At 38.3% G+C, this 288,358-nt stretch overlaps 1 protein-coding gene across 1 annotated transcript; it reads left to right on the top strand.

Annotated features, from left to right (window-relative positions):
* The first annotated feature begins 68,125 nt into the window (after positions 1 to 68,125).
* On the top strand, positions 68,126 to 271,371 carry LOC129249172 (neural cell adhesion molecule 1). The gene is made up of 19 exons (XM_054888838.1): positions 68,126 to 68,321; positions 147,621 to 147,747; positions 169,096 to 169,213; positions 186,647 to 186,740; positions 186,878 to 186,991; positions 188,677 to 188,880; positions 189,559 to 189,704; positions 198,545 to 198,689; positions 205,139 to 205,269; positions 211,778 to 211,937; positions 222,933 to 223,035; positions 224,217 to 224,328; positions 228,174 to 228,255; positions 230,965 to 231,106; positions 247,246 to 247,427; positions 253,096 to 253,280; positions 253,467 to 253,575; positions 254,230 to 254,381; positions 270,056 to 271,371. The coding sequence occupies exons 1-19, from the start codon at positions 68,126 to 68,128 to the stop codon at positions 270,941 to 270,943; spliced, it is 3,390 nt and encodes a 1,129-aa protein (XP_054744813.1). The 3' UTR covers positions 270,944 to 271,371.
* The last annotated feature ends 16,987 nt before the right edge of the window (positions 271,372 to 288,358 follow it).

The raw sequence follows: 288,358 nt of genomic DNA, 5'->3' as shown, positions 1-288,358 counted from the left end.
TCTGAGCAGCAATGGATTTAACCTGAAGATCCAAGGAAGTAAGTGCAAAATAAAGTTGATCGCAGCACTGGGCATGTTCTACAAGCACCAGTGATGCCCACACATGCAGTTCTCTACACTCTCTCTAATTAAGTGGAGTTGTAGCTCTTCTGAAGAGCTACCCACCAAACTAGGCAACCGTATGTCAAAATTGGCAGAACCACTAAGTTGTACATCCAAGGTACGACACGTGGCCTGAGACCCTATTATTTGCCGAACATAGATTTACAGGCAGGCGTAGAAGGCTATATTGGTCTTCGATTTTCTATGTGCAGCTTCCAGTGGAGCTTAGGGTCAAGTATTACACCAAGGTACCTGACTTCCGATGCGAGTGTAAGATACTGGTTGTTTAGTCTTGGAAGCTTAAAAGGCGGAGGCTTGTATTTCCTGGTGAACAGCATCAACTCCGTTTTGTCAGAGTTGACTCTGAGACCGCAACTGGCAGCCCATCTACTAAGTGTAGCCAGTGCACCTTCCAAAATTTACTGATGAGAAAGGACCTCCTTAACCCTTAAATGTGCAATTTTTTTTTGTGTTAAAAAAATTATTATATATTTGTAAAAATCAAAAAAAAAAAAAACTATTTAACCATTCTTAGAGTATTATTTAGGAGAAAATTGGTAAGTATAGTAAGGCAATGAAATATCATTAAATACTGACGCGACACTAAAATATTTGTACCTCTTTTTTGAGTGTACCATTCGCTTGCCGATTTGAAAAAATTGCTTCCATTAGTGCAGCCATATTAACACCGATATATACCGTCTTTTTCCGAAAATAAAACACTGTTTTACTTTTTGTTTGGTCCAATATACACGCTAGATGTAATTTTCGGCAGAGGGCAAATATAGAAGTTAATTTATATATTTTCATTTGATATTTATTTTACACAGAATACAGAAATTTAAATTTATTCAATTAAAGTCATGCCATCTTCTGCTGGAACATTTTGTCATTGTCTTGCGATATAGCTATCGTTAAATGAATACTTCTTGTCTAAGTAGCCTTTTCGTAGTGCATAGGAAACATCATTATCAGTTATTTTCTCCCATGCATTTTTTACCCAATTCACAACATCTTGTAAGCCTCATATTACAAAATTACCTCGATGATTTTTCTGTTTTCAATATATTCATTGATTTCCATCCAACGATTCTTGAATGTCTTGTTTAGTGCAATGTCAAGTGTCTGGAGGTATCCAGTCATTCCTACCGGAATAATTATTTGATCAATTTTCCTCTCAGCAAGAAAGTTTTTCCTGTCTTTAGCGCGGTGAGTACTGGCCGAATCCCAAACTAGTAAACCTCTATTCCGATCCCTCAACAGTGGTGGCAGCATAAAATCAAACCACTTTCTTATAAACGCTTGGGTGCACCAGGCTTTTTCACATTCAATGACATAAATTTCTGAAACACGCTGAATCTGTTTTTTTTTATCTTTAGTGATTAAAAATGGCGATACTTTCTTGCCATCTAGACGAATCACTAAAATACAGGGAACACGTGCACTATAGTAACCGGTAGAAGGAACGTAAATTGACGAAGAAGCTTTGTGGTGAACTATCGTTTGAGCTCCTTGGCCTAGGAATATCGCGGTATCATCCATTGCATTTATATTGGAGAGTTGGTATTTCGAAAAATCGATGCCTTTAACAGAAAGATTAAACGCAAGTACACGCTTAACAACTTCATTGTCTTCAAGTTTACACAATGTTGTTGATCTTCTTAGAGACAGTTCATATCGTTTAAGGAAGTTGTCGAAGCAGTGTGACGATACTTTAAATTGTTCCGTGGATATATAAAATTCCATTGCTGTTTCAAGGGCAAATTTTTGAATATCAGCTCTGCGCAAAACCAAAGCCATTGCTCTCCTGCCTGCAATCCATTCCCAGATGCAATCTTACAACTCAGAAAATAACGGCTGCCGACCTGATCCAACTCTGCGTTTTTTCTCATTTCCTTGGTTCACCAGTTTGCACAGGTAATCGTAGTCTGCACGCCATTTACAAACTATACGGAGATCAAGCATTTTCTCTTTACAGAATACAGTCTTCCACGATTCCCTTTTTGTAGTCGACGGAATAGGTTTTTCGTTTTGTACTCAGTTAAACTGGGGTTAAAAATTATTCACTTTGTTTTTAAATAAAATTACGTATGAGGAAATAATCAGACTTACAAGACTGAAATGAATAAACGTTGTATACCAGCACTGCCGCTCAATCTGTTGTCTTATGCTGTATTTTTAAGATAAATTCCAAGAATTAATTTGTAGAGGTGTAGAGGTAAACAATAAATTTCTCGGAATATTTTGTTTGAAATATATCTCTGAACTACGAGTATTAAAAAAACTAAACATATTATTACTTATACCTAATAAATGAACAGCATTTTTTAACGAATTATTTTCGGGGGATGTCTTATTTTCGGAAAAACAGTAGGAGGCGTGGCATCTGATAGATAGACCAAAATTTGAGAACCAATGTCTAAATCAATTAAGCTAGGGAACTGAAGCTTGACACGAATGCATAAAGGTATTGAAAAAGGTGGTGTGACACTTCCCATATAAATTTAAATTTCTAAATCGTTTTGCTCCGCAATAAAAAAAGCTAAGGTAATGAAATTTGATACAGTTTAACAACTTGCCAATAGCTGCCTTATGGTGAAAAGTGGTAGGTATTGGGAAGGGGATTGCAGCAGCTCTCATACAAACTGAAAGCTTCATATGGGTTTCTTCTGGAACCACTTTCGCCAAGGTACTGAAATTCCATATATATATATATAATTGGCGCGTACTATTGTGGTGTGCATATTGATGTTATTCCACAGATGGACCTACAATTTCAACCCGACTCTGACCGGCAGATCTTTTTATGAGGAGCTTTTTCATGGCAGAAATACACTCGGAGGTTTGCCATTGCCTGCCGAGAGGCGACCGCTATTAGAAAAATGATTTTCTTAACTTTGGTGTTTCACCGAGATTCGAACCAACGTTCTCTCTGTGAATTCCGAATGGTAATCACGAACCAACCCATTCGGCTACGGCGGCCGAGTTACATAAAGTACGAATGCCGTACTTACGGCTTAAAGTATTAGGTATTGGGAAAAATATAAATATAATAATACAAAACTGAAATATTGTTGAAATGATTTTTTTTATTATAGTCACGCAGCTAAAAAAACACCCTATATTTGGGTATGCCACCTACGGTTTCAAATTTATCAGTGAATTCTCATGGGGAAAGAAAAGTTTCGCGAATTTGGTATAAAATATCTAGAGATCGGTATTAAATATATAGTCTTCTCTTTCCATTGTTCTTCAAAAATATCCAAAAAAGTATACTCTATTGTAATATTTATTAACAAAAAATAATTGATGCGATTTTTATAGTGACCTTGAAAAAACTACAAAAAATATCAACTATGCATTGGTTAAACAATTTAAAAACATATAAAGATAACCAACAAATATCTTCTTTTGCCATTCAAAAATTATTATATTAGGCCTAAAATAAAACACACATAACAGAAATGAAACTTTCAAGGCAGACAAAAAAGAGGGAGAGACCCGAGAGAGAATGAGAGAGAGAGAGAGAGAGAGAAAGAATATATATCTAAATAAATTCACCACATTTGCAAAGAATACAAACGGAGAAGGGTCGACCGGTGTAGGTAAACGCCGTACACAAATCGTGGCAACAACACGCACTATTCCGAATGTTTATCACCCGCATAAACACAGTGATTCCAGGACCACAACAACGGCACAAATTACCGCAAGACAATACCAATAAATTCGCCGCTGGAATGGATAGCACTTTATAGTACGCACAAGCACTAGCCAGGAAACGGAAATAAGCGCCAAAATGTAGGCACCAAAAAAAAAGCGCCAACAAAATTTGGACCAAAAAACGCCCCAAAGAGTAGGCACCAAAAATATATTTCCTACAAGTTTGCATCAACAAACAAGCGCCAAAAAGTAAGCAACCACAAGAAAAAACTCAGGGAAACAGCCTAAAGTGTATCTAAGATATGGCTCTCTCTCCCCTTTTCCTCTACGTCATATCTTTTTTCTCTCTCGCGGAACGAAAATGCCCAAAACGTTTCATGACCTTGAAACTTTACTCTCTATTCTCGCTCGTCCATCGATGCCTAAGAAGTTTCGCTTAAAAAAAAACAAGATAAACATTTTTGTTATCCTAAAATTAACTAATTACGAAAAAAATTTCCTATTTTTTGTGTGTTGCGCCAACTGGGCAAACATTCTGACGCTTAGTTGCTCGAATCGGTCAAACTGGAACCGCACAAGACCTTGCAAGGCGCGACTGCCACCGGACTGGTAGCTCGGCTGAGAACATTGCGACTGTGGCTACCAATGTCGCTAAACACGAAGGAAGTTTAATCAGACGACGGGCCACGCATTTGGGTATCACAAGACGGACCCTACAACGAATTTTTATGAAAGGCCTAAACATGCTCCCGTCTAAAGTGCAGTTTATGCCTGCTGATGGTCACTCGCGTGTGAATTACTGTCAAGCCATCCTCAATCTGAGACGCACTTCCTCTTAAGCGAGTACGCCAATAAGCAAAATTCTATTGCGTGAGTCTTGACGTTGTTCCACAAAATGGAGGGACCTACAGTTTCAAGCCGACTCCGAACGGCAGATATTTTTTGTGAGGAGCTTTTTCATGGCAGAAATCCACTCTAAGCCACTATATGAGTGTATTTTTATGAGGATACGGTAATTGTAATTAGGCCATGATAAACCACTTTTTACTGCCGGAATTGGATGAGCGGGGCTTGGTAAGCACGTGGTTTGAACAAGTCGGTGCAACTGAAAACACGTCACACGCCCCAATAAATATTGTAAAGGAGGCGTTTCCTGACCGCGTAATCTTCTGTTTTGGCAATTTGGCATGACCATCAAGATCGCCCGATCTAATCATCCCAGACTTCCTGTTTTGCTGCTACTTGAAGGTTTGTGCAGGTTTATGCCAACAGCCGAAAGTGAACAGTTATCACCGGAGATCTTGCGGAAAGTCATGAAATATGCGTTAAAATGGGCACAAATGTGCATCAACATTGGAGGTAGCCACTGGAAGGATATCATTTGTGTCATATAACCAAAAAAATTCTAAAGGTCGAAGTAAAGATTTCCCCCAAAATAATATTTTTGGTTTTGTATTTACTAACTTCGCATTGCGCCACCTTTTTTATTACTGCATAGTGTCTCTAAAAGAAATTGCGAAATATTTCAAAAAATTAATTAACCAATTTTCTGGCATAAAAAATCTGTATCGCAGTTGCCTAGCATACCTCTGGTGCTTCTTTGTGTTGCCAGATTGCAAAAATAAATTACCCATTATTTATTATATTGGCGCCAGTACAAACGGTTGACAATATTAAAGACAATGAAGAGAAATTTTATTTCATTTGCTGTCGCGCGAACGCATTCCAGCGATTCGAATTCACTTTTTTCATCATCGTTGTTTTCATTTTTCTTTCCTTCTTTTTTTTTAATATGTATTTAGTTGTTGGACTGTAAAATTTATTTTTCATTCAGTTTTAGATGCTTGCCGAAAAATGTGCAGCATGTTTTTGTGTTTTTATATTTCTGTATGTGTAATAATTGCGCACTTGTGTGTGTGTGTGTGTGTTGCTGCATCAATATGCATCGATCAACATCAACAGTTCCATAGCCGTCAAATGAAATACTTCACTTGACAAACTAAACGAAAATGGATGAGCTTTTGCATTGAATAAGTTGCAGCAATGAGTTTATATTATATTTGAAGGCATTACTCAATGGCTGTAGCTAAGCAATAAATGTTGTCTGGCGTAAGAACTGAATGATTCGGATTGAATGATTGCAGGGATAAGCGAAAGATCAATACATATAAACATGTACATGTAAATATATTAGAGGCATTCAGTATATGACTAAATATGCATATAAAAAAACTAGTAAAATCGAGATTTGATCAATTGAAATTAATCTAAACTAAAATGATTTAGCTAAGTAATTAATTTTTTTGTAACTTAAAAATTTGGAACGCGTGCGAACAAAAATATATAGTATACGCAAGTATATAGGTATGTAAAAGATGAGTTTGTGAGATTATATAAGCAGCATGTAAATACAGGGTGCGTACGGTATTTGGGAAGAACTTGAGAGCAAAACGAATAAGCTTTTATTTTGAATTGTACTCGCTCGATGCTGGCCCAAAGAATCATCATGGTGCGAGCAGAGAAAGATCCGCTGGTGTCATCCGGGGTTCATAGAGGTTGCCTCCAAAGCGGTGTCCTGTCGCCATTGCTCTGATGCATGGTGATCGTCCCTCTGCTCACCACCCTAAACGATTCAGGAGTCTACGCATAAGCATATACGGACAACGTTGCCTGTTTGGTAACAGGCCCTTCGCTTATGAACAACTGTAGGCAAGTGAGGAAAACTCTGGATATGATTTACACTTGGTGCTGTGCGAATGGGCTATCGGCAAACCCCACCAAGACTGGTATTGTCCTCTTCACCAGAAGAAGGAAACTTGATGGACTCTAAGTCTCTAAAGGAGTCACAATCCAGCTATCCAAAGAAATCAAATATCTTGGAGTAATCCACGATAATAAACTTCTTTGGAAGTCACACGTAGAAACAAAGACATCCAAAGCACTAACAGCCTTCCGGCAGTGCAAGAGAGTGTTTGGGAAAACGCGGGGTCTTTCTCCTAACAAGGTCCTATGGATCTATAGGGCTAAGATAAGACCTATTATCACATATGCATCAGTGTAGATGGATGAGTAGACTCCCTCTCGTGGGAGTCAGTAGGACCTTATCGAGACAACAACGCACTGTGTCCATCTGTTGCACCGGAGCTTTTCCAACTACTTCCGCCTTGGCATTAGATGCTCTGGTTTGTCTACCACCACATGTTGCTTTCATCCAAGGAGATGTTAAGATGGGTCCCGGGACACGTGGGTATCGCGGGTAACGATATCTCTGACTCTTTAACCAGAATGGGTTCTGAGGTAAACTTCCTGAATTGTGGTTCTTACCCAAAAACGCAAAGTACTACGTACTGCCTGCGCTTATCGGAACGTTATCAGATGACACAACGTGCGTTGTTCTTAGAAAGATACCAGTGGACATTCATGCGACGGAGTTGTATCGCCTATATGGAGTAAAAGGAGTGAAACCGACGGTAGCAGAAAAGGCGGCAGAAAGAACGCGATCGATGAACTGTTTTAGTCAAACGATTTATATAGACGCTTCAGCCGAATACTCACTACAGTTCCAAAGGGCAGACAAGAAAATAATGCCGGACTGTTGCACCGGAGAATGTTTCAAACATCGCATAACTGCTTTCGAAGGCAGTGAGAGGAATGATTACTATCGATGGCGTAAATTCTTCATACGCCCACAGGAGCAGAACCTGGACGCAGGAACCTATTGTGTCAATAGACATAAGCTCGGATCCACCTTGAAAAAATGCTAACGCGATTCCGAAAATATTTTTCTTGTAGCCGAAAGTGTTGAAGAAGACCCAGGTTTGTCCATTCCTTGTCGTCCTTTGGAATTAGGTATTCCACAAACGTCATCACACCGTATTTTGCATAAATATTTGGGTCTTAGGGCTTATAAAGTCCAGTTACCACAAGAACTCAAGCCGGCCGATCATCAACAACGTCGTGTCCTTGCTGATTGGGTCATTGAAATGCATGATGTTTGATCCGGAATTCCATCGAAAAATCTTGAGTAATAAGGCCCATTTCCATCTTGGTGGTTTCGGCAACAAGCAAAATTGTCAGATCTGGGGCTCAGAAAATCCAAGAGTCCTTATTGAAAAGCCTCTCTATCCTCAATGTGTGACTGTTTGGTGCGGTTTATGGTCTGGCGGATTCATTGGGTTTTACTTTTTCGAAAATGAAGCTGGAGCAACAGTTACGATGAACGGATTGCGCTATCGAGAGATGATTAACGACTTTTTGAGGCCGGAATTGGATGGTTTTGATCTGAACAACGTTTATTTTCAACAACACGGCGCTACGTGCCACACAAGAACGAAACCATTGATCTTTTTTCGGGAAAAGTTTCCGGACCGTCTTATCTCTCGAAGCGGTGATCACAATTGACCACCGAGATCTTGTGATTTAACACTTTGTGACTTTTTTTTGGGGGGCCACGTGAAATAGAAGGTCTACGCCAACAGCCCAGGGTCGATTCAAGTCCTCAAAGATGGAATTCGTGAGGCTATCGAGGACATAGGGCAGCCACTTTGCATTTCGGTTATGGAAAATTTCATGAAAAAGATATTGTCCTGTAAGCGCGGTCGTGGCGGTAATTTGCCTGATGTTATTTTCCACTATTAACGGCATACCTTCCTCTTTATAATGAAATAAAATCATCAGAATAACACCTCTTATTAAAAAACCCTTTATAAGATATATAAATAAGCAAGACTGAGCTACAATAGAAACGACAGGAGCTTTGTTCTGATAACTTCGAGTTTATTTATTCAAAATAGTCCCCTTAGGCTTCGATACACTGTTCTAAAAGCTTTTTGAAGGAGTGTTTCAGTTCATTGAATGGAATGGCCTTGAGGATTTCGGTACAAGCCTTTGGATGACCTCTACGGACGCAAAACGTTTTTCTTTCATGGACAAATGCAATTTTCCGAATAGGTAGAAGTCATAGAGAGCCATATCAGGCGAATGCGGTGAGTGATTGATGGTTAAAATGCGATGGTCAAAAAATCAGTCATAAAAGTGGATCGATGAGATGGTGCGTTATCATGCAATAAGCGCAAGCTTCCTCCTTCGTAGTATTCAGAACGAGTTCGACGAATGCCATGCAACACACCCTTCAAAACGCCAAGATAGAAAATTTCGTTGACGGTTTGGCTCATTTACACGAACTCCTTGTGGAGAAATCCCTTGGAATTGGAATCGTAAAAGCAAATTAGCATCGACTTGATTTTTGACTTCTCCAAACGCGACTTTTTGGATGGTGGCTCATCTGGGGAATTCCATTTGGCACTTTCAACCTTACTTTCAGGTTCATGTTAGAAACACCTCGTTTTATCACCAGCTGCAATGTTGTAAAGGAAGTTATCGTCTTGCAAATGTTTACAAAATGTCTTGAAATTTTAAGGTAAATAGCAATACGGCCGCCGTTGGTTGTGTCTGGGTTCAACAGGAAAACGCTAAAATCACATAAAATGTTTTTTCTAACAGTGGTCGCCCCTCGACAGCAATTTCAAACCTCAAACCTCAAATAAAGAAATACAGGTTAGTTTTAGTCGGGCACATGTGCTTCAACTGAGCTTAGACTCATCTAATTTTTTTTGTTTAGATTTTCTCTAATCGTTAAATGTTTAAATAATAGTAAATAATTTTAATAATTAATAGTTCTTTCTCTCAGTAGTTACACATTAAGCATATTATAATTTTTTATTTTAAATTTAACTATTTTACCATTATAAAATATCATTTTGATGGGAATATTACTTCAGGTTTATCATCAACGATTCCAACAGGTTATTGGAGACTTTGTATTTTGGTCTAATTTCGAGTGAAGTTGTAGAAATGAAAGTATTGCTCTTACATAAATTTATGCACCTAAGAGTATTTTGCAAGGTGTTAGCAAAGTATTAGAGGTATAAGCGTATAAGAGAAGGGTGGTCTTATAGAAGTCTTTTACAAAAATACAGAGATTCATTTACTTTCGAATCACCTTTTGAGTATTTTTGAAATGCGACTACATTGACGTTTGACCTTAAGAGGTGCATAGAGTGTGGCAGGAATTGCGGACTTATTGGGTTAATAATTTTCTCAGCTGACTATCAATGGAATACCAGTCGCGAAACATCTCTTTCAATTCAACAGCAAGTTGTTTACTCCGAAAATGTGCCGAGTTATCATTTATGCTCTCTTATACAACTTGTAGCTTTTTAGACTTCACACTGAGTGCGCTTATTACTCTCCCACAATTTCATTTTGCTAGTAGCCTCAACTTTATTTGCAAGAAGTAAGTGTGCTTTTACGCTCTTCTCTCCAACTTGCACGTAGCTCTTTTGCACATTAGCACGCACCACCCACCAATTCCTAAATTACCACCCACTACGATTATGAGAAGCACGCAGAGCTGTATTACCGTCGGTTAACGATTAGCTACCTTAACCTTTTACTCGCGCTCTCATTCACCTGCTCGCCAGCTTACTTCGCGCTAGCTTCGTTCATTCAGCGCATCTCTCAGCATCGTCCACAAATGCCGTTACATTAAAGTTCGCAGCCTTTAGCGAACGACAAACACCTTCGCCGATTGCTGTTGCCGTCGCTTTATTGTGACATCGTTTGCCATTTAACAGCACGATGTCCTTAAATGTCAGTTGCTGTAGTGTTTTTTTCCAAACAAAATTTAGTTTGTGCTCATCCGTCGGAGTGTTTTGGTGTTCGGTGATGACGCGACCGCATTAGAACGCATTCTTTCGATACAACTTCTTTGGCGACAGCTGCGTCACTGTCGGTGCGTGAAGCACGCAACAGTAGTAAAAAAAGAAGCAAATCCATTGAATGTTAATTTTAAGACAGTGGTAGCAATGAAGTGTAATTGAAGATTTGTTCGTGTGTTGGCCAGAGGATTTTTGTGAAAGTTTCGTGTGTGACGAGGAAATCAAGAAACATCCTAGAAAAAAAAAAATATTATAATAATAATGAGAAATCATCAGCTAGCATGTGTCAATTACGAGCTGAAGTGAAATCTAAGAAAAAATAAAAGAAAATAAAATATGGAAACAGTATGCGTGTGAAATGAAAATGTAGCGTACACCTAGCAACGAAAATAACATGAAAGAAAATTGCCAAAAAAGGAATAAAAACCTTTGCAGTCGCATCCTGTGATGTTGTGCACAAGCAATTAGTAAATTAAGTGAAAATATTTGAAAACCCGAGAAAAGAGAAACAACTTAGGGAAAGAGCCAAAGAAGTTACTTCGAACTGATTAATGTCTGTTGCACGTGTGGCGATTCAATGAATTTTTATTGTTGGAGTTATGAAAAGCGGCAATTACTAGCGGAGTGGGAGTGTGAACAAAATTTCCAAAGAATAAATAAACAGCCCCTTGCCGAGTGTTTGCTGAGCTGCTGGCAAAATAGACTGTAACTTTGAGGCAAGGTGCGTCGAGTGAAAAAAGTAGTAAGTAGTTGTACGTACTGGATAGCTTAAACTTTTACATGACAATATGTAGCTTGTGCTTGTGTTGGCTTCTGCAGTCTAAACTTTTAGAGTTTTTCGAACCCATTAAGTATGAGTAAACTTTCTTTGAAACTGTGTGAGTGCTCAATAATGGCGACTATTGTCTCCTTCCATTCCTCTAACGAAGAAATAAATTATTTATAAGAATAGCTTAGGGCCACACTTATACTTGTAAAGGTAACACTATGTTGTTCTATCATCAAAAGAAAGAAGAAAGGAAAGTTTAATGGAAATGCAAGGAAGGGGAAAAAGTAGTTAACGTTTATATTACAACGGAATATTACAAAATAAGATAAGACAATTTTGCTAGTGATTAATAAACAGCGCCGAAAAACCAGCGAGAGCGTTCTTTAAGTGACGAAATTTGGGCAGTTGCAGGGGGAATGCTGAGATGATTTCACCGGCTCTCCCTCCAAACTGCTACACAGAATATACAATAATTTATATATATAAAGGGTGATTTTGTAAGAGCTATAGGAAAGTTTTTCAAAAAAGCACACGTGAATTTCAGAAAAATGCATGAAATTTTTATTTAAATCGATAGTACAGTCCATATGATTTAATGTTTGAAGATTATTTCATGCAAATGTTGACCGCGACTGCGCTTCAAGTGGTCCACCCGCTTAGTCCAATTTTGGCATACTCTTTCCAATGCTTCGGCCGGTATCTCACATATAAATGGTTTAATGTTGTCTTCCAATGCGTCAATTGAGGCAGGCTTGTCTGAATAGACATGAGCTTTAACATAGCCCCACAAAGAATAATCTAAAGGCGTTATATCGCACGATCTGGGTGGCCAATTGACTGGTCCCGAACGTGAAATAAAATGATTACCGAATTCGCCTCTCAACAAGTCCATTGTTACGCGTGCTGTGCGGCATGTGGCACCGTCTTGCTGAAACCACATGTCATGCAAGTCAAGCTCTTGCATTTTGGGCAAAAAAAAGTTGGATATGATTTCACGGTAGCGCTCACCATTCACAGTTGTGTTACGATTCGCAGCATCTTTGAAGAAGTACGGTCCAAGGATACCTCCAGCCCATAAACCGCACCAAACTGTGACCTTTTCTGGATACATTGGTAGCTCTTGCAATTCTTCTGGCTGATCTTCACTCCAAAATCAACAATTCTGCTTATTTACGGACCCGTTGATCCAAAAATGAGCTTCGTCGCTGAACACAATTTTTAGATAAAAAAGTGGATCTTAAACTTTCTTAACAGAACACGCATTTTTACAATATAATTCAATGATTTGCAAGCGTTGTTCGTTTGTACGACAAGTCATGGTTAAATTATAGACCAAACTGAAGATATTTGACAGTGAAACAAAACATGAAACGTGTGTCAGCTGTTTAAACCAACTGTTAAAAAGATAATACCTAAAAAATCACCCGTTATATGTTTTCTTTAACTCCTAGTGGAGCATAGGGCCTCGGACGATGCGTTAGCAATTTAGATTCTAGCTTTTTCTAGCTTGGCGATAGATGCAAAGTACCTGCACCTCAGGTGCTGCCCGTTTTGGTCCGTGAGTGGTATTTTATTTCCCACCTACCCTGCATATCCGCCGAGCGTTCCCATATCCACCGCCTGGCCATGCGACCGATGGGAGGCAGGCAACTCCATTCGGCTACACAGCAACGGATGGAAATCATATCAGGTTTTCCAACATGAATTCAATCACAACAATGGGATCTTAAGGTACCCTCCATCGCTTGGTAAATCTCACCGCGACCTACTTCAATCCACCTCCGGCTAAGGATACCTTATAATATTTCATGCTCTAGTACTGGTCTAGTGTTTGCTGAGTTGGCTTCAATATCGCCTATGCAAGCGCAGACATGCACACGCTTTAGTCACTGCTGCATCACACCATTTCTCGAAAAGCTCAATTTATTTTTTATTTATTAAACAAACACACAACCATAAGTTATTTTACAGTGTTTAAGGTTAGTTGTAAAAGATTGAATAACATTAATAATAGAGATTTTTTAGGGAAAGAGATGTGAGAAGGCGGGAGAGGCAGGCTGTAAAAAGTGAAAGTGGGTGGAGAAGAACAAGGAAGCATTAGAAGAACATACATATGTTATATATGTACGTGCATATTAGCAATTTAGTGGGCAAAATAATGTTATTCTACAGCTCAAATAACAATGACAAGAATTATGCAGAAACGCACAAGAAGAAAGCCAGATATTCATCAACTAAAATTCCGTATAGCACCATTGAAATCAAATCCTAGATGTCCATTTGGCTATCGGTATAAAATTTGTCAGCTGTATGGAATATAGGCAGCTGATGTAGCCCAATAGACTGTGCGTGACCACCATTCGATAGAGCCAAGGTTTGAAACCCACTATGGGCATGCAACACGAAATGAAAGATTTTTCTTGTTGTTGTTTTATCAGCATAAAAATTTCCCATACATGTATGGGGAATGCTAGTGGAGTGACAGTTTTTGGCCGAATATAAAGCCGGGTCGTTCCAGATGGCGTGAGAACGACAGTTAGTTGTTACAAGGAAATATATTTTTTTAATAGTGGACGCTTTACGCCAGGCAATAGCAAACTTCTGAGTGTGCGAGTATTTCCGTCACGAAGAAAACCGTCTCGTAGAAAACCATCTGTCGTGCAGAGGCGGTACAAAACTGCAAGATGCTCCATTTGAAGGCCCGCACCAGAAGTTGGAGGAGAAGCTTAACCAAATACTCAGCAAGTAATGTACGCAGCAATTTTATATTTGTATAAGTATATGTATTTCTAAATTTATCGTCGATGTAGAGCACTCGAGGAAATATGCCGTCAGGCAACCTCGAATCTTCTTTGAGTGTGTGTAGCGGGCTTTCGTTTCAACTGTTACATCTCGACAATCTCTACATTGGAGGTACTTGGAGGGAGTCGCAGAAGTTCACATTAACGCTTTTTTTCTAGCGATGAATACGCACTTTCAATGGAAATATCTACGAGTGTAACTTATCATATACAAGTATACAGGGTCATTCATTTGAGGAACGACATCAAGACTCACACCACAAATATGTATGTAGAAGGAGAAGCTCGGCCAAGCATCTAATAAAGGGTGTAAGCGCCAATTATATATATCGATTCAACTATGGATTGACGACTTCATGAGGTCTGCCCATAGAGGACTGGTCTGGGTTGAGTTCGTTCAGAGTAGCCAAGTGCTTTGTGAAAGAGCCAAACAGGAAAATAGTGATCTTTCTCTTAAAACTCAGCAGAAAGGACCTGAGCGTACTGGTGGGTGTAATCAGAGGGCACAACGCCTGTGGTCAGCATATGGCTGCCATGGCGGTCGTCGACAGCCCGATATGCCTATCATGTCTTGAGGATGACGACACTGCAGAACATTTTCTCTGTAGCTGTCCGACGTTTTCCACCATCAGACTTAGGATATTGGGTTGCGATATACTGAGTATGTATAAAATTCATTCATCAATGAATCCAAGAGATTTGTGAAAGAGTGACGTCAAAATAATTTTTCCGTCCTACCACCCACATTTTATCTTTTCTTTCTCTCTATTTTTTCTACTGAAATCTAGCCGGTTGTAGTACGATGGTATACTGATTGAGTGCTTGGATTTGTCTCGCTCCCCACAAATATAATCTAATCTAAATATCTTCAAAGCGTCAAATGTTTTTGACTTATTCACAGAATAGTGCCACAGAAAAATGTGCAAAGGCGAATGATTGTTTTTTTGCGTGGTGTGTCGCACCGTCTTCTAGAAATTATTTATCGTCAATTCCCCTACCGACAATAAAAATATGCAAAGAAAACGTGGTTAATATATCTCGTTAAGCTGTTGTTGGTTTTGTTGGTATGGTTTTTGTAAAAACAGTATATGGGGAAAATTTATGCTATTTACTTTCTATTGTAGTGGCAACCCTTCACGGGCCAATTGTATGACTTCGAATGCGCAAACGAATAGTCGGCTGTCATGGGAACGCTTTCATTTTGATAGGCTTGATACGCCCAGTAATTTGAATCCAGCGGCGTCGGGAGCCATTTTGATAAAAAATCCGCATACTTGAATACATAGATGTTGGTGTTGTTTTTATACCCCACTAAATTGGAATTAATAAAGTACAGAAAAGTGGTGTCAGTTGGAAGGCACTGTGTAGTTTATAGGCTAATGTTCATGTCCATGAATGTTATTATTAGGCTACTGCGACTAAAATACATCTACTGAGGTACCCCATATTATTAAAGACCTTTTAAATATTTTAGCACTTTACCATCAAGGCGGTGTCGCCTTTTTCTGCCTAGTGCAGGACGTTAACAAAGAGCTTGTTTTGAATTTTCAGAACCCATTTCACAGAATGTACAGATGATAGTCACAGAGAGACCAATTGCGTTCAAGTTATATCTCAGGCTACAGTGGCTTGTAAAGTAACCAGTTAAAAGTCTTAAGTCTACTTTGCTGAAAGAAAGTAGCTTATCAGAAATTCCCCTGTCCGGCTTTAGGATTTGCTTCGCTTGTCGCTGACCGATAGAATTTCGCCAGTGTTCAACGAATTTTATCTCCTTCGACATTTTTAGAAATTCGTAAATGTAGGTCCTTAGAAAGGCTCAGAACCTATTAGAGTGCCCCTTTTGTTGCTAGATGATCAGCCATTTAATTTCTCTCATAAGCTCTCTAATGTGTTAAGAGGGTTCAGGTTCAGGTTCAGAGGGTGAAGGTCCTTCTATCAACTGTAATCAGCTCAAAAATGATAAATGACTACTATCATTTTTGAGCTGATTACAGTTGATAGAAGGGCCTTCAAAGCCGCCGGACTATTTGAAAGTACAGTATATACATGTGGGATACTCTCAATTCCCTACGGAGACATTCCTCCACACATATCTCGATGGTATGTATTGCTGCTTGGAAGATTGGAATCAATTTTTTTCGAAGGTGATAGATTTTGATCATCTTCTCATTGCGTCTCATCAGTGAAGCTATATCATCTGGGAGCCAGGTTTGAAGGTGACAGAGATATTTCTTTAGATCGTACGTTACTAAGAACTTTAAAGTATGTGCGTATGTTAAGAACCACAACTTTTAGTTTAATCGTTATAGCATATAACTGAGCATATTTTTGCAAACATATTTTCTCCAAAAAAAATAAAAACAAAAAGACATTTTTGAATTTTTTTTTTGTTTTTGATATTTTCAAAAAAAAATTCTTAAAGCTATAATAATATTTTTTGATATTTATTGAAATGAAATGATTTAATTTTTTTTGTTAGGATAATCAACAAAAGAAAATAATATTTAATGTATTATTTATTATTATTATTGCCACAGCACTTTTTGTTTATTTTGTTTTGCACCCCTGGTGCCAAAACGCATTGAATCATGGTTACCGTTAAACGTTAATTTTATTAATTAACGAAAAGAATTTGATTTCTATTTTTTATATTAATAATTTGAGCGGTTATGTGTTCACAAAAAAAATCGTTACAAACAAAAGTTATCAAAAAAAAATCATTTCGCTACTAATTGTAATCTTACCAAATACTTGAAGCAATGAGGTGAGGAGGCACAATTTGTGTGCAAAGTTTGTAGTGTTGAATTCCGCGCTACATAAACTTTGTTTTTTTTTTTTTTTAATGGAGTTTAATTTTATTTACAAAATATTTCACAGGTTTCATTTAATTTAAAAAAGGGTTTAATTAGCAGAAACACCTATTCGTTCCATGTAAATATTTGTATGTAAGGTATCCCTTTCAAATATCTGGCACTGCTGATATGTCACCCTGCGTCATTCGAGTCTGTTTAAATTAAATTATATATCATTTATTTGGCTCATGCATCCTTTTTTAGGTGGTGTCTTAACGAATTTATAATAATTGTCTCGATGTTGTCCGGCAAATACGCTTTTTAATAGCAGAAATGCACACCGAGGTTTGCATTCACTGTCGGGGGTGACCGCTATTAGAAAAAAATCTTTCACTTGGTGCTGAATATTTTCGTAAAGAGTAGTCTAGATAGGTTTGAGTTTGGTAATCAAATGATAGTGTTGCTGAAACCGCTTGGCGGTAACGGCAACAAATTAGTGAACATTTTACAGTAATGAGGACTTTCGAGGCAATAAACTACAATTAAAAGAGAAACTGTTGACTAGTAAAAATTTCCGAAATTTTTTTAAAACTGTTTTGATAGGGTTCACATACATACATGCAAACAAAAATCAATTAAGAAATTTGCATATTTTTATTTTTTGCTTTATAGTCTTGCGGTTATCAAATATATTGAATATTAATTTTGCGCCACCTTATATACATAAAAATTACCAACTAGTGAATGCATAAGGAGCTAAAGCGCCAAAATTATTGCTCAAGAAATTGCAAGAATAATAGAATACAGGCCACCTCCTCCAAAGTACCGTGTCGTCAGTAAACAAATAAACAAACAAACAGAAAAGGGAGAATAAACCAAAGATAGCGGAAAACCAAGAATATAGTGTAAATGGTGCACTCATACATCTGCAGAAATATCTGTGTACGCATTTGCATACAAACGATTGTTTAATTTCTGCACTGACGGGGCACTCAATTCTCAAAATCGCCAAAAAGAGTGCGACGTGAAGAAGACAATAGCCGTCCTATCCCACACCTATTGATTTAATTACTACGCCCAAAGCCTTGACGCCGAATATATAATTACATTGTTTTGTCGTTTTCACTTACTCACTAGGCCATAGAAAATTGTCATTACTACAGTGCTTTAAGCCAGGTTTTGTATGGCTTACTTTTAGGCGATAGGAGAAATTATAATATCAAAAAGTGCGAAAATTGCATTTGCATCAAATCACCCTGTGCCGCTAAACATCTTTGTACCACCCTATTCCCACACCAGTTAGATGCGTCAACGCATTCCAACTGATTTAATTATAACTGTAATTAGTGTGAAACTGAAAACGTTTAGATATTTTATGAAATCGATGAAATCTGAGACAAACTGTTAAATATTGAAGTGCGGCCGGTGTGTAAGCTATTTAAAGTTGTACGTCTCTAGCCATTTGGTTAGTGCTTAGACATCGACTGCAAAGCTGATAATGAAATCTTGGGTAATCAAGAAAGGGAGTTGATCTAAGCGAGTTGGCAATAAAGCTCCCATTGTTTATTCTAATCATATAGAGGCGCGCAATCAGGGTTTCATACAATCCTCTTACTGTTCTACAAAAAAGTTTATTATATAATATAATAAAACAAAAAAGAAATTATTATATTATAATTTTTATTTTTTGCCATATATTTATTTCCATCTGGGCTTCTCCAAAATCTTCTTCTAAATCACTACAGTAAAAAAATATGATTGTTTTAATATTACTTAAATTTTTAAATTATTTTAACTTAATTATAGTCAAGACTCGAGGTGTTGTCGGAAAAAAGTATTTGATTTGAAAGCCAAAGTATTATATGTTTATGTTTTTAAATGAGGTTGTCTGTAAAATCGGTTTACTGACGATAGTTTATCGTGACAACATCTCCTCGAATAAGCATTCCTACTTTCAAAAAAAAAAATTCCCAAAAATCGAGTATTTTTTTACCCTCCACTGTGGCGTTCCCGCTTAAAGTTATTTTTCGTAAATTTAAATGTTGTGTAAAAAAAGTTGTCTGTAAAGTCGGTTTACTGACGATAGTTTAAAGTGACAACGTCATAAAAAAATACTGATGTAATGGTTGCAATTTTCAAAACAAAATTTTAATTTTATTTGTTTGATAGATATTTTGTATGGATATAGAGGAGGTAAATGGAATCGCAATGGAATTGATCAAGTTACATTTATTTGTACGCATAAATACAATTATTTCAATTTGTTTTTTTTTTTTACAATGTACATAGCGGTTCTGCAAAATGAGTTGTCGTTCGAAACAATTTAGAAACATTTTCATAAAACTCTTCGTTCAGAAAATAACTTTAAATTTACAAAATACTTGAATTAAATTTATTGTTTCAATTTCTACTCGACTGTTACAATTTAATTTTTGATTTTATTATTTTATTATAATACATTTTAAATTGACATTATTTCTTTCAGCAAGTAAACTGAATATAAGTTGTTGTTCAATTAGTTACTTCATTATTTTTGCAAATTTACTATAATTATAATTTGTTGTAAAAAGAGTTGTGTACATCAAATTCAGTTATGCTCTCTGTTTCTTTTAATAAAACTTTGCTCACTTCCTAACCTGTTGCCGATTAGCGTTCAACTACTGAATACTATAAAATTTGAAATGTGCCAGTCAATGAATGGAATGATGCATTGTTGCTCTCTTAATCTCTTTGCTGCTCATTTATTGCATATAAAAGCGATAGTTCGCATGTTTGTTGTTAATTTGTTTATACATTTTGAAGTGAGTAAAAGCGCACACTCATTTGGCTCTTTGAACAAAGTTCGTTTTGCACATACGTACATATGTGCATACAGGCTTGTGTATGTGTGTATGTAGTTTCCCATAGGCTTTGAATTAGTCTTGCACTATTGTATAACGGCTGTCCGGACGCATCGCTTACTCAAGTAGGACAGAGCCAGATGTCGAACGTTGCCGATTGCGGAGGCCGATTGTGCCTCTTTGTCGTTCGTTCCGCCCTCTCGCTTGCAGTTCAAGCCTTAAATGAAACGCCTCAGAGCAAGGTAATGCCACATTTTTTGGTGCGTGCAGTCGGCTCTATCGAATTATAAGACGTTGTCATGTCAAAACCTATCTGAACTCCACAACCCCACCCTTGGTTGTGCGTTTGATTACATATATATGTGACTGGGCACGCAGAGCTATGATATTTTCTTTAATAAATAAAGATCGAAGATAAAACAGTTCTAAGCCATTTGCGCAAAAACTTTTACGTAAAAATAATGAATTTCGTTTTCCCCAAAATACTATTTTGCTTAATTTTCTTTGGTACAGGTAACCCGATAAAACAGGTTTGGCCTTCTTTCACGGTAATTATATTAGAAGTTACTGGGTTTATTCTGCTTGTATGGAAAATTTGCGGCGCTTTTACAAATCGAAAATTTATAGTTAGAATTTCTTATTATATATATATCAATGGCGCGTACACGCTTTTTGGGTGTTTAGCCGAGCTCTTCTTCCTATTTGTGGTGTGCGTCTTGATGTTGTTCCACAAATGGAGGAACCTACAGTTTCAAGCCGACTCCGAACGGCAGATATTTTTATGAGGAGCTTTTTCATGGCAGAAATACACTCAGAGGTTTGCCATTGCCTGCCGAGGGGCGACCGCTATTAGAAAAATGTTTTTATTAACTTTGGTTTCACCGAGATTCGAACCAACGTTCTATCTGTGTATTCCGAATGGTAATCACGCACCAACCCATTCGGCTACGGCGGCCGCTAATACTTAATAAAAAAAGGTGATAAAGCCAAATATGAAAACTACAGAGGCGCCTCCCTGCTGAATCCATGCCACGAAATATTTTCAAATATTTTACCCAATAAGCTAAAAAAATTATCGCGAACTATCTGTGCGGCTTCAGAGCAGAGCGATCAATAATTGACAAATACTTTTCCTTGTCCCTAATATTGAAATGAATGAATGTGAAAAATGCCTTGAATGCAATATTATGATATGCAGTCTTTTTATCGATTTTAAGCAAGCGTTTGACGTGCTCAGTAGAAAACATATTGAATATGATCTAGAAATGTTAGGCATATCTTTTAAACTGGTACGTCTGATCAGCATAACTTTACCAGACACTTGGTCAAAAGTGAGAATTCAAGATAATGCCGCCAATTGTTTCTAAGTGATCTCAAACGTACAGAAGAGAGATGCGTTCCCTACTTTTCACGCTGTTATAGATCCAGGACCCACAATTTTTTACATATCCACCCAAATGTGCGCCTATGCGAATGACATCATAATTTCAGCTAGAAACAAATAAGCCTTGAAGCCATTTATGCACCTAGAATCATCTGCTTGGATGGTAGGAGTTGCCAGCAACGAAGAAAAAACCAAATATATGGAAGGTGCCCCACGCAACGCAACACGTCACTTTAAAACAAGCAGTTATAGTTTTGAATGAATTCATTGAATTTAAGTACATACTTTGGAGTTATCCTGCATGCGCAGAAAGATAGATTAATTGCCATAGAAGAAAGGATAGAAGCTGTAAATAAATCTTACTACGCGCAGAGAAAACTGATGCAGTTGAGACTACTTTCCAGAAGCCTGAAGCTTCGAATATATGAAACCGTCATAAGTCGTACATTCACATGCGGTTGTGCTGTCTGGGTGCTAAAATCAAATGAAGTCTATCAATTAATTTGTTTCAAAAGAAAGATTAACAGAAAGCTATATGAACTTGTTCGACTTGAAGGTGATACTTACCGCCTTCGATACAATGTCGAGACACACTTATCAGAAGTGAAAATGTTAACACATACGTAAAAACGCGAGTAACACCGTATTTGCACACGGAGACATCTGGAAGGGAGACACTGGAAATTCTCTTTTCATGTCTCATTCGCGGCCACACGGGCAAAATTGTTTTCGGCAACATTTTGACATTTAATACTTTAGCATCGTCTGGTTCGGATGTATTCTAGCACGCGCTTACATGTAAAGCAGAGAGCGTTCGACAACAGTTTCTTAAATATTATATATGAATGAAAAATGCAAACTGGTTAAATAATAAATAATTTGTTGTTTTTTTATTGAAATATATTTATAAATTCTTATACTTGAATAAAAAAAATTAAATTAAAAATACTTCATATGTAAATAATTAACTTAAAATTAACTTGAGTATCTAGAAATGCATGGAAAAATTATAAATCAACATAAACATGTCCCATAACTATTTTAAATTATACCTACTTTACTAGCAAAAATAATCGTGCATTTCCCAAGCAGCGTTCGGATGTTTGTCATCGTTGTTATCTTCCGTTGGATTGAAAACCAACACATAACTTAGAACTTTCTTCCACAAAAGAAAAAAACGAATGAAGTAACTGTCAAAAATTGTTTTAAGATAAGAAATACGAATTAGAAGCACAAATCGTGTCGCCAGTACAGGAGACAAATTCCCTTCTCTCTTCCGCGGCCGTCTTTCACCCCCGAACAAAATGTTTCCCTTCCAGATGTCTCCTCGTGTAAATGGGCACTAAGGAATGTAAGAACTCTAAAAAAGGTATTCAAAACAAGTCCACTAGGCAATAGAAAAAGAGGTCGGCCAAGGGAAAGATGGAGATATAACATACGAACTTTGGGCATATCGTATGTCAAAAGAAAAGTTGAAAACCGAGTGATGTGAAGACGAATTGCAACGGAATCAATGGTTCAGCTTGAGCTGTGCTGCTACGATGATGGTGAATTAAAATTTAAAATTCTCATGAAACAAACTTAACTTAAGCCGCATACCAGAAACTACTCAACTTTCTAATTTTTGCAGACACTTTTTATCTCACTGACCGAACAAATTATGTGAAAATCAGACATTTCATATTGAACGACCTGCATTACGTGAGCTCATATTATGACTTGCGAAACAAGTTTGAAATTCTTTTCAAATGTTCAGTGTTCTCCATAGTTACAACAAAAATTTTTCACATTTTTACCTGCTCCATTCGTATACACTTACATACATTCACGCATAGTATACTTGTATTAGTGTAACCAACGTAATTTTGCTTGCACGCAATGCTGGTCGTTTTACTTTCTCGCTTTTATTTCTACTTTAAAGTACTTAACGCAACGGCCAGCTACTTTGGAGGTATTAAAGTGTCAACTTGACACTCATCGCTTTAGAATGAAATGTGCGCGTAAGCACGAGTACCTTAATTTACACGCAACAACAGAATAAATAACAGCAATGCGCACAGAGAACAGAAAGAAAAACGGTGTCGTGACTGTCGCAGCGTCCGTTTGAAGCATTAAGCGATGGAAATTGCTTTTGCGTCGAGACTTTTTAAAAACTTTCAAAAGCAAATTTTTTCACTTGCATATCCATTTGGCGGGCGGCGCTTAATAGTTAACCTATTGAAAATCGAAGCTATAAAGGAATACATGCAAGCACCAAACTACAGTTGCGAGCATAAAAATTGCAAATTGTATGAAATTTTACGTCTTTCAAATGGCAGTTTTATGGGGCCTCAGAGTGCAAGAAGGATTTAATGAGACCCATCTACAAGGCAAAACTATCCACGGCGGTAGCAGTAGATGTTCTATAGAGTCATCCAAAAGACGCGCTTCGTTGTTGCTGAAAAATGTAAAAATTTAGACTCTTCAAGTTTCTATTTTTATTAAAAAAGCGGCTCTTAATAATTGTATGTGAAAAATGGCAACATAAGCACATCCACAGCTAAGTTCGTCAAACAGTCGATTCATGAATACCCAATTGTTGAGAACGTCGAGACATTAAAGTTGAAGGCTATTCAATAGCATTTTGGACTACAGCAACAATATTTTCAAAAGAACGTCTAGCTTTTGACCTGCCAGTCCTTTTCTCTCCGCGACAGAAGCAGAACCAGTTTTTTGAAATTGTTTCACCAACCTATGAATTTTGGACTCATTCGGACGCTTATTTCCACCAAAAAATTACAATTTTTGTTCGTAAATATCGAAGATTTTCATAATAAGTTTCAATAATTTTAACTCGTTGTTCTATCGTTTAAAATTCTATATCTCTCTACCTGAAAAATGTCGAAGATGACATAAAAAATATACCGTTTAGGAATTATTCACTACTGGCATCTAGGCGCCACTTTATAAGTAAAAAAAAATTGTTAGCGTTTGGCGGGTCTTCCTTGGTGTATACAGATAGGGCAAAGGCTTTCAGTGAACTGAGAATCATTGAGCAGTGGGTCTGATTTTTTAAATTGCAGAAAAAAATATAATTTTTGCAAATTTTTTCGGAGAAGCAGAAAATGTGCTTTGAACATCTATGAAGAACCTTAGTTAAGCACAATTGTGGTTTCAAAGTGATAACGGGTATGCTAAGAGAAGTCTTAATATTAAAAAAAAAAAAAAAAAAAAAAATTTAGGTGAACATTTTACGATTTACTTGGTTATTTTTTTAGAGTCTCGGTTTTTGCAACGTTCGTTTTGTTCAACAACTCGATTTTCGCCAAATTTTTTACTTTGGAGAGCCCACGAGTACATGCAAAAATTTATGTTAAAATGTATTTATTATTATTATTAAGTAGTTAAGTATTAGTTTGCAAGACTTTTCTTCGTAGACTAAAATACATTCAGCCAGAAAGGTATCGGGGATTTTTCAATAAAACGCAAAATAATTCTTTAATCATCAAAATTTATTTTGCCGCCTTAGACTCCATATGCTCCATTCGAAGCAATACATATATGTCAATGATTAGCCCAGTCATCAAAGCACCTTCTAAACGCGTTTGAAGAGATCTTCTTCAGCTCCTTCAGTGAATTCTTCTTAATCACCTCTATCGACTCAAAGCGGCGTCCGCGGAGTGGCAATTTAAGTTTTGGGAAAAGGAAAAAGTCTCAGGAGCTAAATCCGGTGAATACGGTGGTTGTTCGCTGATATTTGTCGACTTTTTGGTCAAAAAAGAGTTCACAATATGAGCGTTGTGAGACGGTGCGTTATCATGGCGCAGGATCCATGAGTTTTCTTTTCACAAATTGGCCCGTTTCGTAAGCACAATCTCTCTCAAACGTCGCATAACTTCCAAATGCTATTCTTTATTTACCATAGAATAATTTGGAACAAATTCTGAGTGTACAACACCATGAGAATCAAAGAAAATGATTAGCATAACTTTCACTTTTGACCGACTTCTACGTGGTTTTTTGGGTTTCATCTCATGTGGATAACCCCATGCAGCCGCCTGTTGACTAGTTTGCATGTCAAACTCATATATCCACGTCTCATCACCTGTTATGATGTGCGGGATAAACGTGGGATCCGAATTCACTTGCTCAGCCACCTTCATGTCTTCATCCGCCTTCTTCCGATGAATTTTTTGAAAGAAATTCAACTCTCTTGGAACGAGTCGAGCAGCCACGCGTCATGCCCAATCGATGGTGTAAAATGTTGCGAATTGATGCGCGAGACTCGCTACGAGGTACCTCCCTTAAACTTAAATGATGGTTTGATGGTCTTCCAGCACTATTTCCTTGACTTTGTCGACGTTTTCATCCGTTGAAGACCAGATCGAGGCAAATCTTCCACGACTTCTCGGCCATCTGCAAAAGTCGTATACCACTCGTAGACCCGCATTTTGATAAAGCACTCTCACCGTAGGATTTCTGCAACATTTTCAAAGTGCAAAACACTAAATTTAAGACAGATTCTTTGTTCGATATATTTATCCAGAGTGAAAGTTGCAGAACACACCTGCGGTAGGCAGATATAATTAAGTGACAAAAACAAGCTAATTGACAGATCACGCTAAAACTCTGTGACAATATATAGGACAGTTGTACCAACATTCCAGTAAAAAAAATTTAGACATATGTGTACCACGCTCTTTTTAAATGAACAAGTCCCGATATTTTTTTGACAGAATATAAATAAACACATAAAAAGGTACTCGATAATTGCAACCTATACATTAACTTCCATTGCTTTTGGCGCAGTGCGTGGAAACAAATGCTAGCAAGACCGCAAAGTCGAGCCTTTTATTATTGGCAAAGCAAGTAATCCTTGTACTTTCAGAAATTTTTCATATACCGTGACTAATAAAATCACTTGGATTCCAGAAGTTTTTTCCTACAACCTCTCTAGGCCTAACACTTGTGCCATCTAGTTTTATCGTATTCACCTTTTTTTCAGTTATCGCTAAGCTTAAAAATACAGCTGTTAAATTTCATGATATTCTTTTCATTAGTTCGTGAGTTATTGTGCTAAGAGGGACACTACTTTTCTTATTTGCAAAACAACGGATCGAAAAGAATTTCGTATTTGTTTTTACACTACTTCTTGATGGGGAAAATGCCGCTCAAGCGAAGCAATGGCTTGAAAAGTGTAATGCGGACACCGTTCCATCAGAAACAGCCATAAAATCATGGTGGCGGACCTCAAACGTGGTCGTAGGGACACCGATGATGCACAACGCAGTGAACGCCCAAATGAGGCGGTAACACCAGAGAATATCCAAAAATTCCTCAAAACCGTTTAGAATGATCGAAAAATGAAGTTGCGTGAATTAGCTGACATCATAAAGATATCAAAAGAATTTTGTTGGATTTATATTGCATGAGTATTTGACTATAAGAAAACTCTGTTCAAAGTGGGTGCCGCATTTGCTCACTGTTGACCAAAAACAAGAACGTGTTAATGATTCTAAGCAGTATTTGGCCATGTTTAAAAGTAATAAACCGAAATTTTTGCATCGATATATGACAATGGATAAAGCGTGCATCCACCACTTCACTCCGAAATTAAAACGGTCGCCATCTGAGTGCAAAGCAACTGGTGAATCTCGTCCAAAGCGCCCGAAAGCACAACAATTGGCTGGAAAGGTTATGGCCACGGTATTTTGGAATGTGTGTGGTGTAATATTCATCGACTATCTTGAGAAGAGAAATAGCATCAACAGTGAAGATTATATAGCGTTATTGGAGCGTTGGAAGGCCGAAATTGAAAAGAAACGTTCGCATATGGCAAAGAAAAAAATGTTGTCTCATCAAGACAACGCACCGTATCACAATGGCAAAACTACATGAATTGAACTTCGAATTGCTCCCATATCCACCGTATTCGCCAAATTTGGCTCCTAATGACTATTGGCTGTTCGTAGACCAAAACAAAAAGCTCGCCGGTAAGAAATTTCGCTCGAATGAAGAGGCTATCGCTGAAACTGAGGCATAATTTGAGACAAAAGATAAATCGTTCTACAAAAAGTTGTTTTAAACATTACAGCGGCGCTGGAATGATTGTGTTGTTCCTGATGGAAAGTACGTTGATGAATAAAGCTAATTGTTAGGCCAGGAACTTTTCAGCCAATGAGTTATATCCTATTAGTACTTAAGGCATTTTGAATGTACACATTCACTCTTGCCTGGTTTTGGTTTGTTAAAAGCAACTTTGCATCTTCTAACCAGCTTCCTGACTGTATGTTATCTAAGCGCCAGATGACATCGTTTTTGCTAATTAAGTTCCTTAAATCTCTAATCCAGAACAATTCTTTCTTTAAACAATTTTTGATAGATAATTTTCCGAGTAAAGAAAATTCTTTGCATGTAGTACTTAAAAAACAGTTCTAAAGTGAACAAAAAATTTTCTTGCATGCCGGTTTCGAAAAAAAGTATTTACATATGTGGCGATATGAGATGGTAGCTTCAAAATTCGCTTTACAAAATACTTTTGCAGTGTATCAATTTCTTCAAACCACCCTAAACCCCACTCGTATGCTGAATATGACTATATTGAATAGCAAATCGGAAGAAAAAGTTGTCATTTAGCTTCAATTGAGATTTCTTTTTCTTTTAAAAGACAAGTCCACGAAGCATCCATACCAATTTTTGCTGCAGCCGCTCTGTTTTCAACATGTTTTTTTTTAAATCCATCTGACGTGTTATTACCACTCCTAAGTAAGCATATCGAGACACAGTCTGTATTTTTTCCATACTATAATACCATTTCTCCTCTTTACTAAGTTTCCCATCCATTATATGCGCCTTGCCCTCACACATTTGTTCAAGAAATACACGCCGACGGACCAGCTAGGTTTTACTTTTTCACTAGATTCTTGGATAGCATATTTGTGTTGGGTTGTTCGGAAAGTAATTTCGTTTTTTCCCGACAGAGGATTTAATTGTATTTTTTTACAGCTAACTTCATATTTAAGTCGCATTGTCATTATATGTTTTGACAGCTGAAATAGCAAGGCTTGCTTGTGAATAAGTTCAACTGATTTTACGCAGTAGTTTTTGGTCGGTGCCCTTTTAAATATGGAGAGCAATAAGCAGCATTTTCGACATATTTTACTTTTTAACAATAGAAAAGGTAAAAATGCTGTTCAAGCCATAAAGAAATTAACTGATGTGTGTGGAGAAGATGTGCTGAAAATACGCCAGTGCCAGAACTGGTTTGTAAGAGTTTGATCGGGCAATTTTGATGTCGAAGGTGCACCACGTTCTGGAAGCCCGGTTGAAGCTGATAAAGACGCCATAAAGGCATTAGTTGATGCAAACCGGCGAATAACAACACGTGAGATCGGTGAGAGGTTAAATTTTTCAACTGTTTATGACCATCTGAAAGGCCTGGCCTTAACCTCGAAGCTCGATATATCCACAAAACAACGAAATTACTTTTCGAACAACCCTATATTTTTGTAGGACCAAACTTTTACAACTTTCGCGGTAGCTCTGTAACGACTTTCCAGAAAGCTCGAGCATATACTTATTTTAACTCTTTATAAAGGGTGGTTAAGTTTTAAGGCCGGTGTAGATATTGAATAAAGTAATTTTTTTTAGGAAATTATTGTCATTTTTCTTTATTATGATAAAACTTGTATGGCTCAATTATGTATGGAACAAAATATCGGCCAAATAGCCGCCGCGGCCTCGGCGGCACACCTCCATCGGATGGTCCAAATTTTCGATGACACTGAGGCATAATTGAGGTTCTATGCCGTTAATGTGCCGAATTCTCTCATCCTATAGCTCTTGAATTGTTACTGGCTTATCGACGTACATATGTACATCTTTTCTTTCAAATAACCTCAAAGAAAGAAGGTTCACATTCAACATCAGCCCTTGGAATTTAACCACCCTTTAAAAATAAATAAATAAATAATTGGCATGTACACTTCTGTTAGATGTTTGGCCGAGCTCCTCCTCCTATTTGTGGTATGCGTCTTGATGTTGTTCCACAAATGGAGGGACCTACAGTTTCAAGCCGACTCCGAACGGCAGATATTTTTATGAGGACCACCCTTAACCACTTATTCTAAATCTCATACCTGCTAGACCTTGTAACCATGCACACGAAATTCTACTATATTTATGGACTTTTTTATGCACAACTGAGCATACGCACACACATACACACACACGCACAGTAATACCATATTTTCAACACCATCCTGAATCAACTCTGTTAAGTACGTAAAGTATTTAAGAGCTTAAAGCTTGAATGATGAGTTTCTGGTGAGTGAATAAATAAATACTTAAATAACTAAATAGTTAAATATTCAAGTGCTGTCAGTTGACATTGCAAAGGATTTTTGACGAAGATTATGAAGGATTGCTGGTAGCTGTATGAGACTTATTGCGCTTGTAATAAGAGGTGAAGGATGAGTTATCACAGTTATTTTATTATTTATTATTTTTTTAAATAATATTCGCTCAGACTGAAATTGAGTAAATAAATGACTGAGATGATAAAATATGCTTTTATTGATTTGTTCACACCTAAGGTGTGGTTACTTGGAATGTAGTGAATGTTTTCAAGTTCCTTAAGGTATTAATATTGGAGATATTTGCTTGATTTTTTAGCACTCTCAGTTGAGCAATTTCACCTTCTTGTTTACTGAAAAAGTACTTTCCAAAATGTTTAATTTGATTTTACGAGTATATGAAAAGAGGAGGAACTGATTATCGAATTTGGATTGTATGTAAATTATATAGTAATGTCCGCATCGGATGTTGGGCTGGATACGTCACCATACTAACTGCACATAGTAAGGAAATTAGAAATGCAAAGAAGAGCACCTTTAGGAAATTAAGTGAGGAAATCACTTCAACTCCCGTTGCGACTAGGCTACACAAAGCTATGACTAAGGAGAGAGTTGATATTAAACGAGGCAGCCGGCAAGTATACGTGCCATGAGGTGGAAAGAGCATGCGTCTTGCTGGCTACGCATTTTCCGGGAGCCGAAGCTCAGATCCCGACTTCAAGACCGACTCAATCGAACTGGAAACTGGCTAAACAATTGTTTACCCAACAATTTATACGATGGGCCGTTCGCTCCCTTAATCTATATAAAACTGCGGGGCTGACAGAATCCGCCCGGTAGTACTACAGCAAGGAGGCCAGTTAATCGCATTACACCTGGTTGGGATAATGCGAGACAGTTTCGCGCTGGCATGCATACCAACAGTGTGGTGAAGAGTTCAAATGGTTTTCATACCAAAATTAAGAAAAAATGACTATTCACTGGCTAAGTCCTCAAGACCAAATAGTCTCGCCTCCTTTGTATTGAAAGCAATGAAGAAGATTATTGATAATGAAATCAGATCAAACACTCTGTATAAAAAACGTCTCCACCGAAACCAGCATGCATACAGGGCAGGAAGGTCTGTGGACCCCTACTGGAGCTAAATTACTTTCTCTAGGAAACCAAGCGTTTATTTTATTACATAGGACAGGTTTGTGTGGTGTACATCTTTAGATCCTCTCAGTTTGTTTGTCTCGATTTTATATGCCGAATTTCAAGCGTAATGCTCAGCCTCCTCCCAACCTCTAGCAAATTTTTTGATGTTTGCTTTTCTGGATTTTCTGCTTAAGACAAGTTTGGGGTGTAATATAGATACATAGTATAGGGGCTTCCAATAACAGGTATTATTTTGATATTCAAAGAAAAATGCTATTTTTTAATTTAAATGATCGGATGTTTATTTCATTATAAAGAGGAAGGTATGCCGTTAATAGTGGAAAATAACATCAGGCAAATAACTCCCACGACCACGCTTACAGGGCAAAGTGGTTGCCCCATGTCCTCGATAGCCTCACGAATTCCATCTTTGAGGTCTTGAATCGACCCTGGGCTGTTATCGTAGACCATCTCTTTCACGTGGTCTCAAAGAAAAAAGTCACAAGGTGCTAAATCACAAGATCTCGATGACCAATTGTGATCACCTCCTCGAGAGATAACACGGTCCGAAAAATTTTCCCGTAAAAGATCTATGGTTTCGTTGCTTGTGCGGCACGTAGCGCCGTCTTGTTGAAAATAAACGTTGCCCAGAAAACCCTTACTGTAAAGAAAATCTTTTACCATAGTTAATTTAGTCCCTCTTGACTGTTGGTGGATAATGTTTTTTTATGTCCGGTTTTGTTTCCCCTGATCTAGATTTTCGTGATATGAACGTATCAGAGGTACTAAAATTTACCAAAAGACAATTCTTGCCGCGGCCCCGTAATATTCTGATACTGGTAACACTTCTGTAAGCAAAGCAGTAATAAGAGATGAAGCCCTTCATTTCAAAAAAGGCGGCAGAACGAAGATGACCACTTACTTTGCATTTAGTAGCTGAGTGGTCGCTTACAAGACTAACAAATGTTAGGGCATTCCAACTAAACGAATTTTCGGTTCGAGTATTTAGCAGGGGCTTGCCAAGGCAAGAAAGCGTTTCCAAAATAGCTCTGCTTTTCGGGTTTGTTCTAAAGCAGTACCACTCTTAAGCGCATGTATAAAAATCGCTAGCGTTGATTACATTATTTCTGCCTGATGCGTATACACTTAGTCCTAGAATATATCTCCAATTTGTTTTCGTTGTTGTTGTTGTAGCAGCATAAACAGTACTTGGCCGGATGTACGTTCGTATCGTTCGTGCAATGTAAAACCGACTGGCGTGGGAACATCTATAAATTTGTCTATATAAGTAGATGCGTTTGGTGGTATATAAGTACTACAGATGGAGATGGTGTTAATCTTAACACATATACGTAACCAGTGATGGTGAAAAGAATACAGAAAGTGTGGACAACAACATACTATTAATCGGCCCTCAGCGAACTTGAAGGTTTCAGCTGATTTGCTGACGTTACTTGGGATGTGGCGGCGGTTTGCTTACGACAAAAATGAGATTGTGTTGGGGATATAAGCAAAAATCAATACGGACTCTCTTAATGCCGCTTCCTTGCCATGTAAATAACGACTGATTGGATGAGCGTGAGAAATGAGTGGGCAGAATTCTGAATGACATGACAGCCGAAATTGTGCTCACAATTTTGCATCTTCTTCTTAATTAAAAGATTAAATCCCGTTCTACAACAAGAGAAGAGACACCCGTTTGTACAAAAGATACAATTTGGTTGGATTATTTATATGTAAAAAATATTAGTTATCAATAGAGCTGGATATCCAACACTCATTCCACCATTTGGGAGAGTGTCCGGGTTGCCTCGTAGTCATCGGCTTTCCCGTCAGTACTTATTTAGCCAACCTATTGTGGGGCATGCGTAGCATGTGATTTTTCTATTCCTTTCTTCGTCATCGGCTCCACCCAACAATGTCTTGCGTGTCGCATATCCCTCCTTTCTCTTCTTTTAGCATAAGTTCTCTGCGAGTATGCCCTGTGATTCCCTTCTGCGGCCATCAAAGCCACGGTTAGCAAATGCGTTACTACAACCCACAAGCGAGCTTGGCAGGCTGAGAGAGGCTGCAGATGGACTAAACTAATGTTACCGGTCATGCCCGATCGACTATCGCAAACCCTTCTGTCACTAAGCAGAAGAGAGTGCAGGCAGCTGGTTGGACTGATGACGGGCCACTTTCTGTGGGCGAAGCACATGGGAAAGATGGGTATCTTAGACAGTGTACTCTGCCCAGCTTATAGTAGTATAATGGATTTAATAATTGTCTGAGTGCTGCATTTACTAGTTCTCCCGACAAAAAAAAAAAGAAAAGATGTCTTGTGATTGCTTGTTATGTTGTAATTGTATCTGCTCGAGTTGCAACGGCATAGGATATTACTGCTCGAATGCATGTTTCATAAATTCAGACTTTGCCTTTTAAACTTAGATGCTTATTTCGCAATATCACATCGCATAAGCATCCAGAGAACTTTGCTGATTTATTCATGTGGTTGTTTGTTTTTTCGATGAAGTAATTATGGTACGCAACTAGCAGAATTCCGTAACCTGTTCGATACTTTTTCCATATACTGCGTGCTTACACCTGAACGGCTGTTTAGCTATTGTCATGCTCTTCATTTTGGTTGCCGATATCTGCATAGTAAATGTCGTCTCGATGGCATACAACATCCGCTAAAGGTCGTTTTCATTGTCAGGCATTATAATTGCGTCATCGGCGTAGCAAACTATCTCGACTTCATGTCCCAGCGAATATCCTCTTGCCCGTGTTGATTTTACAGCAGATATCAAATAATATTATCTCTTTCATAATCAGATTGCATAGGATAGGACTTAAGCTGTCGCCTTGTCTTATCACTGTTGTCACCGGTGTTTGGGTTCATATTTCATTATGGGTCTTGACGGAAGTAGTGTTTTCGGTGTTGAGATTTCTAATTACAGCCAAAACATTGTTGTGAATTATGCGTTGTTTTTCGAGAATTTTATTTACATCTTTAAGCAACATTTTTTCACATGCTTTTGTCTGGTCGATAAAACATAAAAAAGCTGGTTTTTATATTTAATAGACTTTACGTCGAGTTGGTGCAGGATAGAAATGTCATCTACTGTCGATCTGTCCCTTCTGAATCCTTGTTGCTTTTCTGCAACGCCAGTTTGCGCAATATAGTCTGCTGTTATTTCAGTAAAATGTCTTAGCACGGAGGTCAGCAAGGAGAAATTCCCCTGTAGTTTCTTATTCTCTTTTTTGCAGATAGGAATCGTGTAGCTCAAAGACATTATTTTTTCGTTTGTAATTCGACTATCGGATGACCAAATCTTGTAATCGATCATTCTTGGTAACCAGTTGCGATCGCCGCTCTACTCGTACGATCTTGCACCCATGATTGGTACGTCTTTTATTTATAGAGTTCGCTGTTTATGTGCATAAAGGGTGCTCAATTAAGATGTATCGGTTTTTAAATTGAAATAAAATTCCAAATTGTTTGAGTAATGTTTATTATTTTTGTGCAGAACTATTTATGACACTTATTTTGTAAGATAATTCTTTCCAAATGCCGCAGCTGTGCCGTAATTCGGCCATCCGTAAACACCAATTTTGAATGACTCGCTGGAGGAGTTCGGTCGGTATTTCGTGAATAACTTTAGTAAGGTTGGCTTCCAATGCCTCAGTCGGCTGGTTTATCCACAAAGCTTTTAGACTTTACGACTTTACACACCCCGACAAATAAAAGTCAAAAGTTGTGATAACACACGATCTTCGTGGCCAATCCACTGGTCGGAGACGAGAGATAAATTGCTCACTGAAACGACGACGCAGTAAATCCATTGTTTCACGGGCTGTATGACAAGCGCTACTTGTTGGCACCAAATGTTGTGGAGATCACGGGCTTCAATTTCCGGTATCGAAAAGTCATTTATCATGGCTCAATAGCCTATGCCATTCACTGTTACATTGGTGCCAGCCTCGCCTTTGAAGAAATATGGACCGATGATTCCTCCAGCCCATAGGCCGCACCAAACGGTTGTTTTCGATGGATGTAATGGCTGTTCTTGAATGGTTTCGAGCTGCTCTTCAGCTCAAATACGGCAATTTTGCTTATTGACGTAAACGTTGCTGTGACGTAAGTCTTTCCATGATGAAATGTCAATGACGGATGTATTTGTAAAAAATCCCGATTGGAAAGAGTACTTCCAAACTCATCACCCTTTATTTATATGCATGTACGTAAGCAGATATTAAATCCTCAACCAAGAACACAAAGTTAATACAAACAACTTTTCTATTTGAAACAAAAATTTAAGATAATCTGTTGTGCTACTAAGAACAAGTTTTTTCCTGGAAGAATGGATATCCCATGCCACATAAATAAACACTTGCGCATTAGAGATATAGCATTACTCGTGGCAATATAAATTCACACAATACAATCTTCACAATGACACTCTTGAGGAGAACTTACGACTGCCACCTAATCAGATTGTTGGTACGCGAGGCTTCTAAAAGCAAGCAAGACATACCGCGATTTGAGATATAAATGTATAAAAATAAAAATGTTTACCTACATAAATGTGTATTTTCTTACTACATACATATCATACATACGGTGGATTGGGGTTCTTGTAAATTGGTTGTATGTATGTGACTACACACATATAATTGCATTTCCACAACTTGAACTTGTTTGCACAGAGTATTTCGCTTAGTACAGGCGCCTAATAAATGTCTGGAGTTGTGCGCAATTTCCCATTATATGCAATATGAAATAATTTAATAATAAATATTTTCTATTAAAATTAGACTTTGTAAACATTTTTAACAAACTTCAACTGAAAGACGCGAACTTGTCAACTCTTTGTAGATCAAACCGAACGCATTAGCGCTCACAAAAATTCTTCATTTCTTATCATAATCGGGCTGCCGTGCTGCTTAAAAATCGAAAGTCAGCATCTACGAGCAACAAAAGTACAAAATTAAATAAGTACAACAACAGTTTCTTCATTTTTTAAATTTAATCTAGCTGGATGAAAACCAGAATGTGTGAAAATAAAAGTGTGCAAGTGGTAGCACAAAGTGTGAAGGAACGAAATGACAAGATAGGAAAAAGTTTTCGCATTTTTCCCATCAAGAACAGAATTTATGTATAAATTCGCTGCCTGCATATAATAACCTAAATACAAACACCAACACCAGCATCTGCAAAAGTGTAATAATAATAAGAAACGAAAATGTGAAAGCCCAAGCAAAATAAATTTCAATTTAACCTTCTTCAACCAAACTTATTTATATTTATAAATTCAAGAAAAAATAAAATAAGATGAAATACTCACCAAAGCATTTGAGTTGCTAAAGGATGAGATAAAGCGGTGATATGCTTTCACAGCTGACAGGCGTTACCAGTTAGACGACGTTATTTTCGGGCATTTGCACTTCTATTTGTTGTTGTTGTTGCCATTATTATTGTTGTGGTGCTGTTGGTGGGTGAGATTAGCTCGGTAGTTGGGCTGCTGGCTTGCTATGCTGCTTATCTACCCGCCTACTTGGTTGGCAGGGTGGCAATAAAAAATGCGCTAAGCAAACAAGAAACCTGAGATAAACGAAATCTGCTAACAAAGAGAAATGAAATGAATGGCAAAGGAATAAACAGTAGCAACAATAAAAGCAGCAAGAAAAAAGGAACAAACATCCGAACTGTATAAACGGCAAAATAAATAAAAAATTCTATTGGCCTTAACCCCGACAAAGCAAAATCAAAAAAAAAAAAAATTAATAAAATAAATAAATAAATGAGCCAACACCAAAGGATAAGAATCCATCAAACTTGGCCAAGATAAGAAAAACAATAAGCGGACGGCCGAACGAATGAACGCTGCGTCATTTCCTTCTTCGTCCTACCATCAACAGAGCAGGCGGATGCACGTGTGCCGGAAAATGGATGCGTATGACTCGTAATGTGAGTGAGCATGAGTGGTTCGCGCCTGCTACCTCAACTGGTATTGAATAGTGACAGGCAAAACATTTTAAACCGAAATTTGTTTACGAAAGTTGTCTATGAAAGTTGAAATTAAAATAAAAATAATCTTTAACACATCTAAGAAAAAAGTTAAATGTTTTTGGGAAATATTTGTTTGAGAAAAATAAGCTTAGACTGAGTGAGGGTGCTATGGGGGGAAAGCGTTCAAATGAATGAGACAAAAACTTTGCTTTCTAGGAAGCACATCACCTAAGTGTTATGCGTTATCTCATCAAAAGCTTATCTGCCTTCTTGAGTGGCGCGATAAGCACTTATGGGAATTTGGGGGAGTTTAACAAAGCACGCCAGTCGTTTCTTTTTCAAGCTAACCATGCCCTTCTTTACTTTACCTCTGCAATGTAGAGAAAGCCTTCCTCGTCCTCTACTACCGCCCGCTGATACCGCATCGAATGCTTTTAGAGCAGGAGCAGAAGCTTGGGGCTGGAAATCTTAGATTAGAGAAATCGGTTTAAAGATATATAAGTATTGGGGAATATGCAGGCATTGATTTATACGAATACACTTAATTTCGGTTAGAGTTCCTCACAAATTATAATTAAGAAACTTAGCTTTGGATGATAGTTTTTGTTTTTTTTTTGGTATGCGGACCTTGGAGGTGGAAGATATGTATGAGCCGACTCATACATATGCCCGATTTACATGCGATATTCCCCGTCTTTTTTGAGCTGAGTTACGTAGTGCATATGGACTAAACCACCCCATCGCTTCGCTGTTGTGCTTTTTTCCCCTCGGTATTACCAGCTAAGATATTCTTTCGAGGGGGCAGGATGTGTTTATTCACTTATTTGTCTGCGTTCATTGTCATCATGTCTCAGCCTTCGCATAATTGTTGAGGCTATGTTACGACCATAGTTCCACGTTTCTTCAGATTCTAGCATATATTGTACTAGGCTAGCAGCTGTGAAGCTCTGGCCGATATTTGAGCTCTACATGCTTCGTTCTCCATCAAATCTAGAGCATTCTAACAGGGCATGCTCAGGCGTTTCATATTTTTCTTGACAGTATAGGCAAAATGGGGAGTCTGTGTGCTTGTATTTGTACAAATACTGCCTGAAACAGCCATGACCAGTTAAAAAAAAAACTTTGTCAGCATGAAGGTAACGTTTCCATGTGTTCTCCGGATCCATTTCTGTATGTCGGGGATCATAGTGAAAGTGGTTCTTCCCTTCCCACTATCGTTCCATATGACCTGCCAGTTTTGCAGAGCGGATCCTCTGTAGGGCGTCCCTCAATGAGGCTTTGCCACCAGATACCCACGCGTTTTTTGCATGCTGGTATTTTTGTTTCATGCGTTTTACCTTTACATCGAGGGTACATAATCTGTACACTCCTTTAGCCTGTCCCAAGTAGCTGTGATATTTCACTACGTCGCTCCACACTTCCACAGCGCAAAACAGGATCGAGTTGCAGACGCTTGTTAACAATGCTCTCATTTGTTGTCTTGGTCCACCCACATTGGGCATCAGCCGTGATAAAGCCACGTAGGATTTTGCAGCTTTGGAGCTTGCTTATATCAGATGCTTTTTAAAATTGAGCCTTTTGTCGATCATTACCCCTAAATATTTTATGGTATCTGTTGATGTTATATTGTGACCACAAACCTCTATTTGAGGCTTTAAACTTTTCGTCTAGAACTTCTTAGAAAAAGTTCGGTCTTATGGTCTGCTAATCCTAACCCAGACGATTGTAACCATTGCTTAATTTTATTGATGGTATCCTCTACTCTTCGTGAGAAAAGTATGAAGTAATTAGCTTTATCAGATAACTCGGCACATTCATACTCCGAAGTGTCATCAGAATTTGGTCCCACGTCCAGAGTCACGCCTGCGCAATATTTTTTGGTTCCTCCTAGCCGTATTTTCTACCAGAGATGGCAGTTTTTTCTATTTCGCATGCTTCTTTTATGACATCTACAGTACTGCGATGTTTTCTAAAACCGCATTGGCGAGCTGACAAACCTGTATTGCCTTCTGAGTATTGCTCTAGTCGGTTACAGATTATTGCTTCTAGCACTTTGCCAGCGGTGTCCAGCATACAGAGCGGCCTGTATGATGACTGATCTTCTGGAGGTTTTCCAGGTAGCTTTTTACTTACTTGGAAGCTTATAATTTCTGTAGCATGGAGTCTGGAAGAGTCTCCTTGAACTTTAGGTAGTTTAGGTAGGTGGCTGTCGCAATGACACACTTAGACCTGTCGTAGATCCATTGTGATACCACTGGAACTTATCCTTACACTATGGGTTCCTTTTTAAACCATCTGCTGGCTTTAATAAACAAGCAAAGCCTCGTTAGTTTTAGATGCGCTATGCCCGCTACATCAGATAAAAATGTCGTACCAAGAGTGTGGAACCTCCTTATGGCTAAGCTTTCACACTCACATAAAAGGTTTATGACTGTTTCCTCTTCTTCTCTGTTAACACAGAAATCATGGTATGGGAGTCCTAACCTTCTGACGTGGTTGCCTATTAAACAATGCCCAGTTAGTACCCCTATGATGTTTCTTGTAACTTCCCTGTTAAAGCTTAACAAGCGCTTTAATCAACCGTTACTTAGTTCGCAAGCTGAGAGGTTTTCCCAATTTGTATTTGTCTTCTTGATGGTTTCCCTATCTATAAGAAATTTACAAGCGGCTACAGGCATAGGTATTAGCGTCTTATCCACTTGGATATCAAGAATTGTATCGATTCGGGCAAGTTCATATGCCTTGTAGTTTCCTGCTATATTCCTGGTCTTTTAGATTTTATCGCTTTTATAGCTGCTTGACTGTCCGAGTATATATATGAAGACCTCATTTGTGCATAATACTCTCGTTTTTATTAGCCCCTCTTTTATGGCAGTGACTTCCGCCTGAAATACACTGCAATGATGAGGTAGGCGAAATGATTTTCTAACTACGATTTTATCGGAGCAAACTCTCTCGATGGCTCCTAAGCGACCGAAATGCGTACACTACGTTTGGCGGTACTGAGAAAATTTCAAGATAATTAATAGCTTCCTTTAAAAATTATAACGATTGAAGATTAGATTACTTCTTTCTAAATTTAAATCATAGAGTTGGAAATTTTCTTGGGAGTGGCACAGATGAGTTATTTCTAACAGCTGATTTTTCCCATATAATTGTATTTTGAATAAAAATAGTGCAACCTGAAATAATCTAAATCTTTATATGCTTTATTTTAAAACAACCTCTAAGCTGAGGTCTCTTTCAAAACACAAAACTGACACACTCGCGTTGAATAGTACCACAACTGCTTCCGTTTTAAGTAGAAGTGTAACAAACTCTAAGAGCAAAGAGCTATTAAAACAAAATTGTCGTCGTAGCTGCGCAAGCTACGTATTTATGTATAAGTACCTGTATACATACATATCTATCCTATGATCTCAAAGTTCCGGGAATGTTTGAATAAAACAAAACAGAGTTAAATTTCAAGCAAATTTATTTTATCTCCTTCAAAATATGATCCATCTGAAGCAACACACATGTGCCAACGTTTAACCCAGTCCTTCATGCACCCGTGGTAGACCGACGAAGGGATGTCCTTCTGCTCCTTCATCGCATTCTCTTTGATCTCCTCTATTGACTGAAATATCGTTCCACGAAGTGGTAACTTCAACTTGGGAAACAATAAGCAGTCGCAGGGGGCCATATCAGGTGAATATGGTGCCTGCACGATGGTATTTACTTGGTGTTTGGTCAAGTAATCCAGCACAATTTGGGCTCGGTGCGATGTGTGTCTTACAGTCCTACCAACAAAATAAAGAAATATAGACCGGTTCCCACGTGCGCGGTTCGTTTAAATTAAACATTTCCGGTACTTTCCGATCATAGGGTATATATGTATAATTGGCGCATACGCCCTTTTTGGGTGTTTGGCCGTGCTCCTCCTTCTATTCATGGTGTGCGTCTTGATGCTATTCCACAAATTGAGGGGCCTAAAGTTTTGAGCCGCCACTAAATGACGAATGGTTTTTCTGGAAAGCTTTTTGACGGCAGAAACACATTCGGATGTTTGCCATTGTCTGCCGAGGACCGACTGCTATTAGAAAAAACTTTTTCATCATTTTGGTGTTTCACCGATATTCGAACATACTTTCTCACTGAACTCCGAATGGTAGTCACGCACCAATTTTTTCGGCTACGGCGGCCGCCTATGGTACTTGTTTACCTACATTTGTATTATATTCACTCACGGCATCATGGCTGTAATCTGTCATGAAGGTCCAAGCTTAAAAATTACTATCTTTCTTTCCTCATAACTTTCCTTATAACTTTCTTGGCATGACGGGACTTTTCTCTTTTAATTTTAGAAACAGCACAACTATTGTATTTTGCTCGGTAGTTTTATCACTCATTTTATTTAGTCTTTTGTGTTAATTTATTAGTACGAAATTTTTTTTATAACTTTTAAACCTCTCATTGTGCTCATTTCCCAAAAGTCCATTGCGCAAAGGAAATTATTTTGTTAATATATGTAAAATGCAATAACACTTTCACCACAGTATATTACCGAATTATAGGCACATGAACATAAAAACAAAAAAATTCAACAAAAAATATTTTTATAATAAAATGAAATTGCCAAAACGCAGTCAATGAAATGCGCACACGGAAGGCGAGTTCATCATACGTACATATATCTGTGTGTGTGTGTGTGAATGTACTTATATAGTAATACATATATATTTATGTGCACTGTGCACGAAGTGCCTGATCCCCAGGCAGAAATTCATAAAGGCCAATGAAGAGTTCACTTATGAAAATGCATTTTTTATATATTCCTTTTGAGGCAGCATTGCGTACATACATACGTATGAGTGCAAAAGGGTGGCTTACTAAATGGGTGGAAGCCGCAAAATTCACCTCAATCATTTGTATACATTTGAAAAAAAGAAAAAAAAAAACGATACAATGGAATAAAAGTGTGAGCTAAAAGGTACGCAAAGGAGTTTGTGTGAGTGCATATGAACATATATAATATACAAAACAATAACCATATTTACGTCCATATGGATATACCCAGCAGAGAAAATAAAAGAAAATGCAAATTTTTTAGCTGCAAATAATTTTGCATCAGTTGCAGGTTACGCAGATGAGCTGGTGACACCGTGCGACAAAAACTAATTTTGTTTGCTATCCAGAAAAAACTTTTGTAGACTTGGAGAAAGCTTTGGATAGCATCGCAAGATAAGTTATCTTTCATTTAACGGTGTCTATGGTGATTTTACAAGTAGAAATATCTGACCCTTGTGATGTTTTTTGACGTGGGCCAAGCAAGGTGACACACTGCCCGCCATATTTTTTAACTTAGTTTAGACCATGGCTTAACTATCTCTGTAGACATAATAGTTTGATGCTAACATGGGCCCCGGGACACGTAGGTATCACGGGTAACGAGATCTCTGACTCTTTAGCCAGAATGGGCTCCGGGCCAAGGAAGTTCTGCCACTCTCTTCTGCAGCCATCAAAGCCACGGTTAGCAAACGGATTACTCTAACCCACAAGTGAGCTTGGCACGCTGAGAGAGGCAGCAAATGGTCCAAACTGATGTTACCTGTCTTGTCCGACCGACTGTCACTAAGCAGAGGGTACTGCAGGCAGCTGGTTGGACTGATGACGGGCCACTTTCTATGGGGAAAACACATGGAAAAGGTGAGCATCTCAGACAGTGCACTTTGCCCAGCATGTGGAGAGGAGGATGAGACGGCGAACCACTTCCTGTGCGTCTGCCCCGCCTTCGCTCGAATCAGGTTTGATGTCTTTGGCACTGATGTGTTAAGAAGCGACCACCTTGGCTCCTTGGCACCACAAGATCTACACATCTACTCAGATGGAGATCGAGTAGATTTAAAGAAAATTCAAAAGGGAGCCCGAGTGTTGTACAATGGACTTAATTGTGTCTGAGTGCTGTACTTGCTAGTCTGTCCCGACAAAAAAAAATAGTTTGAACCTTGTTATCCACGACATCGATCCTAGCGTGACTATTTTTTCTAGGAGAGCTCAGATCTGTGGCTATGCTAACAATCTTGCTATCATCGCAAAAAACCAGCGTGTGCTCACCGATACCGCGTTAAATCTGAGCTACTTTGTATAGAAGTCAATACCGAAACGACTAAATACTAATAAATACTAGATCGGGAAGCATTGATCGTTACGGTAACCTGAAAGTCAGGCCCCACGTATTTCAAGAAGTCGAAACCTTCAAGTACCTAGGAATAAATTTAAGTTGTACAGCAGATCCGCTTACCTGCATAAACGACAGGCTGCAGGCTGCAAATAGAAACGCACACCTCAAACTGCTTAAAACAATCTCTTGTTATGGATGTACAAGCTGCAGTTCTATAGAGCACTTATAAGACCAAAAGCAGCGTATGAATGTGAAACATGGGTTCTGACTACTAAGATACTCATACTTATAAAGAATTATCACTTACGCTTTGAGCGTTAAATTTTAGGAAAGATTTTTGGTCCTGTACGAGAGTTTCATTGGTCTTATAGAATAAAAAATAGCAATGAGATCGAATGGTAAAACAATGCGCTTCGTAAAGGCGCAACGCAACGATGACTAGGGCACTTCGAATGGAAGACAACAGAATTGGAAAAAATGCTTTTAAGTCCCGCACTTTTGGCAGCAAAACGTGCAGACGGCCACCAAGAAAGTGGGCAGACCATGTGGGAGATGGCCTGCGATGCATGAACGCACGAAGAAGCCATGATGAAGAAATCGAGACGTATGGAGCGCATTAGTAAAGGAAGCATAGGCTCACCCCGAGCTGTAAATGTCATGATGGTGAAGTTTATGAACCAGAATAAACTTCCTGTTCACGTGAAGTCATAGATTTAATGTAGTAATGCTGCATACTCAGTTTTTTACTTTCTCATAAATTTTTGGAAAGACTACGAAGGTATACACTGCGTATACTTTATGTCATAGGAGGAAAGTTCAGCAATTTTTTATTGCTTATAAAACAGCAAGAAGAAATATATATAATGGCGTTTACCTTCTTTATTGGGTGATTGGCCGAGCTCCTCCTCCTATTTGTGGTGGGAGTCTTGATGTTGCCCCACAAATGAAGGGACTTACAGTTTTACGTCGGAGCTTTTCCATAACACAAATACCCTGGAGGCGTGTTAGTCCCAGCTAAGTAGCGAAAAGAGAGTAGATAAAATTTGCATTTCATCGTTTGGTGTTTCGTTCCTGCGGTTTTGGCTGGGGCGGCCGCGCTTTACAATGCGTTAAATAACGTATTGCAAGTTTTGATAATTTATTTCTTTCTTTTGCAATTTCAATAATTTTTTTTGTGAATATGTAATCTAGTTTAATTAGCCTATAAAACCCATATAAATCCATGTTTAAAATTATGTGCAAATCAACAAAAAAAATTAAAAAATTTAATTTTTGGAAATTATATGGACATTTCTATAGCCCATGCTAATTTCAGGTCTCTAAAATATTGCGTAGACTTTTTTAAATTTTTTTGCTAACTATTTTGGATATTTTTAACAAATAAAAAATAAGAAAAGGGGATATTTCGTTTTCTTCCATATAAGAAATATAAAAAAAGAAGTCGAGCTTTCGCTATTGTCACTTGCATTCCTCATGATTATAAAACTTTATGCGCGAAATTTTCGTTAAAAATTGTAATTAAAATGTTTAAAACTGAAACAAAACTTTTGGATTATTTTTTCTTTTATTTGCACAAAGTTTTAAACTTGGATTTACATGGCATTTGTAGCCTTTTAAATTCTTTGCTTTATTGTTTCGTACGCTTTGGGTGACGGAAATTTGGTGGTGGTGGACAGCAAGATATGAGGGATGTGGCGGCTAATTATTTCAAAGTACTTTTCTTTGATATTTTCGTAATTTATATAAGGGAGATCATTAGCTGCTGGAAAGATAAATGTGTAGAACATAGGGAGAATAAAATGAACATATCGCATCTTAAATCAAAAACAGTCATAACTCAAAAAACCCCAAATGTTCAGGAGAGCCAGAAAATTGTTTCGGCATATATGGCTGTAATTTTATAGTTAAATTGGGTTCCATTGTGAGGAAAACCCTCTCAGAAAATGATTTAGGTATATACAGTTTTTCTTATTTTGTGCCGTAATTTTGAAAATAGGAGGTATTTTAGAGTTGTGGCTCTTTCATTGAATTTTTTTATTTGACGGTGGGTTCTATTTCAAAATATGCCGTCTTTATCACGGTGAGTATAACCCTTACATTTATATAAGAGAGTTGTTTTAAAATTATCTTACATACTCTATTGCGTTACGAGTTCACATAGAAGAAAAAGGCATTTTATGAATCTCTTGCGTACAGCTGTATCTGTATTTGGGTTTTGTTACTCTCATATGTCTAGCTAAAAACTCTCTCTGTCTTTGCAAATCATATAAATTCCATTAGTTTCTGAATATTTCAGGGCTATTTGTGGTTTGGAAATTTTTTACTGCACTGCAGGCGGTATTTTTCTCCACAAGATGGCCGGGTCTGGCCAAACTGGCTTTTTCGACTTTGAAAATGAGTTTAACATGTTTATATTGTAGCTAACGACTTGAGTTTCGTGGTAGTATAACCTTTATAAAGCATCCTCGAACAGAACGAAAAACATGTCAGACCCGGGTGCCCAACGAAGGTTTTAAAAGGGGTACCCAAAGGAGGGCTAAAAGCATCACAATACTGTTTAAGTGAAAAAAGAATGCTAAGTTGCTCACATGCGCACTACCATAACTAAAACTAATATTCTTTAGTTTATACTATACGACGCAAATAGCATAACAAAGCGCGCCAGTCGTTTCTTACTCGAGCTAGCTGGCGTCAGTTGGGCACATTAAGTGACGTCAAGTTCTTCTCCACCTGATCTTTCCAACGCAGAAGAAGAGGAATGTCTCCTATGCCACCAACTGGTACCCCATCGAATACTTTCAGAGCCGGAGCGTTTGTATCCATTCGGACGACATGACCCACCCAACGTAGCTGCTGGATCTTTATTCGCTGCGCTATATTTATGTCGTTGTAAAGCTTATACAGCTCATCGTTCCATCGCCTGCTATATTCACCGTTGCTAACGTGAAAAGGCCCAAAAATCTTGAGCAGAATCTTTTCCATATTTTAAGTATTCTCTGGATGTCAGTCACCAGATCGGCGTCTTTGTGCTTACAGAAAAACGCCCCGGTCTTGAAAGCTTCTGTAAGCCGCCGAATTTTCTGGTAGAATTTTCGGGCGTTGTTCCTATTGGCCAGCATTTTAGGCTCCTCGTACTCACGCATTTCGGCCTCTCGTTTCTTCTTTCGGAATACATCTCTCTTCCTTTTTCATCAGCTCTCTGTAGCGATCCCACATGGCTCGCGTTGCGCCCGATCGCAGCGTAGCTCTATACATAGCATCTTTTCTTTCTGCGACAGCATGACATTCCTCGTCATACCAACTGTTTTTGCGGGCTCGCCGGAATCTAATTTCTTCTTCGGCGGCGATACGTAGAGGACGAGAAATGTTGCTTCATTGCTCGTGCATGCCGGTTTGTTGGGCAGTACTCTCTGAGAGCAAGAGTGAGAGACGAGTGGCGAATCTTCTGGCTGTCTGTTGTGATTGCAGCTTGTCGATGTTGAACATTCTTTGCGTAGGTAGATGTACGTTTTTTGCTGCGCAGAGACGTGTACGCAGTTTGGCTGCAACGCGGTAATGAACCGAATCGATGTAGGGTCCTCGGATCGTACGTACATCTAATACACTAGCAGCGTGTCTTCCATCTATCACAACATGATCGATCTGGTTTCGTGTTTTTCGATCAGGAGACAGCCAGGTAGCTTGGGGTATCTTTTTATGCTAAAATCTGGTGCTGCAGACTACCATGTTTCGGGGCCCAACGAAGTCGATTAGTGTCTGCCAGTTACCGGATGTTTTGTTATGCAGGCTAAATTTTCCGACTGTGGCTAAGCACGATTTTTATGTCGTGGCGGAGGCAGCGCTCATAAGAACGTCCCAAGCGGTCATAGCAGGAATTTTTGGTCGCATCGTCATTCTCTTCCATTGGGGCGTGGGCGCAATTAAGCGAGATGTTAAGAAATCGGGCTTTGAACTGGTTTATGGGGAAAAACACGATTTTGAAAAATTTTGAGTTGTAACTGTTTTTAATTTAGAGTCGCACTCTAAACTTTTTATAGCAAAATAATATATGCACAAAATGGCGCAATATAAATCACCCTTTCAGAAGATTTCTAATTTTTAGAATGGCCTCGTACGTTTCATAAGGTTCCAGTTACTACAGATGTTTCAGTGCCTGTCCGTGCCAGTCGGTGGCGTTATCGGCACAACTCAGATTTATATCTGGCCAAGGACTGTTAGACCAGCAGTATTCTTCGAAATTGTATAGGAAATGTTTATACTGCTACAACAACAATAGTATATATTTATATGCTACAGTGGTGCGATACCTTTTCCCAACTAAATTTTAGCGAACTCCCCACTAGTGGAGGAAAAGCAAAATGATTTTCGATTGATTTTGACTAACAGTAATAAGAATAATAAAATTTAGTTATTTCTAACGAAATGGAAGAAATTTTAACTAGGTCATTGGGCCAAATTCACTAGTAGCTCACCTGCTCAAAACCTGTGAATTTTCTTACAGCGTATGCGCATAAGTAGCATATTTGGATTTTAGTACGTACGAATATCTGTACGTAGCTCCTGGTCAAAAGTGTTGAACCTGAATGAACGAAGGTATACGCGCAAGTGTGTGTAAAACCCTCACATTCACATTTAGCCATATAATTCGAAATAATGCAAGGAATAAATATATTTATTATTTATTTCCTTGCGGTTTTATTTCTCAAATAATCGTATGTACGTACGTGGATATGGCTGCAGTGGCAATTTTTGTTTGTTTGCTTTTGTTGTCTCACTTATTTGCCCTTACCTTCATTACTGGCTGGCATTGTGCATTCGGTGTGCGATTTTTATCGTATTTTTCGCATTTCGCAGAAAATTCAAGAAATCCAATTGTTTTCCACAAAACACAACAACTCTTCTTTGTTCATTTTCGTCGCCAAACTCAATTATGGAAAGTGTGTGTGTGTGTGTGTGTGTATGTGGCGACCGCACACATTTGCAACCCCACTGCCGTCTGTATGAGCACACAAGTAAATTGGTTGAAATAACAAGCGAATACACTTGCATATACATATGTACATAAAATATGCATGTACTCGTACATATGTGTGTGTATAGGTGCATAAACTTTCACTTTTTCCTCTCCAAGTGCTCACTTAAGTTTTATTTTGACTCACTTAAGTGTATCCCACTGACATAACAGGGCACGTAGCATCGCCACATGCTTTAACAGCCAAATGGTGTGACACCAGTTATAGCGTAAAAGTACACACTTATGTATGTGTATGTATGTATGTATGTATATACATATAACATCATCATCATCTTTGCAACTTATCCTACCCGTCGTCTCCTTAGATAAGGCAGCGCTCGAATATGGTATGGCACATCTCGCACTACACCCTTTGCTTTCTTCGACTTACATGACTTTAACTTGACTTGTTATGATGGATGAGCTTATGTATTGTGCTATTTAGTTGTTGGAAAATTGTATCTCTATTATTTCGCCTCCTCCCGTTATATTCTTTTTATTTTTATTTTCATTTTTATTTTCGTTTTTTTACTACTCTAGTTTTTGTTTTTCGATCTGCTTAAGATACAGTTTTTTTAAGTTCTTCTCTACATTCTTTTTCCATACATAAATTCGTAGGTGTATACTTTTGTACGTACTTACTTATATTCGGTTTTTCATGTTTTCATGTTTTCTTGTAGTTTTGTTAAACATTTGTGTTTTTGTTGTACAGTTTGTCTTTTTTAGTTGGTACATTCTCCATTTCCCCATATCCATTTGATCCCTGTTTTTGAGCCCACAAATCGATTACCATTAATGTCACATTAAGTTCGTAATCACATTATCTAAACTCCCGCTTACGGTATGCGCTTCATGAGATGTAAGATTGCATACTTGTTTGAGGATATTAAATAAGCATTAGTTTTTCCGGCTTACCCATATAAACAACGCCTAATATAACATGTGGATGTGTGGAATTATGCTTATTTGTGCCGTCCTTATTATAATTTCTCTTTAGAATTGTATGTTTTCTCTATTTTCTTTGCTATTAAATCTTTGCCATACGGATATACGAATACATGGCAGTAGGTACAGGCTAAAAATATTTTGTAAGTAATTTCCTATAAAAGTGGAAGTTGCGTTTTCTGTCTCTAGTGTAATTTTAATAACTAAAATTTGCTTTAAAAATGGATTCAATAAATGTTGGGAAACTGTTTTGGTAATGATACTCTCAAGAAAACCTACATTTACGAGTGGCATGAACGCTTCAGAAGAGATCGGCAGTCCATCGAGGATGACGAACATCGACATCGAAAATTGATAAAAACATCAGTAAAGTGAAACAGAAATTGATTAATAAGCGCAAATTAGCCATCAGAGAACTGGTGGAGTACATAAACAATGCTAAACATAACCTGACGCATCAGCCGACTTTTGCAGTATTTGATTTCTGCATCTCTCAGCTGATGGTCAGGCCCCAGTTTATTGATCACAACCACAAGTCGTGGGACAGCAGCCTTCTCGCTATAGGATGGCTTGGTCACACCTTTGGATGTGATCGGGCGAAGGTCCAGCTCGCCATCCTCCATTGACGAAAATTTCGCCGGGCAGACAGCTGTGTTAAACTTTTTATCGAGACGCTGATAACAACATGGCTTAACAGAACTTTTTCCTGCAACATGGACTGGCGCTAAAACCGCGCTCGTACCTTGGGGGCCGTGGCTCGGCCATTAGCGGCAGCTGTATGAGAGAGCGCATACTGGTGGGATCTCTCTCATACAGCTGAGAGACTTAAGTAATGGTTGGGGCCTCCAGAATCTACGCTCCTGCCGCCGAAGCTGGTGGATAGTCACTTGTGAGGGTTCCATCTACAGTACTATCCTGCTGTTGCTGTACTCCTTTCTAGCCCGTTCGGTTCGCGGATGGCAACCTGATTTTTTGAGTAATCACGCAAGTGTTGAACTTACGCCATCAGAGAAGGCCACTCATGTGATGCCAGGGCTTCCTTTTCCACCACTCACGGGCTAAACATTGCAGGTTATTGTAGTTAATGATTTGGGTTTGCGCCGTGTTGCTACATAGTCTGTCCCAAAGTCTGTCTGAGCCAGTTTGCGATGCTCTTGTAAGAAGTGAAGCATCTCCCACATTACCAGACGTCTCTCGATATTCCTCTCTTTCAATTCATGTGGCACCCAGTTACCTGCTTTCTGGACCATTCCCATCACGTGCAAACGTTTACCGACGGTTGATCTATCTTCATTCAATAATTGTTATAGTTGCCTTCCGTGATCTTTATCACTCACGTCGAAATTACCACTTTGGAAGCGGCGGAACCACTCTTTAAAAGTTGTATTTGATGGATCGGATTACCGTAAATATTAATCAATGTACGACATGCTTCAGCAGCACTTTTCTGTAAAATGTAATAATGAAGCATGACTTCATGTTTACTGTTTTTTCGGGACGAACGTAGACATTTTTGACGTCAGATAAAAAAGGGTCTTTAAGCTTCAAACGAATGTGAACTACCTCGATCGAGATCTCATATATACACCTTAAAATCACCAGTATATTACTAGAGCGAACACAAAAATAGTATCAGCAGCGACACCTCTTTTACTAGGGCGGAAATTTATTCCCATACCCAATGTTTTATTGTTTATTTTAGAAGAGCTTACATAAGTAATAAAAAAAAATTTTAAATAAACTTTAAGAAAAACGCTGCGATAGCTACAGAGCCTTTCGGCTACCTGGGTATTTGTTTTAGGTGGCACACTGAAAAAACGCGCCGACTAATACAATCTAATTCACTTGAAGTACAGTCTGTGCCAAAAAAAGGAACCGCGATTATTCATGAAGTATAAAAGATACATATTTAAAATAAATTTTACATTAAAGTATGTAGAAAACTACGAGTCGCAACTACTCAATAAGCCGTATAGTCTTCTTCGTTGTCGAGTATAGCCTGGCATCTGCTTCAAGCTTTGAACCAGCTTTTCTGCGTAGCTCGTCGACAAACAGGACTTGATTTTGCGAACTCGATGCACGAGTTGCTTTAAATCATGGACTGGCCATCCGGCAATATGCGTTTTCATAGTTACGCACATATTTTCAATGGGGTTGGGGTCTGGTAAGGCCATTCCAGTACTGTAACGCCATTTTCTTGTCTTGTTGGTTCTCAATGTGTTTTTCTGAGAGTAGTGGTTTTGACGATGTGGGACGGTATGATATGTACGCCTCCTTCAGTTGACGTTCGATGGTCTCGATACTCACTTCTATTCCCGTTTTAGCAAGAATTGTGCGTGCTTGGCGTAGTCACAGAGAAGGCACCCGCTTAAAAAGTTGGACGATCACTTTATCCTACTTTTTTATCGTCACTCGCTTCAAGCTACGCTCGCAAAAGTCATCAACATTTTTGTACACCTTATACCGCTGATTCCACATCACAGCAAACTTTTTTTAATCACTTTTGTACCCGTGGTGTAAGATAATTTCAGCCCTTTCGAATGCGTATTTAAAAATACCGCCTCGAAAGGCTTCGCGTACTTCTCACTAATTTTTGTTTGGTTGTCTTTACGGGAAAGTTTCGAACTACACTAACCTGAGTTGGCACTGACGTCGTACCCCTTGAGTGGGATTATTACGCAGCAAAAAGCAGAACGAAATATATCTTGAAGTTACAAGAAAAAAACCGGTTATTTTCTTCTGGCACAGACTGTATCTAAAAACAATAAAGACCTATCCATTCCATCGTAATAAATCATATCCAATTCATACATAAACTCTACAAGCTCGGTTTCATCTGAACTGAAATATTTCTTTATTTGTTTTGCGAAAAACTTTCTGTCTTAAAGCTGAAACTTATGGCAGTCTTTGTATTTTTAGTGGCAATACATCTTTCTAAGCTTATCTAAATTAATATTTTCTTATCTGCAAAATATTTCAAACCTATGCTCATAGCAGAGCGTAAAACGATGAAACTAAAATTAAAAAAAAAAAGAAAAAAGCAAACCTTAACGCAATTTCCTATTAACGTATTAACATAGTAAATATGTATCATTAAATTAAGCTCAGACTAGCGGATATTGAAATCTCATTATGTAAAGATTTGGACAAACAAATCGCTTTACGTAGAGGCATCACAATCAGCGCAATAATTTAAGATACACAAATCTCGGCGGAACAAATTTTTTGATTTACTTTTCATGCAGCAAATCCGTAAAGCAATGGGGACTACAAAAAAAAATATACGAAACCGAAAATACCAGAAGCCGGAAAGCATTTCTATCATCCGTAGGGAGAAACGAGCCAGCGAAAAACAAACGTAGTGATTGACTGTCTTTAATGTGCGAAGCAAAAGAAAACAAAACAACAACAAAAAACAACAACAATCAAATCAAGAGAAAATTGCAAGAAAAATGAATTGTGAAAACACGCCATGCGGAGATTAATTTTGCTAGTGCTAAAAAAATAACTTTGTACTAAGTAAATTTTCCATAGAACAAGTAAAATAACAAAGTATACGGTAAAGAGACTATTTTATGAAATAAACGAAAAACAATAAATATCAACATTGCTCGTAAAATAACTAAAATATAAAGACTGAGAGTACAAAAGTCCACACTACTCGTAGAACTATAATCGGGCGATATAATTCAGTATCGTGCGTGTGCTAAATGATCGCTTCAATGACCACAACAGCCATTAGAAACACTGGAGGACCAGCACTAAGCCAACGGCAGACTGCCGGCCACAGGACAGTCAGGCAATTTCAAGTAGAACAGTGGCAGCGGACATCAGTGAAGCGAAAAGTGCAAACAACCTACATAGTGGAATGTGAGTGAAGGAGCCTAGCGCAAAAACAACCACTTCTGAGTAGACGAAGTGATAGAGTGCAGACCAACTGGGCTGAGCGGATAGGCGGAAGTATATTGATGTGGAATAAAATCTTCAATATGGGGTATAGCAGTATATTGAATGCTGCACATGCCGCTATAAAGTGGGCACATAATAGAAATGGGAATAGCCGCCGCAATACAATGTAAGTCAAATGACTGGAAGTCAGTAAAAATGGAGCAGAAAGCGAGGACGGCATGTTGTAATACTTATGTAGAGGCGTATAAAGATTACATACTGCGGCGAACCTTTAAGTACGTTTACGCCGCGGAGGGCGCTGGAAGAGCGACGGCCCGACGAATGGTTGCCATGTATATGTTCGTGTGTATGCATGCCAACGTTTGAGGGATAAAAATATAAGTTTACTTTGATGAAGGCGCTGGTGTGGGTTACTGGCAGAAAAAATGTGCTTTTGTTAGATTAGATTGAAATGGACTTGCGGGGAGACAAAATAGCAGCGAAGTAAGTCAATATTTACTTAGTGCGAGTATAGGTCAAGCTAGTCAGTCAGTGGTGTTGATAGAATGGAATGAAATGGTCATTATTAATATTAAAAAACTGTTACACAGTAGTTGCAAAAAATTAATTTTACCATAAACATGGATTCAATTTCCATCTAAAATTTGTAACAAAAATTAGTCTAAATTTATGAAGAAACCAGCTAGACTAGGCCAAGCCGAGTTTTGACCCAATATGATTTCATAAAAAAGAGCATAAAGAGAAGACGGGCGCTTTTAATATATTTTATTTTACAATTTTTGTGGGTATACAAATTTTTTGGTTATTTTCCTGTCCTTGCAGACTTGGATATTGTCTGGTTTGCCGACTCTGAAACATGCAGCACATAACTGTCCATATGAGAATCAATTCGTATATAGATCTTAACAGCAGAGCTAAAAATATTGGCCAACATTTTGTTAATGATAATTGCAAATGCCAATTCGAATCTATTAAAATTAATTGCATAACATTTCGGCATTTAAAAGATGCTGTCCAGTTGGTTGTTTCATCAACTTTACTTAGAAATCGTGTACTTTCCCGGGTTTATATTTTGCTAAATTAGGGTAGTAGTCCGGTGTAATGACCGAAATTTCGACGTTTTTTCATGAATCTTTTTTAAAAAGAAAATAAAATGCGATCGTTTTAAAGTTTTTACTTGTTTTTATTAATGTTTTGAAATATATAAAAAAAAATTTTTTAAGTTAATTTTATATTAATTTGTTTAAAATGTTTGACGCCAAAGTGAAGTCCTTAAAAAAAAGAGGAGTTGGTTCGGGGAAACACACAGCCTTCCAAAGTAATCTGAAATAAGAAAGTCAAAGAGATTATCATTCTGTAGATTTTATTTTAGGTCCCGAACTTAAAATATACATAAAAATAAAAAAACAAAAACGAAATGGCGGACTTGTGAAAAAGGTTCTCAAAATCTAAATTTTTTTTCTTCATAAGTTGTTTAAATTAAATAGTTTATTATTAAAAAATTAAATGTTTTAAAGGTCCGGGATCTAGATATGTGTGTCTAGAATAACGGGTTAAATTTTTAGCCAAATCGGTTGAATAGTTTTGAGTCAGTGATTCCTCGAAATTTCGAAAACATGGTTTTGAGAAAAACGCGTTTAAAGACGGTCAGAGCAGCTGCTGCTGGCGTGTCACACGCTTTCATACACACTACGGCGCGCTCTCTTATTTTAGCTATAACTTTAAAAATAATTAAAATTTCTGTCTGAAATTTTTATAGTATATTTTTAAGATGTTTTCCTTCCGAAAAATGTAAAAAAAAAATTCGATTTTTTGAACCCGTCACACCGGCCTACTACCTTAGGCGCCTTCTATTCGCCATGCGGGAGCGAGTGACAAATAGATGAAGCAACTATCCTGAATAAACTTATGTTGGCAGCATTGGAAGGGAGGAGCTGAAAATGTGTGAAGGCACTTAATGAGCTTTGGTAAGACCTCGTTCGTGCTTGCACACGTGCTCTGGCCACACCCTTTGTGTTCTCTTTCTTCCCAATGTTGGTGTAGACTGCAGGCTAAAAACTAACAATTGCAAAGAGTGTAAAACATCGCGTAACACTAAAGGAGAATTCGCAAAGTTGAAGCAACAAAAGTCTCCCTACAAGAACGCGGTGTAATGAAACTTGCCTAATATCTGAAAAGAGAGAGACGAGACTTTGGTTTCAAAATTTTCGCTAAGCGAGGAAAGCCTAAACATACCGAGTAGAGAGTGGTGAATCGAAGTTGGTAGAGTCAACTTAGCTGATCAAAACTGACCTCACATAGAGCAGAACCTATCTTTAGTATTGCCGAGAAATTGCGTGAAAACGTAGGTTTAAGATTCTATGCCAGATTCCCATTGCCCATTGTCCATTCCAGATGTAATGAATTTTGGGTTTTATAGTAAGTACTGATCTTTAATATCATGGGATCAGTGTCATGATGTTGAGAGAGATCATAAAGTGGTTTATTCGCAATACAGCAAATATTTCAGATGCGCAATACAAAGCAAGTGTAAATATGGGTTGTCGACATCAGCTACCTTAATGTCATCAACGAGATCTGCTTGAAAAACTAGCAATAATATTTACTAAATAAAAAAGTTCCTATTAGAGACGGAGTGAAACATTCCTGCCAAAAATTTATGACAGGATTCCATCTCTTATGAAAAGCTCTAAATACAATGCTGAGAAGTTTTATTTTACGATCTTCGGTTCACATTGGGGTTGGGGAATAAGTTCATAGTGTTTTTATATTTTTTTTTATTTTACAACGATTTGTTTTCTGTTTGGCAAATGGCAAGCATTAATTCAATAGAACTCTTTCTGCTCTACAAAACCGTGTTAATTGTATTTTTGAGTTAATTAATTTTTTATTAGTTTTAAGCCCTGGAAATGGAATATCCAGGAGGCAAAATTCAACATTTTCGCCGCCTTCTCTTCTTTGTTTTTCATAAAGGTCCAAAAAGCTATTGAAGCAACCCGGGAGATTTGCGACGTGTATGGAGAAGGTGTCATAGGCGAGTTTACAGCACGGAAATGGTTTGCAAAGTTCAAAAGTGGCAACTTTGACCTCGAGACACGTCTCGCAGCGGAAGGTCTCCTGAATTCGATGAAGAACGTCTCAAATCACTTTTGAAAGGGAACGGTTGCCATACCAGTAGTGAATTGACGGCAAAAATCAACTGCGATCATAAAACGATTTTCAATCACCTTTATTTCATGGGACCTACGGAAAACTTGGCAGCTTGACGAAGTCAAGGAAAAATTAAAGAAAGTCGCTTTCAAATTGCTTCTCAGCATCTTACCTACCATCGAGCAACACGCGGTCATAACCAGCGTTTTTTGTACCGAATCGTCACGGAAGATGAGAAATGGCGCCTATACAAATACATCCATATGAAGCAAAGAAAGGAGTGGGTGGCTCCAGGAGATACGCCAACTCCGAGAGTCAAGCCGGATCTTCATCCAAAGAAGTTCGTGATATGTGTTTGGTGGGACTGGGAGGGCATGCTGCACTGGGAACTGCTCGAAAAGAATGTCACGGTCAACAAAGAGCTCTACACTGCCCAACTAAACCGCGTTAATGAGGCTATTCGACTGAAAAGACCTGATCAAGATAGTCAAACCATACTCCCTCACGATTACGACAGGCCTTATGATGCACAAGTCCCCAAAACCGAACAGCAAGAGCTCGAATGGCTTCACCGGCCACCGTATTCTCCGGACCTTGCACCGACCGATTATCGTCGTTTCCGCTCCCTGTCAAAACATATGAATGACGTTATCTTCGATAACAAAGAGGTCCTTAAAAACTGGCTTAACACCTTTTTTGGCGGAACATAACAATATTTATTATGAGGCGATTTAGTGTTGCGACTTGAAAGAACTATTGTGCATTCTTCGTGGATTCAGACCATCTCTCTGAGCCCAACATCTTTAATATACTTTAGTACAATGACGGCAGTGTTCCTACCTATGTCTGAACCTGTTTTTCTTAGCCTTTTAACATTGACTTCATGCTCTCAACTAACAGACTAAATTCTAACCCCATTATCCGCTGGTTTTATTTTATTGAGAGTTTTTATCTTGTTGATTATTTTGTCCAGAACTGTGGATTCATTTTTCCCACCAATCCATTTATGTAAAAATTAAACGATAATAGGAAAAGGAGTCGAGGGACTACACCGAATGGACTCGATTACTTCTTTGACTGATCCCATAGAGATTCGGAGCTCCTAAACAAATTCTCTTACAATTCTTTAAATCATTATAGTAGCCTGGTTTGTGGGAGGTTTTATGCTTTTGAAACGATAAAAACAATACTCAAGTCATAGTTTTTAGCTTATGCCAATTAAACTACATTTCCAATTTGGAAATATACAAACAAGTTACATATGCATACCTGTATGTATGTAGTTCTAAATGAAACGAAATATTTTAGAATACTTACTTCTAACTACCTAAATATGTGCTTGCATCCACTGTAGCTGTTTTTGTGAACATGCAATGTGAATTAAATGAATGCCTGACTGAGTGAATAAAGAACAACTGATTGTCTGGCACATTCCATGACTCACAAGACACGAAATGTTACATATACAGGGTGATTCATATTATATTTCGTTAAAGTATTTGAGACAAACTTGAGAGCTTCAGGGTGTTTAATTTTTCAGGGCGTTTTAATCGGATAACTTGCTGTTCTCGTGTGTGCTCCAACATAAACAAATTTATATCGAAGATTTTCATGGACAACTCGACGGTCGAGTCCCTCAGAAGCACTCAGCTTCCTCGCAAGGGCCCACATTGATTTTGAAGGGTCCTCGACAAAGATCGCTTGCACTTGTTAAATAAATTCTGCAGTTTGGGCAGTGTGAGTACGTTCCTTGTGTTTTTTTGCGTTTTGCAACAGATTCTGCATAGCCGCTTGATGCTTCTGATTCACGGCGCACGTTATGAATGAATGAATGGCGCGTTTAAGAAAATTAGCGATGATAACTGCATATCCTCAATTTCTTGAGCTTAATTGTAGTCCTCCATGTCTTGACACTGACTGCTGTGCCCGCTAGATTTGCTTCGCAGAGAATCAAAAGAAGTCGAAAGCGTAGTTTCTGATGAAGCGCATTGCTATCACGGCAGCTATGCCAAGGAGAAAAATTTCCCCATCAAAGAATTGGAAAATCCCCACGTAAACGTCGAGAAGGCAATGCATTCTCAGGTTAGGACGGTTTGAAGTGGATTTTGGAATGTTGGCTTCATTGGCCCATTTTTCTGTAAAATTCTGCTGGAAGTTCCATTTCGGTCAACGGTGAAAACTGCAGAGGCATAAGGGACAACTTTTAATTTCAGCCGGCTGACGCGCAGCCCTTACTGCAATCGATATTTTGCACGCCAAGTTGGGTATTTCTGTTATCAGCTGTCTTGACGATGTCAACTTGTCAACTCGGAGCTGTAATTTGATGCCCTAATACATTTTTCCATTAATACATTAACTATTTAGGCCTTTAGGGCGAATATCGAGCAAGCCATTCTTGAGATATAGCCAGAAACCGTCTTCGAGGCTTTAGAAAACTGGTTTAACAACAATGCGCTACTGCGAGGCCAGCCGAAGAAGACACATGACTGAAACCGTGTTACATAAATTATGGGAATGTTTGTTCTTTGGAGTAACCGAATGATATACCGAAAAAAATTTTTTTTTGTTAATTTTTATTTTTAAAAGAAACCACTATATGGAACACCCTTTATGTACGCAGCTGTCCAAATGTAGCAGCAGTTATGTATACATATGTTTATACATATGTGTACATATAATCTATGCCCTTACATATGTATGCCTGAGCTTCAGAGCTTCGTGCCTGGATAGATAACTGCCCGTGAAGGAAGCTGCCAGCCTGTTCACATCAGATGGATGGATGACTGTTGGACAGCTGTTGCATACATTTCTAGTTGGCTGACCACTAGTTTGAAGCGCACATACAATTTACTGTTTTTCTTCTATCTTTCCACAAAGTAAGCTTTGTATTCACATTCGCACTCAGCATACGCTTGAATACATATTTTTCTTGATTTGCTGTTTTATGTTGAGAAAATGCCCTATATTTTTTCATTCTAGTTTATGTTTTACTTTCTTTCAAATACCTTTCATGTTTTTCTTAACTATTTTTTAATTTAACATACATTTTTGTATCATTGTTTTGGGATTCACATTCACTGGGTCCATTTTCTCTAATAATTGGTTGCTTGGAGCGTAATAACATTCCCACAAACCTCAAATGGCTTTTCCACCAAACTACAGCATTAAATATTATATAAAAACTGTCTAAAATTTAACTAATATAATATAATTCAGAACGCGTTCCAAAGTCCTGCACAGAGTGAGAATTGTAACTTTGAAGAACATCGGCGTGTAAAAGTTGGCTTCTCAAATTAGTTAATTCCCCGCGGTTACCGTAGTCGAATGGGTTGGTGCATGACTTCCATTCGGTAGAGCTCGGGCTCGGAAGCGGCAGAAAACTGTAGGTCCCCGCTTTGCGGCAAAACATCTCCAAGCGCACTCCACAAATAGAAGTGTTGTTCCCGGAGCAACAGCCAGGGGCGCTCTAAGTAAATTAATTTGATTTCTGTTTTTTTTTGTTAAGTTGCCCCGTCTGTGATTAAAATTCTTACTAAAATTGTATCGCTATTACTAGCCATTTGTAAAAGTTATGTCGTCTTGAATAAATCAACCTTTGCATGTGTTTTCGATTTTTTACAGCTTAAAAACGGATTTGAATTTGCAAAAATAAGTTTACATCAAATTTTGTGCTAAAAATAGATTCAATTTTGCGAAAACCTGAGAAATGTTGGAAAACTTTCCGTATACAAATGGCATGAACGGTTTAGAAGAGGTCATTAGTTCATCGAGCATGACGACCATAGCGGCAGCCCATCGACATCGAAAACTGGTGGAAACACCAATAAAGTGAAAGAAAAATAGATCACTATCCCCAAATCAATCATTAGAGAGCTGGCAGAGGGCTTGAACATTGCTTATGGATCCGTTCAGGACATTGTAGTTAATGATTTGGGTTTGCGTCGTGTCGCTGTAACGTTGATCCCAAAGAATCTGAATTTCATTCAAAAAAGTGACCGCGTTAATATCATCAAAGACAGAAATCATGTGAAGTTGAATCTACTTCAACATTCAATAAACGCATCATTACTGTAGACGAGACGTGGCCTTATGAGTACGGCACGTAATCCAGACATCAGGCAAGTGAGTGGAGAGCTCTGAATGAACCAAGACCAAAAAAGACCGATGCTCACAGCTTTTATGGATTACAACTGTATTGTACACCAGGAATTTTTGCTAGAAGATCACACAGTTAATAGGGACTATTATTTGGGCGTTATGAGACGTTTACGTGAAGCAATTAACCAATTCGCCAAAGAAGAAAGGTTTTGTAGGAAAACAACTCGTGGATTTTGCAACATGAAAACATATCGTCGCACAGTGCCATTATTATCTGTGAGCTTTTAACTACCAACAAAACGAATACCATCAAACAGCTATCGAATTCGCCTTATATGGCTCGCTACCATTTTTTTGTGCTTGAAGGAGTCAAAAACCCACTACGGGTAAGACATTTTGACAGTCGAAAGGAAGTAATAGGAAAATCAAAGACAGGTTTGATGGCTATACCAAAAATAGAGTTTGAGAAATGTTTCGAGAGCTGGCTCAAATGATGGAATAAGTGCGTTGCGGTTGATGGTGAGTACTTCGAAGGCGATATTATCACTTTTAATCATGTTGGGATATACGTATAATTCTGAGGAAGTGTGGTGCACTTAATTGATTAGTCTACGAGTATCGTGTGAAGAAATACTATATTTTTGTTTTATGGGATGATCATAAATGCCGTCCGGTTTTCAAATTGACGTATATTTCAAAATAACTCCCGAGATGTAAGATTTTGCAGGAGATTTGATACAAATGTGAGGTGAGCCCGCGAAATGCTGGTTCTAATCAAAGATGTTTGGAATCGTTGAGAGAGAAAAAATGTGTAATATTGATGAAGTGGTGCATTGATGAATAATTGGTGACAAGCCTGGACCAAAACCAATATTGAAAGTGTAAACTTAAACAAGAACAGGAACGTCGATCTAATAGATGATATATTATTATGCAACGTCACATGCGACAATTTGTTTAATATCTCAATTATTTATTTAAAATTTAAAGCAAATCAGGCCTAAACTTACGGAAATATGGGAGTTTAACTGAAAGAATTAAGTAAGGGCAATTTTCAACTAGACGAACTTTAGGCTCGTTTAAAAGTTCGATACAGAAAATGATACAATAGAACAATAAAACATTGAAGTCACCAAAAAACTGGAAAATTACGTACACTTGCAACACGTACAAAATGCAACAGAAATACAATCGTTGGAAATGTGACTAAAAGCGGTATATTTATTGAGTATACTTCAGGTTTTTTTTTACATGCTGGATATACGCGCATATTATGCTTTTATAATTTTTAGGAAAATAAATCCTGAATGGAGCAAAAGTAAAAAACTTAAAAGTCGTATGTTCCTAGAAGAAATTAACTGTCTTCTCAAAAAATTTCATACGGAGCTACCCTTCCTCATACCAGTCCAGTCGAAATCGTGGCAAGAACCACCAGAATCCCGCAGAAGCTGTTGAAACAATTCCACAACCTATAAATTCAATTCTTCAATTCAATTCTTTGGTGCAAATCGATCCAACAGCAACGAATATAACAATAAATTGGATATTATCTTTTTCACGCTTGAGTCGTCGGATTTGGCCTGCGGTGTTGAGAAGTTTGCTGCTTTCTCGTTAACGTGCCTCTGGAGCCTCATAAACTGGGTTCCTGCTTGTGTTTTAATAACATCAATGACCGTAGTAATGTTGAGGTCACGATGAATATCTGTATTGCGAACGTACCAAGGTGCGTTGACAATACTTGTATTTTTGAGAATTTTATTTTGACTGGGAAAGCTCCAAATTTGTGTGCCATAAGGCCACACTGTTTTGATAATTTCATTGTATATCATTATATAAATTGTGTAACGAAAATCGATGCTCTGGGAAAAGTGATCTTCGCACGTTCAGGGCAATATATGATGTGTTCAACGATGAGGTCTCTTTTTGGTTTAAAGGCTACGCCACTAAGCAAAATTGGCGTATTCGGGCTAAAGAATACAAGCGTTTGGTACGGCCTATGGGCTGGAGGAATCATCGTATTTCTTCAAAGGCTGCCGCCAAAGTAACTGTGAATGACTAACGTAGTCGCTCGATGATAAACGACTTTTTGATGCCGTGATCTCCACAACATTTGGTTCCCACAAGGCGCTACAAGGCACTACTTGCCATATAGTCCGTGAATCAATGAATTTACTGCGTGTCTCGTCTCAGGGCAGTGGGTTTATCACCAAGATTGTGTATTATCACACCTTTGGACCCCTATTTGTGGGCTTATGTAAAGTCTAAAAGCTTTGTGTATAAATCAGCTTCAATTGAGGTATTGGAAGCCAACATTCACCTAAAGCTTCATGAAATTCACGAGATATCGACCGAAGTCCTCTAGCGAGTCATTCAAAATTGGTCTTTACGGATGGCCGAATTACGATGCAGTTGCGCCCAACATTTGAAAGGAATTATCTTTAAAAATTAATGTCATGAATGGTTTTACACAAAAATATTAAAAATTGCCTAATCAATTTGAATTTTCATTATTTTATTTCAATTTAAAATTCCATACCTCTAAATTCATTACCCTTTACAATATATGGATAGTTTAGAATTTCGGCCGATGAGCCCGTTCGTTTTTATTTTTTTCCAATTAAGTGCGTTTCGTTTTATTTTTATGTGCTCCTTTCAACGCAGCTCAGCATCGAGAGTTAAACCAATATATTTGACAGTGTTTGCGTGTGGAATTGGAGCGCCTGGTAGCATTACTTTACTGATGGTTTCCTTTTTTGCTCGCCAAGTTTTCGTGTATTTTTCTACTACGGCAGCTTTTCCTGTTGCGAGGATTGCTGTGTCGTTAGCAAAGGTGGCGATCATAGTGCTTGGAGGAAATGGTATATCTTTCGTGTGCGGAAGGAAAAGAAGGGGTCCAAGAGTATTACCAGCGTTTATTTTCTCTAATTTGGAATACTCATTACCTTGTTTTACGCGAAAATAGCGTTCAGTTATATACGATTTTATAAAGTGACTGCACGAAATTCTACACAATATTTAAGTGACTTAAAAAAAAAAGAATACGCACGTATTCATTTGTCACAGATTGGCTTTAAAGAGAGTTTTATTTCATGCATTGATGTACGTCAGATGTGTTACCAGAAATCTGTAGAACAATGAGTACTCCACAAGCACAGATTTTGTTATTATTATTTTATTTTTAACTTGAACTACTAAATTATATTAACTTCGTTCAAAAGAATTTCGAAAACTATAGTTTTTTATTTTACATTAATCCAGCTAACTTTGCTGTTGCCTCCTACTTGCTAAACTAATATATCCTGGTTTCTATTTCGTTTATATGCAAGACATTTTTTGCTAAACTTTCTCTTCTTTTCAATCGCTTGTTCGCCGCTATTCGAGCGCTTATCTGCCCACCAGGACTTTGTTTGACTTTCCTCCTTTGTGTGTGTGTGTGCTATGTAGGTTTAATAACTAGTTATGTTGTGGATATTCCCGCTACAATTATGGCATCATTATTAAGGACCGGCAAGGGGGAAAATGCAAAATCAGTCTCACAGAATAAAAAATTCGTGCTTTTTTGGCAACGCCCTTTGCCAGCAGCAATCAATTCTCTAGCGGTTTTTATAAAATTGATTTTTTTCCCGTATCTTCATAAGGCGACCTTTGAACTGCTGCCACATAATTTCGATAATTCTTTTTTTGCTGTCTGATTTTTCGTGATATTTTCTGGGTCATCTTTTTTGTGTTTATTTTGCTTTTGTGTTGAATGTTTGCTTTGTAGATAATGTAGGGTAGAGCTTTTTTGCGGCTGGTGCTTTTACATTTTATTTATGAACGCTGACAATTTGAAGGTAGCTGGTACATGCACATATTTCTAAATAAAGCATATATTTGTACCTTTCGTGTACATTTATGTGAAGTAAAAAGTTCTAAGATTAATTTCGCTTATTTCGACAATGAAATTAAATGATTAACTTTTTTGGCTAATCTTCATTTTTAGAACTCAGTGCTCACATGCTGGTCCGAGACCGCGATATCTATTGTTTTATCGATGCTCTGGAATATCCCATGTTACCAAAATGGACATATAAGAGCCCACGCATTGGTGTTGAATTGGAGACTTTCATAAATTGGCTCCATAAACAGTGCACATTTTTTGGCCGCTTGCAGTTGATGTGGATCTAGTCGCCACAAAACCCATTCCGATTAGGACTAATCAGCTTTTCAGAATAAAACAGTAATACATTCAAAGGGGTTAGAGGTAGTCAGAGGCCCGAAAAAATGACGATTTTTAATAAATTTTTTTTGCTGGTCAGTTGCTTTATTTTACAAAAATAAAAACGTAGCATTAATACATCATATTTCGACTTTACTTTAGCAAAATTTAAAAAAAAAATTAATAATTGTAAAAGTTATCGCTGTTTGTGTGGCGTCCGTTTCTCCAGAAGTCCCTTGCGGTGATCATCCCAAGTCCTTGATATTCATCTAAAATCAATCGGACAAAAGAAATTAGTTTTATTAATAGATATTCTTGTGCCTGTTCGAAGTTTTTTTTTTCAAAATTAACAATATGGCGGCCTCAGGAAATATTTTTCAGATTTTCGAGAAAAAACCGACAATTAATTAAAAAAAATCGAACTTTTTGAAAAGAAAAATCCTTCTATCAGGCACGAGTTTTTTATGTGTTTCAAAAGCGGTATAAATTTTATTGAAATCTACCAAGCGGTTTTCAAGTTACAGGGATCACCAGTTCAAAAAACATAAATTTGAGAAAAACGCTTTTAAAGTTGTGCTGTCGATTCCGGAGTGCCCGAGCGCCCTTTGTTAATTGTTGAATAGCTCGAAAAGTATTTGTTGGATTCACTTCACATTTTGACGCAATATTTTTAAGATATTATACTTTAAGAAAATGCAAAAAAAAAAATTTAATCTTTAGAAGATTCTCACTACCCCTAACCCCGTAATTCGCAATGCCTAATTTAATTTAATTTACCACTTTTAAGTACAGGGGGGTGTTAGTGGTACATTTCCAATCATTAATTAAGGTACCAGGTTTGGTTAGGTTGAAGCGGTTGTCCTGTGGAACACACTCAGGCTCATACCCCATTGTGATGCCGCGTGAGGATAGAGCAGGGCAGTGGCACAGTAGGTGCGAGATTGTCTCTTCCTCGTCCTCATCTAGACAAGGTACCAGACGATAAAGACTTTTTAAATTTTAAAGTAAGCGGAGTCACTAAAATCACACAATTTTTAAGCAAATTCACAAAGAGATCATCATCATCAGTCAGAGAGGAGTTTTAAATTTTTCTTAAATCCTCTATAATTTTATCGTCCGTAAGAATGAGGGATCCAAAGTCGAGCACTGATACCAAATTACTAGAGCAATTTCCGCACTTGAGTGATTATACAAATCAAATAAATCAGCGTCAGTCCCAAAATTGGACGAAAAGAAGATCGCAAATAGGTGAAAAGCCTCTCTCACAGAGGAGAGGAATACTATCACGAAATGTTTTAAAAAATGGATTTCGCTATTCAAGTAAGAATTTCAATAAATTCGATGCCACGATGTCTTCAAGCGACTATAAACAACAAAGGGTCAAGCACGAAGTATTAAATTTTACTATACAAATTTTTATGCAAATATTTACCCATGATTCAATAACAAAAACTTGTGTTAAGTTTGACAACTGATTTCGGATGCTATTTAATCCGTTGATGTAATTTGGAAGTAAGAGAAAAAGGGGCATAAGTTTATCCGCTTTCTGAAAAGGTAGTAGAAATTTGAAGAAAAGGTCAAAGTAAACTAAATTATTCGTATTCTTAAATTAACCACTTCCGTGGATTTGCCACATACTAATCTATTCAAGAAGTTGTTCGGTTCGACAAGAGAGGGGGTTGCTACTAGGCTACATTTTTTTGTTATGACGTATGAACGTATGTGAAGCTTAGTTTCAATCTGTCAATTCATACTTTGTTTACAAGCCATTCAAGTATCGAGGTGTCACAGTAATTTCTATAATGGGGAAAATCAAGTAACGTGAAGTGATTGAATTTTTATTTTTTGGAGGTTTAAAATCAAAGAAAATTTATGAACGAATGTGGGAAGTGTATAAAGACTCTTCGTGATCAATTAATACAGTAGAGAAATGGTACTAAATATGTAGTACAAGCTCGGAAGACGATCCACGTCAAGGACGTCCAAAAACAGCAACATCATCAGAAAATGTGGGAAAAATACAGTAAATCGTATTGGAAAATCGTCAAGTCACCGAAAGAGATTTAGTAGAAACCCTAGGCATCTCTTGGGCAGTGTAAGCCAAATTTTGACTGAGGTGTTGGGTTTCAGAAAGCTGTGTGCACAATGGGTGCCGCATTGGCTAACGACTGACTTTCTCAGGAACATTTAGAGCGTTTTCGAAAGGATAAAGTGGATCATCGGCCTTAACAACCGCGCTGTTAGTTCTGCCTTCTCCAAACTGGATGAAGAGGCAAAGCGAAGGACTTGGCTTCACTTGGTGTGTCCAATTGGCGCCGATTAGCACGAGAAAGAAACGTCTGGTGCGCTTTGTTAAACTCGGCAAAAAATCGGGTAAGCGGTTATCGCGCCAATTAAGAAGAAGAAGAAAGTGGATTTTGACCGATTTTGTCGATTTATTACTATGGATGTGACTTAGGTCTATCACCATAAACCTAAATCAAAACAGGAAGCCAAAGAGTGGTGTGAACTTGGTTCTTCGGCTCCGAAACGAGTTCGTGTCCAGAAATCGTTCAAGAAGGTGTTAGCATCAGTTTTTTGGTATGCGAGAGAAATTTTGCTTGTGGATTACTTGTAAACTGATAAAAGAATAAATTCTGAATAATACTGTAACCTTTTAGACTAGCTGAAGGAAAAAATTCGTGAAAAAAGACGCAGTTTGCAAAATAAATAAATTCCTTTTCATCAAAGAATGCACCGTGTTACAAAATAAATGGCATCTATTTTAACAATTTCTGCAAATTTCTATATGTTTCGCAAAAGCTTTACGTTTCCCACAAAAAATATATGTTTTCCATTCTTAGAAGACTTTTGGTACGTACAAATTTTGGATATTTTCTGTGTCTCATAGTCCCAAGCCCAGCGAATTATTATTTTTTTGGTTGAAACTAGACATCTTACATCACCTTTAATTATTGCTTCATTATATTTACCTATTAATAAGACCTTCGGGTAGGCGCCCTGAAAATGCGGCACTCGATTTTTTGTGTTTGTCCTTACCATTATTTCATGGAGTGTAGAATATATTTATTAGCAAATTAAAATCGCAAATTTTATAAAGTGTGTGTATTTTAGTTACCTCGTGGCAGCTAATTTCAAAACTTAAAATTGATATATTTGAATCCAGCAACAACTTTTCGAAGTCAAAATAGATTTAGCGATAAGCATTGCTTTATATTCGTAGCAGATATTCGTATTTTTAGCTCACTACGGACTCAGCCATAAACATGATGAAGAATGAAAGCTTACCAGGTTTGGTCTTCAGCTATGGCGAAAAAAGTAATTGAGCGAGTAACTTCGGCTGCCATCTCACTGGGGGCACGGCAGTAGAGTTATGCCCGTTTATTTCATACTTATTCACACACTTAACCAATCAGTCGTTGTTCAAGCGGCAATGAAGTAAATGGGTACTGCCTGTGTTGATTTTTTTTCGTATCTTATCTTACCAGTACAATCTCAGTTTTTTCGCAAACGAACTGCTGTCTTGAGCTCGGTTACGTCAGCTAGTCAGCTGATTTTTCAAATGTGCTGAGAGCTGGTTAACGGTCTGATATTGACCATAACTTCTAAGTATTTTTCACCATGAGGCATAATTTCTCCTTTTTGATGCTGTTCTAAGGATTGGTAGATTCCAAACATTCCTGAATATATCCAATATTTTCATCTTATAGCTGGAATCATAATTGAAAAATAATAATAATTTAAAAAATATATAATATAAATGCACAGAATCTAAAAAAAAAATTGAAAATTAAATAAAAAAAAAGTTTAATTAAAAAATGATTTCTTTTCGTCTATTTTCCAGAAATTTTCATTTCCAACATGATAACAGTAAATCAAGAGGCTTAACGGAACTGCATCAAAATTAATAAGTGCAATAAAAACATAATTATTGCGGAGGGCTACAGTTCAACGAAAAACTACGACAAAATTGAAAAGGCGACAATTTTGCTGGCAAAGTCTGCATCTCTCCAGCTCTATCTGTCTAGTACTCTGCCAACAGTTTACCAGCTCTAGTATTGTTGTTCTTGGTTTTTTGCTGCGGTCACTGCAAAAAAGTGTCATCAAAGTGTAATGATAATGTTAACAATGTGGAAAATTTTTATTGCATTTACGTTGGTTACGGTGCCCGCTACATTTGTGGCGGCGCGTCTGCATTCGTCCAGCAGTCTGGTATTGCATGGCATCGGTGGCGGTGCGGGCGGCGGTAGTGGTAGCGGCGGCATTGGTAGCCTCGTTGGCGGCTCGTTATCGAACAAAGATGCGCACGGTAAGTTTTAAAACAATTTTCCTATTCAATTTAATTTTTTTTTTCTGATAACGCGATTTCTTGCCTACAAACTACCACATACAAGTGTATATATATTGTACATACTTGTATGTATATGTATGTATGCTCATATATGTATTTAATCTTACATTAAAAAATATTATTTTTACTCCTTTCATTTCTTTTATGGTACTCGTAATTTTTTATGCTTCGAAAACTTTTTTTCTGCTTTCGCACTTCAAAAGTTTGCTCAACGTTGTGCCGCACAACATCCATTAGCATTAGTTAGTCGATAGCGCGTGACAGTCGGTGGCAGGTGGTGAAACTGATGTGCTTATACATGCATACATACACCATACGACCATAAGTTTGAACGGCCATTAACGGACTACCTGATTTCCGGCTGACTGCCGTTCTTTAATGCAGCGGTGAAAGTCTGCATCTATATTCGTAAACGCTGGGGATGAAGAGAAACTGTAGATTGCGCGTACTGCTCTGAGCTAACGGCTAACCGTTTGGCGCTGCCATGACTGGCCAAGGTGTCATCGCACCGTTAAGTGCAAAAATTGGTGGTGATATTAAATTTAAGTATTGCTGTGGCGGCAATTTTTACACAAATTGAGCAAGCGTGTAAGTGATAACGGTGAAGTTTTGCAAAATATTTAATTTAAAATTCACACAAAATTTTCAAGCTGCATCTCAGCGTTGCATTTTCAGTAGTTCGTGCAATTTGGAAACACTTTGTTGGTCAAAAAGTTTTTAATTCGATTTTATAATCCACGGAGCATAGTTAGTTGTACTGTTGATAATTAATATTTTGAAGGAAATATACAAATTTATAGATTTTCAAAATCTTAGTTTTTAGTACATATATATTACTTTTAGTACAAAACTTTCGACCGAAGTATCTGACAAAGCAGTTGTTCGCTAGAGAAGCACTAGAAAAGAGAGAATACTGCGCAGCTGTCTTCTTAGACGTAACACAAACATTTGATGAAGGCTGGCATGTAGCCTGCTATACAAGGTGAAACTCAATCTGCCTCACTGTTATTACAAAGAACTTAAATCATATCTAGAGAGTATACATTTTCTTGTGAAAATTAGTATTGAACATACTTAGAAGAAGCCTTCACGAAATTGAAGCAGGCGTTCCTCAAGATACTATTCTGGGCACGGTCTTATGCGCTTTATTTACTGCCGATCTACCCTTGACAAAAAGCACGCACACAGCTACATATGCGAACGATACGGTAGTAATGGGATCCATATCAGGCGAATACGGTGAGTGATTGATGGTTAAAATGTGATCTCTAGTCAAAAAATCAATCACAAGAGTGGATCGATGAGATGGTGCGTTATCATGCAATAAGCGCCAGCTTCCTCCATCGCGGTATTCAGGGCGAATTCGACGAATGCGGTGCAAAACGCTTCAAAACGCCATGGTGGAAAATCGCATTGACAGTATGGCCCGTTGGCATGAACTCCTTGTGGACGATTCCCTTGGAATCGTGAAAACAAATGAGCATAGACTTGATTTTTGACTTCTCCAAACACGAATTTCGTGGCTCGTCTGGGGCCTTCCATTCGGCACTTCAGTTTCATGTTGGAAAGACCACGTTTCATCAACAGTTAAAATGTTGTAAAGGAAGTTTTCGCTTTTTCTCGCCTCTTTAATGAGTACTTTCGAATGGTGATTTCTGAGCATATTTTGGTTCTCAGTTAACTTGTGCGGAATGAAACGTGCACAGACCTTTCGTAAGCCCAAATCATTCAATTCCGGTTCCATGAATCTCAACTATGATTTCGCTTAATTTTTGATAAACAATTTCGATAGAGTTTTCGTTGATTACTGATTTCATTTTAACCATCTCTGAACCTTGAAAGCACTGCTGAACTCAGGCACGAGATATGTTTCGGTAAACGTTCTACCGATTTTAAAACAAAATTTGATTCATCTCTTTGCTCGAATCTCATTTTTGTACCGATGACACAAACATACTGACACTTTAAGTCACCTGGAAGTCACCTAGGGATGTAACTTTCAACGCATTAACTCATTAAAAAGATGGCGCAATCAGAAACATTTTTATGGCTGGGATTAATACTTCACTCAATTTACTGATTACTCAAGCAAAAATTAGCATTATCACTGGATAATAAAATTTTGATCTACAAATCTGTACTTAAGCCAATATGGGCATAGGGGTTTCTAGTTTTGGTATTAAAATCTTAAAATTTGTTTTCAAAATCAGTATAAATAAATAAAAGTTTTATGGTCGGACCGCGTTTTACACTTTGCTTGTGCTGAGTTGCATTTATTTTTAATATTCCGCCCACCTCGTCCATCTTGTGCGACGAAAAGTGCAAATGAGAGTCTCCACCGTGTTAACCAATATCAGTATCGATCATCAAAACGACCAACTTGAAAATGGCTTGCTTCAATGTTAATGTTGCCACCCTCAAAATCCCATCATTTCCTGGGCGTATGTACGTTACAACTCGATCGAGAGGTCATTACAAAGGGAGAGCGCGTGAATCACTAAGTAAAACTAAATCGCTAATTTTCAAGTTCTGGTGCGTCTGCTTCCATCTGGACTATCCACCAGAAATTGGCCGGGAGTAGAAGCCGTTAAGTCAATAGGGTCGTCCGTCAAGTCACTCAATGATCATGAGCTTAGTGCCGCTTCCACTTGCTTAAAACTTCTTCAAAATTAAGCATTGTACTCTCAATGACGCGTTTTAAGTGGCGTTTTACTTCTTTTATTCCGGCTTCCCATATGCCGCAGAGTTTGATGGTATAAAGTGTCGTATTCTGGCTGTGTCATGTCTAGATATATATCTCTTCTTCTCGATATAGCATCGCATTTCAGAAATGTGTATTGGTGTGTCCAGGATTGGCTGTACAGATAGCTGTGCAATACTTTTTAACGTTCTCAGTCTGTCCTTAGAGAGGCTGGTCTCCCCTTTCAGTAAGTACATAGCCTGGCGTAGCCCCACAGCTTGAATTTTGTAGTCGTAGGTTTCCTCGCCTCTAAGCTCTGCTTTAGTGGTATGTTTTATTGAGAGAAGGAAAGGCTCGGATTCTATTAGTAACGAGGCCGCAGTCTCTCTGGTCAATACTTTCACTACTTCGTTCCAAAGCGTATCCCTGTGCTCTTGAAATAATATGAGCCGGGTGCAATATTGCGTCGCCAGTAAATTTAGATTATCCATGCACTCGAAAAACCATGCAAGGGAAAAACCTTTAGCGCAGCCTGACTGCCACTTCTAAATTTACCTTTACAGATAGATAGCATAAAATTCCGCTCGGAAGATGCTGGAAAAACTACCTATCAACACATACAGCTTTTAAGCATAGACAGTTATTAATCTGGATAGCCAGAATGGTTTTCATAAAAAGGCTAGCTCGCCTAAAATTATCGAACGTGAATCTAATAAAAGGGCATGATCAAGTTGGCACTCGTATCCTCATTCTTGATGGATTTTAGATATTCTTCGATATAGAAATTTATGCCATGTTAAAAATTTACAAACAAACTGAATTAAGCGAATTTTAAGTATCAGCACAAAGAAGTGAATAGTTACATAGAAGGTGGTAGTTATACGAGTGTTCATTGTAGAAAAGTAGTTTCGAGAAAAACTAGTTTAAACTTTCAAGTGTCCCAAAACATTTTCTACCATAAGTTTGTAAATCGTTTTCCAGTAAGAGCGCTTCAACTTTTTTTTGAATAAAACACAAACGGTTTGACTTTTTTAACTAATTTTTTTTTATTATCGAGTTTGAACATATACATTTAAGTATGAAATTCGATTTCTTTTGCATGACCACAGCATGCACGTTTTACGAAGTCCAACCGTTGAACCCAATTTTCGACCACTCTTTTGCATAAATCGGCCGAAATTCCAGCAATTTCGCGTTCAATATTGGCTCTGAGCTCACAAATCGTCGCCGGCTTGTTACTGTAGACCAATGACTTCACATAACCCCAAAGAAAATAGTCTAGAGGCGTCAAATCACACGAGCGCGGCGGCCATTCGACCGGTCCATTTCTGGAAATAATGCGCTCATCAAACTTACTCTTCAACAAATCAATTGTAGCGTGTGCTGTGTGGCTTGTGGCTCCGTCCTGTTGAAACCACATGTCGTCTAAGTCTATACCATTCAATTGCGCCCAAAAATAATCGTTTATCATGTCGCGGTATCGATTTCCATTCACAGTAACGTGGCGATCGTTCTCGACAACGAAAAAATATGGGCCAATTACGCCGCCGGCATGTAAACCGCACCAAACAGTGATTTTTTCGGGATGCAACGGTGCCTCAAGAATCACGTGTGGATTGCTTTCTGCCCAGTAACGCATATTTTGCTTGTTGACAAAGCCATTGAGCCAAAAGTGAGCTTCATCACTGAAGATGATTTTTTGGAAAAAAGTAGTATTGTTTTGAAAATTCTGGACGTATGTAACGCCTTAGGGTGCGGCCAGAGTGAACGCTGAAAGCCGAGCCGAGATTGTCAGTGCGATAAAGATTGTCAGTGCGATAAAACTGGTTACATACAAGTCAATACAAATAAGCTTGTGTATAACACAGTGAGCGCCGACAAGAGCAGAGAGCAAAGCCGATGAGTGCGAGAAAACAGTTTCAAAGCGTTTTGCTCGCTTTTTTGGATTGTTGATGTTTACTTTTTAGAGTGCAGTTGTGTTTTTAACACACTTTTATTAGGTCGGGTTGTATGTATGTATGTATGTATGTATGTATGTATGTATGTACATATGTATGTATGTATGTAACGGAATCTTTGAGCTTAATTTTCACTGGCTTCTAAAAATCTGATCGACTTGAAATTTTGCACACCTATCAAGGACCGATGACAATGCAATAATTTGATAAAAGTTTTCCATTATCCTTATTAGGATTGCCAGGATTAATATTTTCTTTTTTTACCTGTGGGCAAAAAGTAAGGTGAATTTGGTTGTAAAATGAAAAATCTTTATTTATTCTTGTAAATCAATTTCATCCCCTTCAAAATAATTCCCTCTCGATAAAATACACCTATGCCAACGATTTTTCCAATCTCTTGAGTTTTGTGAATAGCCAGAAGTCAAATCAGGCGAATACGGTGGTTGCGGAACGATATGCGTGCAATTTTTGGCGAAATGGTCACGAAGAACGAGTGCAGTGTGAGACGGTGCATTATCGTGATGCAAAAACCAAGAGTTGTTGGCCCATAATTCTGGTCTTTTTAGATGAATTGCTTCACGTAAACGACGTATAACGCTTAAACAATATTCCTTATTAACAGTTTGGCCAGGTGGAAGGAATCCATAGTGCACTACACCACGAAAATCGAAAAAAAACTGGCCAATGGAGTGAGGTAGCCGTTTCTCAGGCTCCCTCCACGAAATAAATATAAGATAAATCATTATATAAATGATGAAATTCACCAAATTCATTCCTTTTTAGTGTAATTGGATGTTTTCCAAACTCTTTTGTGTTAATAATTGCATTAATCACACTAGGAGAAGCAAAATACCCTTCATCAGATGAATCCATTACCGTGTACAGCAATTTTATAAACACAAATGAACAACAAAATTAAATGACATAAGAGCAAAACACATGGAATAAACAAAATTTCAGCGCTGATTCTCGCATTCACTGTGTTATATTCAAATTTTCTTCTCGCATGAAAATAAGCATCAATAAGCTCGGCTCGACTCGGCTCGGCATCAGCGTTCACTCTGGCCGCACCCTTAAGCCGGCCATACACATACAGTTTCAACTGATAGTTTAAACTGAACAGTTTAAACCGTCAGTTGAAACTGTACACTGTTGAAGCAAACACACATACAGTTCAATTCTTCAGTTCTGGCAATGGATTCGAAGAAGCAAGACGATAATAACAGATTTCTTCGTAGCACCAGGTTCAATTTCGTCCAATTTTTTTGCTAATTTGGTATATGCATCATCTCTTTTCATACGGTCATGATAATCATGACTCTTTACTTGCCAAAGACAAGGTTCCGATCGATACATTTCAATAAAATCGCTAATTATTTGATTAGGTTTATTACGCGCCATCTTAACTACGCGAAAATTATACTTTTAAAAAGGAATACCACAGAATACAACACACCTCCTCTTAATTGAATTGAGAAATGTACAGCGAACCCCCACACACGTAATAATCAGTTTAAACTTTCAGTTTAAAAAATTGAAAATTTCATTTGTCTCAGTTCAACTGTAGAGTTGAATTGAACTGAAACTGAAATATCCACACACGTGGATGTTAGACTGTACAGTTGAATTGTACAGTTTAAACCGTCAGTTGAAACTGTACACTGTTGAAGCAAACACACATACAGTTCAATTCTTCAGTTTTGGCAATGGATTCGAAGAAGCAAGACGATATCGCCCATTTCGCTTTACTTTTTATCTTGTTAAGAAATCAAACAAGTCGTAATACCAGAGTGCCGGTTTGTAAATACTATCCGCTGATGATCCAGACTTCTTTCACGCTTCAACTTTCTTTTTCTCTTTGCGAAAAGCAGATCTCAAACTGTTCACTTTATTAATAACAGATTCCTTCGTAGCACCAGGTTCAATTTCGTCCAATTTTTTTGCTAATTTGGTATATGCATTATCTTTTTTCATACGGTCATGATAATCATGACTCTTTACTTGCCAAAGACAAGGTTCCGATCGATACATTTCAATAAAATCGCTAATTATTTGATTAGGTTTATTACGCGCCATCTTAACTACGCGAAAATTATACTTTTAAAAAAGAATACCACATAATACAACCTCCTCTTAATTGAACTGAGAAATGTACAGCGAACCCCCACACACGTAATAATCAGTTTAAACTTTCAGTTTAAAAAATTGAAAATTTCATTTGTCTCAGTTCAACTGTAGAGTTGAATTGAACTGAAACTGAAATATCCACACACGTGGATGTTAGACTGTACAGTTGAATTGTACAGTTTAAACTATCAGTTGAAACTGTATGTGTGTGGCCGGCTTTAGACATCCGATGCCGGAACGATACATCGATTGATTGTTGAAAACAAACTAAATGTTTTTCTCGCTGTATACTTTGCCCTACGTTCCATATTCATGCAACTCTGGCTAAAGTTGCGAGAAGCTTACGCACTCTATAAGTTATTGCATACTATAGGCCAGTTGAGAATTGTAGACTTGTGTGCCAGTATAGGGAGGCGTTTCTTTCGTATGTACTTTGGAAGTTTACGCTCCCTACGGTATACTCTGGAGCTTATCCACTAACTGTATAGAATTCATAATTGTTTTATTTCAATGTCGAATTATTTCTGGGAAAACGTGTACCTTTGAAGATAGCGAAATTATTGTCTTGTTGCCTTAAGGTGGAAGCTTGAACTGCGGTATTTTGCCACTGTTTCTGGTTGATAGTCCTAAATCAAAAATAAGACAATAATAGTAAATATGTAGCTTCAAACTTTAAAATCCGTTAGTTTTTAAAGCATTAAACAAGTTTTTCCTTTTAACTAATATATATTATTTTATCCATTCAAAAGTAAAAATCTAGCGTTCCAAACTTGCCTCGAGAACTTTATATATAAGTAACTTCAGCGTATTTTCAGCCCCATTTAAGAGGGCTCTTGTAGCAGCTTAACTGGCTTATTAATTTTTTTCTTTAAGCAATCCCGCTCATATATTATTATTGCACGATTTTTATGTGGCCATAAATATCTTGTCTGAATTTATATGCAACTCGCGAGTCATGGTGCCCGGACATGTCGTTTAGTGCTGTCGCATTCGCTTGTACTTACAGAATTGTCAGCATTAATCAAAACAAATGTCCGTGTGAATCATTATTTGCCAAGTCTGTTGCCACTTCACACTGCGAAGGGAGAAAACTACAGTAGCCACTCGATTACGTGAACTAAGAGAAATAAAAAAATTAAACAAAATAATAAAAATAAAATAAATAAACTTATTTATTTATTTCTGACTGATTCTGATTTTAGACTACTTAAAGACTACAACAAGTATATTTCAAAAATAAGGAAAATAATGATTAAAAAGATTATAATGGAAAACAGTATTCAGCAAATGAAGGAAGTATTCTTTAGTGAGTGTGAAATCAAGATAGTCAGTATGAATAAATTCGAAAGTATAAACACGTGTAAATAAAATTTGCATATACTAGATGTGTTTTTGCCACTTTTACGCAACTGTTGCCTTCAATAATTTTTTTTTATTACGACATCCTTTTAACAAACGGGCGATATACCTGGTCGTGCACTAAGTTTTCTTACAACTTTGAATTAGTTTTTAGCATGAAGCAATAATTAAAGATGATGTAAGGGTCGTATTTTCACCCTGTGTTGACCATCCTGAGGAACTTAATAAATTCGTGATGTCCTTTAGAAAAAGTTATTTATTCATTTCCGGGCAAATTCTAAAGAAAAAGTACACAAAAGCATAGAAATACTTTGCTAAGAAAGTTGGTAGACCCTAATGGCGGGCTATTTTGAGTTGGATTCGATCTTCGATATTCGCTAGTTGTCGAAGATCGAAAATCGAATGTCAATTTAGTATTATGAGCGGCGTGACCCTGTCGAAATTTTCGTCGAATTTAGAGTCGCATGCAATTTTGCTTTCGATTGTGTAGCGTATTGTGGGAAAATTTGTTAAAATGTAAGTTGTTTGCGATTATTTATTGTTTTATAGTAACAAAATAATAAACATATACTAATTTTGTGAAATTGTATGCAGGTCGAAGGTCGTGAGTACAATGAGATTGATTTTGAACTAAATAGCAAATAAAAATAAGTAGAGGAACTGAAATTCATATTTTATTTTCGAATCACGAATATTTGAATAAAGAAAATTTATAGCAAAAATAAAACAGAAACTATGGCGTAAAGGTTTTTATTTAATATCTTTTAGTTTTTCTATAATATTCTAAGAATTCCTATCATTTCTTACGTTTTCTGCTTCTCCGTTATTTGACTCCACTTCAATAATATCTTCAGCATCATCGTTGAGGGCCTCATCGGATAACTTTTCATCCGGAAGTTGAACATTGTAAAACAGACAAATGTTGTGCAAAGCTGCACACACTTTAATAATTTGTGTTGCTTTTTTTGGCTAATAGTGGAGAGCTCTTGCCTGCAACAAACATCTTAATCGGTTTTTCAAGACTCCAATTGTTCTCTCAATGATACTTCTCGCTTAACAGGTTGTTTGTTGTATGCCCTTTGTGGAGACCCTTCCTCAGAGTTTCTGAATGGCGTCATTAAATATGGTTTTAGAGCGTCACCTGAGACAGACAAAAATTATTAAAAACGGAATTTCAATTGCTGTTTATTACATATCGAGGAGCCAAGTATTGCAACGATCATCGCGGCCAATGGCGACATGTTGAAAGCCATAGAATCATGAGTAGCTCCTGGATTTTTCGCATTTATATAAGTTATTTTCATTGTATGATCACAAACCTAAAATTTACATTATTCGCATTTAGAATTTATGACTCATATTTACATATATGTAAATGTCTACTTGCAATCATAGCGTTAATGCTGTAGAATCAGTTCCTGTGGTCATACAAATGCTGAACTTCTTTCCTGGGAGCGACAATTTTAATATGCGTGCCATCACCACAGCAAATTCCTGGAATTCGGTATTTGCTATAAAAATGTGCTTTTGGTTGTTGCCGATCAGCCTCTGTACTACTAAATTGTATCCATTTTTGGCAAATATAATTTTCCAGGACATCTATTACTTCCGATAGCACAACAGACACTGTGGGTTGAGGAAGTCCTAGCATTCCTTCATTACCAATGCTCAATTGGTACGATCCCTGAGCACAAAATCGCAGAAATGTTGCTAGCTTTAAAATATTTGGAATAGATTTTGCTCGGGTGCCTTCTGTAACTAGTTTTATGTACTGGCCAGTAGGTTCATAAACGCCTCTTTAGGTAATCTAAAGTTCTTTAAAAATCTGTAAAGAAATTTCTCTAATACTAAGTACGTCAACACATTTTGATAATTCTAAACTTACTCAGTGGAAACCATTTCTAGGGTGTTGGATGCGTCCCTCAACCGTTTTCTACTTCTAGCTAGTTCCACTAATCTTTCATCGTCCGATGAATCGTTGAACCACAACTCCGTTGTACTTATTTTCACAAAAAATACTTTTCTTAACTTTTAAAAATGTTGTTAACAAAGAATTCCAATACAGAGTTGCCCATATTCGACGGACCCGACGGATTTCGATGACTCTTTGGGTCCATTCTAATCGACGAGGCTTGTCCGCAGGCAACAATCTTTGCGTCAATTGAATCTTATACGGGAATAAATGCAAATCAATTCGGGTAATTCTTTGTAAAGTGGTCCGAGCAATGCCCAACTGCTGAGAACGGCGATTTTGAGATGTCTTTGGCGACGCCTTGGTCGGTTTTGATTTGGCCTCTTTCGATTAGAAAGAGCATCACCAATCGAAAACCTTTCATACAAACGTTTAATGGTGTTCTTAGAAGGCGCACTCCTCACATTATTTAATTTTTTATACGCACGTTGAGTTTTCACAATTGACTTCTTTTGTTGAGTGTAAATTTCAACAATTTGGGACCGCTCGCGTGGTGTGTACTGTTCCATGGTAAAAATCTGCGTGGACTGACGCTTCCAACGCGGTATGTCATTAAGCGACCTGACGTCTCTGTCAAAAGATACAGGGTTGCCAGATAGGTCCGTCGAATATTGGCAACCCTGTACAATCGCTTTTTCTTTTATTTTGATTTGCTGTATCAGCTGAGAAAAAAGATCTATTGTAAATGCGTCGAGCGATCGAAATTCACAATAGTCATATTCTTCAGCAAATGAGCGCCATAATACCAAATTAAAATTCGTACGATCAGCACTTTCGACTACAGTCGAAGATCGAATGTTGCTCATAATAAGGGCCAATGTTTTTGTTGTGCCACAAAACGTGAGCAAATGAGGGCGCTAAGTTTGTTTGTTCATGTCCCAAGAGACAAAATATTTCAAAAAAAAAAAAAAAAAACAGATTGGGTCGAATCGTGCGGCACTTCCTTAGAACAAGGCCAACAAATTTTGCGTGTATCACTTTTCCGCAACGCCTTTCAAGATCAGGCCAGATCGGAAGAGCGCAAAATTGTCTATTGATGCTCTTCCGATGCCTATCGAAATTTTGCATTGCTGGAATGAGCCCGAGGCGAAGCATCCTCCGGTTGATGCTTCTACGCAAACAGGGTAAATTATTTTTTATTTAGTGTCGTTTTATTTAAACGACTTTTGATTTAGATCAAATACTAATTGTCGTGTGTTTCACCTGAAAAAAGAATTTACCCGTCTTAAGGAACGATTTGTGAAGCTGGATAAATTCAAACCCCACGTCAATCAAATACTTTCTGAGTGGCAGATTAAAAAAATAGAAGACGCACCCAAAACAATTCATTGGGTTTGAGTGAACATGGTACAGGCAGTATCAAAAATTCAAATACGGATTAACCTACCAAAGGTCTTTTGAGACTGGGAAAAATATCTTCTTTGTGGGAAACTTGTCGTTTTTAAGATATAACTTAGGTTGTCAAAGCTTTTCTGAAACGCACTGAAAGTTGCAGAAATTATTAAAATTCAAGAATTAAGTGGAAAATACTAAGTTAAGTTGTATTTTATTTCTGTATGGCTTTGGTTAGTACAATTGTTTGGCAAGCTACGGACTTAGACTTGGATTTAGGATATTCATTAAAATATAGTAACTAGGCACATACAGATGCCAATCACGCGCATTGTAAATATATATGAGAAATCACCTGAATAATTAAGTACCACTCATAAAATAAAAAAAAAATTTTATGTGGTTTACATCGACCTTTTCTAATGTTGTTACTACCTTTTCAGAAAGGGCATACACGGACACATAAAGGAAGATACCTTTTTTCACTCACCTCGAAATTACAACAATGGACTAATTAGTATCCGAAATCAGTTGTCAAATTTACGTTGTGTAATCTTTTATTATTCAATCAGGGTTTTTAACATTTATTTAAATTATTTTTAATTAACAATGTTGCTGAAAAAAAAAATTATAATGTTCGATATTTGCTTTAATACAGGTTCTTAAATAGTCCAACTCACATATGCAATCACGTTGGCTTGTGTTCACTCTTTGAAACCTCATGCGCTTGTTGTTGTTCATTCCTACGAATATTCGTTTAAGTGAGTGTTCATTTAAACGAAAGACTAGTGTAGTACGTCCCAGAGAGAATACTCGTTCACTAGTCATGTTCGCTGTTAAGTTATGTAATGGTTCTTGAATATTTCAAGTGTTGAAATATTCATTTCTTATAAGTAAAAACATTTATGTAGATATGTCCTCATGCAGCTAAGAATGTAGACATTTGCCTTTGAGCATACAAATTTTATGGCTGCTGGGGTTGAAAACGCTTTAAAGTGCAAAAACAGGTGAAAATAAATGGTAGCGTTGCCAGATGTATATGCACAAGTATGCAAATATCTTCTCATTTACATGTACGCATATCCATACATATGCATACATATGCATGTGTAGATGCATACCAAGAAGCACATAAATCCAATGCGCCACTTGAGTGCCCACATCTCTCAACAAGGCATAAGTGCATATTTGAATGTGATATGTGACCGTCATCCATATGCATGTTTCTGTATGTATGTATGTATGTGTGTATAAGGGAGTACGACCGTAAGCTGTCTGGTGCTTTACAAAAGTTCAATCCTGACCTTTTCACATACATACATAGTTACGTAAGAAGAAATGAATGGAATAAATATCAATATATTTACAGTTAAATACCCCAAAGTGTAAATATATGTAGAGTACTTTTTATATATAGTAAATATACATCGCAGCAAATCGGGCAGCCTCTAGTTTAATGGTGTACTCGACACTTTGTGAATATTTGCAACCATATGAAGCGCATGCGGATAATATTCAAGCTCTAGCATCTAGGTAGGTGAAATGGTTATAGTACCAGTCTGACACTTCCCAAGTAACACTAAAGCGCCAATTTGATAGCATTTTGAGACCTCCAAGGGCAGATATCTATAGTCAACCTGAGCTGTTGATATAATAGAGAAGATTGTGGGATTTAGGTTGGAGCCACTGCTCCAGGTCGTGGAAGAAAGGATCACACAGACCTTAATCGTCTAGCTGCCAAACTTGGACATTTACAGAGAAAGTGCTCAACAGTCTTCTCTTCTGAAAGGTCCCCACAGCTACTGCAATGAGGATTAAATGGTCAACACAGCTGGTCCAATGACCGGTAAACACAGCTAGGAGTTTGGAAATTGACTAATGTGGAAACCCCAGAACTTTCTGCATCCTGCGTCTATTGTATTGGGGCTAAGGCGTTTTCGAAATAGTACTCGAAGAAATAGAGCTCCATATGTTCTGCGCTCTTTTTTAAGAAATAAGTCGTGCAATCGCAACAGTTAGAAGGATGTCGATGACCGAGTGGAAGACCTCTGCGACTAATGCAGTCGATGTTAATATCTCCCTCGCTCCCACGTTCCCTATGCATTCCACATGCCCGCATAATCGCAAAGACTTTTCTCTGAAAAACATTAGCAGTATTCGGCATTTTTAAGGAAATGGAGGAATTGGCTGAAATACAAGTTTTCCCCTTGCTTCGCTGCTGCCTACTTGACATGATCCCCAAACTCCAGTTTGCGGATAGAGAGATCTGTGCGAAGTTCAGAGAAACGCAGTGTTAGCTGCTTTAAAATGCTGTCATGTTCCCTGAGAGATTACCCCCAGAGGCCAACCTACTTTAACCTGATTCCACTTTGAGCTGCGATGGAAATAACGTAAAAGTCGATGATCGAAGTAAGTCAAAACGACATTCAGGGCAGCACTGGATCAAGTTTTACATGCTCCTGTGATGCCAATGCATACAGTCCTTTGAGCCCTCCCAAGTTTAATGATGTTATAGCCCTTCTGAAGAGCTTCCCACCAAACCAGGCATGCATTCGTTAAAATCGGCAGAACCACTAATTATAATTATAAATACATCCAAAGAACGACTTGTTGCTTGATACCCCATTGGCTTGATACCCCATGGCCGAACATAAATTTACTGGAGTAGAAAGCCTTCTTTACCCGATTTTCAATATGTAGCTTCCAGTGGAACTTGGAGTCAAATATCACTCCAGGATACACGAGAGAACGTGGTTGTTTAATCTGGGAAGTTTAAAGTGTGGAGATTTATATATATTTCCACCAATAAAGGTCTCATTCGATTGCATGGAGAAGGACTCTTTTGTATTGGGTATGGAAATAAGTTTCCATCCTTTCTTAGCAAAATTTACGAATTATTTAATCAAGATATTATGTGAAGTATGTGCCTCGAGAACTAAAGCTTTACTCGATCTTTCAGGCAGTATACGGATTCCTCTGACGAAAAATTCGACTTCTTTTGACTTGATCCACTCATTGAGCCATTTTGCGATGCTCTCGTAAGAAGTGAACCACTTTATTGAGCTCACTGCATTGGTGAAAGCAGATGGTAATCCGACGGTGCAATGTCTGGGGAATACGGTGGGTGGGGCAAGATTTCCCAGTTCAGATCCTCTAAATATTTCTGGATCGATTTAGCAACGTGTGGCCTGGCGTTGGCGTACAACAAAATCAGTTTGTCATGTCTACCGTCGCATTCCGGCCGCTTTTTTTTTGATAATTCGATTCAAAGGCATTAATAGCAGTCGGTAACGATCGCCATTAATGATTTCAGATGGTTTAAGGAGCTCATAATAGATGACACCCTTCTGATTCCACCAGATGCACAACACAACTTTGGAAGCATGCATTTTTTTCCCCCCTGTCGATGGACCTGGTTCACCTGGTAGACTTCAGCATTTTCGACGCTTAGGGTTATCATAAAAGATCCATTTTTCGTCGCCAGTGACGATGCGATACAGAAAACCCTTTCTTTTCTGCCATTCAAGTAGCCATGAAGTATGACTTCCCGCAAATGCTGTTTTTTCGAGACGAACGTAGACATTTTTGACGTCAGACAAAAAGGATCTTTACGCTTCAAACGAATGTCAACCACTGCGATTGAGACCTCACATATACACTTTCAAATCACCAGTAAATTACTAGAGCGAACACAAAAATAGTATCAGCAGCGACACAACAGATCAAATGATTCTTTTACAATCCAATTACGAATATTAGAAAATGAAAAAGAAATTTTCTCAATTGGCTAGAGATGACAAGAAAAATAGAAACTGCAAGCTTATTTATATTTATATAGTATTGCACAATATAAGAAGAGGAAGTAAATATGGCTATTGTTCTTTATAAATCCTTGAATAGAGAGGACCTGTCACTATTTAGGGTTCATACAATGCTATATAAATCAATGTGGACCTAAGAGATCCAGCATGGGGCTGCTCAGCCCCACCAATATAAACTCAATACAAAGCTTTCAAAATAAGGTATTACAATGCGCTGGTACGTTCGCAACACCGATATCGAACGCGACCTTGGCATTGAACCAGTTGCCACTTTGATTGATAGAAACGCTAGGTCTTATATGGAAAGACTACGCCACCATGTAAATACCGAAGTCTCAGCCCTATTTGACCCAGGTAAGTGGAAATAAAAGCTGAAACGAAAAAGAACCGCAGGAGCCCACTTCTCTGCAAGCTTTGTCCAGATCATTATTAGATTCGAGTTCTTTAGAAATCTATCAACAGCTAAATTCTATGCTCTCCTTCTTCTTAATTGGCGCGATAATCGTTTACTGGATTTTGGACGAGCTTAACAAAACGAGCCAGCTGCTTCTTTCGTGTGCTAACCGGAGGCAATTGGACACTAAGTAAGTGTTCAATTCTAACTTAGTTTCAACAAATGTTAATGGAGTTGTCAGTTGAGAAAGCTGTTTCTGGGAGCTTTCTGATAAATAGTAAGAATGCCCTTCCGCCTGCCATACCTTACAAGTGTTTTCAGGCAAAATTGTACTAATTTATATCATGTTAAAGATGAGTTGAGATGAGATGTTAAAAAGAAATAATTGGGGCGTACCCTTCTGTCAGAAGATTGACCAAGCACCGTTTCCTATTTGTGGCGTGCGTCTTGATGTTGTTTCACAAATGGAGGGACCTACAGTTTCAAGCCGACTCCGAACGGCAGATATTTTTATGAGGAGCTTTTTCCATGGCATAAATACACTCGGAGGTTTGCCATTGCCAGCCGAGAGTTGACCGCTTTAGAAAAAACGTTTCCTAGCATTTTAGTATTTCATCACGGAGACTCGAATCTACGCACTCCCGAATGTTAGTCACGCACCAACCCATTCGGCAATGATGGCCAATTATATCTTGAGATATTTTTAGTGTCAAATTAAAGTTGAAAGAGTGAACCACAGACGTTATATTAATATAGTTTCTTTAAAAGAATCATTACAACATAATGCAATACGCGTAATAGCAGATTTCATTCTATTCGATGACACATTTAAGTATCATAAAATATAACCATAATAACACTCACGTTGGTACTATCAAGCTTTGAGAGCTGATTTCTATTAGAAATTCTTCATGGTTATCCTGCTTTAAAAATGCAGTGAAAAAGTGTAATCACAGTGCAACCATGAATACAGGACATGCGAGTACACCTCAACGACAACAAGAATAATGAGGGGCAGCTCCAAGGAAGGCAAAGCAAAACCAGAGCTGCTACGTAAAAATAGAAAATATGCACATAATAGTAGTATGCAAGTAAGTTTGTGTGCAAGCAATAAGTAGGCGGAAGAAGAAGAAGAAATGATTGAGCAAAGGCAAAGAGAGGAATGAGAGTCTGATGAAGTAAAAGACATTATTGTTGCTATGAATAGGAAAGTGTTTCATTGAACGAGGAAAACGATACGAGCTTCATAAAAAAAACTATTCTCGAAGAGCTTAAAGAAAGTTGCAAAATTCTGTAGCAAACTAAAGTAAAAGTGGAATTAAAAAATATAAATATTATAAAGGTGAGGAAAACTGCTGTAATTGGATGAGGTAGGAGGACTTATAACACAAAAAAAAACAACAAATGCACAGAAGAGTAGAGTTTTCCAAATACGCAATGGTTTATGTTGACAACACTTAGTATAAAAATGCTAGGTTGTTCAATAAGTTTTGCGGTTCGATAAGGAAAACACAATTTGTGGTTTGAAAAACGCTTTATTAAGGGGTTACATACGTTCAGCAGCGCCAAAAATGCGTTAAAATAAAAACTGTTTTTAGAGGGGATAACAATAGAAATAAATATAAAAGAATTTTATATATTGTTTATTAGTACTTAAGGGGACAGATACCTGTAAACGGTCATATTTTCCATGATTTTCATTAAAATAATTTAAAATGAAGAAGTCAATATATTTTTTTCAAAATTAGCACACAGTTTATTTATACATTAAAATAGTATAACAAATTTTTTTTATTTTAATCATTTAAAATGGCGGAGGTACACTCAATTCTTCCAGGAAGGCTTCGCAATCGGCGTACATTGTAGCATCGGCGTCACAAAATACAAAAAACCAAAACTTTTGTTTGTTATTAATGTCATCATTTCTATATGAAGTAAAAAAAATGGGGGGAAAAAGTTCGCGGAATAAAATGCTTAAAAAAATTAATTTTGGGGCGAATTTTCCTACCATTTTGGCTTCGAAAAAAATAGTTTTTTGAAAAATATTCGAATTGTAAATTTAAATAGAAAGTAGTATCATAAAAAAGATGTGTGCAAATTTTCAGGGAGATCGGTCAATAACTTTTCGAGTTATCGTGTACGGTAATTCGAAAAATACAGTTTTGAAAAAACGCTTTTAAAGTTTGAATACATGAAAATTCAACCTCTCCCAGCGCTCGAACGCAAAGAATAGAGTCGTCACGGTTGACGACCTATAATATAAGAAATACTTAAATTAACTTTCTAAACTTTTTTTGACAATTCTTAAAGGATTATATTAACATTTAATGAAAAAAAACTTTTTCTTCGAAATTTTACAGGTATCTGTCACCTTAAACTTTATAAAAAAATGTATTTTAATTTTTCTTTACAAAAATTAGTATATAAAAAATCACGTGACCCAAAGAACAATGAAAAAGTTGTTTCATAGTTTGCATCATTTCTCCTTGAAATGTTGATGGATCTGTAAAGAGTAAAAAAGTTCTTGTAAAATAAAGTTGTAGCTATAGTCGGTCGAGCCGGATTTTTGAATTTCGGAAAATTTTGCAATTTACTACATTTTGAAAAAAAGGTATGCGTTTTACGTCATACATTTCACATTTTAATCACGTTTATACAATTTTTTAATAAAAATATTGCAAATCCGGCTCGCCAGACTGTAGAAAAAACTATTTTGAATATTTAAAAAAAACCGCAACAAAACATATAATAATCATATAATAATCTTTAAAAAAATCGTTTTTTTCAAAATACTGGACGTATGTAACCAATTATTATTATTATTATGATATATAAGAAAAGTAGAGGAGATCCACTACTTTACATTGAAATGGAGCACTAGTGTAAACACCTTCGGCTCTGTAATCAATTAATCAGTATAGTCTCCCTGAGCATCAATACATTTGTTCCAACGATATTCCAACGAGATTCCAACTTATGCATTCCATCCCTGAAGTGAGAATCTGGAAAGACTGCAGTTTCCGTTTCCATAGCTGTTCTGACTTCGCATTTGATGAGAAACACTTTCCACGCATGCATTTTTTTAGGTCTAAAAACAAATGGAAGACAGGCAATGGCAAGCCACGGAGTGTATTTCTGCCATGAAAAAGCACCTCATAAAAAATGTCTGCCACTCAGAGTTGGTTTTAGAACTGTACATCCCTCCATTTATGGAGCAGCGTCAAGACGCTCCCCACAAATAGGGAGAGGGGCTCGGCTCAACACCTAGTAGAAGTGCACTTGCCAACTATTTTTTTTATTGTAAATATTTGTAAAAAGATGTAAGTTGTTAGGGCCAAATCCGGTAAAAGAGGTGGATATTCCAACAAATCGAACTTTAATTCATGTATTTTTGCCTTCTCTTTTGTGACACGGTGCATTGTCCGGATGAAAAGGAATTTTTTCTTTTGTAAACTGGGTAGTTTTTCACGAATTTTTTCCTTCAGCTGATCTAAAAGCTTACAATAATATTCAGAATTTATTATTTTACCAGTGTGCAAATAATCCACGAACGAAATTCCTTTCGCATCGCAAAAAAGTGATGCTAACACCTTCTTGACCGATTTCTGAACACGAACTCGTTTCGGAGCCGAGGAACCAGATTCACAACACTCTTAGCCTCTCGGTTTGTTTTATAATCATAGTGATAAATTTTCTTTGCTTTTAAGTCTTCCAAAAATAAAAATTCAATCCCTGCACGATACTTGATTTTTTCCATTGTAGAAAATACTGTGACACGTCGACACTAAATGGCTGGACAGAGTGAAACTAAACTTCACATACGTTCGTATGGAGAGTGTACCAATATAACAAAAAAAAAAAAGTAGGCTAGTAGCCATGCTCTCTCTTATCGAATCGCAAAACGTATTAAACAACCTAGTAAGTTAAACATTTTATCTCTATGCGCATTATTAACAGCTGGGCGACCAACGGTGTGCTATAAAAGCCGCTCTTGCACATATCAGTCGCATATTTGTTTTAATCCCTCCAATGGCATTGGTTTTTTCTTGGCAGGTACAAACCTCTTCACGCATTTTTTTCTGGTGAAGTTTGTTTTAAGCGACTCTCTGATATATGCGTATGTCTGCACATTTATTTCATATCTCTTGTTCCAAGATGCTTGCCTGCCACTTATTATTACGCCTCTTCGTTACCAGCTCCTGTAGAATCTTTAGTACTTCAAAACTTTTTCATAGAATCTCCCGGACATCGGCTACACCAGCTTCTGGGATCTTTATTTTAAAATAAAGAAAATTGTTAAAAATTAATCGAAATGTAGTTTCAAGAAAAATTCTGAAAATTTGATACCTTGAGCTCGGGCAAAAGAATTGTGGGAAGCCCTGCTTAGACGAATAGCTTTTAAAAAATTTGTCAAGCGCGTGGATTTCGGCATACACCAGCCTAGTTCACTACCATCGTTTTTTCACTTTCCTTTCCTTGACACTTTAGATAAACTTTCCACTGAGAAATAAATACAAGAAAAACAATGCGACAAACTTTTGCGAGTTAACACAAAGCACAGTTTTAATAGGTACATATTTTTGTATAAATAGTTTGTATACCGTTAGATATATATGTATATGTATCTGTATGTATTTGTGAGTGTAATCTAGCCCAGCCACTTTCTCTTTTAGTAAAACAAGAAAAAAGTACACGTACACTTAAAAGGACCCACCTACATAACTCCTCTCCATACCATCTTTGCAGCAAAGAGCACAGAAAGGCCACACACATACATACATACGCATTGAAAAATAGTTGAAAACACATAAAGCTATAGTCATCTATACGCGCCCACACTTTGTCACTTTTCGCATTTTCACGGCACGCACGTACACTGGTATATGGTGAGTAAGTATCGTTCTTCCGTATCCTGAATTTTCGTGCTCCAAATTTTTTTTGTAGTTGCTGTTGGTTAGTTGCGGCTGTTCGTTGCTGCCACATTGACAGCACATTGTCCTCGTACACGTTGCCACGTTTGCACATTGCCACGGCATGTTGCCATGCAACTTGCGTGCAGCTCCTTAATTCATTGCAATACGAGATGCATCCCCACATCCTCTTCTTCACTTTGCCCATACCCTTATTGCCACAATTGCAGTTACTATTTTTTCGTTACGTTGCTGCTGGCGGATATGCTCGGCTATCGCAGCGACAATTGCATTAACACACATTTTATGCTGCTGCTGCTTCTGCTTCTGCCTCTGCTTCATCTTCTACTTTTACTACTACTTCATCGTCGGCGCTGTTGTTTTACCTCCCCGCCTTCCCGGCTCTTAGTGAAAAAATACTTTAGTTGGTAGTTAGCATGATAACTGGAATATTTTCTTTCATAGAATAAAAAAGTAAAGAACAAATGAAAGGAGGATATCAAAAGAAAAAAAAAAAAACAATATCTCATGCGAAGGCAACTCACGGCTTGTGGAAATAAAGTCAAACCAAGCCGAGTACTCGTATCCTTGAATTCTTGAAAACGTGCACTCGGAAGTTTGTGCATGTAATTAGTGCTTTAATTGTGACAGGCATTTCGAGCAAAAAATTAAAAAAAGAGAATTGAAAATGTATAACGCAACTTGAAACAAAAATAAATGTGGAAGCTTCATTTCGACGTTACCAGAATTTAATTGTGCAATAATTATACAAAGCAGTAGATTTTCTGGCGAATCTTCGTTAGCTACTCTAGAGAGCAATAAAACTGGTTTAGGGAGATTTCTTTAATGGCTCGTGTTTACGTGAGCTCTTTTCTTTTGAAATTAAAAGAATTTAAGGCACAAAATATTCGAATATTTTTCCGACTAGGAATATACTTTAAATGCTTAAGTGAAATAAAATTTGTTGAGAAACTAATTTAACCTGATTAGAATGGTTTCTTTTATACATACGAGTATTCGGAATTCGGAGAGAACGTAGAACTAAAATGAAGAAAAAAAAAAGTTTTCCTAATAGCGGTCACCCCTCGGCAGGCAATGGCAAACCTCTGAGTGTATTTCCGCTATGAAAAAGCTCCTCATAAAAATACCTGCCATTCGGAGTCGGCACAAAAATTGTAGGTCTCTCCATTTGTGGAAAAATATCAAGACGTACGTACACCAGAAATAGGAAGAAAAACTCGGCCGAAGACCCAACATTTTTTGGTTCTTTTTCATCTGGCTGAGAATCACTGTTAATAAATTGTTGTTATGTCAAAGTAGAAAAGTAAGTAAATTTGTAATATATTTGTCAGAAAATGTATAAGCTTGTGCAGCAATCGATAGTAGATAGTGAAATGTTTCACTTAGATCAAAATAACTCTTGCCTTTCATTTACAAGGTGAAGTCCAAAATAAACAAGACTGAGCTAAAATAGAAGCGACAGGAGCTTTGTTCTGATAACTTCGAGTTTATTTATTCAAAATAGCCTCCTCTGACTTCGATACATTGTTTTGCGTGATCTAAAAGCTTTTCGAAAGAGTGTTTCAGTTGATTGACAGCAATGTCCTTCAGCATTTATACTGACATGGATGACCTTTACGGACGCAAAACGTTTTCCTTTGATGGCCAAATGCAAATTTGCGAATAGGTAGAAGTCACAGAGAGCCATATCAGGCGAATACGGTGAGTGATTGGTGGTTAAAATAGTAGTCAAAAATCAGTCACAAGAGTGGATCGATGAGATGGTGCATTATCATACAATAAGCGCCGGCTTCCTCCTTCGTGTTATTCAGGGCGAGGTAGAAGAATAAGATGCAACGAACGTTTCAAAACGCCAAGATAGAAAATTGCATTGACGGTTTGGCCCGTTGGCACGAACTCCTTTTGGCCAATTGCCTTGAAATTGTACATTAAGAGACGTAATACAAAATGCTCTAGATATATGTATATTCTAGGTGAGCAGAAAAGTGTAGCCTAGGAGTCAACCCAGGCAAAACACAACTCATTTTGTTCACTAGGAAACACAGAATCCCTCAGCTAAGTCCGATTATGCTCAAGGGGGAAGTTCTTGTGATTTTGGAAGAAACTAAGTACTTGGGACTAAACATAGATAGGAACTTGACTTGGAAGTCAAACATCCTATAAAGAGTCTGGCAACCCTGTATCTTTTGACAGAGACGTCAGATCGCTTAATGACATACCGCGTTGGAAGCGTCAGTCCAAGCAGATTTTTACCATGGAACAGTACACGCCACGCGAGTGCTCCCAAATTGTTGAAATTCAACGTGTATATAAAAAATTAAATAATGTGAAAAGTGCGCCTTCTAAGAACACCATTAAACGTTTGTACGAAAGGTTTTCGACTGGTGATGCTCTTTCTAATCCAAAGAGGCCAAATCAAAACCGGCCAAGGGCACTTGGGCATTGCTTGGACCACTTTCCAACGAATTATTCACATTTATTTACATATATTCCCGTATAAGATTCAATTGACGCAAAGATTGTTGCCTGCGGACAAGCCTCTTCGATTGGAATGGGCCCAAAGAGTCATCGAAATCCGTCGGGCCCGTCGAATATGGGCAACCCAGTACTCAGCGAGCTGTTCCGCTTTTTAGGCTCAGAGCGAGCTCACAATGGAAGACTGTCACACATGCACATTCAACCGTCTTAGACTTCTATACGGATATACCCAGTGATTGTGATTATCACCCTCCCGTTTCCTGCTTCGAAAGGAATTTCTCAATGAAACTCCCTTCTAGACTGGAATGGCTTGAAGAAGATGTAACACCCAGCGCACCCGTTAAGATCTACACGTACGGATCTAAAATGGACAACGGTGTAGGATCAGGGTTATATTGCCAAGAGCTTTTTATCAGTGAATCCTTCAAACTATTGGATTGTGCAGTGGTTTTAAGCGGATATAAAGGCTATGAAGCCTTAAGATGGTTAGAGAGAAACAGATCAGCAACAGATATCTGCATTCTTTTAGAGAGCCAAGCTGCTCTACGGACCTTAAATGCATTCCAAATAACATCAATGAGTAACTTACATTGTCGCCAATCTCATGAGATGGTTAAACAGTACTGTATTATACTCCTGTGCTGGGTTCCAGGCTCGCAACTTGTAAGTGCCAACACCTGTGAAATTGCTAAGCAAACATGGGCATGGCTAAATTTATGTCTGTCAAAGAATTTTGTAAAATTGTTCTTAGTAGGTGCCCTCACAGGACATTGTCTCATAGGCAATCTCGCAAGGAGATTAGGCGCTTGCACGCATGATTCCTGTCGTAGCTGTAGAAATGAGGAGGAGTTGGAAGCAGTTCAACACCTTTTTTGCACTTGCCCGGCTCTAGCCAGAAGCAGATATTTAAGATCCTACTTCTTAATGAATGTATCATAGATAATCTATGCACTTTAGGTATCAACAACTTTTTTACGCTTTGTCAAAAGCTCGAGATTGTTCAATATGGAAGGATAAATGTAGCCCCTGCGCCTCACAACGAACCCTTTTCGTGATCTAAGAGGCATCGCTGGGTCTATGTGCGATGCGCATGCCAATCCTAACCTAACCTAGGAGAAATGGAAGGATGAATGGAATGAGAACTAAGTCATAAGAAGGAATTTAACTATATTCACAGGCAGAAACAGCTGCAGTACTTTTTGAAATCCATGACTTAAATTGCTTCTCAGTTGGCCCAAATTAAAAATGTTGTACTTTAAGCTACCACCAAAAATATTAACTACATTTATGTAGTTTTTAAGAAGGAAATTCAAGTTACATAGCTAAGTATGAAATTCCCATGCATTGTTTTATGCGAATGCCGGCCTTTTGTGAGAAAATATTTTGCACTTTTTATTGGCTGCTGCAATGGACAGCATTCCATGTACATATTCCGCGCCCATACACTCATACATATGCCTGCGTTATTGATGTGCATGTGCATGTGTGACTTGCCCAGCAGCGTTTCTTTTGTGACTTTAACAATAGGCTGTGATGTATTGATAATGCATTGCATGTATTGCACAGATTCCGACATTCCATTCTATGTATTGTCCTCATAAATGACCCCGATTCCTCTGTGAGCAATGCATGTGTGCATTCACATTCTGTAGTATTTGTGGCAGCGACCTAAGTGTCTATAAAGGAACTGCATTCTGCTTTAATTGTGTCACAAATATACGAATGTACAAATAAACTTGCCAATATACTCGTGCACATGTGAGTCTTTATGAGTAGCTGCATTCATTCGCAAGAGTTTGATGCAGTAATGCTGCGGAATATATACATACATACTGCACTCTAGCCCTGCTTTGCTTTGTTATAATAAACACCCGTTTAGTTGCGTCTGTTTGCGTGCGCAACACTGTGTGTAAACTCATGGCTTCTGATGTCCATTCCAATACAATTCCAACAATTGCTTTTACCAATTGAAGCAAACAGCTATCCATTGGTTAGTTGTCCATTGTAAGTAGCAAATCTAGAAATGCACTTAGTTCCGAGCGAAATTCACAAGCATCAAAGAAAAAACGACTAGGGAAGCGAGTGCGAGTAAAGGCAAAGGGGAAAAAACTGATAGAGGATCTTTCGAATGTCCAGCACAAATACAACTAATGCAGAGACACATATGTCTAATGCAATTCAGGAACAGTAGCGTGGCATAAATTGACAAAGGGTATGGGATGTCCTTGATATACTGGATGAGAGCATGAATGGGGGATACCACACACGTACGTATTCAGACAAACTCACAAATCGATACAAGTGTGTGTATGTGTGTGTATATTTTCGAAATTAAACCTAGACATAATGTACACACATAGGCCAAGTAGTATTTGAGAAGGGAAAGTAGTATGTATGCACTTGCCTTTGTATTGCCCCGGTCAACACAAATCGGCAAGATTGTCCAAAACCCTAGTTGATTTTGAAAGCTCGCAAGTTCTTACTTACTAACTTAATTGTAACGGGTTGTTACAGCTTGCCGAATAATGTCTCGCCAGATGTCTCTGTTTTCTGCACACTTTTTCTAGTTTCTTAAGCAAAGAGAAGCCAGCTCATCTTCAATTTTGTCCTTCCACCAGACACGAGGACGTCCTCTACACCGTCCACTGCCAATTACCGTTTCAAACACCTTCTTTGCTAGAGCAGGTCCTTTCGTATGGACGACATGACTCAGCCACCTTAGTCGCTGCAGAGTGACTCGTCTGACCTCATACAGCTCGTCTAAGTCTCATACAGCTCGTGGTTCATTCGAATGCGGTAACCGTCATCTATGCGAGCAGCACCAAACATCTTGTGAAGTGCTTTCCTCCCGAAAACCTTAAGAGGAATTGTATCTGATTTTTTTACTGTCCAGGCTATACAGGAGCAGCGGGATGATGAGCCTCTTTTAGAGTGTTGTTTTCGTTCGTCAAGAGCGGGCTTTATTACTCAATTGCGCACTTAGTCCGAGTTATCCTTCTCTTAATTTCAAGTCTGGCATCGTTGTTGTTGTTAATAGCGGAATAAATGAAGTCCTTGATTACATCGAATTTATAGTTGTTAACTTCGATCTGTGGTTCAAGAACCGCGACTCCTTGCAGGACGCCTGCATATACTTGGTTTTGCCCGGGCTTAACATCCAACCCAATCGTGCAGTCTACTTTTCAATAGCCGTAAAAGCGGCGGTGACATTCCGCTTGGTATGACCGTTGATGTTAATGTCATTAACATACGCAAGGAGCTGGACACTTTTATAGAAAAAAGTTCCGTTGCATTCTACCCTCGACCTGCGAACCACACTCTCCATAACAAAGATGAAGGGATCACATGGCAATGGCTCACCCTGTCCGAAACCGCAAACGGTATGAAAAGAAAGTTCCTTTCCTATCTTGACGGGGCTTTATGTGCTGCTCAACGTCATTCTCCACAGCCGTATCAGCTTAGCAGGGTTACCGAACTCGAACATTATGCGATGTAGTTGGTATCTAATAGGGTATCAAGGGCTGTCTTTTAGGCGCCGAATAAGTGGTGCGGGCTGATTTGGTTCTCATGAATCTTCTTCCAAGTTCGTCAGAGAAGCTTTATTAGAGGTGTCTTAGTCTTAGCCTTGAAGTTTAAGTCGGTTAATCGCAACATAACCATAAATATCTGATATCACCGTGGAATAAAATCAACATTTTTGTTATTCAGGAAAAATTTCATATGCCCACGAATTTATAGATTTTATGTATTATAATAATACCCCATATTCAATTTTGTGCATCTTCTCTTTAATTAAATTATTGAAAAGACTTTAGAGTTTAAAGGTAGAATACGTAAAAAGCGGTGTCACGGGCGTATACTTAAAATCATAGGAGGAAATTTCAACTATTTTTTATGTTTTTGTACAGCAGCAGCAAAAAGAAAGTTGAGATATATATTATTACATATACATATATACTATATACTTTTAATATATATTTTTTATAAATTTATTCAGTTGAGAAATTAGGAAAAAAAATTTAATTTTGTTTTTGAATAACTTTTTTACAAATTAGAAAAACAAAAGGATTTTGAGCGATGACAATCTTAATTTTGATTTTTACAATTTTTTCTATTAATTGAAAAAGGAGATACCGTAAAATGGGAGCCGCCAGTGTTGATACACATTTGAGTCCGTTTTTTCGCATTTTTCGTGACTTTCCACGAGATTTTTTTTGATAACTGTACGCATTCCTGTGGAATATTCTCCTTAAGAACAGTAATGAACTTATGCTACTTGGCATAAACCCGCGACTGCAAGTAGCTTCAAAGAAAGAAATCTGGTTGGTTAAATAAGGCAATCTTGATGGCCTTCACAATATCTATTAAAGCCCTTGATGAGTGTACAGTGGTATTGTCTTGTTGAAACCACATATGCACCAAGACTCGCTCATTCTATCTCCATAGTAAGAAGTCATTTATCATGGCTGCGTTCGCCAGTTACAATGACTGTTATACCGATGAAGTACATATCGGTCGTAGTTTAACAGAAAACGGGAGTGTGTAATATGTATTTTACAACAAAGAAAATATTGACTTGAAAATTGCGTGGTTAAGATAAAATTCTTCCTTGAGCGCATTAAGGTAAAATATAAGGATTTTTCAGCGCCTCAGCAATAAAATGCATTAAGATAGTGCTTTAAAGTGTTTTGACGTATTTTTTAAGGAATTTTAAACACTCGTTATTTATTTAGATATATTAAAATATACTTATAGACTTCACTATTGTATAAGTTCCGGTGACGTAGTTATAACTAACAGTGGATCAATTTCTTGAGTCAAATGTTCCACAAGTCATAATGGAACGCCCTTACAGTTAATTTTAGTTAATTTCCCCAGTTATAATCTTTAACCAGTGCATATTCAAAGATTTGTTTTTTTTTTAATCTTTTTAATTTCGGCAGCTTTCCGCTACTGGGTTGTCCTTTCACTCATTGTGTCTTTGAATCACTGTGTGTGTGTATGCGTGCCATTTTACTTGTGAAGTGCATTTTTAGCACACTTTGCTCGAAGCATTCCTTTTACTTGGCATATTATTGCAAGAGTACTGTCTGAAGCGCATTCCTTTACTGTCAACATAAACTTTGTTATGCCGAGCAGCAATGGCAAAAATGCCTTTGTACTGGTGCATACAGGCAACCGCACACAGCGCACACATTCGCTCAAAATGTAGCAAGAGCCCTTAGTTTGAATGCTTGTGTCATTTTATTATAGTGAAATAGCAAAACAGAAAAAAATACTAGTATCGAGAAAAAATAAAATAAAAACAAATACAATCAAATCAAGCACACATATTTACCCCCATGCGTTTGTTTTCGCAGCGTCCTAAAGTAGACCTCACTTACATATATGCGCACATTTACAAAATAAACAATAAAAAATAAGTTGCGTACTACTCTCCAGGTTGCCATATTTTCATTCTTTCCCTCTCTCCATTTCTGTGCGTCGTCTCTGCCATTCTAGTGCATCAAAAGAAAAATATTATTACAGTACAAAGATAGCTTAAGTAAATGTTGCGTATACGCCGAGTGCACCGTTTACGCGCAGCAAACGCAATAGCTGTGCAGAGCATAATCTGGAAAGTAAGAGAAGCAAGATTAAAATGAACGAAAGGAGGAAGTACGGTAAGAATTTTACAAAAGCAAGATATAAAAAAATAGAAAAAAACGTTCATCAACTCGTTCAACTCTGGCACCACCTGCTAACACTACACATATGTACATATATGTGTGTGTGTCTACTAAATGATTCTTTCTTGCAGCTCACATTGTACGCAAAGGTTACAAAAGTGTGTAACTTAAATTCTGTGAAGAGTTTAATAACTTTCTGTTCGGTAACTTTCCACGAATATTGGCGAAAGAACTTTGCAGCACTGCAAAATATTTTTGAGTCTATTTGTATGTGTGGTTGGAATTATTAAAAATATCTGCGTCGAAGTTGGCAGTTAAAACATTTGCTAATAACAATTTTCGGTGAAGTTCAAACATTTACATATTGCCATCATAAACGTTACACGCTGTGGGAATTCAATTTCTGCTGCTGGTTGCTTTAAAAATATTTTCCACAACTATTTTTTTTTACAAATTGATGAACTGCGTGAATTTACTACAAATTTCCTTATGTGATGGGTAGAGCAATCGTTTCTTGTACTTTATTGTAGGCTAATGAAATACAGCTCCGTTGTTGGTGAGAATAATTACATTTTCACTCGAAAAATTAATAAATAAAATATTGAATTTTAAAATAAATAAATAGACCTGTCAAATTTTACTAAATTATGGTCATCGAAGGTGGCACTTTTTATACGAAAACTTGTACCACAGATATTGCTTAATAAAGTACCACTGATTTTATTTGGAAAACGTTTCTGTGATTTTGACTAAAAATAAAATTAATAAATAACACTGTGCGACAGTGAAATTATACTTTTATGGAGACCTAGTTTGCTTTTAGTTTCGCTTTTGCTTTTTTAGTTCGAAAGAACAAAAACAAGCCTTTTTGACAGTGTGTTGACAATTTTTCTGAAATGACAACTGACGACACTGTAGACGGAAGTATTTGGAATTTTTTTATTTTTGAAGTGAAACTTCTTTTGTCTCGAAGGATGAAACGCTGTGAGGAGTAAAACCATAGCGTTTCATCGATATGTGACGCTACGCCAGCGCCATCTGTTAAAAGCGTGGCGTGGATGAAACGCTGTGAGGAGTAAAACTACGCTAAACTACGTAAAACTCCGCTATGCCAGCGCCATCTGTTAAAAGACTGGCGTGGCGTGTCGTCGTGAATGTAATGCGGTCGTTTATTATTGCATTCTTATCGAATGTAATTTGTAAATATGACATTTGATTGACGGCCGCCGTAGCCGAGTGGGTTGGTGCGTGATCACCATTCGGAATTCACAGAGAGGTCGTTGGTTCGAATCTCGGTGAAAGCAAAATTAATGAAAACATTTTTCTAATAGCGGTCGCCCCTCGGCAGGCAATGGCAAACCTCCGAGTGTATTTCTGCCATGAAAAAAATCTGCTCATAAACATATCATAAAACAAAATGAAATAAATGTATAAAAAAAAAAAAAAAAAATTTTCTTGTGATTCGAACCAAGGATTTCGGATCGGAAGCCCACATTGCTAGCCGCTGGGCTATCGCGCTGTGCTGTCGCCGCAAAGTAATGTATCATAAATCTGTTTACCATACCAAAGACCATACACTTTGCGAACGCATTTCGGTGGAAACAGTTGACAGTTATCCCAAACACAATATTATATTAGTAACGCGAGACGCGTCATAGAGTGTGTGTGTAGTTTTGAGCAAATCTTACAAACATATTTTGTTTTGTTGATTGATTTCTGTTAAATATGGCATCAAATCAACAAAAACGGAAACCGAAAACAGGTGCTGAACGGCAACGTGAGTATTTGGAGCGTAAAAAATTAAGAGCTACTGTTGAACACCGTGACAGTGAATCCTCCGGTTGTACGATAAGTGATAATTTGTAGTACCAACAACAAGATGCGGAACTACCATTGATGCAGTATTTCATCGATACCTTGATAGATTAGAATGTAGATCATTTTTTACGTATTTCAGTTACCATAAAGCCCTTGTTTCATTTTTGGAAAACGAATCCAATAATGATAATGACAATGCCGAGAACCAAATGTAATTGAGTACAATAAATTCATTTCTTTTTATATTAAAATAAATAAATAATTCTGTTTAATAAAATTCCATTCCATGCTTTCCATGACTTCTGCATGCATTATATTGAAATAATAGTTAAATTATTGATTTGTTGATAAAAGAAGTTTCACTTCAATCGTGCGGGTTCCGTGAACTACCACACACTTTCTTTTTTTCTCTATTTTTTCAACTTAGATATAATTTTTACGATATTATCCGATATTGAGGATTTTTTTAGTACACTACTGTTATAGTAAATTTAATTTTGCGTCAAATGAGCTATATTTGACTGTAATTGAATTAAAATTAATAGAGTTGTGTGAGTTTTAAGATTTTTTTTTTTACTAATTTGGTATGTAGATATAGCTTACGCTAAATGGGAATAAATAATTAAATAATTCGTATAACTCTACATAAATCGGTAGCAAAACTTTAAATGCGTTTTTCTCAAAACTATGTTTTTTGAATTAGTGATCACTGTTACTTAAAAACGGCTAGGTAGATTTCAATAAAATTTATACTGCTTTTGTAAGACATAAAAACTCGGGCCTGATCGAAGGATTTTCTTTCGAAAGTTTATTTTTTTTTAAAGAATTAATTGTCGGCTTTTTTCTCGAAAATCTGAAAAATATTTCTCGAGGTCGCCATATAATTAACGCCATTAATTTTGAAAAAAAAACTTCTATCAGGCACAAGATTATCTATTAATAAAACAAATTTCTCTTACCCGACTGATTTTAGATGAATCTCCAAGGAATTGTTATGATCACCGCAAGGGACTTCTGGAGAAATGGGCGCCACACGAAGATCAATAGCTTTTATAATTATAAATTTTTTTTTTTATTTTGCTTAAGTCAAGTCGAAACTTGATGTATTAATGCTATGTTTTTAGTTTTGTACAATAAAGCAATTGACTAGTAAAAAAAATTATTGACAATCATCATTTTTGTGGGTCTCTGACTGCCTCTAACCCCGTAATCTCCGCACTTCATGTGGAAAGCAACGCATGAATTAAAGGCCTTTATGGAATAGCCTTTTAGCTGCGAGCTCTGCCGATAAAGAATCTTTGACATAATTTGAAGAGGCAAATAGCAAAGATGGGTCAGAACGAGGTTCGGTCAGAAATTTTATTCAATTCGAAAATGCTATTAAATTGATGAGCATGTACAAGGTGTGTCCGAAAACAAAATGCGACTTGGCGCAAAATTAATCATACTTTTTTACAAAAACAAAAACAAAATATTTTGAGTGATGGAAAAAAGTGTTCACCCTGACTTTATTCAATTGTTTAAATAACAGCAGCCAGGCATTAACAGGTAGTATTTGGAATTTATGTTTCATTATGTTGGACTAGGCTACGTTAGGTTACGGTGGTAGTCGAACAACTCACTTAGACCTTACAGGTCCGTTGTGATACCACTGTGCGACAAGGAAACCTTGTTTATTTATCTCCATGAAACCATTTTGAGGCTCTTATAAAGCGTAGCATTGGTCATATCCCCACTGCAGATATTTCCGTAAGAGAATTGAAAAAGTATCTATCTAGAAAACCTGCTGGGATTTTAAGTAAAGCTGGACTATCGTAAAGGAAAAGCTCAACAGTTTCTTCATCTTCCTCTTTCTCATCTCTACAACTCCTACAACATTCCTAGTCTCAAGGAATGCCTGCCAAATAGCCAGCGACCGGTTATACAAGCCACGACCCGTGAGACATCTACCCTTGAAAAGCTCGGCAGTTCCTTTGCTTTTTTCTTATTTATTTGCGGCCACAGTAGCCTAGTTGTTACGTATGTGCCTTCATCTCTCCATGACCTATTGGCCTCTTAGATAATGTTTTGATTATTAGTTTGCTCGTGGCCATAGGTATGCCAATGGTACTTTTATCACTAAGCAGTTAAAGAGTAGTAATAGGACTATGGTTAAGTTCGTGCGGTTTTTTTTCGAAATTTGAAACTTTATTGACGTAAAATGGTTACAAATTTAATATTCAAAGTATTGTCCATCGCTTGCTACTACTTTTTCCCATCTTTCTGGCAATTCACGGATTCCCTTTGTGAAAAATTCGGTCGGTTTTGCCGCAATCCACGAATCGATCCATTTTTTGACTTCATCGTAATTACGGAAGTGCTGATCAGCCAGGCCATGTTGCATCGATCGGAAGAGATAGTAATCGGATGGCGCAAGGTCTGGACTATACGGCGGGTGGGGTAGGACATCCCATTTGAGCGTTTCTAAGTATGTTTTGACCACTTGTGCAACATGTGGCCGAGCATTGTCATGTTGCAAAATAACTTTGTCGTGTCTATCGGCGTATTGCGGCCGTTTTTCTCGCAGTGCTCGGCTCAAACGCATCAATTGTCGTCGGTAGACATCCCCCGTAATCGTTTCATTCGGTTTCAGTAGCTCATAATACACAACACCCAGCTGGTCCCACCAGATACACAGCATAACCTTCAGGCCATGAATATTCTGCGCCGACGTCGATGTTGAAGCATGGCCAGGGTATCCATACGTTGCCCGACGTTTTGGATTGTCGTAATGGACCCACTTTTCATCGCCAGTCACAATTCGATGCAAAAAACCCTTTCTTTTGTGCCGTTGAAGCAGTTGTTCGCATGCCATAAAACGGCGTTCAACGTCTCTTGGCTTCAATTCATACGGCACCCAATGGCCTACCTTTCGGATCATTCCCATGGCTTTTAAACGTTTGGAAATGGTTGATTGATCAACTCCCAAAGTTTTTGCAACCTCTTCTTGCGTTTGAGCCGGATCTTGATCGAGCAATTCCTCCAATTCGGTATCCATGAACTTTGGCGGCGCCCCCTCGCGTTCTTCGTCTTCCATGCCAAAATCACCACTTTTAAAGCGTGCAAACCACTTCTGGCACGTTCGCTCAGCTAGAGCATGCTCACCATAAACTTCCACCAAGATACGATGACTTTCGGCTGCTTTTTTCTTCATATTAAAAAATTCCCCGCAAAAACACATTATTTGGCACGAAATTCGACATTTTCAAGTACGACAGTAGCTCTCCAATGAATGTTTGGAAATGTGGATCGATGGAATAATAATCAAGTTACGCCATCTGTTGTAAAACCGCAAGGAACTTATTCATAGTCCTATTACTTTTCCTGGATACATAATCGGCTTTACAATTCCCCTCAATGTCTCTGTGCCGGAGAACTCAAATAAGGATGATCTTGAATATGACACTAATATCACGTAGGGCTGCCCAGCATTCCTGTGCAACTTTTGATCTTAATAGAGCAGTATTCGGTGATTTGGTGGCCGCCTGACTATCCGAGAATATGTTTATAAAGTTTTCATATACGCTGGAACTTCTACCTGATTAACATTAGTCTGGTAGTCGAATGGATAGTTCAAGTCCTAATTCCTTTGAAAATATCCCATAGCCAATGTCGTCTTATCTGTACAGAAATTTAATTTCCCACTTCTCCGTGGCCTTGGTGTTCGCCCTCTCTTCTTGACGATATGCTCCTCCTGAAGAGTACGTTAAAGGTGAGTCTAAGAATAGAGTACTCTATTTCTTGTTTGTGACTATTCGGAGTCGGAAAACTAAAGGCGTGGCTAAACCGTTGGCCTCTCCACAGCGCCATACTTTTTCCTACCAGATTTAGTGCAGGAAAGCTGATTAGAACTTCCAGCGCTTTGCTTGTGGTAGTCCTTGCGAGTTTCCTATCTAATATGAGTCCTAAGTACATACTTCACATTCTCCCATGAAGGAATCTCCGTAGCCTTAAAAACTAGCGGGGAGATTAAAGGAAGCCTATTATTCTTTATGAAAAAATAGAGTAGAGCTCCTAGTTTAGCCGCTACCTTTCTTCTGACTAGTATAGCGTCTATCAGACTAACAACGTTAAGTTCAACTCCAAAATCTTCTAAAGCATCTACTATAGCATTTGGATTTATATTGCTGAAGGCGTCTTCTATGTCTACGAAAGCAACTTAGGCAAATTATTTGTCAGATAAACTTTGTTTAGCAACCCGACGAGTAAGAGTAAGTCGGTCTCCGTAGATTTTCCTATAGTGTAGGTGTGTTGCGCCAAGAAGAACCTCTTTATAGATACAATACTCCATATATTTTCCTACACTATCAACCATCTAAAATGTTGAAGGGAGGTCTGAATTCTTTGAGATTACTGTGTGAGGATCTACCTTCTTTGGTTATGAAGGCAACTTTTGGCCTCTGATAAAAATTTTAATAACGGTGAGACAATTGGTTCAGTTCAGCAGAATAGATACCGTCCAGTCCTGATGGTTTATAATGACCGAAAGTGTTAATAGCGCATTCAGTCTTTGCGTCTGTAACTAAAAGACTTCCTGAGATTCTTCTTCTTGATTAGCGGGATTTTGGCCGAGATTAACAAAGTGCACCAGCCGTTTCTTTCTCGTGCTAACCGGCAGCAGTGGGATGCACCAAGTGAAGATAAGTCCTTCTCCACCTAATCTTTCCAACGCAAAGGAGGCTTTCCTCTTCCTCTGCTACCACCAGCTGGCACCGCATCGAGTACTTTCAGAGCCGTAGCGTTTGTATCCATTCGGACGACATGATCCAGCCAGCGTAGCCGCTGGTTCTTTATTTGATGCGCTATGACTATGTCGTCGTAAAACTCATACAGCTCATCGTTCCATTACCTGCTATATTCGTCGCTGCCAACATCCAAAGGTTCAAAAATCTTGCGCAGAATCTTTCTCTCAAAAACTCCAAGCGTCGCTTCATGTTGTCATCGCCCACGGTTCTGCGCCATACGTAAGGACGGGCATTGTGAGAGACTTGTAGAGTGTTAGTTTTGTTCGTTGAGAGAGGACTTTACTCCTCAGTTGCCTACTTAGTCCAAAGTAGCACTTGTTGGCAAGAGAGATTCTACAATGGATTTCCTGGCTGACATTGTTATCGGTGTTAAGGCTGGTTGTTAAATAAACGAAGTCTTTTACAACCTCGAAATCATAGCGTGCAATGGTGACGTGTTTGTTTGATGACAGGAGGTACTTTGTCTTGTCCTCGTTCACCACCAGACCCATTCGCTTTGCCTCTTTATCCAGTTTGGAGAAGACAAAACTAGCAGCGTGGTTGTTAATGCCGCTGAGTCAATATCATTGGCAGACGCCGAAAATTGTACGCTCTTATAAAGACTTGTGCCTGAGCGGTTTAGTTTTGCGATTCGCACGATCCTCTACAACATCAGGTTAAAGAAGTCACATGACAGTGAGTCACCCTGTCTGAAACCTCGTTTGGTACCAAACGCCTCGGAAAGGTGCTTCTCAATTCGGACGGCGCTGCTTGTACTGAGCAATGCCATCTGAAGTCGGATTGTTTCCATTGTTAGCGAAGTCGTTGTGGTCCACCGGCTTGCTTCCTGAAAAGTGCGTGCCTAGGAGAAGATTTAATGATTCCTCACTTGACGCAGTTCATGTATTGCATTGACTTTGTGGGTAGCCTAAGTTGCATGGGCACTTTGAAAAAATGTTTCTTAATCTGGCCGCGTCTTGGGTTGGACTAACTTTTATGTGCTGCATTGTGTGTCTGTTCGAATACTGCAGCTGTCTTTTGAACTAAGTGCCAAATATGAAATCAAAATAATTACCCTCAGATATAATACACTTATGCCGACGCTTTTTCCTGTAATCGAACCAACTCTTGTCAAAAATCGCTATGGTCTGCGCCCTTCCAACGAACTCCATATTTCATAAATATTCTGTTTTGGGAACAGTAAAAATTACCAGGGACTAAGTCCGGTGAGTTCGGTTGGTTTTTAGCCAAAATATTCAGAGTTTTTAATCCATTTATTGCGGTATAATAAAATCGCCGAGCACACCAAACTCGTCTAACCTTTATATCCGCCTAAAATAAATTAAATATGCCACAAAGTTGAAACTGTAAATATATTTTGAGGCCAGCAAGACAACACAAAAAATGTAGAAAATCGAAAAATTAGCCATACTTTTTGAACATATCTCGTATAATTTATGAGTTTATGCATATCAATTCACTTATGTAGAATTCGTGCAACGCCTTCATTGAGTCATCTATGAGTAAAATAACTATCCACCAAGAGCCAGAGCACACCTCTCTATATTATAGAAGTTTATCAGTTGCTTCCCGAGTCGCTTCATTAGTAGAAGTTAGGTAAAAATTCATCAAAACTGTGTCGCAATATTTACTCAATGTGTGTTTGTTTACACTTAATTTATTTTGAATTTCATTTTCCCTTTCTTTCGAGCATAAAATTACCCTTCTATTTGCATTTATGAACATTGCCATAGTTGTTGTCCTCTTTTTATAATTTTAATTAAAATTTTTTCAAGCTTTTCGCGTGGTGGCAAATATAATTACATATTTCCTCCCTCAACTGTAGACACCAACACCCAAACACACAAACACGAATATGCGCCACTTCATTGCGTTGAATTTCTCCTTTTCCCTTATTTTCACCGATTTATGTTCCTAAATATTATTTATTTCACGCCAACTATTCCTCTTTGCGCATATTTCAGTTTATTTCATGCACCCACCCGCTCACTCATTTTCCGTTCACATGAATTGTAAACTTTGCGCTGAAATAATTATTAATATTTTTTTCTGAAAATTAAGCAAATATTGGCTTCACGCCATCCAAAATATTTCTACTCGCCTTGATATTAGTTGCACACCTCATTTTTATTTGTTGCAAAATTTACGATCGCATATAGTAGCTAAATTATAAATGTGATTCATTTTACGCCACCACTTTTTCATTCACAAAAATGTAAGCACGAAGAAAGCGCAAATATCGCTTAACGAATTCATGACTACAACCAGTTAATTACACCGAAATGGTCTACAGACACGTAATTCCCACAGTCTATTTGGTTTTGTAAGTATGTATGTAGTGTTGCATATTGCTTTGAAAAGGTGTGTTTATGTGGTCTTGTACTTTTCTAACAAAATGTATAGCAAATGAGCCTAAATAAAGCAGTAAAATGTGTAAAATATTGTCGTACAACAAACGTCTGCGACACTTAAGTGCTTCAAGTGAGTAAGAGGATAAGTGGGAATGAAGCCTTGTGTGTGGTGCAAGAGCAACAGATTGAAATTCACACTCTCACACGACAGTTGACTCACTTATATGCGCGACATACTTTTTCCCTAAAATACTTACACACATACACACATACATACATGCGAGTGGACTTGTTCGCAATATTTATTCAGGTGCCTACGCTTGTATTTACTTACTTAGTTAATGGTTGCAATGGGCTAATTAAGTGAATCCGTGGGTTGGTGTTAAACGGTCAATGGGAAACGAAATTGTATCTAATTAGGTAATTAGTTGATATGCGAGTGTTGAATTTTTCCGTAATTTGTACTTCGTTAAGGCTAATATGAATTAAATTGACCGATGGAGCATGACACTAATTAAGCAAATTCAAAGCAAAAAAATAAGAGTTTTCCTAAACAAATTGTTTTTTAGAAGTCTCATTACACAGTACGAGTTCAGATTTTATTTTTATTGTTACAAAAAAAAGCGACCACATAAACTCGAAAATAAATTACAAGTAGAAAATTTTTGTACAACAAAGTTATTTCTGTCAATGATGAGTGTTAGTTTATACTAATGATGAAAGCTCAACGCCGGTTCGTGGCGATACTAAAGTATTACATTTGAAGGGCGCGAAATCTTCTGATTATTGCCTGGATTAAGAACTTACAGATGATAAGCGGCACTTGTCTGTTGTAACAATTCAGATGATTTTCTTTATTATTTTATATTTTATTTATATTTATCTTCTTCTTCTTCTTCTTCTTTATATATAAAAATGAATGCTTGTCTGTATGCCATCGATGATCTCAAAAACTACTGAACCGATTATTATAAAAATTGGTATATATGTATAGGGTGAGCCATGTAAACTTTGCGTTTTGAATCGGGTATAAAAAAAACTAATCAATATTTTTTCAAACTTTTTTTTTATTTTGAAGATTGAACAAAGCCATTTATGAATGAAAAATAATATCTTTCAAATGACTGCCACGACTGGCTTTACAGTAGGCCATTCGATCAACCCAATTTTTAAGCACATTTTCGATTGTTTGGGCTCCAATTTCATGAATGGCAACTTCGATTTCGTCTTTTAAAGCATCAATCGTCTCTGGATGGTTCGCATAGCATTTGTCCTTAACGGCTCCCCACAAAAAATAGTCCAACGGGCTTAAATCACAGCTCCGAAGCGGCCAATTGATATCGGAATTTCGGCTGATTATTCGGTTTTCAATAAAGGTAGCCAAAAGTTCGAGTGTAACTTTGGCAGAGTGACAAGTTGCACCGTCCTGTTGAAACCAAATGTCGTCCATGTCATCCTCTTCAATTTTTGAAAACAAAAACTCGTTGAGCATGTCACGGTAACGCTCGCCATTTACTGTAACCGCGGCCCTATGATGCCGCCAGACCAAAAACCGCACCAAACAGTGACTCGTTGTGGATGCATTTGCTTCCCTACGGTAACGTGTGGATTTTCTGAGCCCCAAATCCGTCAATTTTGCTTATTGACGTAGCCACCGATGTGAAAATAAGAAAAGAAGAAGAAGACTCACCAATTTGGAAATAGGGTCTCAATATTTCCGAATTTTGTTCAAGCGTATAGCGTCCCATTTCGTAAATGTCAAACCTTTAAGTAAATTATGAACACATTTGACATGCCATTTGTGTTACCATTCACAAAAAAATAGGTGGTTCAAAAAGCAATATGCTCATTGATGGCACTCGCCACTGGGTGGCGCAGCAGAGTAGCAACTTTTGCCCCGTTCAACCGAGTGTCATGAAAATTAGTATGACCACGTATTCTTACACAGAGGAAACGAATATGACATGTTCAGAGTTTGAGCGCTGCGAATCGAAATCCGGACATTCAATTCACACCAAACGTGTATAATGAGGCATTGATTTTGATTGAAGACATATGTTTGACAATCGCTAACAAGGCAAGGTGCAACTGGGAATGCCTGCCTCAAACGGACCTGCAAACAACCTTTTCGATCGTGATTTACAACGAGAAACACGCTATGATTCTGACGAACTGGGGACATTCGTTAGAACAAATTTTCCGCAGTTGATTCCAGAACCACGCATTGCGTTTGACAGAATTATGCGTGCAATCACAGAACAAAGCGGTGGACTGTTTTTCATAGATGCGCCCGGTGGTACAGGCAAAACTTTTCTTCTATCACTAATTTTGGTAACTATACGATTACAAAATAATATTGCACTGGCTATTGCATCATCTGGAATTGCGGCAACTCTTTTGGATGGTGGCCGGACAGCGCTTTCAGCATTGAAACTGCCGTTGAAGTTGCAAAACACGAAGGCACCAACATGCCACATTAGCAAAATCTCTGGAATGGGAAAAGTACTCCAAACGTGTCAAATTATCATATGGGACGAATGGACAATGTCTTACAAGAAAGCATTGGAAGCGCTTGATCGTACACTGCGAGATTTGAGAGGAAACATACAGATCTTCGGTGGCGCACTCATTTTATTGTCTGGTGATTTTCGACAAGCACTGCCCATTATACACCGTTCAACACCCGCTGATGAACTTAATGCATGTCTTAAATCATCAGTTCTATGGCGTCATTTACAGAAATTTACTTTGAAAACTAACATGCGGAACTACATCCCGCGGAACTAACGGGATGCATCGGCTGTAAATTTTGCAAAACAATTCTTGGATATTGGAAATGAGCGAATGGAAATTGATGAATCTTCCCAATGTATCACCCTGGCAGCAAACTTCTGTAAGATCACGGAAAGCATCGACGAATTGGTGCAAAAAGTTTTCCCAAACATTGCACAAAACTATAAAAACCATCAGTGGCTCAGTACGCGAGCTATATTAGCAGCCAAAAACATCGATGTCAATACCATCAACTTCACCTTTCAGAATGGAATACCCAGTGCAACGACAACATATAAGTCCATCGATACTGTGGTTGATTCTCCACATAATATAATTTGGGTACCTGGTCACAATGACATTGCTGGAAACTGGGAAGCCGACGAGCTGGCCAGACAAGAGACCTGTGAGGCGGTGTGCCCGCGAAAGAAGTGGATCGGGATCCCCTTGACAACCTGCGCTCTACTCCTAGAAGGATGAGCTTTGCACCAACTCAGTGAGCGCTGGGTAAGTACACGAAAATGTAGGGTCACGAGGTTGTCAACTATTCAACTGAACTCTTGGATTCGCTTGATTTACCAGGCATGCCGCCGCACATTCTTACATTGAAAATTGGCGTACCCATCATTCTTCTTCGAAACATAAATCCACCACGACTTTGCAACGGAACCAGACTCTCAGTCAAGTAAAGTAAATGTTGTCAAGGCAATAATTTTGACTAGAAAATTCAAAGGTAAAGACGTTCTGTTGCCATGTACAGATATGCCATTCGAATTCAAACGTTTACAGTTCCCGGTGCGACTCGCTTTCGCAATGACTATTAACAAAGCACAAGGACAATCGTTACAAGTGTGGGGACTAAATTTGAAGAATGCATACTTCTCACATGGAGAGCTCTATGTGGCTTGCTCACGTGTCGTAAAACCTTATGATTTATTTGTCTACGCATCAGAGGGAAAAACAAGAAATATTGTGTATCCCACAGCTCTTCAATAAACATCGAATTGAAACTAAACTTTGTAATGTCACAATTTTTTCGAAATAAACAAAAACAATTAATTGGTTTGGAATGAATTGAATATTTGTGTACTGATTTTTCTTTAAAGTTATTTTTCTTAAATTTATTTTAGTTGTTGTCGTAGCAACGCGCGTCGGGTACAGCTAGTTATAAATAAAAATAACCGAAAAAAGAAATACCGCTGTAGAAATAGAGTCAACGAACGCATAAACATAGCGAAGGGTAAGAACTTTCTTCGCCTTTAGGCGAGAATTGAGTATTGTTAAGCGTAAATAAAGGGTAGTTAAGTTTCAAGGGCCGGTGTTGATTTTGAATAAAATACATTTTTTTTGAGAAATTATTGTCATTTCTCTTTATTCTGATAATACTGGTATGGCTCAATTACGTATAAAACCAAGTATCGGCCAAATGGCCTCCGCGGTCTCGGCGGCACACCTCCATCCGATGGTCCAAATTTTCGATGACGCTGAGACATAATTGAGGTTCTATACCGTTAATGTACCGAACGATCTCATCCTTTAGCTTCTGAATTGTTGCTGGCTCATCGACGTACACCTTTTCTTTCAAATAACCACAAAGAAAGAAGTCCAACGGTGCCGTTGACGTTTAGGTGTGGTTCACATTCAACATGGGCCTTGAAATTTAACCACCCTTTATAATTTTTCTATTTTTATTTAATTTTAATTCTTTCAAAAGTGGAACTATTTGTTAATTCAAATATTTTCTTTACTTCGCTAGCTTCTTTGAATTCAATTTAATTTAATTTTGTTTTATTTCATGTAACTTTAATATGCTATATTCTCACTTGACAGACGGCTTTTGTTGTTTGCCCTAACCGAAATTTTCTGACTGTTCTCTTCATAAAAGGTCTTAGTCCTCAAATTCCTTGTTTAAAAGTACTATTCAAACTTTTGTTAGATATGAGGTCAAATTGACCCATATAAAGGGAAGGAAGAGGGTTCTATTACATTTGTCAAGTAGACAGAATACAATTTTTCATGATAGAGCAGCGCGTTAAAATTATTGAAACTTATTATGAAAATGGTCTGTCTTTAAAAACAAGATTCACAAAATTAGTGATTTTTTTGGTGGAAATAATCGTCCGAATGAGTCAGCAGTTCAATGGTTGGCCAAACAAATTTCAAGAAACTTATTTTGCCGTGGATAGCACAAAGACTGGTAGCCCAAAAAATAGAAAATCTGTTGAGAATATGGCTGCTGTAGCGCAAAGTGTTGCTGAACAACCTTCAACATGATTCTAGTGTTTGACGGATTTTACATTTAGACGTCCTCATGGTGGAGATTGAAAAGATGCCATTTTTCATACGTAATTGTTCAGAGCCGTAGGTAAGATGAGTAAGAGTACCAGGCGTGCACCACAAGTAGTACTAGAGTATCGTTTCGATACCTTAATGTAGATCACTTCCGAAAAATATCCCAACTTCCATAAAGGAAGAAAAACCATCTACAGCCATCTAGTGCCGTTGAATTAGTGGAGAAGAGAAGAGGGATATAGGCTAGAGAACTACCCGAGGCTATCCCCGAAAGGCACACTAAGGAAGTTCAAGCGCCTAGCCACTAGACCCGGACATTTGTAAATAAAGTGTTTAAAAATCACTTTCACCGCCGGATCCCTACAGTTGCTGCACACAATAAGATAGAACTCCATCTGCCATTGTGCTTTTTGTAAGAAAAAATTGTGCAGTTTCCCTTTAACAATGGTCAAGAGGACCCCGATGTCTGAGATGGGGATAACTGAAATCTGTTCTGTTGGTGCGTGACTACCATTTGGGAGTATGCAGATTCGAAGCTCGCTTCATGAAACAGCAGAATGACAGAAACAGTTTTTTCTAATAGCGGTCACCCCTCGGCAGGCAATGGTAAACCTCCAAGTGTATTTATGCCATGAAAAAGATGCTCATAAAAATCATTTGCTGTTCGGGGTCGGCATAAAACCGTAGATCTCTCCGCAAATAGGAGCAGCAGCTTAGCCAAACATCTAACAGAAGTGTATGCGCCCAGTTATTTATTTTTTTACTTGTAATGATAATCTGATTCGTTGGTCGCTGGTTATTTAAATCGGTCATAATAATCATCTCACCAGATGTGACTGCTGCAGTGTGTAGTAAATTTTTGAAAGGATGTTGCTAGTTCTGAGAGTATGAAAATATCGCAGTCGTAAGTGCTACATACGGAAATGAGTAAAATCAGTAGACTTTACGTTATTTATAAGAATTCAGCTTAAGTTAGGTTAGCCTGGTTGGCAATAAGCCACGCATAGACCTTTTGGTCCCCGGCGATACTAGACGGAGACCGACCCTTATGAATACTGAAAGCAGACATCATGAAGGATGTAAGCGCTTTTGGCGAATCTAAGCAGAGCTGGGAGATCCGCTTTTGAGACGTCCTCCAGACCCTCACACACTGGGGCCCCCAGGCATTTTAAACGCAAATTCAGCTTACATTGTGGCGAATTTTATGGAAAAATATTGATGAAATTAGTTAAAAAGGGAAAGCCGCTTCATGATTTAAAGCGGCCCAACTGCTCCTTGTAGTCACTGCAAAGCTATTGTCTGGCGCTTTTAAAAACTCCTTCAGTGTCTGCGGTGGATACGCTTTTTGTCATTAAACAAGACGTTAAAAGCATTTTGGCAAAGTAAGTAATTAACTCGCTCCGTTTTTATGGAAAATAAAAAATATAAATTTTTTAAGCCTATCAAAATCCACATTTGCATCCCACAACTCACTTGAGTGCATTAGCGCATCATACTCGGCACCCAAACACGAAAAATCCATAGCAAAATAAGTACCTGTGCGCGGGTTAAACGACCGAACGCAGAGCAGTGGCGGTAGCAGAAGCAACATTAAGTTCGCTAAGTGTTAGGCAGATGACTTTGGTATTCCATAAATTTTTAATTGCAATCTATAAACAACGTACTGCTTTAAAGGGGGTGTTTGTTTAGATGCGTAGCACCCTCAGTGCGGAAATTTGGCTCAGTATATTTTGGAAAATTTTCTTATAAATAGTATTTGAAAAAGTAAGTATAAATCAGGGAGTAGAGATAGCTGTAAATCCAAAATTATTTATAAACATTAAATGCAATAAATTTATGAGTCTATAAAGCGCATTATTCTGTAGAATTTGTATAAATATGATTGTCGCGTACACCGTTTTTTGGGTATTTGGCCGAGCTCCTACTCCAATTTGTGGTGTACATCTTGATATTGTCTCTAAAATGGAAGCACCCACATTTTTATGTCGCCTCTGAAAGGCAGATGGTGTTTTAGGAGGAGTTTTTTTCATGACAGAAATGCATTCGGAGGTTTGCCGTTGCCTGCCAAGTGGCGACCACTATTAAAAAACAAAAAACATTTTCTATCACTTGATATTTCTTAGTCGAGCTTTATTGCCCCAGCACTACCGAATTCAGCTACCGGGATTCATCTATGCCGGTCGGCAAAATGTGCTATACCTCTAAATAAATACCCGCTACTGAAAAAATAATACACAAGCATACTAAATGAACACACACAAGTGCTAAATAAGTTTGGGTGTGCGTATATGCGAACATCTCAACTAAGAAAGCCTTTGAAAAGGAGAATTGCGTGAAAAAGAAAATTTAAGTTCTTCATAAAATATGAGACGGTAGGATCCAAGTAGAAAGCGATGGGGTGGAAGAGGTTGTAGCCAAAAACTCAGCTAGCTATGACAAAAGATTACACGACTTAAGCGCTGAAAGGATTTGGCAACTCTATATTCAACAAGAAAATAGCAGGCACAAAAACAGAAAATGTTAAAAAATGCAGGAAAATTTATGTAAAAGTTATCAAAGGGAAATAATACAAAATTAAAAGTTATGTGAAGATAATTGTTATGCAGTTCTGAGAGCTTTATAAAAATAAACTTATCTTAGTCAAGCATAGAGTGTCTGACGTTTCGTTAGCAATTTAGATTCAAAGAAGTAGGTTATCTTAGCTTCGGGATAGTTAAAAACTACCTACACCTCAAAGCAGATGTTGCCTGTTGTTGTCCCCGTGTGGTACTTTATTTCTCAGGTACCCTGCGTATCTCCCGAGTTTTCCGCTATTTACCACCAAGGGACACGACCAATGGGAGACTATATGGGTGACCAATGGGGCACTTCACACGATGTTTAATAGCTATGTATGTACATAAAGAGCAGCAAAAATTTAAAATTTAAGCTAAGCTATATAAAGTAAGTTCTAAATTTATGAAGGCAGATACAGTCGGGAGAGGAAAAAATTAGGTATTCTTTTCTTTACGGGTTTCAAACTGGTGCTTTTAGGGGCCATGCTATGCTAGCCATACCAGCTAATCCAAGTAATTCTATAAAAAATTTAATATAGACCACTTTTATGTTTCATTTCTTGTCACTTAGGCAATCCGATCCGTTAAAATAATTTGAAGTTAAGACAAAATCTCAGTCGCGCGAGAGCCAGGCAGCTAAGGAGAAGGTACTGAAATGAATTCACCTCATTCTCTATACAGCTGACACAAAAAGACTTGAAGTAATTCCAAAGTCAGCGGCTGCCGTAGCCGAATGGGATGGTGCGTGACTAGCATTCGGAATTCAGAGAGCACGTAGGTTCGAATCTCGGTGAAAGACCGAAAATAAGAAACATAGTTTTCTCATAGCAGCCGCCTTCCGCCAGGTAATGGCAAACCTTCGAGTGTATTTCTGCCATGAAAAAGTTCCTCATAAAAAAATATCTGCCGTTCGGAGTCGGCTTGAAACTGTACGTCCCTCCATTTAGTGGAACAACATCAAGACGCACACCACAAATAGGAGGAGACGCACACCAAAAAGGGTGTACGTGCCAATTATGTATACAGGGTCCGCCATATAACTTTACGGAATTAAAAATGCTATAAAAAAGAAACTACTCAATAATTTTCCAAACTGTTTTTTTTATTTTGAAGTACAATCTTTCCGGTTAATGATGGAATACAACTTTATTCATATGGCTGCCTCGGCTAGCCATGCACCATCCCATACGAACGGTCCAATTTTTCAACACATTTTCGATTGTATGCGGCTGTATTTCAGCTATGACATCACGTATGTTGGTCTTCAGTGCATCAATTGTTGCTGGTTTGTTGGCATAACACTGGTCTTTGACGGCACCCCAAAGATAATAATCCAACTGTGTCAAATCGGAAATGAGCTTCATCCGAAAAGATGATTTTTCGGTAAAAGTCTTCATCTTCTTCAAGTCGATCCCAAGCCTATGAAGCGAAGCGAAAACGCATTGGGTGGTCAGTTTGCTTCAGCTGCCGAACCAATTGGACTTTGTACGTATACACAACCATTTTCGTTCAGCGGAAGAATAAAACTAATTTTCTGTCAAATCAGATGACAGCTAAGTGTTATCATTCTTCGAATAATACATAGTTCAAATCCGTAATGATAGATGGCGGGCCCTTTATATATATATATATATATATAATTCCAAGTCTCACGGTGTGCATACCTCGCGGATAGTGCCCCATGAGGACACTCACGAAATTTAAGAGCTGAGATTTTGTCATCCTCAGAATATCCCTTGAACGCCTCCGACCCACACATGACCAGAAGGGCATGCGACCTTACAAATTTGTCACTTGCTTTTTGTTTTGGCCAGCACTCTCTGAAGTGACGGGAAAGCATTCGATCCAGGAGTAGAACGCAGGTTGTCAAGGGGATCTCGATCATCTCCTACCTCACAGGTCCCTTGTCTAGCCAGCTCGTCCGTTTCACAGTTTCCCGCAATATCGCTATGACCAGGTACCCATATTAGTCTTATGTCAAAGTATATGGATGCAATCGTAAGTGAAACCAGGCATTCCCTGACCAGTTTCGAGTGCACCATAATTGAGTTCAGGGCCCCAACTGCTGTGTCGCTATCGGAGTATATAAAGGGTGTTTTTTTTAGAGGTTAGGTTTTCAAGTTGGCACTACTTTTTTCGTAGATGGTCTTTTTGACAGCTGTCACTTGATTTATGCTCAGTTTGGTTTGCCATTTCATAATGAATAGACTTACACCTGAACAACGTTTGCAAATCGTGCAAATTTATTACGAAAATAATGGTTCGGTTCGCGCGACGCATCACAAGAAAATTTTGTTCAGCGATGAAGCTCACTTTTGGTTGAATGGGTATATCAATAAGCAAAATTGTCGCATTTGGAGTGAACATAATCCACAAGCCATTGCTGAGACGCCGTTACATCCTCAAAAAGTCACTGTTTGGTGTGCTCTATGGGCAGAGGGAATCATTGGTCCATATTTCTTTAAAAATGAAGCCGGCCATAATGTTACAGTCAATGGAGAGCGCTATAGAGCCATGATTAATGACTTTTTCGTGCCTGAATTGGACGATGTTGATGTGGACGACCTTTGGTTCCAACAAGACGGCGCTACATGCCATACAGCCAACGCAACAATCGCCGTGGACCTGTGGCGTGACCTCCAAGATCGTGCGATATAACACCGCTGGACTATTTCTTGTGGGGCTATGTGAAGTCGCTTGTCTACGCAGATAAGCCCGAGACGATTGACGTCTTGGAAGAGAATATTCGGCGCGTTATTGCTGACATACGGCCCCAATTGCTGCAAAAAGTGGTCGAAAATTGGGCCTCTCGGCTGGAATTTATTCGAGCCAGCCGCGGCGGCCACTTGCCCGAAATCATTTTTAAAACATAATGGCAAACCCTTATCTTTATAATAAAGCTAAATTCTTGGCCATAACATTAAATTATATACGTTTTATTTCATCTTGAAAACCTAACCTCTAAAAAAAAACACCCTTTATTAACTTTCTGAACAATTATTACGCAAGTGAGTAGCCAATCAGCTGCTTCTTTGATTGCGGCTACCTCTGCTTGGAACACACCACAGCGATCCGGTAAACTGAATTTGAATCTGATGTTGAGCTATTCGCAGAATACTCCTCCGCCAACCCTTCCCTCCAACTTCGAGCCATCTCTGAACAGGTTTATCAAGCTCTGTAAGTAAGTAAGTTCATGCAAGTAAGTTCATGCATTCACTTTTTCTCGATATTCCTCGTCAGGAAAGATAATAAATCAACGCACGACAATTTAACATTTTGAATTATTCAACTCACTGATAAAAGAAGAAATAAAGTTCGTAAGTAAAAACGTTAAATGCAAGTTCATACTAAAAAACACTAAAGGTTTCGATACAAATATCGAACTACAGCTCATCATACGTAGGCGCAAACTATAAAAGGCAACCCTCGATAAGAAATTTGACCTCTTAAGTCAATGGTAAATATAGAAAAATACAAAGTTGTTTTTGCAAATCTTATCTTATCTAAATCATAAAAGCAAAAGCATAAATAGCTCTTTCCTCTTGGAAAAAGGTGCTAAATGGTGTGCCGAAGCAGAAGACGAATATATTGATTAATAAAAAAAATATTTGTCACAAAACATGCACGGGTTGTTGCTATTTTTAACATGTTAGTTCGTTGTTTTTCTCTCTCATATGACATTCGTCAACAAAGTCAAGTCGAGAAGCAAATCTTAAAAAAACAGTGAAATGAAATGAAAACATAACTGCCTCAGGTCTGCTATTGATACCAGATTACACTAGGACTTCTTTCCTCCGAAGCAATTTTACCTTGTCGGAGAGTCGGTTATCCGAAACTGACTGATGATTGGATGATAAATTATTCGGATCATGAATTACGGTTTCATTCGTAAGCAACTGGTAAAAAAAGTGGATTAGGTTATTTCCTTTATAAATAAATAAAATGCATTCTGTCGGAAATTGATCATTTAAAAAGCTCGCGTTGCACATACAAGTATGTCTAAACTTTTTTGTGCTGGAATGTTGGTACAATTGCCCTCTATAGTGTCTGTCAATTGAGCGTGGTCTCTGCGATTTTCATTATGGATAAAAATATCGAACAAAGAATGTGTCTTAAATTTTGTGATTTGAACGGGATTTCGTGTGCCGAATCATTGAAAATGTTGCAGAAAGCCCATGGTGAGTGTACTTTATCAAAATGTGGGCCTACGAGTGGTACAAGGCTTTTGCGGTTTTGCAGAGGGCCAAGAAGTCGGGGAAGATTTGCCCCAATTGGTGACCCATCAACGTCTTCAACGGTTGAAAACGTCGACAAAGTCAAGTAAATGGTGCTGGAAAACCATCAAATCATCATTTAAGTTTGATGGAGGTAGCTCGTGACCTTAGCAGGTCTCACGAATCAATTCGCATCATTTTACACCATCAATCGGACATGAGACATGTGGTTGCTTGACTCGTTTGAAGAGCGTTGAATTTCTTTAAAAAAATTGATCGAAAGAAGGTGGCTGAGCAAATGAATGCGAGCGCAACGTTTATCCAGCGCATCATAACAGGTGATGAGACGTGGGCATATGAGTTTGACATGCAACCCAGTCAATGTGAGTGAACAAACGGCTACATGGCGCCACATGAGTCGAAACCCAAAAAACAAAGAACCATGTCTAAACGGTCAAAAGCGAAAGTCATGCTACTCGTTTTCTTTGATTACACAGGCCGACAAAATTTAACCAACATTCAGACCCAGAAACCAGACTATATATTTCCGAAGGTTTATGATGCGCTGAATCCAAATCTGGCCTCAGAATTGCTCTATCAGCTCTGGTTTTCGAGATATCTACTTTTCCTTGTAGACTAGTGTTATCATTGCGTAGGAAAAGGTCCAATTTGTGGAAAGAAAACTCATGGATCTTACACCATGATAACGCACCGTCGCACGAGACTCATTTTATGAACATTTTTTGACACAAAATTCGACAAATATCATCGAACAGCCACCGTATTCACCGTATTTAGCCCCCTGTGACTTTTTTATTTTCCCATCCTTTGATTTTTCACTTCGCAGACGCCGCTTTGAGTCGATAGAGACTATTAAGGAGAATTCGCTGACGGAGCTGAAGAAGATCTCTTCAAACGCGTTTAAAAGGTGCTTTGATAACTGGACTAATCGTGGGCATATGTGTATTGCTTCGAATGGAGCTTAATTTGAAGACGACAAAATAAATTTTGATGATTAACCAATTATTTTGCGTTTTATTCCCGGTTCTTTTCGGACACCCCTTTGTGGGTGTTTGGCTGAGCTCTTTCTTCTATTTGTGGGGTGCATCTTGATGATGTTCCACAAATGGAGGTAACTACAGGTTTAAGCCGACTCCGAACGAAGATTTTTCATCGGGGAAATGCTCAAGCGTGTGCTTATCTGTAGTACGGGCAACAGATTGTACCAGACGGATGCAACTCAGCTACCCGTATAACTGATTTGCAATTAAGAGAGTCAACTACACCTTTACATTTTTGAATTCATACTTGGGCTTAGCAGTTTTTGTATACTTAAACTATTAATGCCCACCTTTAGGTGGACTTGCTGAGTGCGAGTTTGTTGACGTCCACCCGAGTTTATGCTGTAAAGTATCCTCCATGTATTTGTAGGTGTTTGTGATCCCCTACATTCCTTAATGTGTACACTTTTGTGTATTTGTGTACCTCTCTGTGAATTTGTGTGTGTATGAGACTTTTGTTATTTATGCAGTTTTCTCTTTCAAGCGGCAAAAGTTTTAATATCTTCAAGTTTGTTGACGAAGCACCGCCTCATGCCAGTTGCACTCGAGCACTGCACAGCTCAGCAAACAGCGCATCATAGCAACGCTCCTGCTTGAATACTTGTGCTCTTGCTCGTGCACGTCCACGTGGCGAGAAGCTGAAGCATTTTGGCAATTTAAAGCTGTTGAAAATATTTGAATTTCATGTTGACTTTTATTGCATTATAATAGTTGATGATGATAATGATGCTGGTGGCAAACAGCTAAAGTTGTTGAATAGTAGATTAAAACGAAGTGAAGGGCGTGGGCGAATGTCTAACGAAAAGTTCCCAAGGAAAGCAAGTTAGACCAAGGTGTTGAGGCAATTGTTAATGAGGCGCCAAATGTGTTACTGCTACTCACAAGCACTTTCCGTCTTCACTGTTGTTGTTGTTGTGAATGTTGTTACTTGCTCCTATTGGCAGCAAAGTTTATGATGCCACCAACGCTTTGCGCTACATGGCTTTTTAAGTAGTTGGCAAAATGTTGAGGCGTTTTAATATACTAAACTTGAAATGAACTTTTAGGCCCAGCACCAGCAGATGCTTAGGTGCATTAGGAATTAAAATTTGTAGGTAACCGCGTACGTGAAGGAATGTGCATTTGTTGCTGTTTTTGTTAATTTTTTTAATGCAAGAAAATTCTGCGCTAGTAAATTTAGTTTTGGTTTAATACTAGTGCTATTTCGGCAAAGATCTTTACATCGCTCAAAAAACAAGAAGGGGCTCGGTGAGGATAGTATTAGAATTGGAATACTTAAAGTCCTAAAAGAAGAAGGGCTTCAAATTATGCATCATTTTATCGTACTATTTTGGCATTTAGAATACATTCCCCAAGATTGGCGTGTGGGGCTGATAAAGTCCGTCTATAAAAAAGGCGGCAAAGCCTCCTGTGAAAATGTCTGCGAAAACATGGTACTTAGCACGTCATAGAAGATCTTTTCCCATAGTTTTGCTTCGAGACTTATTCTCGAAGTTGCAGCAGAAAACATTTAGGTGGCTTCCGGCCAGATCGCTCAATAACAGACCAAGTTTTCTTGCTTAAACAAAACATTGCAAAATGTTATGATCGCAATACAGATATGTATTTACTATTCATAGATTTTAAACACGCGTACGACAGCGTCCAGGGCTGTAAAATCTCTGAAGTTTTTGCAAACCTCGGCATCAGCAGCAAACTGACCAATTTAGTTATGACCATCCATAGGAATAAAATAAAAAATAATTATTTGGCGCGTACACTTCTGTTAAGTTTTTGGTCGAACTACTTTTCATATTTGTGGTGTGCGTTTTGATGTTGTTCCATGAATGAATAAAGGGACTTACAGTTTTGAGCCAGCTCCGAACGGCAAATAGTTTTTATGAGTAGCTCTTTCATGGCAAAACACATGGCGGTCGCTATTAGAAAAAAATTTTAATTTTAATTTCGAACCTATGCATCCCTGTATGATAAGCACGCACAAATCCATTCGGCCACTTGACAAGCACTACCGGAAAAATAGTAGTTCCGAAATCCGTCTCGTTTCCCTTTGACATTTCCTGTGGAGTCAAATAAAGCGTCTCTCTCACTCTCTCTCTCGTTTTCAACTTACTACTGCATTAGTGGTGAGGTAACATTTGGCAATCTCTTTAACCGCTCCGGGCTAACCATTGCAAATGCCGATGACATCGCGATAATCGCTCGAGATAAAAAATACCTGTCCGAACTTTTCGTCTGAAATGAATGCTGAAAAAACCAAACGAAAAACCAAATATATCGAGCCATAACCGCCGAAAAAATGTATCCCACAAACTCGAAATTTTACAGGGGAAGGTTTTTTTTTAAATTAAATCAGCTTGAATAAAGCCATTATTTTTAAACTTATAATGTAAATATTTTTTTGTATAATACATTTACTTTTAATAATTTTAAATAGATATTTGCATCATAAGGGTGGTTTTTGTGGGATACATTTTTTTTGCTTTCCTTCTGGCAACCTATTATTAAAAAAGTATGTGGGTTACACAAAAATTTATTTTAAGGAAGTGACTTCCCGTTTTTTTTTTTTATTTAATTTTTTCACTTAGTCCTTAAAATTAAATTACATTTGATTTAAAAAAAAATAAATGTATACATTTCTTAGTATATTTGATAAAACAAAAATAATGTAATGTAATTCATATATTTAAAGTTTTCTGTTAACAAAGTAATGTTATTCATATTAAAATCTTGTAAACTTGAATAACGATAGATAAAAATATATAAAGAACGCTAAATACTATCTACAATTATATTTTCTTGGGTTAGTTCTTGCATTTGATATTATGGTGTACCACTCATTTGGAGCCCAAATAGTCCTATTCCGAATAAACGATTCAATTGTACTATGTATCGAATCAACAGCCATCATGGTGTGTCCAGGCAACAAGTATGTGATTTTTATATTAGTCACAAAATTAGAATTTTCAACAAAATAGGTTAATGTCGCAAGCATAGCTCTGTTTTTGTTCTGTCCTGCGCAACTATCACAATAAAGATGGACTATCGACTAATTTAAGGTATTGGAAAACAGTTGTGCAAATTTCATTACACCCTAGTTTACCATCCTTTTCTCCCCATAAAAAACAAAACCCATCTCTTGTACCACTCTCATAAAAACTTTCATTGTAGAATGAATATTTTCTAGAATAGAACAAAGTAACATTTTTTCCATAGGTAGTATTTAAGACCTTTTGCAAGTCGAAACTTGTACATAAATAAGCCGGATTCTCTTTGCATAGCTTTTGATCCTCCAAAAATATTTGCTTACATTTCTCTTTGACCTTTAGATGAATTTGATACTCTTCTGATGAATGCAATTGCTTATCATGACACGAAGTTGGACATTTTTTCTTTAAGCACGGGTTGGGCAAAACACTCGTATTTTTTCCTAACTTTTTGCAACCTTTTAGGTATTCTCTTTTGCTTTCTGTAGCCCCTTTTCCCAACACACGTTTCCTCCTCGACTTCTTTTAAACTTTCCAAACCATTTAAATCAACGAGAGACGAAAGATTCATCTGAATCGCTATACGGTACCAGGGAGAGCTGTAAAAATATCCAATAATTGAAAACAAAGACATATTTTGCAAAAAAAACAAATTCATACCTTCGACATATTAAAGTCTCAAAATATTGTGTTTTTTTTATTTTTTTCCCTTGTGTTTCATTTATTTTAAAAGAGAATTTAATTGTATCCCACACAAGCGTTCAAAGAAAATGTAAACAAGTCACCATATGCATTTACATTAAAATTGTTTTTGTTATAAAATCATAACGGTTTAATCTACAGCCATGAAATTTTGACAGATGATGCAAATAATGTTGAACTATCGATTTCGATAACAAAACAAAAATCGATTATGGTGTGGGATACATTATTTTGGCGGTAATGGCTCGATATGAAGAATTCACGCTAGGCAGAGAGAAGACACAGCCAGACGACATGGTAATTGGTACTTACGCCTTCGAGGGCGTACAATGATTTGAGTATCTGGACGTCACGATACAAAAGGACAATTGCTCAGACGAAACAATACAAAGCAGGTTTACGGCAGGAATCAAGGCATATTTTGCTCATACCAAACTATTAAAATCTAAACTTCTTACGACAGATTGCAATCTACGTCTATGCCAGTTAATAATATGGCCAGTTCTTGCGTACGGCTGTGAATGCTAAACAATGACTTCTAAAGAAAAATTGTGTCTAAAAGTATTCGAGCGAAAAGTGCTGCGTAGAGTGTTTAATTCGTTACGACTGCATGCTGTTATCTACCGGATACACACATCAGCATCATCATGTAATGCACTACAGCTCGTTGTAAGCCTTAGCTTCTCACACAGTTTTTCTCCATGCACTTCGGTCCATAGCGATACTACGGTACTTCGTCACTCCTATGCTTCTTAGATCGTCTATCTTTTCCGCGCCCGCCCTCTTCTCTTTTCACCATACATGCGTGCATCCAAAACTTTGAGAGGTATTCCTTCGTCTGACATTCTGCTAACGTACCCAAGTCATCAGGTGCGCTGCGATTGACAAACCGCACGAAATTTTCACATTGTAGGTATTCCTCTAGCTAGTTATTATATCTGATGCGATAGATACAATTTTCTCTTCGTCTTGGACCCAATATTCTTCCCAGTATTCAATATTCTTCCCAGTATAAGCTGCTATGAAGAATTGCTGCAGCAGCGTAATGGCGAGGACATACTAAAATACGTCAAGCCCCAAAGACTCCGATGCTTGGGTCATATTACGCGCATGAGAGAATCGCACCCTCAGAAATCAATCGTGTTACATAACCTCGTAGCTCCTAAAGCACTTGGATGTCCAAGACTAACATGGTTTCAACAAGTTCTAATGGATTTGAGGACACAGGGTGTTAGAAACTAGAGATATGTTACCGAGCGTCGATATGCATGGAAACGAGTCGTGAAGGAAGCTAAAGGTCAGCCCGAACTGTAAAGCTGCCCGATGATAATATTGATCACTATTTTGTTAATTGCTTTTCTAATTCGCGTATAGTAAACAAAAACTTCCTATTTTTCCCATTAAAATCGAAGCTGTCATGAACTAAATCAAGGCAAAGTTTGAAGCCGGTAAGCTTCTGTAGCAGAGTGTGTACTGTCGCTTTCTACAGTAGACTATTTACGGCAGTTTTTTCTTGTTGTATATTAAGTTGTGCTTCTTGAGTGGCGCTATTAACCGAATGTATCAAAGTCAGTAGTTTCATCAAAAGAATTCAAGTACTTCTCCACTCGATCTTTCCGACGCAGAGAAGGCCTTCCACTTCCCCTGCGACCACCTGCTGAGACCGTGTCGAATACTTTTTCAATCTGCGGAATTCATGAGTTTTGATGGGAAGTGGATCGTTCTACAAAAATGGTATTGAAATGTTAGAGCAGCGCTGGAATGATTGCGTTGTTCCTGATGGAATAAATTTGGTGAAGTTCATTAGTAGCTTGTTACGGCTAACTACGAACGTAAATCAGCCCCCGTCGGCGCCGTCGTAAAATGTATGGTCATCATCGTATCTAATCCCAAGGCTACTTCTTCCTTCCCATCCCCTTTCTCCTCTCCCATGTATGGCACCACAACGGACGAATTTCTTAACATTTGTCCAAGTGAGCCCTTTAGCTAGGGCAGCCATTTAACCTAACCTAACCTAACCTGATGGAAATTACGATGATGAATAAAACTAATTTTGAACAAAAAAACCCTTTTTCTTTGTTAAGCCCGGGAAATTTCAGCCCATTTCATGCTGGTTGTCTACTTTCCCCTTGTCATATTTTGAATAAACTTTAAAACCACGTTTTTTTAAGTGACATCTTGGGACTTCTTTTCAAAGACGCTTTAGAAATGTACAATAGTGGCAATGCCTATTCTCTATATGGCCAGTACCACTTAAATCGTATGGATCTAAATTTTTGTCTTTCTATTTGATCACCAATAAATATTTGCGTTGGCTTTAAGTGGTCGCTTGTTATCAAATATAATCAAATACACATTTTCTTACCTGTAACATAAAACATTTTCTTGTGTTTGCTAATTTACTAAATTAATTGCTCTTATCCATTTCGTTTTATTGATATTTGATAAAGTTCCACACATGCCTTGTAAAATATTTGCGTAATTACTTCTGTAATTAGTTGGTTATTAAATGAACATTTATCAAGACGCAAAAGAAAAAAATAGGTAAAGTAGCATACGGCTGCGTACCAACATACTCGCCAAACAACTGTGACGGAAAACATTAAAAAAGTCACACTTTAGCCACTTTGTGCAGCCAACTAAATGGTCAGCAATAGCATCCAACCAGCATACCAACTAACTATCTGCCTAACTAGCAAACTAACTATTTGTGCAAACTAACTAAAGAACTATTTTAATAACCGGTGTGGTGCTGACTAAATTGCTAACGACCAATGATCACTCAACGAACTCACTTCTACTTTTCAAACCTTTCCTCAACTCTGCGCCCTACTATGCATTGTGTTGTCTGCTCTTCTTTTTTCCACATGATGACCACTAAAATAGCGTTAATATTAAAAAACTTTCATTCGAAAAAGTTTCTTTCGAAAAGTGTCCTCACTCATGTTGGCATACACACACACACACACACTCAACTGGTATTGTGGTCAACAGTTAGCGATTGCCTGAGTTGTTGGCCTCAGAATCGCCACAACTGAGTTGGTATTTCTAAGAGTAGAATTGTATTTCTGTCGCTTTTCCTGCCCTTAGTTGGGCTGATTGCAATTTTTGTTATTGTAGTCGAAGTCGTGAACTGCTGGTCAAGTGGTCTGTGTGTTGTTGAAAAATTCACTATTTACGCCCGTTGACAGGCACGCTATCCGACATTTTATTAAACTCGCCACATATCTCAGATACACGACACCAGATACCAGATACATATGAATTTAGATACACTTGGCTAGTGAGGCTGAATTTCATAATTTATTATTCGTGTTGTAATAGCAAGCAAACCTCTCTAATCTTGACATTCTGGTAATGTAGACTCAAATTTCACAGGAACGAATAATTTAATAATTACACCAATAGCAAAGTTTGTATCTATGATCCAGGCAGGGCCAACATCAATTTGCTGCTAACGTGTAAAAATACCATATATCTGTACATACATACGTACGTAGTCTTACCATAAATTCTGTGACACATTTTACAATGCATACGACGAGAACGAATTCGTAGAAAAAAGTTCCGTTATTTTTGCTTTGGTCCGTGTGCATTGTCTACTCACAAATTATACTCAGTTTCGCTAAGGAAAATCTCACTGCCGAGACTGCATTACAAAAATGTGGTAAAAGTGCAAGTGCAATTTACGAATTTCTGAAAAAGCTTAATATTTCGATAATGTTTATTTAAGGGGGGAGCCTGGTTTATGAGGTCTAAAAATTGCATCTCTTTGCGATTTTTTTTTTTTAAGGAAAAAATTAATTTAGCACTGCAAAGTTTTTTCTATCTTTTAATGAACATTTAAAAAGTATAAAAAATTTGTGTACTGGTTAAAATAAGTTGAAAAAAATGTTTAACATAGAAATTAGTAGAGCGCTGCAACGCTGGAATTTTCAACTGGCGTACAAGATACAGCTCGTAATTATTATCGAAAGCAAAAAATTCAAATGGATTTCTAATTATCATGATTTTTTATTCTAGATTAACTAAGAAAACTGAGAGAAATTCCAAAATTTCAACGTTTTGGAGGTTTTAAAGTAAAAAATGGCTTTCTATAAAAAAAAATTCACTTCAACTTGGTATAAAAATCTTTAAAAAAAATTTTTATCTATTTTTTTAGTTCAAATAGAAGAGAATTTAATACTGAAGGGAACAAGCTATGATTCATTTCAAAAGGTTCATTAGTTTTTTTTCATTCATGTACGCCAATTCAAAGAAATCATAAAAATGAAAAGTCGAGAAAAGAAGATAAAGTTTGTACTATAGCTGTCCGATCACAGCGTAACTACCTAACGCTCGCCTACCTTTGGCATTGTATCTACGGAAATATTGAGAATTAGGCTCTGTAACTTTGTGTGAATATTCTGAAATATATTAGGAATCGCTTAAAACGAAAAAAAATTGATTTTTTTTGACCTTATAAACCAGGCTCCCCCCTTAAAGCACGATTAATCGTTTTTGACAACCGTCTGATGTGACAGACAGAGAAAGAAGTAGTCGTCAACGCGTTGTTCGAAGCAGTGCAGTCATAAAGCCGTTCGAAAAAGTATTCATAGAAATCCACTTCGAAAGCAGAAAATTATGTCCAGGGAAAATAATGTATCGACCAGATCCATGTCAAGACAAATTAGAGATAGTCTCCACATGAAAGCCATCCGTCGCTCAACTGGTCATCTTTTGACATAATTTTGACAGAAAATTAGATTCGACAGATGCAAGCAGCTTCTCCGGTGACACGCGGCCAATGGCTATGAAAATAATCTTTTCACATATGAGAAAATTTTCACTGTTGAAGAAGTTTTTAAGCAAAATGACAAAATCTATGCTAAGACTTCTAAGGACGCAAACAATGTTGTTCCAAGGGTTCAGCGTGGCCACCATCCAGCCTCCGTATTGGTTTGGCGGGGAGTGTCTTTTCATTTCTGCGAAAAAGAGGTTGAAACCGGCGCAAAAGTGTACGATGAGGTTGTCTCAGTAGGCTTGGTGAAGCAGTTGAGCAGTACTCTTTTCAATGGAGAGCGTTGGACCCTACAGCAAAATGCCGCTCCAGCCCGTAAGGCAAAAACCACCCAACAGTGGTTAAAAAACTAGATTCCTGGGTTCATAGCCGCAGAAGAATGGCCGTCTGGTAGTCCAGATCTGAGTCCATTACACTACAGTTTGTGGTCAGAATTCGAGAACATGGCCTGTCGATGACCTCAGAAATTTGGAGAGTCTCAAACAATCTTTGGTTCGAGCAGCCACGTCAAAATCCATGGAAACCGTGCGTGCTGCAATAGCTGAATGGCCTAATCGTTTGAAGGCTTGCGTAAAAGCAAATGGTGACCATTTCGAATGAAAATTTAAAGTTGGTTTGTTTTAATATTTACACGATTAAATAAAACCAACTTCATTGAGTATTATAATTGCATATCTACAACGGGCTAATTTTTATTAGACCATTGAGCATTGCGACCAAAGTAGATCTATTGTGCAGAGCCTGCTGAGGTACCCTATATTTTGAGGCTTTTAACAAATTTTAACACATTCCGGGGTTTATTGTTCCACAGTTCATATGGAGGTACAGCAATACCACCACGATGCTGTAGCCGTTTTCTGCCTAGGGCAAGACATTTACAAAGAATGTGTTCTGAATTTTCAATGTCCATTTCACAGAATCGGAAGATAACGGTCTTAGAAAAGCAAATTTTGTTTAACTTATATCTCAGGCTAAAGAGGGGCCCAAAAACAAAAAAGTGTTAAGTCTACTCTGCTGAGAGAAAGTAACTTATCAGAAATTTCTCTGTCCGACGTTAGGAATTGTTTCGCTTGTTTCTGACCGGTAGATTTTTGCCAGTGTTCAATGAACTTCTTCACTTCCCACCTTCTGAGAATTTCGTTAATGTGGCCCTTTGTAAGTTCGCAGAAAGGTTCAGGACCAGTTAGGGTCATGTTTGCCTAGTTGGTCCTCTATTTCGTTAGAAGGAACCCAAATCAATAATATTGTGTTGAAGTTTCTTAGCATATTAAGGAGGTTGAGGAATATGTAGGTTGCCATTGTCTGTTGAGGGGTGATTAATGCACGGAGATTCCAACGTGCGCATTTCCGAATATGGTAGACACGCAACCCACCATGGCTGTGGTAGCCGCCAAAAAAGCAATAGAAATCCAAATACTTGGTTTATTTTTATATCGCATTTGCATGCGCTTCGTAAAAACTAATTCATAAAGTTCGTGTCAGCACTTCAGTTTTTGGTGTGAAAAAAGAAAATATGTTTATTAATAATACACACAATCACCTTCGGTTTATGAGAAAGCAAGGCACCGCCCCCACTTGGTGCAAGCTCCAAGCCGATTGAACTTATGAAATTATCAGCGAAAGTTAACAAAGCGGCAAGAAGCGAACGCAGCTGTATATATAATTTTTTCAAATTTAAACATAAATAGATCCGAGACTGTTGAATGCTTTAAAATAGTCCAGAAGAGTTAGAGTTAAAAGTCACAACATATTTATCCATCTTAAGCCTAATATCGTCAGTAACTTTTATGTTTGCATTAATGCAACTTCTGTTAGATCTGGCATTAATTTGCTATTGAATTTTCTTCAAACAATAGTTGACGTGATGGTGCATTGACTGCTCCAGCACCTAAGATAGAAAATGCATGATAGCGATAGGCTTATGATCACCGTTCGATTTTAATATTGGAATAAACTTGACTTCTTTCAAGAAGGCTAAAATGGCTAATGTGACGCGGATGATGTTCAATGCCTGCGTGACAGGACACATTTAAGAAATTTCTGGTGTATTTCAGTTGTTCTAGATTTAATTCAAAGAATTGACTCAACAACCCATGCCTTAAGTTTTACATTGTTTTACAGAACACGTACCGGTTTTAGGGGCTATACCTTTTTTGCGTAAATTATGTTTACATCAACAGAACCCGAAACTGGATTTTTCGTGTCACTGATACTTATTTTACGAACGAAGTTTCCAGATTTACTTGGACCCAAAAGTTAAGCTCTTCTTGTAGCACCTCATTTTAAGAACTTTGACTCTATCCTTGACTAACTTCTAGAGGTTTTCATACCCGTGTACAGAGTGTAAGACGTCACTTAACGAGTATGATACGCCCCATTCCTATCAGCTAAACAGTTTTTTATCTCTCGATCAAAGATAGAGTTTCTTATAATCTATTAAAAATATATTAGTTCTTTCACGTTATTGTTGGTTCTAAATCTTTAATTTGAATGTCTATAAGTGTTTTGTTTTTGTCCTCGTTCCCTCTTCTCGGGAGCATAGGGCCCTGACAAGACTGTTCCATCGTATACGGTTCGGTGCTATTATTTTTGCACGGTCCCATGAGATGTCAGCATCTGCTAGTTCGCGCAGCATTGACCTTCTCCAAGTGTTTTTTGGTCGACCGTGACCTCTGCTCACTTGCGGGGTCCTGTTCAGTGCCATTCTCGTGATGCTATCTGGTAGGTTTTTCAATGTGTGACCTATCCATCGCCACTTTCTCCGTTTGATTTGCCTAAGGATGGGTTCCTCGTTCGTTAATCTCCACAGTGCGTCGTTACTGATAATGTTTGGTCAGAATATTCTGCAGATGGTGCGGAGGCATTTGTTGATGAAGGATTGTAGCCTTTGTGTGATGGCCATGTCTGGCTTCCGTACAACAATGCAGACTTCACTTATGAGTCGAGTATTCGTTGTCTAGTGCGCCTGGAGATTTGAGAACTCCCCCATATTGTGTGCATATTCGCCTGCCTTGTATGCCGCCTTTTTTTTGTTTAGCCTGCAGTTGACACCTTCATCTGCTCCACCCTCTGCCGAGATGATGAAGCCGAGGTAGCAGAAGCTTTCAACGAATTCCGCCGGACATTTGTCAACCAATATCTGTCTTGCGTTATTGTGGTTAACTCTCATAGCCGTGGTCTTGGCGATGTTGACCTCCAGTCCGACAGTGCGTGCCGGCGCGACTAGTTTGTCCGCCTTCGCTTGCATGTCAGAGAGTTTGTGAGAGAGGAGGCAGATGTCATCGGCGAAGTCCAGGTCTTCAAGATGTCTAGTAAAACGCCTTTTTTGTGCAGGGTCAGTTGGCTCATGACGTGATCAAGGACAATGGCGAAGAGAAGGGGCGACAGGGGACACCCATGCCTTATGCCTGCGTTGGTGGTGAATGGATCGCTGATATCGCACTGCCAGTTCGGAGTTCTGGCAGAGGGCTTTGATGAGGTGGATTATCTTGGCGGGAACTCCCTTTCTACTCGGTGCCAGCCAGTGCCGAACGCCTAGGTGGCGAAGCAAGTGTAAGTCATTATTAACAACGTTACTGTTCTCTCAGAAGATGAAGCTACATTTCCTCTTGTGCGGATTCCGAAAATTCTTGGGACTCCACTCCATTTCCAAGCTCGTAGCTGTGTTTAACGGTTATTCAACGATCGGAAAACATGAAGCAAACCTAGGTTTACCATTTATCCCCCATCGCAGAAGCTTGGGGACCTTTCAGAGAAGGAAACTCTTGAGCACTTTGCCTGTAACCGTCCGGATTTTGCAGCTATACGATTAAGGTCACTGGTTGGTTCTCTCTTCGACAGCCTGAGGTAGTGCTCCAACCCATCAATCTTCTCCATTAAATCAATAGTTCTTTTTGGATGTAGATATCTGCCTGTTGGTCGTCGCCACTCATGACAAAAGGCTATATAGGTTCTCTTAAAATGGTTACTTCAAAAACTATTGGAATCAAAAGACGCCTTCGAATCGCCACTTCTTTGGTCGCTATGTTTTAGCTCTGCTCGCTTGACGAAAAATTTGCATGTGAAAACAACAACATAGTCAGCGAGCAAGATTCGCTGCTAGTGAGGATGGTTATACCTAATTAAACCGGTATAATGCACTATTTTTGATGCTGCCAACTCTCTTTTCTGATATTTGGCAGGTTTCATAAGACTGCGTTCATACAGGGACTCTATTTTTACTTCAGCTTTGCGAATTTACTTTTAGTGTTGCCCGTCGTGTTGACCCACCTTGCAATTGTTAGTTTTTGGTCTACAGTCAACAACGACATTGAGAAGAATGAGAGCACAAAGGGTGTTAACAGAGCGCGAACATCACAAAATATGAACTGTATGAACGCGGTCTGAAAGGGCTATATTCAGTTAGAAGGCCGAAAAAAGCGAATTTTCCAGATTTCTTTCTAAGAAAACTTGTAAATTTATTGATCTAAAGATGTACACACATATTATATTATCTTTTAACTGTATTTTAAGACTTAGTATTAGTACAAATATTTATTTGGAAAGGAGCTACAACTGATCTCCGGGGGCTCCTCACAAAAAAAAGACGTTTTGCGGTGGCCACTATATCTCTGAACTGGATTTTCAGAAATTACAAAGCCAAACAGATTTCGTTAAAGTAATGTTAAATCTAGTAATTAATCGGAGGACTAAGGAAAATACATCTTTTTGACAAAATGGCGGTTTCTCAAAAAAAAAAATCGATTTTTGAAAAAAATTTCGGTCTTAAGTTAAATATAAAAAAAAAATATTTATCGGTGAGAACAATTCTTCGATTAATTACTATTATAAAAAAATATATTTAAGAAGTTCGTGTTAAAATTTGAGACTAATCGGTTTAGCCGTTTTCGAGTGATGTTGGTCACCGTCTTTGAAAACACAATTTTGAGAAAAACGCATTTAAAGTTTGCCTTGTACTTTCAAGCACTCTGAAACGCCTTTTCAAATTTGCGTGTAACTTCGAAAATATTCACCGGAACGATATTAAATTTTCTATGTGTATTCTTAGGTATATGTACATGAAGAAAAAAAATTAAAAAAAATCGATTTTTTGAAAATTCTACTATATAATATTATATAATATACTAATAATACTCATTAAGTGCTTCCTAATAAATCTCATATTTAGCTGCACCTTTCCAGGGCTGGCAGCTTATGTTTAGTTATGCCAGTTGCTTCATTCTTATGACTTTTATGAGTGCATTGAAACAACATCTGTTAGATCTGAAGCCCGATTGGCATTCATTCAGTAGCGATTTTTTCTTGCTATTACATCAGTTGCTTCATATATACGCCACTTGGCGAATAAAACAGAATGGACGCCTAAAATAAACTAGAATAGAAAGTTGCGCATTACCTTCTAATACTAATACAAGAATGAGGACTCGAGTGCACGAAGTACTCAACAAACAAAATTTAAAAGCAACATTTTAGGAAATTTATGGATCCAAATAAGCCCAAAAAATGTTTATCTTTGGCTTATCTGAATATGTATGCGTGCTGCTTTTAAGTTTCTATGCTCTTCGACAACAAAAAAATTACAACATCTAACAAAATAATCGAATGTGTTGATGTTTTAGGGAAGCATGAAATACCATACTTTGAAAATTACGAACTCACTTCCGGCAAATAAAAACTTTCTCAAGCAAAGCTGTTTCACCCATACACCTACACAGGCATACGAGTACATTCTTATACGAATGCTTGCATACATACATACATAAGTATACATTTGTGCTGCCTCTAACTTGTCGTTTATTTATTTGCTTGGGAAGGTGTTTGGGTTGAAAAGTTGCGGCCGACTGACAGTCGAATCGACATTGTGTGCTGGCATGGGCATAATAGCATTTTGCTCGTAATAGGCGCTGTGCTATTGTCTTCACTTTTCTTGTCGATGTGCGCAAATAAATGAGTAAAAACAAGTAATTCATTAGCACACGCAGAGGCAGGCGCACATTCATTTATGTATATGCATGTATTTACCTTGAGATGTATTTATGCATGTATAACTTGTATATTTACCTTTCAATGCGCGCATATACTTACCTATAACTACATACATAAAGCTGGCATATTGGATTGCCCTCTAATAAAGCAGACATTTCAAAGAGCCTACATCAACCACATTTCAACCCAAAGCTGTTGCGGTTTTAGCGGCAGCGCCCACAACAACACAAAAGTCTGCTACTTTCTTATCACCTTTTCTTCAACCTCCTTCCTTTCACTTCTGAGTGAGTCTGATTTCTTGGGCTTGATCGGTACCTTAAAGGAAGGAGCAGCTGATAGATGAGTTTTGTCGCCACATTGTTCGCAACCGTATTGTTGTTGTTATGCACGCATATTATAAATTCCTTTTCCTTTGTGTTTCATGGTTTGTTTCTGCGTTACTTTAGCCCATTTATTTAGCCTTAGCCATCGAGCTGTTTCTTTGTTGTTATGGCGTCAGTGCCTTATTTTTTGGGCGTTGAAGTACATTCGCTGAATATTTGAACAAAGTTCTGATTTAAGGTGCGTCACTAACGCAAACCGCCTCCAAAACGAAATACTATTCACACGCTGGTATTACAAACTTTCTTTTCATTCCTGAATACAAACGACAATCATCAGTCAGTCTGTAGTAGGCAAGAATAAAATGACTGTAATCCTAGTATAGGTATGTATGTATGTACATATGTAGAATAATATTTGCCTAAGTGTAGCTCTTATGTCCTGAAGTATGTTTACACTTGCCTTGTTACGACGCTAATGAGGCAATACTTGTATTCATACTATTTACTCACCTGCTTATTTGGATCTATTATATCCGACTTTGAGTAATTTTGTTTGCAGAATTAATGATTTTTGCTTTTACAAAACAAAGCAAACAAAAGCTAATAAACCGAACGAAAAAATTCTTGTTGATTATTTCACAAAGCGAATTTCATTTAATAGAAATCCTCAGCAGAGGAAGGAAACTGGTTAGGCTGTTAATTTAATTTGCAACTTAACCTTTCATGGTTTACTTAAATTAATTAATTCATATTTATTTACGTATTTATTAAGTAAAATGAACAAGAGTCTAGTTAAAGTAATTAAGTAAGAGTGCACGGCTGTTGCATGGGGTCGTACCAGATCAAGCTTATCAACATTATTGCGAAACGAGCACTAAGACGGAACCCGCTAGGATGCCGTCGGCCAGGTGCCCTTGCTAAGTCTTGACGAAGAAATGTCTATAGCGAACTGAATGACAATGAGTATTCATGGACTTCAATATGCAGCGAAGCAAACAACAGAGTTAGATTTAAGGGAGTTGTCGACGCCCCACGCTCCACTGGGAGAAGAGCAAAGCAGTAAATAAGTATGCAGGGAAGTAAAACTATTTAGCTCTAGCGTAGCTTGGTGACTCAAGTTAAATTCCGGAAAGGGACATTTCAGCTAATTTTTTAATCGAGAAAGTTATTCATTAGATTAGCCATCAAAAGAACCCGCAAGAAATGCAAATTTATGAAATTGGCGCTTTACGACCGAAGTTGGCAACGAAACTCGTAAGCCGGCGTAGGTTCACTAAAGTTCAATGAACGGAGAGCGAATTTAGTACCAACTTTTGGGTTTATCCTATACGACTCCAAATAAAACAGGCATAGTAAAGTATGCTCTTTACAAGTGTAGTATAGACCATATTCAGGGTGTATAACTCCGAAAGCGGCGAACTGTCGGAGGTTAGCCGACATTGGGTATGCTTTCGGAACAATTTGATTAATATACGTGAAGAGGCTGAGCTTTATATCATCAAATTATGCACCCAGGCCCTTAACTTAAGTAATATATTTGAGCGAAACTCACGATATATGACATCACTTATGGATTGGAGGGCAGGTGCTTTATCATGATGCAAAAGCATGTATTTCAGGGCACTTTTTTCGTATTGCTTCACGCAGACGGCTCGCAGCTTTAAGTTTATTCTTCTTATTTACCGAAAGACCTTATGGTAAGAACTGCTGATACACTTCACCATGGTAATTGAGGAAAACAGTGAGCAAAACCATGACATTTAATCGAAATTGGCGTGCTTTTTTGGTCTTGGCTCACCTGGACTCTCCCATTGGGCGAGCGTCGTCGTTCACGCCTTCTCGACCTTCTGTGAAAAGCTTGTACAACTTGTAAGCATATTTTTGACTCAGAGTACTCTCACCGTATGCCACTGTCAACATTTCTAGTAGTTTTGAGCACTTAATGCCATTTTTTTACTAAAATTTGATGCAACTTCTTTGATCCGTTTTTTCGAATTTGCTGATGAACTCGTTAGGGTGGGGTCGGCAGCAAACTTTCACAGTTCAGAACTATATTGTATGTAATATCAACTGGGTAGAAGCTGAATATAGGTAAATAGTTGGGAGAATATTCAAGGAATTACCCGTTTTCTAAAAGGCCAGTATTATTTAAACTGCCACTTCTCAAAAAGAATACATGCCCATAATACGGGAGTTCGTGTAAGATAGAAGTGTAGGATCCCAAGCATTCATTAAAATTAGCAAAAGAGTAGTTTAAAAAATAAAAAGTGAATGCTTTCGAATGGTCCTCTCAGTCTCCTGACTTAAACACAATTGCGCATCTTGGAGCAGAACTGAAAAAAGATAATCGGGCCTTTCAAAGCTATAAATAGGGAAGAAATGTGGAACCAAATTCAATAGTCTTGGTACTCTATTTCTCCGGATAAATGTGCAAAATTAGTAAATTCAATGCATCGAAGATGTGGGGAAGTCAGAAAACAAGCAGGAGGGGCTACGGAATCACTATCCATATGTAAGATTTTTTTTAAAACACACTTTTTTGCTGAAAAAAATTTTGTTTTTATTATATTTTTCCAGCGAAAGAAACCTTCCTCGATAAAATTGTATGATGTTGCAGAATGTTTGGAAAAAAAGCTTTTTATTGTTTAAATTTTTTTTTTTAATTGTTTGAATTTGTAAGGCACAAAATATCCGGAGTTTTCAGAAAAAAAAGAAAAAATTATCAAAAATTGCATGAACATATTAGAAAGGGGGATCAGATGGGTACTTCTGCCAATAGAGGGTTTTAACAGATCACGTGTGACTACTGTCAACCTAAATGGAGAATTTTTTTTTAGTATTCATTGACATTTCATCAAGGAAATACTTACTCCAACGCCTCAAGAACGTTTACAAATCGTAAATCGCTTTTATTTCTTCAAAGATGAGGCTGGCACCAATGTAAAAGGGAATGGCGTAGGCTATTGTGCCATGATAAACTACTTTTTGATACCGGAAATTTAAGTCCGTGATCACCACAACATTTGGTTCCAACAAGACGCTACAAGGCGGTACTTGCCATACAGCCCGTGAAACAATGGATTTTTTGCGTCTTCGTTTTGGGTGAAAAAATTATCTTTCGTCTCGGACCAGTAGATTAGCTACCGAGATCGTGTGATATCACACATTTGGACTTTTTTTTGTGGAATTATGTAAAGTCTAACTGCTTGGTGAATAAACCAGCTTGAATTGAGGCATTGGAAGCCAATATTTGAAAGGGATTATCTTTAAAAAATAAATGTCCTGAAAGGTTCTACACAAAATTAAGGGGTCATATACCTTGTGTTGGACTAAAAAATCGAAACATTTTTTTATTGCATATTCTGAAAGTACATCATCTTAAAAATATAAATTCAAAAAATTATAAAGATCGGAGTACTAGAACGAAAGTTACAGACCGTGGAAGCGCGCGAACTTTCTTGGAACGAGAAGTGCACCGAAAGCTTTAGACGCGATTATCTCGAAGTCATCATTATTTATCAAAAACTATTTGACCGATTTGCATAAATTTTTTTTTTAATTATTGAAGTTAGAACCTCGTGATTGTGAATGGTTCTCTTTTTATAAATATTGGGAGGTTGAATTAGTTTTAAAGGTTTTTTTTTCGAAGATTTGGGGCTTTATTGTGAAAAAACGGTACAAAATATTTTATTCGAAGTATTGGCCATCGCTAGCTACAACTTTCGCCCATCTTTCGGGCAATTTCCGGATGCCGTTTCTCCAAAATTCTGGCCGCTGCTTGGCTTTCCATGACTCAACCCATATTTTGGTAGCCTCGTACGAGGAGAACCGCTGGTCCGCCAAATCGAGACTCATATGCCGGAACAAATGATAGTCGGAGGGAGCTATGTCTGGACTATACGGCGGGTGGGGTAACACTTCCCAGCCAAGCGTTTCAAGGTATTTTTTGTCAGGTTGAGCAACATGCGGCCGAGCGTTGTCATGTTGCAAAATAACCTTATCGTGCCTTTTTACCGTTTCCGGCCGTTTTTCTTTCAATGCCCGGCTTAAACGCATCAATTGCAGTCGGTAACGATCCCCCGTGATTGTTTCGCCCGGTTGGAGCAGCTCAAAATATACGACGCCGACCTGATCCCACCAAATGCAGAGCATGATTTTCTTGCCGTGAATATTCTGCTTCGCCGTCGACGTTGATGCGTGGCCGGGCAAACCCCATGATTTTTTGCGTTTTGGGTTATCGTAGTGCATCCATTTTTCGTCGCCAGTCACCACCCGATGCAAAAAACCCTTCCGATTTTGTCGCTCGATCAGCAATTCGCACGTAAAAAATCGCCGTTCGACGTCGCGCAGCTTCAACTCGTTCGGGACCCAATGCCCATGCTTTTGGATCATTCCCATCGCTTTTAGACGCTTGCAAACGGTTGATTTATCAACGCCCAATGATTCAGCAAGCTCTTCTTGGGTTTGGCACGAGTCCTCGTTTACCAATTCCCCCAATTCCGCGTCCTCGAACTTTTTGGGCTGGCCAAGACGCTCCTTGTCTTCGGTGCGAAAATCACTTTTGAATCGTCGAAACCAGTACTCACATGTTGAAATCGACGGAGTATGGTCTGGGTAGGCCTCCTGCAGCAATTCACGGGCTTGGGCTGTATTTTTTTTTCAAATTGAAGCAGAAAAGCAAAGCTTCCCGCAAATTGCGTTTCGACGGCACGAAAGTAGACATACTCGGAGCACGAAAACACTGCGTTGTTTATACTTCAGCGAAATGACAGATACTGATAAACAAAGCCTAGGGATGAGGCTTTGTCATGAATATATATTCAGTATTGCCAACGCGATAAAGTGATAAATAGCGCCATCTGTGTGTCACCTTTAAAACTAATTGAACCTCCTAATATGTATTTGCATAGTTCGCTGGAATTAATTTTTTTTTTTTTAATTTTTCAACCCCTCAAAAATCGTTCTTTTTGGTGCAAAAAGGTTTTCATATCGAGAAATTTTTTTTTTTGGGTAAATAACCCGTTAAGATTCACTAAAAAGCTTTTTGCTACAATAATCATTTAATTTTTTTGATTTCTGTTGAGCTGCTCATGCGCTACCGCAAGCCTCTTTTAAAAAACGGCGTTTCGGGAGAGGGGTGATATCAACAATAAATAATAACAGTTTTTAAAATAAAAACACCAAAATGTATTCTTCGAGAGTTACCCTTCAGTATGATATATGCCTCATTTGAATAAAAGTTCTAAAATATATTAAAAAAAAATCATGACAATCGTCCATTTTTTCGGGATCACAAGATATATAACCCCTTATAAATATTGCCCAATCAATTTGAATTTTTGTTATTGTAGTTTATTTCAATTTAAAATCCGATTCCTCTAAACTGATCACCCTTTATTTGTTTCTGTTGTCAAAAATCTTCGTCTCTGCAACTGCTTTTTTTTAATTTGAAAAAAAAGAGAAAGTCACTGAGGGCTAGATTCGAACGGAAGGGTAGGTGGTGGATTTTGTAATTTTTTCAAGGCGCCTTCTCCACCCGACATTTGCAATACAATGTTCATTAAAAATCTCTCCAATTTGTCCTTTCCTGAAATTCGGCTGTATGCTGTAATTAAACTCTTCGATTGGTTAGTACTAACTTTTCGACTTTTTAGAAAATTTTCTTCGGCCTTTCACTGCTATCACTTCTCGGTGGTTGTTTTCACAGCTCTCTCTTCCTTGTTGAATAAGCCGAGCTAATAATTTCTTTACTATTGTATATGAAAGTGAAAGTAAAATTATACGGAAACCGCTGACCTTTGTTCAAAAATTTGTTTCGACGTATTTAACTTATTAATAGGAAATTTAATCACATCGCTGTGAATTTACAATTTCCGTGCAAATGGTGTTGTTGTGTGAGAAATAAGTCTTAATGAACAATATGAAAAAGAGGGTGTTATTTACACCAACAATGAATCACGCAATTACTATTATAAGTAGCTAGGAGATAATGAGTCTTAGCTATTTAGTCTTATTTAGACTGGAGTGCTAGTTGCCGCCCCATTTGTAGGTGCAAGAAATGAATTCTACGAATCCTCATTATTCCTATTTGTTGCATTGCATGTTAGTTTGATTTTTATATGAGTATGATTTGTGGAACACCACAAGACACATGCCACAAATAGGAGGAGGAGCTCGGCCAAACACCTAACATAAGTGTACGCGCCAAATATCATTTTTTAATGAATTGTATCGATTCGTATGAATTAAAATTGAGTTCGCAACCTAAAAAATTTTTAAATTTACGCGTGCTATTGAATACCTCCAAGTCAAGGCACGGCTTTAATACCAATTTCAGCAACATTTTCACTAATAAATTTATGTTCTTCATTTATAACTTCGAGTTGTGTGTCACTGGACCAAAACCCAAACTGAAATGTGTAATTTGTAGTGCCCACATAACCTCTTAAAGTTCCTAAAAGGTTTCTGACATTGTAACATACAAGGTTAAGCTTTATGACACCTATTTCAGGTACCTCTCTGAGTATTTTCGGTATTGGATTTAGCTCAATCACTCAAAATTACTTTGAGCAGTCAGCTTATTCAGTTAACTTATTTGTATCATAGACTCCTTTTGTATGTGACGCCTTTTTTCGGAAGAGAAGGAGATAAAATTGCGATGATGTCTACGCGCCCAAAAGATTTGCGCGGTAAACAAAATCACATGCAAGTTTTTGCGTCATATCTATACTAAGCACTTCACGCAAGCTACTGTCAAGCGTGAGATATAATCCATTTCAGCAGTTCTTATAGAAATATCGATTAGACCCTCCCGACCACCCATATAGAGGAAATAAAATTTAGGTGTTTTCTTTAATGAAGTGTGGCAATGTGCGCTTACAAAACTGTATGGCATAGATTTTTCCTCTGACTGTTACAAGCAATAATCTTAATATACTCTCCACTTGATGCCCTGAGCAGCTGGTACTGTTAGAGAAATATACGAGAGTGAAAGAGTTATCTCAATAGAAACGATCTGTATCAGGAGGCATCGTCTTGGACATCGTCATGAAGAAAGCCACAAGATCGGGTAGTGCGATTTCCTGTGGCCTGCAAGGACGGCTTGCTAACCTAGACTACGCGTACGATATTTGCCTACTAGCACATACTTTTTCCAACATGGCAATGCAACTCCAATCAGTACAGGAAGTCGCCGCTAAAGCTGAGCTGGCTTTCAACATCTCCAAAACCGAAGTGATGTGCACTAACACTTAAAAAAGCGTCCATGGTACTCAGCTGGAGTAAGTGCAATCTTTTTGCTATCTATGCAGTATCATCTCGGTGTCAGGTGGCTCGAACGAAGCCATCAAAAACCGCACGTGGAAAGCTCTAGCAACCTTTGGCTCCCTACGTTCAATTTGGAAGCATCATACATTTCTCAATGCGCAATGCTGACAGGATCTTTAATTCTAATGTCAAATCGTCTTCCCTCTATGTTTGTGAAGCGCTGATATAAACGCACTGCAAGTTTTCACTAAACGATGCCTTCACAAAATCCAAAAAATCATCTGGCCAAACATAATCGCAAATGTTGATCTGTGTAGAACAACTCAGCAAACCCCAATACTCCTTGAGATTATCAGAAGAAAATAGGACTGGAATGGCCACGTCTGTGGCGACAGTGCGATGACCTAAAAAGAGAGATTTATTGAGTGGAATCCCCGAGGCAAGCGTAGACGAGGAAGAACATCTAATACTTGGATACGATTGTTCAACCTTGAATGAAGGAAAGAGACTGGCGCAGAACAGATGGGAATGGAAGGATTTTGTTGTGCCCCTTTGTTTCACGGGGGAACGAGTCACGGGGCATTAATTGAGTTAAATACTTAAATATATATAATATAACTGTCACGTACATCTTTTGTTAAGCGTTTGCTTCTACTCCAATTCGTGGTATGTGTCTTGTTGTTGTTTCATAAATATGCCGCTTCCGAACGGCAGATAGGTTTTTATGAGAAGATTTTTCATAGCAGAAATACACTTCAAGGTTTGCCATTGCCTATCGAAGGGTGACCGCTACTAGAAAATACTTTTTCTATCATTTGTCTATGGCGTCCGTCAACTGAGTTACTGCGTTTGATTTTTTTAATATAGGAGTCTGAGTTACCGATTCACCGATGGCAGTCAACTCTATTGCTCATCTCTTAGTCGAGTTGCCCAACTTGATGAGACACCTCATTGGCAATTATTATCACACACTTCCGCGGGCGGGAGCTTCAACCACAATCCCTCACATTCCTGAAGGTTGCATATTCAAATTAAAGTCTGCTTTACTCCAAATGTTTGATTTCTTAAAAATTGATATATCCGTCCTTAGTTACTTGACATTCATTCTCTCTTAATCACATAGAACTCAAATATGCGTCTATAAATTAAAATTTTCTTGATTTCATTTTACGAAATTTGCCCACCTTACGGAAAATGAAAACCAGTCAGCTACATTAACGATAATTACCAAAATTGTCACAAGATTAAGTTAAACAGTTTTATTAACCCTTATATGACTAGCGAACTAACGTTAATGTAGCCACATATTTTTGTAGGAGCATAAATAATTACGCATGCCCACATACGCGCATAATATAAAAAATATTCACCACATAATTAAACCTATGCGTTGCAATGCCATTGCCAATGCCAGTGAGGGCCAGCTACATCCCAGAATATGTATGTAAGACCCTGCGCGAAATTTCATTCCTTTCAATTTGTCCACTTGTATAGAGTTTGTAATTTTTACTTATGTTTCACTGGTTTATTATAAAATTATGAAAGAAACTGATACTGGATTTGGTGAAATTTTCCTCTTTATTCGCAAATTCTTCATGCAGAATGTAAGCGATCACAGTAAGAAATTGTTCATTAACTCTAGGTTAGGTTGGTATAGTTGCCCAAGGAATGAGCACACTTCGACGAAGAGTAATGAATTCGTCCTTTGTGATACCGTTATGAAGGAGGTGAGGTGAAAGAGAAAGACCGATGGGATACAGAGAGAGGGCGGGGATTCATCAGATTTTTAATGTCAGCGCCAGCTATATCAGCAGGCGCAGCAAAGAAGTAAGAGCTAAGATGCCTGGATCTGAGTCCCGCCAGAGCAGGGCAGCTAAAGAGAAGGTGCTGAGATGATTCCACACATCTAGCGCAAAAAGGACTAGAAGTAATTCTAAGTCTCACAGCATGCATTCCTCGCGCAAAGTGACCTGTGAGAAAACCCACGAAATTCGAGAGCTGATATTTTGTCAACCTCAGAAGCTCGCCCGAGCGCCCCCGGTACACACGTGGCCAGAAATATTTTGCGACCTTACAAGTTTGTGTACTTGCCCAACGCTCGCTGAGTTGGCGCAGTGCCCATCTTTCCAAGAGCAGACCGCAGGTAGTCAGTGGGATCCCAATTCTCTCCCTTCGCGGAGAAATCGCTTCACATGTCCATTGTATGGCCAGCTCATCCGCCTCACAGTTTCCCGCAATATCGATGTGACCAGGAACCCAGATGCGGATTATGTCAAAGAATTTAGACACAGTCGAAAGTGAGGTCAAGCATTCCTTGACCAGTTTCGAATGCACCGTCACTGACCCAAGGGCCCTTATTGCCGCTTGGCTGTCGGAGTAAATAACTCATCAACTCTAATACAAACATGATAAAAAATTCTTTCTTCTTTTTTACATTTACCAAACCTACAAAATATTAGATTTAAGATTAAAGTAATTACCTCTGCTTTGTGCTGCTTCAACTAACTTTTCGATAGTCCTTAACCCTGTCCACTCTCTTATGTTACGTAGTCAAGCCGTTTGCTTCCTTCCAATTCCACGTTTGCCTTCGATTTTACCTTGCAAAATCAGTTGCATCGACTCATACTTAGATTGCGCACAATATGACCAAAATATGCGGTTTTTCGGCGCTTTATCGTTAATAACGATCTCTATCCTTTCTAAGTTTCGTTATGACTTCTTTGTAACGAACTTTGTCCTTCCACGATATTTTTATCATCCGCCGATAGCGCCATATCTCAAAAGCTTGTAATTAATTCAGATTCTTACCTGTCCATGCTACGAAGCCGTACAACAAAACAGACCAAACATAACATTTAAGATACCGCAGCAGACGTAATTTTATGTTCAAACTTTTATTGGAAAAAAAGGCAGGAGGAAGCTTCCCTCGCTGCTTCAATCCGACAGCAAATTTCTCTGTCATTTGTCCATGTTTCGCTAAGCCAACATCCTAGGCACTTAAATCGCGTTACTCTTTGGATGGTATAGAGAAATGTTTTGTGATTTGTTGAAAGTTTTTTGACAGAGCCATGAATTTCCCTTTTTTGAGTGTTAAGACTATGGCCGTATTGCGGGCTTTTTTCGTTGACTTCTTTAACGAGATATTGCAGATCATATATTTTGTCAACCAATATTGTGCTGTCATGGGCAAATCGTATATTATTTATTACAATATTTTGCCATTGACTTTTATCCCTAAGTTAATTGATGCCAAAATTTCTTCAAATATATATTTCGAGAATAATCTGCAATGCAAGAGCATTGGTGATAAAACACATCCTTGGCGAAATCGGAAATACAGACATATATATTACATAATACGATAGAGAAGTATGATTATGGTATAAGCCAAGGAATATTTTGGTTTTCTTCAACTAGTGAAATTCTAGTCTACACATCTTCTTCTTTTTCTTGATTGACGGGATCACTGCTGAAGAAAGAGCACCAGTCATTTCTTTCACGTACTAATCGGCGACGGTTGGACACACGAAGTGAAGCCAAGTCTTTATCTACCTGATCTGTCAAACGCAAAAGAGGATGTCTGATTTCTCTGTTGCCACCAGCTGGTACCGCAGTGAATGATGAGGGCCTTGTAGAGTGTTAGTTTTGTTCATCGAGACAGGACTTTACTACTATTATTATCTACTTAGTCCTAGGTAGCACTTGTTGGCAAGTGAGATTCTACTTTGAATTTAAAGCCCGAAATTATTAGCGGTGTTAATACTGGTTCCTAAATAAACGAAGTCTCTTACTGCTTCAAAGTCATAACTGCCAACAGTGACGTGGGTGGCCATACGTGAGTGCGCCGACAGTTTATTTGATGAAAGGTGGTACTTCGTATTTCCTACTCATAGAATAGTTAGATACATCACAATGCCACTAGTTGCGAACTAGAAACTAGTAATAATGTTTGTTACAATATATTTCGAACTTTACGTGTGGGATGCTGCCACACATGCATACAAGCTTACGCTATACTAGTCACATCATCATCAGTTTGGGGACACGAAGGGGGCTTACTTGACGTATGCTTATTATTCATTTTATACTCATTAGTGTCATAAACAACGGCGTCAGCGGGAAAATATGGCAAGGCTAGCAGGGCAGGGCGATGGCAAGCTGACAGAATAAGCAGCCAGGCAACCAAGCAGCTGTAGCCTTGTAACAAATACGAAGCCAAACGGGTATGTGTGTATGTGTTTGCGTGTGCCTGTGCTTAAACTAAAGAAAGTTAATGAGGCATGCGCCATTAAGTATACGCGACAAGCGGGTTTGCTTGCATACATACACACCAACATATAGCCATAAATATGTATGTGTGCACATATGGTGCAATATGCAATCATACTTGTGCAGGTATATGTATAAGAATATGTGTAAGTAGGTATATAAATAATTGCGAATATTGAGAGTTGTACAATTTGCCATATTTTTTTACTTTTTTTGTTTGGCATAATGATGTGATGCAAATTTCCTGTGCAATCTCTGAATTGGAAAATGGGAAATGTGTTTAGCTCAAGAAAAATAAAGTATAATAATAGCTCTTTAATAATCAGTCAAGTTTTACAACAATGCGTTGTAGTGCCTCGTGTAGGGATAATACGTCGTTTGAAAAGTCCGTGCAATGTCAGAGAGATGGCACTACTTTTTAGTTAGTAGCATCACTTGGAAGAGCACATACCAAGTTTCAACCAGATCGGCATATTTTTTGTGCTTGGCATTCGTTTGAATCGAGCAAGTCGAGTGATTTTCAAAAAAGTCCTTTTCCATCATGACAATGCACCAGCTGATGCCTCAACAGTTGTGGTTGTAAATTTAGTAGAGATGGATTGGTAGTTTGATGGAAAGCTCTAGGGAGAGACTACAATATCAAATCAAATTGTGGTGTTGTACCAGACTTAAAATTGAAAAAAAAATGTACGTCTTCTTAATGCCCTCAGTATCTTTCAGGCGGTAGTACTAGCAATAGGGGCTACTAATCGCAGATTTCTCTTTTTTTTCGGATAGTCAAGCTGCAATCCAGGTACTAGACTCAGCTAAAACAACCTCTAAACTGGTGGAACAAAGCAGAAATAGCTTTACCACCTTGAGCAAAAACCATAAAGTTACCTTAATCTGGGTCCCGGGTTATTGGTACATTGAAGGAAACGAAAAAGCGGCCAAACTGGCAAAAGGGGGATCTGCCATGAATAATGCTCCAGCAGAATCGATATTCAGACCATTAGGTGCAGTCAAGAACGCAATTTCCCTAAATTATCTCCGAATCGCGGGTTATAGATGGAGAGGCCAGACGAAGTGCAAAATTAGTAGAACGTCATGGCCCACCTGCAACCTGAGAAAGTCATCAACATTGGTAAACATGAAACGACGGGACGCCTGGAGACTCGCGGCAGTGATAACTGGCTTTTGGTCTATCGGTGAACAAGCAGTTAAAATGGGTATCCATAACAAAACACGCTATCATAGTTGTAAACAAACAGTAAAAAAGAAACAATGGACCATTTCCTCTATGCCATATGGAAGGACAGAATGGAGTCTCGAGCAACTGTCGCGATTGGATTTCAATAACCTAATAAGGTTCATAAACAGCATATAGTCAAGTTGGTATAGAGTATATGGCAACAAAATGGTGCGCAAGCGCTAGTTTTATTCTGGAAAAATCACCACTTCAACCAACCAACCAGAGTACATAATTCCCTCTAACCAACTGAAATCACTTTCTTAAAACTTCAAATTTTAATTGAAATAAATATGATACATAAATTTATTGCTACCATTCATCCGACATATCACCAAGTTGTACACACTTAATATAAATTTTTTCTAAAACAGCCGAATAAGTATAAATCTCGAGCAGAAGGCCTTAGTAGCCAGCACTCTTGCTGAATTTTAGTGTATTGGCTATTTAGAATTGGGTTTTTTATATTTGCAATAGTGTTGGTGCCTTCGTTTTTGTGATAAATAAATGATAAATGATAAAATTGTATCTACTGTATTAACTGTTATTAACTGTCAATTACTGCTAATTAATCTTCCTCTAGCATTACGTTTTCATTTTCCTTTCTATTCCTTCAATACCGCTGTCAATTTTTAGATTTATAAATATCAAACTTTCTCATATACAATTTACAATTATGATGTTTTTGTTATACGTGATACGTTTTCGAAACTGACTTTCTTCTACCTTCTCTTTCTTTTCATGCACAACAACAAAACCCATCATGGAATATCGTTCTCTACTTATGCGCAATGATTAACTACAAAATGGACGTTTGAAATTTGCTACCAAACGAAAATAATCAACAACTACAATAAATGCTATTGTCAACTTTCTTAAAACGCGCTCTGACCGCTGCTTTTGCTATCTACGCTTCCACATCTTCCATTTCTTACTTCTCCACCTAATACACATACCGCCAAACACACTCACCTTGTCGTATACGCGATTTTCTTGTAATGGCTCTCCCTCTCACATGCTTGGATGTGCTTTTGTCTGCATTTGATTGACATTTCATGGCAACCATTACCGTTTTGTATTGCTGCGTGACATGAACGAAAATAATAACAAATAAACAAACATTTACAATGAATACAACAACAATGATTACAGTGAAAACAAAGGACATCGATGCCGTGGAAGGCAAATCCGTCTCACTGCCCTGTCCGATTAGTGCGCCGTTGAGTGACGTTTATATGGTCCTATGGTTTCGCGATAATGCTGGTATACCTTTATACAGGTAAGTCTAAATAGAAAAGTTTCTGCTTTGATTTTAAGACAATAAACCACTGGTATTTTATTGGGAAAAGGCGTGAAAAGTTTATCAGCACTGACACGCTGACACACGACGCTAATAATAACTTTAATTTCATATTCAAAAAGAAAGTTTAATAATTGTCAAGAAAGTGAGAACCTCACACGACGCTAATGGCACATCAAATGTTGTTATTTTTATTGTTATAGTACAACTTGTTGTATTGTATTTTGTTGTTATAATCGTAAGGCAGCGTGTTGTTGCCACTAATTTTATTTATTATAACATTTCTTTACCCGCCAACATGATTTATTGCATGAATTATGTACATCGAACCAAAAGCCCCTTCCTCCATAAGTCAACTTTTCTGAGTGCCTACATGTAGTGACATCCATGCATAACGCGCTTACATATGTGCGATACACATACATACCCTTGCATATACACATACATACACACGTATATTTCATATAAACATTTGCACATAAATGTTTGTACACTTGTGCCAGCCTACATGAGTTATTCACACACGCAATACGTGTTTCGGTGCTGTGCCGCAACACTCTGCATGTGGCATGCCACAAATTTTGTCGTATTTTTTCTGCGTCAACTAAGTTGAAATCAAGAAAATATTTATTATATCGCCACATTGCTGCGGAAGATGCAAAGGAAATTGCACTTCGCCAGTTGGATATGAGTGGCAACGCAGTTAGTGCGCGGCGCAGGGTACAGCGAGTTAAGCGTTGCAACATTTGAAGTGCAGCGGCACTCAGCCACGTCTGCATGCATGAATAGGGCGATGAAGTACATCGAGAGAAATACTTACCATATTTCACGTAATGACTTTCTTTCAAAAACTTTATTTTAGATCCATAATTACTTTTACTGTCAAAAATTCTGAGAAAAATTTACTTCCACAACTTTTATTAGGAATTACCTATTTACAGGGTGCGTACAGTATTTGAGGACAACTTGAGAGTAAAACTAATTAGCTTTCTTGAACAAAAGTTAATGAAACTTCACCAAGTTTTTAACCAATATTAATTTGCTGTGTTATATATCAATAAAATTATGGAATAAAATTTCCACCAGCTGCAATAAACGCCTCGGTTCGGGGCCAGTAACGATTATATGAGCGACTCAAATGCTTCTCATTCATAGTGGGGGAGAGAAGAAATGGTGTCATAAGCGATGTACAGTCGCAAAGCGCGTAGAAATCATGAAATTATACATCGAAAGTAATTCTTTGAATTTGTTAAGGGGGGAGCCTGGTTTATGAGGTCTAAAAATTTCATCTCTTTGCGATTTTTTTTTTTAAGGAAAAAATTAATTTAGCACTGCAAAGTTTTTTCTATCTTTTAATGAACATTTAAAAAGTATACAAAATTTTTGTACTGGTTAAAATAAGTTGAAAAAAATGTTTAACATAAAAATTAGTAGAGCGCTGCAACGCTGGAGCTTCCAACTGGCGTACAAGATACAGCTCGTAATTATTATCTAAAGCAAAAAATTCAAATGGATTTCTAATTATCATGATTTTTTATTCTAGATGAACTAAGAAAACTGAGAGAAATTCCAAAGTTTCAACTTTTTGGAGGTTTTAAAGAAAAAATGACTTTCTATAAAAAAAAATTCACTTCAACTTGGTATAAAAATCTTGAAAATTTTTTTTATCTATTTTGTTAGTTCAAATAGAAGAGAATTTAATACTGAAGGGAACAAGCTATGATTCATTTCAGAAGGTTCATTAGTGTTTTTTCATTCATGTACGCCAATTCCAAGAAATCATAAAAATAAAAAGTCGAGAAAAGAAGATAAAGTTTGTACTATAGCTGTCCGGTCACAGCGTAACTACCTACCTTTGGCTTTGTATCTACGGAAATATTGAGAATTAGGCTCTTTAACTTTGTGTGAATATTCTGAAATATATTAGGAATCGCCTAAAACGAAAAAAAAAAATTGATTTTCTTGACCTTATAAACCTGGCTCCCCCCTTAACTCCATTTTGCCTTCCGCCGAAAATACGGCAATAATCAATCGGGTTCTTTGAATACCATAAAGTCACTCGTGTAGAAATTCGTGACTTGCGGGAATGTTTCAACAGTACCAACGTCAGCGAATGCGTGTATCGCGGAGTTGACAGCTCATAAAGGCTATCTCTTAGGATCTCCTACCATCTCTTTGCCATGATTGATCAGTGCAATATCCCGAGTTATGAACAAATACTTAAATTTGTTCCCCCGTAAAGTGCAATTGGTCGTCGAAAGTTGACTGCCTTTGAATAAGCCATGAACAATATTTTTGGAATCGACTCATCATTGGTTATGAGGCTTATTTCTCTTTCAGGGGAGATGTTAATAAACTAAATTGTCATTTCTGGGGCACTGAAAATGCGCGAATCGTGCATGAATAATGTCAGCAGGTTGCGCTACGAATATTTTCGGGTCATTATTTTTCGAAGATGACAAAGGTCGTACTGTAATTGTCAACGGTGACCGATATTGGTTCATGATCAACGAATTGTCATAGCCATCGATTGAAGAAACCCAGTTGAGGGACTACTGTTAATCTCTATAGGCCAATATTTGAACCGAAATCGACACCTTAACCACAGAAATTCTTCAAGACGTTATGAAAAATGTAGTAAAAATAGCCTATATGTGCATTACTGGGAGTTCTGAGCATCCGCTCGATATTTTTACGCTCATTGGCCCTATATATCAAATAAAATTTTAGCCGGAGCAGCCGAAATAAGTATATTTTTCACTAAATTATTCATAGTTGACTCGTTTGAAGTGTGAGCAACGCCGTAGTCGAATGGTAATAAAGTGCCAGGGTTCATATCTCTGGACATGATTCAAATAATCCAAAAAGTTTTTTTTTAATAGTGATCGCTCCTCGGCAGGCAATGGTAAGTCTTCGAGTGTACTTCTGCCATGAAAAAAGTCCTCTTAAAAACCATCTGTAGCATAACATTTTTCTTCGGCGGCATTGATTTTCTCTCATGGTAAAATTTATAAATATTAGCAAAAAAGTACTTTGAAATTGACTTCGATTCAATTTTGTATATGTCAGACAATTCAACAATTCAAAAGCTATTTACATATATGGGCCGCAAATAGCTTCTGAATTGTTATTTGAGCATGAAGGAGCTGAGAAAACTGATTTCACGATAGTTGGCGCACATTACAGCATCTCTGCGTAATTTGTAAACCCAACAGTGCACTTCTAAAGTCTAGTACTCAGTTAGCCACTGCTTCATCGTATCTCTTTTTCAATAGCTTAAATGACATCTCATTAGCACCCTCATTAGCATCTCATTGTTGTAATTGGATACCGATTTTGTACTCCAAGAGTATTTGCTTAAGTTTCTCATCCTCCCGGTGGCTTTTGTATTTTCCATCATTTAGCAGAGTGACATAGTTCGACATCGCGGAATATTTTTATAATGCTTTCTCCGTCGAATACCCACAGATATCGGGCTCGTTTTTATTTCGGAGAGCACAAATTTAGCCCGTTTTTCTATATTCCTCCAATAGCTTTTGTTGTGGCTGATCTCCGTTTAATCTGGAAGGTGTTGTTGAGGCATTCTTTATCGCACAAGTTATTTTTATTTACCAGGTTTAAAAATAGCCAATTACTTCACAGGGATTAGAGTTTGACAAAGCTGAGCTCTAGTTATATTTTGGTTTACCAGCTTCGATCAATTAAAGTATATCAGTATCTAAAGGGTGATCAGTTTAGAGGCATCGGATTTTAAATTGAAATTGAAACAAAAATTAAAACTTATTGTCATTATTTTTGGGTAGAACCATTCATGAAATTTATTTTTAAAAGAGAATCCCTTTCAAATGTTGGACGCAGCGCCGTAATTCGACCATTCGTAAACACAAATTTTGAATGACACACTGAAGAACTTTACATACCCTCACAAATAAAAGCCCAAAGGGGTGATATTACATGATCTTGGTGGCCAATCCACTGGTCCGAGATGCGAGACAAACTGCTCACCGAAACGAAAACGCAGTAAATCTATTGTTTCACGTGCTATTTGGCAAGTATCGCCTTATGGCGCCTTGTTGGAACCAAATATTGTGGAGTTCGCGGCCTTCAATTTCCAGCATCATAAATCCTATCAGAGTTCATCATGGCGCGATAGCGTTCGCCAATCGCTGTTACATTGCCATCATCCAAGGTCTTTGAAAAAATATGGCCCGATGATTTCTCCAGCCCATAGGGTACACCAAACGGTTATTTTCAATGAATGTAATGGTTGCTCTTGAATAGCTTCGGGTTGCACTTCAGCCCAAATATGGCAATTTCGCTTAGTGATGTAGCCATTAACTCAAAAATAGGCCTCGTCGCTGAATAAAATTCGGGTCCCCATATGCGAATTTTCGACGAGTTTTGACTGAAATTATGGTGCTTAAGAAGATCAGTCGGCTTCAAATCTTGGCCGGCTACCCAAATAGTGCCATAAAATAGGACAAGTTGTTGAGATCGGCGCCGAATCGATTCTTCGGGGTCTTCGACAAAACTCTCATTCTTTTAACTTCATGCTGTAAGTGGTTTAATCGGTCGAGTATCATCCGATTGTATACAAATGTCGCTGTTGGTCGTCATCCTCTAATCCAAGCCTGTTCTTCCTTTTTTCCACCTGTCTGGCTCCTCCCCCTCTCCATTTACCCTCCCCTCCCCCTGTATGGTATCACAACGGACAAATTTTAATTTTAATTGTCTAAGTGGGCCCCTCGCAAGGGTAACCATTTAACCTAACCTAATCTATGTGGCTACCATTGGGAATTCACAGAGAGAAAGTCGGTTCGAATCTCGGTGAAACACCAAAATTAAGAAAAACATTTTTCGAATAGCGGTCACCCCTCGGCAGGCAATGGCAAACCTCCGAGTGTATTTCTGCCATGAAAAAGCTCCTCATAAAAATGTCTGACGTTCGAAATGGGCTCCCTCCATTTGTGGAACATCATCAAAACGCACGCCACAAATAGGAGGAGAAGCTGAGTCAAACACTCAAAAAAGGATGTACGTTCCAATTATAAATAAAATAAATAAACCTAAGCTGGGAAAGAGTACAATTTATCGCAACATTATACCTTCTACTCAAATATGAACGAGACGTTATCAATAAAACGGTCCGCGGATGACATATGGCAAAAATAAATTTTTTCTTTTTTGGTAGGACTGCTATAAGCTTACATGGCAAATTTCAGCGTGATATGTCACATAGTTTGTTTTCTGTGCTATTGTAAACAAGTCAAGCTCGAGTGTGTTCTTCGAATTCTCTTTTATGACTTCAAAACGTCTCAAAATGTTTTCCACGGAGCGGCGACTTCAGCTTGGGAAACAGGAAAAAGTCACATGGAGCCATATCAGGTGAATACGGTGCTTGCGGAACGATAGTGCTATAGTGATTAGGAAGTGGAGCCGAAGCGCTTACGAGGTTTGTTCAAAAAATAAGGCGAGGTTTCAAATTTGACTGGCTACGTACATTCGACTTTCGATTTTTAATTTTTTTATGTTGGTACACTCGTCTCGAAGGTATATTCACGGTTTTAGCAATATGTCATGCTTAGTTTCTTCGTGAGAGGCATAAATAAGACAAGTGTTTTGCGTGTTCGGCGGTTTTCTGCTATCGAAAAAAAAAATTGATAAAATGTTGTGTTAAAAATGGAATTAAGTGCTCAAAAACACTTGAAATGCATACGGTAAGAGTAGTCTGAGTCAAAAAAATATTTACAAGTGGTACCAGATTTTCACCGAAGGGCGAGAAGATGTGAATGACGACGCTCGCTCTGGACGCCCCAGCACATCAACAACCGATGAAAATGCTGAGAAAGTGAAGAAAATTGTTATAGAGAATCCTCGAATCATAATTACAGAAGTTTCTGAGGATGTCGGCATATCGGTTGGTTCAATCCATACAATCTTTTCGGAAGTTTTGGGCATGAAGCTTGTGGCAGCGAAGTTGAAACCTTCTTTTTTTGAATACACCTCGTATTCACCTTTGTCAATGAAATTTATACAATACAACAACAACAAAATTAAAATGTACAGGTTGAAACCTTCTTTTTTTGAATACACCTCGTATTCACCTTTGTCAATGAAATTTATACAATACAACAACAACAAAATTAAAATGTACAGACTTTTATGGAGTTGCTTAGTGGTCTTTTTCGTGTGCTGCCACGTATTCCCTACCATTTAATAAATATTAAAATTAATAAAAAATAAACACCAAATTGAGTCATGTGGTTGTTTCGCAATATTCCCATTAAAAGGAAGACGAGCAAATGGGTTCATTGCCTGTTTAGAAATTGATTTCTGTGGTAAACGGCTTTTCGAAACTTTTTACCGCATTAATTGCCGTTTAACTCTGCGTCTGGTAAAATGCTGCTTAGACGCTTGTTCATTCCATAGGCTTACCCAGTTTCATTCAATTAGAATCTACCCAATTTTTTCATCAAATTAAAACATATCAACTTTTCCTTACATTCTCCGTGTACGAGTAATAACCATTTTGGCATGGCCCACTCAAAACTCTTACGGCTCTCTGACTACTGTGCCGCTTCACTGCCTGCTTAAGGGCCCATAAGCTACGCTACATATCAGCTGGCTTGATGGCTGACTGCCCTGACGCTACAGCGGCGAAAGTATGCAAATGCATGAATGTACGCCGACGAACATTTAGCCGGCCGAAAAACGAATGGCTTAAGGTGTCGTTGAAGGCAAGAAGGGAGGAACAACGATGACGCGACATCAAGGCAGGCAAGCATGCAGCTATAGAAGCAGCTGCGTGCATGAAGTCGGCCGAGCGGATTGCGAATTGACGGGAACATGGGAAAATGTGAATGTGTGAGATGCTACGCTTGCAATATTGCTGGCTTTCGAGTATAGTGAGTATTTGGCCACGTGTGTGTGTGTGTGTGTGTGTGTGTGCTAGCGTAACGCCTACGGCGTATACTAGTACTGCTTGGCATTACAGTTGCTCTGGCTGTGTTTAGCTGTTGTTATTCTCTCCACTGCAGTGGGCATTTGATTGTGTTGCTTGTTTCTTATTGTTGGCCGTACTGTTGCTGTTGCTGAGTTTTACGCTAAGTGTGTAACAACTTAATTGCATGTAAATCCTAAGTTGTTAACCCAATTCGCTACTTCCACCCGGTCTATGAAAGCTAAGTTGCAACAATAGCAATAATAACTAAACAAAGGCAAAACTGAATGGAGTGCAACAAAAATAATGAAAGCATACAATGGTATGCATGCAACAGCAACAAATAACGCAAGTCTACAAAAAATAATAACAACAACAAGCATGTTACATTAACTTAATAATAGTTCTTAGAAGGCAAAGTCGTTCTTCGCCTGCTGTCGTTCTTAAGTTCACAACGCCAAACAAATTTATATGTAGGTATACGCGAATGTGTTTGTATGTAATATAGGTGTGTATGTATATAACAATGTGAGTTCAGACATTTCGGTTTAGTTTCCATTTCATTGCATATGTGCCAAGGCATTCGCGTTTGAGTAGTTTGACACTTGAACAATGCGTAAACAAAGTAAAGGAAATAAAATAAAAAAGGCGACCGAAAAAGAGATAATGCTTTAGAATTTATAGTAAATATTTTCCGAATCCAATTGTTGCATTAGTTAGGAATTGTCGTGTTCGCTCTTTTTATTATAATTTCGATCGATTCTCGACGGTTTCTTCTTCGACCTTGTTGATTCCTCAACTAACCCTTTTAGACCTTTAATATCTAAAAATATTATATTATATTGTATATAATACTTGTATAAATAATTGGCGTTTACACATTTTATTGCTTGTTTGATGTTGTTTCACAAATGGAGGGACCCACAGTTTTAAGGCGATTCCGAATGGCAGATGACTTGTTTTTATGAGGAGCTTTTTCATGGCAGGAATACGTTTGCCATTGCCTGCCGCGGGGCGACCGCTATTTGAAACAACTTTTTCTTTCATTTATTTGGTGTTTCGCGCACGGAGATTACAACCTGTGCACCTCACCAATTCGTAAAAATGAAAAATTTAATGTACGCGAGTTGGCAAAGAAATGTAAGATCAGGAAACTGCTTGCATCATCAAAAACAAGGCCAAATTTTGCGTTGCGGAACACTGATGTCGATCCGAAGAGAAAAAGGAGTATGCTAGTTAGGTTTCCTTGCGCGGAAAACCTTAATGAAAATAAAAACACGGTAATTTACTAAGTGCGGTGCGTCCGCCTTTATTAGATGTCCGAATTAAACTCAAAATCTTTACAAAAATTACTTAACTCTACACCTACGAATAACTTAATTCTACAGGAAGACGTTGCTCAAGCCAGACGCTACGTAGCTATTATTTATTTTCCCAAGTTTGAATTAGTAAGAATTTTATTGCAAAAAGAATTGACAACGATATTGTGAAACAGTAAACGCTTCCGCTTGAGGGTTTGCGCTACTGCTGAGTGAGTTAATTGTAAAAAGATGATTGTACGATTGTACGGTAGGCAAAATATATTGTGTGTTAACTTGCTAAAGCACAAAGGTGATAAATTGTGCTGGGAATGGCTTGTGAACGCACAAAATAAAGACATTCCTTTGTCAGGCACACTTATAAGGAGCAAAGCTAAGGAAATTTCAGTGGAACTCCACCATTAAGTGCATCATCCATCAATATGATGTCAACAGCTTTACCGAAAAGGTACCATATTTGATTGAATGATTTGATTTACGAAACATCTATAATGCAGATGAGACTGACTTATTTTTCCCGGCATTACCTGATGAAGCATTTGCATTAAAAGGTGAAAAATGCACAGATGGAAAAATGGCTAAGGACAGGCTCACGATTTTACACTGCGTCAATATGGCTGGAGAAAGAGAACGCCCTTTTGTCATTCAGAAAATCTGCAAGGCCTCGCGCATTTCGCAACATAAATTTGAACAATTCACCCGTTACGTGGCGTTAAAACAAAAAGGCTTGGATGGTATCTGATTTAATGACAGATTTTATCGTGCGGTTCGATAGAAAAATGCAACTTTCACAACGGAGCGTCGTTCTATTTCAAGATAATGCGGCTTCCCATCCTCGTGATCTAAAACTGAAAAATGTGAAAGCTATTTATCTCCCAACAAACACAGTAGCATTTTGTCAGCCCTTTGACCAAGGTCAAATATCATGTAGAGGGTGGTTAAGTTTAAAGGGCCGGTGTTGATTTTGAATAAAGTACAATTTTTTTGGGAAATTATTGTCATTTCTCTTTATTATGATAATATTGGTATGGCTCAATTACGTAAGGAACAAAATATCGGCCAAATGACCGCCTCGGCGGCACACCTCCATTTGATCATCCAAATTTTCGATGACGCTGAGGCATAATTGAGGTTCTATGCCGTTATTGTGCCGAATTATCTCATCTTCTAGCTCTTGAATTGTTGCTGGCTTATCGACGTACACCTTTTCTTTCAAATAACCCCAATCAAAGAAGTCCAACGGTGTCGTTGACGTTTAGGTGTGGTTCACATTCAACATCGGCCCTCGAAATTTAACCACCCTTTATAAATCGTTATTTTTAAAACACACTTTGTTTCGGATGGAAGAGACAAATTCTGCTATGGAATTGTTAAAATCAATCAATTTATTAGATGTTGTTTATTTCATACACAAAGCGTAGGAGCAAGTGAGTCCACAGACAATACAAAATTGTTTCATTAAAGCTGGGTTTTGGGAAAACAGATATGCCCAATAATAATAGCGGTTGGACCGCAGAAGATGAGCTACCGCTATTAGCATTTGCTCAGTTCTCCAACGTTATTAATCGAGTTCAGTGCGAAATCCAAGTTGACATGATTGACTATCTTAATTTACATAATAAAATATTTATTAATGATGAAGATTTGGAAAATATATGTACTGAAGTGATAACTGTTGCCCAAGAATCGTTGGCCATCTCGCCTGAAGATGAAATAGAAAATGAGATTGACGACAAGTTAACTTCCCATAAAGAGGTTTATTTAGAGAAAAGAAAACTAAAAGCTTCTTCTCTAAAACACAATGACTTTAAGGGTGTTGAACTGCTTACTGATGGTAATGCAAATACTTCTTCAAAATGTTTAAATACAGATGTTTGTCCATTTTAGCGTCAATAAAAAAGATGTTTCCTACTCCAGATGCTGATATGCATCCCCAAACTATTGCATTTCCTCCTCCATGCTTGACGGCAGGAATACGATTTTTTTCATTTTGTTCTGTATTTCCCTTCCGCCAATATTTTGGAGGGCCATCTGATCCGGAAACATTAAACTTCGACTCACCATTGTAGGGCCTGCAGCGAGCCAGTCTGCTATGATAACCAGCTTTATGCAGGAAATTAAATATTGTTTGTGGGCTTATTTTTTATGCAAAAACTCTTGAATATTTCGGCATAGTATTGTGGAGGTTATTTTGGTATTTTGCGCGACTCATGCTACTACATGGTGGGCCATATAGCGTTTGCTTTTCGAACCACTTATTTTATTGAGAATGGGAACACAAATGACATGTCAAATGTGTTCATAATGGGACGCTATACGCTTGAACAAAATTGGGAAATATTGAAAACCTATTTCCAAAGTGGTGAGTCTTTTTCTTTTTTTCAGATTTTCATATCGGTGGCTACGTCAATAAGCAAAATTGTCGGATTTGGGGCTCAGAAAATCCACAATCCGTTACTGTAGAGAAGCAAATGCATCCACAACGAGTCACTGTTTAGTGCGATTTTTGGTCTGGCGGCATCATCGGGCCATTTTTTTCGAAAATGAGCGAGGAGCCGCGGTTACAGTAAATGGCGATCGTTACCGTGGCATGCGAGTTGTTTCCAAAAATTGAAGAGGATGACATGGACGACATTTGCTTTCAACAGGACGGTGCAACTTGTCACACTGCCAAAGTTACACTCGAACTTTTGGCTACCGTTTTTGAAAACCGAATAATCAGCCGAAATTCCGATATCAATTGGCCGCCTCGGAGCTGTGATTTAAGCCCGTTGGACTATTTTTTGTGGGGAGCCGTTAAGGACAAATGTCATGCGAACCATCCAGAGACGACTGATGCTTATAAACACGAAATAGAAGTTGCCATTCATGAAATTGGAGCTCAAACAATCGAAAATGTGCTTAAAAATTGGGTTGATCGAATGGCCTACTGTAAAGCCAGTCGTAGCAGTCACTTGAACGATATTATTTTTCATTCATAAATGACAATGTTCAATCTTCAAAATAAAAAAAAAAGTTTGAAAAAATATGAATTCGTTTTTTTTTTTTTTATAGCCGATTCTAAAAGCAAATTTTACATGGTCCACCCTATATATTGCGTTCCGCACAGGAAATTAATATTTTTCGTCTTGCGGCTTGGTGATTATTAGCTTCCAATTTACCAGTATTAACGCAATTAGCAATAATACTTTGCACCGTAGAATGCCAATATGTTTTGCCGATTTCGCGCAGAGACTTCTTTTCCATGCACAATTTAATAACAATTTTACGCATTTCTAATGGTAAGTCGGCACTTCGTCGCATTTTATCACTTTCCATCGAGATATTACGCGCAACTGAAACTGAATCGGCGATAAAGACTAAGAAAATCCAATCTTATTTCGTTTTCAGCAATATGAGTTGAAAAAAAAACACAAATGATTTTTACTGTTACTTTTGCACCAACAATATCATGAGCTGAAAGTGTAAGAATAAATTGCTACGTCTGCCTGCTTTCTTGGGAACCCTTCAGTGTGAATTGAAATAACGTAAATTTTGTTGTCAGCAATTCATTAGGAATGTAACATTCTTACAGTGACCCAAAAGAAATATATTGTCACAGGAAATATTTTGCGTAAAGCTAAAGTTTTTTACGTACCACTGTATGTAGTAGTTCGTACCTTAATTGCGTTTTTGCTGCTTTATAAAAATTAAAAAAAAAACTAGAACTTTCCACTTATGATTTAAGTCGACGCCGTGAACACCAATGTTTATGTTTCTCCCTTGAAACGATAAAGTCCTTTCAAAAAAAGTTTTTACCACATTTTACTTTATTTTATAAAAGCTTACTTACATAGATAGATAACCAAATTCATCGTTTAAGCGAAAAGAGCAAAATATTTGGTTCTTCTGCTGAAAATACACTTGCCAACATAAAATCATTTCAATTTGCAGCATTGGAAGTGATTCTTCAGTTATAACAGGTGGCACAAAATTAATCATCCAATTTAGTTTTTATTTTTTTGAGTAACACTTTTACGGATTAAAATACCATTCAGAGTTATTTTTACTTTTTCGTGCTCCATTGCTTATCTGCTTCAATATTGAGCTGTTTAGCTCACAAGTGTCAGATATGATTGACGTGCGACGCCATTTGCAAAAGTTAGAAATCTTCCGATAAGGTGATTTATTTTGCGCCACCTTACTTACAACTGCTTTCTATTTATTCGACTAATTAACAAATAATAAATTCCGATATTTACATTCAGTTGTTCTACAGAAATTTCATTCAAACTTCGTCAACACAAATACGCTAACAAATGATTCATTTGCAACCTCCCTGTGCTATCTAACTCACTGCTAATGGTTTCAAATGAACGAGACTTTATCAATAAAACGGTCCGCGGATCACATATGGCAAAAATATATTTTTTGTTGGATGGTAGGACTGCTATAAGCTTACATGGCAAATTTCAGCGGGATATGTCACATAGTTTGTTTTCTGTGCTACTGTAAACAAGTCAAGCTCGAGTGTGTTTTTCGAATTTAACGATGGAAATTCAAGTTGAACAAAGAATTTGTTTGAAATTTTGTTATTCCAACAAAATTTCGGCTTCAGACGCCTTAAAAATGTTGCAGACAACCTATGGGGGCTCTGCTCTATCGCGTGCACGTGTTTTCCAGTGGTACAAATCGTTCAAAGAGGGCCGTACATCAACCCAAAAAACCACGCCAAAGTCGTTGAAAAATTAAGGTAATGCTGACTGTTTTTTCGATTACGAAGGTGTGGTGCACTCGGAGTTCCTTCCGCAAGGCCGATCGGTTAACGTTGAATATTATTTAGACGTTTTAAAGCGTTAGCGCGAGAACATTCGTCTTAAAAGGAAGGAATTGTGGGACAACAAGTCATGGTTCTTGCATCACGATAATGCACCAGTTCACACATCACGTCTTGTTCGCGATTATTTGAACAAAAATAATGTTAATATCGTTCCGCAAGCACCGTATTCGCCTGATATGGCTCCATGTGACTTTTTCCTGTTTCCCAAGCTCAAGTTGCCGCTCCGTGAATAACATTTTGAGACAATTGAAGTCATAAAAGAGAATTCGAAGAAGGAACTGAAATCCATACTGAAATCGGCCTTCCAGAAATGCTATGATGATTGGAAAAAACGTAAGCATATGTGTATCGCCTCCAATGGTGATTACTTTGAAGGAGATAAAATAAAAATTGAACAATAATTAACCGTTTGTGTTTTATTAAATCAGTCTCGTTCATATTTGAGCAGAAGCTACTTTTTAGGCTCGTGAGTTGAGCTTGTGTGAAAGAGTAAACTTTTGTTCTAGGCAATTTGTTGTTGTATATTAATTTTTCCTTAACTTTACTCTTTTACTTCTTTAATCCAGGACCTGTGAAAATCCTTAGTAAGTGATATTTTTACGAAAAAAAGGTCTGCTTAAATACATTCACTGAATAAATTCCAAATATTCAAAAATGTTTACTCAATGCTTTGGTGCTATTTTATGAAAAAGTAATTTGATTCCAAATTTATTGGATACATTTTGTGGCGCGTTAATTGGAATTGAAAATTACTACCGCTTGGTCATTTGACAATCGTAAATCGAATAGAATTTTACACCTAAAATGAAAACTCAATTTGCAATGATTTGATTAACACCCAAATGAAAGGCCGAAGAGTTACTAACTGCAAGGGTTGAATTCAGTTGGCACGTGTGGCCTTCATCACATTTGCATTTCGAGTAGACGAAAAGAATGAAAGGTTTCAATGTGCAGTCAAAGGAAAATAATAATGTGTATACGTATAAATATATGTACATATATATTATATACATATAAGAGTGAGGCACAAGTATGAATAAGGCAAAGCTCAGAATTTTAGTCCCAAAGAACTGCATAGTGGAAGTTTAAGAAAAAAATCGCATAGTCGTAGAAATAACCACCTGCACATGCAATCAACGTGAAAAAATACACCAATATTGACAAATTTTGACTATTAATATATTTACTTTGTAATTTCAATTATTCTTGTATAAAAATATAGTTAATACTGCAAGAGAAACCATATGAAACAAAGTTTCAATCTGTGTATCTAATTTGTAAGAGTGCGGCAAGTTTTCATCAAAATTTTTACTCAGAGCTTACGAAAAAATATCATTTCAACTAAGGAATTTCAATTTCTAAGTAGGTCAAAAATCACTGCGATTTTTGAGAATTTTTTTTGGTCGCGGTCTTGTATTAAGTTGGGGATAAGTTAGTAACGTTTTTAACGAAGACTTTTATTTAAACAAAAAGCATTACCTATATCAATAAGTTAATCAATTATATATTCACTGTTGCTGTTTACAATCTCTTCATACCTCTCAATCATTTTGTTGATGCTCTTCTGCCAAAAATCGTCTGGTCTGGTGTCAAAGAAGTTTTTGAGCCAGTTTTAAAGGGCCTCTTTGTTATCGAAGGTAACGCCCTTCATACGGTTTGACAGTGAGCGGAAAAGATGATAATCGGTCGGTGCCAGGTCCGGAAAATACGGCAGATGCTGAAGCACCTCCCGTTCGAGCAGTTGGAGTGCGGCTTTGACGACTTGTACAACATGGGGCCTGGCGTTGTCGTGAAGGAATATGGTTTGACCATGTCGATCAAGTTTTTTCAGTCGAATAGCCTCGTTCACCCGATGTAGCTGGGCAATGTAGATCTCCTTGTTGATCGTGGCATTCTTTTTGAGCATTTCCCAGGGCACCATGCCCTACAGTCGCACCAAACACATATCATGATCTTCTTTGGATGAAGATCTGGATTGACTCGCGGCTTTGGTGTATCTCCTGGAGCCACCCACTCCTTTCTTTTTCTTTGTTTCATTTTGATGTATACACACCATTTCTCATCTCCCGTAACGATTCGATACTAGAAGCACTGTTTATGACAGCGTGTAGCTCGATAACGGGCGAGATGCTGAGAAGCAAGTGGAAGGCGACTGTGTTTGTGTTTTTGTTGAGCTCGTGAGGGACCCAGGCTTCCAAGTTTTCAGTAAATCCCATTGAATGAAGTTCATTGAGAATCGTTTTATGATATCAGTTAATTTTTTCCTCCAATGCACCACTGATTTGGTGACCGTTCCCCTTCAAAAGTGATTTGAGACATTTTTCATCGAAATCGGAAGGCTTTCCGCTGCGGGACGTATCATCGACGTCAAAGTAGCCATTTTCGAACTTTGCAAACCATTTTCGTGCTGTAGACTCGCCTATGACCCCTTCTCCCCCATACACGTCGCAAATCTCCCGGGCTGCTTCAGTAGCTTTTGGACTTCGATGAAAAACAAAGAAGCGCAGATGTCGAAAATGTTGTTTTTTGCCTCCTGTGAATTCCATTTCTAAATCTCAAAACTAATAAGAAATTAAATAACTCAAAAATATAATACAATTAACATGGTTTTGTAGAGCAGAAAGGATTCTATCAAATGAATACTCCCCCTTTGCCAAACAGCAAGCAAATCATTGTAAAATTTAAACGCTACGAACTTATTCCCCAAACGAATATGTACATTTTTATGGAAGAGAACACCCAATACCTTTAACAGAGAAAATGCCAAAATTCAATGCGATTTTTGAACTACTTGAAACTTGCACTTTATTATATCACAAATCACGAGAATACAAAACTGCATACTGCATTTTATTTAAATTTCGAAACTTTGCTGCAGATGGATTTTGTTGTAGTATGAACTATATATTTATAAAAAAATAATTCAAATTATATTATTAATTGAAAATAAATAAATAAATAGTCAAAACTTATCAATATGTGGTGTACACTTTATTTTTGCGCTTGTGTGCAAATTTTTATATATAAATTTAATATAAACCAAAACAAAAAATTAATAATAATAACTCTAAAATTTTCAGCCCGAACTTTGCCCCCAATTTTTATTGTTTTAGTTTTACGCTGGTTTCGAAGGCCAGATGGGTTTTATTAGAATGCTTTCCATGGCACTCCTATATCCTACTGGGACAATTTTCCGCACCATTTGATGTTTCATGCCACCACCACTCATGCCACTTAATGTCATGTAAAATGTCCTTACGTTCGTTTTGCGGCTGAGACGAAAAGTTGCATCGCCTGCACTACAACATGTGGCGTTGGCTTATATTTCGGTTTATATTATTTTCAGTAAATTGTGTGGTGTTGTGCTCTCACGCGTTTCCATTTACTTTTGTAAACTTTATATCAAAAGAGAGAAATTTGATTTGCGTTCGGATGTACTGAAACAGGCATGGAATATTGGAGGCATGCCACTACTTTTTGGTCATGATTCGATAATTAAAAGTTGTGTAAGTTGCGACTGAGGAAATCTGACACTCCTTTATCTGCACTTGTAAGTAAGAAGACTGGGAGGTAGGGAGAATTAGATGCGAGTTTGTTCTCTTTTGAGGAAGAATACTGAACTGGTATGAAAAGTCCGTATAGAAATAATTTCATAATCTTGATTGATAAATTTAATGTTGAAAATTGTATATTGCATCAGACTTAAAGTTATTTCATGTGCATGGCAATTTATTTTCGATAAGTGAAACTACTTTATCCGATAACCTTCTACTTAAAAAAGTAAAAGTAGAATGGAATTACAGTTTATAAGCTTCTAATAAAATATTTTATATACCTGCAATTTCAAACACTTCCGCAATAATTGTTAAAATTTGTATCAATATTAGCAAATCTCAAATTAAATGGATTGTCTAGGGAAAGTTTGTGATTTCTAATTTTTACAATAACAAAATCGTTTAACTTGCGATATAAAATATAATAGTTAATTTTTGACCAACCTTAAATATTTTTTTTATAAAATACATACAAACATTTGTTCTAGTAGCATTATTGCTTTTAGTAAGGGAGCCAATAGGCGGCCGCCGTAGCCGAATGGGTTGGTGCGTGACTACCATTCGGAATTCACAGAGAGAAGGTTGGTTCGAATCTCGGTCAAACACCAAAATTAAGAAAAACATTTTTCTAATAGCGGTCGCCCGTCGGCAGCCAATGGCAAACCTCCGAGTGTATTTCTGCCATGAAAAAGCTCCTCATAGAAATATCTGCCGTTCGGAGTCGGCTTGAAACTGTAGGTCCCTCCATTTGTGGAAAAACATGAAGACGCACACCACAAATAGGAGGAGGAGTTCGGCCAAACACCCAAAAAGGGTGTACGCGCCAATTATATATATACATTAGGCCGGGTCGATTTGTGGGGAAGCAAAAAAATCGCCCATTGCTCTGTGAAAATCATATTCTAGGGATCAAAATAAGAAACTTTGCCGAAGGAACCATACCTCTAAAACGAATTCTGATGTCCCCCAATTTGGGTCGAACTTTTAGTGTCTTTTGTGGGGAGGCAAAAAAATCGCCCATTGAAAATTACATTCTAGGGATCATAATAAGAATCTTTGCCGAAGGAACCATACCTCTAAAACGAATTCTGATGTCCCCCAATTTGGCAACAATGCTTGGCATGCGTATGCTTCGTAAGTGTTTTTTGTTGCTACGTCATGGGAATGAGTTTCTCAAGAAACTTGAAACGAAAAAGTGCATGTTTAACTGAGTAAAGTGGTTCAAGAAGAGATGAGATTCGGTAGATGACGATGAACGTTAAAAAGCTCTCATAATGCTCTTGCACCGATGCGGATTAAACTGTCTGACCACGACAGTGCGCTAGCCCATTTATCGATCAAGAATTTTTGGCAAAGCAATGCACTCCAATACTGCCACACTTACCCCATAGCCACGATGTCGCTCACTGCAATTTTAATTTATCTCCAAAAGGAGCTGGCTCCCCCGCGGATTTCACCCTTGTGGCACACGAGAAATCCGGGAAACTGTTCGTTGTGATTAGGTGAAAGCAAAAGCCATATGAGCATTACATAATCATAGCTAGTTGGATAAAGCAATTTTAGGGAAACTTGGAAAATAACAGCTGATGTACCATGTAAAACCATTCTAGGCTACTGCGTACTGTACTTTTGGACAGAATGTAAAATTATTTATTTAGTGTATACTGGCCGACAAAGTAACATTAAGCGCCTTTTTAAACACACATACAAATGTATGAATTCTAGACTTAATATTTCGAAGGCACAATAACGTAGGAGAGAAAAGAAATCACTTCTACGGCCATTTGCGTTTCATTTTTCACTTAATGTCTTTTTATACTTTTTTATATCCCCCTGTAATATTAATATAAAAAAAAGAGGTTGTCTGTAAAGTCGGTTTACTGACGATAGTTTAACGTGACAACGTCATAAGAAAATACTGATGGAATGGTTGCAATTTTCAATACAAAATTTTAATTTTATTTGTTTGATAGATATTTTGTATGGATAAAGAGGAGGAGGTAAATGAAATTGCAATGGAATAGGTCAAGTTACATTTACACAAACGTGCAAAATGACGAAACATTTATCAAATTCATGAAAGATATCTTCAATTTCGATTGTGCATCAGACGTTAATAAGTCAACAACACTAAGAGGCACCATCATCGATTTGCCTTTTTCAAGACACTTTAAACTCGAAACACTCCCTTTCATTTCCTACTTTTTCTATCATCGTCCTATTCTCAACAGAGAAATGGTTCATTACCATGCACACAGGAAGAAGGCATATGCAAATACAAGTATGTGAATTTATATATATATACCTACATATGCGCATATACATACATATATATGCTCACTCAAGTAGGACAGAGCCAGATGTCGAACGTTGCCGTTCGTTTGCTTTGTTTGCTTTGTCGTTCGATCCGCGCTTTCGCTTGCAGTTCATTCAAGGTAACGGCAATGAGCAAGGTAACGACAAATGAGCAAGGTAACACTAATGAGGAAGGTAACGACACATTTTTTCGTGCGTGCAGCCTGTTAAATCGAATTATAAGACGTTATCACGTCAAAAAAAGAAAAAATTATACATCTCAAAAAAGAGTAGTCATCAGTTTTCAAGCCGATTGTGACTCCTTGTGATGAATCTAAGCTTCATCGAAAGTATTAATTTGGTTTATAAGCTCCAATTCACGACCTTCTTCTTCTCCCTACAAATAGGTATACAAAAACTCGAGTGAACACTCGACGCGCCTTGGTCGGTATGCTACTTTTACTGATCTTAGATATGCCAAGGCGATCTTGGAGGATGTTAAAATGTACTCAAGTGATACTCTATTCAATTCTGCAATTGGTATATTTTTTAAGTGCTCATCTTTCATCCAAGAGACGACACAAACAAATCACCCCTCTACCATATTGAAATCCATTTGTTGTTGTTGTAGCAGCAGAAACATTCCTCAAACATGTACAGAAATACTACTGGCCCAAGCCCTTTCTGTAACGTAGAACGTAGACTATCAAGGTTTGATGTCTGGTGTCTCTTCCTACTTAGATGCTTAGAGAAAAACTGAATCATGGCATGAAATTCACTTTTACTACAAAGTAGATGTTTTTTACCCAACCAACTTGTCTATTCAGCAATATCTCACAGGTGAATGAACTGATTCCACTTAGACTTACAGAGTACTTATGCTACATATGCCTCTAATCCTTTCTGTGGGCAGATTAACGAATTTCTTAAAACGTGGGAACAGAATAACGTGAAACAGAAGAGTTTCCGATAAGCGACTTTCGCTCAACAGAGGAAGCTTACGACGTTTAACTGGTTACTTTACAGGCCACTGTAGCCTGAGATATCTCTTAAGCCAATTTTGTCTCTCTGAGATAATCATCTGTTGGTTCTCTGAAATAGACGCTCTCTATTCAGAGCACATGCTTTGGGAGAGCCCTGCACTGCACAGAAAAAGGCTACAAAACCTTGGTGGTATCGCCGTGCATTCTTATAAATTATGGAACGATGAACCTCGGAATGGATTTGAAGTAAGTACAGAGTCCGGCACTCGAAGTGTAACAAATTGAAAAGCCCATATATGTAGTTTGGAAAATTACTTTTTTCAATTAAAAAAATATGGGAAAATAATACGAAATTAGGAATCAATTTACTTTTGCTCGATCCACATTTTGCCTTGACTGTGGCCTTGAAACGGTTCAGAAATAAATCGCAAGCTGCCCGAATGTGACTTGCAGGTATTTTGCCCCACTCGCGGACAAGCGAGCTTTGAGAGAGTGGTGAATCTTTTAGTTCTTAGAATAATCCATCGGATTTGCGTCTGGTGAATTTGAGAACCATTGTGTGGACTTTATGAAGTTCGAAACGTTGTTTTTAGCCATTTTTCGCTCACTCGAGCTTCGTGAGACGGTGCCGAGTTCTGTTGGAACGTCCATGGTCTGCCACCGAAATGTTTGTCTCCCCACGGCTTCAAAGCAACCTCCGGAATACTTTTCCGATAATATTTCGCATTTATCTTGACGCTTTGGAGAGCGCCCATCAACGTTGTCACAGCCAGTGATCATTCGACGGTAACAAATTCGTGAATGGTGACGCGGATGTTGAAAAAAAGTATCCACATTACCTTCAATCGTGTTTTGAACCCTTTGAACTTTTGACCATTTAGACCCCTTTTCCACCCACTCCTGACTTTGCTTACAGAGCTCGGGGTCATAATATAATATTTAGATTTCGTCACCAATGACTACCCGATTCCTTAAATCTCTACCATAAGTGCCAGATACCAAATACTCGAAGACCGACTTTTAAAGTCCGCCACTGATTTCTATGACGCGACTAAAAAAATTCCCCTTGCGAAGAACGCGCATAAACCACAAACCAAAATTCTACCGATTTCAAGCTTCGTTCCACTTTCCCGACACATGTTTATGAACGGCGCTAGTCTCCGAGTTTTAACTAAATTCCCGAAATTCAATTACCGCACCTCGTCTACGCAAATGTGCTTAAAGATGTGGGTGTATTTATATCCATTGAAGAAATATACATTTATAGTCATTATGTAATCTGCTTGTGTGTAGACAAACCATTCTACGCCATTTCACTACTGCCTGACCTTTTCCATAAACTCGATTTTTTTTCCTTTTCTTATATATCAGCATTTCATTTTTAATTCTCTCTTTATTTTTTTTACTATATTTGCAGCTTTGATGTGCGCGATAAAGTGAATAACGACCAACCGCGACATTGGTCAGCGCCGGAGGTGTTCGGTTCTCGTGCCAAATTTCACATCGATTCACAGCCGGCAACGTTGGAAATTAAGGTAAGTTGGTTAGCCAGCAGGCCGGCGCACGGCAGTGGCTTGTCACTTTTTAAATAAATGAGTGATAATAAATATTTTTCCAAGCAAAATGTTGAATGTGCGAGAATACATTGCCGACGTACTAACGAAATTGCTGACAGAGCGAGAAGTTGCTGAGAGAGGGGCGCTTTATTGGGCGTGGATGAGCTACCGGCGATTTAGCGGGGAACTTTTATTCAAGTGGGTGACGGTCTCTTGCGATACTCCACCTCAACCAAGCTACGAATGGATTGGGTAGAGTAGTGAAAGTGAAATATGTTCGGTCATTGTGTTGTTTACGCGGTTAATTTTGAAAATCGGCATAAAATACCGCCAAGTAGGGATTAAAAAGTAGGTTCTTAATAGGTATAAATATGTGTGTGTGTGTGAATTTCACTGCAGGGTTGGTGATTAAAACATGCGCACAATCTAAAGTACTTACAAACTGCACCAGGCTAGAGAGGGGAGTAATTTCAAGTGGCGCGGCGCGCCATGAAATATGCGCGACATGCAAAAATAATTGCCTTTAATCTTGATTATTTATTAAGCGCTTAAAAATCTTGCCTTTGCCTACAGCGAAATTTTGAAGTGGTCTTAAATTTGACTTTCATGATTTAAAGGTCGCCAATATTTACTTATAAATATGAGAAGTACTAATTGCAAACACTTTGAAGGTGATATTGGAAGACTTTTATGAATTATGTTTTAAGTGTTGAAAAATTTGTTTAATTGAACGTAATCAAATTAATTAGGAGTTAATTACTATGATAAAATAAATTCTTCTATTAAATGTGCACCTAAATTGCAGGAAAAGCAGGTAGTAATTAAGTTATTTTAAAAATTTCCACTTTGAAAAGGTTTAATACAGTTGACGTACGCTGGCGATTTGACATTGCTGACCTAAATAACGGAATGGAAGATGGGACTAATACTGAACACAGGTCAAAATTATTTTGTCTCTAGAACCGACTTGAGTTCAACTTAACGTTAATAGTTTTTCTCTTTAAAGCTTAAACCAACCAACATCACTGTGAAAGGTGATTGTAAGAAAAGCTGTCCTTTACAGGGCTGTAATTATTGGGATACATGCGATTAGTGCAAGAGTCCCACAAAATGACTTTTATAGAAGTTGTCAGGAATATGAGCTAGAAAGGCAAACCAAAACTAATGGACTCAGAATTTTTCACGGCCTTGGTGGTGAAACCAAATGAAAGATATTACAGTTGCTAAGACTGACACATTGCTTTGGATAGGAGCGGACACTTGCTTTATGTGCTATAATAAAGAGATTTTAACATTATCTTAATTAGGGGCCTGTTAAGGTTGAAAATTGGATGGTCTCACGGAAGAACTCTTTTTCGGACTATAGGCTGATCCTCTTCGAAATCGATTTCGTTCGGCAAACCTTGATACCTCGCAGGAATCCTAAGAGAACTGATTGTTCTCTTTTCCACAGGGTTTTCTGCAAGAAGCTGAACAAGAGTAAGTTTTTGACTACCACTAGGGAACAAATGGACTTGCAAGTTAGACACTTGGAGGGATCCTATCAGACTGCCTTTAAAGTGGACTGTCCAGTTTCATTTAGCAAGAAAGACGTTCCTCCTTGGTGGAGTAAGACGCTGACTGACTTGAAAGAGAAGGTTAGGAGAGTCTTCAACAAATGTTATCAAATAAGGAACTTCCAAGATTACCGAGTAATTCTGAAAGAGTATAAAAAAGGCATCAGAGTCAATTGTCACTGCTCTAAACAGGCTGTGGGTAGAAAGTCTTATCTACCTCTGGATCTCGTCCCTGCTTGGAAGTAGGGAAATAAATGCTGTGGCGGGGTGGGCTAGAATCACTAGGTTCGTGCATAGAGGTACACCGCAGTGCAGCATCCTCTCGCCTCTCCTTTGGCTAGTAGCTATGGATGAAGTTGTAACTCGCCTAAACAGGGGAGGAGTGAGCGTGGTAGCATATGCTGATGACTTGGTTCTAATGGTTTCAGGACCCTTTCCATCAGTTGGGAAAGCCTGCGAAGCTAGCGCTACGTAAATTGTAGCTTTTATAATAATTTTATTGTTATGTAAGCATTTATAAAGCAGGAAATAAATTTTTGAGAACGGGAAAAACCCGAAAAGAACAAAATAAGGAGTTTTACATATTGTGTGACGGGAAGATCGAATTGTGGAAGTGGAAGAGATTTAAAAAAAAAAAACATCTTTTTAAATGAAATCAATTAGCATTGCCATAATTGCGGAAAAAATGTTTCCAAATGCCTCTACATTCCACCGCTGAGTTGAAAAAGAGAAGTCTTTCCCGAAATGGAAATCAAAGTTTATTTCTCTCTAATGTAACCTGGTAGCTCTGCTAGTCATGCAAGATTTAATAAAGAGTCTACATAAAATATCGCTGTTACCCATTCGAGCCTAAAAGTGTTAGACCTGTATGCAAGGACTAAAAATGACAGTAGGTTAAATTAAATTCGAAGCAAGTGTTATCATGGGATATGTAAACTTCTTATTCAGGCACCAGAAACCTAAGAAACACGCCCAGGGTACTATAATTTTGTTCACATCACGGTTGTATTCAACAGAAAAAAAGGAGAACTATCGATATCGATAACTATAATTTGACAGCTGAGAATGGCAAGCTGCATTGACATTTCTGTTCAGTGAAGTTTAGTAAGTCATCAACGAATGGTTTAACGCCAGAACAGTGTGGAAATTGACTTTGAAAAAAAAAAAAACAAAATAATAATAATAAATCCGTTCGCAAAGTTCATAAAGAGAAGTGTTGCAGAAGACGCCGAAACGTCGAGTTGTCGTCGATCTCAAATTGCTGGCCATTGTTCTTCGACTACGTGGAAAATTTTACGTATGGGTCTTCGCTTATGTGCCTATAAAATACAGTTCGGGCAAAAATTGAAGCCAAATGATGATCGTTTGCGTCGAACTGCCAAGTATTGCGTTAACTTATCTAAAATTCAGTCCGGTCCGAATTTAGCACTAAAATATTTATGAAAAAGCATTTACCGTCTGTGCCAGAAAAAAGGAAGTATAAAAGTATAAAAGATATATATTTGAACTTTTTTTACATGAAAGTATGCAAAAAACTACGAGTCGCAATTACTCAATAAGCCGTGTAGTCTTTATCGTTGTCTTCTTCATGCTTTGAACCAGCTTTTCTGCGTAGCTCGTCGACTAGTCGAGAGGACTAGATTTTGCGAAGTTGAAGCACGAGTTGGCCTTCCGGCATGATACGTTTTCATAGTTCTTCACACATTTTCAATTGGGTTGGCGTCTGTGGACTGGGAAGGCCAGTCCAATACTGTGACGCCATTTTCTTGTTTTGTTGTTTCTCAATGGGTTTTCTGGGAGCAGTGGCTTTGATGATGTTGGACGGTATGCTCGCCTCCTTCAGTCGACGTTCGATGGAGTTGCTACTCACATCTATTCCCTTTTTAGCAGGAACTGGTCGTGCTTGGCGTAGTCACAAAGAAGGGATCCGCTTAAAAAGTTGGACTATTACTTTATCCTGCTTTTTTGTCGTCACTCGCTTCAAGCAACGCTCGGAAAAGTCATCAATATTTTTGTACTTCTTAAACCGCTGATTCCACATCACAACAACAACAAACTTATCTAGTATTTATCAATGATAAACTTTGATTGAGGTTGAAATTTTTTATTGCATTATTTAACATTTGGTACAAAGTACTTAAATGCCTTAATTTCAACTTAACAAAACCATTACTGCCATTAAAATAACTGTACTTGTACTTCATTAAAATATTTTTCCTGGTGTAAGTGCCTGCCAAAATATTCCGAAACAATACCAAAACCACGGGCAAAATGTTTTTTTTTTGCATTCCTTCCTAAGTGCCGCTATTGTATGTGGCTGCGGTTAGGATGTGGCTTCAAGATTTTCACTAGACACGCTTTCTTCAGGGAGTTTCGCTAATTCGTTAATACATATACAAGTATATCACGTATATGTATGTACATACGTCTATCAGAATAAACAAATAGAAACAACCAAATACATTTTTGGAAATAAACTTGTTAAATTGTTTAACGCACGCGAAAACTATATTAGTAACGAGTGACGGGAAAGTGAGTGAGCAGTAGAGTACACACATATACAACAAAATAACTACATACATATTTATTACATAAATGCACACATACAAGAATTTGGCGCAATGCCGCCGTGACTATGACAAAGCGGATGTGGATATGTGTGGCGCAATGCCTTGAAAGGTACAGTCAACTCTGCTTAATAGAGATTTATGCATTTTTGCGTTTATTTAATTGCAGTTTAAATGTTGTAAAAGGGATTTCAGTTACACCAATATCATTCGGTACTTCTCCTTAAGACATCTTTCACTTGCACTCGGAATTTTCATTGATGATTGGAAAGTAGCAAAAGTTACTCCAATCTTCAAAAGTGGCAATAATAATGATGTGCGTAACTATAGACCAACTTCAAACCTGTCCAATACTTCGAAATTATTTGAAAGATTAAAGAATTCAATTAAGGGGTTACGCCACTCTAGCTACTGTAAAAAAGCAGTTTTTTAAGGATTTTTTTTACATTGAAAGAAAGGTGCCAGGAAAAAACTTTTTAAGTATATTATTAAGCATGTATTTAAATGTAATTACAAATATTTTTATTGAAAAATATTACAAAATGGCGCCTTTGGAGTGAATCTCTGAACGCGCCCTGCGAAAAAGGCACTTCACGGCAAGCAGTACAACTGACGTAAATGTCCACCTAAACCAAATTAAAAACATTCTTCTCAATCGACGTGAGTATAGCTGTAGAAATACGTACGGGATTTTAGAAATATTGAAATTTGTGTATTTTGCAGATGTTTGAAGTCAAAAGTAGAATTTTTCGTCTAAAATGGAACCGTTAATTGTTTATAAAAATTTTTCTAATTAATTAATAAAAAAATCCGTACGTATTTCAGTGCGGAATAATGTTCTAAAGATCCTTGTACAATTACAAGTGAAAATATTAAAAATTGTTTGTGTTATGCTGCTTGCCGTTTTGAAAAATCACGTTTTGAGATAAACACGCTTTAAATTTGAATAGTCGGTTCAGAGACGTCAGAGGCGCTCGCGCAAAAGTGCGAAATATTAGAGATAAACATTTTTTTCACGCATAGGACTTTTTGTTTTATATTCTAAAGAGTTTAAAGCATCTTTTAAGCAAAAAAAAAAAAATTCGATATTTTGAAAATCCTAGAGTGGCCTAAGCCCTTAAAGAGAAATTATATTTTGCTTTGAAATGTCTAATTTCCTCCAACTAGCAGCGTTTCGTTATAGGTAGTTCCACTGTTTCCAACCTGTTTTCAGTGAATATTGCATTGAATCTTTTTCGTGTGAATTTCAAGTTGATTGCGTTTACCCTGATTTCTCCAAGGCCTTTCACACTGTGACAGGGTGAATCTTCTGCCCCTGTCAATGCTACTTCGAAGGTACCTCAGGTAGTGTTCTGAGCCCCCTATTATTCGTCTCATCTATAAATCATATTATTAGATGCTTTCATTCATTTGTCAGGTACCTATTATATGCAGACGACTTAAGGGTTTCTGGGTAGTCAGAGGCCTGAAAAAATAATGATTTTCAATAATCTTTTTTTGCTAATCAATTGCCAAATTAATAATGATCATCACAAGTCCTTGAAGATTCATCTAAAATTAATCGGAAAAGAGAAATTAGTTTTATTAATAGATAATCTTGTGCCTGATCGAACCTTTTTTTCCAAAATTAACAATATGGCGGCCTCAGGAAATATTTTTCAGATTTTCGGCAAAGACCGAGCATTAATTGTTGAAAAAAACTTATTCGCACACTATTCTATTTTTAAGATATTATACTTTAAGAAAATGCAAAAAAAAATCCAATTTTTTGAAAATTCTGACTACCCGTAACCCTTGAATGTTAAAGATGGTCGCACAGGCAGGCCAGTCGTCGAAAATGTCGATAAAGTTACAAAAATAATTGAAGCTCAATGGCGGGCTAGTAGTCGCGCAGGAGCCTAAAATCGACTATAAAACAGTTTTAAACCATTTGCGCCATGCCAGTTAACACCAAAAAAATATGATGGATCGAATTTCCATCTGCAAAGCCTTGGCCAAACCGAATGAAATCGACCCATTTCACTGATGGTGGCTGGGGATGAGAAATGGGTCACATAGGACAATATTATGCGAAAACGATCGTGGTCAAAGTGGGATAAAAGAGCTCAAAAAAAAAAAAACCAGGACTGGCCATTCGGAAGGTTTTGGGATATATTTGGTGGGACTCGAAATGAATCATTTAATGAGTTGCGTTCGTATAGCCAAACACTGAATTCATATCTCAACTGTGTCATCAACTGGAGCGTTTGAAGTTAGGGATTGACGAAATTGATTTGTTTGAGAAACGTCCAGGATTGAACAACAGAAGAGGTGTTGTGTTCCGATAGATCAACGTAAGGTCACATACGTCTATATTGACTCACTCCAGGAGCTTGGTTTGGAAGTTTTAATTTTTTTGGTCCGGACGTGGCACCAAGCGGTTTCCACCTTTTTCTCACATTGCAAAACTTGCTGAGTGATAAGAAATTGGTACCAAGATTTTTTCGCCAATAGGGACCAAGATTTTGATAGGAAAGGCAGTGTAAAGCTACCTTTTGAATTTTACGCAAAAATAATGAATTTCTTTTCTCCCCAAACTAATACTTCGAGCGGTTCCACGCTCCCTATACATGTTGGCCTGGAAATATGGTGTTATCTCTTGGTGAAAAGTATTCAGAAGGTGTGGCCAAGAGCAGGCAATCAACCGGCTCTCAGCGAATTTTAAATAAAGGCTGACGTCACCGGGGTTATGACAGCAGTTTGTTTACGAAACAACTGATATTGTGTCGGGGACATACAAAAACAGTAGCAGTGCTGCCGAGCAGGGTTGGGCGTAGTGCACTAAATAATTAAGGACTTAGGGGTAGTCAGAGTTTTCAAGAAATTGATTTTTTTTACATCTTCTTAAAGTATATTGCTCTAAAAATGTTGTGTGAAAATTTGAAGTGAATCCGACAAATACCTTTCGAGTTATTCCAAAATTGACAAAGGGCGCTCTGGCGCTCCGGAGCGTTAGTATGCTGAAAAAATGGATGCTGCACGTATGGAAGTGACAGATAAGCGCGCTAACAATAACACTCGAGAAAGTAGAATGCTACGTAGGCAACATATATATACAGGGCCTCCGTCTATCGTTACGGATTTGAACTAGGTATTATTTGAAGAATGGTAACACTTAGCTGTCATCTGATTTGACAGAAAATTAGTTTTATTCTTCCGCTGAACGAAAATGGTTGTGTATAAGCTCAAAGAACGCTGAGAAATATTGCAACGTTACTTGGAAAATCATGGTAATGTTGCAGAATGTGTACGAAAATTACGTACGGCAATGGGAAGAAGAAAAGCACCGAATGAAGCGTATGTGCGGAGCGCGTTACCGGGCCATGTTGAACGAATTTTTGTTCCGAGAAATTGAAGAGGAGGATATTGGTGGCATTTGGTTCCAACAAGATGGTCCTACTTGTCACACAGCGAATGCTATGATCAATCTCTTGCGCACTGTCTTCGAAGATCGCATTATCAGCCGAAATTCTGATATCGTTTGGCCGCCTCGGAGCTGCGATTTGACGCCGTTGGATTATTATCTTTGGGGTGCCGTCAAAAACCAGTGTTATGCCAACAAACAAGCAACAATTGATGGACTGAAGACCAACATACGCGATGTCATAGCTGAAATACAGCCCCATACAATCGAAAATGTGTTGAAAAATTGGACCGATCGTATGGAATGGTGCATGGCTAGCCGAGGCAGCCATATGAATGAAGTTGTGTTCCATCATTAACCGAAAGGATTGCACTTCAAAATAAAAAAAAACAGTTTGGAAAAGTATTGAGTAGTTTCTTTTTTATAGCATTTTTAATTCCGTAAAGTTATATGGCGGACCCTGTATAATTGGCGCGTACACCCTTTTTGGGTGTTTGGTCAAGTTCCTTCTCCTATTTATGCTGAGCGTCTTGATGTTGTTCCTCAAATGGAGGGACCTACAGTTTCAAGCCGATTCCGAACGGCAGATATTTTTATGAGAAGCTTTTTCATGGCAGAAATACACTCGGAGGTTTGCCTTTGCCTGCCGAGGGGCGACCGCTATTATAAAAATGTTTTTCTTAATTTTGGTGTTTCACCGAGATTCGAATCGATGTTCTCTCGGTGAATTCCGAATGGTAGTCACGCACCAACCCATTCGGCTACGGCGAGCTACCGTAAACACAGCAAATCGATATTTTGGAAGCTGCTATGACGGCTGAAGAACTCTTATATGGCCCAGGAATAGATGACACAGTGTATGTAATTAAATAATGCGTATAACTCTACATAAATCGATAGCAAAACTTTCTCAAAACTTTGTATTTTGAACTGGTTATCACTGTAACTTAAAAACCGCTTGGTAGATTTCCGTAAAATTTATACTGTTTTTGAAAAACATAAAAAGCTCTTGCCTGATTGAAGGATTTTTTTTTAATTTCGGTTTTTTTTCAACAATTAATGCTCGCTCTTTGCCGAAAATCTGAAAAATATTTTCTGAGGCCGCCATATTGTTAATTTTGGAAAAAAACTAATTTCTCTTGTCCGATTGATTTTCGATGAATCTCCAAGGACTTGTGATGATCACCGCAAGGGACTTCTAGAGAAACGGTCTTCACACAAACAACGATAACTTTCAGAATTATTAATTTTTTTTTTTGAAATTTTGCTAAAGTCAAGTCGAAATATGATGTATTAATATTATGTTTTTTTTTGTTTTTTTTTTGTAAAATAAAGCAATTGACTAGCAAACAAAATTTATTGAAAATCATCATTTTTTCGGGCCTCTAACTACCCCTACCCCTTTAATGCAATTAGCGGATATTTAAAGTACTGAAAAACTGAGGCCTTAGTGATATTGAAACTCTTATTTTAAAAAAGTTAGTGATCGTGCAGTTTAGCGGTAGTGCAAAATCCCCAAGCTTGCTGGCGAGTACCCGATGACGTGGTAGCCGAAGTTTTTCGCAAAATTTTGATTTTCACCATAGACCTGGTAATATATCATCCTTGGTCTTAACTCACTTGTAATCTAACAAATTATTTTTATATGTGATAAAGGTTAGAAAAATAATGGCACGAAATTTCAACCAATTTCACCCAAACGAGTTACGGTTAGCCGGATTCAACTGTATTTCATTTTTGCAAGGCACTTTTTGTTGCCTCCTTTGGGGCGCACACCACTTTATTTCTTTAGCGCTATCGCCCCTATGTGCTTCAAATGAGGAATTTGGTGCCGCTTGGCTTGCATGTTTCCCAATCACTTCCCCATCATGCCACGCAATCTCTGGCACTCACCGGCAACGAAGCGTACAACGGTCGAACGAATTTTTAGTTTGGCACGCTGCTGACGTTTGCCGGCTAGGCGGATTTAGGTGGCTTGTGGCAGCTGGACGACCAGATTTATTGGGCGGAACGTGCAAGAGGGTGGAGAATTCGATGAGTGAATCGATAAGCTACAAAGGAACTCTTTCGACGGAAAAACAAACAAAATGCCAAAACGCCAAAAATGTGAAACAAGTTAAAGAACTTAGTTCGTGTCGGAGGCGCGTGTTTGTGGCGGACATTATTGGAATGATTACTTATGGGTGGAAAGAGAATTCCGCTAGCAATTCCTTGCCGTAAAACTTAAGCACACAAACAAATTGTCTTGTTCTTTCGCATTCGGACTATGCGTGCTATTGTCCTTCGAAATGCTAACGTCTATGCGCGTGTACTTATCTATAAATGACTGTTGTAAATATTTTGTTTTTGCTGTTCACATTCACATGCAATCCTGACATCTCTTACTAACTTATGAGATAATAATAACAATTGTGACGGTCATTAGTTAACTTAATTGCGGCATGCGTTGCACGTGCTCACCTATCTAACCTCCCAGACCATCAATAGTAGGTCTCAACTAGTCTGATTTTCTTGCCCTCATACTCTTGCTCCGCTCTCAAATTTGTGGCATTTAATTGCTTTCCCACAATAAAAGATTAATTACGTGCATAAATAATATTGAGTGTATTTAAGTGAATGAATTAAACAAGTTGAAGCAGTAATCTATTACTTACTAACTTACGTGCTTGCTTATCAGAACTTGCCTGCCTTCCTGCCATGCGTACGAGTAACTTTGTTTTGTGTTTGCTTGACTGAGTTTCTACTACGAAATGCTCTTTTTAACCTTCTCAAGAGGTTGTCACATGTTTACCAACAAGTTGGTAAATTGGAAGGAAGACGTGCTGAAGAAGTCTTATTTTGTATGGCCACGTGCAGTAAACAATTGCATACATACAGCATTGGCCAAAAATATAAGGCACCCCATTAATTAGTGAATGTTGCGTTTTAAAAAGTGAACTAATGATATTTTATCAATAAATCAGCACAAATAAAAGGAATTAGGGATACAAAAATTAATATTTAGTAGGTCCACGCTTTGCTTTGATAATAGCAGCAATCCTCTGGGGCATGATGCGTACAAGTCTTGCACATTTGGCTGTACTTATGACGCTCCACTCGTGAATTAAAGCATTTTTCATGGCTGTTTGCGATGATAGGCTGAGCTCCTTTATCTTACGTTTTCAAATAACATAGTCCATCTGCTCTATAGCGTTTTAGATCTGGAGACTGTGCTGGCCAATCTAGCAAAATAATGTTGTTATCTCTAAATCAACGCATCGCAATCGCTGAGCTTGGACAAGAAGCATTGTCTTGCTGGAGTTAAACTCTATCTAAATTAGTATCGCCGAAAACTCGCGTAGACGAAGGCAAAAGTCCATGCAACCTTCACAAATGCACTTTTCGCCGACAGCACCAGCAGTAATTTTTTTTTTTTGTTTTTTTTTTTTTAGTCAGGAGGTGTAAATCAAAATGTCTGAAACATTATCAAAGGTGCCGTCACACCAAGGGTATGTGGGGCATGCTCCTACTAACACTATAACATTCCTCCCCCTCGGCTGATTTCTACCCTGAACCGCGCTAGCATTTCTTCAAGGTGGAGCCGCGTTTATGTCTATTGACACAACAGGTTCCTGCGTCCAGGTTCCGCTCCTGTGGGCGTATGGAGATTTTACGTCATAGATAGTATTCACTCCTCCCATTGGCTTCGAAAGCGGTTGTGGGGGGATTGAAACATTGGAGAAAATGCAATAGTCCGTTACTCACAAACTATTGTCTTGTCTTCAGTTCGGTACTGTTGTGAGTGTTTGGCTCTAGCGTTTGGCTTTGCTAGCAAAAATACCAAAAACTTTGTAATCAACGAATAGGCTTTATATTTATAAAGTTGTTTTGTATTTTTTCCCCCTTCGTTTTCTCCTAAGAACTATCGAATTATGACTTAGATGGATACAGTACATTGCATAAGAAATAATCTAGCTGGCCTTGGTACCTAATTAATTTAATATTTTAATAGTATTGAATACTTAGTCGATCTTTCTGCTTCTACTGCTGCTGCCAACGTTGTTGCTGCAGTAGCAACTGCTGCTGTCGTTTCTGGGCGTTCCTTTCCCAGTTAATGCGGTTGAGCCTCGTCACGACTGTAGCCGCGAACGTTTTTGGTCAAGCACATATCCTGGACAAATCGTGCGCGTGATGGCGGGTGTTCGAATGCCTTTGCCAGCATTGACATTCTTCACTGAAACGTCTGCAGTGAAAGGCCACATGTTCTGCGCTCTCGACTGTATTCGAGCAACTCGGGCAAGAAGGGCTGTCGATCAGCTGGAAACGGTGTAGATATTCAAAAAAGCAGCCGTGTCCGGTGAGTATCTGAGTTAGGTAGTAGTCAATATCGCCATGATTCCTATTCATCCGCCCTTCAAGATTCGGCATGAGTTTGTAAGTCCACCAGCCTTTGGTTTACTCATCCCATCTTCTTTGACATTCGACCATCGATTGCGTTCTTCCTACCGCCTTTTCTGCTATCGTCGGTTTCACTCCTTTTACTCCATAGAGGCGATACAGCTCTATCGCATGAATATCCACTCGTATCTTTATGGCAATAACGCATATTGCGTCGTCTGATACCGTTCTAAATATAAGCGCATGCTGTACGTAGTGCGCTGCGTCTGTGGGTGCGAACTACCTCGCGCATATGGCTATGTTTAGCCTCAGCCCATATCGGCGCCGCATATAATACGATAGAGTTTGTCACAGTCGACATGAGTCTCTTCTTGCGGGCCACCTATGTTAGACAGAATTCTCGCTAGTGCGCCATTGACAGCCGCTGCTTTACAATTAACTGCTGCCAGATGATGTTTGATGTTTAGCTTCGTGTCGAGCATGACTCCGAGATACTTAATCGCCTCCTGTGAGAATATTTCGTGTCCGCAGCAGTCATACAGCCCCAGATCATAATGCTGCCTCCCCATGCTTAACAATGGGTATCTCGCAAACTGAATGGTGTTTCTCGACAACCCGTCGCCGCACGAACGTCACGCACAGGTGTTCCAAATACCTGTAGGAAAGGAAAAACAAAATCGTTTTCACCATATGTGTTATTTCCTCGAAATTGGACTAGGATAAGAAGCTATGGTTGCAGATATTTTAAAACAATGTGAACTAAGCCGCCCCTCGAAGTTCGATTCATCAGACCACGGAACATTCGACCAATCTTCCTATGGGAAATGTTGGTATCGGAGAGCCCATTCTAAACGCTTTCCCCGATTTTTTTTCTGAAAGCTACGGCATCTTTTGGGGTTTGTATCTTTTTAAACCTGCTTCCAGAAGCGTTCTTGCAGCTATTCGAGCACTAACGGATTTTCCAATTTCTTTCGACAGTGCAGCTGCAATGGCAGAATACGATTTTTTACGATCCCGGAGAAACTGACGTTAAGTTTTCGGTCTTCCCGTACACTGGTGATGCGTTTTCCTTCACTTTTTGTTTTATTATGGGGGGCATTTTGTCTCTGCTAATCACTTAATAGCGTGTTCGACTACGAACCACGAACACTCCACCAAATTGGCATTCTCAACCTGTGACTTCCCTTCCTCAATTAAAACTTGGATTACCACACTTTTGTCGTAACGAAGTTCACTTTTTTAGGCATTTCGATATAAATATTATTTATATCCGCTTGATAATTTTGCACTAAAAATTATTCATACATTGACTACCAAATTTAAAATGCCAAAATATTTTAAGTATACCTTCAAAAATGGAACTTTTTAGACTTTACGCACCAAGCTGCCATGACTTTTCCCATAAAACAATTTATTGTTGTAAGCAAAGGTTTAACACACTAGTGACACTTATGCGAAAAGCAGCGGTCACTTTGGTAGCCACATTTTAAATTACTTGTATTATAGTGGCGTGCCCAATACTTTTGGTCAAGGCTTTATATTCTTTATTTGTTATTTGCCCTTGAATTCAAAATATAAACACGGGTACGTTGTCCTCCTACTTTCTTCAAAATTGTTAAATCGTAGTGATATTAACATACTCGAATTACAGCAGACGTATCGCAAAAGTGCGTTGACTAGACGGATGATTTGACAAGACAAGAGTACCATTAATGAAAACCTCAGCTATCACACATGAAAGCGCATTGCATTTAAGATCTAAAACGAGAATCGAGTATGGTTAGGAATTAAAAGTGGAGAGAGAAGTTACACTAAGCAGTTACCTGCACTGTTGAGAGAATACAGAAGATGTGAGCAATATCAGATCTTTAATCGGCTCTCAGTTATTTTGAGGGAATCAGCTGATTTGCTGACGTGACAGGGAGTATGAAAGTGGTTTGCTTACAATAGAGGTCCACAAAAACTGAAATTGGACTGGTAAAGTACGAAAAAATCCACGCACCTACTGCCTATGCTATTTTCTCACCATCTGAAGAATGGACAGACTGACTGGATGACTGGCTGTATTTAGCTAATCTCACTTCACGCATTTTATTTTTATTTCAGTCGCCTTTCTGTCAAATTTCTATCACGTATCTGCCAAAATTAATCTCCCAATTTTGCTTCGGGTCACGAAACCTTGAAATCTATTATCCTTAAATTACCTCCATTCGCCTGGCTCCTGACTCTTCATCCTCCTGATTCTTTGATAAATATGAGAAAGTGAGGATAGAGAACGCTGCTGATCAATTTCTAATGCAATTACCAGCCAAAAGTCTCTGATCCCTTTGGTAGCCATTTGTTGGTCACGTGATCAATCCAACCAGCAACGGAAGCTCAATTCTTCTCAGTTTGTTAAGAAGTACTACTCACGTCCTCTTCGGCTTTTGTAAAAAAAGATTAAGTTGCTACTTAGGAGTTAAGTTTACACCAGCAGTAGGTCTCAGAGCTACCTTATAATTGACTCCGGACGCATTGAGTAAAGCGCAGAACTACAGTGCGCCAGTCCATCAGGTGGTTTATTATTTTGAACAGCACCGTTATTATAGAGGCGCAAGCTTGTTCTACTTCGTGATGGAATTTAGCCTCTACTTACATACGTGGATAATTTCAAGCAGTTATGATCATTTTTCTAAGTATTTAATTAACTTACCAGGCTCAGTTCCGGTATTCGCGCATCCTGCTCTCAATTACACTGGTCTGCAGGGTTTTTAAGTTATTTAAGAGCACTAAGTTTTTTTAAGATCACCACCCAAAGAGCGGTGATTATCAGGAGCTAACAAACAATTTTTTAGTTTTTGTCCCTATTTTGAATTTTGAAAAACGGTCATCGGACCAAGTAGTAATCTTTATAAACATAGCGTAAAGTAATTTAAAAATTTCTAGTTCGATCGTAGTCAGTGTATGTAAGTCACGTATGTCACGCAAGACTGGAAGTTCCTAGTAGATCAGGTTTTTCAGAAAAGTTCTGGGTAAAACACCGAAAAACCCTTTTTTTGTTATCGCCCGCCCGCTTCTCTCAAAATCAGGACGCGATAGGCACCTTTGGCCCCCAGAATATTATTCAGCGCACAAAATAATCCCCGATGAGGAATGCCTTATTGCCCTCAATTCTCTGGGAGCAAGGAACACCATCTTGTTGGCCTAAGTACCTGCACATGGAGCTCTTGATGGCAATGTGAAGGCTGCCCAGCGAAATTAGGCACTACATCAAAATTTACAGAAACGGAATCCTTCTGCGGATTAACCAAAGCCCACATAAAGGAATTTGTCAATGACTGGGTGAACATGGAATTTATACGACACTGGATGGAAAGTTCAGCATAGATGCAGACAAAACAATTTATCCTCCCGTCCAGAGGAGCGTCTTATAGGGTCTTAAATCTCGATAGAGAGACCTTTTGAATAGTCACTTGATGCTATGCGGGGCATTGTAGTCGTAGTTATCCTTTCAGGAAACTAAGATTAGTTGAATCAAACGTGTGTTGCTTATGCGAGCTGGACGATGAAACATCGGAGCACATCCACAACGAATGTTAAATTCTTTGCAATTCTTGTTGTCACACGTGGTGTGATTCTGCATGAATTAGTTATATGAAACAACACAAAGCTCAGGCAAGCACTCAAACTCATTAGATGCCTTCAATTATAGGCACGCGGTCAAGCGCATTTGACTACATCAGACCAGTCGCAGTGCACTATGGACCAATAAAACTAACTTTGTAACTTCGAAGAAATCTGTTTTCAATATTTCGTCCACTCTTTTTTTCGGTGACAAAGCTGCTAATACTCCAGCCGATGACGGTAGTCTCTTCGCTGAATTTTTGAAGTCCAATTTTGCATCAGTCTCCGACAGTGAGGAAAATGTTTTCTTCGATATACAACCACCTCCAGAGTTTGGCAAGTTAGTATTGTCCACTGAAGATGTCTTTAGAGGCATTACTCGACTTAAATCTTCTTCAAACACTGATGTTGATTGTCTGTCTGCGGTGTTGTTCAAGCAGTGTGATTCTTCACTATACCCACTATTGTTAATCTTTAACAAATCACTAACTTTGTGTACTTTTATTGATGCCTGGAAATTGACTTGCATTTCACCTATTTTCAAGAGTGGTAATAAAAGGGATATTAGTAACTACAAGCCCATTTCAAAGCTTTCCGCCACTGCAAAGCTTTTTGAATGCATCAATCAGGACAAATTGCTTTTTGCCGTCAAGTAAATGGGGTGCGTCCGTAGCAGCATGGCTTCTTTCCGGGCCGGTCAACAGTGTCAAATTTTAGTTGTATTTTCAGTATTTAGTTGCCTTCCAATCGGGGCACCAGGTTGACACCGTTTATACCGACTTCTCTAAGGCCTTTGAACGGGTTTCCCATATAATACTAATAAAAAAATTAGCCTCCATTGATTTCCACAAAGCCTTCTTAAGTTGGATCTCATCTTACTTGCAAAATCGCCATTGTTTGGTCGTCATCAACAATGTTAGGTCTCTTCCTTTCGTTGCTTGCTCTGGGGTTCCACAAAGTAGTATTCTTTGTCTGCTTCTTTTGCAAGATTCCTGCGTGCTTCTTGTCAGCAAGATTCCTGCTTTATGCAGACGACGTTAAGATTTATTCGACGATTACACGTTCCCTTGACTCTGAATTGATGCAAATTGTTTTATATAATTTCAACAACTGATGAACCAATAATCGTCTATCAATTAACATAAATAAGTGCTTCCAAATTACCTTTTCCAAGCGTGCCACTGTTATTGACTCCCCTTATCACATTTCGAAAACACCCCTGTCACATGTAAGTGGAATTGAAGACTTGGGTGTAATATTTGATTCGAAGCTTACTTTTGCTAGTCATACAAATTTAATTATTGCGAAATCTTACGCCATGCTTGCTTGTGTTAGGCGTCAAAGCTCCGATTTTTCCAACTTTTACACGCTGAAGCTTTTGTATACGGCGTTTGTGCGTTCCAAACTGGAGTGTGCATCATTCATTTGGTCTCCGAATTATACGTGCCATGCAGCTAGATCTGAACGAATCCAAAAAGTATTCTTACTTTTCGCGTTGCGTAATTTACGCTTTTTGGATCCTATCCCTTCATATAAAGCGCCATGCTTATTGATCAACTTAAAATCATTGCAAAGCAGGAAAATAATCCTATCTTTATCTTTCACTTTGGACTTAATCCGTGATGCTGTTGATTGCCCGGTGCTTCTCGAGAGGGTTTTCTTTAATATTTCGGCTAAGGCTCTGCGTAGGTCAGAGTTCTTCTATGTTGGTCTTTCAAAATCTCTTTATGCTCAAAATGCTGCTATTTCGAGAACCTTAATTGAGATTTTTCATTTTCAAAAGATCACTTATTAAAAACTTGTAATATTTATTATAAACAGTTACAAGAACACCCTTTTCATGTATAAAAAATAAATGATAAACTTTGTGCGAGGTAATAAAATATTTTTTTATTTTTATTTGCAGGATATCAAACGTCATGATCAAGGTGTCTACCGCTGCCGCATAGACTTCCGTACCAGTCAAACTCAAAGCTTCCGTTTTAACCTCACCGTCATAAGTAAGTTTCAGGCATAATTGAAACAGGGAATTAAAAAAATAATGAAAAAAATAATTTCAATTATTTGTAAAACAATGTTTTTAAAATTATTTAGAGAACTAATTTAGCGAATTCGCAAATCTAACTTACCGTTACAGTTCTTCCTGAGCAGCCCATCATATTGGATCGTTGGGGACGACAGCTGAACGGCTCGTTGCTTGGACCCAAGCAGGAAGGTGATGACATTGTAATCACGTGCCGTGTTGTAGGAGGTAATGTAACCAAATTTTCATTGAGCAAGTTCATCTCCCTTTTGCCATTATTATTAGGTGCGCAACTAGGTTATCGCTGTTTTTTTTTATGAAAATGCAACTTTATTGTGAAAACATGGTTACAAGTGAATCATTGAAAGCATTACCCATTGTTGGCTACGACTTTTCGCCGTCTTTCTGGTAGATATCGTATACCGTCGCGGTAAAACTGTTCATCTTTTGAAGTTATCCACGGATCAAGCCATTTTTTCATGTCTCCATATGAATGGAACTGCTGGTCAGCTAGACCATGTGCCATCGATTGGAACAGGTGATAATCGGACGGCGCAATGTCTGGAGAATATAGCGGGTGGGGTAGAATTTCCCAATTCAGTGTTTCCAGGTAGGTTTTAACGGATTTTGCAACGAGAGGCCGAGCTTTCTCATGCTGCAGAATCACTTTTTCATGCCTCTCCGCGTATTGCGGCCGCTTCTCGCGCAGTGCTCGGCTCAATCTCATCACTTGAAGCCGATACTGATCCCCAGTGATGGTTTCGCTTGGTTTTAACAGTTCATAATAAATAACACCAACTTGGTCCCACCAAATACATAGCATAACCTTCACAGCGTGAATATTCGGCCGAGGCGACGACGTAGAAGCATGACCGGGCAGACCCCATGACTTTCTTTTCTTTGGATTGCTGTAATGAATCCATTTTTCAACACCCGTCACGATGCGATGAAGAAAACCCTCTCTTTTTTGCCGCTGGAGCAGTTGTTTATGGGCGAAAGAACGACGTTCAACATCCTTTGGTTTTAACTCATAAGGAACCCAAGTCCCATGTTTCTGAATCTTTCCCAAAGCATGCAATCGCTTGGAAATGGATTGGCGGGTAACTCCTAGTACTGCACAAGCTCTTCTTGCGTTTGACGCGGATCCTCATTGAGCAATGCCTCCAATTCAGCGTCTTTGAAGGTTTTTCGCCTTCCTTCACGCGGACGGTCGTCAACATTAAAATCATCGTCTTTGAAGCGACGGAACCAATCTCGGCACGTTGTTTCACTTAAAGCAGCATCTCCATAAACTTTTTGTAGCGCTTCAGTCACCGTCTTTTTCGAATGAAAGAGGAAAATCAACACTTCCCGCAAATGACGATTGTTCGGCACAAAATCAGACATTTTCACAGAACCAAAAGTATATGACACCAAAACAAAATCACTAATGTGTCGAAGCAGTTTGTTTACCATATGTCTAAGCTTGATTTATGACTTTTAGGTTATGTTAGAATCGACTAACACACACTGCTGGCGGCATCTGTTGACAAACAGCGGGAACTTAGTTGCGCACCTAATATAATTATATTGTTTTTTTTTTTTTGTTGAAACTACTTCTGACAAATTTTGTTAATAGTTTTTATGAAGATTATATTGATATTTTCTTGGAATGTTGAACACCTTAATTACAAAATTCAATTTCCTGTCAACTCATTGGAAGGCAAATGGATTACGTTTGATTAGAGAAACAAAAATAATCAACTACAAAATGAAATTTCCTTTTCCCGCACAAACTAATTTATTTGCAACCGCTCCGTGATAAACCTATTGAACCACTAACTTACTTACGTATATGTATTTGTTTTTCTTCTCTTTTCCTTTTCGTTACACGTCTGGTGCCATTTCAACTGCTCTTACTCTTATCCTCTCAGGCCGCCCACAACCTCAAGTACGTTGGCTTGTAAATGGACTACTTGTCGACAATCAATACGAACACAATTCCGGCGATGTTATCGAGAATAGGCTACTTTGGCCGTCGGTTCAACGGACTGATTTAAATTCCGTTTTTACTTGTCAAGCATTGAATACACAATTAGATAAGCCTAAGGAGAAAAGCTTTTTACTTGATATGCATTGTAAGTATATTTGTTTGTTGTTTTTCCGGAGCGAGGCTTTCGAGAGTAGGAGGCGAATAAACTAAAATAGCTCGTCGTCTGCCGGAACACATATGTACGTTCCCCACAGGGCAGCGCGTATGTTGAGAGCGCAAAACAAAAAAAAAACAAGCACTCAAAAAAGGAGTTTATCGAATGGGGCGAGCAGGAAGGGGTGTGAGTGGCCTCGCGGCACATGTGTGTTGGGCAAATAAAACAAAAAAAAAAACAAAAGTTCACACACATTCTGGCACATATTGTATAAGTACACAAGGCAGGACGCCTACCCAAACACGTCCTACACCTAAAAGTATGCTAACGTATTTTGATGTTCTAATTAGGCAAAGGTACTCACATGCTTGTTTGCGTAATGGTATGTGTGTGCGTATGTGGATTGTGGCTCAACGTTGCTGCATTTGAAAGGTTTTAAGGCCTCGCCACTACCGCCTGCTGCCCCCTTTGGACACATCTGCTCCTCTGCTTGTTTATTTAGCGTTTGCTGTTGTTATTGCATTTAGGTTTTTTGCTGCTATTGCAGCGCTACGCTACGCCGCATAGTTTCGCCCGTCGTCTAACTTTTTGGACTATTTTAGCACTTTTTCTGCTTGTTGTTGCAGTGATGTCTTTGTTTGTTGACTTTTTTCGTATTTGTTTTTATAGTGAAACCGCTGACGGTGAAAATAATTGAGCCACCCAATTCAATGGTGGCCGACCGCCGCTACGAAGTCATATGCGAATCAACCGGTTCACGTCCGAATGCCATCATCACCTGGTACAAGGGAAAGCGGCAGTTGAGGCGCACAAAGGTAGGTGGTGTATGCGTATAATGTTGGCCTGACAGTGCAAATGGTGTTTGTGTTGGTGTGTCGTGCGTTAAACGAGTATGTACAGTGTGCGCAAGAACTAAGCGTTTTACTTTTATGTAGGTTATACAAATACTGCGAGCACTAATGGGTATATTGATTGTAATATCATAAATAATGAAATGGGTTTAGTTTTTTGTTTACCTAATAGGACTATGGTTAAGTTCGTGCGGTTTTTTTTCGAAATTTGAAACTTTATTGACGTAAAATGGTTACAAATTTAATATTCAAAGTATTGTCCATCGCTTGCTACTACTTTTTCTCATCTTTCTGGCAATTCACGGATTCCCTTTGTGAAAAATTCGGTCGGTTTTGCCGCAATCCACGAATCGATCCATTTTTTGACTTCATCGTAATTACGGAAGTGCTGGTCAGCCAGGCCATGTTGCATCGATCGGAAGAGATAGTAATCGGATGGCGCAAGGTCTGGACTATACGGCGGGTGGGGTAGGACATCCCATTTGAGCGTTTCTAAGTATGTTTTGACCACTTGTGCAACATGTGGCCGAGCATTGTCATGTTGCAAAATAACTTTGTCGTGTCTATCGGCGTATTGCGGCCGTTTTTCTCGCAGTGCTCGGCTCAAACGCATCAATTGTCGTCGGTAGACATCCCCCGTAATCGTTTCATTCGGTTTCAGTAGCTCATAATACACAACACCCAGCTGGTCCCACCAGATACACAGCATAACCTTCAGGCCATGAATATTCTGCGCCGACGTCGATGTTGAAGCATGGCCAGGGTATCCATACGTTGCCCGACGTTTTGGATTGTCGTAATGGACCCACTTTTCATCGCCAGTCACAATTCGATGCAAAAAACCCTTTCTTTTGTGCCGTTGAAGCAGTTGTTCGCATGCCATAAAACGGCGTTCAACGTCTCTTGGCTTCAATTCATACGGCACCCAATGGCCTACCTTTCGGATCATTCCCATGGCTTTTAAACGTTTGCAAATGGTTGATTGATCAACTTCCAAAGTTTTTGCAACCTCTTCTTGCGTTTGAGCCGGATCTTGATCGAGCAATTCCTCCAATTCGGTATCCATGAACTTTGGCGGCGCACCCTCGCGTTCTTCGTCTTCCAAGCCAAAATCACCACTTTTAAAGCGTGCAAACCACTTCTGGCACGTTCGCTCAGCTAGAGCATGCTCACCATAAACTTCCACCAAGATACGATGACTTTCGGCTGCTTTTTTCTTCATATTAAAATAATGAAGAAGAATTCCCCGCAAAAACACATTATTTGGCACGAAATTCGACATTTTCAAGTGTGGTAAAAATATTGTTGTTTACGCTTCAAATAAAAAACTTATACTGACGTTTGTGCCTTACGACAGTAGCTCTCCAATGAATGTTTGGAAATGTGGATCGATGGAATAATAATCAAGTTACGCCATCTGTTGTAAAACCGCAAGGAACTTATTCATAGTCCTATTACAAAGCTAAGCAATTTAGAGGATTATACATATAATATCTATTTATTAAATATTCGGTTAGAGGAGTACGTATGGAATTCACGAACTGCATGCGTATGAGTCAAATGCAAATTACAATGAATATATTTTGGGAAATATTTGTATATTCGTTACCAATAATTCGGATCTTCCAATAAAACTATGGAAACTTAAACAAATGGCTTGTCTTTGGGTTCTTTTGAAAGACTACTGCCGTCAGGAAATATTGTTTTCCATAAAAAAATTCATGGTTTCATAATAAAAATAGGTTTTAATATTGAGCAAGATATTTTTATTGACTTAATCGTATAAAGTCCCCAAATAAAGGGTCTTTCACAAGTGACGCCTAGATGTCCGTTGTGGATAATTCCTGGAAAGTCCCTTTTTGATATATCATCTTAGACATTTGTTAAGTAGACTGAAGACTATTTTTCATTATTCAACAATGCGTTAAAATTATTGAAATTTATTATGCAAATGGTCGATCTTTAGGAACACCATATCGCGAAATTCATAAAAATACTCTTTCGAATTAGCCAACAATTGAAAGGTTGGTGAAAAAATTTCAAGAAACTGTTTCTGTCAGACGAACTGCAAGAAGTTAATTCGGGAGTCGAAAAGTTCTTCTTTTAAGGAATTCTGCGGCGGAATTGAAGCTCTAAGTGAGACAGTGAAATTGGTTGGGATCCTGGAAAGGGATCCAACCGCAAAGCTGAGGTTACTTAGGAAATCTGATGGCTCCTTCACGGAGAAGCAAAGTGAGACACTCAACTTGCCAGATCTCCGGTGAATGAAGCCGCCATTCGATTTGCCATCGCATCTTTTGGCGGTTACAAGTCCCCCGGACCAGATGGCATTTATCCTGCCATGCTGAAAGAAGGCATAGAGTCCGTGACTGCAGCCCTGACGAAAATCCTCACTGCATGTCTGGCACTGGCTTATAAACCACGCTCATGGAGGATAGTGAGGGTCGGCTTCATCTCTAAGGTTGGGAGAGATGACTACACCAGCCCCAAAAGCTTTAAACCCAGTAACATGACCTCTTTCATGCTGAAAAGTCTCGAACGGCTAGTGGAGGTGCATATGCGTCAGAAGTCGCTGAAGGTTCACCCACTCCTTCCATTTCAGCATGCCTATCAAAGCGGAAAATCCTGCGAGTCGGCGCTGCAAAACCTTGTTGCTAGGGTAAAGCAGGCCATCGATAGGAGGAATTACCCAGTGGGCATCTTTTTGGATATAGAGGGGGCTTTTGACAATGCCACTTTTGACAGTATGTGTAGGTAGCTCTGCCAGTTGACATGGCGTAGACCTGGTGCTGGTGAATTGGATTCGTTCAATGATAGCACAAAGAGTCGTCACGGTGCGGGCGAATGGGGATCTGCTGGTGTCATCCGGGGTTAATAGAGGCTGCCCCCAAGATGGTGTGCTGAATCCATTGCTCCGATGCATTATGATCGATCCTCTACTCACCACCTTAAATTATGCTGGAGTCTACACACGTTGCCTCTTCGCTTATGAACATCTGTAGAAAAGTGCAGAAAACTCTGGATATGATTTACACTTGGTGCTGTGCTAATGGGTTATCGGCAAACCCCACCAAAAATGGTATTGTTCTCTTTACCAGAAGTAGGAAGCTTGATGGGCTCTAAGTCTCTAAAGGAGTCACAATCCAGCTATCCAAAGAAATCAAACATCTTGGAGAAATCCACGATATAAACGTCTTTGGAAGTCACATGTTGAAACACAGACATCCAAAGCACTGACAGCTTTTTGGCAGTGCAAAGGTGTCTTTGGGTGCAAGGTGTCATTGCTTGCAATACCAAAACGGTTAGTTTTCTCTACACGGATGGGGAAAACAACAGTAGTAGGTTACGGTAGTTGCTTAGGTGGTGCTTTAAGCCTGGAGACCCTTTCTGATACCACTAATTTGGTCTCAATATCCTCTATAATTTCCAATGTGGTGGTGAAACTACTTCGTCTCTCGAATAAACGGTAAAATACCGTGGCTGCCGATCCGAAGTCTGCCAGACACCTGAAGAGCAAGGATTTCGAATTCTTGCAAGAGCGGGACTATGACAAAAAAACTGTTTAATATGCTCCACTACCTCCTCTTATCTGCAGCACTGGCAAAAGTCAATAGAATAAAGCTTCATACGTTTCCTACGTGTTCCCAGTAGGTAGTAGTCGATGATGAAACAAACCGCTACATTGATAGAAGGCCAATCTAGATTGATAAAAGACCTAATTTTGTGATCACTACTTTTGCAACAATACCTGTTTAGTTATCTCACAAGCGGCCTCCGTGGTATGTGTAGGTACTGTAGGTTTGTGCGATGTCGATCGACCTTACACAGATCTTACTTGAGGGTAAGGAAATGTTCACAATTGGGCAGAATTGCCCGATTTAAGATCAGTTCCAATTCTAGCCAGCTTATCCGCAATGTGGTTTACAGGAAAGTCTCTGTGTCCAGGAACCCAAAACAACAACTGCTAGTTGGTTGTTAGAGTAAATGGCGCCAGGGCGTTCAGTAACGGGCTCTCTTATTCCTACTAGCCCCATCTGAAAAATGATCCGATAGTCAGCCAAACGAAGTCTCAGATTTAGTATGCAATTGTTGGGCTGATCTCACCACTCTCCCTGCAGATTGGATCGTCACTAATACATACCTATGGTGGTAGATAGATAGGTAGGTGGGGTGGCTGTCGCAATGACACACTCAGACCTTTGGTAGGACCTATGATGGTTATACGAGTATATGTACGCCATGGAGTGCTACCCGTAATCAGCCCAATTAGTTCTGTTAGCTCATTCTTCACTATCTGACAAGAAATTTTACCATTACTAACCTTTTCAGGAAACACCTGGTTGTTTTGCAGATGTCAGTACTGCAGCAATGGCTCTCATGAGGTTTGCCATTTTAATGACTCTCTTCATCATTAGCATTACTGTCTTGTGTAGACCATTGTTTCTGCAACTATAGATCTCCACTTCGATCTCTCCTCTACTACGTTTTTTCAGTTTGTGAATCGCTATTTCTGCAGGTTAGCTTTGACCTCATCAATCCAGCGTTTACTCGGCCTCCCTCGCCCTCTACGTCCAATCGGTAGTCTATGGAACTCTTCACTGGCAGCTTTGTTTTTGGACATTCTGTGCAAATGCCCTAACCATTTTATACTTTAATCTGAGATTATAGCCATCTATAGAAAGGAGACAAAAATGATCACGGAATTTTGTTTTTAAGTACAGCGTATCTTCACGAACGTTCTATATCAGGGATTGAATAGGTACGTTAAACAAATATTAGGTGAGTACCAACGAAGTTTCAAAAGTGGAAGGTGGATTATTGATCAAAGCTTTGTAGTTTGACACAAGTTTCGTGAGTATAAACAAAGAGGGCATTCTAGATTTCTTTCGAAAGTATTGAAATAGGCAAAATTGAATACGTGCTGCGCATGCAAGGAATACCAAAACAATTGGTTTTGCTTGTAAGTTTAACTCAGTGGCAATATATGGATATGAAACGTGAACACAATTAAAAATATTGGAAAGAAGAATACTGGGTCCAGCACGAGAAGAAAATGGTTTCTATCGCAGCAGATATAATAACGAGCTTGAAAAATTCTTACGAGGTGAAAACGTCCGGTCTGTTAACTCGCAGCGCATCCAATGGCTAGGACACGTTTGCAAAGTGCCAGACGAAAAAATACCTCGCAAAGCTTTGGATGCCCACATTTATGTATGGTGAAAAGAGAAGGGGCGACCGCTGAAAAGATAGATAGACGACATTGAGGACGATCTAAAAAGCATAGGAGCGACCAAACTCCCGCTGTATGACTATGGACCGAGATACATAGAGAAAATTGTGGAGGAAACAAAGGCTCACCCCAGGTTGTAATGCTTCGTATGATGATGATGATCTTATTCTTTGACTTTTAATGAACGTATCGCATTTTCATGATGTATCAATTCAACGAGCTCGTCATTATAGCTGACTCGATATGTTCCCTCATCCAGTCGCAAGGTGCCATATATTTTTCGTAGAGCCTTTCGTTCGAATCTCAATATTTGGGCGGTGTCCTTAAGTATCCATGCCTCGCTGCTATATATTAGTATGGGCCTCACTAGCGCTTTATACATTTTCATCTTTTGAGCTCTGGATAGTAAACGAGACTCGAAAGAAATCCGTAAAGTATCCGATTATTCCTACTATGCTTGGCTATAAAATTGAGAGCGGTCCAATTGGTGAACTCTCCAAAAAACCGCAGCTCGTCATTGTTGCACAATAGGGATTTTTCAACAAATTTTGTTCATAATTCCTGAAGAAGGTAATTTTTGACCGATTTCAATAATTTTTCATTTAAAAGGCTCAATTTTTTTATTATATCAAAACACACCCTTGAATTGGTATATTTCCATCAAAAATTCGGAAAAACTTCAGAAATAAAAATTATATGTATACAAATTCGGTTTGACATTTTTTATTATATTATAGTAATACATTCCGGCAAGTAGACAAATTTACAGCCCCCTTTAGAAGTAAAATCTTCCCCTAACAACCTAAAAATTTAAGAACTTTTTTTTAAGGACAAAACCTGGAATATTAAACGGAAAATTTTCAAAAAGTGATACATGCGTTTTTGGGGTTAGATTAGATTACATTAGATTTGTGGGGGGGTTGGACAAGTCCAATCACTCAGTCAGGATACCATTGTACTTTACCCGGATAGATTTCAGTAGAAAGAATAGAGAGATAGAAAAGATAAAATGTGGGTGGTAAGTGGGAAAGATTAGTTTGAGGTCACTCTTCTCTTGGATTCATTGATGAATCTGAAGAGATCCGGAAGAGTATGAACTTTATCCATGCTCAGTATGTCGCAACCCAATATCCTAAGTTTGATTCTGGAAAACGCCGGAGAGCTACAGAGAAAAAGGTCTGCAGTGTCGTCATCCTCTAGACAGGATGACGGGGTTACTAAGTCCGAATTCGTTATTAGTTTGTCAGCACGTGGCCAAATTGAAGATCATTTCAATGCCAAACACAGAATATTCATTGGCTCTTTTTGAGGCTGCTGAATCACAGCTCGTTGTTCGTTTGTCCTTGCGAGGTCAATCCCAGCTCTACATCCATCTGGATTTATTCCAATGTAATTAAATGCCTTGTTTTTCTCTAATAATGGTCGCCCCTCGGCAGGCAATGGCAAGCCTCCGAGTGTATTTCTGCCATGTACGTCCGACCTCGTTTCACCTTGAAGCGTAGTTCAACATCAACTTATATTTCTGGATTATTTTGCAAATGTGCGCGCAGTTTTTAAGACCTTTGGAGCTGCTTGGATGCCAGTTCAGTTTAGTTGAGAAGAATTTTCGCTTCACCCCATCATCTTCAGTCTTCTTCTTCTTCTTAATTGGCGCGATAACCGCTTACGCGACTTTGGACGAGTTTAACAAGGCACGCCAGTCGTTTCTTTGTCGTGCTAATTGGTGCCAATTGGACACACCAAGTGAAGCCAAGCCCTTCTCCACCTGATCTTTCCAACGCAGAGGAGACCTTCCTCTGCTGCCATCAGCTGGTACCGCATCGAATACTTTCAAAGGCGGAACGTTTGTATCCATTCGGACGACATGGCCCAGCCAACATAGCCGCTGGATCTTTATTCGCTGCGCTATGTCTATGTCGTCGTAAAGCTCAGACAGCTCATCGTTCCATCGTCTGCGATATTCACCGTTGGCAACGCGCAAAGCTCCAAAAATCTTACGCCGAATCTTTCTCTCAAACATTCCAGGCGTCGCTTCATCAAATGTGGTCATCATCCAAACCTCTGCGCCGCATAACAGGTCAGGCCTGATAAGACACTAATAAAGTGTGATTTTTGTTCGTCGCTCTCGACTTCATTACTCAATTGCCTACTTAGTCCAAAGTAGCAGTTACTGGCTAAAGAGATTTTCCGTTGGATTCCAAGACTGACATAATTATCGATGTTAATGCTGATTCCCAGATAAAATAAGTCTCTTGCAACCTCAAAATTATAACTGTCAACAGTGACGTGGGTGTCGATATGCGAGTGCGCCGACTGTTTGTTTGAAGACAGGAGGTACTTCGTTTGGCCCTCGTTCACCACCAAACCCATTCGCTTTGCCTCTTTATCCAGTTTGGAGAAGGCAGAACTAACAGCGCCGTTGTTAAGGGCGATGATATCGATATCATCGGCACACGCCAACATCTTCAGTCTAGGGCACTAGAAATTATTCAAAATTTCGCTGCATGAATTCGCATCGTTAGAGTGAGAAGCTTCCCAGACTCTTTTCGATTCACGCATGAACAGCTGGTTGGCGTCATTATGTGGTCTTAGGTTCACATAGCAGTTGTCGAGTTAACCTGTCATTTAAAGCTTAAATTTTTGAAGTTGTTCTTTTGTTGTACATTTTTCACGTATATTTTTAAATATTTTGCCAGAGCATAATTTTTGGTTAGACTGATACAAAAGTTGAATTCAAGTTTATTTTGGGGTCATGCGCTTCATGTCATGCAAGCATTCGCTTTGTTACGCTCGTCCGCAATGCCATTGTACGTGTATGACAGCAATTTCAATACTGTAGCGTGGTCTTCTTTACCTTATTTATCAATTTTGCTTTCGCTGTGCCATTAATGGCATGCAATGTGCAGTTTTCGTTGTTTATGCGGCCATGTTTTCAGTGAACTCCCGCCTTTGATGGTGCCCTACACTTTGCATCCACGTGCGTATGTATGTGTTTTTGTTTACTGTGTTTTGGACGTGTGTGGGACGACTCAAATAAGTGGATTCGCGTAAATGTATTGCTTGTTACTTGTGTGATAATATTAGCGCACTTGCTATGTAATTTGCAATAAGCAATTTAAAAGCGGAAATGAAAATTTCACTACAAAATGTATTGCGCAATAGTTGGTAAAACGGTGGCACATAACCGCACGTAGTATGTAAATATGTATGTATGCATTGTACACATTTACATAGGCATAAGTATGTTTCGAGTGGGTAGTGCATACATTTTCATCGACTTGTTTTGTTGTATGTAAATGATGTAAGTACATATGTGTGTGTGTGTGTGTGTGGCGAGCAATAAATATGTTGCTGACGGCTCTTACAAATCCAGTGGGCGTGTATCTTACTTTCACCATTGTTGGACATAAATTTGCTGCCTAAGTGTTGAAACATATAAATCAAATGGCGTTAAATAACATGTCTAACCCAGTTGTTTGAACACGCACACACACACACATATATGCAAAACGAACACACGCAAATTTTCCTTCGAAGCACTCGATTTACATTCACATTTTTGCACCTTTTTCAGGATGATATCTCGAAGAATGTAACACGCTCCGAACTGAGTTTTGTGCCCACCACAGACGATGATGGCAAATCCATAACTTGTCGTGCTGAGAATCCCAACGTCAATGGACTTTACTTGGAGACAATGTGGAAGTTGAATGTCGTATGTAAGTAAAATAATTACTAATCGAAATATATAAAAAATCAATGTTTGCTTGCCTATTTGTCTATCCGGTACCCACTTCAATGTATACTGCTCATCCATTTGCAATGAAATTTTGGTACATTCTTGCAAGTATACCGCAGATGGCTTATGAGTTTATTAACGAGTGTCGTTCGAAAAGTCCGTGCAAGAGTTAAAACTGCTGCATTATTTGCGGTAAACCTGGGAATGCCGTGCTGGAATGGGTTGTGAGACTATCATTTGGAAGCGCATAGATTCGAATCTCCGTGCTTGGAATAGCGAAACGGTAGAAAAAGTTTTTCCCCCACAAAGTCCATGGCGACCCTCTTTACCACCTGGACAAAGGAGGTCAAACTACAACTCAAGGTAAAAGTCGATGACACACCAATTCTGACTGTTAACAATCCCAAAATTTTGGGTGTAACCTTCGACAGTTTGCTTTCCTTCTCTGCGCACACAACCGCAATTACTACTAAAGTCCAAAATCGCAACACAAAGTCCCAAATCGCTGGCCGGCAGTATTTGGGCAAAGACAAAGAATTGTTGCTATTGACATTTAAGGAAATTGGCCGGCCGGTTCTAAACTATGATGCGTCTGTCTGGTCACCTTAAACTAGTGACACGCAATGGATCAAGCTTCAGACTTGTCAAAACACTGCTATTCGGACAGCAACGGCTTGCCTCCTGGTGTCCTCTTCAACAACTTTTCAACGAGACACAGTTGCTCCCTGTAATGGAGCACAATAAACTGCTCAGCAAGCAGTTCCTGTTCGGTTGCTACCGCAGGTTTCACCTGTTCGAGCCAGAGCCGCTTCCCAGGCACGACCACCGAATGCCGTAATGGGAGTCCAGCCACCATCTACAGCAGATAAAGAGTTCCAGCTTCCCCGTGAGACCCGCATAGCACAGACACAATTATGTTCTGGATGTTGTAGCAGGTTAAACTCCTACTTATCCAGAATTGTCCCCGACATACCAAACATATGTCCTGCATGTGAAGGCACCCCTCACGACACCATCCATAGAACACCCCTCTCCCTCTGAACTCAACCTGTCAAAACAGCATATTTACTGGGCCTACCTTTAGACAAACTACGCGAAGACGACCTGTGATATACACTACACTGACAGGGCTTGTATTACGGCTACAACAACAGCAACAAACAGTTTTTTTCTAATAACGGTTGCCCCTCGGCAGGCAATGGCAAACTTCCGAGTATATTTCTGACATGAAAAAGTTTTTCATAAAAAAACCATCTGCGTTTTGGAGGCGGCATAAAACTGTAGGTCCCTCCATTTGTCGAACAACATCAAGACGCACACCGCAAATAGGAGGAGGAGCTCAGCCAAGGAAATAACAAAAGTCTACACTCTAATTATTTATGTTATTATTTAATTGTTTGGGGTCAACTTTTTCTATTTTTCGCCATAGTCTCCTTTTAGACTTATACACTTCGTCCAAAACTGTTCTAGGTTGTTGATCTCTTCCGAATAATAGGACTTATGCAACTCTGAAAAATAGCCATTCGTTTCTACACTCACCTTCTCGTTTGAATAAAGTATTTTTCCCACCAGCCATTTCCTTAAATTGGGGTCACTATCAGGTGAAGTATAATAAATGTTGCTTGGCTACTTGGAAATCAAGTATCAAATTGAGCTAAGAAACCGAGATTATAGCACAGCACTAGTACGTGTGGGTAACCAATAGAATGCCACTCTTAAAAATATAAGAAGAGCAGAAGTAAGATGTGCTATTTAGTATGGAGTGGTATGTAAAATGGCTTAGAATGACACTCAGAATATCTATACACGAGATTCTATTTAAGCCAAGTATGCAAATCTTATTGGATTTTTTCACCCTAAAACATGAATTAGAGTTAGCCACTCCTACATGGAATACGTCTTTATGTTGTTGTATGAATCCAATTCCAAGTATGGAAATTTGTTACTTCTGGTTCTTTTACGGGGACTATAGAAAACCTCTTAAAGCTTAAGCTAAAGTTGGAAAATAAAAATATGTATTTTGTAGCTTATGCATAAATAAAATATTTTTTTCGGGGCTAGGTACATACAGTTTGTCAAGAAAATGTTTTGACATACTAAAATATTCAAGTCATCTGCACTTCTCTAACTGAAATCATCGCTTCTTATTGAATTTAGAGAGCTTTTCAAACTTTTTATTAATTTACATAGTTACCAGTACTTCATAAGACTAAACTGTTTGAACCAAAACAAGCTAAAACAAAAATACAAAAACAAAACAAATGCTTCTTTCAGCTGTCATGAAAGTGGTTTAAATATATATTTTCGACATCGTTGGCTAAAATGATTTCATATGCTGTTACCTACTAGGTTTGGCCAATAAGTATGATTAAAACCAAAATTGAGAGGGGAACTTCGGCTGCTACGTCACGGGAATATTCGCCAGCCGAAATTTGCACGATATTTCAAATATATTCACACACTCGTCCAAGCCCATATTCACACACTCGTTAAATCTCTCGTTATTGAGATGGCAACGAAGTGACATGGTGTTAATTTTTTTCATATATCACAACAACATATATCACTAACACAACTCCTGCTATGTTAGCTCAACCGATGATTCTATCAGATTCGCTGAGAGCCGGCTGATATTGGCGACACCATTAAACATTTTTTTGACCAGGGTTACACACGCCTTAGTCATCAATTACACATGAAGTGATCGTAAAAGTGATTTGTTAATCAAAATGTATAATATCAAATCATACGTAAATTATTTTGTGAGCAACGCAGAAATCTCTCAAAAACGGACATCGTTTGAAGTGATTTTGTCGGTCTATTATAATTATTCAATAGTTAAAAGTATGCAATAGATATCAGAAATGATAAATTATTTATGACATAATAAATCGTGTAAAAAATGAGAGTAGGGTACAGCCAAAATCTGCAAGTGGAAGATTACGGGAAATAACTGACCTCACTGAACGTATTTCATTGGGAAAAGTAGCCGTAAACCCACAGATTTCTTTGAGAAATTTTGATAGTGAGATTTGAGATAAGTGTTGGGTCGAAGTTTCTCATGAAACAGTACATCAATTTTTGCAAAAGCTCGATTATAATACTTCATGAATTGCTCGAAAGAAGCCTTTGCTCTGTGCACAAAATATTGGAAAGCGTTTGTCTTTCGCTAGAACGTACCTAGCTCAGGCAAGCTCCTACTCGGACTATGTGATATTCTGCGATGAGACTAAAATCAAACAACGATGGACCCTGCAGAGTGTGAAGGCAGCCATTCAAAACACTGGAATACCGACAGTGAACTTTGGGAAAGTTGCAGTCCTGGTGTGGGGATGCATATCCAGCAAGGGAATGGGTGATTTGTTGGTTATAGTGGATAAAATGGATGCGCGACAATATCTGAATATTTTTCAAAGTGATTCGATAAATTGACATCAAACCTTAGTTTAAATTCTACCAGTGCAACGATCCAACACATAAGGTCAATATGGTCAGAATGGGGCTTCCTTTTAATTGCAGTAAAGTATTGGATGCAAATGCTCCGTCTCTGAAAGAATTCGATACGGTACCAGCTGGTGGTAGCAGAGCAAGAAGCATGATTCAATAATAAAAGGTTTGCTCAGTAAGCAGCTTTCTCATTCCCTCTTGACAAATCGGCTCCCTTAGCAAGGCTCTGGGTTGTTAACTCTAGAAATGTTTAGTAAAAGTGGAAGAAATGTAAAATTTGTAGGAAAAACATTTCGTTTTCAAAAGGGTGTATAAGCACTTGCTCGGTATGTGAATAACCAAGACGATATGGAAAACATACTGACATACAGCTTAAATCAGGATATCACAAAGCATCTTTTTAGGGCAATGAACGTGAAAGATGGACGTTTTGACAATTTGAGTCCAATGCCTTTCAAATACAGGTAGGGGAAGTACTACGCTACTTTAAAGATACATAAGTTACCAACAAGAGCTCATTTAGCAATATGTAACTAATCATAGCCTCCTGATGGCAGATGGCTTTTTATGAGGAGTTTTTTCATGGCAGAAATACACTCGGAGGTGTGCCATTGCCTGTAGAGGAGCCTCTGCTATTACAAACACATTTTCTATCATTTGGTGTTTCATGCCCGTGGTAGTTTGTCAAGTAGTTAGGAAAGAATAATCGCAACTTGAGGGTCACAACTCCAAACTTACGTGGGCATAGCATTAGGTAATATAATAGCTTCATATTGGTAAAATTTCCCAACTTCGTGATCAGTTTTCAATTTAAAAATTAATTCTCAACAATATCAATTTGGGTTTTACTTCATAACATTTTTTTTATATCATTCTTGGCAATTTCTGTTTGTACCAGTTATAATTTAAGTAAAAAGAAAACTTTTTTGCTACCATTTTTACCAAAAAGGTATTTAATTTTTCCACTTTCTACGCCCTTCTTAAATGCGAACTTTTGTAAGAGAGTGTAAAAATTCTAATGTCACAAGTGAGCAAACCTTTAATCATTGAATCATGAGCAAGAAGAAGGCCTCCTCTGCGTTAGGTATATTTAAGAAAAAAAGTTGCAAAAAAACAATTAAAATGTGAAGCTGAGCTCTAAGACGTTATTTGCGAGGAATGGCACGAGATACCCCTATGACTATCAATAATTTATTCATTTTGTGAGAAGCAGACTGCAAGGAGTTCTGGATGCTCGTTAAAGCCATGCAAAGTATTGATTCATATTTGAGTTTTTAAAACATATAACTCAAAGCTATTATCTGCCAATGTACAAAGACTTTCTTGACAGCTGTTTTTGAAGTGTGTATTGTTTTTGTTTTTCACTGTTGTGTTACTCTTAAACATAACAGCTGTATTTTTCTACTTATGAATTATTAATAGTTGCAAACTAAATTGAAAGAAAACCATCAAAAATGCATTTCTTCATAAATTTCGCTAAATTAATAGATGTCAAAACACTTCCTTGACAAACTGTATATTGTTAGGTTGGTTATTATAGGTATTTAAGCAAAAAACAATAATTACATCAATAAGTAAATCAATTATACCTATGTTCGCCGTTGCTATTTATAACCTCTTTCCACCTCTCGACCAATTTGCTGATGCCGTTCCGCCAAAAATCGACTGGTTTGATCTCAAAGAAGTTGTAGTGCCAGTTTTTAAGGAACTCTTTGTTATCGAAGGTAACGCCCTTCATACGGTTTGACAGGGAGCGGAAAAGATGGTAATCAGTCGGTGCAAGGTCCGGAGAATACGGCGCATGCTGAAGCAAGTGGAGGGCGACTTGTGCAACACGGGGCCTGGCGTTGTCGTGAAGGAGTATGGTTTGACCATAACGATCGGCTCTTTTCAGTCGAATAGCCTCATTCACGCGGTGTAGCTGGGCAATGTAGAGCTGCCCGTTGACCGTGGCTTTCTTTTCGAGCATTTCGCAGTATTCGAAAGGGAATGCACTAGCATCCCAGTCCCATCAAACAGATATCATAATCTTCTTTGGATGAAGTTCCGGATTGACTCTCGGCTTTGGCGTATTATCTGGACCCACCCACTACTTCCTTGCTTTATATTTATGTATAGGCCCCACTTCTCATCTTCCATCACGATTCGGAAAGCGCGTTTATATCCGCGTGTATCCTAACACGGCAGTCGGTTTTACGTAACCGTAACGAATCGGATTTATAACCGGCCATGGACTGTTATTTCAGCAGCATTCTCCGTATGTGTATGGGGCGCCATTCTTTGTTTTTTCGTTAATCTCGTGTGGTACCCAGGCTCCCAATATTTCCTTAGATCCCATTGAATGAAGGTGATAGAGAATCGTTTTATGATCGTAGCTTATTTTTTCCGCCAATTCGTGACTGGTTTTGCGACCGTTACCCTTCAAAAGTGATTTGAAACGTTCTTCATCGAATTCAGAAGGTCTTCTGCTGCGGGACCTGTCACGACGTCAAAGTTGCCATATTTGAACTTTGCAAACCATTTCCATGTTGTGGAGTCGCCTATGACAGCTTCTCCTCCACACACCTCGCAATTGCCCCGGGCTGCTTCGTTAGCTTTTTGACCTCAATGAAAAGCAAAGAAAAGAAGGTGTCGAAAATGTTTATTCTTGTCTACTGGATATTCCATTTCTAAGCCTCAAAACTAATAAAAAACTAATTAACTCAAAAATACAATCGACATAGTTTTGTAGAGTTCTATCGAATGAATACTTACCCGTCGTCAAACAGCTAACAAATTGTTGTAAATTAAAAGAGAATATAAAAACGCTACGAGCGTATTCCCCAACCCAATATATTATTTGTAAGAGTAGATAGAGTTATTTCCCGGCTCTAATTATAGTTGTGCCGAATTATCGATATTCATCATTTTTAGTAGTTGTATTTATATTTATTGTCGTTTCAATTTCTAAATATATACGTCCATATAATATTTCTCACATAGATCCACCTCTGGTAACACTACGACTGGGTTCCACTCTAACTCCCGACGACATTAAAGAAGGTGACGATGTATATTTTGAGTGCCACGTACAATCGAATCCTCAATGGCGGAAGCTCTTGTGGTTACATAATGTAAGTAATTTGTTAAGGGAATGTGGTAAATATTTACACAATTATATATGTGTATGTATGCGTGTATATATGTGTGTGTACATCTCTATGTATTTTTATGGAAGCGCACAAATTAAACTACTGCAGGTGCATAGGAATGCATGTGTGTATGTACGTGTATGTGTGTGTGTATTTGCGGAAGTGGGACAGTAGCTAAGAGACAGAACATTTAATGGTCTGAGCAGAACTCAGTCAAAGCACAGTTTGGTTCTTGATGGAATGATAAGGTGTTGTAAGCATAAGGAGTGAAGTGCGTACAGTGTTGGGAAAAATAATGGAATAAGGGCCTTTCGTCCAGTGTTTAGTACTATTTTGCATGTTTCATCAACTTCAATTTCATTAAGTTTTTTAAATAACTCTAATTCATATCCTATTTTTGGAAGATATAATAAAACTTGGTACTATTTTAAAATGTGCCTGAAAAAAGTTTTTGAAAAATGGTGCTATTTTAAAAATGAAGCTTCGGGACTAAATTGTATGAAATTTTATATACAAAGTGAAGTTTAAAATAAACAAGACTGGCGTCATAAAAATGTTTTTGATGGCGCCATCTTTTTAATTAGTTAGGGCGTTGGAAGTTACATCCCTAGCTGCTTCTAGTGAAAGCTTGGCTGAACTTCGGTTGAAGCGAAGTTATTGCATCTAAAGTGTCAGTATGTTTGTGTCATTGATACAAAAATGAGTTTCGAACAAAGAACTAATATCAAATTTTGTTCTAAAATCGGTAAAACGTTTACCGATACATTTGAATTGATGAAAAAAGTTTATGACGATAATTGTCTATCTCGTACCAGAGTTCGTGAGTGGTTTACACGTTTCTTTCAGAGATGGTTATGACAATGAGCATACGGGCCGCCCAAAATCAGTAATCACCAAAAACTCCATCGAAATTGTTCGTAAATTTATCAAAAATGAACCGACATCATCGGTGAAATTCATGGAATCGGAATTGAATATCTCCAAAACATCGATTTATCGCATTTTATTTGATCATTTGGGCTTACGAAAGGTCAACATTCGAAAGACCTCAATAAAGAGGCGAGAAAAGACGAGAACTTCCTTTACAACATTGTAACTGATGATGATGAAACTTGGCGTTTCCAACATGAACCTGAAAGTCAGTTTCAAAGTGCTGTATGGAAGGCCCCAGAGGAGCCACCACCCAAAAACTCGCGTTTGGAAAAATTAAAGATCAAGTTGATGCTCATTTGTTTTTACGTTTCCAAGCGAATTGTCCACAAGGAGTTCATGCCAAGGGCCCAAACCGTCAATGCAATTTTCTATCTTCGCGTTTTAAAGTGTTTTGCACCGCATTCGTCGAATTCGCCGTGAATACCGCAAAGGAGGAAGCTTGCGCTTATTGCATGATAATGCACCACCTCATCGATCCACTATTGTGCCTGATTCTTTGACTAGAAATCGCATTTTAACCATCAATCACTCACCGTATTCGCCCCTGATATGGCTCCCTGTGAATTTTATCTTTTCGAAAGATTGCATATGGCCATGTAGGGAAAACGTTTTGCGTCCGTAGAGGTCATCCAAAGCGCTTGTACCGACATTCTGAAGGACATTCCGGTCAATGAACTGAAACACTCTTTCGAAAAGCTTTTAGATCACGCAAAACAGTGTATCGAAGTCAGAGGAGACTATTTTTAATAAATAAACTCGAAGTTATCAGAACAAAGCTCTTGTTATTTCTATTTGAGCTCTTACAAAAATTTGATAATTTCAATATCTTGCTGCACGGCTATTCTCTTTGATTAGTCGTTCGTTGCTTCGGTGCTTTGACTTAACTATTACTTAGCGTAGAAACTTTTTTGAGTGGAATGCGAGGATTTTCAATTCTTCTTTGCTTGTAGTTTTCAGGGACTTTCATCCTCTTCCTTGGCTTCCAATGTTCCACCTTCACATAAATTTTCACCCTAGAGGTAGTATCTCCTTTGAATATGGAGGCACTAACGTTTCGTATACCGTGACGTAATTAGCCGCGCAATTTTTGACCTTTGTCAGAAATATTGGGCTTAGGTATTCGTCCGAATAGCTAACCCAAATCATGATATGGCCTATTTTTTGTTCTTGGGCAATTGCTTTCCATTTAGTTTTTCTATAGTATTTTTCCATTCCATTTTTTTTCATCCAACCAGAACATATTTTTCCATTTTTCTGACAAGTTCATATCTATAAGTTTTTTTAATGCTTATTAGCTAGCAGAGTCTAACTGGTTCCATGAAAAAATACAATGCCTTAATTGAATTGGCTACTCTAAATCGACTGCCACAAAAACTTAACCTAACCTAGCTAGCAGTTCTTACAATAAAATTCGGTTAACTTTAATTCTTCCTATCTCTCTATTTAAAAAAAGAAAATTGCATAACAGCTTTGATACAATTGATTAGGAAACTCTCGTTAGGAATGTTGCTATTTTGTTTTCCAACACTGTATCTACGTAAAATATCGCAAAGCTTGAGTAGTCACTACGATTGCGTTGCTTTCATAGACTACGCTTTGGGATTGTCTACACTTTGCAAGTGTGCGGATGTCGCATATGTATGTGTGCGTGTAGGTAAGCCGCCGTATCTTAGTTTGCTGCAATCGGGAATATTCTCAAACCACCGGGAATTTCCGTAAATATTCCGCCACAGAAAGCACTTTTAGTAAATGAAAAATTCCCATAGACGCAGATAGATAACTAGCGTAGCCATCTGTTTGAATAAATATGTGGCGCATGTATGTATGCACGAGTATGTGCCTTACATGTACCATTGAAGATATGGAGTGTCACAAAAGTAATCAGAAGTTTTGTTTTTTAACGAGAAATACCAAGAAATGTTATATTATTTTGATTTTACATTTACGAAGGTAATATTTAAAATACGTCACGAAGGAAGAATAAGCTATTTTTTCTACATTTACTGCTTTAGCATGGAGTTTTTAAGGTATTAGGCTTAGGGATTTTAAACCATCATAAAATAAACGTTTGTTTTTAAGTTATAGAAGTAAGAGATAGCGCCAAATGTTTAGGTTTAATTCATGACAAGAAACTAAATTGGAACATAAATGCAGAGGACCGAGTAAGGGAAGCTGAAATTTGAAAGGTCGAGCCAAGAGGTATCGAGGGATTTGGTAACTCCTAGGCTAAAAACCCCATTGCATTTAAAGCTCTGGAGAGTGAAAGGGTAGATAGTAAAGGAGGAAAGAAGGGAAATAACAGAAGGGAAAAGATAGGATAGAATAGAAGAATAGAGGTAGTTAGACCTGTGAGAATTTGCCAGACTCTTTGGCAAACCAGAAAACATACTCCAGTTTGAGAGATCGAATATTATTTGTTCTCACGACATCGAAACCTTAAATTCGTAGCCTTGCTCAAGCAAATGTGGGACACACACGGTGAAAATGCGCAATGCTATCCGCCTCATCTATGTAAGACAGGCAAATCGAGTCCTCAATGATTCCAATGGTGGTCATATGCTGATCCCATGAACTGTGTCCCGTATTAATACCGACCATCAACCGAACGTCTTTTTTTCCAAGTTTTAGAAGAAATTCCGACCGTTTTCTGTTCGGACTTGTTACAAAGCACTTTGCAGTTCTCCAGCGTTTAAGACCGGACTTGAACCCCGTAGTGCCCGGGAACCCATATAAGTACGGGCTTATTCTGCCTTCAAATATTCTTAAACAATCCTTGAGGTTTGCTTTGCGTTTTCCAGAGTCTTTAGTGCAACCTGACTGTCACTAAAGACTCCAAGCTGTTTCTCGCTGCATGTGCTCTCGAATATACATTCGGCTACTTTCAGAATGCAAAAATTTCCGTTTGGAAAACAGTTTCCATGCTTCTCATACCGTAGCGATACTTAATAATATCGTTTAAGTATGATACCATTCGGCCCCAAACCCTAATTCATTCTTGGACCCATCGGTAAGTAAAATATACGTCAAACCTCTTTCAATGCACTCTGGATTGCTCCATTGTTCACGCCTCACATCAAATTTCCTTCGAAATGAAACTATGGTATAAGGTCGCCCTTAGGTGGATACTGCTCAGATAGCATCTTAAAGAATTCTCTGTGTCCCGAAGTTCCGTCTTCATGCCAGAGGCTATATTTATGCAGTCTAAACATTGTGTTTATTGCTTCCTGCTGTATCTTAAGATCCAAAAGGAGCAAATCAAGCTTGGCATTTAGGGCATCGCCGAAGGTTGTACTCATGGCAGCCGTAATGCATAAACAAACATTTCTTTGCAGCTTGTGTAGTTGCCGAAGTGTGGGCTTAACCATAGTGCGTCTCCACCAAATCACAAAAGCACAAGCGATGATTGGTCTGATAAGTGCTGTGTATATCCACCAGACCACAGCAGGTGTCAGACCTCAGGGTTTGCCAAAGGCTCTACGACATTCTTGAAAGATCCTCAATGAGCGATCCACCTTCAGCGAAGAATATGTTCCTCAGTCAGCTTCTTATCCAAGATTGCTTCTAGAAAGAAAGTAAGAGAATCTACTCTTGCTCCAGGTAGGTAGGTAGGTAGGTAAGATGGCAAGAGTACCCCAGGTACGCTACAAGTGCACTTACGTGTCGTTTTGATACCATAAAGTACTTCACACGGTCCTCAGCGTCCCGCTCGTGCGCTTTACCGGCTTGTTCAATCTTGGCAATCTTTGCCAGAATGAATTTCGCCCTCAGGTAGCGCGCTTTGAGCAGGGTACCGGACGACTTCTTATTCTTTTTCTTTTTGGTGACCTTCGCAGTGGTCACCGGGGCATCATTGCCAGGGGTCACCTTGGTGGCCTTACCAGAGGCCCCCAAGGAAACCTTTCCAGAGGCCGCCTTGATTACCTCACCAGAGGTCGTCTTGGTAGCCGACTGGAGAAGGCTTGGTCTTAGAAGCGGGGTGCTGTGTTTTGCACCGCTCGAACATGGCTCGACGATCCTTTCCTGGCTGGAAACCAGAAGATCGTCCTCGGAGAGAGTGCCCAGCACACTCTCCGTTAACTCCTTAACTTCTTCTTTTGTTTTTTTATTTTTAGAATCCATTAGCTTTTTGGTCCCACGAGTAGGCACGAAAGGGGTGGTCCGCCACGGCAGAGCCGGCATGCCGTGGTAAGACACTTAATACAACCGACCTAGCCTGGGCGTCGGAGGGGATCGTTAAAGACTGGTTATTTGGACACTACCAGCCATGCAGCTCGCGGCATGGGTACCTCGACACCTTAGCTTAAAGTGCTGACAAGGTTGTACCGCCTTGTCACCGGTCGATAGAGCCTCGTTAGCGAAAACAGGGAGTACCAAGTCCAGGGCATCAGGTCCTGGACAGTGGGTAGAGGTTGCCAATTGGAGAGGAGTGGCTATATTGTTCGCATCACTTTCCCATTTAACCCCCCATCTTGCTCTATTTTCATACAAAAAACCCATAGGACACAGATGGGGTCTTTCTCCGAAGAACGCTTATTTGCTGTAAGGACCGCTATCAGACCTATCCTCCTTTACGGGATAATAGTCTGTTGGACGACTCTCGACAAGACTACGATTAGAAACAGGTTTCAGAATGTTCAACGTATGGCGTTTATACTAGCGCGGGGGTACTCTTGAAATCACACCCTTTGATGCTCGAATACTTTTTCTTCTTACCTCCCCCAGACTTGGTTGGTAAACAGAATGCAGGTAACACTATTGCTCGGCTTACTGCAACTAATCAAGTTTGCGATTTAGGTGTTGGATACTCTGCCATATCAATCAGTCTGGGTCTAACTAATCTTGTGGGCTATTGTTTGAATGAACTGTATTTTAATAGCTTATTGAGTATTAGAATTCGAGCTAGGCGTGGATGTATTGACAATATATCTGGTCGGAAAAACTGCTACGGTTCTTTACTGCGGTCACAAACTGCGTAGTATAAGTAGAATTGTCACTTCAATCAACACGAGATGGCTGACATGTAAGGCTACAAAAAAAATTCGGGCAAAATGGCACTTCAGGCGATCAAAGGCGCTACTTAATCGGCCAAGGTTAAGGTATGTTAGTTGCTTTGATGACAGGTCACTATCTCCTAGGTCGACATGCTCAGAGACTTAACGTACCTCATTTCGACTATTGCCGAAGCTGCAAGAATGAGGAGAAGGAAGAATCTGTCAGGCATCTGCTCTGTCACTATTTTGCGTGGCATGCCACTGAGTTTACATATATACTTAGGCTCATAAAAATTGCTCGAATCGATAAGCCCGTGTATTCTTTACTTAAAATTCTTACTTTTCGGTTACATTTGTAGGTAGCAGAACGATCACATCCCGTGCTTACAACACATAAAATCGCTTTCTTTTCGAAAACAAAATATAAAACGCGCTACTTATGTACTAACTTTCATATATGGTGTATGTATGTATGTATGTCTATGGACTTTAGAGCTTAGCATAATTATTATTCATATCGAACAAACGTTTTAAAATTTATATTTGTTCATTTTTTATTTTTCAAGAATATTCACCTCGAACACAACACCTCCGCACGCGTGATTCGCTCCAATCAGAGTTTGGTGCTGCAGAAAATCACCAAACACTATGCAGGAAATTATGCTTGCAGCGCCATCAACGATGAGGGTGAAACTGTCAGCAACCAACTACCGCTGCGTGTAAAATGTAAGTAGAACAAAAATGCCGAAGGCACGTCTGTCATAATTTTCCACCCAAACCTAGTCGTTCCAAAGATTTAACTTCTCCCACTACAACCTTCGGTTTATCTAAAACATTTCTTACACCATTTTTCTTCTATTCAGCTGTAACTTTTATATGTAACTTGTATAGGTATGAGTATGTAGCCCTCACCCACTCTATTTTTTTCTTTCTTGAAAATTCTATTAATGCTAGCTGTTGGCTGCCTGCTGTGCATCAGGTATTCTTAATCAGGATCTGTCCGAAACTTTGTTACGTAGATTGGAAACATCGCAAACAGAATCAGCAAATTTCTTAACGCTCACCTTTTCTTCACTTTTATATTGCTTCCAGCTTTGTTGAGTTGTTGTTGTGCAAAATCAATTATTTACATATTGCCTATAGATGCTTGGCAAACGCACTTTTGCACGGGGGAGTGAATGTTTAGGTGTCGAGCCATTTTATTCATTACACGGAGAGTTTCAGAAGCTGCTGCTTGCTTTTGTTAATAATTTACTAAAAACATGTGCAACATGACTCTTTAAGTGCGTGTTTGAAATATGCAGCTGATGTAAAAACTGGCTAAAGTGGATTAAATTCAGAATTTTGTTTGTACATAGATGTTTGTTTGTCTAAAACGGCATTTGATATTGGGGTGGCCAGAAAGTGATTTTGAGTTTTTATGACTTATGGAAATGAAAGATAATTTTATTTCAAAACAGGACATTTTAACTGGCTAAAAGTCTTTGCGTGGCGATTTTAATATCGGGGTGGGCAAGAAGAGAACTTAGGTTCAATAATGGAAGAGCACTTTATTTCTCACCAAACTCTCGGATATCAACTTGACACGGCAGTTGGTTCTGAGTTCACGGAATGACCCGCATTTACGTACGGCCAAGAACTGTCACTCCAGCGGAATTATTTTTACATGTATGAGTAATTTTTATGCTGACACAAGAACAACAATATTAGCTTGAAGATTTGGTCAAGTTTCAGCTTTAATTGGATCATCATAAACTTCGGGGAATCGATCGATTTTTGGTTATCTTTGAGTAAAAAATCAAAGCCAAGAACAGAATTTCATAATCCCACTTCAAGAGATAATGCAAAGCAAACCACTTAGTAGCGCCATAAGTTCTGTTACAAGATTTTCAAAGTAGTAGAATTTTGAAAAAAATATTGTATTGCAAACTAAGTTCAATTCAACTTGATTTAAAATTTCAAGTGCTTAACATGGATTGGGTTAAAAGCAGAGAAAATCGTATCGCTTCAATTTATTGCATAAGTCAGATATTCAAGTTGTTTCACATTGCATCGACGGTTAAAAAAAATAAAATAGTAAAGATGCAAAAATACTCCTAAGTTTTTTAATAAATGAAATGGCAAGGTCAATGCAAGAAGCAAAAAGTACGGCACCGTATGATCAGAGAGGTAATCATTCGCCACTTTTTATGGTTTGGTGCGGCATACCCCATAAAGACGTCACTACTTTGAATTTTTGCCAAAGAGGCATACAGACTCAAGGAAAAATTTTGACTGGTTGGTTGAAGGGGTGATTCACCAAGAATCCGTACCATTTTGTTGTCACATCCTCGTAACCAACAAGTTATGTTATGATTTATTCTCGACTATATCCAGTCTGTGCACTTTAGAAACCTTATAAGGTTGTTTGCATTTTTTCGGGTCAGCTTTTCGAGCTTTTCTTAGGGCATTCACAGAGAAAGTGAAAGATGGTTTCTCTTTTCTCTGTTTGATTACAACTATGGCATATATAAGGCGTTTTTCAATAGGTGCGCTTCAACTTTTTTCCGATAGGGAGGGTGAACGACGCAATATTTTTTATTTTTCGCTTGTCATTTGTAAACTTCATTAGTATACATTTCATCATGGAACGCTACACACTTGAGCAACGCGTTAAATTTATTCAGGCTTATTATGAAAACGGGCGTTCAAATCAAAATGCATATCGCGCACTTCATCTTCAGTGAGGACGCACATTTTCACCTCAGTGAATTCGTCAATAAGCAGAATTTCCGCATTTGGGCGAAAGATAATCCAAGAGAGATTGCCGAAAAACCAATGTACCCACAAAGAGTGACTGTTTGGTGCGGTTTACATGCCGGCGGCGTAATTGGCCCATATTTTTTCGTTGACGAGAACGATCGCCACGTTACTGTGAATGGAAATCGATACCGCGACATGATAAACGATTATTTTTGGCCACAATTGAATGGTATGGACTTAGACGACATGTGGTTTCAACAGGACGGATTGCTGGAATTTCGGCCGATTTATGCAAAAGAGTGGTCGAAAATTGGGTTCAACGGTTGGACTTCGTAAAACGTGCACGCTGTGGTCATGCAAAAGAAATCGAATTTCATACTTAAATGTATATGTTCAAACTCGATAATAAAAAAAAATTAGTTAAAACAGTCAAACCGTTTGTGTTTTATTCAAGAAAAAAGTTGAAGCGCTCTTACTGAAAAACGCTTTACATATACATATTATACATTTTGGCTGCCTGCTCCACCATGAACTAGAAGTCAGTTATTACTGCCGTGAGTCTGCAGGCATCCCTTCGTCTCATAGTTGTTAATGTTGAGGTTTGTTTGCGGTTGTTGAGGGGCCTGAACGTCCTGCTGACTCTGCAGGTTGTCTGATCTCTCCATCTACAATCCAAGCTTCGTTGATATTGTGAGGATATTGCATTCTTGATTACACTGAGTGGTGTGAATACTAATTATGCAAGAATGTTATTCATGGCAGATGGTCGTCTTGCCAGTTCGCTCGCTTTTTTTGATTTTCCGATGTCCCGGGACCCAGATTAAGGTAACTTTATGGTAGGTAACTTTATGGTAAGGCTATGCTCCACCTTGCTCTGCTTTGCTCCACCAGTTTATAGGTTGTTGTAGTGGAATCTAGTGCCTGGATTGCAGCTGGGCTATCCAAAAGATTAGCGATATTGCACTTAAAAGAGAAATCTGTGTTTAGTAGGCTACGAGCTTCCCCAATTGCAAGTACTTCCGCCTATAAGGCTCTGCAAGGATTAGAAAGATGCACAGATTTTTCAATTTTATGTCTGCTCCAACACCACAATCCATTTTTGAACCATCTGTGTAGACAGGAGTGTCAAAGTTGTTTAGGAAAAGTCCTTTACTCCATTATTCCCGAATGGAATTCCTATTGAATGTCATCGTTGGAACGATGTAATCAGTCCTCCCCGAGGTGAACTGAGTTTGTCACTTTAATAGACTGGCATGACCATCAGTTTTTTCCTTCCAGTGGCCAGCTTTATTTAACCTAAATGCACTCAAGGTTACAATCGGAAAGGTGTACCAGGAGAATAAATTGGAAATCGAGGTTAAGAATTTAGCAGGAACCCGTTTTAATGCAGAATACTGAGTCTTTCAACAATTCTCTGCAGCGACACATAAAGTCAAAATAACTCAAGGGTGGTTACGGCCGAATAAGCGAGCTCTTATTTCTGCTGAAGATTCAGCATCGGACAGCCCAGATTTTAATCTTCTCGACTATGACCGGAGTCGGAAGGCAAGAGCTCGCCAATGAAATTTTAGGAATCTCAAGCAAGCACTTCTTGCAGCAACGTCGCCCATATCGAAGGACACTTCACGTACCAGTCCATTTAAATGGCGATAATTTTGCATATTGTTTGTTTTACAGAAGTTTTAGAATTTAATAATAACAAAAAACCAAAATTGTAATACAATCTAAAAGTGCTTTCACTGATTTTAAGTTGTAACAGAACTTATGGCATAACCAAGAACCACTCTGATCAAAAAGTTCCCAAAACGCTAGAGGACACTCTGATTTGAGGGCTGTTTTTTAACATTCCAAAACTGTATCGCCATTGCTTGACATTTGTAGATGTTACACCGTTTTGAGTAAATCTACCTCTGCGCGTGTTTTCGATTTTTTACAATTTAAAAATGGGTTTCAATTTACAGCAACGAATTTGTATTAAATTTCACATTAAAAAAATATTCAACAGTGAGAAAACTTTTAAAGTGTTGAGAAACCGTTGCGGTAATGATACTCTAAAGAAAACAGCCGACAGCCGCTTACGAGTGGCATGAACGCTTCAGAAGAGACCGTGAGTTCAACGAGGAAGACGTGAGTGGTGGCAGGCCGTCGACATCGGAAACTGATTAAAACATAATTAAATTGAAAAAAGCTGATCACTAATCGAATATTAAACAATAGGCAGCTGGCATAGGACTTGAACTTTGGTAATGGCTCCGCTCTGGACATTGTAATTAATGATTTCGGTTTTCGCCGTCTCGCTGCGATGTTGGTTTCAAAGGACCTGACTTTTCTTAGCAAAAATGGACGGCGTTAATATAGAGGAAGACATGATTTCCACGGCTGAATCAGACTAAACATTCATCAAACGCATCTTTACTGAAGACGAAACGTGAGTTTATCAGTACGACACTCAATCTAGAAAGCAGGCGAGTGAGTGCAAAAATGAATGAATCTGGCAAAAAAAACCATGTCATTTGCAGTCAAAAAAGAAAGTGATGCTCACGGTTTTACGGACTGCAACGGTGTTGTAATTTTTGGCAGAAGGTCAAAAAGGGCGTTTACGTGAAGCAATTTACCAAAAAAGAAAGGATTTGTGGGAATAACTCGTGGATTTTGGACCATAATAACTCACCGTCGCGCAATGCCATAATTATCCGTGAATTTTTTACCAAAAACGAAACGAATACCAACCAACAGTCATCGAATTCACCTGTTGTAGCTCCCTCCGTGTTTTTTGTTTTTTTGTTTTTTTTTCGGTTTGATCGAATCAAAAACCACTACAGGGAACGAGTTTTAACTACCGAAAGGAAGCAATGGAAAAATCAAAGACGGGAGGCTCTGATGGCTATGCCGAAAATAGAATTCCATGAATATTTTGAGAGCTGGCGGAGGTGCGTTGCAGTTTATGGGGAGTATTTCGAAGGCGATAATACCACTTTTGAGGAATAAACTTTTATTTTGAATTTTCTGAGTATGAGAACTAGGAGCTTTAAAAATCTCGAGTTGCCCCTCAACAGCTTACCCGCTTTAACATCCGTTATTCGAAATAGCTAACAAGAAATTTTGCTTCTTAAGGGGGCAACCTGCCTTAGAGGCTTCAAAAAATCGATTTTTTCGTGGATTTTTTTGGGAAGGAAAGAAATATTCGATTGGAACGAAACTTTCAGGTTTTTTTGTTATATACTTCAACAGTCTTCTCAAATTTTTTCATTAAAATATATGCCGCATTATGCCTGGTACAAGCATTTTGCCTAGGCGCCTCGAGTGTGCATGTGTCATGCGGCGGGAAAGATGCAGGTCGCAATTTTCATCTGAAACCGAAAACCCCAAAAAAAAAAAATTATATTAGTACAGTATAGCTTCTAGTTAAACCAAGAAAATTAAACAAAAAGTGAGAAATTCAACAATTTTTTGCTAATTAAAAAAAAAAATCATTTTTTTGGAATAACAAATTCACTTTAGATTTTTTAAAAAGTGGGTTAATCATGAATTTCTTAAGGTTTTTAAGGTTCAACTAGAAGAGAATTTAATTTCGAATACAATCAATGTTATCTCGTTTCGATAGCACGTTTAACTTTTCCCTTATCTTTCCCGCGAATTAAGAAAAATCGTAAAAATAAAAAACCGAGAAATCGCACTTCGAGCGATTCGGCCGCTCGTATGCCTGCTCGACGCTTGCTCACAATTTCTTTCAATTCTCTCACAATATTTTGAATTTGCTTCTGAAATTTTGAGGACACATTCTTGGATAGCTTTGGAAGACGTTTATGTAAAAAAAAAAATTGTTTTTAATTTTTTGAAGCCTCTAAAGCAGGCTCCCCCCTTAAGCAGCCACAAGTGACTTGTATCAAATGGCAACAAGACGAAAGTACTTTAGGACATATCTATAGCTATTAAAGTATTTGTGAAAACCAAAATAAATTTCTTGCCAACGCAATAGAAATTCAATTATATGGTTTCATATTTTATTGTGACTAAACTTAAATGTATTCGATAACAACAAAGTACCATAAAACTTATGAAAAAAAAATTGTGGGTATTTTTTCTCTAATTGAAGATTTTGTTTAGCCGAAATGAAATGAAATATTATTGAATTTCTCAATTTCTATACAAAGTGCAGCAATGATAGAAAATCTACAGTCTCAAAAGAGATTTCCATGACTACGACTATTTCGTTAAAAGTTTAATTAAGAAAAAATCTTATAATAGAATTCAGCTGGATAATATAATTTAGGGATACTATTTCAGCTTTGCGAGAATGCGAGGCGACTTACACAAAAGCGAAAGTGGGAATTTACATAACAAAAGGTGTGTGGTGTGCTAAATTTAGCGCTTGTTTTTGTATCAGTTATTTATTTTTCCTTTTTGTATCACTGAGCAACCGAATGTATATTTTGTTTTGGAAATATATCACTCAGCAGTTTTTACTCTCCTTTTTTGTACCCAGTTTCGTTGCTTACTCATATAAAAGTTGAAATCTTATGTGGAAGGGAGAGGGTTTGTATATTATGTAAATACCTGTTTTAGCAATAAACTGTTAGTTACTATTCTACTTCAAATGATAGATTAACTTTGAAGAATTAACTTTAGAAGAAAAAAATAATAATAAACCGTGGCTTAGAGTGAAAGATTGTTAACAGGGCGATGCTAATGGGTAGCTCAGTCAGATTTAACGATTTTTGTCACCAGGCCTCTTCCTTTCGCCAAGCGTTAGCAAGTAGCGAATCGATGAAACAACTGGTCTAAATAAACATATCTCGGCAACGCGGGAAAAGAGCTGCCTCAAATTGCATTTATTTGTAAAATATTGAGTTAGTACAGTTTTTTTAGGCATAACTATAGTCACTAACTTTATTTTTGCTTTGATAAGAAAATTTTTTACTAAGCGAGCCGACCAGAAAAGTGGTGAATAGAAGAGGCCTTGTACTTCTGATATTGGTCTAATATTCGAATAATTTAACGTACCTCGACTATTTTAAATTCAGTCAGCATAATTGAGGTGCTTCGCTAATTCCTCTGGTTCATTTCCTTCGCTAACCACCTGCTCGAAATCAAAATTTGGCAGGTTTGTGAAAACATCTGCATCAGTCGGGCTAGCTTAGGCAATCGTGGACAACAAGAGTCTGTTTTTTTGCTTCGAGTTTTTTTTAAAGCCACTTTTTAGAACAAATTCATATTGTGGGTAATAAATGGGCTATCAGAATAGAGCTTTATTAAAAATGTTCCACGATCCAATTAAATTTTATCTTCTAGAATAATTTTAATTCATATTTTCACTACTAATTTCACATGAACTTAATGTGCTTCCTAAGGTGGCCTATAACTCCAAATTTAACGAGGTGGTCCAATTAGTATCCGTGTTAGAAATGGAGACACCATTAAATTTTTTTTTTTTTTTTCAACATAGTCTCCTTTTAGAAAGATACTCTTCTCTCAACGCTCAAGCCATGATTTTAACCCCTCCGGAAAATTGGATTTGTCGAACTCCCAAAATCACGCCTCTGTCTCGGCGATGGCTTCCTCGTTTGAACCTCCTTGTTTTCCTGCGAGCCATTTCTTCATGTTAGGGAACAAAAAAAAGTCGGAGGGAGCCAGATCGGATGTATGTATATGGGGAGTGTGGCCGCAACTCATGCAGTTTGCACTTAAATTTTTTGTGAAAGCAGTCCAATAACTCACTGCAGTATTGTCCAGTGATCGCTCTTCCTTTTCTAAAAAATCCATGAGGATGACGCCATTCGCATCCCAAAAAATCATCACCATTACCTTTCCGGCCGATGGGACTGTTTTCGTCTTCTTTGGAGCAGATTAATCGGAAGAAATCCATTGCTAAGTTTCTGGTGGGTAATGATGAGACAAAAGTTTCATCAACGGTGACAAATCGACGCAAAAATTCTTGCGAATCACGCTTAAATTGCTGCAAACACTGCTTCGAAATTAATAGCCGCATCCGCTTGTTGTTGCTTGAAAGCAATCGTGGCACCCATCGGAAGCCGGCAATTTGTTCACACCGATGGCCTCTGTTACTTCTTCTTCTTAGAAAATATTAATTGACGTTCCGGTTGACATACACATGGTCTTCGCGCATTTTCGTTCTTCGATCAGCGAGAATCATGTCGTAGGCTTTTTGAATAATTTCCTCGGTAACCACGTCTGGGGTCTTTGTCGCTCCTCATTACAAGCGGATGTTCGCCCACGTTTAAGTTCGTTGAACCAATAATTAATTGTGGTCATAGATGGCGAGGCGTCCCCATAGACAGCATCCAATTTTGCTTTTATCTCCTCGCATTTTTTTCCATCCAAAAACAAAAAGGGAATTTCCGAACGATGCTGCTCATTTTCCATCATAACAAAACACGTCTTACTCGAATAGCTGCCAAATTCAAACGAACCTATCAATCAGTCTGAAATTTATTTTGTCGTCATTTGGTAGATAGCAGCACACGATGGTAATACCAACTTCTCTCAGGATCGGCATCTATCATCAAACAAAGGTACTCATTGCACTGCCCTCCTATTAAAAAAAATGTTTTTGTTATTTGATTAAATTAAACTCGATCAAAAAAATTAAGTCTTTTTCCATAAATATTATATTGCAAAATTATTTCTTACCACAAATTCGAATATCTCACTCGTAGTTGACCTTTCGAGGTAAACATCCATTCACGTAAGTGGGGTGCCGATGGTCTAGAGCTCGAAAATTTAGGGTGTTTTCAGGAATTGTTTTTACAATAAAAAAATGAAAAATGAAACTTAAATTTTTTAGGCTTTTTATTTAACTTCTTTTGCATACAAAAATTAAAAAAAAAATAATAATTTTAAAATTAGCGCTGAAGTTGACCCTCCCGAAAAATTGCACCTGAACGGTGTTGTCCATTTTGACTCTTCTATTTATCTGAAACACAAAAACCAAAAAAAATATTAATCAGGTTGACTGTAGCTATGCCCCGTACTAGAATAAAAAAATGTGACAAAATGTCGCGGTTTTGAATTTACCACTCTAAAAATCGTTTTTTGTTTTTGAGGTGTTTAATAAAAAAAAAATACGAAATAATTGAAATATCAATATGATTCTAGTACGGGTGATAGTCATTGATGTTGTGAATAACATATTAAAATTTCAGACGATGCGGGTGAATAGAGGTTTTGTTTTTTTTTTTGACAACACTAGGCCGAATTTAGTTTTGATTTTATTGATGCCGCCGCGTAATGACACTACTTGCTAAAACGGCTGTAGAATTGAAAATACTGGGAATATCCTTCCAATTTCTCACCTTCCAAATTCTAGACCACCGGGACCCCTTAAGATGAATTAGGAACGCACGCATTCAGGCCAGTACTGAACAGCGGTTTTGGTTAAAATTAATTGAAAGCGACTCATAACTAATTGTATTTCCTCATAGTTTCAATATTTAATATTCACACAAGAAGGCGCAATGATTATTACAGAATTTGTAAGGGTGAAAATGAATCCGCGGAAGTTGAGCATCTGAAGTGAGTCACCCCTTTAAAAGCATTTGACTTCAAATATCTATAAGATCAGGTTCACAATGTACTGTATTTTACTAAATGCTTTAACCCTTTATACAGGGTGTATACAACATTTTTTACTGAAAAAAATTTATCATTGATAGTAGTTCAAAACAAATTGTGAAATTTTAATAGACAAAGTTTGAGTAACATCATATTCATCCGCCAGTTTCGAAGTGGCCACCTTTAGCACGAATACACAAGCTCAAACGTTTCAAAAAAATTTTGGGCTATAGGCCGTAGTTCGTCTATCGTTATGCCATCCCACTCTCGACGCAACGCTTGCTTCAGGGTCTCCAAAGTTTTGTGGCGTTTTGCACAGGCCCTTCCTTCCAAAATCGACCATACGCTGTAATCTAGCGGATTCAGATCCGGTGAGTAAGGTGGCCATTCTTGGAAGGTAATAAAAGAGGGGAAATTGGCTCTTGGGTTGTTTTTGCTCTGTGAGCTAGTGCCGAGTCCTGTTGAAACATCCACTCAGGTCCATGGGGCTTCTGTAGACCAATTTCTGTCATTTTGATGATTGTGAGCTTGTTCAACGGTAAACAGCTTCTCACCCGTAAAGACGATTTTTTCCCAGCCCGTTGGAGCGAGCGACATCTTTCGAGTCTTACTTTCTTGTTTTCATCCGTGAGTTTATAAGGCTTAAGTCCAAGTTCTTTTTTTGCTATAAGGCGAACTGATTCACGATTCATGCCTGTCTCGCGAGCAATTTTCTTCATCGAGTGCACAGAATTTCGTTGAACTATTTTTTTGATGATTTTTCGGTTGTTAGAAGTGTTAATAGTTCCTTTGCTCCCTCTTCCAGGACGGTCACCTTCATTACCAAGCTCCCTAAATGGTTTAATTGCACGAGAAACCAATGAACGTGCAATTCCAAGCTTCCGTGCTATCTCATGTTGCGTGTTCCTAGCTGATGCAGGGCTATAATAGCTGAGCGACTACTTGACATCGTTACACAAAGTATTTAAAAAGAGCTGGGACAGAAACGAATACTTTTTTTTGTACTGCAGAACACACACAACAATCACAAAATAAGAGCATTCGCTAAAAAAAAATTTACATTCATCTAATTGCACAGAGAAGTTTGTATACAGCTATTTTTTGTCACCCTGTAGCCCAGGATAGTAAAAGTATAAAAATGCTATGAAAAGCGACAACTCATAGGTTCCAGAAATATTAATATTTAGTTAAACATTCACTTACGTCGGTAGTTGGGTAGTTGGAAGTGGCAGTCGGTCTTTAAATCAACTCACTTAGATACCACAGATTCACTTACCTAAATATGTCCAACTTTAAAATCTCCCAACTCCTCATTTACTTAACAAACCATCTTAAAGAGTCACACATCCGTTATCATTAAGTGAGTTAAGCTTTTCTTTTTTCCTTGTAATTTCCTCATGTCCACAGATACACCTGTATGCAAGCATTTGGATCGTGTCATACTAATTGGCGCCTCAAAGGATGAAACTGTCGAAGTCACGTGTGAAATACAGGCAGATCCGCCCCCCAGGTAAGTGTAGCAACCACAGTGACAATGCAATAATCAAGCATAGTGTAACCCGTTCATCAACACCAGCTGTGAGTAAAATAAGATGGACGAGTAGTGTGGAGTAGCGGCAAGAACAGCTAAATAGGCACAACAATCATAGAAATTAGCAAAAATATTTGTCAGTATCAAAGCAACCTCTCCACATCCTGTATTGTAGACAGCTAAAGACATGTTAGAAGCAGAGGGGCGGAGGTAATGTGTAGAACAAAAGTAAAGGAGACATAGTGACAACGGAAAAGGCGGCAATCGCACCTGAACGAGTGTTGAGTGTGAAACTTTTGTTTCCTGCTCGTTACGATGGCAGCCTAACTTTGTCTAATTAAGGTCTACATTCGTATGCACGTACATATGCACTTATTGTACTTACATACTGTGCATGTATGTGCGCACACGTACTTGCCCCGATGCTCTCGACGTTGTCGTTTGTCGTTTGTGTGCGCACAAATAGAGAGCGCAGAGGAGTAATAGTCGGAAACAAATAGTAATTAATTTTCGCTGTCCAATTGCTTTGCCGCACACAAATAAAAGTTGTAGCCGAGTGAATGCGTCAACCGAACATTTCTCCGCTCGGGTTCAATTGTTATTTGAGATATGTTGCGGCGCACTGGTGCGAAAGTATGAGGGAGTCATATAGCTCATTCATCATTTGTAATTGGGTGCAGACATTTTGGGTGCGTAGTGTCAAAATGAAGTATAACTAGGTAATTCGTCAAAATGTGCACTGAGAGGGGCAAGCGAGAGATGTGGCGCTATAATTGTAGTGAGTTGGCAGGCAGTGTAGACACCATATTTTTCAAAGGTTTTTGGATATGTAAAGCTGTGCATACCTGCATATCCGTAATTTGGGTTGCAAATGTAGGCATTTAATTCTATAAAATGCAAACGTATTTGGTCATCTATTCCCTTTATAGGTATATAAATTAAATTTAGTTGTTATTAACTTATGACATAAATTAATTAGCTGAGGTGTTACTTGGACATTAAGCAGGAGCTATAATATTTTATGACATACTTTTGTACAAATCTCGGCCATTAATCTTCATTACCGACGTCAGGCGTGCAGTAAAATGCCACAAATATTAGATATTTTATGCAAAATTCATACTTTATAAAATACTAAATTTGTATCAAATTTCTTACAGGACCTTTCGTTGGAAATTTAACAATTCCGGTGAGACTTTGGACGTTGGCAGTGAACGTTTTAGTGTGAATGACAGCAGAAGTATTCTGAAATACACACCGGTATCCGATCAGGTACTTCGACACTAATTATATTTCCTTAAAATTTTCATACTGATGGGTCATTAGCATTCAAATTCTTAACTGTCAGGCTCGGTATGGAATGATATGGTATGAAATAATAAATGAACATTGCACTTGAGCATTTAAATTGGAGATTCTTAATTATTATTATTTATTATTTTCAAAATACATTCCGGTTCACTCGATTAGAGGCAATAATTTTTATGAAAGAAATTGGTTATTAAAGCAAGCGTATTTGATCTAGTAATCCAAGGTTTTCTGATAATTCAAGTGAAGCCTGTACTTTGCTCGAAAATAAACAAGCATGAGCAGCTATAATAATTTGATTGAGTTATTGGTTCACTTAAATATAGGCACTAACCCAAGGCGAATCAATTAAAGGTAGTATCAGTGAATCAGCTGATTTGTTTTGTTTTTCTCTCGCCATATCCATGTCGCTGTCAGCAAAGAATGAAACCGGGCGAATTCATTCTTTGTTTTCTTACTTACTGTTTCTTACTTTGCTATGACAATTAAACGTATAGAACATTGTTGTTGGTTTATTGCCACCACTTTTAATGAATGTGCCGTGCACTAACCAAAGCAAAAAGAATAATAAATATGGGAAGTTTTTTATTTATTATTTAAAATATTATTTTAATTATTTTTAATACTAATTTTAAACTACTTTGTAAATACGTTGATGAATGGATTTGTAGAAATTCTCCGATAGCTTAATGAAATTTCAGACCTGGTCAATTTCATGATTCGAGTTAAAGAATTTTTGGTGTCAAACGGTTGCCCATTCTCTTAGTTGCCTTACGACGAAGCAATATCCAATGATTTTCTATGATGTTCAGATTTGGGGAATACAACATTTTGGGACGCAATCAAAGTTTTGATCACACTTGAATTGTGTACAGGTGCATTATCCTGTTAAAGGATCCAATTGGGAGGGCCAAATGTTACATGAATTTCGGAAAAAAATGGTTCCAAAAAGTTTTTACAGCTATTTCCAGTCATTTTGTAGTCTAAAATTTTGAATTCGAACGCGCCATGGCACGATATTGCTCCCCATATCATAACGCCACCTTCACGGTGGTACCTATCAAGTATCTCACCACCGCTCAAGTACCTTTCGTCCTTTCTTAAGCCACGAAATTAATAATTGTATCCATGCGGCTTATCCAGATGGAACTTCTTTTCGTCACTAAATACTACTTTTTCTATTCCTCGGGATTTTTATTTGTAACAGAACGGCAATCCAGGTGGTCCCGTGCAAAATCGAGGCGGCGTTCTTTGCGAAATTGATTCAAATTTAGTTTTTTTGTTTTGTAATATTTGTTTGCTTCAGATGTGGCTATTCTAATCCTTCGAATGGTGGATTTGCTTGCTGCGACATTTGTCATTTCTTTAATTTTTGCAATTGAAAGGGCGGAATTTGATGCAATTCTGAGGATTTTGGGGGTTTCCTTGGGTGTTAAGCCCATCGCAGTTCTGCCTTTGTAGTTCTTACCATAGCAGGCACCTTGTTTCACGTAAAGATCCAGAACATTTGGACTTCAACCAATCTTTCCGGCCATTTTGCGACTAGAAAGTCCCTCTAAGGTCAATATATAGATTTGTCTTCTTTCGCGATCTGGTACAATTTTCTGCTTATCATTTTATTAGAATTAAGCAGTTTTCAACCAAACACAATAAATACTTAAAAAACAATCTCATTTGAATGCCTTAACGGGCAAATAATGTAGGCAAACTGAGTGCCTCCAACCAAGTGAACCGGACTTTAAGTGCAGGCGTATGTTGAAAAGTAATTTTGAGCGAAATGAAGGTTCATACCGCGTGTGCGCAACACCTTGGCTTCTGTCATGTTACGTTACGTGACGCTACTGTATACGAATACAGGGTCCGGCGCTCGAAGTTTAACCAATTAAAAAAGCCATGAATTTAGTTTGGAAAATTACTTTCATTCAATTCAAGTTCAGAACGATGTTTTTTTAGCCATTATTCACTCGAGCTTTGTGAGACGATGCCCAGTTCTGTTGAAAGATCCATGGTTTCACACCGAAATGCTTGTCTGCTAATGGCTTCAAAGTAACCTCCAGAATACTTTCCCGAAAATATTTCGCATTTACCTTGACGCCAGGCTCGATGAAAAAGATTGGAGAGCACCCATCTGCGGTTACAGCGGCCCAAACCATTACTTGTGGCGGGTGCTGCCTCCTTGTGGCCAATCGATGACTCAAAGTTTCGTAGGAACAGTCGGTCAAAAAAACCCTATCGTTTTGAGAGTTTACGAATTGCGTAATTTGAAAAAATTTCTCGTCGGAAAACACAATGTTCGGGAATTGAGCGTTTTCGGTCAAGCGAAGCAACTCCTTCGCTCTCTCAATTGTGACTTTTAGCTGCTTTAGTGTGAGTTCATGCGCCTTTTAGATCTTGTAAGGCTTGACTTTAAGATCATTTTCCAGTATGCGGCGGATGCTACGGTCAGATATTTTCAGTTCTTACCCCATGTGATTGGCATTTCGTCGGGAGTCGGGGATTTCGCTCAAGTCACTTCTTCACTTTTTGAACCATTACCCGTGATGTTGCAGCCTTTTGAACGTTTCGCGATGCTACCAAAATCATTGTAACGAGTAATGATGCGATAAACTAAAACTTTATTTAAATTAAGGTGCTGGAGCTCACAAGCAATCGCTGGTGGGGATTTTCCAGCAAAATATTATACAATCGCGGGCATCAGCTGCGCGAGCGGTCTGAAGTTGGTTACACTTCGAGTGCCGGACCCGTACAGAGAAGACGAATCGTCAGTATTTATGCAAGAGCCTCTCATTCAATTTGTGGTGCGTAACTTGGTTGTTCCACAAATGGGCGACTCTAGAGTTGTATACCACTCCAAATGGCAGATAGTTTTTTTCTCACAAACCCTCTGCTGGCTGAAATACATCCGAGTGTTTAGTTTGAAATATTATTAAATTAGGCTAAAAAAACTGTGTGATATTTAATGCGCAGTGAGGACTGTATCTTGGACTCTATATGTTCCGCTATATGTTGGATTCTCAACTCAACTATATATATATATATAATTGGCGCGTACACCCTTTTTGGGTGTTTGACCGAATGGGTTTTTCGATAATTTTGGTTGTGCGACAATTTTTAATTTCGACTCCATTATGAGCGAAGAGTTGCAGGTCGCTGAGAATTGTGCAGTGGTGGCGTCACTGATCCATTAAACTTTTTTTCAAAAGTGGTACTGAAGACATCGACTTCTTTCCGGCTTAAATTGTGGGCATGGGTTGGTAAAAGTTTTTGGTTTCAATAAAATATTACTATGCCCCATGGCACATCAACCAATTGGTGTTTGCGTGCATTGGCTTTCGTTTACGGTTCCCGTTTAGCAATTTGGCTCAAATCGACGTATTTTTTCTTGTGCCTTGTCACCTTGGAAAACCAAAAAAAATTAAGACACCTAAGCTGAATATTTGTCATGCCTCAATGAGATGGATCTAAAAGCCATTGTCAAGGTCTCAAGGGTTAAGGTCTAAATGGTTGGGCTGGATGCGAAGCGAGCCGAGGCGGCTAAATGAATGAAGTCGACGAAAAACTCGTATTTAAATGAATTGGAATACTTTATTAAAATAAGTATGTGAACTATAAACGTAACACATACATAAATATGCACATAAGTATGATACATATATCCGTACATATAAGGAGAAAAAATGAATCTCTTCATCATTCTACGCTAACACAATTTTTGATGTGTTCAGAATTTCAAAATTGTATTGCCTCTTAAAAAGCTTACGAAATGTCTGCTTTGAGTTTTCATCTTATGTTTGTATGTATGCTTTTAGGATTATGGCACACTATCCTGCTGGGCGTCTAATGAAGTTGGTACACAAAATCAACCTTGCCTTTTCCAAGTCGTGCTGGCTGGTAAGTAAACAAGTCTATATATGTACATGTAAAGTCGTATGCACATATAAAGGGTATCTCATTAAGATTACTTTTTACACAGTTTGTAATGTGCTTAAATGTTAAAAATTTTTTTTATTGGATGCGCAACTAAGTTCTCGCTGTTTGTCAATAGATGCCGCCAGCAGTGTGTGCTAGTCGATTCTAACATAACCTAAACGTTATAAACCAAGCTTAGACATATGGTAAACCAACTGTTTCGACACATTAGTGATTCTGTTTTGGTGTCATATACTTTTGGTTTTGTGAAAATGTCTGATTTTGTGCCGAATAATCGTCATCTGCGGGAAGTGTTGAGTTTCCTCTTTCATTCGGAAAAAACGGTGGCTGAAGCGCAGCGAGAGCTACAAAAAGTTTATGGAGATGCTGCTTTTAGTGAAACAACGTGCCGAGATTCGTTTCATGGCTTCAAAGACGGTGATTTTAATGTTGACGACCGTCCGCCTGAAGGAAGGCCAAAAACCTTCGAATACGCTGAATTGGAGGCATTGCTCAATGAGGATCCGCGTCAAATGCAAGAAGAGCTTGCTTCAGTATTAGGAGTTACACGCCAATCCATTTCCAAGCGATTGCATGCTTTGATAATGATTTAGAAACAGGGGACTTGGGTTCCTTATGAGTTAAAATCAAGAGATTGTTGGTCGTCGTTTTTTCGCCTGCTCCAGCGGCAAAAAAGGAAGGGTTTTCTTCATCGCATCGTGACGGGTGTTGAAAAATGGATTCATTACAGCAATCCAAAGAAAAGAAAGTCATGGGGACTGCCCGGTCATGCTTCTACGTCGTCGCCTTGGCCGAATATTCACGCTGCGAAGGTTATGCTATGTATTTGGTGGGACCGAGTTGGTGTTATTTATTATGAACTGTTAAAACCAAACGAAACCATCACTGGGGATCGGTATCGACTTCTATTGATGCGATTGAGCCGAGCACTGCCCGAGAAGCGGCCGCAATACGCGGAGAGGTATGAAACAGTGATTCTACAGCATGACAAAGCTCGGCCTCACGTTTCCAAACCCGTTAAAACCTAGCTGGAAACATTGAAATGGGAAATCCTACCCCACTCGCCATATTCTCCAGATATTGCGCCGTCCGATTATCACCTGTTCCGATCGATGGCACATGGTCTAGCTGACCAGCTGTTCCATTCATATGAAGACATCAAAAAATGGCCTAATCCGTGGATAGCCTGAAAAGATGAACCGTTTTCCGCGACGGTATACCATATCTTCCAGGAAGATGGGAAAAAGTAGTAGCCAGCGATGGGCAATACTTTCAATGATTCACTTGTAACCATTTTTTTCAGAATAAAGTTGTATTTTCAACAAAAAAAACAGCGAGAACTTAGTTGCATACCTAATAATAAAGAGTATGTGTGAAGGTTATATATAGATCACAATATCCGATAAATGGTCTCTTCGTAGAGTCGCGAAAAATTAATTTCCGTTTAAGTTTCATTTCTGATAATTAAATTGCTCGCTATACATCACACAGAATTCCGAGCAAAAGAAAGTAGAGGAAATATTAACACTGCTTGTGACCTGCAGTGTAACCCTCTGTACAGATGACTTTACGCTTTATAGTTAGTTACTCGGTATTCTCACAAAACTCACCTCTAAGACTGTCGAGCATCATATCACCACAGCATTTGATCTACGCTATGCTTTCAGCTACTCGGGAAGCTGTATGAGACTCGCAATCGAACTTCCAAGAAGATATGATTTCATTTTTAGTGATATCCAAACTGAAATGGGAGTTCGATTCTTGATAAAGATTATTTCTACACTTGTGCTCAGTTTTTCAGGGCTTAGCACAACAGAAAGTGCATGACAAATGGATTTGTAAGGCAAGGTACGACCAAATAGCAAAAACTTCGGTATGCCGTGAACCATTTGCAATCTGATTTTTAAATAATGTTGCTTCAGAAATGTAATTAAATTATGAAACCTAAGTATGGCTTTTCGGGTTTATAAAAACACGCGGTAAAAATGGTAATTTGAGATGGCAGAGTGTATTCAACTACTTTTTTTCTAGTCCCAAAGGGCTTTGTCCTACAAGAAAACATGCAGTAAGGGTAAGCGTGCCTATCCAAAAAAGCTGCAGAAATACGAAAAGAAAAAATATTCTTCAAATCTGCACTATTCTGTGTAAAAATAGGCTACGTTGCCTGGAGTCACCTTTTCTAGCTGACCTAAAGCAGGTAGTGGGATACGCTAATTTTTGACTCAATTGTGAAGCTATTTACAGCGGCAGACTAAACCCGACTTATGGACCTTAATTCTTTTAAAAACAGCTTATAAGGTTGCAAAGGACACTTTCACATGGGATGCCTAAAAAATAACAATTTTCACAAATTTCTTTCACAAGTCAATTTTCGCGACCCGTTCACTATAATTCAGTTTTTATTAATTCTTCTTAAATATGAATACATGTTGTTGTTGTTGTTGTTGAGGTGGTTGAACATTTCTCAGCTGAAATGCTCCTAATTAGTGACCACCACCGTTTTACTACCACTATCTCGTGTGATGATGTTTTTTTTTTTTTGTTTTTTTTTTTTTGTTTCCAAGTCAGATCCATTTAGTGAGGTCCAGGTATAGCAGCAAACCCTTTATCTCGATGAATACATAAGTCGCTGCTCATTTTTTCTCATTCTCATTTTTTGCTCTCTTTCAGCTCTTCCCAATTCCGTTACGAATTGCTCTATCGTAAACCGCACTGATGTGAGCGTCGATATTCAATGCATACCCGGCTATGACGGCGGACTGCCTCAGATTTTTGTTCTCGAGATGTTCTCTGCACGCACAGGACTGACAAGGTAAATAAGAGAAGTATAAATTTGAACATCATGATTAGAAATATTACAGTTTGATAAATCTGATCCACATACGTACGCATATAATGATTAATATCTGTATGTACAAATACGAATGCATGTAGAAGATGCCTCACAAATAAAGAATTACTCCGACTAACAGGCCTGTCACAATGGGCTCGTTGCGGCGAATTTTGCTAACGAATTTGATTGAGAGCAAAATAGATGAACACATGGGCTGAAAAGTTCCGGGCCTAATCCATAGATTGCTCTAGTGGTATTGCATTCACCGCTTTTTCAGTTAGAACTAACCTTAAAAAGGCAGCCGTTAAGATTTCATGATATTCTATTCATTAGTTCGCGAGTTATTGTGCTAAGAGTGACGTTACTTTTGTTATTTACAAAGCAATGGATCAAAAAGAATTTCGTGTTCTAATTTTACACTGCTTCTCGGTGGGAGAAAATACCGTTCAAGCAAAGCAATGGCTTGAAAAGTGTTATAGGGACTCCGCTCCGTCAGAAACAACAATAAAACGATGGTGTGCTGAGTTCAAACGTGGTCCTAGGGACACCGATCACTGGTGACGCACAACGCAATGGGTGTCCAAATGAGGTGGTAACACTAGAAAACATCACAAAAATCTACAAAATCGTTCTGAATAATCGAAAAGTGAAGTTGCGTGAGTTAGCTGACAACGTAAAGGTATCAAAAGAACTTTTTTGGCTTTATATTGCATGAGCATTTAACTATGAGAGAGCTCTGTTCAAAGTGGGTGCCGCATTTGCTCACTGTTGACCAAAAACATGATGGTTGATGGTTGATGGTTATGAGAAGTGGCAAAACTACATACATGAATTGAACTTCGAATTGCTCCCACATCCACCGAATTCGCCAGATTTGGCTCACAGCGACTACTGGCTGTTCGCAGACAAAAAAAATGCTCACCAATAAGAAATTTCGCTCAAATGAAGAGGTTATCGCTGCAACTCAGACTTATTTTGAGGCAAAAGATAAATCGTTGTACAAAAGTTGTATTGAAATATGAGAGCGGCGCTAGAATGATTGCGTTATGCTTAATGGAAATTATGGCTGTACAACTAATTAATTTCGTATTCCATCCCAAAAACACTTCTCATCTTTTGCGCCGAGAAAGTCATTAAGCCATTTTTTAATACCTTCAACATTGGTGAAACGTATTCTAGAAAGGTGATTCTGCATCGACCGAAACAAGTGGTAATCAGAAGGAGCTATGTCTGGGCTATAAGGCGGGTGAGGTAGAATTTCCCATCCGACATTTTACAAATCATTTTTGACCGGTACTGCAACATGTGGCCGAGCATTGTCATGATGGAAAATCAATTTCTCGTGTCTGGTCGCCCATTCTGGCCGTTTTCCGGGTAATTTCTTGCTTCAAACCTATCAATTGTTGCCTGTATAGCTCTCCCGTGATCATCTGACCCGATTTTAACAGCTCATAGTACAGCACAGCCTTCTGATCCCACCAAATACAGAGCATTACCTTCAAACCATGAATATTCGGCTTTGGTGTCGATTTGGCTGGTTGGCCTGGCTTCACATATGATCTTTTACGCTTTGGGTTATCGTCATGAATCCACTTTTCATCGCCAGTGACAATACGATGCAAAAACGATTTCTTTTCGTGGCGATTAAGCAGCATTTCAGACATGCAAAATCGTCTCTCAACGTCTCTCGGCTGCAATTCATGTGGCACCCAATTTCCTTGTTTGTGAATGTATCCGGCTGCTTTTAAACGTTTAGAAATGGCTTGTTGAGTGACTTCCAATGTTTTTCCAAGTTCTTCTTGAGTTTGACATGGATCTTGATCGAGTAATGCCTCCAATTCTTCGACTTCAAACTTTTTTGATGGACCTGATAGATTTTTGTCTTCTATGTCAAAATCACCACTTTTAAATCGTGCAAACTACCTCTGCTACATACTCTAACCTTTGGAGCATATTCAGGATAAGCTTCTGAGAGTAAACGATGTGCTTCTGTTGCACTTTTCTTTAAATTGAAGAACAAAAGCAAACCTCCCCGCAAATGCTGTTTTGTTGGAACGTAATTTGACATTTTAACTGTAATAAAAAAAATTTGTGTGTTTACTAATATTTGCTGTGATATATCAAATTTACTTGATTTTCTGGCGTGCTTTAACATATAATATATTAGAATAGCTGTCACTTTCAAAATATTGACTACATAAATACACAGTATGTTCAATAAATAACAGAAGTTTGTATTTAAATCATGGAACACGTAGAGCTATCTATTAAACTCTGATCATATTGAAAAGGTACAAGCGTCAACTTTCAACCGCAGCCAACTTCATGTAAATCGTTTGACAGGTTCAAAAATTACGCGCCTTTTATTGACAGTATGTTTCGTGCTTGTGTCGTAAAAATACAATGGAGCAAAGAGCAAATATTAAATTCTGTGTTAAACTTGGAAAAACAATTAGTGAGACGTACGAATTGATGCAAAATGTTTATGGTGATGATTGTTTAGCTCGTTCAAATGTATGTATATAATTGGTTTAAACGATTTAAAAATGGTCGTGAAGATTTGAATGATGATGAAAGACCTGGTCGTCCAGAAGCAAGTAATCGTGCTGAATTGGTGGAAAAAGTCCGCGAAATTATTGCTGTTGACGGAAATTTCACTGTAAGAATGTTGGTTGAAGAATTAAATTCATCTACTGGTACTATTTGGAAAATTTAAACTGACGATTTGGGTAAAAGAAAGGTTTGTGCACGCTTTGTTCCACACCAATTAAATGAAGATAAAAAAATCGCTCGTGTAGAGCATTGTAAAGACATCATTTCAACAGCTGAAAACGATCCAGATTTTCTTGATTCGATCATAACTGGTGACGAAACATGGTGCTTCAAATATAACCCTGAAACTAAGCGTCAATCTGCAGAATAGAAGACGAAAGGGGAGCCAAAAGCAAAGAAATTGCGTTTTCAGAAGTCAAGAATCAAAACAATGTTGATCACGTTCTACGATTCCACACAAGGAATTTGTTGCAGAAGGTTAAACTATTAATGGAGAATACTATTTACAAGTTTTACATCGTTTGTGGTCAAGAATTTTTTGTGTAAAACCTGAATATCCAGAGGGGAAACAGCTGTTTTTATTGCATGACTAGCAAACCCGGCCCCCTTCGCTGGGCACACTAAAATAGAATAGATATGGTTTAGAACAGAAAATATATGGTTTTCATATTATTTATTTCTTTATTCTTTATTCAAGCGCTTTAGCATAAACAATATTTTTTGTTTTTCTATTTGTTTTTGAGTAAATATAAAATATAAATTGAAAATCAGGAAAAAAGAAGATTGTTTTTAAATTTCAAATCAACGCATATGAATAAACAATCGTCTTTTTTCCTGATCATCCGTGAATTTTTCGTTTCAATTTATATGTTTTATTAAGCATTGGAGCTTTTTTAACCATTATCCATTTATATTTTTCAAAAAAAAAAAAAAACGAAACAAATTTGTTTTTCCACGAACACATAATTTCATTTGAAAATTCGGATTTCACATTAAATTCTCAAATTTCGTAAGAAATTATTCACTGTTCCAAAATCCACTCCAAAACAATTCACAAAAAAATTCACAAAAAATGTTTACACTTTGCACTTACGTCTTCTCCTTATGGCGTCCAAATCAGAAAGAAATATTGACACATTGTAACTCACACTGTCAATTTGACAGTTCAGTTCCGCCCCAAGCGTTAAAAAAGTAAGCGACATTACGGCTGGCTCAAAAGAACGCTGTACCCGTTGCCACTGCTCCGAATTACAACAAAACTTTACGAAACCCATTTTCAATACTTACTTAACAATGTGCATAAGTTTGGTTTGGTCAATGTGTGTAAGTTTGGTTTAATTCGGTGCAGACACGGCCGGTTAGCGAACACACACAAAAAGTTGACTTTTTTTATATATAAGATTTTTTTCAGTTTGTGTCCGAAAAATCCAAATATCTTACGGAACCCTATTTTTTTCCAAAATAAAATGTAATCCATGTTACTCTTGGATAATGTAGTTTTCGAATGGTGAAAGAATTTTTAAAATCGGTCCAGTAGTTTTTGAGCCTATTACAAACAAACAAACAAACAAACAAAGTTTTCCTCTTTATAATATTAGTATAGATAATGCACCACCTCACAAAACCAAAAATGCTCGTGAATTTTTGATGCAAAAACATATTTGTGTCATCGACCACCCTCCGTATTCTCCTGATCTATCACCATGCGCCTATTTTCTGTTCCCTAAATTGAAAACTGTCATGAAAGGTGCGTTTTATGATGATATTCCAGCCATTCAAGCAGCCGTGACACAGGTGTTAAAGAACATTGCCTTAGATGACATAAAAAAGTCCATGCAGAAATTGGTTGATCGTTCTGAACGTTGTATCTAGTTAAATGGAGACTATTTTGAATAAAAAATAACTTTCAAACACAGTTCGATACGTGTTTTATTCCACATCTGAAAAGTTATGTTATTTATTGAACATACTGTGTAGATATGAGGTTAGTAACAAATACGAAATTAATTAGTTGTTCACCCATATGTTGACGAATAAAACTAATTTTATACAAAAAAAAACGTGTTTCCTTTGTTAGACACGGGACTTTTCAGTCCATGTGCTATGTGCTCTTAGCTCTGTGTATTCCCGTTGTAATAAACTTCTCACACTTTGAAAAATTTGAGGCTCGAAATTGTCTTCCGACTCCCCTTTACTTGGCTAATATATTATATTACGAAAGAAATTTACTACTCTCACAGTAATCATTTTGGCAAAGTATTTTCAAAAGTGGCAAATTGGCATATTTTCAGTATTTTATTTATTTTTTATTCTAATCAAACAAACAAATTTTTAACTTACCTAATTTGATCTCGTACATTTTTGATTCTGTTTACAAAAGCCTTTTGTTGTGCCATGTTTCTTGTTGAAAATGCTGAGGCCAAAGCAGATTATCTGTGTATTCTGTCGGCCGCCGTACCCAAGTGAGCTTGTGCGTGACTGCTATTTAGTTCGGGTCTGGTTGCGAAGCCTACTGTGGTCAGGCAACATGAAATTGTATAACAAAGTACTTAAAATAGCAGTTGCCTCTTGGCATACAATTGAATACCTTTAAGTGCATTTTGGCCTTGAAAAGCTTTTCTGCCATTCGAAATCAGCATAAAATTGTAGGCTTCTCTATGTGCAAATATCAGGGCGGCGCAAAATAGGTGCATGCCACAAATTGAAGGCAAAGCTGGGCCAAATTCCCTATGGAGGAAGCTTCAACAATTATATACAAACTTTTACATATGTGAGTATATTGTCGTAAAAATTCCTAAACCAATAGGATATGAAGAAAATAAAGTTATAAAAATTTACGAGCTTTAGATAGACCCATATGCAAGTATGCATGTGTGTACATACATATGTACAGATGTATTATAGCGATAGGTCTCAATACTAGAGCTATTTGCTATGGCGTAAGTATAAAATATGAGCGTTAGAACGTGCCAAATCTGTATCTATGGGACATTACATGTTGAGGTTTTTATATTATTGGAAATATTTTTGTATTTTTAGAATTTTTCAATAAGTTGCTCCTGCATGCATATAGATAGTACATACAAATGTACGTATTTTGTATATATATTTTGTGTGCCTTTAGACTTTCGATTTGGAAAACAAGCTTTCTATGATATGTAAAATTCTGCGATAGGAATTTGCAAATTGAGATACTAAGAGAAATTTGGTGCCCGTTGAATATTTTCGCTTCTATACACATATATTTATACGCATACATACTCGTACATGTGTATGCTATTGAGGAATGAGAATAGCAGACATTGTTTGCTTGCTTGCTGATTTATTCTGGTTGATGGGACATGCATTCATTTCGTCTAAAATTGCTTTCGTCCCACTACAGTGCGTAAAGTGAGCTAATGCACGCAAAATTTATCAACTCGTGCGGACATTCTTTAAATGTACTTCACGGTGTTATTGCACCAGATTAAATTCAGATTCTCGAACGATGAAATTCCCAATTGGACTAGTTTGAAGATGGATGATCCCCAGTCGTAATACTCGAAGTTTGATAACACAGCAAAAAGAAATCGAGTATTTCTGCGTAAAAATGTTTGCGCAAATGGTTTAAAACTGTTTTATGCTCGATCTTTAGCTTCTGAGTGATGCTACGACTACTACTACCGTTGAACTTCAGTTATTTCTGTGATTCTATCGCAATTTTCTTTAACATCAAAAACACTTGGGGGAACAACTAGAAGTAAAGGTTTTCAAGTTTACTCAAGAAAGCCAACAAGCAGCGTGGAGTAGCATACTTTTTTTAAAAAAGAAAGTAATCCGAAATAAAGCCACTTATAACAAGGAAGAGATTGATGAACCCTTATTGATGAATCCACTGAGGTGAGGTGTGCCTCACGAAGTGCGCGATATACATTTTGATTTGAACTCCCGTTTTCATAATAAGGCTGAATAACTTTAACGCGTTGTTGGATTGTGTATCTTTCCATGGTTTAAATTGAGTTAGTCTGAAATTGAAAAATGTCAAATGAAATGCAGAAAAAACTTGACGTTTAGGTGTGGTTCACATTCAACATCCGCCCTTGAAATTTAACCACCCTTTATAATTGTCGCTGACACCCTTTATTGTGGATTTGGCTGAGCCTATCCTCCAATTTGTGGTATGCGTCTTAATATTTTTCGACAAATAAAGGGACCTACAATTTTACGTCACCTCTGAACGTCAAATGGGTTTGATGAGCGGTTTGCCATTGCCTGCCTATGGTGCGACCGCTGTTAAAAAACTCTTTATCAATCATTTGGTGTTTCATGCTCGGAGATTCGAACCGAGGCACTTCCGAATGATAGTGATGCATCCATTCGGCTATGACGGCCGCCATTATGCCAAGATTCAATAGATTATCATAGGCTTTATGACCTACGTTGTATAGATGCCGGGTGGATTAGTCTCATGACTTAGAAAAAGTTTTTTCTAGTATGGCAAACGTCCGATTGTATTTCTGACATGAAAAGGTTCTCGGTTTTAGCAAAATGTTTAGTTTGTTTGTGAGGGGCATAAATAAGTCAACTGTTTTGAATGTTTAGCGATTTTCTGATATCGACTTTTGGCTCTCCTAGGCTCTTCCATTGGGATGATTGGGCCTTGGTTTCGATGTCATGACCATATACCCATGAATCCGGCACCAGTTATCACTCTTATAGCCTTATTTTTTGAACAGACCTCGTATATACCTATCAAAGCCGTCTTCGAATTTTTCATTACTTCCATTAGGCTGTTTAAACGCATTCGCAGTAGTGGTTTTTTGAATCGATCAGAGAAAAAAAAAATCGTAGGGATCCATATTAGATGAATTCAATGGCTGTTGTATGCTATACGTCTTATTTTTGGTCAAAAATTCACGGATAATGATGGTACTGTGCCACGGTGCATTATCATAGTACAAAATCCACGAATTTTTTTTCCACAAATCCTTTAGTTTTTGGCAAATTTCTTCACGTAAACGTCTCATAACACCCAAATAATAGTCCTTAGCGTTGAGCGCTAAGGTAGAAGTAGTTCGAAGCGCTCCACTGATTCAAATTAGTGCAGACCTTTGAATTCTCTACAGCTTCTTCACTGATGTCATCCTCTTCAGTGAGTTGCACCAGACGATGACTCCATATAACAAAATTGGATTTAAAATGGTATTATAGAGCCAAAATACAACTCTAGGCGAGAGGCCTCATCTTTTGCCAATAGCGCTCTTGCGTCCATACCAGCCGATTGTTGCCTTTCTTACATCTCCTCAATGCAAGGATTCCACGTTAGCTTGCTGTCAAGGATTAGATCTAGGTATTTCACCTTGTCAGCTAGCACCAACAGAGGACTTGAGCTCTGGGTCTTCTATATTTCCTCGTGAATACGAGGATTCACCGACTTGAATGTCTTGAGGAGAATCACCGACAGGCCGCTATCCGCTGCCCAACTAACAACTACGTTCATATATATCTCTCTCGAATCGTACAGAGTATCTACAAACTATCCACTAACCATTAGTGCCACGTCATTTGCAGGTCCTCCAGCAAGTCATTGACAACGATAACCAGCAGAAATGGTGAGAGAACATCGTCCTGCGGAGTGCTCCTATACACTTGCCTCTACTATGTTATAGATGTGACAATCCAACAAAAAAAAAAAAATGCAGAACTGAAATCTGTTGACTTAGTGTCACCTGGTCATTGTTCAGGGAAGTTTTTGATCAAGTTAGTTTAGGGTGCGTTTTATATTCCACGCTGTCATTGCTTGGTCTGTTGGCGTTTGAGAGTCGTAGGGAGTGATAAATAATAAATAAAATACTAAGTAATCAAATTATTACTTAAATAATTGTTCAGTTGATAATAGGGGACAAAATTCAGAATTTTTGTTTCTGTCAATCCATGCAATTTGCTTCAAGAAGATCTCCCGAGTAAGGACTACTCTTTTCAAGAGTTCCCCGATCCACAAGTTTCAATTCATTATCAAGATATGTTTATGCGCACCCTACTCGTTGCTGCTCACCAACTCATACAGAAGTTCAGTTAACAGTCGCTACAATCCTCGGTTCTCCCACGCTCTGTAAAGTAACATTATCAATTCATAAAGATGAACCCCTATATAATAGATTCCAGATTAGATTTAAAAAGAGAAAAAATAAATATTCCTCAACGTAAAAATTCCTTACTACAAAGCCAAGCATAGACTTAGACTTGGCAATCATATAAATATAACCCCCAAGCCATTCTTTTCACACATTTTTGTGAGGGTGGTAGTGCCCAACCTGTAATCGAAATCTATCTCAACTTTGTGCCTACTAAAGGCCAATTGCTGGTATTAACCAGCATTAAGGGATAAGGAATTATCATCGCGCCAAGCTTCCAATTTTGTTAAGTCCTGAGACAACGTGATTTCAAAACACGGATGGAATATCATTAACAAAAAGTAAAAACAATAACGGCCCAAGAGGGTTGGTTACCTTCAGGTACACCTAAGGTAGCTTTAATGACATCAAATTTTATATAGCAAAAATTTTATATAAGAACAGATTATAGTCGTGTAGGAAGTTATTAAAACTGCGCTAACCTCTCATAGACGCTGCGCGCATGAATGGGTGACTATTTAAGCAAATGGTATTAAAAAAGTTCACTTTCGATTCACGACCAGAGCCGGTCATTCGAATGACTTCATGTCCCAAGCAATTAAAGAAAAAATATCCAACTAGAACATGAAACGCGCCTTGTATAAAGTTATAATCCTTAGGTATAAGAAAAAAAAAAACTAAAAACCGAAACCCAAAAGGCAGTTCATGCATTCTAAAGTTCGTGGCTCTCCTAACCTTTTGGTAACATCATCGCCTCCCCCCATGCAACAAAATCATGCTGTAATAAAATAATATTGAAGTTTTCTTTTACATGGGTGCGTAGGCGAATAGGTATTTTTTACTTTGGCTTGAGTCAAAGTTTTTCTTCATTTTTAGTGTGTGTGTGTGTGTATGTGTTTTTTTACAAAAGAGCTCCAGTATTTGAGCCTATTCAATGCGATACATTTGAATTACTACTCATTCGTTTGTATGAATATTTTCAGCCTGTGTGATGCCAAAATACAATAATCAAATTCAAATTGAGGTCATGATTGAAAAGACATTAAGGGAAGCAGGGTTGACTGGTTGCTTCGCCAAATGGTTGGTTCGAAGAGTCAACGTTTGTTTGGTTACTTGTGCATTTAAGCTGGATGTGTGTGTTCAGCCAGTTGTTGTATTGCACAGATCCTACAGGTTTATACTTCCTAAATGCAAATGTAGGCAGAAATTTTATGTGCGCGTGCACTCGGCAACTTTTTGTCCTGTTTCATAAGAGCGTAGCTTTACGTTCATTTGTAGGATTTCACTTAAATAGGCAAACGCCTACACATAAGCTCACCAGTATTATGTCGTAACACATGTAGATAATGATGTATGTGCAATTGTGGTGTCGATTTTCTATTAATCTGAAATATAACGATGAAGCCTTGTGGAATATACCATAGTTGCCATGCTTCGCTTTTTTTGTTATTGATGTCAATGAAATACGAGTTAGGAAAAATTATTTCCGTGTTAGTAGTGAACAGTAGTTGTAAAGAAGGAATGATAAAACAGGCTTACATATCATCCATTAAAATCGGTCGCTGAGTCAGAAAATTTCATATTGCGGCTTTCGAGGTACTAAATTCACTATCTTCAATTTTATTCAATTTTTAATTTAAATTAAGAGTTTTGAAGACATAAACACATTTATTTATATACATTTATGATAAATCATTTTAGGGCTTGAGAATTTAAAATAGTAATACCAAACAGAAATATTGTTGGAGGTAACGTTTTTGTATTATTATAATCTGGCAGATGAAAATGATATCCGGTATATGTCCGCCACGACTATGAGTTACATGGCCCATTCGATCAGTCCAACTTTTGACTACTTTTTACAAGAAATCTGGCAGTATGGAGTCAATGGTGGCTTGGATATTGCAATAAATCGACTATTAAAAGCGCGGTATGCCAAGTTGCACCGTCTTGTCGGAACCAACTTGCGCCAATGTTTAGTCATTCGTCGTTTCGGCAGCTCTTTCCTCATGTCGAAGGAAATAAGGGCCGATAATGCCACCAGTGTTGGCGGATTTATTATCTTTTTTTCTCGAATAGTTTTATTAAATTTTCTAAGTAAATTTCCACAATTTGTAAGCGCCTTACTGAACAGAAATATCCACACAGTTTGGCACTCTGTCAAACCATAGTTATAGATTATCGATAGTTTTCATGATTATCGATAGTTTTAGAAAAACACCCGATATGTGGAATGCGGCCAAAGAATCTTCAATTCCGAATAGATGTATTTGCATCTCATCAATTCTGTAAAGACAAAATTGGAGCTCTTGGAAATCGGAAAGTGCGCATATGCTTGGTAAAAGATTAATTTTGTATTCGCTAATATTTTTATTAGCTTCTAGTTACAAGATAAGATAACATGCAATTTTGTTAAAATCAATCTAAATAACGTTGCGAGGGGTATAAAAGGCCTCAGCGTTGTTTGAGAGTAATTTCGCATGTTTACAGGCTGCTAGAACCATTAATTTTTGTTTTTGTTGTTTGTTTGAGAATAGTAATGATATACCAGATTTCTTCACAAAGTGTGATCAAATAATAACTAATTTGGGAAACATTTAGCAAAGTATGTTTGTCACGGTTAGAAAACGGGTTAATTTAAGCCAGAAGTGAGCTTAGCAGGCTGAGAGAGGCTGCAGATGGATAAAACTGATGTTAACTGTTATGTCCGACCGACTGTCGCAGTTCCTCCTGCCACTAAGCAGAGGGGACTGTAGGAGGCTGGGTAGAATGATGACGGACCACTTTCTATGGGCAAAGCACATGGAAAAGGTGGGCATCTTAGACAGTGCACTTTGCACAGCATCTGGAGAGAAGAATGAGACGGCGGACCACTTTCTGTGCATCTGGCCCGCCTTCGCTCGAATCAGGCTTGAGGTCTTTGGCGTTGATATGATAAGAAGCGACCACCTTGGCTCCTTGACACCACCAGATCTACTAAGATTTCTTCGTAGTTCGGGTAGGTTTAAAGAAAATTAAAAAGGGAATCCGAGTGCAGTACAATGGATTTAATTGTGTCTGGGTCTGCTGCACTTGTTAGTCTATTCCGACAAAAAAAACGCTTCTTAAACAATTGAATTTAGCGTTAAAACGTTTTTAAATATACGAAATTACCCTGGAATTATAAGAATAATTATAGGTAAATGTTTAAATGAAACAGTTTTCCGCAAACGTTGACTAAATTATTCCATCAAGGAAATATTGTTTTGAATAAATCTATGCCACCACTGCTCGATTATGCTAACAAGAAACTTTCTATACCACCAAAAAATAAAAAGAATAAATAATTGGTGCGAACACTTCCGTTAGGTGTTTGGCCGGGTTTGACAAAAATACACTCGAAGGTTTGCCATTGCCTGCCGCTATTAGAAAGAACTTTTTCTATAAGTTTGCTATTCGAGAGCGCGTAGTCTCGAACCTCCGTGCATGGAAGCAAAATTATATAAGCAGTTTTTTCTAATAGCGCCCCAACCATTTCGGTTACGGCTGCGGTATATATCACCCAAATACACGGGCACAGCGACTTGAAATTTCATATAGAAAAATCTAGAATAAATTGAATGGAATAAAAATTTGGAGTTAGAGGAAAAAAAATCGGGGGAAAGGAGTTAAGTCAATCTAAATCTCTCGATGCCACATCTAACTGAATTATTTTGCACGTGGCACCCAAGCGAGGGATCATCACATTAAAGTTGATACATATGATTGGCTCTAGGCTGTAATCTGTAACTGAAAGTCTTCAGTATATTAGATGCTGTACAAATATCATATATTATAAGGCATTCACATATCTGCAAAGATATTTAGTGAACTGTGAAGCGAATGAGACTGTAAGATATAATTGATTTCTTATACAAATCCTTTTGAATAAAAGCTACTAATTTCGCTAAAATATCTCTCCTTACTGCAATTTAAAAAAATGTTGGAAGTACGATACCGAAGATACAATTTCGGTTGAAATTTAGGGTAGTTGGGTAGCAGGGACATCTCCCTATCTGTAGGTATCTTAACAGGAGACTCTCTTATGATTGGGTCATGCGTTTTGAAAGGAGTTACAATATTTTGAATTATATAGCAACCGAAAATTGGTATAAATTGAGCAAAACGAACGGCACCTTTATTCTTTGGAGTAGATAAATATAATAGTTTTGAGCTAAGCTCCTGCTGGATATTTGTTCGGACTATTTTATTTACTTTGCAGTGTTCTTTCTTTCTTTCGTTGTATTCACGATTCTCACACATTGCACAATTGCTATTAGTACCTGGTATGTAAAAGGACACTAACAAGCAATTTTCAACTGATAATTTAACTTGTTTTGAAAAGCATTATAAAATATAACCGCTATTGGCTCTACATAAGGTATGCTTCCGGTGTGCATTTTAAACGTCTTCGAGAAGAATTCAGTCGAAGTAAGCTGGGTGCTGCATCGTTGGACAAGACATTTTAAGGTTTAAAAATACTCCCAGCGACATCTATGCATACCTGGTATGTAAGGGTTGCTGAGTTACATCAGACTTAGAAAACCGATTTTCCGATACATTCTGAAAAATATTTGGCACTTAAGGCCAGAATATGGCTATTGACTCCTTCTGATGATATTCAGTTAGTCACTACGCTGTGTCTTTTTGCTCAGAGTTCCTACAAAGTCGGTATGAGAATAAACCACCACCCGTGCCATGACAGCAACATTTTGTGGCATTTAGAAGCTGTCAACCATCTCACACACTTACATCATTCTCTTACTAAAATTTAAAATGAGTTAATTTTTGTTAGTGGCTTAATTTTTATTTTTAAATTTTACCTTTCCTCATTGAAAAAAATTTAAGAACAGAACTATTGCCAGTAATCTTCAGTGTGCTAAAAAACTTCAACTCAGGGACTTATCGGGAAATTTTTAAAACTTATTTGCTTTTTATTCAACTTTAATATTTTTTTGTGAAAATAAAGCTCGTTCTTCTGAACAAAAACATACAAATTTTAAATTACAAATTTTTCACTTATTGCTCAAAAATAAAAAAAAAGTTCAACAAATTTTCATAAATATTTTCAACTTTATATTAGCGCTTTTAAGTAAATTTCGTGTATGTATTTTTATACAGAGCTCCAGATACAATAGTATCGCTCGAAACTTGTTCTTTGCTTAAGGGGTTAGAATCAGACAGAGGCCCAAAGAAATGATGACTTTCAATCATTTTTTCTTGCTAGTCAATTGATTTATTTTACAAAAATGAAAACATAGTATTAATACATCAGGTTTCGACTTGACTTTAACAAAATTAAAAAAAAAAAAAAAAAAAAACATTAATGATTGTAAAAGTTGTCGCTGTTTGTGTGGCGTCCGTTTCTCCAGAAGTCCCTTGCGGTGATCATCACAAATCCTTCCAGATTCATCTTAAATTAATCAAGAGAAATTAGTTTTATTAATAGATAATTTTGTGCGTGATTTAACAATATGACGACCTTATAAAATATTTTTCAGACTTTCGAGAAAAAAACCGACAATTAATTGTTAAAAAAAATCAAAATTTTTGAGAAAAAAATTCCTAGATCAGGCACGGATTTTTTATGTTTCTCAAAATAATCTTAGTATTGACCGAATTACTCGAAAAAACTTGATATATTCCAGATCATGCATTAAAAATTTCGATCAATGAGCATCGAACGGGAGTGCAAGTATTCGTTGCTCATTTGGCCGGGTTGTGCTGCAAAATATGTTTACGAAATCAAGAGCTCTAGTTTTATAGCTCATTGAATTTTGAGATGGTAAAATTCGAAAGTGAATCGAGTGGATCGAATATCCCGTTGATTACATTTATTTTTGGTTTTACTGGCAGTATTGGGCATTATTTTCTATGTAACGAATGCTCGACACTTTTTTATATGGAAGTAAATATTCAACACCGGTACCAAATGACAATATTCAGCCTAAAAGCTAACTTAATCCAATAAACTATTAACTTTAAATATGACTGAGAGGGAAATTGGGCCTAGCGGTATCGCAATGTGCCTTCGAACTTAAGTGTATTGGCTTACTTATCGCTGTTCACACCCACATATCTACCCTTTTACCTTGACTGAAATAAACACGACGTAATTTTTATTGTCGAAAATATTTCATGTGCATACTACCAATGCATTTTTGCACAAATAATTTAAAGAATGGCTAATCATGGAGGTGTACTTTTATATTTTCCAAGAAGTTTTTTCTAACGAATATTCGCAATTTTCTTGGTTTTAAATATTTTATATTTGTTTTTGAAAGTTGAAATATATTTCTCATAAAATTGCATGCTGAAAAATTCTGTTAAAATTTAAGTATTTTCCGGAATTAACTGAAAACCGATTTAATATTGGTAACTCTATCCACTGCGTATACGCAACTTTTTGTACGTACAAATACAAATGTGCATACATCTATAGGCGCGTGCGTGTGTGTGTTTTTGCAAGCATTGGCACATTTTTATTACTTACCTATTTCCCCATTTCCACCCACAAATTGCTCCCATGCACATAAGCGAATTATTTTTCCTCTTTTCAAAAGGGAATTCTGCTTGTTATTGAAATCATTTGATATTCCATTTATATGTACGAGTATATGGTGCAGTGCGGTGCGGACAGAGCACAGGCACATTCCAATCCGACATGAGAATAAGGTCAAGCAAATATGTATGCATAAGCAGAAAAAATTCTATAGCAGCACAAAAATGGAAATATGGATAAGAGAAAATAGTATAGAAAATATGAAAATTAAATTGGTAAGCAAACCAAAAACAAGAAAACCAAAACAATGTGGTGTGAAATGTCGACCCGAAAACAAACACATAATACGCCATGCACGTGGGTCTCTACAAAGAAACACGAAAAAAGGATTAGGCTTAAATGAAGCTCTTGCATGTGTGCGTAAATGAGCACTACGAAATTTTGGTGGCTTTTATTTCTATGCATTTAATGAAACACATACATGCATATGTACATGTACGCATACGATTGTGCGAAAAAAGGTTTGGCCAATTTAAATGACATTTAATCGAATGACTTTCTAACATTTCAAAAATGTGTCACAACAAAAGTGCAAAATAATCGAAATGCGTTTGAAAAGAATTGAATGGCTGAATAAAGGCACATAACGGTAAGCTGTATAGGTCAAATTCTTGTATGCAAATGGATTACGAGGCTGTTTGTTGCGCCTTGAAATGTGCGCTCCCAACAAGCTTCGATTAGCGTGCTAAGTCAAGTGTAAACGATTTTAGAGCGACGAACTTTACTTATTGACGTTTACATACAAATATATGTATATGTACATGTAAATGTGTAAATGTATATTATATGTTAAACCCAACAGCGTTGTTTCTTTTTTCCAACATTAAGTGTTATACAATACTTATAAATGCGTTTTCTATAACTTTTTTCAGATTCAACTTGACAAACGTTGAAGAGCCACAATTCTCGCTGGAAAATCTCGATACGTTGACGTCCATGATGACACAGGAAAACAACTCATTAAAATTGCGCATTTATGCTTACAACCAAAAAGGCCGTAGTCCCATACAGCTGTTACCGGATTTCATTATTGGTTCGTCAACATATAAAACAGGTGAGTGGTACATACTTGTGCGCTTTATTGAAGCAAACAAATGTTAAAGGGTGTTGCCATTACAAATGTATGTACATCATAGGAGTTACCATGCGTTTGCTGTTCTTATTGTACTCCGCCTCGTTCATCCTCTTGCGGGTTTTTAGTGGTTTACGCTGCCACACATATTCTTTAGCTTAGGTATAATTGATTATCGGTGGGTTGGAGGTGTCCTTTTAGGCGTTGGCGCATTTGTGTTACGTTGTATAGAATTCAAACACAATGAGTTAATGATTTAGTTGGAAAGGGCCTAATATGTAAATATATATTTCCTGTCATTCCTAGGTGGAACACAGAACCTCGATAAGCAATTTAAAGTAAAATTTGTTCAAAAGCGACTTTGAAGCAGCTTTGGTGATGTCTCTATTGAGGTTCTATACAATATGACCAATCCATTCCCATTTCCGACGTCGAATTTCAAGGTGGACAGGCGTTTGTTTTATCCAAAGAGACAGTTTAGGAAAAAAATTGGCGCACAGACACGTTCCAGGTTTCGCACCCGTATAAAATAATTCATACCTAACACTGCACGGCCTTCCAATATTTGACTACGTATATCAGCTGCCGAACCGCCGTCTTTATTTATGACATTCCCGAGATATCGAAATTTGTCTACTTTTTCGATGCTTGTAAAGGTTGGGCTCCTGCGGTATTGATGCACATCATCTTCGTTTTACATATGCTAATTTTTAGACCTGATCTAATATATTTATGTTAGGTTAATAACACAATGGTCTAGCGGCCTCGGTAGTCTAGCGTAAGTGCACAAACCTTGTGGGCTCGAATCCCACGTAAGCACGATCCTCGCACTTTTCCAAATTTACCTACTTTCCCTGTTTCTAAAAAACAAAAAAAAAAAAATCATTCCTCAACCCCAGAAACGTATCCCTTCCATCCTTACTCCCGCACAACAGTCAGCGCATTATTTGCATTGTGACTGCTAAAACAAGCAAAATCAGTGGCGCCAGCAAGAGGAAGCGGGCACTCGCCGTAATAACGCAGATACACGAAATTTAACTAAGTCCTCGACCATCTGTGCGATGGCAGAAAAATATGAAACACAGATGGCGCCGCAAGCAGTAGGAAGTCGTTGTTCCTAAGCAACGACAGGTAGGCATTCCCATTACTTAGAACTGGTAGCGGCAGGCTAATCACTAGAGATCGGATTTTTATGCAAATTGAATATTTTATTATGATTAGTTTCTACCTAAGTGCGAACTTCATGAGATGTTAAACAAAAATATGCACTTGCATAAGAATCCGATGTCTACTAATCACATACCCTCTCAGAAATCAAAATAGATTAACGAAACCGACGAAAGTCTGAGTCTTGTCGAGGTCCTATGCTCCCGAGAGAAGTGAACAAGTGGGAAAAAATAACACCATATAACTATGTCGGTGACACTATCTGAGCGTGAAAAGATTCCAACTAAGGAGTAAAGACCTATCCATATAGTAAAACTTCAAAATCGTTTCGCATTCTTAGACCATATATTCGAAAGCCAAATTAGGTTCGTAATTTTTTGCCTGCGTGTTTTTGTAATACTTGAAAAAGAGGCTGATATTCATACCGGAGCGATTTAGGTTAAGTTAGGTTAGGAATACTTGGATGATCTGATTAGATCTCATATAGACCAAAAGTCACCGTAGTGTTACCAGTGTTGTTGGAGCCGTGTTAAACATAGTTTGTTATACATATCTTGGCGAGTTTAAATAAAGTGTTTAAACTTTTGTCAAAAATATCCTTCAGAGATGAAAATTATACCGATCCCAGGCAGTTGTAACGAGTTCTGCTTAGAGCAGGACAGAGGCAAAGAAGATGTTCTAACGTACCCCTCCCTTCTTCGCATAAGTTACACGCGTCGTTCTGGACCAATCCCATTTTGGAGTGAGACATGGAGTGAGACAATATCCCATCAGTACTCCAGCCAATATTTTACATTCATTGCTTGGGAGTAAAATAAAATTTATTGTTTTCGTGCTGCAAGCTCATAGCATTATTTTGGCAATCCTGGTGGAGGTCCAGGCTTCCCATACATACTGAGCTTCCAAAGTTAGTTCCCCGTCTGGTACCGTCTTCAAGAGTGAGGGCTACATATTCAACGTACTCATCCTAATTGAATAATTTTTAGTTTTCCGATGCGATGCAGCTTAGCTATCAAGTAAAAATCATTTCTGCAAGTCAGTAGGTTTTGAGAGAAAATTCCATTAAGTAATTTGATCAGCCTACAACCAATTATGTGTACATGCTTAAATACTAACATCCCAATTAATTTGCTGAAAATGATTTGGACTGGAAAAATCTTCGCAGACCTAGGATTTTAATAGGAGTTGTGAGATCCACTGGCACTTAGGCCAACCGATGGAAATCTTTAATTTCACCTTTACATACGTGCTCCATTGATTGCCTGTTTGTATACTGCAGTTGTCTAGTTCATAAATGCCGCCATTTGAAAATATTATAAATACTGCGATGCTCCACCTTGTACAGCGTTTTTCAATAGGTGCGCTTCAACTTTTTTCCGATAGGGAGGGCGAACGACGCAATATTTTTTATTTTTCGCTTGTCATTTGTAAACTTCATTAGTATACATTTCATCATGGAACGCTACACACTTGAGCAACGATTGCAAATCGTGCAAATTTTTTATGAAAATAATCGTTCTGTTGCTGCTACTTTAAGAGCATTACGGCCATCATCATCATCTTCAGTGATGAAGCTCACTTTTGGCTCAATGGCTTTGTCAACAAGCAAAATATGCGTTACTGGGCAGAAAGCAATCCACACGTGATTCATGAGGCACCGTTGCATCCCGAAAAAATCACTGTTTGGTGCGGTTTACATGCCGGCGGCGTAATTGGCCCATATTTTTTCGTTGTCGAGAACGATCGCCACGTTACTGTGAATGGAAATCGATACCGCGACATGATAAACGATTATTTTTGGGCGCAATTGAATGGTATAGACTTAGACGACATGTGGTTTCAACAGGACGGGGCCACAAGCCACACAGCACACGCTACAATTGATTTGTTGAAGAGTAAGTTCGATGAGCGCATTATTTCCAGAAATGGACCGGTCGAATGGCCGCCGCGCTCGTGTGATTTGACGCCTCTAGACTATTTTCTTTGGGGTTATGTGAAGTCATTAAAAATGCTTTCGCATCATATAGTAACCGTCGCTACTACGTGTTTGTTGATTCCCACTTTTTTAGATCGGGTATTAGTCTCACTGTCCATCTAGCGTACCGTTCATAATTCCATCTTGCCTGCCAAAGAGTGAGCGTTTGGATTCTAATATCGAAGAAGCGAGCTACTGGGATTCCTGTGATTTTTGCCTCCCATCTCCGTTTGCACTCTTGTGCTAGAATATCTATAGGGATGGTTCCGCTGATAACTAGCACCGCTGCTTCAGATACTGTTCTGTATGACGAAGCCACTCTGAGAGCGCAGGTGCGTTGCACAGATTGCAGAGTTTTCCGCCGGCGTTGCACTCTTAGCGTATCTGCCCATTTTTCGCATCCGTATAAGATAATCGAGTTCGTCATGTCCATTAAAAGTTTTCACTTATTCTGCGTTGGACCTCCAAGGCTTGCCATGAGCTTACTTAACATGCCGCTTACTTTGGCAGCTCTTGTGGCAGCATGATTTATGTGCGCCCAGTAAGTTAATCTTGTGACTAATTGCACTCCTAGGTACTTGACCACTATTTTTGTCGATAAAGTGGCATCAAGTACTTGTATGTTTATTTCTAATGGGATACGACTGTTCGTGAGAAGGACTATCTCTGTTTTTTCTGTGGCCATCTTTAATCTATGGTCTGAACTCGGATCATCACCTGATTTACCTTCCTTTTTGGCTTCGTTAGTGTTTAGAGCGATTATTACAGCTGCGATGTCGTCTGCGTATCCCACTAAGTGCACATCCTCAGGCACCTCAATTCGAAGGATTCCATCGTAGCTTATATTCCAGGTCCGAGTATTGATCCTTGGGCCGCACCTGCTGTTATTTGTTAAGTCTTACATCCTTCTGGCGTATTGTATAAGAGCACGCGATTACTTAGATGGCCACAAATAATCTTCAATAGATTATTCGGGATCTTGAATTTTACCTTTAGAGCTTCAGTTACTTCTTCCCAACTTAGACTGTTGAAAGCATTTCTTAAATCTAGAGTGGCTAGTAATACTTAGCGTTTGGAGTATCGATTACCTGTCTGGACATGTTCTACGCTAGCTATTACATCTTGGATGGCCCCTAAGGTAGATCTGCCACTGCTAAAACCATGCTGCTTGTCAGACAGGCCGCCACTGTTCTCTACGGCTTCCTAAGCCTACGCTTTATCAATTTCTCAAATAGGTTTTCTGCGCTATCATACAATGTATGTAACCCCTTAAGTTCATTAGAGGAACCTATTAGTTGTATGATACCTCCGAACAGCTTTTAAATTTTAGAAACACACTCGGAGGTTTGCCATTACCTGCCAAGCAGCGATCACTATTAGGAAAAAACTGTTTGTATCATTTGCCAGTTTACGCTCTCTACATTCATTACATTCGCCGAATAATTGAATTTTCTTTCCAAGAAAAATTTTACCTCAAAGGCTCTGATGGTTTTAATTACAATATTAGCGTGAGTCTTAGGCTCACAAAGCCGCAACAGCCGCAGCAACCGCAGTTTTGTAGGTGGCCTTTTCGAACATTGCCCGTTAGGTATTCGTGCGGTGAGACTTCGTATAGCTTTCAGTACTTTCTGCAGAAGCTATCAGGAGGATGAGGTAGAATCAACTCAGCACCTTCTCCTCAGTTGTCCTATTGTACCTGCGGGTATAGCAGGTAAGAAATTAAATTAACGAGGAAATGAGAAGCTGAGTTGAGAATCTAAAGTTTCAGGCCCAAATGAAGTGTTTCTTGGGTAACTAAAAGGTGTTTTTTGCGCGGTGTAATATGTAAATGTATATGTATGCATGTGTTTCTGAAAACATATGACAAACTTTAAAAACAATATTCATATTGTTTTCTTTCTTTCTTTTTTTACTTTCATATATTTTCCTACTCGCGCGGCTGTTTTTGAAATCAACAACGTAAATGCATAAATGCATAATAATATCATCGGGATTTACTGGAATTCCTGTGAAATGTACGTGCTCGGCGCATTAATGACGGCGCAACGGGCGCACTTATGAATTATTATCTGTTGACAAAAAACGGAAAACACAAAAATTGAAATGAAATAAAAATTGAAATGAAAAAACACATAAAATATAATGTGTATACGAATGCCCTGAAATATAAAAACCAAATATTAAAAATATATTTACATCAAAATACATGAACAATGGAAAAACTGTTTAAATATTAAACCAATAACAATGCAATAATGCAAAACAATTCACAATTACAAAACCACCATTTACTCCAACTGTCTATTTTGCAATTCAATATCATACCTTTGGGGCATAAAAATTCCATACAAATAAATTTGAATTGAAAAAAATATATAAATCCAACAATAAACAAAAACTATCACCACCGCAAATAACAACAAATCACAATAAACATGGACCTCCGACCGGACAAATGTGAAATCTCCAACTGTCAACGCATTGCCGCCCACGCTTGGGCCACAGCAGATGAAGTATCCATTTCGCTCTCGCCGGTGCTGGTTGGCAGCGGTCTTACCGTTGTCATCATTAGTTTGGCCATCATTGTGCGCATATTCATAGTAATATTTTTGCATAACTTGCGACGCAATCAGCAGCATGGAAGTAAACCGATAGCGACCGGTGTGGTGGCGCAGTCAGGCGATGTGCTGAAGGTGAGTGGGAAAGATGTATGCATTTGTTGTTTTTTTTGTGTGCTTTTTAGGTGAAATTCACCGCAGTAACATAGTGGCCGTTGATGTTCAGTAATGATATTCAATTCACTCTCGTTTTCCACGTTTTTTATTTATTGTAATTTTTTTTTTTTCTTATTTTTTTGTCTTTTCAATTTCAACTAGAAGTGCGGTGGCATGGAAAAACCGCGCTGGCAGCATACGGACATTAAAACTAAATCATCCGAAGATCTGGTTGAAGATGAACGAGATCCGGATGTGATTCCATCGCAATATGGTGAGTGAGAATTCAAATGGGAAAATAAATTTTAAATTATAACGCAGAGGCAATCTATACGCGCATAAACATACATATATAGTAAATGGCAGGAATATGAAAAGAAAATTTAATTTTGAAAATGTAAGCAAAATAAAAATAAAAATAAAAAGAGCGGCTACAAATTTAAAGTAAGAGCAATTACAAGCAGGTATTTCATTTCTTAAAAAAAGCTCAGTTTTAAAAATTTTGTATGCCAGAGATTTTAAATTGAGTTGGAAATTTCATATATAACGGCAATAGAATTTCATTCAATAAAATATGTGCGTCCAGTGATATTGCATTCCATTTTCCTTCAAATGCCTTTTTTTTATAACCGAATTACATATTTCCTCTTTTCATTTATGTTTTACTTCGTTTCATTTCATCAACGCTTAATAAATGGCAATGACAAAAACGACAAATAAATTGCAATATTCAACGTTCAACCAAATATATTTGGAATGACAAACAATTCACAAACCAACTGGCGAACTCTTCAAACTACCAACTGGCTACCACCAACGTCAATCGACTGGCCACCCAACTGACCAACCGACCATCTGATCATCGTTTGGATAACAACCAACAACCAACAAACAAATGAACAAATGTCAATGAATTCCCATCAAACAGTCACTGCTGGCAATAGCAATAGCGTCGGCGGTGGTGGCAGCAACGGAGGAAGTGGCAACGGCAGTAGCGGTGGTGGCGGAAGTGGAAACGTTGGCAGCTCAGAGCTTCACTTCACGCCAATAGCAGCCACAAAGTGGTCACCAAATTCCAAAGTGAGTAAGAAATTAAAAAAAAATTAAATAAACAAAAAAAAAACCAATTTATATAGATATCTAAATACACACACACACACCTTCATATTATATGTATAAAAGAATCTACCCTGCTGGGAAATCACGAACTGTTGAGTCAAAACTAGTGTTAAGTCTGTAACAGCGAAGCAATTCAATTAAATTGTGATGCAGACTAGTTCAAAAGAGATCAAAATGGGAGTACTCTGAAACAAAGATGTGAAATTTTTATAAAATTCTTTATTGGATGCTTGGCCGAGTTCCTACTCTTATTTGTGGTGTGCGCCTTGATACTTTTGCACAAATGGAGGCACCTACAGTTTTAGTATGGTCATTTGAGTAGACCCAGCGAGGCCAGAGAGATTACACTACTAGCGCATATCGAGGTTATGTTGAGTTACTTGTGGCTCTTGGAAGAACAAACACCAAGTTTCAGCCCGATCGGTGTATTCTCTGTGTTTAGCATTCGTTTGAATCGATGAAGTCGAGTGATTTTCCTTTTCCACACACCAGCTCACTCCTCAGCAATTGCAATCGCAAAATTAATGAAAATAGGATCTCAACTCATCTCAAACCTACCCTATTTTTTAGATTTGGTTCTCTCGCACTACTATTTGTTCTCCAATTTGAAGAAATGGCTGGCGGGAAAAATACTTTATTTAAACGAGAAGGTAGTGCAGTAGCAAATGGCTATTTTTCAGATTTGAAGAAATCATATAATAATATTTGGAACTGATCAAAAAACTAGAGCAGTGTTGGATCAAGCGTATACGTCTAAATGGAGACTATGTCGAAAAATAAAACAAAAGGTTTACCCCAAATAACTACTTAGTTTTTGTTCTTCCACGGACTTTTCAAACGACTGGCGTATGCCGTCTCCGCACAGCAAATGGTTTTTATGAGAAGCGTTTTTACGTAGGTTTTCACTTGCCATCGCCTGCCGTGGAGTGACCGCTATTACAAAAAGCCTTGTCTATTATTTCGTGTTTGTAAAAAACTACATCAAGGCGCACGCCACAAGTAGGAGGAGGAGCTCCACCAAACACCCAAAAAGGGTGTATGCGCTAATTACTATTATTATTATTTGGTGTTTCATACCGGGGCTTTCCGGCCACTATTGAATGACAGCCCCCCACCAACCCATTCGGCTAAGGCGGCCGCCTTACGATTCGTAATTAAGGCGGATAAGTGCTTTTGTTTGGAATTAATAATTATAATCGTCGATAATTAGAAATAATGAAAAAGTAGTCTCCACCCATCGCCGCTAATCAATAGTTATTAAAAAACTATTTTAAAATCACTCAATTTGTGATCAATTTCGAATGCTTTTAATTATACAGAATATTAAGTAAACACTGCAGCTATCCTCGACAGAAAAGCGTCTTATGAGAAAGTACAAAAATATATTTCTTTAACATTGAACTAATCGAAAAAAGTTAAAAATATTGTAATGTAAAAAACAGCCACATTCTGCTTTTAATTATCTGTTTAAGTTTCTGATTTTTCTTTTAATGAAACGTAGAGCTCGGTTTTTCAACATTATTTTTTTGGCAAAGGTTTGCCTAGTCTGTCTCCCCTAATTTGGATCATCTTAATTTAATGGCGTGCCCCATTTTGTTTTCTATTTAAAAGTTTCCCTGGGGGCCACTAAAAGCTTGTTTAGAAACAAGTTTACAGCATCAATTTTCCAAAGGAAAAAAATTGAAACATTAATGTATCTTATAAGTTAACACACTGCACCGCCGCAGAGCCACGAAAGCAGTTTCGATGATTCGCCTTAATCACTCCCACTCCGCTTCTCAAGTATCTGTAACATTCCCTGACGGCCACAAACTGCAACTGGGGAACCAGGTTAGATTCTAAGCTTAGTTAAGTTCTGTTTTGGCATTAGAATAAAGTCATGCAACTAAGTTTCATATAAATTCATTTCAATTTCAAAGTTTCATAAAGGTTAGGTTAGGTTGAAGCGGTTGTCCATTGTAGGACACACTCAGGCTCGTGGACCATTGTGATACCGCGTGGGGAACTAGCCCCTATCCCTCCTGAAACCAATGTGTGCTATTCAAAAAGTTCGCAAGATTTTTAATTTCGACAGAGCCGAGGTCTTCTAACTCGTTGAAGGAATCTCCGCCCAAAATGGCGAGTCTACGTCTGGATAAAGCAGGACAGTGACACAGAAGGTTCGGGAACGTCTCTTTCTCTTCCTCGTCTAGACAACTTCTCCAGAAGTCATGTGTTTGCACACCCATTCTCTGGGCGTGCCTACCGATTAGGCAGTGCCCCGTAATAACGGAAATAAGAGTGTTAAGGTTATGCTTATCTCTTCTTAGTAGAAGTTCTGTGCGTTTAGCATTGAGAGTCGCCACATCTGTCGGGCTATTTTGCAAGTGGCTTCGTTACGCCATCTTTCGTTCACTACTCTTACAATTTCCTCGCGGATACGTAGTCTGCATGTTTCCAAGAGTATACCTATATCGTTATCTATGTACTCATCAGTCAATTTGGTACCGATTTTCGCTAGTTCATCGGCTCTGCAGTTCCCCTCAATGTCGCAATGGCCAGGAACCCATGCTATCATTAGGCGAAATGACTCAGCCATCTCGTTAAGAGATGCGCGGCATTTCATGGCTACCTTGGAGGTTATCGACTGTTTTGTGAGGGATTTTCTCGCCGCGTGGCTATCAGTGAACATGTAGATATTATCTCCAGATATCGTATCACACTGTACCAGTGTCACGGCTTTCATTATTGCCATCAGTTCAGCCTGAAAGACACTACAGTAGTCGGGGAGCCGAAAACTGAAGGAGATCCACAGATGTTCGGAATATACACCTCCGCCCACCCTGCCATCGAGCTTTGAGCCATCTGTGTATACATGGATGGACTCGTCCTGTCTTACCACGTCCCGTTCATACTCTTCCCTCGAGGGTAGGAGGGTCGCGAACGTTGTAGGGGCAAGTATAGGCGGAACTGTATAATCCATAATCTCTCTGTCTGTCTGGGAAGCCCCAACGTGCCATCCAGGATTTTGCCGTGGCCATAGTCTATGTTTGACCACTTACTTAAAGTGCTCAGCCTTATTGCTGCACTGCGCGCAATGTACTTTGCCTGCAGGTCTTCCGGAAGGAAGTTTAATATCACATATAGTGATTTCAATGGTGTGGTTAACATTGCACCGGTTATAAGAACAGATGCAAGTCTTTGGACCCTGTCAACTTTTTTAATGTTCACTCCCTTCTCCAGGGCATTCCACCATATTGCAATACCGTGGTAGAGAATTGGTCTAATTACTGCTGTGTATAACCAGTGTATCATTCTGGGTTTCAAACCCCATTTTACCCCAATGAGCCTTCCGCAGGAGTATAGCGCCGTCGAGCTTTGTGTACTCTATCTGCGACTGTGAGCCCCCAATTTAGCTTCCTATATAGTACAAGTCCTAGATATTTAACGTTTTCTGTTACCCTAAGGGGCTTTCCTCCTAAAAGTATCTGTTGAAGAGCAGGTATTTTATGTTTTCTGCTGAACAGTATCACTTCCGTTTTTTCCGGATTTACCGCTAGTCCTCGACTTTTGCACCATAGTGATAGTCTGTTGAGAGCTCTTTGTTGAAGATCACACATTCATATAACATATGATGAATATTTTCACACACAATTACCTGATTCAAAAAACTATTCGAATGGAGTGACAAAATCAAATTATTCAATGCTTTTACGCCGTATCGTGGGCGCATAGCGCCACAATAAAATATATTAAATAGTTTCCGATTTATCGCTAAAATCTTCAGCTGGTTCCTTGTTAGAGCGCTGTCAACTGCTTGAAATACAGATTGAATAGATCTACACCAAAAAACTTTAGGTGATTCTTGTCCGCGTTTGCCTTGTGGATTCCACTCTAGTGCCATTCGATTAAGAGAATATTCTGGTTTCCGGCCATAAGTTCAGCCAACTCCACTTTCTTTCTTTAATCTCAATATTGATGGGTTTTTGTTAACTCTACTTTATAAGTTTTTCGTTGTAGGTCCAATTTTCTGACCTCCAGATTCGCAAAATTGTACGCAAACATCTGCTGACAAAGATCTGAAGTTTATTCGATGTTTCTTCTGGACGCTAACTATGTTTCTCAAAAATAGACCAGCATAGATTTCACATTGGAGTTGAAAAATCGTAATGTGGTATTTGCGCTCAATTCTTTCGAATACTAAATGCATTTTAGGTCAGCAAATGCAACCTTTGCTTTCCGATTTCTTGAGTCGATGTCGTCCTTTGCTCTTCCATCAGACTACTCAAATAAGAGAATTCGTCCACCTCTTCAATTAATAGGACTATGAATAAGTTCGTGCGGTTTTTTTTCGAAATTTGAAACTTTATTGACGTAAAATGGTTACAAATTTAATATTCAAAGTATTGTCCATCGCTTACTACTACTTTTTCCCATCTTTCTGGCAATTCACGGATTCCCTTTGTGAAAAATTCGGTCGGTTTTGCCGCAATCCACGAATCGATCCATTTTTTGACTTCATCGTAATTACGGAAGTGCTGGTCAGCCAGGTCATGTTGCATCGATCGGAAGAGATAGTAATCGGATGGCGCAAGGTCTGGACTATACGGCGGGTGGGGTAGGACATCCCATTTGAGCGTTTCTAAGTATGTTTTGACCACTTGTGCAACATGTGGCCGAGCATTGTCATGTTGCAAAATAACTTTGTCGTGTCTATCGGCGTATTGCGGCCGTTTTTCTCGCAGTGCTCGGCTCAAACGCATCAATTGTCGTCGGTAGACATCCCCCGTAATCGTTTCATTCGGTTTCAGTAGCTCATAATACCCAACACCCAGCTGGTCCCACCAGATACACAGCATAACCTTCAGGCCATGAATATTCTGCGCCGACGTCGATGTTGAAGCATGGCCAAGGTATCCATACGTTGCCCGACGTTTTGGATTGTCGTAATGGACCCACTTTTCATCGCCAGTCACAATTCGATGCAAAAAACCCTTTCTTTTGTGCCGTTGAAGCAGTTGTTCGCATGCCATAAAACGGCGTTCAACGTCTCTTGGCTTCAATTCATACGGCACTCAATGGCCTACCTTTCGGATCATTCCCATGGCTTTTAAACGTTTGGAAATGGTTGATTGATCAACTCCCAAAGTTTTTGCAACCTCTTCTTGCGTTTGAGCCGGATCTTGATCGAGCAATTCCTCCAATTCGGTATCCATGAACTTTGGCGGCGCACCCTCGCGTTCTTCGTCTTCCAAGCCAAAATCACCACTTTTAAAGCGTGCAAACCACTTCTGGCACGTTCGCTCAGCTAGAGCATGCTCACCATAAACTTCCACCAAGATACGATGACTTTCGGCTGCTTTTTTCTTCATATTAAAATAATGAAGAAGAATTCCCCGCAAAAACACATTATTTGGCACGAAATTCGACATTTTCAAGTGTGGTAAAAATATTGTTGTTTACGCTTCAAATAAAAAACTTATACTGACGTTTGTGCCTTACGACAGTAGCTCTCCAATGAATGTTTGGAAATGTGGATCGATGGAATAATAATCAAGTTACGCCATCTGTTGTAAAACCGCACGAACTTATTCATAGTCCTATTAGTTTTTCATAAACCTTGAAAGATGCAGGGTTGATGTTTATAGCTCTCGTTTAATCAACATTTATTTTTAGGTCAACGCTAGTTGGAGCGATACTAAAGTCTCTCATTTTTATTGCGTTGGCTAGAGATGCTTCTCTGATGTTGTCCACATAGGCTAGATCGTCCAGGTGTCGCAAGCGTATTGGATGCCATAAAAAATCTCTTCCAGGCTTCTCGTTTATTCCTGCCCTAAGCACCTCGTCAATAACTATAAGAAACAGGACTGGCGAAAGTAGGCAGCCTTGCCGATTCCCTAGGCTCAATTGGGCTAGATAAGGCACCATCGTGCAAAACTCTGCACTATCACATATTGCGCTTTATCACGTTCCCTGTCCGCTGAGCCACATATGGTTCAGGAAACGTGCGCCTGATAAGCACTGATACGTTCCTGAGCTATATGTGTGTCAGGGGGTATATGAAACTTCTAAAGCAAATTATTCGACTGGACGTAACGGAACTGTACATTTTCTGCACTAGACGTGCTGGTACGATAATAAAGTAAAGAAATACGGCGGAACATACGAAAAAATATTTTTATTTTACGCAGAAATCAGAAATTATTTTTAATTATTTCTTATTACGACACTCCCAGGCTGATACAAATCAGCAATCTCGGGTTCACGCCCTATGTAAATATCATAATTCCAGACAAACCCCTCTTCTGTGCACAGTTTATAGATTTTCAAGCCGTATTTATGAGCTTTTGATGGGTTGTATTGACGGAAAGATATCCTTCCTCTAAACGGCATCATCGACTCGTCAATGACGATATATTCACCAGGTGTTAGTAAGCTCTTCCAGTTATTGATAACAAGGTCCAAAAGTGGTTTTATATTGTATAAACGTTCGTTTTGATCCCTCGGAGCTTCATTATCAACAAAGTGCCCGCAACGTAATATTGACGAGAACCGAGTATATGACATGTTTACGTTGTGAAATATTGGACTTGTCGGTCAATTTTGTCTAGTACGCCTTTCCGACGTAGCGTCTCATGTATTGGTGTGATGCAAGCGGTCAAATCTCAAACAGAATAAAATGGTCGCTTAATATCAGTAAATGACCTTCGCTAAAGTTGTAAGTCTGAATGCCTCTACTTATCCATTTCTAATGCTCTTTGGATTTAGGTGTTGTTTTAGCTCGGGATTATCCTCTGCTAATCACATTAGTTTCATTATTCCTAAGGCCATCTTGAACTTTCTCCGTCATTATGCGTGAGACTTTTAAAGTCTTAATAATAGAAAAATGCTTTATAATTCTCTAGTGAGGTCAAAGTTGGAATCGGTCTCAGTAATTTGGAGTCCAATTTAGACTCTTTATTCTCAAAGGATCGGAAGAGTTCAAAGCGGCTATCTCCAGCATGCTCTGCCATCTCTTCATTTTAACGTCCTTTAATGGGGTCCGTTGCATGTTAATAAATTTAAAACAACTTACCTTAAGGCGTATTACACAGTCACTGACGTTTATGAATGATATTGCATTTGGTATCATATTTTTTTCAGATCTACTGGAGCAGATAATCTTGAACATTCCCAAAAGAGTCTCTTTTATCTTAGGACATATGTTTGAAACACTATTCAGGTTGGATCTTTTAGAGACAAAAACTATTTTTACATTTTCTTGAATTTATGTGGTATTTTAGTTGCCAACTTACCGAGACCGAATTCATACAATAATTTGCTAGAAAGAAGAGTTTTTATTGCGTCACTCTCTCACTATAAAACAGATGTCGACAGCAAAGTAAAATTGGGTTCAGCAAGTAGCTTTAGTACTTACCAGAACTTGTTTTGCTAGCTCAAATTTTCCTGCAAGGTGTGCTTAACACACACATATGTACATATACACAAATATAGTACGTACGTACTTACAAAGGGAAAACAGATGGAATTCATTGGATTGACAAGAAAATGCCACAAAGCTAGAGGAAAGTCGTAAAAATGAAAAAAATAAAATAAATTAGAATACAGAGCCAAAAATAAAAATAGAAAAAATTGCGACGGAAAAATATAAAAATCTCCTCGAATCGAAAAGGGAATCATATGGCTTAGCATACGGCGGAAGAATTTGAAACAGTTTCAAGGATACAATTTAAATTTGCAATGAACTTCACATTAGGGCTATGGTTTGCTTATTCTTTTGAAACCAAATTGAATATGCTTGCTATCATATAATATGATTTTTCAGCCACCATTCAAAAATTTATTCTATCAAAGTTTTTCAAAAGCCTCATCCAGAATGCAGCTTTAAGTTGTTAAGTCTTTTTTTAAACAGTTTGTTATGAGGGTGATTGCGTTACTCTTATCCACCACCATTCTTTGAGTGCAGCTTGCACTCTCTACTGGGGTCAAGTATCTTGGGATAATTTGTGATATTAAACACGACATTGAACTAAAATGAAGAAGACAGGTTAAGACTATAAAAACAATGTCATACGGCCCATTCTAAAGATTTAAGTCTACATATGTATATATATATACATACATATATATAATTTGGTTCCTCCTCATAGTTTTAGTTTGCGCTTTGATGTTGTTCCACAAATTGAGGAGCCTACAGTTTTAAGCCGCCACCGAATCACGAATGGTTTTATGTTTCCGGGACATGAGGGAAATGAAATGGCTGATGACCTTGCAAAACAAGGAGCAAATATGCAACTTACTGGTCCTGAGCCTTTCTGTGGACTCACAAAAGGCCACATTAATGAATTCCATAGGAAATGGGAAGAAAGAAAACTTGCCGCACACTGGCTAAACTGTGCCGGTCAGCGTCAAGCCAAACTATTCCTAAGTCCCAACAAAGGAATATCTGACAAACTTTTCTCACTAAACAGAGTAGATCTGCGTCTTTTAATATCTTATAGGTCACTGCAGCCTGAGGTATCATCTAAATAATATTGGTCTATCTGAGACCAATGTCTGTCGCTTTTGCGAAATGGATATAGAAAGCTCAGAACATGTGCTTTGGGAATGTCCTGCGTTGGGCAGACAAAGACCTCATGACCTTGGTGGTATCGTAGTATCTCCATGCAATCTTTGGAACAACAAACCCAAAATTGTGCTAAAATTTTTAAAAAGCCTAAAACTCTAGGGTTACAAAAATAGGCCTTTCACAATAGACCAGCTCTGGTCGCAGTGCGTAATGGCCTTCTAATAATAATAATAATATGTTTGCCATTGACTGCCGAGGGTCGACCGCCGTGGGGAAAAAATCGTTATCAATTGCGCACCAATCCATTCGACTAAGGCGGCCACCAGTATACCGAAGCGTGGCAAATCACCCAATGAAGTGTCTTCTTATAGGTCAATAACTCTGTTATCAGTAGTTTCGAAGGATTTTGAAAAACAAAAACTACTTTTAAAATGTGTACAGTTGGTCATTGAAAATAAATGTCTGACTCCCATTCACCAATTTAGTTGCACAAAACACCATTTAACGCTCGATGAAATACAAAGAGTCATAAGCACCATCGAAAGCGCTATGGAAAAGAAGAAAAGGCGCTGAGCCGTGTTTCTTGATGTATCGCAAGCTTCCAACAAAGTAAGGCATGAAGGGCTCCCATGAAAGTTCTAGCCCATGATGACAGCACAATACTGGTAGATGCTCTCGTCATATCTTAATGATAGGTAATTCTACCTGTACTGTTGAAACGGTTTCCTAAATTGAGAGCGCTTTTATGTTACAGTAATATTAATTAATATTAGTTTGGTTCGTGAGCGAAAAAATGTGTGTCACAAATTCTATTTATTCATTCTGAAAAATGCTTCGTATAAACTTCCAAATGATGGTGTATTAAATTACATTTAAGAGCAAAATGGATAGGGTTCAATTGAAAGCTACTGTGCCTGTCTCGGTAATATTAGATTAAATCATTTTTATGGCTTTCATTCATATCTGGGAAAGACGCACACCTAAAAGTAGAAACAGTTTATATTACCAGCCAGCTAATCTAGAACTGTATTGAGTTATTTAATAGTAGCATGACTAATTGCGATTGTATCGTATTGTTATTCAATTCGCTGTAATCAAGCAGAAGAAACCTAAGGTTCGGAATGTGTGCAGTGCATACTTTACGTAGTTTTGTTCACATAACGCATTTAACAACATAAAATAAAGAAGGTAGATATTAGAGACATATGTATAGTATATGACATCAACGTCAAAATTGTTCTAATGACAGTTCAATATATTGTTTATAAGCCATCAAAAGCACTTGCGTCTCAGTTTTGTTGAATTCTTTTTTCTGTGATGGAATTCAAACGTAATAGTGTGATTGCGTTATATTTGGCTGGAAAATCACAACCAGCCATTGTTCGTGAGCTCAGTCCCCTCAAAGTGAATAAAATGTTTGTGTATCGCACTATAAAACGTTACAATGATACTGGTAGCATTGCAAAACGCTATGGAGGTGGACAAAAAAACCGCAACAACGCCAGAAACGGTTCGGAAAGTGAAGGCTCGACTTGAACGAAGTCCACGTCGAAGTGGAAGAAAAATGGCAAAAGAACTGAAAATATCGCAAGACAGCATGCGACGTTATATTGAAAAATGAGCTCAAGGTCAAGACTTACAAGTTCCAAAAAGCACACGATCTTTCAATATATGTTAAAATTGTAATCATTTTCGAACAATTTTATCTTTGAAATCAATAAAAACTAATTTCACACAAAAAAGTTATGGTGTTTTGAATAGGTAACACTTCATAGGTAGCACTATCATATCTCTACTTACGATAGGTTACGTTAGATGGCGTTGGTTAGGCAGCCATATCACAAGAAGAAGTGCTAAACGTGCTCTACTATGGCTGGGCCATATAGCGTTTGCTTTGTGAACCGCCTATTTTTTTGAGAATAGTAACACAAATGACATGTCAAATACCTATGTTCATAATTTACTTAAAGGTTTGAACAAAATTGGGAAATATTGAAAACCTATTTCCAAAATGGTGAGTCTTCTTCTTCTTTTCTGATTTTCACATCGGTGGCTACGCCAATAAGCAAAATTGTCGGATTTGGGGCTCTGAAAATCCACACGTTGCTGTAAAGAAGCAAATGTACCCACAACGAGTCACTGTTTGGTGCGGTTTTTGGTCTGGCGGCATCATCGGGCGATTTTTTTCGAAAATGAGCGAGGAGCCGCGGTTACAGTAAATGGCGATCGTTACCGTGACATGCTCAACGAGTTGTTTCCAAAAATTGAAGAGGATGACATGGACGACATTTGGTTTCAAGAGGACGGCGCAACTTGTCACACTGCCAAAGTTTCATTCGAACTTTTGGCTACCGTTTTTGAAAACCGAATAATCAGCCGAAATTCCGATATCAATTGGCCGCAACGGAGCTGTGATTTAAGCCCGTTGGACTATTTTTGTGGGGAGCCGTTAAGGACAAATGCTATGCGAACCATCCAGAGGCGATTGATGCTTTAAAACACGAAAGGCAAGTAGCCATTCATGAAATTGGAGCCCAAACAATCGAAAATGTGCTTAAAAATTGGGTTGATCGAATGGCCTACTGTAAAGCCTGTCGTGGCAGTCATTTGAACGATATTATTTTTCATTCTTAAATGACAATGTTCAATCTTCAAAACAAAAAAAAAAGTTTGGTAAAATATTGATTAGTTTTTTTTATAGCCGATTCAAAAAGAAAATTTTACATGGCCCACCCTATACTACCTCCTACTTGTTCTTGTAGCTACGGCGAAAGTCATTAGAGGGCCTTCACAGTGTCTGGTGATAATACCAACCACAATGTAAAGCCGGAAAGATTAATGAAGGACCTAGTTCTGTGTTCCTTCCTTCTAGGTTAGACCTATTTATTTACACAAGCAAATAGGCTCCATGGCCCATTAATTGTTGGCCTGTGCTATGTAGACCGAGCAGAGCTTGCTTGAGAATGAAGGAATACTGGGCAGAGTTGGAGGAAGTATTATTGCACTACACAGATTTTATATCTGCTTGAATGTCAGAGTAGAGTGAACGGCTGAGCTGAGACAGATTCACAATGTAACCTCTATCATCGCTATTAACTCAGCTTGAATTACGCTGAAGTAGTCAGGTAGCGGTAAACTTAAGTTCAGCTGCAAACACTTCACAGTGGTTCCCGGCCCTACTATTCAATCTTGAGATGTCGATGAAGATAGCCACTGACCCTGTATCATGTTTCTTGACGTTATTCCGCTCCCAACTTTCTGGGATTGGTATGGAGAAATTATTCTCATAACAGTACTGGGGACCAGAGAAATATATTTCCGTATGTGTACCGAGAAGGGTTCTGAGAGCTTGCGAGTGCCCAAATTTGAAATTTATCCATGGTAGACATGCATTCAGTCTAAATGCATTGCAGTTAGCCCCTGATCTACCATATATATCTACGGGAAATAGAGTCTCAAAAGCCTTGGTTGGAGCAGAATGCAGCATTCTTGGGATGGATGCTGGCTTTAGTACACTTCCTATTTTGCTTCTGGCTACCATATTTTCCAATATCGAGCACAAGCGCTGTATATGGTCATTTAAGCCCTATTTTTCACCTATACCCTTTATATTCATGCAGGGCAGTGACCCCTTTTTTGGCCTGTCTTCGGTGCTTCGGTTCCAGTTGAGAGGCTAGAATGGTCTCGAGGTGCCTTATCTCGGTAGCAATTGTACAGTACCACCAAATAATTATTATCAAATTGTAAATACCACCAAATTTAGTGAGGAGGTCATGAAAAAAGGTATTTTATAAATGTTCGTGACCATTCGTACCATTTCGAATTTTAACATTCAGTCCATTCTTCCTGGATCAACTATCAACAGTGTATGGAGATTCCGTCCCGATGCCGCCGGCGTAATTTCGTCCGCATAGGTGGTGCCATTACATCTAGTACTTTACAAAATAGGGAAGGGACCCCTCGCTGTGGAGTGCCCCTCACTGAGGAGCGCCTCCCGCTGTGTCCCTAGTATCAGTCGTTCAAAACAATGGTTGTTTTCTCAAGAATTAGTTGAAGAAATGAGGACCCCAATAACAACACCAAGGTATATATTATTGAAGGCCCCTTCTATATTTTGAAAGATGCGCATGATACTCGACAAAAATCTGATATATTTCAATGAAACTTAATACCCTTTGCTTAAAGTAAGTTCTTACTGAAAACGGGTGAGATCGGCCAATAATCACGCCCATCTCTCATATAATGATAATTTTTAAGTAAGGAAATGTTTACTAAGTTTGAAAGGGGCCAAACTTTATACTGTTTGCTTAAATTTTCATGCCAAATGGTCACCACTTGCCTTTACGCATGCTTTCAAACTATTAGGCCGCTCAGCTATTGCAGTACGCACGGTTTCAATGTAAATGGCCTCAATGCTCGAACCAAAGATTGTTTGAGACTCTCCAAATTTCTGTGAGGTCATCGACAGGCCATGTTCTCCAATTCTGACCAGAAACTGTAGTCCAATGGATTCAGATCTGGACTTCTAGAAGGCCAATCTTCTGCGGCCATGAACCCAGGAATCTTGTTTTTTAGCCATTCCTGGCTGGTTTTCGCCTTATGGGCTGGAGTGGAATCGGAAGTCGGAAGATCCAACGCTCTCCATTGAAGGGAGTACTGCTCCACTTCCCCACACCTTCCAAAACATCCTCCTGGTACACTTTACCGAGGTCTTAACCCATTTTTCGCCTTTAGAAGACACTCCCCATTAAACCATTTTAGCATAAATTTTGTAGTTTTGCTTATTAAAAACTCCTTCAACAGCGAAAATTTTCTCATGTGTGAAAATATTATTTTCATGCCCGCAAATACCGCTGCCACCGATGAAGCTGTTGCATCTGTCGAATCTAATTTTCTGTCAAAATTATGTCAAAAGATGACCAGTTGAGCGACGGCAGGTTTTCATGTGGAGATCAGCTCTAATTAGTCTTGACATGAATCTGGTCGATACATTCATTTCCCCCGACATGATTTTCTGCATTCTAAGTGGATTTCTACGAATTCTTTCTCAAACGACTTTTGTGGCTGCACTGGTTCGAACCACATGAGGACGCCTATTTCTTTTTCTGCCTACCAATTCAGACTTTTGGGAAAAACAATTGATTGTGCGGTAAACAAACATTCTCGAAATATTAAGTTTTTCAGCAATTCGTAAACCTCACTGCAATGAGATTTTCCTTAGCTCCCCACTCCATTGTTAACAAGCGAAATTTGCCACGAAACTGAGTATAATTTGTGAGTAGACAATGCATACGGACCAAAGCGAAAATAAGAGAACTTTTTTCTGCGAATTTGTTCTCGCTGTACGCATTGTAGAATTTGTCACAGAATTTATGGCACAGGTGGCATATTTTAATAAAATTCAAAAGAGCGAACAATTCAATTTTTCCACGTACTGCCATCGCTGGTCATTACTTTCGTCCTTCTCTCAAACAATTTTCGGACTACTCCTCGAAAAAATTACCTATGATAGTTTTTTAATTAAGCTATAAAGTGCTTAAGTTTTCATTTCTCTCAAAGGAGCAGGATTGATGATCAGTCAAAACGATCTGGGTGGTTGTAAACAACTATTTAGTAGTGTGGGCCTTCTATTTGAGTCTTTAGTGATTGAGTGTTGTCATGCTAGAACATCACTTGACTGTGTGTTGTCCTCTTACAATTGGGTTCCTGACATTTTCCTTGAATTGCTCGGTTCAAGCAGATCGGGTGGAATATAACATATTTCGGGCTATGGGTTCACCTGGTTTTAGTTGCTCATGATCGACATAAAAATAAAAAATAAGTAATTGGCGCGTACACTTCTGTTAGGTGTTTGGCCGAGCTCCTCCTCCTATTTGTGGTGTGCGTCTTGATGTTGTTCCACAAATGGAGGGACCTACAGTTTCAAGCCGACTCCGAACGACAGATATTTTTATGAGGAGCTTTTTCATGGCAGAAATACACTCGGAGGTTTCCCATTGCCTGCCGAGGGGCGACCGCAATTAGAAAAATGTTTTTATTAATTCTGCTTCCACCGAGATTCGAACCAACGACCTCTCCGTGAATTCCGAATGGTAATCACGCACCCATTCGGCTACGGCGGCCTAATGATCGACATAGATTGGATAAATCTTGAACCATGGCTTTGGCGTTAATGTAGACTTCGAGGGCACCGTTGAGCAGATTTAGCTTTTTATTTTTTTTTCCAAAAACTTCTTCTTGCGTTTAGCACAGGTTTTCAAATGGCCTTCCGGTCTGTTATACCAAAATTATCCCCATTAAATCGGTTAAGCCAAATGAGCTTTTGTGGTTCCTTTCAATCAGAATTAGTGAAAGAAAGCAACTTATTAGTTAGTTATCTGCACTTTTAAGGTACTTTACATATTCAAACCAAGCAGCGACTACAACCGGCGACTTGTAAAGTTTACAGTGCCATCAGATAAATAGCTGGTACAATTAAACCTAGATATGTATACACATATACGAGTATAACCCTCGGCATTAAATTCGTTTAGCTTTACAGCCGTCAAGTAGCATCAATGTCGCCTGCTCGCGCTCTTGCAGACAAACAATTAGCTGTACTCCATTGTTGATTTGATTGAATTTAAGTGGCTCTATTTCACTTTGCTTACTAAACCATTTATCTTCTCGTTTTTCTTTCTTTTCACCTTCTTATTGCCGCCTATCTGAATGCTGTCTGGATGACTAAATGACTATCTACAATGCTTGCTGCTAACCTGCCTACACTACGAATCGCATTGTTGGGCAACACAATTACGTACCTACTAACGGATGCCCTTTTCCGCTATCGTATAAATAACACTTACACATTCGAACTTATGCGCCAACGAACCTACATACCCGGATACAATTTCCTGTTCACATCCACTGACTTATTTGCACATTTAACATGCTAACACTTTCACGCCTTACAATTCCCTCTACGAATATATGGCTCTATCCGGTTACTGCCCACTGGCTACCTGCTCTACCTCATTCGCCTGGTTTGATCTGGCCGGGCTTCTTTCTCGCGCGACGTTTGTCCGGCCTGTTCCTTGCCTGTTAGCAGCATCTTCCTTCAACCGCGTATGACAACGTCACGCAGCTCGTCGCTGCTAATCAAATCAGCGCACGTACACATCTACTAGCGGGCTCGACGACAGACCCCACTGGCAGCAACAGTGGCTCCATTGTCAGTGCAGTGGACACTGGCTTACTGCATCATCTTCACAACAGCGGCGGTAGCACAAAAGCTGCAGTCGGTGGTGCTTCAACGTCTGTCACAGCGACAGCTTCAGCGAATGGCCTAAGTGAGGCATTAATCGGTTCGCCCACTTCCTCGTTGAACGCCACGGTTGCGACCACCCACCTGCAGCATCAGCTGCATGGTCCTGGCGTTGGTAGCGGTGGCAGTACGTTACCTCCCGGTTTGGGGAGCGGCAGCGGGTACATACTCAACAGTCTCATCAGCAGTAATGAGAGTTGCAACACCAACAGTACCATCAGCGGCAGCAATGGAGTTGGACTGCATCAAAATATGGGTGGCCCCATTAGTCGTGCCAACACAATGCTGCATCACCAACAACAACAACAGCAACAACTGCAACATCATCCGCTACCTTTGCCACACCCACTTGCATACAATACACTTGCAAGCACAACGGGTGTGAATGCCAGTGGACGCCATCATCACAGCGCTTTGCCATCGATGTTGCTCACCTCACAGACTTCAGCGTCGTTGAGTGGAATCGGACTGCTGCTGAATGCCAACAACAATAATAGCAGTAGTGGAGGCGCCAGTGGTTTGGGCCTGGGCATGACCGGTGCGGCATCGGCATCGGCGGCCTCAACAGCAACGACGTCGTGCAATTCGTCCACGGACTTGGATGACAACATAAATATCAATGCCATCAAGGATTGTTTAATGACACAGCGTGTGCCCGAAAGCTGCGTCTGAGCTGGCAATTTATGCAGTACATTGACAAACGCGACAACTAAGTGGAATGCAGTCAAGATAGAAATGGAAGTCGAGTGGAGTGCCGTAAAGTGGTATGTATAAAAGGGAATAGAGTGCAGCGGGTTAAAGTGCAGTGGATATGTAAAAAGAAGCAGCAAAGCGAAAATAAAGGAGTAGGGTAAGGAGCATACAACTGTAATAAATACTTAAGCGTGGAACTCGTGCATATATCCAAACTTACATGTAAGTGTAGTTGTAAAATGAGGTGAACTACAATATAAAATTACCTATATTGGCTGAGTGTCTCATGGCTGGTACATACTCGGCAGGTCTTTAACAAATTGTATTAGCATTAAGCACATTTAGATTGATGAGTGCAAAAAGTTTTCAAGTAATTAACGCGAGCGCTTGGACAAGCTATTGAAAAGATTTTTTGGTGGAACTTCTAGCAGAAAATTCCATCAAAACTTTCCAGTATTTGCATGCAAATAATACAGATATCTTTAGTAAACGAGATAGTGAATTCAATTTTAATTTTTTGCTGTTTCGTCAAGCTTCTCCTCCTATTTGTGTTGTGTTTTTCGTGGTTCTTCCACAAATAGAGGGACCTGTATTTTTATGCCGTCTCCAATCGACAAATGGTTTTTTATGAGAAGCTTTTTCATGGCAGAAATACACGGGAAGACTGGCTAATGCCTACATTTCTTATCATTTCGTGTTTCATGCCCGAGTTTTCGAACCCGGCCACTGTCGAACTCCAACTTATTCGCCTCCAGCGGCCGCCTTTAAATTCATAAACGGTAAAAGAGGAAGACACAAAAGATGATGCCGTAAATAGTTTTTGCTCATATGCCTGCCTTGACAGTGTAACATAAGAGTCAACGTAAAGCGTTATGCAGGTCACTGTACTCGAGTCGGTTTGCATTTTTTACCATTTGGTCGATCTGGCATTAGGTGCCTACAATGGGCATAAAATAACAAATGATAGAAAATTGGTTTCTAAGAGCGAGTTCGTCTCGATTTACACTGGCAAGACTCCGTGACTCTGTGACGAAAAAGTTTTCTACAAAAATACAGATAACCATTTAGCGTTCGGAGAAGGCATTAAAGGGCAGGTGACTACTGTTGCAGGACAAATTCAATTTGCACGGCACTGATCAAAGGAGGAGCTCGGTCAAGTACCTAATTAAAAATGTACGCGCCAAATCATTTGATTTTATGTTAGCAAGAAATATTAATGGGCGATGACTGCTTTCCATGGCATTCTTGTACAAGGAGCAGCCAGCCGATGAAACGAATATATGTATGTTTAAAGAGCAATAAATTTTAGTAGGAACATAATAGCGCACGTTTGCCGTGAAGGTGTCAAAATCCCAAAAAGCCGAATATCGGAAAAAGACTTTTTTAGAGCTTTCACTGTACCATCGCTCTCTAAGTCAAATTAAATATACATTTTTTGAGTGAGTTATTGTTAATATAATTACAAACCGCTATCGATTTTTTAAGCGTGTGATAAAGGAGAACTGGCGTTCGTTTGGGATTTTGACACTTTAATAGTATCGTAGATAAATTGGAGATATACAAAGATTTTATATTTTTTGAAAGTATGACATATTCGTACCACCCCTTGCAAATTGAGAAAAAGCTACTTTTAATTAATACGAAGTTAATATGACGCTTACTAATTACTTAAGTACATACTATGAATGCTAATTTTTCATTACAAACTTCTACTTGTCCATTTTTATTCATGCGAAGGATTTATTTTTGATCAAAAAGTTCGCGAAATATATTCATAAAATACAAAATACAAGTTTATTCCTCAAAAGTGATATTATCGCCGTCAAAGTACTCCTCATCAACTGCAATGCATCAATGCCAGCGCTTCATCCAGCTTCGAAACTCTATTTTCGGCATAGCCAACAGAGCCGTCTTTGATTTTTTAAACGCTTTCCCTGTAGAATTCGATGGCTGTCTAAAAATTTACGAATAATGATGACATTCTGCAGGGTGCGTTATTATGATCCAAAATCCACGAGTTGTTTTTCCATAAATTCTTTCTCTTTTGGCAAATTCCTTTACGTAAACGCCTCATTATGCCCAAATCATAGCCTTTGATAACTGTTTGACCCTTCGGAAAAAATTCTCCACTCACTCGCCTGATGCCTGAATTGCGTGTCGTACACAAAAGTTCACGTCGCATCGCCAGTAATGATGCGTCTGATGAATGTTGGGTTGGATTTAGCCTTGGAAATCATGTATTTGGCGATATGAAGGCCGTCCCTTTTTTGCATGAAATTCAGGTCCTTTGGGACGAACTTTGCAGCATCACGTCGCACAATGGAGATTTTTCGTCGAGTTTTGTTCACAAATGCTAGAAAAGACAATTTTTGACCGATTTTTTAAATTTTTATCTTAAAATGAGCGTAAATGATTTTGGAGGAGATTGTCTAGGCCCGAATCTCATTTTTTTTTTTATATTATAATAGGACTATGGTTAAGTTCGTGCGGTTTTTTTTCGAAATTTGAAACTTTATTGACGTAAAATGGTTACAAATTTAATATTCAAAGTATTGTCCATCGCTTACTACTACTTTTTCCCATCTTTCTGGCAATTCACGGATTCCCTTTGTGAAAAATTCGGTCGGTTTTGCCGCAATCCACGAATCGATCCATTTTTTGACTTCATCGTAATTACGGAAGTGCTGGTCAGCCAGGCCATGTTGCATCGATCGGAAGAGATAGTAATCGGATGGCGCAAGGTCTGGACTATACGGCGGGTGGGGTAGGACATCCCATTTGAGCGTTTCTAAGTATGTTTTGACCACTTGTGCAACATGTGGCCGAGCATTGTCATGTTGCAAAATAACTTTGTCGTGTCTATCGGCGTATTGCGGCCGTTTTTCTCGCAGTGCTCGGCTCAAACGCATCAATTGTCGTCGGTAGACATCCCCCGTAATCGTTTCATTCGGTTTCAGTAGCTCATAATACACAACACCCAGCTGGTCCCACCAGATACACAGCATAACCTTCAGGCCATGAATATTCTGCGCCGACGTCGATGTTGAAGCATGGCCAGGGTATCCATACGTTGCCCGACGTTTTGGATTGTCGTAATGGACCCACTTTTCATCGCCAGTCACAATTCGATGCAAAAAACCCTTTCTTTTGTGCCGTTGAAGCAGTTGTTCGCATGCCATAAAACGGCGTTCAACGTCTCTTGGCTTCAATTCATACGGCACCCAATGGCCTACCTTTCGGATCATTCCCATGGCTTTTAAACGTTTGGAAATGGTTGATTGATCAACTCCCAAAGTTTTTGCAACCTCTTCTTGCGTTTGAGCCGGATCTTGATCGAGCAATTCCTCCAATTCGGTATCCATGAACTTTGGCGGCGCACCCTCGCGTTCTTCGTCTTCCAAGCCAAAATCACCACTTTTAAAGCGTGCAAACCACTTCTGGCACGTTCGCTCAGCTAGAGCATGCTCACCATAAACTTCCACCAAGATACGATGACTTTCGGCTGCTTTTTTCTTCATATTAAAATAATGAAGAAGAATTCCCCGCAAAAACACATTATTTGGCACGAAATTCGACATTTTCAAGTGTGGTAAAAATATTGTTGTTTACGCTTCAAATAAAAAACTTATACTGACGTTTGTGCCTTACGACAGTAGCTCTCCAATGAATGTTTGGAAATGTGGATCGATGGAATAATAATCAAGTTACGCCATCTGTTGTAAAACTGCAAGGAACTTATTCATAGTCCTATTATTAAAACACACCCTTGAATAGGGATATCTTTGTGAAAAATGCGTGAAAACTTTAGTAATAAAAAATTGTGTGTACTCAAATTCAGTTTGACATTTTTTATTGCAGTGCGAATCAGCGGTAATACATCCCGGCAAGTATGCAAATTTCCAGCCCCTAACTACCTAAGAACTTAAGAACTAAGTTTTTTGAGGACAAACCTAGAATATTCACCGGAAAATTAAAAAAAAATTGAAAAATTTCGTAAACTTAAATCATTACCTATAAGTATATCGTCCTGAATGGATCCATAAGCAATGTTCAAGTCCTCTGATTTTTTGTGAAGCGTTCATGCCACTCTTAACTGGCTGTTCTCGAAGTATCATTGCCGGAACTCTTTTCCAACATTTCTAAGGTTTTCGCACCACTGAATCCATTTTTAAAGCAAAATGTGATACAAACTGGTTGTCGGGCATTCAGCTACTAGAAAACACATGCTGAGGTAAATTCACTCAAGACGACATAACTTTTACAAATATCAAGCGATGGCGTTATAGGTTTGGTGGGAATTTTAATCACAGATGTGACAACCCAACAAAAAAAAATCAGTTGACTTAGAGCGTTACCTGGCGGTTGTTTCGGGAACTTTTTGATCAAGATGGTATATTTTCACTCGAAGAATCGCAAGATGGCTTTATGAATCGTATTATAAGGAATTTTTTATAATTGTAATAGGAAATTAGTGTGCGTGTAATCTTTTCATTTATTTTTCGAATCATACATTTTTTTTCAATTTGACGTGTTTACTATTATTTTGGTTTTAGATGCATTTTACTTCTACTTTCACTTTCTATCTTCAGAGCCGTAAATCCCTCTGTATTTTCCTGTTATTTAAAATTTAGTATTTTTGGGGTTCGAAATTGACTTCAGAGCTATGTCCTAGGGGACTTTTTCCTTATAATTTTATGTACAATCAGAGAGAAAAAAATCATCCCATGCAAGTTAAACCGCCCTGATGTGTGTACACTTATATTGCCAGGCAGTATTCTTATACGATTCATTCACTCCTCGTTTCTTCAAATGCATTCCTTCATAAATAGCTTGTGCCAAGCGTGTAAGCGTCTGATGGTCCATAGACTACTCGTCTACAAGTCATCACTCACTTATTCAATAACCTGAAAACTGGTTACGGGTAGTTAGTTGTGCTTACCAAAAAATAATAATAATAAATAAATATATATAAATTAATAAATATATATATAGATATAAAAAAAACGGAACCAAAAATCCTAACCTAATTCATCTAAACTGCAAAAATGTTGTAAAATTTGTAAATAGAACAGATTAGAATATGCGAGGGTGTGTAAAATAAACTAATAGAAAACACTGTGCCACAAATCAAGATATACAACTTATTTCAGTTTTATGAAAATAATGGTGTTTTTCTATAATAAAGAAGATAATATTAATTTGGATTACGTATGAATTTAAATTTATTATTATTAATAATTTTTTTTGTTTTTGTTGAAAAACCCAAATCCAATACTCAAACCCTGTTATCAAGCACATTTATGGCACATATTGCTTACATACATATCACTAAAAAAGTTAATTTACAAATATAATTTAAATATAACAGAAAAAGAAAATCATCAAAATCCTACCCATACTTATCAAAAATAAGAGTCTGAAATAACAATAAATATTCCCTTCCATATCCTCAACATATCTTTTGGTGGTTGAGACGTTAAAATCTCAGCTGCATTAAACATATCTTTCTATGAGTAAAAATGTTCATGACTACTAGAGATGTCAATTTTTGGGATCTTATTTGTTCCGGCTTTTCGGGGTCTTATTTCGTAATCACGTGATCCTGCAAAAGTACCGAAATTAAGTGAATTACATAGTTTGTTTTATTTAAAATATATCAGCGAACGATTTTTTTAAATTAAATTACAGCTTGTTTTGACTAAATTTAAGTTGGGTTAGGTTATGGGGGTTCCCATTCTCCATGAATATTAAGAAGAACCAGTTTATGCCTGGAGGCTCATAGTGATTTCTTCGTTTTTTACGAGGAGAAAGCATCGAAAGCCTAGCCACGTCAGAGTTGGACTTTAAGCAGCACCAAACCTCTTACCATTGAAATGCTAATCCAACCGGTACTACCGTTAAGTATTTGGTCTGGAAACCATGCGAACACTAGACTGAACGTCCGTTACTGTTGTGATGCCCTACGTTGAAAGTAGCATCTGTTTGTTACCATTCACTGTTTAAATTTAAGATGAGGGAATCACCCCGTCGTTTCAGTACTGCCACGCCCGCTGTGTCCCTCTCCATACCATACAAAGGTGAGTTTCTAAGTCTGGTTTCGACAGTTTGCCTGCAGTTTCGTGTTTGTTGGCTTACACGCTTTCTTGGCGTTCGTGTATTCGTCTTGCCTGCTCGCTGTACCGGAGTTGCTGCATCACTTCTGTAGCCATGTGCTACACGTCGTTTCATGCATCGTTGCTCTTCAGCATCAGTGGCACTAGATTCTCGGTCGCGACGGTACAGCTGAGGTTTCTTCTAGTGTTTTCTTAAGTCTTCTGAAACGGGGACAAACGAAAATCACATCTTCCGTATGCTCGCCGATTGCTCACATTTCGCTTAAACTCAATGATATTGCCGCCAACTCTCAGCTGCATCTTCTAATTCTCTTCTAATTCAAACCAAGGCAGTTCACGTGAACAAAAGTATTCACGTTTTGGAATGCCCAAAAAGACTAAGTAAATATATTTTTTCACATTTTAATTCACATTTTATTCTTGTTTTCGTTACATATTAATTGAAAATTAAGTCATACGATGGTTTTATTTAAAAAAAAAATCAGTCATCTTTTTTTGTATCTTCTGTTTTTCGAAAACTTGAAGTGCAGCTTTCTCCCTTAACCGTCTTAGCACACTCATATCATTTTGATCGACGTCTTCATGACTGGCCCATATTAACGCCTTGTTGAAAATTTCAACTGCTTCAGTCGGCTTAATTTACTCCAGTTGCTCTGATACGCTGTCATCATCGGATTCGTCCACTTGTTGATGATCGTCATCTGCATTGGCCTCCTGGATATCTTCGTTCCATTCATGAATGGCTGATAACGTGAATTCAATCTGAAATTTTTAATAAAAAAAGTTTTTTCAATAACCCACATACATATCTTTGAGCATATCTGCGAACACCAACCTCAGGATTTAAACTACTAAGGAGACCGACAGTGTTGCTTATCAAGGTGCGAAGTTCAGCTTCCCATTTTTCTTTTAAAACCGCCAACGGATCATTATCTTCGGGATCATCATTGTTTACTGCAAAATTTAAAATACTGTTCCAGCACTTAGTTAATGTTGCTTCACCAACACGAAACCAAACCGCATCCAAAAGATTTATAGCTGTTTTTAAGTTAATTTTTTTCAACGACTCGAGCAAATCAGACTTTGTCGCTGCTATTGAAGCTAGAAGGCTGTTTTTGTAATACAACTTAGTGATTTTTATTGCATTCGGATCCCTCGGTTGAATGAGGGGAGTTGGTTTGGTGGATAAACATTGCCGAAATTTGCTCATTCTCCGTTGTCAGTTCAGATTCATTTGGGTGAAAGGAGCGTTGTCGATTAGGAGGAGAGCTTTAATTGGTAAGGATTTCTCTTTTAAAAACGATGTAAACTTAAAACAACCAGTTAACCTTAAAAATCGGACAAAACTTAAAGGGAATATCCACCTTTGGAACAAATGACTCATGAAACCATTGCTTGAAAATAGCCGACGTCTTCCAGGCGGATTTCAAGCTCTTATAGTATAATCGGTGGGACACTCAAAGCAGAGTGAATTCTTCGCCTTTCCAATTACCAAAAGCTTAAGCTGCAAGCTCTTTTCCAAACTTGACGCGTACGTTTTCTCTGGCAAAAGTCTCCAGAATAACCCCGACTCATCAGCATTATATAACTAATCGTTGCACAACTCCAATTCGGCCATTTTCGCTTTAAGTTTTTCTTTAAACGGATCCACTAGCTGAGGTTGCGGAGATATTTTAAGAAGTTGCCTGATATTTTAAGAAGACAAATAGCGTACCTCTTCTTGAATCCTTGAAGCCATCCATCACTAGCGAAGAAGTTTTCTTCATTTTCTTTAAATTTTGCATGCGGGGATTTTTCCTTTTCTTTCAACATTAGAGCACTTACTGGCCAGTTTTTATCTCGCATTCGGATAAACCAACGATTAAGAGCTCTCTCCATTTTGAGCAACTCTGGAGAACGCAGTGTTTTTCTATTTCCAGGTCCACAATACGCGTTTTTTACGCAATTACTTGCTTTTTCGCTTTAATGTTACAAATGGTTGATTTAGCAACATTATATTTCTTTGCTAAAATCGTGACAGATGAGCCTTTTTTTAAAAAGCCGGCAATTTCAGCCTTTTGTTTTAATGTCAAGCACACGGGTTTTTTAGAACTCATTTTCACCAGAAAAGATAATACTTACATGCAATTGCGAATAAAATGCCTATTTTATAATTAGGCGATTCCCTAATTTCAGAATTACTTGAAATCAATGTAAATTACATTCAAATAATTGTATTTTTTTTTTGTCGGGACAACTAGCAAGTGCAGCACTCAGACATTAATTGAGTCCATTGTACTACACTTGGATTCCCTTTTAATTTTCTTTAAATCTACCCGATCTCCGAAGAAATCTGAGTAGATCTTGTGGTGCCAAGGAGCCAAGATGGTCGCTTCTTAACACATCAGTGCCAAAGACCTCAAACCTGATTCGAGCAAAGGCGGGGCAGACACACAGGAAGTGGTCCGCCGTCTCATCCTCCTCTTCACAAGCTGGGCAGAGTACACTGTCTGAGATGCCCAACCTTTCCATGTGCTTTGCCCACAGAAAGTGGCCCGTCATCAGTCCAACTAGCCGTCTGCACTCCCCTCTGCTTAATGACAGAAGGGTTTGCGACAGTCGATCGGACATGACCGGTAACATCAGTTTTGTCCATCTGCAGCCTCTCTCAGCCTGCCAAGCTCGCTTGTGGGTAGTAGTTACCCATTTGCTAACCGTGGCCGTGATGGCCGCAGAGGCGAGTGGCAAAGCGGGCTCTGGGCCAAAGAAGTTGGCTTCAGAGCCCATCTTAGCTAAGGAGTCAGAGATCTCGTTACCCGCGATACCCACGTGTCCCGGGACCCATGTTAGCATCAGGCTATTATGTCCGCCGACATGTCAGCCTGGATTTACAGGACTTCACTACCCCTGATGTAGTTTGAGGGCTGTCTAAGGCCATAAGCGCTGCTTGGCTGTCGCTGCAGATACCTATGGATCTGCCTCTCCATCGGTTTTCCACAACAAAGTTCATGCTTCTTGAACTGCGTACACCTTCGCTTGAAACACAGATGCATGCATTCCCAGAGCAAAGTGCAGTTTTGTCCCGCTGGATTCCACGTAGACCCCAGAGCCGGAGCCATGCTCGGTCCTGGAGCCATCCGTAAAAATGCGAAAACAGTGTTTGCCGGGCTCATTTTCTGAGTCTCCCCACAACTGAGCCTCTGGTAGCACTACACTGTATCTCTTTTCAAGTACGACCCTTGATGGCATGGAGTCAAGGGGCATGGAGAGAATCGTTGGATCGATGTCCATGCCTTCTCTGTGTTCCAATGCCGGACAAGGGCCGTACCAGTTCCCACTGTGTTTCAGTCTGCAGATGGCCTTCAAGGCCTCTCCTCGGATGAAAGCACAAATAATTGTAACGTTTATTTTTCAAGTTATAGAGCTTTTTGGGCTTGTAAACGTTTTAGAGTACACAATGCAAAAAAATATCTTTTCACGTTTTGGGATGTTCACGCTTTAGAGTGTTCACGTTATCGAGCGTGCGCTGTACTATCGTACATGATATTCCTCAGTAGGGGCTCTGGCACACCAGGTCTAAGTTTGTAGTCGACAGCTGCAATGTCGCCGTCCTAGCGCAACGCTGTTGTTGTCAATCAGTACCAAATACATTTAACATGACAACCAAACAATATTCTTTGGTTCCACTTAGCCATCAATTACCTTTTCGGGTATTTCTTTATAACTTTAATCGCATCTGAGGTGGATGTCGAACCGAGCTGGTTGCTGGCAATCGTCCATCTACAAATGTGTCTAGCCTATTTTTCATGATAAGCTCAAACATCTTGCCGGTAGAGTTCAACATGCCAGAAATCATACGAAATTGCTCCCATACCACATTGGGGTCGAACGCGTTAAAAAATCAAGTGTAAATTTATTAAAAAATATATGTATATATGAACTTTTGCTTTCCTAATATGCAGCGCTTTATGCTTAAAACTTCCATTTAATACAGTACAATTTGAATTTAACTTTTTGTTTCAAATTTCTATTTAATTATTTGCACATAAACAGTTATAGTTAATTAAACCATTTTATTTCATTTGAAACTAATTAAATATACTTGTTTTTCAATTCAGAACTAATTTTCATACATTAATTTACATGAGTATATACCTTAACTTACATAGCACCTCTTAAAAGACTTGAAAATAAAATAGGCTAAAATTTATTTACCACAAACTAATCTACAGTAAATAAATATTTAGCAAAATAAGTACTGCATTTTAAAACTCTAATATAAAATAAATAAGTTTTTATAAAAAATAGTACGAATATCAGAAGAAAAAAACACAAACAAAAAAAAAAATATTGCGCGATAAACATGTCATTACTGTAAAACATGCGAAATTCGTGACATGGAATTTGTGTGTAAATATTTGGTAAAAATATTGTTATTTCATAGGTCGAAACAAAAAGCAAACTGAGGCGTCTGTATTTAAATTACACAGCTGAAATTTCAGAACAAAAAAAGTAAAAAAAAAGTAAAATATTTTTAAAAAATAATGTAACAATTTTTAACTATGCCGAGCAAAATTAAACACATAAACTAGCTGCATTGTAAACAAATATTAATATAAAAAGTATTTAATTTTAAACAAACATAGTTAATAGTATGTGGAGATGCGGCGTTAAAAAACGTAACCTAATATGCATAACCAAACTGAGTTGTAATTAAGAGCACGCAGCAAACATGCACACACACATGTGTACTAGTGCATTCACATGAATTTGTGTGTGTGTGTGTAATTAGTTGCAGCATAGGATGATAAATGAATAGAAAAACTGAAAAATCGGAAAAACCAACAATTAAAAAGAAAAAACGAAAACCAATTATGAAAAAAAAAATTAAAAACAAATAACATAGTTATAACTAAAAAATAGCTAACTGCGGTGTGCATAATGACGCCGGCTTACTTAATAGTATAGTTTTAAAATTTAAACATAGGCATTAATTACTAGTAGATATATAAATATTAATAATTTTGATTTCATATTAACAAATGTAAAATAAACAATATCATTTTTAATTCTCAATTGTTTTGTAAATAAAAATTTAATGTAAATTATAGCAACAGAAAAGAAAGATTAAAGAAAAACTGATAAATAAAAAAAAAAACTGTCAGATGATCTGAAAACTGTTAGTGTATTAAAGAGGTTACAATAAACGAAATAAATAAATACAAAAACCAAATGGAATTATACAAATTAAAAAGAATTGTTTCATTGATTGCCGCAAGTGATTGAAATTAATTTGGTAAGTAGAGTGAATCTCTGTCTATATTCTTTCATATCTCTTTCTCTGATACTTTTCTCCTTCCCTCCTTGACTACCTACCCCCTTTCCAGAGTTTTAAATACAATGGGCTTTTTCGCCTGAGTGTTTTATGAGCCACCAAATCTCTTGGTGCTCCTTGGCTCGACCTTTTCAAATTTCAATTTCAGAGTGAAACCTCTCCTAACGAGCATCTCTATTACACGGACAACTCCTTTGGGCGTACGATTTTTCCTTCACTAAGTTTTAAGTACAAATTTCGGCACAAATTACCATCTCCTGAGCTTTATTTTTCAAACAAACAGTCGGCGCACTTGCGTACCGGCACCCACGTCACTGTTGACAGTTATAAATTCGAGGTTGTAAAAGACTTCGTATATTTAGGAACCAGCATTAACACCGATAACAATGTCAGCCTTCAAATCTAATGCAGAATCTCTCTTGCCAACAAGTGCTGCTTTGGTCTAAGTAGGTAATTCAGTAGTAAAGTCCTCTCTCGACCAACAAAACTAACACTCTGCAAGGCTCTCATCATGCCCGTCCTAACGTATGGCGCAGAAGCATGGGCGATGACAACATCCGATGAAGCGATGCTTGGATTGTTTGAGAGAAAGATGCTGTGTAAAATTTTTGGTCCTCTGCACGTTGGCAACGGCGAATATCGCAGACGATGGAACGATGAGCGGTATGAGCTTTACGACGACATAGACATAGCGCAGCGAATAAAGATCCAGCGGCTACGTTGGCTTGCCATGTCGTCCGAATTGATACAAACGCTCCGGCTCTGAAAGTATTCGATGCGGTACTAGCAGGTGGCAGCAGAAGAAGAGGAAGTCCTCTTTCGCGTTGGAAAGATCAGGTGGAGAAGGACTTGGTTTCACTTGGTGTGTCCAACGGGCGCCGGTTAGCACGAGAAAGAAACGACTGGCGCGCTTTGTTAAACTCGACCAAAATCGCGTAAGTCGTTATCGCACCAATTAGGAGAAGAGAGGGATTGTCTTTGAAAGACTTTTTGATGAAAAGGTTTCTAAAAATACCAAAAAATACATCTACCCTTAACAGCAGTAAACAAGAATTGGAAGTTATAATGTAGCTATATGAAAAGTAAAACTTCGAAATGGTGTGGAATTTAGTTTCACTAGGATAATGTAGATGTCGGACAAGAAAGGTATCGCATTACCTGACTGACAGTGGAATAGACTTTCGTCGAATACATTATATGTTATTCCATTTTGGCATGGTGTATCATGATCGATAAACGTTCACACTATTGTAATTTGACCAGCCGTCCAAGTTGTTTCTTATTGCTTACAACTTTAGAACCTTTAGAAACATATAAGTGTTACTTTTTTTTTAATTTCAATCACAATGCCGCCGATAGTCGATAATCCCTTCGCAGTAATTATTACTAGTCGAAATTCCCAATAGGGGTGCTTATACGGCCGGTGTGCGTTCTCATGCTTTTCATGAGTTGATAAACTCATTTTTATTCGCTAGATGTCGAAAATTTCAAAAATTAGTACTTACAGTCTAATTTCGCTCATACCAGAAACTTGTTTGAGCCATATGGAGGTAAGTAATTACAAGAAATGGCTACACAAAATTATCCATGGCATAGTGATGAAGCGATTTAAGAGCTATTGAAGAACTGTCCAATGCACTTCCTCCTTACCTTTAATGTACTCATGACCACAGATGTTTTTTTATTTATCCCGTTTTTTATTATTCAGAATTTGGAATTTAAATTAATTTGGTTGTAAATAAAAGATGGGTAAATATTTTTCAAATAATTTTTTTGATTGAAAAGTGCAACCCTTGCCGTTAAATATAGAACACAATTTCACTCAAATGATCTCCATGACTGGCTCTACATTCAATCCAATTGTTCAATACATTTTTGTAATTTTTGAAAACAACCTTCCAATGGCAACTTGAGCTTAATTTTTCACCTCTTGAATCGTCTTTGGATGGTTGAAGCATTCGCCTAAGGGAGTCAAATTACAGATTCACAGTGACCAACTGACATTACCGTTTCGGGTAAATCTTCTTTTTCTTAGAATCACTGTTCTTGGTGAACCATTGCTTAATTCACAGCCACATGCCATCTCTCATTATTCAAAGCCACATCTTCAGGTCTGCTTTCACATCTTCAAGCCATCTTTTTTTTTTTGTTTTTAGGCGCCCTTCTCTTCGCTCTCCAACCGGACACTATTCAAACGCTACTCGTGTTGCTCACTCTTCGGAGGTTCTTAGAGCGTGCCCGAGCCATCTTGTCCTCTGGGACTTAATGGACCATGCCACGGTTTCGTTTTTGATTAACAGCTGCAACTCTTGATCGTATCTAATTCGAAAGGAACCATCTGCTGTCTTGCAGGTCCGAGCATTTCTTCTGATATTTTTCTTTCAAATTGCATTAGTTACTTAATGTCAGCAACTCTCAGCGTCCAAGGCTCACATCCGTTTCGGCAAATTATTCAATTGATTTTTTATTAATCTATTGATTTTATTATTTTAACCATTTTATCAATATTTTACCATGAACTTAATTTCTGGCTCATCTGGCGACTAAAAAACAACTGTGATTTATTTTCCTTACTAAAATATTTATGTTTAAAAAGTACGTGTAGCGTAGTACACATAACAGAAGTGAAACTTTCAAGGCAGACAAAGAAAGACGGAGAGACCCGAGAGAGAATGAGAGAGAGAGAGAGAAAGAATATATATCTAAATAAATTCACAACATTTGCAGAGAACACAAATAGACAAAATTTACAATAATACACGTGGTATATCAACTCCGTATACATAGCGTCTGTCGCCAACTCGTTCTGCTATAGTACGCGCAATACGATCTGTCCTATTCTAACAATATGTTGCTCTCTTTCGCTCTACTATAGTAATATGGCGTTAGTGATGTACGTTTACGCGTCACTCTCTTTCTCTCTCTGTTATATTCTAACGCCTTGTATATAATGTATACGTGCTTCTCTCTTGCTCCTACAATACGAGTAACGTCGTACGATTTAGACTAAGCGAAGAATCGCACAAAAGGAAGACGTGAATAGCTTAAAGTGTATCTAAGATATATATAAGGTATAGCTATTTCTCTCCTTTTCCTCTACGTTATATCTTCTTTCTCTCTCGCGGATCGAAAATGCCCAAAACGTTGCGTGGCCTTGAAATTTTACTCTCCATTCTCGCTCGTCCATCGACGCCTAAGCAGTTTCGCTTAAAAAAATTTAGTTATGTTTCTAATATCAACTGTAAGAGCAAAAGGTCTAATTTAAAGTTTTATAAATGCATAATTTATGCATCCTTTCATGAGTGAAAGTAACCGAATATGGAGAAAAGTGATAGTTTTAATTGATAGGCAAACGCTAAGTGAACACCATCAATCACCTTCAATTACTCATACGCGTTGGCGAAAGATTCATTGGTAGTCTCAGAAGCATCTTATTGGCTATGCATACATGATAACATTCTTATGGATGTGTGTGCCACCTATAAAGGCTGCAAGTGGCAGTGCATTAACCCATGAGTAATAATCTTAGTTTTCATACGCAACACATTCAACTTCAATTACCTGCCATAGAAGCAATTAATTTTCTCATACAAAAATCCAATGTGAACATTACCGACTTTATTTCACTTATTTATTTTTTAAGTTGTGTCGAACAAATGGGGGGAATTCTTGGGAATTCTTTGGGAATATATGATACAGGACATGCATATACTGATATGTGAGAAAATAAACAATACGTTTGGGAAATACCATTTATAATTATGCAAGTCACCTCTCCATCAAAAAAATATTGAAATATAATATTTCCACAAGACTTATTGCATGGAAGCAGCCTTCATAACAGAGTGTGTATTTTAGTATTCGACAGATGCTTCATGTCATCTGCCATCGTCAATGAGTTTATCTATAATAAAGCTGATTAAGTTGAACGGTTTTGGGTTTAAAAAAAAAAACAATAAAGAAAATATTGGCATTCCGAATTTTGGCCAAAATGCGACGTCAGGCGCTCAAAAGCGCTACATATTCCGTCAAGGAAAAACGTCTTTATGTTAGTTGCTTCGATCACAGGTGATCGGATTGTCTCCTAGGTCGTTTGACTAACGAACGACACTCACGAGCGCATGAGGTAACGCTCACGACGAGATCAGACGGGAACAAGTCGATACTAATAAATTTGACATAGCTTTCTCCGTTGTTCCTTTGGCTTCCAAAAAGCGGAGCAATGGAGACTATCGAACCTCCACAGACTTAAGAAGACGATCCTATGGCATGTAGCTGGCTACAAACATGGTGGACCCAGACGTGGGTGAATAGAACTGGTCCCACTTCATGGAGGCTGTTCTGGGCTCTCTCGAAACAATGCAGAAAGTAGTTCTGGAAAGAGAGTCGTCTCAAAAGAGGAGGAAGTATTGTTTCATTGGCCTTACCACTCAACGTCGTAGACGACCGTCGCCGAAAATGCGAAGGCATTTTTAATCATACCTAACCACAAAAAAAAAACGAAAACACTGTCTCCTACGTCGACATACTCAAAGACTGAACGTACCTCATGTCGACTATTGCAGAAGCTGGAAGATTGCAGAAGAGGAAGAGTCTGTCAGAGATCTTCACTGTTACTGTCCAACGTGGCATGCTACTAGGTTTAGATACTTTGGCTCATCGAATGATGCTCTTGAATGATACTGACGGCCTTAGGGAAATACGAGATGTGTTCAAAAAGTATCGCGAATTTTGAATTTTCGTAGGTTACGTATATTCGAATTTCGATTTTTTGTGGCGGTATGTTGGTACTCATGTTTCTCACTCATGCCGACGAGTTCGGCCATTTTGAATGTTCAGTTAATTGTTGATAGCTGCTTTGCTTGCACGTGTTTCGGCTCGTCTTCGATTTTTACCTATACAAAAATATGGATCAAAGAACCTGTATCAAATTTTGTCTGAAAAACGAAATTAAGTGAGCGGATGCATTCCGAATGTTGAATGTGTCATACGGAGAAACTACTTTGGACCAAAGCAACGTTAATCAGTGGTACAAAATATTCTCAGAAGGCCGAGAAGATGTGAACGACGAAAAGCGTGCCGGCGTGCCGGCGTGCCGGACGCCCGAGCGCTTCAACAACAGACGAAAAAATTGATGAAGTGAAGAAAATGGTATTAGCCAATCGTCGCATCATCGTTAGAGAAGTTGATGAGGACCTAGACGCGATTGGCGCGTGCCACTTGATTTTTTTCACAAGTTCGTACCAAAACTGCTCAATTTCGACCAAAAGCAGCATCGCATGAATATTGCTAATGAGATGTTGGACTCTGTCCGCGACGACCCAAATTTGCTCCAGAGGCTCATAACTGGTGACGAATCGTGGATTTATGATTAAGACGTGTAAACCAAAGCTCAATCATCTCAATGGAAGCTGCCGCACGAACCAAGATCAAAAAAAGCGCGCCATGTTTGGTCGAATATAAAAGTGTTGCTTACCGTTTTCTTCGATTGCAGGGGCGTTGTGCATCATGAGTTCTTGCCACAGGGTAAAACGGTTAATAAGGAAATTACCTGCAAGTTATGTGCAAATTGCGCGAAGCAATCCGCTAGAAACGCCCGGATTTGTGGAAAAACAAAAATTGGCTTTGCATCACGATAACGCCCCTGCTCACACATCGTTGCTTGTGCGCGACTTTTTGACCAAAATCAACACACTAATGATGCCATAGCCACCGTATTCCCCAGATCTGGTCCCCTGAGACTTTTTCTTGTTCCCGAAACTGAAGAGGCCCATGAAAGGATGACGCTGCGCTACGATTGACGAGATAAAGACGGCATCGAAGGAGGAGCTGGCAAGAAAAAAAAATTATTTTTTGAAATGCTTCGAGGATTGGAGAAAACGTTGGCACAAGTGCATAATATCTCATGGGGATTACTTCGAAGGGAACAAAATAGATACTAATGAATAAATAAATAATTTTTGAAAA

The sequence above is a fragment of the Anastrepha obliqua genome, chromosome 5 (genome assembly GCF_027943255.1).
Source record: "Anastrepha obliqua isolate idAnaObli1 chromosome 5, idAnaObli1_1.0, whole genome shotgun sequence".
Lineage (NCBI taxonomy): Eukaryota > Metazoa > Arthropoda > Insecta > Diptera > Tephritidae > Anastrepha > Anastrepha obliqua.
The sequence above is the reverse complement of the archived record's forward strand: the minus strand, read 5'-3'. Positions and strand labels throughout refer to the sequence as shown.

Coding starts and splice junctions, on each gene's coding strand:
- LOC129249172 (XM_054888838.1), top strand. CDS start 68,126: ATGATAATGTTAACAATGTGGAAAATTTTTATTGCATTTACGTTGGTT. Junction 186,741..186,877: donor TTTTAACCTCACCGTCATAA/GTAAGTTTCAGG, acceptor TTACCGTTACAG/TTCTTCCTGAGCAGCCCATC. Junction 254,382..270,055: donor AGTGGTCACCAAATTCCAAA/GTGAGTAAGAAA, acceptor GCCTGTTAGCAG/CATCTTCCTTCAACCGCGTA.